The following is a 282,131-nucleotide window of genomic DNA, read 5'->3' as shown; positions in this document are numbered from 1 at the left end:
AGGTCAAGGAAACTCAATGTGTTTAAGAAAAAAATATAGTAGTACTAGTTGATCTCAAGTGTGTTATTGTGCTTTTTTCATGGCATTGGACCATTTTATAGTAGGTTCAAGAAAGTTGACTTGGGGAATCCTTATTAAAGAAAAAGGTGGGAAAAAATATATATATATATATGTGGGTAGAGTATTTTGGTGGATGATATTGAAGTGAGGGAGAGAGAAATGAAGTTGGGACAATCCCTCTACATGAAAGTATGTAACAACATTTGAACCATTGGGACATAAGTAATTGGGGTTATGATAGAACCTTGTTCTATCGGGATTGAGCACACATGTTTGTAACAAGAACAAAAGGAAGATAAACCCTAGTTGAGGTGCTAGGGGGCGATTTCCGCCAGAACCGGAATGAGAACAAGTTTAGACTTTATTTCTCAATGAATCAAAATACTAGAGAATTCTATAATTTATAGAATTCTAAAGCCTAAACCTATCTTGCTAATCAAGCAATATAATTAAAATAAAAGATTACAAATGATACGGAAAATAACTAACTAAAATAAAATATACTAAACCAAATAAAGTAAAAGATAGCGGAGATGATCTTCAGCGAGATTCACTAAATCGAGGACCCTATCAACTCTCCCACCGTCGAAAATCACCTTGCCCTCAAGGTGGAAGGTAAATTAAGAACCGGCGACTCGGATCCTGTCATCGGTGCCAATACCTCCTGGATCAAATATGCAAACCTCTTCTTCAGCGCTAAAGATGGGCAGAAAATTTCCGTGTTGAAGACTTTCTGAGTTCGTACCAGCTTGCCTATCATCCCCTCAAACGGTCCTGGATCAAATATGCAAAGCAACATTCTCACAGTTTCCATAAAAGACGCCTTGTATGGTAGTCCCTCAACATCATGAATCCCCTTAAAATGATCAAATCTAGGGAGTAAAATAATGAAGGGATCGAGACCATAGGTAATTGCCACTGAGATTGGTATCAGTTGAAGGTGTTGAGCTAGTTGGCAATATATAAATAAAGGACCATCATTATATTCAGCCATATATCCCAACCCAAAATTTCCGGTCTGCTCCAATTGAACGTAACAAAATAAATGTCGTGCTCAATAACAGCTGGATGAATGGATATTGACAAACTCGAAATGAACAAGGTAGGTAAAATCCGAGAATCGAGTATCAATATCACCTGGAATTTCGGACATCGCTGAAGTCTGCTCGAGTTCTCACTAGCGCGACTATCGAACAACTCAAAGGCTCCTGCTCCAGGGTCAAATATGTGGATTCCTTCGGCTGCACCAAATTGAAGAGTAGCATGACACACTCCGACATGGGGATTGCAAATTACCGTCAGATCTTGAGGACTTAGAACCTTTATGTCCCCAAAATGGGCTAAATGATTCCTCTGATCAACAGTTCCTATAGTCCATCGATCGATGCCGACATTATCCCATCTTGTAAATCCCCTAATCAAGCAATGACAGATTGTCACCAAGAAATAGGATGCCACCTGCTTGTAACTATCATCCAGCTCAAAAGCTCCCGGATCAAAGATATAAACTCCATTGTTTGCATCAAACTGAAGAAATGCACGGCTCCATTCGGCATTCCCAGAAAAGAACGCCTCCATCATCTCGGAATTCATCAAATCCAAGAGACTATTCCCTACCTCAAGATTGAGGTGAAGCGACGGTCGAATCGACGATGGGACAATTCGCTCACCTAATTCCTCAATATCCAACATACCTTTTTCCAATTCAAGCATAGTACTGGGATCTGACTTTCTCAAACTCGAGCTAAGGCTTTCGCCCGAACGTGTCACATCTTTGCGCGGAGGGATTGAGCGGGCATCAGAAGCAAGTATTTGTTCCTGTCTGAACACGTTTTGATTTCCAACACCAAGCAAAGTGTTTGGCTCTAGGAAAGACTTCCTCCCATCACTAAATAATGGTTTCAGACCTGCATCACTAGTGTCGTCAAAGCAAGCGAATTTCTCCCTCTCAAGCAGACGGGGATTACTACTGTCCGCTGCAGTTAATGGAGCTCGCTGCACAATGCAGACTGATGTTCGACACTTCACAATATCATCATACGCTCTGGATCCTGTTGAACCATCTCCACCGTCATTCATCGCCTTCGGTTTGTAGCCGGAGCAAGGCTTCCCTTTATTAAGAATCCCAGCGGTCTCCTCAGTTATCTGACCAGCGTTCTCCTCAGTAATCTTATCATCAAACAGCACCTTATAAACTCCATCCACCGGTTGGTTAGCTCGAACAGCGTCGGCGGTGGAAGACACTGCTGGAGACGGAGCCTCTGACCATGCGAGCAGATCTGAAGAGGAATTGTGAGGCTTGCGAACAGCCCGGCGTAGTCCTCATATGGCTCAGGGTCAAATCGCTGCTTGACTGCAAATAGAAAATCATCCCAACCTTTTCCGTCATTATTATCCGTCCAGTCTGTCAACCAATCTGACGCCGGGTGATCGAACAAGTATTTTGTAAGATAAAGACGATCATCTAGCGGTGTGTAGTTGTGATTATAGTACTTTTGGATCTTACGGATCCAATCTGGAGCATTCTCTCCGTCGAAACGTGGTGGCTCGAGGCGGTTTCGTGGTACGGCCCAGGGTTTGATACCCGGCGGTGCCTGGGTGATCGACGGCGGAAACGGCCAACACTGCGGAGGGGCTGCGAATGGCTGCTGGTCCGGCGGCCGAGTATGCCACGGCGGATGTAGAGGTGAGCGCTCGTCAAGGCTGTCCGGAGGCCCCTCGGTCAGTGTATGACGTCTGAAATTGGCTAGAAATTCGCCATGAGCAGCAACCAGTTGGCGCAAGTCCACGAGGATCTCACGGAGAGCATGTTGTTGTAAAGATTCCTGGAGAAAAGCCATGGAAACAAGCGGTGGCTGCGTGGCTGTGATGATTGGAGTATGAATTGAGATTGTGAGGATTTGGTCGTGAGTCGTGAGTTTTGAGAGATTTGGATGGAGGAAGAGTAAACAATGGAAGCACCAATTGATAGAACCTTGTTCTATCGGGATTGAGCACACATGTTTGTAACAAGAACTAAAGGAAGATAAACCCTAGTTGAGGTGCTAGGGGGCGATTTCCGCCAGAACCGGAATGAGAACAAGTTTAGACTTTATTTCTCAATGAATCAAAATACTAGAGAATTCTATAATTTATAGAATTCTAAAGCCTAAACCTATCTTGCTAATCAAGCAATATAATTAAAATAAAAGATTACAAATGATACGGAAAATAACTAACTAAAATAAAATATACTAAACCAAATAAAGTAAAAGATAGCGGAGATGATCTTCAGCGAGATTCACTAAATCGAGGACCCTATCAGGTTATGCTGTCTCTTCCACTCAATTTGTTTTATCAGTCTGTATCTGGTCTCTACCTTCAAAGCAGAGAGAGAGAGAGAGAGAGAGAGAGAGAGAGAGAGAGAGAGAGAGAGAGAGAGAGAGAGAGAGAGAGAGAGAGAGAGAGAGAGAGAGAGAGAGAGAAGAGAGATATCATAGAGAGAGAGACGTAGCATCGAAGTATACTATATAAAGACGAAGAGGCTCTCGAGAAGAAGAGAAGAGAGAGCTTTGTACATATCTCGCTGCGGATCCGATCTCAGCTAAGATAACGAGGAGAGAGCGCTAGCGCTAGCTCGAGCAGCTCGCGTCATAGAGAGAGAGCTCGAGCTCGCGCTTACTCGCAGCTGCGCAGAACTCTCGAGGGAGAGCATAGGAGAGAGAGAGATTAATCTATTAATTGACTAAAATTTACCATGGATCAATTTTTACTCTTATCTTATCTGTAAACAAGCATCTGATCTGCGGCTCTGAGCTTACCTTTTTATTTAGAAAACGATCTTGGGAAAATTCTAATGAATATGATAATGGTCATCATTATATTTACATGGACAGCTAGTCCTAAAGAGAGGTGATAGATGTAAGAATAAACTTTTTCTTTTCTTTTGTTTTTAATATCATCGAATTAAACTTTGGTGTTTTCTGTACAAACAAATTGGAGACCATTGTATCAAGAATATAATGATGTGCATGGAAGTTTAAAAATGAATAATTTTGTTTTGTTTTGTTTTGTTTTGTTGATCCTTTTAATTCATTTTTTCCCTAGAAGTAAAGTATATATGGATGCATGGTTTCAAATTTAAATTGATCATTTGAAGAAGGTGTAAGACGTGATTTTATTTAAGATATTATATTTCCATAGTTGCATTAAAATCCTATACAATCATATATTTTCAAATCTAGTCTACGACCTCAATTGTTTAACGTTAACTCTATACCTCCACAACACAAATTCAAAGTTTAGAAATGGGTGCTCTCATTTTCTAGTTTTGGTGTTGATTTTGTTGTTGTATCGATTATTGTTGGATTTGTGATGTGGATGTCGTCGAAAGTGGGAGTCATATGGAGTAGTAGGTTTGGAAAAGATAGCATATATATATTTTTTTTGTTGTTATTCATGAGTTGGAGTATGCATAATATAAAGGTCAGACTAGTAGTAGAGTACAAAATATATAAAATGGCATCTTTTTCTTTACTATTCAACGAACTAGTTGATGAATTTATGGGGAGGTCATTGTAAACACGTCTTGGTTGTCAAAGAGAAGACTCTCTGCAGAATCATGACTTTTTAAGTGAAAATGATCTCAAAGTAGGTACAAATTCACTCTAATTAATAATCACTCCGTCCATTCTCTTTAGGGTATTTGAATGTAAATTCCTACGCGTTTACTAAATTCGATTTTGCATATCAACTTTTGACGTTAACATGGCTTGATGATTACTTACATAGCACTACCGAATATGAACTAAAACGATGTCACATTGTGTGCAGCAAAACGACGTATTGTACTAAATTAAATAGTTTCATTAATTAAATTGGAGATTATATTAAGAAAGAATGAAATCGTTTACTTCATTCCATCATATTATTTGTCAATATGATCCTGAATTAAACAAATGGAGATGTTTAATTTGAAATGATACGATGTCATATTTTTTTTTAATATAAAAATGCTCCGAGTCACTTAACATTGGTGGGAAGCGATGCTCCAAGTCATCACAACAGAAGCCTTGCAGCATAACTAGGCTCTCAAGCTCACTAAAATATTAAAAAACGTAATCAATTTATAGAACTCAAAGCAAATACACCCCCACCAAATCAATAAAAAAACAAAGAACCGGATAGAACACCTAGGAGAGGCTCATTGCCTACAATGTGATGTGGTTTTGGTTGACGTTTAATATCGCCACGTAAGTAAGTCACTAAACTGTATTAGTATATTCTTGATTGGTTGCAAAATCGTAAAACCAGAACAAATCAATAATTCGATAATTTACATGCATATATTAAAGCTAATATATGAAATCAGAATTTGGTAAAAATTAAGAATTTCCAAACAAACTACCCTTTCTTCCTCTTTTTTGTAGGTAGGTTGTGAATAATTCAAGTGATGAATCCACGGTTGGCAAAGAAATGAAGTTCTTTTTAGTTTTTCTATCAATTCAAACATTCGAAATACCTCAATCTTGTCGACCACTTATCGGCATATATTTAGATGTAGGTAAGAACATTAGACCTGCCTTTTTTCACATGTAGCAATCTACATCATTATATATACTTCCAAAAACCATCTTCTTTTGTGTGAAATAAGATGCTGTAACCCTAAGTTGAGAAAATTATTCCAATGTCCATTTATTTCGCTTTATATATATATATATATATATATACATATATATATATATATATATCATTTTCATAATGATGATATAAATATCATTGACCATAGTATGTTAACTCGTATACAATTTAATTTCAATTTTCAAGCTACCTCCATACTATTATTCTCTATATCTATCATCAAACAGCAATATCGCTACACAAAAAACACTTCCTTTCAATTGCAAATTAAATTTACATCACACTTTATTTTCACAAGAAAGAAAAGAAAAAACCAAAAAAACTTTGCAGTCGAAAATCCCATCATAAGAGTGGAATTGAATGAAACCAAACAACTTGGCATTGCTTTTGGTCAGCTTCCATTATCTTTTGAAGACCTATACTATACATGTTCAAAGTAATACTACTATCTAACTAATATTGAGCTTAATATTTGCCACATAACTGAATAAAGGGTAGGAAATTTGGTTCCTGGTATTTCAAACTTTGTATTTGAGTTATTAATTCGAGGCTCCTGTGCAATGCAATAATTATCTGTGTGTTTTATAGGATGTCTAACTAATTCAATAAATTTTGTAGAGCCTACTGCTATAATAGGATTGAAAAAATTGGCCTCTAGATTTTGAGTTTGATATTAATTCAACCCACTTTGTGTTCGAGTAAGATTAATTTTATTTTCGAACTTATCAATATATTGCAGCAATCTGTTGACAGTCCATCTACAAAAAACAATCTAAAATTAACTTGATCTTTCACTAAGAACATTTTAATTCGCAATGTTTACCTTCTTTTTTATTGATTTCCCATAAATTTGCTTCATATACGGTACGCTTGAAGTAATGTAGAACGTTGAATAAATGAATTTGACTTTGAAAATTTTATTAAATTATGAAAAATCTTTTCCACCTTTAGTTTGAAGATTTTAGCAAAATAGGAAAATGACCCCTACCTTTAATTCATGTGACATGTATATTGATTCCCAACATTTTCATTTTGCAACAAAGATAGAATTTGTGCAATTCCGCAGTCGTTTTCAATCTACTCGGTATTTTATGTAAGATAATACTTGGTTTGGTCAGTATGAAAAGATGCTAGCTAACAAATTATATTTATGCTGAAATTATATTTGTATCTAAGGCCACTGCACGAGAGTTTATGAACTCCTCTTTTTATTACTGCTGAAATTATAATAGTATTCACTAGATCGCACAAGGAAATCATGCAACTCTCACCTTCATGCGAAGCCGTTTCTTTGTGGATAATTTGGAACAAAATAAATTTAACAATATCGTATACCCCTATTGCTATTGGTATAAAGAAATAACTGAAATCATGATCAAACTACTTTTCTTATTATCAATTGATTTTAATAGAATCACATTATATCTTCCATAGTATCATAGTGAGTCGTTGACTGTGTGTTAAAACTTTAACTGGTTCAACAATATAGTTAGATCAAAACAGAATACTGATTGACTCAACACTATATCTCTGAGCTTTAAATATGATTCAGTTCAAGTGAGAGCTTGTCCAACCTGATCGAAATACTAATGTTCAAATGTTATTGTAATGATTGTTATATCTAGTATCACTACGTTGAAAGAGTGAATTAAAAAATCTTTTAATTTCATTTATTATTACTCTCTATCTCACTGAAGATGATCCACTTTCCTTTTTAATTTGTCACAATCAAAATGACTCATTACTAAAAATAGAATTATCTTTATCTCTACTTTACTCCTTCTCTCATACTTTATTCTCTCCATAACACACATAAATAATGTTGCATAAAATCTCATGCCGTTCAAAGAAGGAGTCATCTTTCTTAGAACGGAGGGAGTATAAAAGTAAAGATTGTACTAGTTCATATACTGATTATCATGGTGTTTATTACTCTTCATTCTTTCCAAGTTAGATGTTATACTTGAGTGATTATACGGAATTCTAGAAAATATTATTTTGTGTTAAGTGAAAAGAGAAAATATATTTTTATAAATTAATGTGAAAGGGAAACTTTTTTTCAAAAATGGAAATTCAACTACTTTTCCAAAGAAGTAGGTCCAAGTAATACTAACTTGGGCTACATAAATTGGGCCGTTTTGTTTGTTTCTCACAATATCCTCTTCTACTTGGGATCGCACTTCGGGAGACAGAAGTCGGGAGATTTTCAAAATATAGTTCCATTTCCATTTTCACAACGGAAGAAAGTTTAGTCTCTTTTGTTTTATTTTATTTTGTGTGTTTCTATTTCCATCTTGAGGTTTTTAATTTTAATTGAATGAAAATAAGCCATCAATATTTAAATTATTTACTATAGGGGTGTTCGGTTTGCAAAATCGTATCCTGGATTAAATATATGGCGTGTTTGGTTCATGAGATTCAATCCTCCAATCCAATCCTAGATGAATAATCATGGGATAATTAGTCATAGCTAACTTCTATGACTAAAATAATCCCAAGGCTCAATCCTAGATTGTATATTGGTATTATTTTATCTAGCAAATCGAACACCATCTATGAATAGGCAAACTATCAAACTTCAAAAATTCAAGTCACGGATTTAACTTAAGCTTGTTGTGTGTGTTGATTTCAAATGTGACAATCAAGGTTCAAAAACTTGAAGATCCCTAAATATTTTGCTAAAATTTGACATAAAAGCAAACACGAGTTTTTCAGAAATCCATATTCAAGGCAAAATGACATTGCCATATGCAATCAATTCTACATAATAGAATCCTGCAAAGTTTACAGGTTACCAAACATCAATCAGAAAGGTACCAATCCAAATCAGGCATGCATACCACAACACGAAAATCGGGTCTCATTTCTTGCCACTTTTCTTCAAGCCAGAACCTCCAAATGATCCTTTCTGCTGAGCCTTTGCCCTTAGCTCCTTAAGAGCCTGTAACGAAGATGTCATCGTCATAAGTTGAAACACTAGAAAAAGGAATCACGGCTTTATAATCCATAGTAAGGTAGTAGTATTGAAAAAATTTGTTTTACCTTCTCTTCTTCCTTCTTCTTTTGAATGTTAGCCATGTCCGTCTGAAGAAAATTAATCAATATTATAATTTCAGAAGAAAAAAGGGCTAACCCGACATAAGAAACACACAGAATATTCAATACAACAAAGAAGGGTTCATTCCCCTGTTTTTTTAATTTCTTAAATTCCCGGGAAGGAGAAAAGGATAATGTGTTTCAATTGATGGGCTACGTTTCTCAATCTCCGTGTTGTTTCAATTTTCTTCACAGTTCCTCAGTTTCACATTGCTGGAATCCAAGATTTCAACAAGAAAAAAGGCAGAGGAATTGGCTTATCTTCAATCACCCTAACTTGGATTCCCTAAATCGTCTAACTCAATTGGAGCGTAACTTAAGGAAAATAGTGTACCGAGAACTCATTTTTCCACCGCGACTTAATTTTCAGCAAAGCCACAATACGATCTCAATACTGACAGCGGGGCTTAAACCCCAATCAAAGAGGCTTAGAGCATCCTTAACCCTAGCCCGAATTCAGGCCCCAAGTCCCCTCCACGTCATCTTTCTCCTAAATTTGAGACTCAGACCACAACTACTCTAACCCTGCAGGCCCCAACCGGGCCACAACTAATAAATTGCACTATTCACAACTTCAACCTATTTTACTCGTAAATCAATACGTTGAACAATTCAAACCGAAAAAATACATTGTTCACTAGAAATTAAAATTACAAATCCGAAACAAAGCAAATTAAAAATCCTAGAAAATAAAAATACAAGTCATACATTTTTTTTTAAAAAGGATAAAACTACTACTTCTTCATTTGTGCGCGAAGGTAGGCGATCATCTCATGGTGTAACTCGAGATCGAACTCCGACATTGTCGAAGTATCCCTCGATGTCAACTCCGTCAGCAGGCTCATCCGCCAGGTAATACTCATCTCCGACATAGAATCGGAGATCTTATCCAGAGACTGATTGGGCGGCGGCGGCGTCATAGCGGAGTAGCTCGCAGTTGCCTTCCCCTTCGCTTTTCTCTTTGCCGTCTTTGTTCCTATCGGGCGGCTTTGAGTGCTATGGGATGAGAAGAAGACGTCGTCGTCCGTCACGTTGAGGTCGATCGTCGGACCTCCTTCGCTCGAAGAGTAGTTTCCGGCAACAGAAACTTTGGTTCTCTTCGGCGCCCCACTTGCCGTCGGTTCGGCCCCACTGATGTACTTCGAGCTCTTCTCGACAATCTTCCAAACGTCGAAGTACTTGAAGTGCTTCTTCCCGTCAGCGAAGAACTCCGCCTTGGCCTTCTCCACGAGGTTCATCTCGTTGTGCCCGCTCGGCCACATCCGGATTACGTTGGTCCACTTGCCATTCCACTTGTTCATCTCCTTCTGGACCCGACTCCAATGCTTGCGCAGCTTCACGTAGCTACGCTCGACCGACCCTCTAGGACGACCAGCGTTGTACTTCTCCGCAATCCGCAGCCAGAACACCTTGCCGCTCTGCTGGTTGCCGATGATAGGATCCTTGGAGACGTCGACGAAGTTCTTGGCCAACCACAATGTCTCGTGCGGACTATATTTCTTCGGCCCCTCATTATCCGCAACCTTGCCCTTGTCCCTCCCTTCAGCGGGCTCCATATCACTGATCTCGTACATGACAGTGCTAACTGACGATGTTATGTCGATGTTGCTAGCCACCCCCGGACTAGACGTCGTATGCGATGGGTGTGATGGCGGCACGTACCAATTTTTGTCGTTGACGAACTCGTTCATCTGACGTTCATCGTTGTTAAATCACTCCATAAAAGCCGAAAATATGGGAATACAAGAGGATTGAAATAGGTAAAGTGCGGAAGAATGGTGGTCAAATGTTCAGTATTTATAGACAAAAATTCGAAAAAAAAAATTAATTTTTGGGGACTTGCGGCCCGGCCCGGCCCGGCCCGGAGAGCATCTAACGCTGGGCCGGGGCGCGTTCGTTGCGGCCCGGGCACACTTAACGCCGGCCAGGCCGGACCCGGAAGCGTCCCCAGGCCGGAACTTTCTCCCCTCCAACGTCACGCACGGGCCGGGACTCGCTCATTGCGGCCCGGCCCGGCCCCACGCGTTAAGGATGCTCTTATACCCTTAATCAAAACATCGAAAAATAAAAGGCAAAATCTAGTACCTCGTCGTATTCCTTCTTCTCAGCCTTAGGTTGCTTTAGCGGCTTAGCTTTACCTCCTGTTTGTTGTGCAAATCGAATGAACAAATGATGGTAGACGACGCGAGGAGATTACGTGGTTCAATCTCTTTCGAGATCTACATCCACGGACGAAAATGGAGTTGTTCTTATTCAATCACCAACTAAGAATCAGAGATACAATTACAACTGAACTCTCTAAACTAATCTCTCTCAATCGAAACTATCTTGCTCGAGTGAATTGCTTCTTGGATCAGCTATGTGTTGTGTGTATTGTGTGTATCTCTCGCCCTCTCTCTCTTTCTGTTATACAACATATATACACAGTTTCCAGAACTAGCATTTGGGTAAAACCGTCTATCTAACCCGAGCTTCTTCTTGAGTTGGGCTGAGCTGGGCCAGAGAGAGTAATCTGATGTGGGCCTGGGCTCAGTTTCTTCAAGCCTTACTGCAATGCAGCTACACCACTTCAAATCTCCACCTTAGCTGAATTGTTGGAACACCTCCATCCTCATCAACCACCTTCATCTCCGAGGAACAAGCCCAACCAAGTCCAAGCAATGTTCAAACTTAGAACTTGGTAGAGATTTGGTGAGCATGTCAGCTGCATTCTCTGTAGTATGCACCTTCTTTACACACACTACCCCTTTTCTTACTTCATCTCTTACAAAATGAAGTTTGACATCAATATGCTTACTCTTTTCATGGAAAACTTGATGTCTTGACAGACTTATAGCACTATTATTGTCGCAGAGGATAGTCACTGTATCTTGATGGACTCCAAAATCTTCAAGGATCCCCTTTAACCAAATTGCCTCTTTCACTGCCTCAGCCAAAGCAATGTACTCAGCTTCCGTTGTTGAGAGTGCAACCACCGATTGCAAACTCGACTTCCAACTAACTGCTGTCCCATAAATCTTGAATATATATGCTGATTGTGATTTTCTGCTATCCAAATGTGCTGCATAATCAGCATCACAATACCCAATCAACTCATCAGTCTCTACATCGTCTTGCTTAGAGTATAACAAGCCATGACTCTGAGTACCTAGTAAGTACCTTAAAGTCCATTTCAATGCCTGCCAGTGAGTCTCTCCATGATCACTCATATACCTACTAGTCAAGCTTATAGCATAGGCCAAATCAGGACGGGTGCAAACCATAGTATACATTATACTGCCTACTATGCTTGCATAAGGCACTTTAGACATCCTCTTTCTTTCTGCATCAGTTTTTGGGCTTTGTTCAGAGCTCAGTTTGTATTGCTGACTTGATGGAGTTGAGACTTGTTTAGAGTCAGTCATCTGAAACTTACTCAACATCTTTCTGACATAGCTGTGTTGTATCAGCCATAAGCTTCCTTTTGCTCTATCTCTTATGATGTCCATCCCAAGTATCCTCTTCGCATTTCCCAAGTCTTTCATTTCAAAAGCTGCCTCAAGCTCCACCTTGACTTGAGCAATCTCTGATTTGCTTGGTCCTGCCACAAGCATATCATCTACATATAGTAGCAGGTATGCGATTGGTTTACTTTCCTTGTATCTGATATATACACAACTGTCGAATGATGACTTCCTAAATCCCATCTTCATCATCTGCTCATCGAATTTAAGGTACCACTGTCGGCTGCTTTGCTTCAGCCCATAGATGCTCCTTTTAAGAAGACAAACTTTATCTTCATCTCCGGGTTTGACAAAGCCTTGTGGCTGTTCCATATATATAACTTCCTCTAATTCCCCATGCAAGAAGGCAGTTTTTACGTCTAGCTGTTGCAATTCCCAATTCCGATGGGCCACTATTGCCAACAATATTCGGATAGAGCTATGCTTTACAACCGGGGAAAATACCTCATTGTAGTCAATCCCCTCCTCTTGCGTGAAACCTCTTGCCACAAGCCTTGCTTTGAACCTAATAGAGTCATTCTGTGAGGCCTCCACCTTCCTCTTGTATATCCACTTGCAACTAATGGGCCTCTGTTGGATCATGGATCTCAAAACCAAAACCCAAGTTTTATTTTTTAGCAGTGACTCTATTTCCTCATTCATTGCAGTAATCCATTTCTGTCTATCCCTGCTTCCAATAGCCTCTTTGTAGTTGCTCGGTTCATTCAACTCCAGCTCTTCTGCAATGCAAAGAGCATAATATACAAAATCTGCATCTCTGAACCTTGCAGGTGGTCTGACCTCCCTTCTAGTTCTATCTCTTGCTAGCAAGTAACCATCATCATTACCTTGGTTACCAACTGAGGGTGGAGGATACTCAGGTTGTGGGCCTGATGAACTGCCATGATCACTTGAATCTGCTGAGTTGTGTTCATAATCAGCACCTATCACGGTATCCTGATCACTCTTATCACCAAGATCATCCTGATCACTTTTATCACCAAGATCATGGTTTATGTCAGACTTCACACTCTGACCTTGTGACTCCGTGACTGAAGCTGCATCTTTGTACGGCATCTCCAATTCATTGAAAACAACATCTCGGCTGATAATAATCTTTTGGTTCCCACTTTCTGTACTCCATAATCTGTAGGCCTTGACTCCAGTTTGATATCCCAGAAAAATGCACTTTAAGGCCCTCGGCTCCAGCTTCCCTTGCCTAATATGTGCATATGCCCTGCACCCAAAGGTTTTCAAGTTTCTGTAACTGCCATGACTGCCATACCATCTGTTGTCGGGAGTATCATGGCTGATAGCTGAACTAGGACATTTATTTATCATCTTTGCAGCCGTTGAAACTGCCTCTGCCCAGAACCTCTTTGGAACACCAGATGTGATCAACATACACCTAACCCTTTCCAACAAGGTTCTGTTCATTCGTTCCGCTGTCCCATTTTGCTGCGGATTCCCAGGTGCGGTCCTGTGCCTTTTAATCCCATATTTCTTGCAATAGTTCTCAAACTCTCTTGATAAAAATTCCAAGCCGTTGTCCGTTCTAAGGCACCTCAGACCATGCCCCTTTTCCACCTTCACAGCTTCATGCCAACTCCTAAACTTTTCAAATGCCTCTGATTTTTCCTTGAGAATATACACCCAAACTTTCCTACTGAAATCATCAATAATGCTCAAGAAATACCTCCCCCCTCCTATCGAGTTGGTTGAACATGGCCCCCACAGATCACTGTGGCAATAATCAAGAGGCTTACTCGAGGTGTGTTTACCTGTTTGGTATGGGAGCTTCTTTCCTTTTCCAAGCTGGCATGATTCGCACATCTTCGAGTATTCAGGATCGACTCCTTGGATTAGCCCCTTGCGAGCTAACTCCTTCATCCCTCTCTGTCCCACATGACCAAGCCGGTTATGCCAAGTTTCATAATCACTGCTCTCTGACACGAGTGCGCTTCCTTGGATGGTCTCAGCATCCAAATAATACAAGCTATTTTTTCTTATAGCTCTCATGATGATGTCCTTCCCGTTCAGTACTTTCATACAGCCATGTGATGACTCAAATGAATACCCCTTTAATTCCAACGTTCCCAAAGAGATTAAGTTTCTCTTTATATCAGGGATGTATCTAACTCCAGTCAAAAGCTTAACCGAACTATCATGAATCTTGAATCTAATATTACCAATTCCATGTACCTTGCATACCTGATTATTCCCCAAAAGGACTGTGCCAGTAGCTTCCTTAAGATTCTCAAACCATGCCCTATGTGAGCAAATGTGAAACGAGCAGCCGGAATCCATTATCCAAGATTCTGCTATTTCTTTGCCAACCACGTTCAAAGCTTGAGCTGGCTCCATTTCCTCCGCACAATCAGCAGTGCTAGAATTCCCATTCTCTTCAGCTTGCTTTCTTTTGAATGCGTAGCAATTCTTCTTGAGATGACCAGGCTTGCCACACCAATGACATTTCCTGGTTTCTTTGTCACTGTCAAGAGATTTTTGCCCCTGCATCTTGGGTTTGCCAGCTCCATCCTTGCCCTTGGATTGCTTCTTTCCCTTGTACTTCTTAATATTCAGAGCCTCAGCTGCACTGTCACGGCTCGTGCTTGCTGCTGAGCTTGATACCTTCTGCAACTCCCTAGCCTTCAAGGCACATTGCACTTCCTCGAGGGTAATTGTTTTCTCCCTCCCATACAACATGGCGTCTTTGAGGTGATCGAATGATCTTGGTAGCGCATTGAGAAGCAGGATGGCCTTATCTTCAGCATCAAGAATTACATCGATGTTTTCAAGGTCATCGATCGCTTTATTGAATTCATCGAGCTGCTCCTCTATAGCTTTCCCTTCTTGGAATTTATAGGAATACAATCTTTGTTTCATATAGAGGCGGTTGGCAAGAGACTTCACCATGTAGAGATGCTCGAGTTTATCCCAAATTCCAGCAGCTGTAGTCTCCTTTGACACTTCCCTGAGCACTTTATCGCCCAAGCACAGAACAATGGCACTATGTGCCTTCTCAAACATCTCCTTTTTCTTGAGAGTCTGCTTCGGATCCTCTCCATCGGCGACCTCTGGCGTCTTGGACTTGATCGCCTCAGCTAGCCCTTGCTGAATCAATAAGGCCTTCATCTTTATCCGCCAAAGCCCAAAATCATTCCGGCCTGTGAACTTCTCCGCTTCGATCCTCGGCGTCGTCATCGAATCCTTCCCACAGACGGCGCCAATTTGTTGTGCAAATCGAATGAACAAATGATGGTAGACGACGCGAGGAGATTACGTGGTTCAATCTCTTTCGAGATCTACATCCACGGACGAAAATGGAGTTGTTCTTATTCAATCACCAACTAAGAATCAGAGATACAATTACAACTGAACTCTCTAAACTAATCTCTCTCAATCGAAACTATCTTGCTCGAGTGAATTGCTTCTTGGATCAGCTATGTGTTGTGTGTATTGTGTGTATCTCTCGCCCTCTCTCTCTTTCTGTTATACAACATATATACACAGTTTCCAGAACTAGCATTTGGGTAAAACCGTCTATCTAACCCGAGCTTCTTCTTGAGTTGGGCTGAGCTGGGCCAGAGAGAGTAATCTGATGTGGGCCTGGGCTCAGTTTCTTCAAGCCTTACTGCAATGCAGCTACACCACTTCACTGTTCAACCCAATTAAACAGATTTGAGAACAAACTCAACAATGCTTAAGAAAAATCAAGAACATTAAGAGATGATTGATTACCTTGCTTGCTAGACATGGTCGAATTCTAGGGTTAGGGTTCGCTGTGACACGGAAAAATGATGCGATTGGAATTTGGTAAAGAAGAAGCATGTGATAATTGCTATAAGGCTTGGAAAGTTCGCGAATTGACCATTTTACCCTTCTAACTTGAAAAGTGTTCCAGAAAAAGTACTCGTAGTAGATAATTGAATTTAAATTACATTAGTATTCTGATTTGAAAAAATATACTGCTACTAAAATGCATATTAATTTTATTTATTTTGAGATTGAATTAATTTACATTAAGAATTATGTACATTCGTTTTAATCGAGAACGGATCAATAATTACAAGCATGGAATAATGAATAAGCTAATGATGGAAACTGTGGAATATGTATTTGTTTATCGAAAATGCTCGAGCTCAAAGTCAACCAATATTTGATGGAGTAGTGGGTCGAGTTTATCAAAACTTAAAAATGAATAATTAAAAACCATAATGAATGAATAGAAATATTGTAACCTGCGTCAACCTTAATATCAATTGTTTAATTAAAAAAAAATTAATAGTTGCTATCATTTGTTTAATATCAGAATGCCGCGTTTTAATATTATCATTAGGTCATTTACAACAATATCATAAAAACTATTCATAGTTCTCATATCTATTCCCTATTCCCTTGACTATTTGTGAATCATATTTTTTCTACTTTATTAAATTTTTATTTCAATGTAGTATATATGATATATTATGCTTAAATTTTAAATTTAATAAAATTATGAGATTCATTAAAATAAAATATTTATCTTAATTTTATCTAAATAATTGAGAATGTAATCATATAAAAGTATTAACTAGCACTAGAAAGGAATATCATAATATTCAAATAAGGTATGGTATATATTAATAATAATAATAATATAAGAAACTATTAAACTTAATCCCAAATAAATTAGAAGAAAGAAGAAAGTGGATGAATAAAGAAAGAAAATAAATTATATACTTTAATGAAAATGAAAGGGTAAATAGATTGAATTGTCCTTCATGGCCTTAAAGGTACTTTGGTCATAAAAATATTGGAAATAGCCAAAAAGCAGTAGAATTGATATTAGCTTATACTTGATGGACCTCAAAAGAGTATGAAATGTTACGGACTACTAGCTCATTGGGGATAGTTGATGTACTAAAAATAATTGTTCCCTCTTGCATTAATCATTCTAGCTGCGATGTTAGGAGATTAGACAATGCCCAACAGCTGAAACAGCTTCATGGTCTTTCAGCATAGAAAACAATGCAGTTAGATTTAAGATCCTAATAATCATTTTGACTGCACACCCACAAGTGACAAATGAACATCTAAATTTATTTCTCAGTTTCAGATGGGCTTTTCAAATCATCTCTTCCGCTTGAGCGACTTCAGTTGATTCAGAATGTACGCAATGACTTCCTTTAGGGTCGCCTTCCTGTTTTCTTTAAAGTTCCACAGCTCCGGAACCACATAGCACCCACTCGGGTTGTATTCTTGGATTTCCTTCAAGGCTGTAGCAACTGCATTGTAGATTTCTTCTCCCCATTCTTCTTTAAGGTCTACTAGCAATTCGTCGTCTTCTTTCAGCACATGCTGCATAGAGAACACGAGCATATAAATATTATGGAATGAATTTTGAAGAATTTGGGGAAGTTCAAAAGATGGTAAGGTCAATTGATATGAGGCATGCTAAACTGGAGACATTTCAAGTGTTTTTTTATCGTTGGCTCTACAGATCCTTAATTGCTGAATGTATATGGAAGAAAATGTCAACTATGTTAGGCAAACGGAGTAAAGTAATTTCAAGCTACCTGAGTATTCCCCTTGCTATCTTCAACAACTCGGAATGGGTGCCATTCAGGATTTTTTAGCTTTTCTTGCCACAAGGAGCAAAGTTCGAGAGCCTTGACATCTGCTTCTTCGGGTGGGTATCTTTGCCTGCATGCATTTTTGAAGCCTTTCTCGTCAAGTTCGCCCATTCTTTTTATCCCTATACTAACACGGTTGCTGCTCAGCATATCAGTTAAACCCTGAAAATCAATAAGAGAAAGATGTGATAGATATTACTAGAATAAAAAGGCAGTGCATGCCCTCAAACAGAAGGGTAAAGAGATTATTTTTGCCGAGCATCAGCAGATCTTCAAAAGAAAAAATAATAAGAACAAAAATGCAATGCATGAAACTGTATCTGCGACAATCTTCTTTTACTGCTATAGCATTCATGGAAGTTCTACTCTTCTGGACGATTATAAATTAACCAGCTTGGAGCAGCATATTAGTTACTAGATGTAGGAAACTGAAAATATCGAATCAGATATTACAAATTTCATACCGCAATTAATTCCTTGCGAGCCTCTTGCAGCTCGTCATTGCTTTGGCGCTCTTTCGCAAGTAATTGCTGGTTTAGATCTTCTAGACCATCCAAATTCTCTTTCTTCTCCTGCAGCTGCTCATTCATCTGATTTATCTTCTGCTGAACAGCTGCATCATCATCACCTCCCATGTGTTTCATTACCTCTAACTTCCCTTTAAGTTCTTCAATTTCCATTTCAAGCTTTTGTTTCTCATCCAAATTTCTTTCCAACTCAAGAACTTTTTTCAGCGCCTCTTCCTTCTCTCTCTGCACATTGCAATAGATGATATGATATGAGAAGCAATAAAAACATTTGACTGAATAATAGTATACAAGGAGAAAGAACAGTGGTATCAAAGGTCATACTTTTTGTTCTTCAACCAGCCTCAGCACATTCTCGTCAGCTTTCCTTTGCTCCTCAGAAGCCAATTGAAGCGCACTGTTTCTCATGTCATTCTGCCATAAAATACAAAAGCAGTACACCACCAATTTAGTTTCACCACCAAGAAGAAGAATGTTAAACCCTAAACCCTAAACCCTAACCCAAACACAAAGTCCAGATAAGTGGCAAATGTTAGAAGCTGAAAATTCAACTGTAACGTGAAGGCAATAATGCATAAATCATGACAACAAATTCATATACCAGCCTGCATAGCAAGTCATATAGAATATGCCAAAAATAATAAATTTGCATCAGCATGTGAAATGACACAAAAGACGTTCAAATTAGTATCAGAAGAGACACACCAATGAAGCTCATGCTTAGATCTAAGAAGTCAACAAAAAACTGCAGCTTCATATTTGGATATGCATATATATAGACATAGTATGGAAAAAGACTTGCCTTTTTCTTCTCTTCTTCAAGTTTTAGTCTCTCACGCTCAGTTAATGCCTCGCGGCTTTTCAGCTCTTTGCTCCAGGAATCAAGCCTCTTCTTTTTATTCTCCAATTCTATGTTCAGCATTTCTTGTTCATCCAAAACCCTCTTTATGTGTTCACGAGCAATGCGTTGAAGTTTTCTAGTTTCTGAAAACAAACAAGAATCAGCAAAATCAAGCGTATGTTACAAAAAAAGATTTTTATAAATGAACCAACAGAATATAATTATGTTTGATTACGAACTGCCACAATATATTGTAATCTAAGCTCAGAGATATCCAACTAAAGTTGTGAAGGCAAGGCAGATCACATTACAGAGTAGGATATCATAACAAGCGTATGAGTAAGTGGAAACCAAAGTTTTGGAACAGTGATAGGTTTTAACACAAGATTAAAACAAGTTCGCAAGATTCGCTGATAAGAGACATGCATATAGACACCAATTTAGCAATCAGAAACCAACACGAACATGTAGAAAAACGAAACAATCCAAGATAGTGTACCTTCATAGAAGGATCGGTGAAGCTCATCTTTTTCTTCAAGCAACCTACTCAATGACAATGTCTTCTCATTGTACTTGGTCTGCAACTGATCCAAATTTTCATTCTTTAAATCGATTTCATTGACCAGATTGCCAACAATTTGGTTCCTATCCTTAGTAGCTTCTTGCACTAGGTCAGCGATCGTTTTCAGCTCCCCTTTCTTTTGAAGATAGTCTCCCACAGGACCTCCTGAATTATAATCTTCTTCCCGCGCAAACCAGCCATACAGATTATTCCCTGGAGAAGTTCTTCGATCATCCCATCCTTTCTTGCTTTGCCCATTAGCTTCAAAGGACTTCTCAAATTCCATTGCGTTCTTGAATCCGAACCAATCATGATCAAATCTTAGAACGGCTTGTGCATTGCGTTGATGGTCATCCCAGAACATCTCAATTTGGAGAGGCTTGTATCTGGAGAATTTCTTTAACCAGTAAGCACTGCGATCAGCAGAACCACTACTCTTTGGCTCATCTTGTATGTTGGCAACAATCCCCACCCATGGCCAACAATACAACTCGTTCTTCTCAGGTTTAGGAGCGGGTATAGAAATGGAGGGTTGAGGCATGGGCTCAGCCTCACTAGCCATGTCTTTTTCGAGGAAAGTTGCCAGCGCTAGATGGTTAGCCTTCTGTTTTGCACTTCGGCTGGCAGCGCCTTTAGCTACTCCAATAGCATGTTGAAGAAGATGATTATACTGATAATCTTGTTTCTTCCTACCAGCACAGAAAGGACATCTAAGAAAACCTTTTGGGCCTTTTACTTTGTATGTACCCGCCTTAAGTAGCTCATAAGGTTTCTCTTTATACTCATTTATTTCCGAGTCACTGAAATCTGACTCTTCATCTGAGCTGCTGCTTCCCATCTGAGTGACAATCATTCAACATATAATAAATTTACTAAAAAGACAACAAAACAAAAACAAATTGAAAAAATGACGAAGAAGTAAACCAGACCATAAAAGAAGACCAAATATTAAGAAGTGGGCAATAACAACATTAAGCATCATTGTATTTGGGAAAAGAATGCAAGTTTGCAAGCTTGCATACTGCAGTTTTGTAATGTAGAAGTTAATGGAAATTTATTAATGAGCTGGTCATTTACTAAAAAGAAATGGAGCAAGAGACAATCCTAATATTGCTGAGTCGAGTGTACATAACCAAATGAAACATTAGACAGATCCTAAATTTCAATGTGTATTCAGGAATTGACCAAAAAAACAGAGAGAGCATAACTTGTCACTTATGACTTATGTAGAACAAAAACAAGATTCACAAAATCAGCACTCAAATAAACTGTTTCTGATTCATCATTACTGCGGTACACAATTTTCTAAACCAAAGCGTTTTACTAGTAGATCATGGCTTCTCAAGTGTAAAACCTTAGGACGATAGGAAATTGAATAAGGTATGAATTGATGGTACAAAACCAAGCATGATGTAAAGGCCTACGAAATTTGAGACCTGTAGCATGAGATTAGAACTAGGTAAACCATATACTAATGAGGTTCACGAGCAACATTACTCTATACATACACATTTAGAGTATATTTCGACGGAAAAATCATAAAGGTCATATTTCCATGGGATCTAGGAAGTTTCGTGAGATTATTTCTGGACTAAAACATGCAGTCTTCACCGGTCACTGCACCGGATCAGCTCAGACAAAATAACAAACTATGCACAAGCATCACACAGAAAGAATTCTAACCTTGTGAGAGTGCTCCGGTAGATCGGGTGACGCCTAAGGTGGAGAATTCCGACGCAAAAGGAGAATAGCCGGAAATCCCACCCTAGAGTGAGAAATCGAATTGGGCGGAATTGGGAAACTATGCCACTTTAGTTTTTAGGCTCAGGAAAATTGGAAATAGCGAGCAAGCCAGCAAGGTAATATGAAGTGGGACCCTCTGCTCCTTGTTTTTTTATGATTCTTTAGAGCATCAACAAGGGCTGCCGACGTCCGCGCGGGACATCCGCCATTAGGCAGCAGAAAAGCGGATGAGGACACCGGAGTTCTGCGGCATTCTGGGGACGTTCGTCGGGACGTCCGTCTTGACGTCCACCATTGCGGACGTCCCAATTTTTCTTTATTATTGGGGGATGTTCGTCATTGTGCAGTGGGATGTCCTTATGACGTGACAGATGGTGTTTTTGGAAAGTCCGCCGTGGTATCCGCCCCAACATCCGTCCCACCGTGAATGCTCTTACTTTTTTGATTCAGTTACAACGTCAAATTTCTGCCAAAGCCGTGAGGCCCGTGACCATTTCATTGGGATTGGTAGCTAGTAGTACTACATTATTAAAAAATCAGTGTTAGAGCATCCGCAATGGGACGGACGATAGGCCGTCCGATGCCTCGGGCGCGCCATCGGCCGCCCACTGTGGGTGCGCGGACGATGCCCGATGCATCGTCCGCTCCCTATAGATCGTCCGCGGACGATAGAGCATCGTCCGCCCATTATGGGGGACGCGGACGATGCAACGCGTTTTCTTTTTTTTCTTCGAATTTTTGTCTATTTAAACCTCGTTTGTCATTCTATTTTTCATACGAACATTTCTCTCATCTCTCACATTCCATACGAATAGTTTGATAATCTCTCACAAACAAAAATGAACCACGACGACGACTGGAGTACCTCGGAGGGCGTTAGTCAGACCTTGACGCGAGCCTTATTCGATGCCGTCAATGACGCAATGGCGGATTTTGTAGTTATTTTCGTAGTTATTTAAATGAAGGTTTTTTTCCAATTTTTATAGTTATTTAAATATTCAAATAAAGAAAATGCTTATGGCGGCCTTTAGGGCAGTTTATAGGGCGCCCCACTGCAGGTGGAATGGTGGGAGGATAAAATACTGACGTGACGGTGCATAAGGCGGGCTTTAGTGCGTCCCTTAGGGCGCCCCATTGCTAATGCTCTTATGGTCTTTACTATAAAACCCGTAATTTTATAAGCGAATAGTGTTTTATATCACTATAAAATCATGAGTACAAAATCAAATATGTGCTAATATACAATAGATATATTTTTAATACATAGTACTTTCACATTATAACACTATTGTCTTAATTTGAATATTTATAGAAATATAATAGACAAATTGTATAAACCAAAGCTTTTTTTGTAATTCATATTAAAATAGATTGTGTATACAGTACTAAAATGTAGTATCTATAATTGTTTTTCTTTAATGAAAGACCTATAAAATGCCTAATTTATCCAGCCAAGATAGTCCTAGGCGAAGCTTTATCACGTCCAACTTATATTGACTAGCCTTCTTTGTTGAGGTTGTTAGAAATGTATGCGAGGTATGCTTATAAATATTATGCTACTAGTATAATAATATTTGTAAAATACTCTATGTAACAAAGCAAATGAGAAAACATGAATATATATATAAGAAAAAACATCGAATCCTATGGTTACATGGCCTCTTTAATTCTACATGACATCCTATTTCACTTATAAATCTCATTCTATTTTCATACTACCAGTTTTTAATTTTTAATTTCTGCAATTTATGAAATTAATCCAACGCTCTTTTCAAATAGGTATAGTTGTGTAGTTTATTAACCATTTCATCATGTTTCGTAGTTTACACTGAACTCAGCATTTCATTTCAAAATTGCACATGTAAAATTTGAAATAATAAGATGCAAACACAAGTTTAATTTACAATGTAATCTATTTCCAGGTTCAGCTTTCAACGAAGACGAAATCTCCGCAACTGCTTCCCCAACCGTTAAATACAGGCCTTCCGATGATACGGATAGTCTAGCCAAGTGAGTGCCAGCAGGATAGCTCCACAAATCTAGCTGATTGGTTAGTTTATTCAAGCTAACTGATGGAGAAGATATGGGAGAAGAAATAGGCAATCTTGATAAGCTTGTTATTTGATTTGTTTAGCTGCATTAATCGTCTATAAATATTGAGATTCTTAGGAGATAGAAATTATCTTGGAAGTAAGATCAGTTTTGGACGGCATTAGTCGTAGGCCTCTGCAGAGGATTTATATTTTTATTTTCTTTTCTTTCCATTCTTGTTCTGTAATCCTTCTTCATAATTATTCGAGAGTTTCATTCCAAATTTGTCGGGTAATCCTTTGGTGCATTTTATTCAAGCAGATTGTGTGAGTGAGTTTATAAGATCGAGCTCGTGCTTGATTTAAACGAGTGACAGCCTTTACTCCTAACAATTGGTGCGGCTAATAAGGTGGATTTCAACCGTGGGGGAGTTGATACGATCATATCCCAATTATTTAGTTGCATATTTGATTTACTATATCTTTCCAATTTATATTTAGATATTTGTTTCTTAGTCAATAAGTTATGGTAGTAGTATTCTAGTATTATAAATAGGAGAAATTATATCATTGTATCAATCAATCAATCAATGAATCAATAAATATAATATTTTCCCTAAACCTAGCTTAAGCAACAAACGTAATTTTAGTTCTCTCTTGCTGTCATCGGAACACGTCTGAGAACCGGCAATTCGTGAGCTCTCCTTCGAGCACGTCGAAGTTTTGGTCACAGCAACTCGCGCGAAGATCACCATCCGGTTACGTTACGGAGGACGTCCGTAACACCTCAAAACAGCCTTGCCCTCAAGGCTGAGGTCTAAACTGAAACCAAGTACTTCGTCTGGTGGAGGTTCAAACTCTTACTTTTGGATAGTAGCCAGATCATTGAACCATAGAAGATGGCCAACTATATGAAGGAATAACAGCATGACCAGATGGGAGAATGGAGCGCCAACTGCTGCATATGGGGGGTCCGGAAAGGAAACCATCGACTGCATAGACTGGTGGATAGAAGCAAAAACTAAACCACGCAAAGGCAAGAAAGGAGGCTGAATCTGAATATCGGGGCTGGAGGACAACCATGGTGCTGAAACCATGGTGGTTGTAGGCGGACCAGAGGAAACCATGAGTTTGTCATGGTCAGCAGCAGTTGCAGGATCGAAATGTTGCAACAGAGGCAAGAAGGAAGGTTGAAACTGCAGAATATCAGGGCTGGAGGATAGCAGTGGTGTTGTCACCATTGCTGGTGTAGGCAGTCTGATATGAGATGGTAGAGTTATACAAAATGGAGGTGGAATGGGTTGTTGTACTGTCAAGGGTGTGCACATTTGCTGTATAGGTAGGGGCTGTTGGATGGCGTGTAGAGTATTCTCCTTGGCTGTTGTAGGCGGACTAGAGGACAACATCGGTGTTGTCACCTTTGCTAGTGTAGGTGGACAGGGAGGAGATGGTAGAGGCACCAAAACTGGAGGTGGAATGGGCTGTTGTACCGCCAAGGGCAGGGACACTCTATTGCTCGCTTTAGTGTTGATATCAGTGTGGATTGCTGACGTGGTAATAGTTAATATCTCCTAGCGAACAACAACACTCTTGGGTTTCCATGCTATTGAATCACCAAAACGTTTCATCATTTCATGCGTAAAACGGTCCCAAGATAGAGTGGGAATTCGTCGCATAAGGAGTTGGATCCATGGTAAGGCCCGGCCTGCCAAGGCTTCCATGGCAACACTGACGCGATTTTCCAGTGGAATTTTTGACACCAGGAAGTACTGTTCAGCCCGCGCGAGCCACGCGATCGCATTGGATCCGTCGAATGTGGGGATTGTGATTGGTGGTGTGCCACCTAAATTTTCGTGTTGGAGCCGTGCTCGTTAGACGAATCTTTAGGGAACAAACCAGTAGTGCTGTTTGGATTCCCGTAAAAGAAAGCAGCCCGCATTTCCACCCTGAACTTCTCGAGTCGAGACCCCAGCACCGATACACCTTCGTCCATTTTCAGGCATTGAATTTTCAATTCATTGACCATAGTGGCCAACGTCTCTGTCTTCTTCTCCAGATCGCCGACAACCTTCTCCAAACCATCCAAACGGGTGTTTGTGTTATGCGGAAATACCATCGTTCACCACACCAATTGTTAGGAGTAAAGGCTGTCACTTGTTTAAATCAAGTAAGAGAGGTGCTCGATCTTATAAACTCATTCACACAATCTACTTGAATAAAATGCACCAAAGGATTGTTTATCTTCATCACTGTACGAAAAAATTTATACACTAGCTGCGATATAAACATCGCCTCATATACTACTACGCGCACTTTCTCTCTCTTGATCTCAGTATTCAAGTGCGTGTTTAATTGTTTATCGACTCGCGCACACTTCCCAGATCTTACATTCCGATCTCCAGGACTTCCCAATTGTAAACATAATCTGTGAAAATGGTGATTCTCTCTGCTTCTATCTGAATTCAATTGTTATTCGCAACTGGCGCTTGTCTGCTAGATCTACCATCCTTTTCGAATTGATCTTAGTTAACTTGTGTTCCGATTGATCTTGCTTGTAATTCTCGGAATGAGACTCGACGTGTCGATTGCTTTGAATTTGAGCGGTAGATTGGCAATTTGTTGGGATTTAATTTCTGTTTTGTAAAGATCTGAGGTAATGTTGTTGTTTACTGACTCATATTTTGTTGTTTGTTTTCTTCTGGAATTTGATGCAGCCGCTCAGATTAGAAATCAAGGTACCAAAATCGTTCAATTAAGATTAAGCGTGTGATTTTCCTTTTCTGCATCGGATAAGAGTGTTTAGCTGACTTTCTATATATTTCCTTGTAATTCATCAGAGGAAACTTGCTCAACGATCAGAAAGAGTAAAGTCAGTGGATCTACATCCAACAGAGCCATGGTATGTTCCTGCGCAATCAACTAATGCGTTCTAGTTGTTGCGTTTGCATTTGAATTTGCAATGTGGAATAATTCCTGCTGAAAGATTCGGCTATTTTATTAAAGAGACGTTGTTATTATTGATTGGGAAACAGCAACTGAATCAGTTGTACACTTCACCAGATCTGTTCTAGTTATAAATTTAAGAAATCAACACGTAAACATCATATTCCTTGCGGTTACTTTGTTAGTAAGCTTCTAGGTATTGTTATAGTACTTGTCAGTGCTGCATCAAGGCAATAGTGTTTACGTTGTTTGTGTTTCGGATGAAGTACATTGATCTATTTCTTCAGTTCTCCACGTTGGCCGTCCTTAAATTTTATTCATGTTTCCTGTGCATTTACAGGATATTGGCAAGTTTGTATTCAGGGACTGTTTGTATTTGGAACTACCAGACTCAGGTAGGGGAATGCACAACTGATATAATGATATATGATTCAATCGTTGGTCTTCTTTGTAACTTCAGAATAAAAAGGTTTTAGAGTTTAAACAACCTACAGATTGTGTGATATCTCATCCATTAGAGTAATTAGTTTTACAGATATCTGCTAGAAATGAGGTTAACTCTATTTCTGTTGTTTAAATTTACAATTTAATCATCTTCATCCAGTGTATCCAGAAGAAAAAAAAAGCTACTCAGTGTTGTGTCATATCATATGAGACCTAACTCCCAGGCCTGTACTTTCCTGGGTCATGTGGGGTGGATTTTGTCTACAACTTCCCTTAGCAAAGCTATAGAACTCAACTTCAAGAGACTAGTTTCTCTAAGAACAGTTAATATTGTTGTAGAATAAGTTTGCCACATTGGTTGTGTGTCATAGTCTGTAACTAGCTTTCAAATATACTCTCTGATTCGCATTCTAAACTAATGTTCTGAAACTGAATTTCTGCTGCTACAGACAATGGTTAAATCTTTTGAGGTTACAGAATTACCAGGTACATGATTAAAATCAAAATTGAATTCCTTGGATACTAGAAAATCTTTAATGTGATGAAAAATATGTTTATATGAATTCCTACTACCACATCATCTTGCAGTTAGATCAGCAAAATTTATTGCACGAAAGCAGTGGGTTGTCGCTGGTGCTGACGATATGTTCATCCGTGTGTACAATTATAATACAATGGATAAGGTAAAAGTGTTTGAGGCCCATACAGATTATATCAGGTGTGTGGCTGTTCATCCCTCTCTTCCCTATGTGCTGTCATCCTCCGATGATATGCAAATAAAGCTATGGGACTGGGAGAAGGGGTGGTTGTGCACTCAAATATTTGAGGGTCATTCTCACTATGTTATGCAAGTGACTTTTAATCCGAAAGATACCAATACTTTTGCCAGTGCTTCACTTGACCGCACTATAAAGGTATGGATGGAATTGCCCACTGATAAACCGTTTTCCAGTTTTGTTTCTGCACACTTGACATTGCATTATAAGCTTGCAACATTGCTTTCATAGATCTGGAATCTTGGCTCTCCTGATCCAAACTTTACCTTGGATGCTCATCTGAAAGGAGTCAACTGTGTAGATTATTTTACTGGTGGTGATAAGCCATATCTAATTACTGGTTCTGATGATCACACTGCTAAGGTTTGTCTCTTGTTCTGCCTCTAGGCTTATGGAGTGTGAAGCTCTGATACAATAATCTAAAATATCTCGTAAAACTTGAAAATAGGTGTGGGATTACCAGACAAAGAGCTGCGTGCAGACATTAGAAGGCCACACACACAATGTATCTGCAGTTTGCTTCCATCCCGAACTTCCCATTATCATAACCGGTTCTGAGGATGGTACTGTCCGCATTTGGCATGCAACCACTTACAGGTGACCTGTATTCTACAGAGGGTTTTATACTTACACCCAGTTAGCACTGTATTTGTTTGTTTACTATTGATTTCATGGTTCGGAACTATCATGCCTTACTGTTTGCATAGCATTACTAATTTTTTCAAGATTGGTTTCTTTCTTATTGGAGTACAGCGATTTTAATTTTCAGAGAATAATATGTCACATTTTATATTTTTTTGGAGGGGGGTAGGGATCTTTCGGTCACTATTCAACTCATGCATTAAGTTCCAATCTCTTGGGTATCCTTCAGTCACTACATCAGGTTTAGATATGTGTGTTATATTGAGATTAGAGTGCCTGAAAAAAACTTGCAGTTAAAAATAGTGTTTTTATAAAATCACCATTGCTCCTGTAGAACATGTTACACATCTTCTTCTTTGTATATAACTAACTATTGTGGGTATTTTCCCAGATTTCTCTTTCCATGTTCTCTGCATGAGATGTCTCACCTTTGTATCATTTCACAGACTTGAAAACACACTGAATTATGGCCTTGAAAGAGTTTGGGCAGTTGGCTACAGTAAAGGTTCGAGAAGGTAAGTCCCATTGCCTATTGACTGAATTAGTGGTTTGGGTTTTTATAAGCTATTAATGAATATTTTTAATGAATATTTCTGTAAGTCCCAAATTTCTATATTGTTTCACAATCTTGAATTTAAATTTTATAGTCTTTTCTGCAAAAAGTAATGTGAGTAACTGTATACTTCATTTTTTAATCTCACTGCTGTATAAACTTATGACATTATGTTAATTCTTTTCACTCTAGAAATCTTACCAGTTGTTGAACTATAGAGAATTGTCTGTAGAACAAAATTGTTTATATGTGTGTGCCTTCTCTATTTCGATTGTACATCTGAATCACTCGATGTTCAGGGTAGTAATTGGTTATGATGAAGGTACGATCATGGTAAAGCTTGGTCGTGAGGTACCTGTTGCTAGTATGGACAACGGAGGGAAAATAATTTGGGCCAAGCATAATGAAATTCAGACTGTCAACATCAAGACTGTTGGGGCAGATTATGAGGTATGGTTTTTCTTGAAATTAACAACACAATTAAAAATGCAGTTCTGAGTAAGTCATCTCAGGTTGCTGATGGAGAGAGACTACCCTTGGCTGTTAAGGAACTGGGAAATTGCGATCTTTATCCACAGGTATTTTTAACTTATATGAACACTGAACATGTTTTAGTATTCTGAAGTGTTATTGTGTATCAGAACATGGACGGTTATCTTTTTAGCCTACTCTGTTTCTATCATTTTTGCCTTACTTTTAAAAAATTAATGCCTCGCGTGCAATTAGAATATTGAAAATAATTTTCAGTAATTCAAAAGATTTTGCATACTTCTTAAGGATAATTAGTGTACAAAAATGAGACATTTTTAATTCTTTGCTATTGGATTCTTGTTTTAAGCTAGCTCAGCTGTTTATTTTCTAGGTTGTCATATTGTTAACTTGTCCTTTTTCTTCTTGTTTCTTATCTGGCAGAGCTTAAAGCACAATCCCAATGGTAGGTTTGTTGTTGTATGTGGAGATGGTGAATACATAATATACACAGCTTTGGCATGGAGAAACAGATCATTTGGCTCGGCACTTGAATTTGTTTGGTCAACCGAAGGAGAATACGCTGTTAGAGAAAGCACATCAAAGATTAAGATTTTCTCCAAAAATTTCCAGGTTGCTTTCTTGTTTCATATAGACTTAAAAGTAGATAGCGTTCCTACTTTCTTGCTTTGCTTGAACTGCTCAGTGCTCTTTCTCATGTACTGCATTTAGTTTATTCCAGTTTTGGTTCCAGCGTTGCTAAAGTGCATTTTGACAGTCGTACAGTTGTACTGTATAGTTACTTATTTAATGTGCATGTGTGGTTCTTCTTAATAAAGAAATGATTAATGTTCATGTAGTGTCCGTAAACAAACCTTCTCAGTAGTCTATATTGAGTTTTTAGCTCATCCATTGACTATTAGTCTTGACGATTCAGTGTTTTGTTTCAGGAGAAGAAAAGTATCAGGCCCACCTTTTCTGCTGAGCATATATATGGTGGCAATTTGTTGGCAATGTGTTCAAATGATTTTATTTGCTTCTATGATTGGGCTGATTGTAGGCTGATACGCCGAATTGATGTCACTGTTAAAGTAAGAAAATTGCAGATTAAGATATTTGGTAGGAATCTTACTGTCTCGGCCATATCGGTTTTTTTTATGTGTTTCGTGGTGATATATTCCAGAATCTCTACTGGGCTGACAGCGGTGATTTGGTGACCATTTCCAGTGATACATCATTCTATATACTTAAATACAACGTAAGGCCTGTATTCATAATGTATCTCATGAATGTCCACCAGGGTCCATTTTGGGAAGTGTAACTGAATAGGCATGTGCATGTTACAGCGGGATGTTGTTTCTGCTCATCTGGATAGTGGGAGATCAGTAGATGAACAAGGTGTGGAAGATGCTTTTGAGCTTCTCTATGAAATTAACGAACGAGTACGGACTGGACTTTGGGTTGGGGATTGTTTTATTTACAATAACTCTTCCTGGAGACTCAATTACTGTGTGGGTGGTGAGGTAGGACTAATGTCACCATATGTACTTCTATCATAAATCTTTTTTTTTAAATGTTATTTCCAGATTGTTTGATAAAATTGTTGTGTTATGTGATGTTTTAGGTGACAACAATGTTTCATTTAGACCGACCCATGTACCTGCTTGGGTATCTTGCTAATCAAAGTCATGTTTATCTCCTTGACAAAGAATTCAAGTGAGTGATTCATGATCCTATTGGAAACATAGCCTCTGTTGTTTTATTTTGACTATCAGATTTGAATAGTTTGTACAATCGTTATCCAGTAAAGAAATTATTAGTGACCTCTTTCTTCTTGATGTGAGGGGAATAGACTGTTCTTGGATAATTTTAAAAATGACTTTATATGTATCTTGCAGTGTTGTCGGATATACATTGCTGCTCAGCTTGATTGAATACAAGACTCTTGTAATGCGTGGTGACTTTGAAAGGGCGAATGAGGTCTTACCATCAATTCCAAAGGAACATCGCAACAGGTTTGTAAACATCTAAACATCTTAGTTATTTACTTTAATTTCTCTAAATAATATATGGCTGAATCATGATAAACTAAGTCAACTTGTTGTTTTCATGTGCAGCATTCGAAAATTATTCAGTTTTCTTTCAAATTTGAGCAGTTGAATATCAACTTATTCACTAAACTAATTAGGCACATCAATCTGTTTTTCTTTGTTCTTGCTTGCTCTGTGGTCCTGCATTTATGATACAATTACTCATGTACTTTTATTCTTTATAGACATAAAAAGAACCTTGTATTTTTTAGGGGATGTAGGAAGTATATGTTAGATTTAACATTCTCATATTGTCTTTCCTTGGCTGCCAAATGACTGATTCTAGTTCATTAATTCTCCTTCCTTCCCATGAATAATGTCTCAATCTCCACTTTGGGCTGTTCCATTTATAATGTCTCAGTTGAAAAACTGATAGTATAAATTATGGCCCTAATTGTACTAGATGAATCATGTGGGCCCCTCTTAATTTTTGGTTAAAGCGTTTTTTTATTTTCTCTCTCCCACTTTTCATTGACTCAATTGAGTTTAAGCAAGTCGGCTACCACCATTTTATAGTCTAAGCACTCCCTTCTTAATCTCAATGCCCAGTTCTTTTGAGACGTTACAGAGTGAGTATTTACTAAATAGTGATTAGTGAAGATTCTAATGCAAGAAAGAGTAACTTTCTTAACACCCTGTTCTAACCCCCCTCTCCTCTCCCTCTCTTGTCGGCTCAATTGATAGCTCTTACTATCACTACACATTCAACGTGATTCTGGCTCATTTTCCTGCACCCAGTTATTAAATTTGATAAACATAGAAAATCATACTGCATGCAGTGTCGCTCGTTTCTTGGAATCACGAGGTATGATAGAAGATGCACTCGAAGTTGCTACAGATCCTGATTACAGATTTGAGTTAGCCATACAGCAAGGCAAACTAGCAATTGCTAAGGTAAATGGTGTTGACCTTTCTTATTTATTTGGAGTTCTACATATATTCAAAATTCTTTGGTCAAATTTATTTTGATGCTGCAGACTTTGGAAGAATATCTTTCATCTTATATGCTCAATTCATGTAATCGGGATTGAGTATGTAGTTCTTATTGTGCAACATTTGTGGTTTTTACTGCAGGAAATTGCAACAGTAGCACAGAGCGAGTCTAAGTGGAAGCAATTGGGTGAATTAGCCTTGTCTACTGGAATGGTATTCTCTTGACTGTTATATAAGCTAAAACATGGTGGTTATTGTTAAAAGACTTTAATGTTTAACTGCTAAATTCCGTTTGCCCTGAATTCCTTTTAGTTTATTCTAATCTGGGTGCTAAACGGCACATTTATCCTCATCCAAGCTTCAACTAACTGATTTGATTACATGCATGCTTAAATTGGTCCTGATGCGGCGTCCTTTCTAATAGTTTATGCTTCTTTATTGTGGTCCAGCTGGAGATGGCAGAAGAGTGCTTGAAGCAAGCAAATGACTTGAGTGGTTTGTTGCTACTCTACTCTTCTTTAGGCAATGCTGAGGGGATTTCTGAACTTGCTTCTCTTGCCAAAGAACATGGGAAAAATAATGTTGCATTCCTTTGTTTATTTATGTTGGGTAAATTGGAGGACTGCCTTCAGCTGTTGATTGACAGGTATTTTCCCTTACTTTGGATACTTAATATACTGTTTGGTTATAATAACTAATGTATCACGAGTCCTTTGCAGCAATCGGATACCTGAGGCTGCATTGATGGCACGGTCATACCTCCCAAGCAAAGTGTCAGAGATTGTTTCTCTTTGGAGAAAGGACCTCAGCAAGGTCTGCATCTTGCTACTATTCGTGTCCACTTTCTTAATAGTAGGAGTCCTGCTTTAGGATAGTTTGCAGATGCATTCCATAGAAACCACAAAAAAAACTATGGTTGGATGCCTTGTGAATGTCGTTTACGACTTTATGATATTCTTTTTGTTGTTAATTTTGGCTCCACTATTATTGGCAGATCAATCAGAAAGCTGCTGAGTCTCTTGCTGATCCAGAAGAATATCCTAATATGTTTGATGATTGGCAAATTGCCTTTTCTGTTGAAGCCAATGCTGCAGAGACAAGGTCTTCTATTTTGATAATTTCTACATCACTATTGTGTAACCAAGCATTTTTTTGTATGTAAATCACCTCTCAGTTGTAGGTTTATCTTTTGTCCAGCCCTGCTTTCCTTGATGAATGTTGCAGAGGAGTATTAATATACAGTTCAAATTGTTAGCTATGGAACTAAAGCATATAGTTTACTTCTGTTGCCTTGATTCACGGACATATTGAACAGTAAGATATTTGTTTCCATATCTTTGTAGGGGCAAATATCCTCCAGCATCTGAATATGTGCAGCATGCTGATAGATCAACAGCAAGTCTTGTAGAAACGTTTAGAAGCATGCAACTGGAAGAAGAACTACCAGAAAATGGTGACTTGGATTATGAGGTATCGGTGAATTATTTTCCTATTAAAGCCTATCTGCTTCAGCTAATATGAAGTTATTCTCCTTCACTATTTACTTCACTATTTGTCAAAGAGGGTGAGCTTATAAGATCTTTAAACAACTTACAAGATTTTAGAGTTTATTAGTACCTTCAATTTGTTTTACATTGATTTTGAAAAGAACATAAAGATCTTATTTGCTTAAAAAATAAAGATGTTTAGGGAACCAAAATTTCTTTGAGAAAGAGATGAAAACTTATATTTTGGCCACTTCAATGACCTTTGCCATTATCTATATGGTCATCATCCAAACACCGCAACAATGTATTAATTAAGATTTAACATCCAAAAAGGTTTATGAGATAGTTAGCTTAGCCAAACACTCTCATATGTGGAATTGAACTCGTAAAAATTATGACATGTATTTGTCACATTCTGCTAATAGCGCAGATACTAACATTCTGGAACATATGTTTGTATTATCTCGTTCATGCCAAGTTCATTCCCCTTTCTTACCTTTTATCACTTTTGTCCTGGATACTGAGCAGAACGGACATGATGCACAAGAAACACAACTTGACGAGCAAGCTGTGGGAGTGCATGAGGATGGCCAGGAAGAGCCTGTTGTGGTGGATGCTGACTCAACTGATAGCGCTGTACTTGTTAACGGCAGTGAGGCTGAGGAAGAGTGGGGTACGAATAATGAAGGAAAACCGTCAGCCTAAAAGCAATTGGTTGGGCCGGTGTGATATTCCTAGTTTTGTTGCTGGTGATTAATTGATTTTCTTCTAGCTGCTGCGTTGCCCGTCTCTCTATTATATTTTATTAGCTGTACATAATTCATTATGTGCCTTTGTGCATTTTCTCAGAGTCTATACATAGATTTCTATAGTTCAGCCGATGTTGATTCATATTTTGAAACAATTTTTTATCTAAGTTTTCTTGGATAAAACCTTTGCCATATTTTTAGAAATAAAGCTTTCTTGAAGATTCTCTCTTTTTTTAGAAAAATATGTAATTTCAAATCAATTCGCATATTAAAGTTTCATTTCAAAAAGCATCTTTAGATGCAACTTCCATCTGTACATGATGATCCTTAGCCTTGTCAAAACTTATATGAAGTCCTGTTTCTAGTGGGTTGTCCATCACATTTACTTGTCATGTTATCAAATTATGCACCAGTTCTTTTCATGGCCGATCCTTATTTTCTTCTTTTTTTGCTCATATTCCAGTGCTTACGCCACCTAACTGAGGCCAGAGAAGACAGACGGTTCCAGCTGCATATGGTTTCTCTCGTGGTAAGCCTCTTTAACTTCCTTAAATAATTCAGTTGTTTTTAAATTTTACAAGATCTGCACAGTTTGTCCGGATCTCTGTTGCTCGACTCTAAATTTAGTTCTCGTATGCCCAGCATCCATATTGGCTGCCCGGAAGAGTCGATCAGGGGCCGGTTGTCTTTCAGCAAGTGGTAGACAAGCACAATTATTTTAGTTATTGGGGCATACATATTATACTGCTGTAGACTTTGGAAGTTCCTATTTTTTCTAAATTTGTTTCTTTTTAATTTTGTTTTCCCATTTTCCCCTCAGACTGTCTTGCGGCGTTGTGAATTGTAGATACATAGTAGTGATAGAATTTACCCATCTTATATTGTATGCAGAATTTTGTACACACTTAGGATATGAATTGATATCCTGACCACAATATTGTACACTTCACCTTCATTTGACTTAATAGCTGAAATTCAACTTTTCAATCAATTCTGACATTTCAGACCACAATGTGGGTAAACGTTTTCTCTTTTTATTTTTTGAAATATTTTTTCCAAACACAATTAAAGATATACTACATCCGTTCGCGAATAAGAGTCCCGGTTCACTTTTGATAATAGGGTCTTACATTTCACTAACTCATTCCACTCATATTTCATTTAAAACTAATATATATAAGTGAGGGACTTATATTCCACTAACTTTTTTTCACCCACTTTTTTTAACATTTCTTAAAACTTGTGCCGCCAAGAAATGAGATACCTAATGGTAGACGGAGAGAGTAATTCTTTTGTCTATAAAAAATAATCTCATTATTTGATGACATATGTTTTAAGGAGTACTAAATTGATAAATTATGAGAAAGAAAGAGACAAAGTGGAAGTAAAAATGTGGATATATTAAAAGAGAGAATAATAAATTTGGAATAAATTTTCATTTTTAGTACGAGACTAATTTTGATGGACGAATGGAAATGGAAAGCTGAGGCTATTTTTTATGGACTGAGGACCTTTTGTCAACTTTGAGAATAATTTTGGTGGGCGGATAGAAAAATGGAAAAAAACTGAGTTAATTTCTTGTGGACAGAGAGAATACCTTTTTATCAACTTCATTGTATTTTCTGGTGTATATACTTTCATAACCTGTGTTATTTAGTGTGTTATGTAAAAAGAAAAAAGTAGTTGAATGTATTAATGGAAAGAAAAATATAGTAATTGAATAAATAAATACTAGAGAGAAAGTGTGATTGGATGTACTTAATTATGATTTACTTTTTTCAAAAGAGAAAATGTGATATTAAAAAAATAAATTTGATATCTACCTTATAATAGTGAAAATATAAAAAAATACATAAAAATATAATAAGCATTCACTATTTATTTAACTGCAAATATTACAACATTGCACATTTATGATATAATTAGATTAATGATATTACCGAAATTAACAGTTACGAGGAAATTTGATCAATTATAAAAATGATATAATTATATTTATGTTATTACCAATGGCATCTTTCTTTTCATTAAAGAAACAGATCAGCCCACAATTACAATACCCAATAGTTTATATCATCTCATAGCCTTAAAAGAGTGACGCTAAATGGTAACATTATGACATAGGATTTTTAAATTTAAAACAGAGCCATTTAATGCACTTAGAAAGTATCAAAATTTTTAAGACTATGCTACCCCTTGCCTGAATTCATCCAACAATATTCTCCTTAGCCTTTAGAAAATGTAGTGGTACGCTTTATACTTATTTCTTTTCTTATTTTTTCAGATTTTTATTTATAAAAAGAATTAAAAATATTAAGTAAATGTAGTATAACATAATATTATAGTAAAATATTTAAATTCCTTTTAATGTCCAGGTGTAAAGTGCAGTGTCACGTTGTGCACTAATAATTAAATAATAGGAGTAGTAATACTAATAGTGTATGATAAATTAATACTATAAATTTAATGATATATAGTAAAATATAAAGTTAATATTTGAACTTAATGATAAAATTTAAAAAATAATGTTATGACACTATAATAACGTCAACGACAATAGCAAAAACATAAATAAATAATAATAATAATAATTACTATATCACATTTAATTGTTTAAAATTATATTAATTTACAAATATCATATGATTAGTACCCTATCATATTTTGATGTTATCAATTACTTTTTAAAATATAAATTAATAATTTTACAGAATATACAATAATTATTAATATGTGTACTAAGTATATATATAAATATAGGAATGTGATCAAATGCAAACACTAAATATTGTACAAACTCCAAACTATGATCTGGACCGTTAAAAAATATCAACAGATGATTAAATAGTAGCAACAAAAAATGTCAACACAATGTCAACGGTTGATGCTGTGTTGAAATTGTGTTGACATTGACATTGTGTTGACATCAAAATCTTGAAATTTTACAATGTGTTGACGTTGTGTTGATACTGTGTTGAAAAGTTTGGAATTTGTACAATATATGAGTTTGCATTTTATCACTACCCTATAAATATAATAATGGGAAATGATATGATATATCCTTATGTGATCACCATTCTTGTTCGACCCATTTTTGTTATAAATGTAAAAAGTGGACATCTTAGGTGTGACAAACTGAAAAGGAAAGGTGAACATCTTGAATGAGACGGAGGTAATTGTCACGACCACATTTTGCTAAGGATAGCGAAAGTGAGTAAACCGTGACTAATAAGGAGGATTAAAGAAGCGGGGAAAGAAAAAAGGGGTAGAACTTGAGAATTTGCACAAAGGCCAAGTCGATTGGTATCATATAATCGAAACCAAGTATGCCATTACATGGTCTTAGAAATAGAATAAACATCTCATCAATAAATCAGAGTTCGATGGTGAGATTATACAATTCTCACTTCACAAAAAGAACAGCGGAATAAGTCCTTACTAAACGACTTCATGTATGGAGACATGAATCGTTGGAAGATCCACTTGATTATTTAATAATATCGACTCCGATCATTACTCCATCCTCTTGACGTTCAACCTGCACATTTATAAATACATGCAAGGCTGAGTACATGAGTACTCAGTGGACACATGCCGAAAAGCAAAACGTACATTTTATATAGTTGTCATTCATCAACAGTATCACACGGGAGTTTTTCTTAAAAGGCCCGAGCATACTAAATTATTTTGTGATCTTCAAAGTCCGACTGTAGCCTAAGTTCTTCAAAACCCCATACCATATCCGAGAAACGTGTACTGTGAAGGTGACCACCTTCAGGGGACACCATAGCCGGCCAACCTTGGATGGCTCACAGCCCTCGCGCACATTATTCCGAATAGGATTTGCGGTCCCATTGGGAACCGAATTCGTTACATATCTTTGGCGTCGCCAAAACCCAAGACATATAGCCCCAACAGATAGGCCTCAAAAATAAAAATTTTATGGCATGACAACAACTTTAAAAGAATCACAACTCCATTTTGAGAAAAGATGATATTTCATAATTTCACAAGTATTTGCTTTATATCCACACTAATGTGCTGGATATTAAAAGAAAGCCCGCATAATATGCTTATTCCTCAACTCAATTACTCGCTTTGGCCTCACTTGCCATTGAGCAATTTATCCTTTAAAAATAAATAGCGTAGCACGCTAATTAGTACTTAAACTATTTCTCTTGAGAAAAGAATGCATGCATCCTATTGGATAGCACCTATAGCTTAGTCTCGGCTTATAGGATTTTTCTTAATCCTACCCCGGGCTTCACAACTCTGCAGAATTTATTTATTCACTTCACTAACTTTGGAGAAATTCTATTTTCTCTAAAATAAATATTTGGGCACTTATTTAATAAAATATGGATTCATGGAAAATCCCTTTTTAAATCCTTTTTCTTCTGATTTTTCTTAAGGCAGCCCATGGCGTCGCGGGGCGACGCCGGTCGGCCCATTCGCTTCTCCAACATCAATACTTTCCCTCTTCGGGATTTGAATAATTTATCCGGGAATTAAATAACTCCACTTTCGAGCTCCAAGCTCAAATCCTTAAATTAATTCCAATCCAACATAAATAATTCTCGGCCCAACTGCCAATTAAAATTGGTCCATGCTCTATTCTCTTTTAACATTTCCAGCCCAGCAATTAAATAAAAGCAGTGGCCCACTTACACCCTTTCACTTTATAAGGCCCAAACAAGAATATTAAAAGGAATCAGCCCAACTCCATTAAAATTTGAAACTAGCCCAATTAGTCCACCCATCGGACTCTTCCTCTCAACTCATCTATACATATTATTTACTATTATTTTAAATTCCTCCCCAAAATTCCAATTAGAAATTCCCAAACTGAGGGAAAACAGGCGGTTCCTTCCTCTTCTCTTCCTCTCGGCGAATCTCGCCGCTCCTCTGCCTCGCCGGCTCCGCCTCCGCCTCCTTTCTCCATTTCCACACATCTTTTCCCAATTTTTTTTCCTAATTCACTTTCATTCCCAACTCAAACCCCTAATTTAGGAGCTGCGTCCCTTTCTCCGGCGAAAACGCCGTCGCCTCACTCCCTCCGGGGCCTCTCACCACCGGGTTCCCTTTCCTTCACGGCGGGGTTACCGATTTGGAGGAGGCATCGCCTCTCCCACTCTCCTGTTCCGACGGAAACGCCATCTCGACGGACGCCGAAGCTTCGTCGGCTCCCTCCGTCGCTGGTCGTTGTCGGGCAGCCCTTTGCACAAGCTAAGTCACCCTCCCCCATTTCCCTTAAACTTGTTATTGTTTGTGGATTCTTAGTTCACTTCCACCTCAGTGGTGTTGGGAAAGATCATGTTGTTTACAAGATAAAGCTACTGCTTATTTGTTGTGTACTCAAATTGATTGTGGTTTTTTTTGGGACAGCCTTTGGTGTATGTTGGAACTTAACTGCGGAATTGTGATTTATCGCATACTTTCCAAAATGAAACCTTGGGCAGTAGCTATGTGATTTGGGAATCTTGATGTTTGAGTTTCATAGTGAGAGCTACTGCAGTGTCTATCTCTTGTGGAAAGTTTGTGTTATTAGTCCAGGCAGCCCCTCATGCTATGACATACTTGATTGAGCATTATTTGTTCCTAAGTTTCATTCTGTGATCTGCCATGATTCTAAGTTCTTGCCCACATGAAATCATATCATGATGCAGAGGTGGGTTTTGTGGGGATTACCTTGCTTGGTGATTTTCCTCTTGCTTGGCAGAAGAATCTTGTACTGTAACTCTCTTGACCAAAGGAGAATTAGCTTTTATCTTAAGTTTAGCTACTAGAACTAGTTACCACTTTTATTCCACTTTGACAAAGGGTCTCCCATGTGCTTGAAAGGAATCTTACATGCAATGCAGCTCCATGTATCCAATTTGTGTTGTACTTTAATATACACATGTACATTCCCCATTTTTCTAAACGAGAGTTCTGTGATTACACGTCTTCTAAACGGAATTAATTAAGCTAATAATTCTGATTTATCTCGAAAGAAAAGAACGAATTTCCGGGGCGTCATAGTAATATTAATTAATGCATGTAGTATATATACTAATCAGTATATATTGTTATAGTGTTATATTATCGTTCATTAAATGATTGTATTTCATAGTTTAATTATAATAACATCATATACGGCATAGTATATGCAACATTTATAATTCATAATATTATTAATCCCTAATAATAACTTTATACAACATTAACACAAATACATATTATTAATATTAAGTAAGATATTACACCATATTATAATATATAGATTAATAAGAATTCATAATAATAACTTTATACCCCATAATATATTATGGTACTTGATATTTAATGTCTTTTTAGGCATATGTCAATTAAATTTGTGGTGACATATTAATGATATCGTATTGATATTTTTAATATGCAGAATTGATATGTTATCAGAGTTAACAAATTAAGCTAAATATGACCTAGTAAATTGGAATCTAGATCCTATATTTAATTAAACAATTTAATAGTTCAATTAAATTTAGACTTTTAGAATATGTTGAATTGAATAGCTTAATATTGTAGTGATCTTAATTGGGATTTCATATTTTCAATTAATCCCCAATTCAAAAGGTTTTTGGTGCAATTGAAAATATGCTTGATCTCGATTAGATTCAATTGAATAATTAAGAATCTTAATTGATATTTAATTCAATTGTATAGTTAAGATTTTAATTTATCTTCAATCCAATTAAATATAATTGATTTGATTGGAATTAGTACTTGATTCGATTTATTTGATTCAATTGAATAATCAGATTTAATTTTGATTTTAGATTTAATGATAATTTTTTATTAATCTTAGTTTTATTTAATTAATTGAGGATGTCACCATATAAAAATATTAACTAAAACTAGAAGGTAATATCATAATATTCAAATACTGTGTGGTATATATATAATTTGTTCTAACATATTGAAGATTGTGCATTGTTTAAAAATGTATTACTATTAATTTTCTTGGAAAAAAATAATTGTAATTAATATGGAGAGAGAATCGTGTATGTGTATATATAAATTAGAAGTCGAAAACATTAATTATCTTTAGTCTTTAGAAATGGTGGGGAAAGGATGTATAAATTAGAAGTCAAAAACATTAATTATCTTTAGTCTTTAGAAATGGTGGGAAAAGGGTTGTTACGTAAAATCATCTTTCCACTGACTATTACTATTAATTTATTGCATTAATTTTTATAATTATTTACGAAAATGTTGTGGCTGGCCACATTATGGCAGCAAAGCATTACCCAACCTTAAATGCAATTTGCCCAAATTAAATGTTAAATCTCTATATATATAGCTATGTATTCATCATCAAATAAATATCATCCTTTATCATCATATATATATTTGAAAGGATTTCTAGGAATATTATTCAACATGAAATTCTCACATTTGATTGTTTTTGTTATGCTAATTCTTTTGGTAAACAACAATGCAGTTATTGGTGATGATTTCCAAAAGTGCTACGATGAATGCATAGCGAAATATTGCCCTAGCGAGGGCTGTGAAAGAGGGTGTCGATCCTTATGCGCTCGAGGTGGCCCACCAGGTACTGCCATGTTCATAATACTCCGTTTGATGTCCACGATCTTGAATGGCATAAGGTATTAGAAGGAGTAGTTGAGTATATAATAAAGTAGAGTGATAAATGTGATTAAATATTTTAACGAGGAGAGAGAAGAAATGAATTTGTTTCTAAATAAGGAAATTGACATATTGAATGAGGCAAACTAAATATGAAAGGTAAACACTAGAGATGGAGTAAATCATTAATTTATGGAGTATATAATTTGTGATTGCACATTTGAGTCATTTGGTTGTGCTATGCTAAACATTTTGGTTAACAATGTGCAGTGGTTAATGCAGTAGATGATTATCACACGTGCTACAATGAATGCGCAGCCAATTGCAAAAAGGATTGTGAAAGAGTGTGTCGATCCAAGTGCGTTCGTTCATAGACCCAAATACAAATCAAGAAAATAATTCTTAATATATTTCATTATTTTATTAAGTTTCTATGCAATAACCAAGTTTGTATTCAGCACATATCGTTTGTGCAAATTTATAAATGAAGATTGGTTGGTTGTGTTTGCTAAAGTCACTATACCGATTAATTGTTCTTATATGAGAACTCCAATGAATATTTTAGTGTGAATAATTTCATGTTTTAGTTAGTTTGAACCATATCAAATATCTTATATCCATGATCTTAGTCGAATTCGTTTCAGTAATGCATAATCAATAATGTATGCATTTGCTTACTGCCACGTTGTAGCATATATCTTGACAATCGGATATTGTTATTGTTCATTGACGCCTTAAGATAAAACTTTTGTTGTACTAAAGATTTGCTCACAAAATTTAAAGTTGTGATTCAAACCACAAATTTAAATGTTGGTGTATTTTTTTCAACAAATTAAACATCCGTCAAAATTGAATCAAACACAACATAGACATGAGACCACTTCGTTAAAAGGACGTCATTTCACATATGTAATATACATAGTATAAAAGTGATTATTAACATCTAAATATAGTACTACATAAAATAAATATTGAATAAATTACATACGAGAAGGTAGTATGCACCACCACTTTATTATAACTGACCCATTGAATCTCCACCAAGCTAATAAATATGTGACAACAACCTAAATTTTGGCTCTATGATGCCACCAAAATCAAAAAGGAAAACTTTATTAACTCAAACTTCATTAGCTTTATTTGAAAACGACATTAACTTTAATGCATTCTTATCTACATTTTGTATTCTTGTATGAAGCACTCATTGATTCAAAGGAAAAGACAAACATCTTCCCAATGTCAACATTTGAATTGTAACTGCATTGCTTACACATAATCTAATGCGACATTATTGTTATGATTAAAATTATTATTAGTGTGAAGGATTTGAAAATATTTATGTTATCTATACATTCCCTCCGTCCACAAAAAATAATCTTATTTTGTCATTTTGGGATATAAAAAAAGACCCATTTCTAAAAATGGAAAGATTCTCTTTCATATTTTACCTACTTTTTCTCCATATCTCTTTTATTTTATCCACTTTTTCTCCATATCTCTTTTATTTTATCAACTTTTTCTCCTTATCTCTCTTACTTTACCTATTTTTTCTCATTCTCTCTTACTTTACCAATTTTCTCGTTAAAATCTGTATCGTCCATAAATGAGACTATTTTTTATGGACGAAGGGAGGAAGTAACTTCGAGTTATACAGTAGGAGAATTAATTATACATTATATATTAAAAGTTTTGGATTCTTCACAATCAGTACTGGTAATTAATATTTATATTTTCTTTAAATAATTTGACATGTTAGCCAAGTCCAACAAATAAAATTAAGTGCCATTATCTTAACTACAGTTTACCCAAATTAAAGGGCGAATATATAATAGGTAACAATCATCCTATTGAATTAGTAAATAATTATAATTAAGCATGGAATTCCCAAGAACTAGATATGTGTTTGTTGTGCTGTTTATGCTAAGTCTTTGGGTTAATTGTAGAGTTGCAGAGATGATTTTCCCATTTGCAACTACAAAGATTGCATGACTGGTTGCGATGCAAAGGTGTATTCATGTGATACGGTTTGTCGATTGCTGTGCTCATGCTCGCGAGGCAGAAAGTTTGTAAATCGAAATACTATTAATTAGATTATATATTCAGCAATTTATTCTGCAAAAAATACTATGCAATTGTAAGTTGTAACATGCAATAAATCAATAATATATGTGTACATAGGTGTATTTTACGTTTCTTTAAGTGTATCATCTTTTCATTTTTCATTACTTACTCCGTCCTAAAAAAAATAACGACATATGGGACGGCACGAGAATTAATGCATAATTGGTAAAGTAAGAGAGATGAAGAGAATAATAGTTAAAATAGTGTTAGTGGATAGTGAAACCCACATTATTATTAGTGCTTAATGGTGGGTTCCAGTGGTATAAGTTGTAAATGAATTGATGTATATAAGTTATGAGTTTGAGAGAACTTTTCATAAATAAAAATGAGATATTTTTATGGGACGGACGAAAAAGAAAAGTTACCTTATTTTTATGGGACGAGGGGAGTATTATAAACGAAAATAATTTCGAGAAACACTTGGTAACGTGATATCGCTTGAAATTAGATCTGAACCATTTCATTTATGTCCATATTTTACTAAATAAGTTAAATTTTATTTTTGATGAAGATAATTGCACTTAAATAAAACAGGAAAACTTTAATAAATTTGATAAAATCAATCCTATTGCCTTTATTTATTGTGCTGATACGTAGATAACGTGAATATAATTTTAAAAATCAAAATTCACAAGAGCTCTCAACATGCTATAAAAGAGACTCTATAGATGGTCACATACTCACAAAATTAAACATTAGATATAAAAATGAAGGTTTCAAAAATGGGATTCCTTGTGTTGATGGCGATGGTGGTGATAATGATATCTTCCGCGGCTTCTAGCAGCGAGACTCCGTTCGAAGAGTGCTATAGGGAATGCATGATATCATGTGGCAGCACCGAACCCGCGTGTTTCAACACTTGCAGCAAGCTTTGCAAGTCGTCATCTCCAACCACTCGCACCAAAACAACTCTAGACTAGTATTTATGTTACAAATTATGAATGTGCCAACCTATATATGGTTGTGAATCTTGTGATCATCAATAGTCAAATAATTCTGATCCATCTGCTTTTCATGTTTTTTTCTGGGGTTATTTTTAACAATTATACTACTGTTGCCTACAATTCCCCTAGGAAGATAGTTGAGCTTAAGAGAATTAACCTAATTTAATTTTATATAGATTTTATACGTATATTTTTTTTGTAGTTAAGGGCGTATCAAACTGAACGAATATCAAATAATTTTGATTTCTTTTTGCTTTACAAAATCATGCGACCTCTCACACGATGGGAAATAAAATAAAAATTGTACAAATTATACATAACATTGTTAGGAAATATCCACAAGATAAGAACTTTGGAAATAGGAACTTTAGAAACAGTGTGTGTTTTAATGCAAAATTTGAAAGTAAGAGAAATAAGAAGAAAAAATGGGTAAAATAAGATAAATGAGTAGAAAAAGTAATGGAATTTATGTAAATGGATTGTGGGGTCCATTTCCTACAATGGAGAGTTTCAATTTTTAGGAAACATGAATTTCTCTTTTTAGAAAGTTATTTTATCATTGAATTTGCCCTTTATAGACTGTTAATTATATCACGTGCAAACAAATTCATCTTCTATAGTGAGGGTGTTCGGTTTGCAAGATTGTAGACGAAATTCCCTTTGTGAGAGTGTGTTTGGTTCATGAGATTCAACCTCACAACTCAATCATAGATGAATAATCATAAGATAATTAGTCATAGCTAACTCCCTAAGACTAAAATAATCTCACAACTCAATCCTAGATTGTATAATGGTATTATTTTATCTTGGAAACTGAACACCACCACTAGAATGTATGGTTAATTAAAGATCAACGAAGATCATTGTGAAAGCTTGCATTATCCATTGCTACGTTTGTATAGCTAATTGATGATATTGGTGCTTGTTAGTATATTGAAATTCATGCTTTGGGTTAGCTTTGTTTTATGTGAAACTTTATTTCCTAATTTATGAGAAGAAGTTATGCATTTATTTATTGTGGTTCAATTGTAAGCATATAATCTTAATTGAATCAATAAATCATCTTTCTTCATTGTAAACTAAATGATAGAAACTTGATTACAGAAGATCTTTTAGTTTATTACATAAAAAAGAAAATTAAGATTTAATCTTTTCGTCCCTTAATAATTGTCCATTTTGGTTTCGACACAGATTTTAAGAAATATAAACGAAAGTGAGTTGAAAAAGTTGGTGGAATATAAACTCACTTTTATATATTAGTTCTATAATAAAATGTGATGGAATGAGTTAGTAGAATGCGAGGTCTACTTATCATTTATGATAAAAAGTGAAATTGAAAAATTAATAGAGTACATATGATAATGGCAAAAGTAGACAATTAATAAAGGATGGAGTGAGTATAAATTAGATAGACTTGGACAATGTATCATTGAAGACTGTAATATTAGTCCGAAGTTACCTCATATTTTATGAATTGATGATAGGGATGTGATATAAAACTAAGTTAGATTCTTAATACGATAAATATTTCATTGCTTTTTTAAATAAAGTATGAAGTCCTTGAAAATATTTATCTATTTTTATCCAGATAAGTAATTTTGAATTTTCCAGTGTTAGTTGTACATTACTAGGGGTAGGAATACGGGTATCCATGGGTACCCGATCCGAAAAAATTAGATACCAAAACCCGAAAATCATGTAAAACACCTACCGATACCTGATCTGATATATTTTTGGATACCCAAATACCCAACCCGGGTATCCAAACCCGACGAATCGGCTACACAAAGAATGCGCAGCCAATTGCAGAAAGGTTTGCGAAAAAGTGTGCCAATCCAAGTGCGCTCGGTTCATAGACCCAAATACAAATTAAGAAAATAATTCTTAATTGTTATATTAAGTTTCGATGCAATAAACAAGTTTGTATTCTGCACATATAGTTTGTGCAAATATATAAATGAAGATGTTGAGAAAAGGGGAAGTATCAATAAGCATTAAAGAAGAATATAGTTCCAAGAATGGAGTTCCAAGAAGCATTGAAGATGTGCATGTATTGTTCCAATAGTAGTGTAGTTCCATGAATATACATTTATTGTAGGATCTCAAAAGTCACCAACATCCCTATAAATATATGGGTGTTGAGTACCATTTCATCATTCAATCAAAATACAATAATCTTCTCCCATTGTTTTCTTCTCTAAATATGTTGTCTATACCATTTAACATGGTATCAGAGCGGGTTTGGACTCAGATAAGGTATCATCATCGTCTTTGATACCTTTCTCGGCCCTTTCCCGTTTTTTTGTTTTTCCTTTTTTCCGCTGTATCTATAACCATAAGCCAAAATGTCAAATGACAACTATATAGTAACCGAAACCTCAGATTCATCTATGGCAGATGAATTTGCCCGGCAATTTGCCAACTTTATGCGCAATAGTTTTGCGATGAACCAACCAAATCCACCTGAAACAGCTGCCATGCCATTCAGAATTGACACGCAGCCCCTCCACATTGGTGGGAATAAGTTGAATGGAGAAAATTACGCCCTTTGGTCCGTATTGATGAAGACAGCAATAAGCGGTCGGGGAATGGTATCTCACGTCACCGGAGTGCCTCATTCTCCACCGCGAACCGATCCAGCCTTCATACAATGGGAACAAGCCGATCACTGTGTGATCACTTGGTTAATACAAAACATTGAGCCTCGACTGGTCAGTCGAGTTTCACAACATCCGACGGCAAAGCATATATGGGATGCGTTGGCCGTCACATATGGGAGCGGAAGAGATAAAATCCAGGTGTATGATCTTCAGTTCAAAGCAACCACACTGAGGCAAGGAAGCAGTTCATTAGAAGAAATATGGAGCCGGTTGGGAGAGATCTGGATTTCAATCGACCAAAAACAGACGAACCCAATGAAATGTCCAGAGGATATGGAGATTCATAACAAATTCATACAAGATCAGAGAGTATGTCAGTTTCTCTATGCAATTGATAGCAAATATGAAACAACCAAGAGGGAGATACTGAAAATGGACCCACTTCCCTCCGTCGACTATGCGTACAACCTGATTCAGCAGGAGGAGACACGACTCCGAGTGTTACAACAGGCAAACACCGGCGGAGCAGCTGCCATGGATGGAATTGGAACTGGCCTCGCCATCCGAGGGTGGCAGAACCCTACCGGCGGCTCTCGGGGTGGCGGTCGCGGCAGCAACGGTGGTGGTCGCGGCAGCAACAGTGGTGGTCGCGGCAGTGGCAATGATAGAAATCGGCGAAGTGATGAAGAAGACAAGTCAAAATTGGTGTGTTCCTACTGCAAACGGAAAAGACACACAAAAGATTCATGCTTTGAACTAGTTGGATATCCAGATTGGTGGGAAGAGAAGCACGGCAAGCCGCCGCAACCGCAAACACCATGGAACCGTGGCGGGCACGCCGCCGCAGCAGTTGGAGGCGACGGAGGCAACGCCGTGCAGGGGGTTGCGCAAACCGCCGGTGCTGTCCAGCCAGGAGGAAGGACCAGAAATGAAGCTGCTCAGCCGGCGAATACAACCGGGGCAGCAAACTTCGTTGCCAGCGGAAGTGGGAGTGTAATTCACGATTGGAGTGAAGAATTGATGAGGGGAGAGGCGGCGCCCGATTCAGGTAGATTAGGGTTAGGGGGCTCTTTTATTGGAAGCCCCCAAATCTTTGGGAAATTGCAGGTTTTACCCCACCAAAATTCTCAGTCACAATTAGCCCCCAAATCTCCTGAAAATTCCATAATTTCCCAAACCACTTGCCAAAATCGATTTCAGCCTCTCGAGAAGCTTGGAGTTGTGTGTGCAGTATCTAATGGCCATGAGAAAAATGATAAATGGATTTTTGACTGTGGGGCAACCGATACCATAACATATGATGCCTCAGACCTTACCAACCTTCAGAAACCTCTAAAATCTCATATCCAAACTGCCAATGGGGAATTTACGGTGGTTGAGGGGGCTGGAACCGTTAACATTTCCCCAACTTTGCAGTTATCAAATTGTCTATATATTCCTTCGATGTCTCATAAGTTATTATCCATTAGTCATGTCACAAAGGAATTGAATTGTACGTTACTAATGCAGCCACAATTTTGTCTGTTGCAGGATATCCGAACCGGAGAGATAATTGGGCGTGGCACTGAACGTGATGGGCTTTACTATGTGGATGAGATAGCTCAAAAAGGGACTGCCATGTTAACTCACGGATCAGCTGACAGGAAAGCTTGGCTTTGGCATCGGCGCTTGGGTCATCCATCTATCGGTTACTTAAAATTATTATTTCCTAGTATTATTCCTAAGCATGACATGTACTGTGAAACTTGTCTTTTATCCAAAAGTCATCGGAACTCTTACCCATTAAGTAATACTCGTGTTGAAACCCCATTTGCCTTAGTACGCTCTGATACCATGTTAAATGGTATAGACAACATATTTAGAGAAGAAAGCAATGGGAGAAGATTATTGTATTTTGATTGAATGATGAAATGGTACTCAACACCCATATATTTATAGGGATGTTGGTGACTTTTGAGATCCTACAATAAATGTATATTCATGGAACTACACTACTATTGGAACAATGCATGCACATCTTCAATGCTTCTTGGAACTCCATTCTTGGAACTACACCCCCAGGTTTTGCAACATATTTAGTACACTCTGATGTTTGGGGGCCCGCACCAGTTATTGGGGGGCAAGGTTTTCGATATTTCTTAGTTTTTGTGGATGATTGCACTCGCATGACCTGGATATATTTCATGAAACAAAAATCTGAAGTTTTGTCACACTTTACCCATTTCTATAACCTTATCCAAACTCAGTTTCACAAAACCATTCAGGTCCTTCGGTCAGATAATGGGGGGGAGTTCGTTAATTCTACCATGAAACAACTCTTCCAAAACAAAGGCCTTATACACCAAACCACATGTGCTCATACTCCCGAACAAAACGGTGTGGCTGAAAGGAAAAATCGATCTCTCCTCGAAATGACTCGTTCTATGCTTATAGAGTCAAAAGCCCCGAAACACTTCTGGCCAGAAGCCATTGCCACCTCAGCCTATCTCTTAAACCGATTGCCCACAAGTATTCTCAAACACAAAACTCCTCTACAAGTCTTGTCCACCTTCACAAAAATTCCTCCGCCCTTGACTCTTGAACCTCGCGTCTTCGGATGCTCCGTTTTTGTCCACATTCCTAAACATGAAAGAACTAAACTATCCCCTTACGCTATCAAATGCGTTTTTGTAGGATATGGGGTAAATCAAAAGGGGTATAGGTGTTTCGATCCAAAGTCCAACCGGATGTTTGTTACAATGAACTGCAACTTTCTTGAAACTGAGTACTTCTTTACCCATCTTAGCGGTCAGGGGGAGAGTAATGTTAGGGATAACAATGATACGGACCCGCTAAGTTGGATCTCAATGCCACTGCCAACGCCAAGCAATCCTGATGCGGATCTATCTGAGAAAACAGTAAGCAATTCCGCTGAGCAAGTCTCTGATGTGGTAGAGTCCATCGTAGAAAGTGGCATCGCCTCAAATATTTCTCCGTTAAGGTTATCCACTGTAAGTAATCCTGTGGATACAGATAATTGTTTGGCTAACACTGTAAGTGCAGAAGAAAATTCAATTGAGGCCGAAGAAAGGGAAATTGAGGAAGTCGAGGTCGAAGGAGTTGACCCTGACACTGGGAGGTACATACTTCCACCAAGGTCAAACAGAGGAGTTCCACCCAAAAGGTATACGCCAGAGAGGATTGACAAGAAAAAGCGGTACTCTGTTGTGAACCTAGCCAAAGGCCATTTATCAGAGATGGCTCGGGCTTTCGAGAATGCACTATATGAGGAAGAAGAAATACCACAGACATGGGAAGAAGCTATGAAATACAAGCATTGGAGGGAAGCAATGAAGAAAGAGATTGATGCACTGATTCGAAACCACACATGGGAGAAATGTGCTCTACCAGAAGGGAAGCGACCAGTGGGTTGTCGATGGGTCTTCACTATCAAAAGAAGACCTGATGGCTCGATAGAAAGGTACAAGGCACGACTTGTCGCAAAAGGCTATACTCAGACATATGGAGTTGACTATTCTGAGACCTTCTCTCCAGTAGCTAAGATGAACACAATTCGGGTGTTGTTATCCATTGCTGCTAATAGGGACTGGCCATTACACCAGTTTGATGTGACGAATGCCTTCCTACATGGAGAGTTGAAGAAGGAAGAAGAAGTTTACATGGAGGCACCCCCAGGTTTTGCAACAGATTTTAAAGCAGGTGAAGGGTGCCGATTGAGGAAGACCTTGTATGGATTGAAGCAATCTCCAAGAGTATGGTTTGGGAAGTTTGCTGGGGCAATGATTAGCTATGGATATACACAGAGCAATTCAGACCATACGCTATTTTTTAAGAAGCAGGGTGATAAGATCACATGTTTAATCATATATGTTGATGACATGATTATTACAGGTGACGACCTAGAAGAGATTGAGGAATTAAAGAAAAATCTTTTTCAGGAATTTGAGATGAAGGACTTGGGGAATCTCAAGTACTTTCTTGGGATTGAAGTGCTAAGGTCAATCAAAGGAATTTTTCTGCGACAAAGGAAGTATATCTTGGACATCCTAGCAGAGACCGGCCTACTGGAATGTAAACCAGCAGACACTCCTCTGGCAGTTAATCACGGATTACAAATCAGAGAAGGAGCCAAGTTGGCTGACCGTAGTCGATATCAGCGACTAGTCGGAAAACTCATATATCTCTCGCACACTAGGCCAGATATTGTCTATGCAGTTGGGGTCGTAAGTCAGTTCATGCATAAGCCGCAGACAGATCACATGGAGGCAGCACTTAGGATTTGTCGGTATTTGAAGGGAACTCCAGGGCATGGAGTGTTGTTCGCTAAAAATGGGCATCTTGAGATTCATGGTTATACAGATGCTGACTGGGCAGGGAACCCAAACGATAGGAAGTCTACAGCAGGCTACTTTACCTTTGTTGGAGGTAATTTGGTAACATGGAGAAGTAAGAAGCAGAAGGTGGTGGCTCTTTCGAGTGCCGAAGCAGAATTTCGTGGGATTAAAAGTGGGTTGACCGAGATTTTATGGTTAAGGAGATTGATGAAAGAGATTAATCTCCCTCCAAGCAAGTGCCAGTTGTATTGTGATAACAAAGCCGCTATAAGCATCTCACAAAATCCAGTACAACATGATCGAACGAAGCATGTGGAGGTTGACAGACACTTTATCAAAGAAAACATTGAGAATGGGATTGTCGAACTCCCTTTTGTTCGCTCTGAGGATCAACTTGCCGACATCCTAACTAAAGCAGTCAACTCAAGGAGCTTTGAAGATGTGCTTTCCAAATTGAGTTTTGGAGATCCCACCACTCAATTTGAGGGGGAGTGTTGAGAAAAGGGGAAGTATCAATAAGCATTAAAGAAGAATATAGTTCCAAGAATGGAGTTCCAAGAAGCATTGAAGATGTGCATGCATTGTTCCAATAGTAGTGTAGTTCCATGAATATACATTTATTGTAGGATCTCAAAAGTCACCAACATCCCTATAAATATATGGGTGTTGAGTACCATTTCATCATTCAATCAAAATACAATAATCTTCTCCCATTGCTTTCTTCTCTAAATATGTTGTCTATACCATTTAACAGAAGATTGGTTGTGTTTGCTAAAATCGCTTATCTATTAATTGTTCTTGTTTGAGAACTTAATTTTTTAGTGTGAATAATTTTATGTTTTAGTTAGTATGAACCATATATAATATTTTATTTCCAAAATCTTAGTGGAATTCATTTAAGTGATGTGTAATTAATAATATATGCATTTGCTTAATGCCAGTATATATATTGATAATCCAATATTATTATGATTTTTTGATGTCTTAAGATAAAATTTTTTGTTGTACTATAGATTTTCTCCCAAATTTAAGTGTTAGTGTGTTCTTTAATCCAACAAATTAAACATTTGTCAATTTTGAATCCAACAAAACATAGGCATGAGACCACTTCGTTAAAAGGACATCCTTTAACGTATGCAATATACATATAAAAGTGATTATTAACATTTAAAAATACGAAATAAATATCGATTAAAAGTAAATAAAAGAAGGTAGTATGCACCACCACTTTATTATAATTGACCCATTTGAATCTTCACCAAACTAATAAAATGCTATGTGACAACCTAAATTTTATCTTTATGATGCCACCAAAATCAAAGAGGAAAACTTTATTAACTGTATCTGAAAAAAACATTAACTTTATGCATTCGTATCTAGATTTTGTATTCTTGTATGAAATACTCAACGGTTCAAGGAAAAATGTCAACATTTGAGTCGTAACTGCATAATAATAATAATCTCTCTCTTTTATACATGAATGTTAAGGTGAGTACTCACTCCGTTCCATAATAGATGGCACATGATTTTAGGTGATGTTGTTCTGTGTGTTAGGTGGAGAGAAAAAATAATATATTTATATTAATGTGAGAGGGAGTTTTTTCTAAAAAAAGAAATATGACATCTTTAATGGGACAAACTAAAAAGGAAAGTGTGGCATCTATTATAGGACGGAGAGAGTATTATTTAAAATCACTTGTTAGCAATTCTTTTTTTAAAAAAATACTATAAATGTTCGTTAGTTTGACTAAAAAAACACGACAGTCTATCTATTTCAATAGGTCTCAAGACCTAAAAGTTCTGAACACCGATATTAGGCCATCCACATCCCCGTCTCAATACCATCTTAATACCGTCTCATCCCTTAACTATTCATGCGCCTTACTGCACTTTTTACCTCATCTCTTAACTAAGAGACAACACCTGCAACCCTCTATCTCTTAACCATCTCATCCCTTAACTATTCATTCAATTTTATTTTTTATTTTTATTTCCAACAAATTCAATTAATAAAAACACACTTCATTAAATAAAAGAAAATAACAATTTAAAATCCTAAAAATATAAAAAAACACATAATTAAAATCTTAAAAAAAAATAAAAAAGACTTAATTTAAAATACTAGAAATAAAAAATTGCACACTTAAATTATAAAAACTACTCCGCCTGTGAATCATCCCTCGAAGGCGGTGGCGGTGCACCCATTGGAGGCGGAATACCAAGTTGTCTTGCCAGATACGCAATACCGCAAAATGGGCTTGATATTGGTCAGGCGTCATGCGGGAAGTGTCAGCCATCGTAGGGATGAAGTACATGGACATTAGGGAGGGCGGCGGCGTGCCTTGGGAGCCCGCCTGGCTTGATTCGCCTCGGCCCCTCCCTGCGCGACCTCTAGCCGCCTTCGCCGCCTTGTTCCCTTGCGGCCGACGTCGTGTACCGGAGAAGCCCCCTGCATCGGATGTCGGGAACTCAACCTCTTGTGAGGCGTTGCCTTCCCCGCCCTCACTAGATGAGTATTGGCCACCCGTGCTTCGTGCGTTTCGAGCTCGAGCCCGTGCTGGACTGGACACCGCCGGCCCACCTATCAAGCTCTTTGACCGACTGCCAAACATCGGCATATTTGAAATATTTTTAGTGTCGGCTTTAAAGACTCGCAAAGCCACTCTTAGAATGTCGGCTCCACTGGCTCCACTTTGGTAATTCTCCACTTCATGCTTGTAGATCCCATAAAATATTTTGATATCTTTGTCGGCTCGCTCAAAATGACTGCGAAGCATCTTCATGTTGCGGCTGAAGGCCGCCCTCGGCTTTTGCTCGTTGTATACGTCGGTGACCTTATCCCAAAAACACTTGCGGGATTGTTGATTCCCGACGATGGGATCGTACGACGTGCTGATCCAAGCATCGAACAGAGCCATCGTCTCCGCGGAGCTGTATGGATGACGGCCTACGTCCTCCACCGCCTCTTCCTCCTCGTTTCCGGATCCGCGACTGGCGGAGCTTCTTCCTCCTCGCCCTCCTCCTCTTCTGGCTCCACCTCCTCCGCCTCCTCCTCTTCTAGCTCCGATCGAAAGGTTTTCCAGAGTGTGTTCCTCCGGAATATTCTCCCTAATTTGGGATAATCTCTGCGTTTGCACATACCTCGGGTCGGCGGGACGATAGTATGCATCAATTGGAAAAGATGGTGCTTGGTACGCCGACGTCGACGATCCTTGGATGCCCGGCAACGAACCGGAATCAGAAGCACCCAAAACATTGTACATGCCCCCCAGTCGACAAATGCGTTCAAGTCGAAGCCGCCCTCGCCGCCGGAGTTTCCGTCACCGGACATTTTTGCATAAATTGGAGAGGAATGAGAGATGGTATGATAGTGATGAGAAGAAAAAAAGATGAGAGATAGTGTGTTTGTGTTTGAAATGAAAGAGGTAATGAGAATATTGATAGAATAAAAAAAATAAAAAAATAAAATAAATTCAAACGGTAATATTAATGTTTTAAAATTTTAATTTTTAATTTTTTTTTCTTCAGAAAATTGATTTTAAAAAAAATATTTATTGCGTCAGCATGACGACACTCACTCGCGGGCCGGCAAGTGGGCGTCACGCCTCGCGCCAGAGCTCGCCAGCTTCATCGAGACGGAGGGACACGTGACGCGATGGGAGGGCTGCATTGCTATCTCGATGCTGGCTCGTCTCGCCGAGATGAGTCCGAGCCCGCATCGAGATGGCGATGCAGATACTCTTAACAAATGGATATTTATCAATATAACTTAACTAAGTCCCCTAAGCAACACAAAATTGATATACTTAATTATTACTAGTAAGAGTGATACTACCTCCTCCGTCCCACAATAAGAGTCATATATTGTCATTTCGGTCAGTCCTACAATAAGGGTCACATTTCATTTTTATCATAAATAGTAAGTAGGTCTCACATTTTACTAATTCAATTCACTCACATTTTATTATAAAATCAATATAAAATGGTGAGGCACATGTTTCACTAATTTTTCTAACTCATTATTTTTTATATTTTTTAAAATTCATGCCCATACTAAATATGAGTCATAGACAGAGATAGTAATAGATAGCAATAGTTGAGTTGTAGTAGGGGAGGCACATGAGCAGACAATTAGAGGCATGGTTGTCTAGGCACATGTCTTTCACAACTCAATGTGATTGAGCATTTTATTAATGAGGTGAAACGCGTTGTCGGAGTATGCAATAGTGTATGACTCACTAAAATTATTTTCTATTATTTTACTTTGAAAGAAATACTCCACTATATCTTCGTTTTCCGTACCATTAACTTTCTCATTTCTAATCAGAATTATATCCGCATTTTCCGTACAATTATTTTAGGGAAAAAAAACATACTCCTACTTTCTTTAATTAAAACTCTTATTGAATGCACATTATGGATTACTATTATAATATTGTATTACATTGTAGATTAATGTTACAATTTTGTGTTACATTGTGGATTTAGGGACTGGCTGGTCGCCTGGGACCGTCCAGCTGAAAACATAATTATCCCTTATTATCTATTTTCGTCCCTCTGTTTGTACATATATACTTTTGTTCAATATACATAATTAATGAGTGAACTATAAATTTGGTATATATATAGAGAATCCATAATGCATATTGTAGTACATTGTGAAAATAAATTGCGCAACATGTATCTGGACTAAGGTTTTAAGCTGTTAAAGTATTTTTTCAACTTTTATAACTACTCTTTCTAATTTTACCCTAGGGCAAATTTGATCATTTCAAATGATTTTTTTTTATCTCTATTCTCTTATTCCTTCTTTTATCATCTCATTTTTCTATCTTAATTAATAACTTTATTTTAAATTACTTCCATCGTTTAAAAATTATGGTTTTCTACTTTAGGAAACTTTTTTTCTAATAAGGTGGGATCCAATTATTCTTTCAATCACTTGTTTTCTTTCTATCTCTTTCTCTTATTTTATCAATTGAGTATTAAAACATGTGTCATTTCAAAAATTGTTATAGGAGTATTTCTAAAGGTCAAAGTTAATACTAATATTCAACTTACAATTATGCATTAAAATAATATCCTATGTTTAATTGATATATAAAACAGTGCATAAAATATAAATTTATTTCTTGAAGCTAATAGAGAAATAAAAGTAAATATAAACAGTTAAATTTATTCTTAAGGCAAAAAGTTAAAATGGGAAAGAAATTATCCCTCCATTCAGTTACTTGCTCTATACTTAATTTAAGTTGTTTCAAGCTACTAACTCAATTTATTTTATTGGAAAAAATTTTATTTTCTATTTTCTTTCACTCTATCTTTTACTTTATTATATTGCCTACTTTATCCTCTCTTCATATAACCCTTAAACATCAATTTCTTAAATTAATTAAAACCTTAGTACGAATACCCCAAATGCAATTTCTTTTTATAAAATACCACAAATATACATTTTATATTATCATATACCAATTTTGCAATAGAGTAGTGAATATACTACTTACCCATTCCACTACATATACATATAGTTTCTGTCCCATTTAAGATAATCACATTCTGGAGTTTCATAAAATTTTAAGTGGAATTATTGAGTGGAGTAAAGTAGAGAAAAAAAAGTAGTTAAATATTTCAATAGAGAGAATTCCAAAATTAAGTAGAATGTAGACGTTTTACTTGGGAAAAAAGAAAAGAAAAATGGTGATGTTGAATAGAAGTATAGAAGCGAAGGAGAGTAAACTAGTAATACAATTCACTATTTTCCATTTATTTTGTAAACCCACCACAATAAAGCCCATCACATGCAATGTTTCCCATGACGGGCAATCAACGGCCAAGATCAAACCCTCCAAAACCATAACAAATCACGAGCCGTCCGATCTGTCGATATCCACTCTTTAATATTGCCGGGCCATTTCGGTATTTTAAGCAGCCAACAATTCCCCACCATTGTTTCTCATGTGACCGACCACTAAGCTTCCTATGACCTGCCACTGCCATCTCTTCTTGCACGTATAAAACCTAACATATTTTTCATCAAAAACCCAAAAAAAATTGCAAGAAAGTAACATAACAAAAAAAATCGCCAATTATCCTAATTCGCCGGAAAATGGAGAAAAATGGCTCCGGACTCGAGACCGAGCTGCGGCTGGGGCTTCCCGGCGGTACTGAAGTGGAGAAAAATGAGAAGAAGAGGGTTTTTGAGGAATTTGATGATAAGGCGGCGGTGCACAAGAATCAGGTGGTGGGGTGGCCGCCGGTGGCGGCGTTCCGGCGGAAGAACAGCTTTAACGGCGGGAAAATGTACGTGAAGGTTAGCATGGATGGAGCCCCCTTTCTTAGGAAGGTTGATTTGAGCATGCACAAAGGCTATTCCGAGCTTGTTACATCTCTTGAAGATTTGTTTGGCTGTTTCGGAATTGGTCAGTTTCACTTCATATATATACTACTATTTCTCTATATTTTTCTTTTCTTGTGTTGGAAAGTGTTTTATCACGATTCATGCAGCCAGAAATTGCTATAGTGGTTATGTTTTTAATCTTTGTGGTGTATGTAGAAAATTGCTATGAAGTTGATAGGTTTTTCTTTTCTTTTTTATAACTTAAAATTGTTATTTCATGTGCTATAGTTTTTGTAAATAAATTCTTAGGGGGTGAAGGAATTTGGTTGATCTAGGTACTGCTTCGAATTTGATTAAGTAGTAAACCGTATATTAAAATTGTAAACATTTCATCATAACCATAGGCTATGGATAGGTAATATGTGGGCCTCATAATATGATTGGTTATGATTGTGGTTGTACTAATTTAGATTTAGGATCATTATATTAAGCAGCCAATATCGAAATAGGAGATTTTATATATGCTGGAGTTGGAACAACGAATTATATGTAAATTAAAATTTGCCAATTAGAACTAATTCACGGAAATATATATTTTTGTTTGACCTTAAATTTTATTTTAGAACTACAATAGTATTCTTCGGCACAAAATAAAATATGTATTGTGATTATAATAAATAAAGTACTACTGTATAATAGTATTACAATGCGTTAATACACTAAACTAAATATAAGCATCTAAGATTTTCTGTATGAGATCTTTTTTTTTATCCTTTACTCTACAATGCTAATGTGGATCAATATATACATATGTGATCAATTTTTTGGTTTATGGAATCAAATTGAAATGCAGTGAATCCATTTCAAATTTAAAAAAGTTGAAATAAAGGGGAGGAAAACTTTGAAAGTAAAACGTAAAAGATAGTAAAGTCTTTAGAGGAAAAGTAGAAACACGAAGGGTGCAAACAAACATGAAAATCGAAAGAGGGAACACGAGAAATAAATAAATACATTCAATTGTGTCAAGCTATTGTCGGAGAAAGTACACGCACTAATTTATTACAACTACAGTCGTGTGATAGGTATTGCTATCACCCCCTTTATTCATGTTTTTTCTGTTTATGTTATCTGTTTTTGCACCAATATATTATAGTAAAGGAATCGTTACTTAATATGGATTAAGATTCATATAAAATTGTAGTATGTGTGACCTTTCTAACATATACTCCAACTAGTAGTACATGTTTGAGCCTTGAATTTGGACTCATGTGTTTAGAACATGATAAATAACGAATGACTGCTAATTATCTGCGAAAACAAATTTAGTTTTTCAGAAACAAAATTTTCTGAATTTGATTTGAAATGTGAACAGGGGAGGCATTGAAGGAGGATGAAAAAAATAATGAATTTGTTCCCATATATGAGGACAAAGATGGGGACTGGATGCTTCTTGGAGATGTTCCATGGGAGTATGTCCGTCTAACTTATTTATTTTTCTTTATTCAATAATTGATGTGTGTTTTTTATTTTATTTATACTACCTTTGTTTTATTGCCTGTAGTGAATAATATTTTTAGGCTATTTGGCCCACAAGATAAAACTAATTAAAGTTGGTTACATTCTCTAAGCGTGACCGGCAATTAATCTTAGGATAGTAATTTTTTCTTCTAAACTTTATTTATAAAAAACTAGTAATAAAATAAAAATATGATCAAGAAATTGTGTTTGTGGAATTGAGAGTGCAAAGGTGTGTAGTGACAATTCTAAGTCAAAAGCATCATTACTTATGATTATTGTGACCACCACTTCTCTAACAAGAGAATCTCACCAAAATTTCATTTTTTTGACCTTTTCTTGTAAAAAGTAATTATCGCTTGTCTTTGGTGCAGAGTCATTTGAGGACTAATCAATTATGTGCATTTTGTTTATTTGAAGACATTGTGATATACTCCAAGAGCATATAGTACTAAAATTATTAAAGCACAATGGAAAATATATGTGTGTTTTTTTAAAATGTTGAAGGATGAAGGGTTCTAAAACTAGTTTGTGTGCATTTATTTGTAGGATGTTTGCAAACTCATGCAAAAGGCTGAGGGTGATGAAAAGGGCAGAAGCAAATGGTGTTGGGCTTCATGCAAAGGACCTTCTCAAGGGACTTTCCAAAGAGGAGTAGCTTTGCATTGCCCATAATTAAGAAGGATAAAAATGTCTAATTCACCACCTTGATTAATCTCTATATGTCTTGAATTAGTAAGTTTAATATTAAATGTGTCTTCAATTCATTAGAGAGACCATGAGTTTTTTTGAGAATTGTTTGTATGTTTTTTTAAAGATTGTCGTTATTGTATTGTCATGTAATGTAAGAGTGCTTAGTATGCTGACTTTTAAGCAGTGAGTTTTACAGTATGGAACTGTTGTTGTTATTTAATTTCCAAGCACACTATTTTGTTTAATGGTTATATGTGATGAAAACCATGTACTTTTAGAGCACACTATTTTGTTTATCGATGGACTTTTAGAGCTCATGTACATCTATTTTTTATTACACAGACCACAGCAAGTGGTGAGGTTAGGTACTATGATCAAGCTAGAACAAAAATGTTCAACCAAATTACTCGATCAACGACTTAATTAACAAGGTACACGAATAGCCAACAATCAATAATAAAAGAGGAGTAAAAAACAAACCACATTTTAAAATAGTATTATTGCCCCAGTTTATCAATAAATAACTTATTTTGCTATTTTGGAATATCTATAATTTGAAGATCAATTGTTTTTATAAATAAACTTTGTAGTACTTTACTAAATCATTACTTTCGCATTCCACTGTTTATAAAATTAATCCATAAAAATTAGATTCATTCACTAATTTGTTTATGCTATAATTTTTTTCTTTGTAAAATTAGTAAACAACTTGTTAAACTATATGTAGAGATAAATGAATCTTTTAATCGAGGGTTATATCACCATGACAAGCATTAGTATCATAGTAATGTTTCCCTGATTTTGGAGCAGCCACGGCGATGCTACATGGAGACCCTTGGTGTTAGCAATTCATGTAAATGCTCATTGAAATTAGACAATTTCAAAATGTTTTATCAATTAATATTTATATTATGAAATCAACTTGGAAGATGAAATGGAAAAATTACCACAAAGTTTCAATCAAGTTGGAAGAGAACTGCACAAAGTTTCAACATGGTTAATTTTTAGACAACAAACTTATCATGATTTCCATAGACAGCACTAGCTCAGACACCATGATACATAACTGTTTCATATCAAAAGAACAATTTTCAACTGCTAGTGGAAGATACTAACAACAGAATCTTTAACAGCAGCACATGTCTAGGTGAAAAAGTTGGTACAAATAATAAGCAGCACCCCAAAATTACTCATGCAAACCTAGTATACAAACACAGATTTTCTAACACTAATTATATGTAGTATTAAACCAACACAATTACTTGATTAGCAAACCCCCAAAACAGAACTAAGACAACCACACTTCCCCAAAGCTCAGCCATAACATAGAACAAACAGCAACTCCATAACCTTTTTTTAACAAAACTAACAGCTTTATCAACCACTCAAAATTTCCTCAACTACTCAAAGCATTTCTGCAATCCCTTTCCCCCCTCTGATTTTCTCACAGCTTTTAGAAAATTGGAAAGATTCAATTTTTATGAACTAAGCAGAGGAAGAAAGTTCACAGAGAGATAATAAAGATAAGGTGTATTATGGTTTTGCTCAGTGAGGACTGAAGGAAGATAAACAAATACAGAAAGAAATAGGATTCTTGAATTTATGTTTAAACAAATTTACAAATTATGGCTATATTAACCAGAAGAATACTAAATACAATGAATGTCAGTAGCTAGCTAAGCAACTACACTATACTCCCCAACTAAGAGAGATAGAATCTCGATTTCTCCATGTATTGAGTAGGAGTCAATCCATCAGCCAACCAAGCATGATTCAAAGCAGATTGTGATGTGATTCTCTTGGTTGGATCACAAGTCAGCAGCCCCTTTAGGAGATCAAATCCATCATCAGAAAGCATGTACTTTGCAGATGAAATTGTAGTATCAACATTGTTGTTATCCGAATGACCAAGAATACAATATATCTCGTGCAACTGATCTTCCTTGGATTTCCCTCTAAAGAGCACTTTCCTCAACAACATCTCCGCCATTACACATCCCACCGCCCACATATCCACCGCACACGAATAGCTCTTCTCTCCAAGAAGTAGCTCCGGCGCCATGTACCACAATGTCCCCACAGTGGACTCAGATTCCTCCCCAAACCTCATCGACAACCCGAAGTCACATATCTTCAACTCACCCCCTTTGTTGACAAGGATGTTGGAGGGCTTGAGATCCCTATGCAGAACTCGGTTTTGGTGGAGAAAGTTGACGCCTTGGATCAACTGCTTCATCAACATCTTGACTTGAGGAATTGGGAGGACCTCTTCCGCCATGTATCCTCTCAAATCAAAGTCCATATGCTCCATCACCAAGTAAAGGCCTCTGTAAGCATCCACTGCGACTTCCTTGAATCCAATGATGGAGGGATGTTTGCCGCCAAGAGATTGAAGGATGCTGATCTCAGACAGAGCACTACCACTACCACTAAACTGCTTATTCATAGCCCATATTTGGGAGGTATGCCTGTGTTGAACTTTGTAGACTACACCAAACGAGCCAGAACTGATCTTCCCCAAACATTGGTAGCCATCAACAATTGGATAATCAGGAAGGGGAAGCCGTCCCTTTTTATTGCTGAATTCTTCCTCTGAACTACATTGCAGCTTCCGCTTCTTCCCATTGTGCAAGCACATGGTTTCGGGCCAAACAGTAATCGTTTTCTTGATGACAATGCCTTTTGGGGCCCTGGATTTGCAAGCGGTCTTTCTTCCGCGGAAAAGGGCGAACCCATCATCGGTGTTGGTGTTGTTTCGGACATGAGCAGCCATTGTTGATTTTGCAAAAAGCTCTGTTCGATAAACAAACGCGAGAAGGAGAAATCAGAAATCTTGATTTTCAAGTCTGATCTCGCGGTGGATGAGATCGAAGGATGAACAAATGCGCGCGCGCGAGAGAGATCAGATATCTTAAAAGTTGCTTGAGTTTTGGAAGAAATAGAGTAAGGAAAGTCGAGATTTTGTTTTTGAAAGCGTGTGTCATTCCAACGTAAACAAAGATTGTATTTTCTATTTTTGGAAATAGGTTCCAACTTCCAAACTAAACAATGATTTTGATTATTTTTTATTTACCTAAGTTTAATTGAATTAGATTTAGTATTATGCCCTCTATCTCGGACCATCCCCAAATTAATTATATTTGACCCGATTACTTTATTAATTAAATATTTGTATAACTAATTTGCCCCTCCTCCTACGATTTAGAAAATCATCGGTCTTGTTAAAAGATTCGCATTATGAACTAAGTTTTTATCATTTTCTTTATACTTTAAAAACCCTAAGTAAAGTACTCCTTTTGTTGGTAGAGATTTTAAAGTATAATTCGTGCATAAAGTTAAATTTACATCTGATTTAACAACTCATTCTGAGTAAATTCATATAAGATGGGACTCGGGACAAAATGGATAAACGAAGAAGTTTGATATATGAAAGCGATCATCGAAAAATTGTGCACATGTCATTAACAGAATCTCACACAAAAAGTAGATTACACTTAGTGCACAAGTCATTAACGGAATCACACACAAAATTGTGCACATATCATTAACTTTGATTATTATTATTATTATTATTATTATTATTATTATTATTATTATTATTATTATTTTCCATTAGAATTAGAATTAAAATCGAACATCTATCTCAAATTGGGTTGGACTAAATTCAGATTGTGAAATATCCATTTAATCATATTTGTTGGGCTTGCCTCCGTTTATAATCGGGATTACAAATCTGGCCCAATGAAACAGCCCAATTCACCAAACTATAATTCCTCCTAAATCTATTCTTTCTTCTTCGATCTGAGAAAATCTTCCGATCTTGAGCATGGACAGCACGATGGTGACCTCATCGAGCTCTTGGGGGCAGGCGCTGCTTCGGATCTCTCCGTACACCTTCTCCGCCATCGGAATCGCCATCTCCATCGGAGTCTCCGTCCTCGGCGCCGCCTGGTATCTCTTCAATTACCCTTTTTTTTGTCTTATATATCTCTGTGATGTATGACAACTGTTTATTTACTTCGTGCGATCTCCGGCTTAAATTGGTGATTTTTGGTTCATTTTAGGGGAATTTACATAACGGGGAGTAGTTTAATTGGTGCTGCCATCAAAGCTCCTCGCATTACCTCCAAAAACCTAATCAGGTATGATTTTATCGGTTGAGTTGGATTTTGATCTACCCATGTCTTACTTTTGATGGAATTTTTCCCCTAGCCAATCCGTTAATATTTCACACTTGTACAGTATCTGCATCTTATAGAGAACTTAGCTGAATTGAGCATAATTTATAAGTTAGGTGTTATCTTCCTCAACTTACAGTGTTTGTTGTAATTAAGTTGTAGGCTGTTGCTGCGACCTTGTAAGGGGTCACAAGTGCTTGCTTTATTATGCGATTGCTTGAGGATTCTGAAGGTTGTTCAGTTTTAAGTGTTTGTTAACCTATAAAAAGTGAACCGAAGTGATGAGGATTGGGTGTGTTAAATAGTTTCACACAATTAGAATGACGGTGTCACGCCCGCATTTTCTAAGGATAGAAAACACGGTTGATCGCGACTAGGGGGTTAAAGAAGCGGGGAAGAAAGGGGGAAACAACACAACTCGACCATAGCTCGAAATAAATGGGAATAGCTCGAATCAAATCAGAGTACCATTTCAACAATCAACAACTCCAAATGAAATATCTTAACAATACACGAATTCGAAAGAAACAATATTTAGCGGAAGCATTTCGAGAGTAGAATAATGCTATGTATGAAGACACAACATATTCTAGACATTTGACAGACATTCTTCACTTTTATGCTCAACACCCACCGCGCTCGTCACCGCTCAACCTGCACATAGGGAAAACACATGCAGGGCTGAGTACTTGATGCACTCAGTTGACTCATGCCGAAAATATTTTCAATAAAAATATTTATCATGTCATTAATGAGTGACCTCAGGGTTTTAACTTTGAAAGAGCCCGAGTCACAAAAACATTTCACCGACATCATCATCGCCATCAACCTCAACATCATCATACCATATCTGAACATACATGAAAAGGAATGTGGCCACATTCCAAGCCATTAGACCGGCCAACTCAAAGAGATAGCGCACGATCTACGGGGTGTACACTAGCCTGAGTAGGGACTCACTCCCTAGTCAGACCCGAATTCGATTAACCATACATGGCAAAAGCCACTTCAGATAGGTCCCATAGCAACACAAAAATATGGCATGCCAAACATATTTTGCAAAAATAAATATACTTAGGACATAGTCCTTATTTAAAAAGAAAGTCCACCTCAATCGTTTAACTCATCAACTTGTACTTCCATTCCGTTCTCAAATAGCATGCCAAAAATGATCCCCTTTTGAAATAACATAATATGCTACAAATTAGACTCTAGGAGAAATAAATTGAATTCAAACAAAGCATGCATTCTACGTGATGCTAAATCTTACCCTTCGATCTTTCTGGAGAAATTCGGAAATTCTCGCGTGTTACTCATAAATTTAGCCCACATCACATATCCAGCTTGCCCAATTAATTTAATACACGAACAGATTTGAAATCCTTTAGCCCAACTATTTCACTTGACCCAAAACATTTAAATATAACAAGGCCCAAAACTTGTTTAACTTTTGTCACCTTACGTGACGAGTGGAGTTTCCAAAAAATGGGATTTGAAGTCCCCTTCTTGAGCCAGCTCCCCCCCCCCTCCGTCTGGCTTCTCCCTCTTCTTCTTCAGCTCTATCTCCGATCCAAAATCAAAAAGAGAACTCAACGTTGCCCCAGCTCTCTCTCTTTCTCTGTCCGTAAGCAGGATTCGCAGCGCCGTCGCTGCTCGTCTTGGCCACTGATCCAGAACGTCGCGCCTCGCCATTTCTATCTCCTTCGCGCCTTCTTGTGTCGAATCCACCGTGCCTCCGTCTCCGTCATCTCCTCCCTCTCTTTCTTCCACAATTTCACACTCATCTTCTTCTCTAAACTCTCTCAACTCTCTAAATCTTCCTTCTCCAATCTTTCACAAAATCAGAGGCTCACTCATGTCTCCAATCTCTCGGCATAACTTGGCACCGCAGCCACTGTTCTTCGCTGATTTGCAGACGTGAGCTGCTGTCCGCCACTGCACTTCCGCTGCACGGCTGTTGTCCTTCGCGCAGCTACTGCCCCTCTGTTCCCAATCTCGCTCTCTCCGCCCTCCGATCTGTACTCCGTCGTCACCGTCGGCGAGCTCGAAGGCTCAGCTCTCCGCCTATCTCCTTCTCTCATCACCGCTGCAATATTTCCGAGTCACCGCCACCGTTGCTGGATCGTTGCCGCCCCGCTGCAGCCGCTGATCGGATGTCGTAATTGACTCAAAAACAAGTTGGAAACTTGTAACTGTCACTACCTTCAGATTGCTTGCCGCGGAGAAGATACTTTTCCGGCGGCCTTTCCCGCAGGAGATCCTCCTTTCTTGCCGCCGGAGCTGCTTAATTCCACCGATGATGAATTCCTTTTCTCGCATTGGCACCAATCGCATACTTGAATACTCTCTCCATACTCACCGTAGTAATTACTACAATATCTAATTAATCATCCAAATTGGGTAAGTTACGAATGTAGCAACGGTGGCGGCAGTGAGAGCATCGGAAAAGCTTGTCGGAGAAGCCCACGTCGCCGCACAAACAACAAAAGGTGAAATCCGTCGAAGGCTTGAAATTTGTGAAAATAAAAAGAAGTTGATTGGGAGTGATGAACGTGGGATCATGGGAAACCGATTTCATGGAATGGGGAGTAGAGACCGATTTGTTCTCTTCTTCCGGATTTTGTGGAACAGATTTGACAAACAAACACACGACAAAATCAGGAAATTAATTGGGCTGATTTGTAGAAAATAATGAAGTTGAATTAGGGCTCAAAAGAATAAATGGGCTTCCTCGAGAAAATCAGTTGGACTTGTAAAAGAATAAATTTAATAGGTCCAAATATGTATTTTTTTTTTCAATAAGGAAACAAAGGCGAGAATTTTTCAGGTATACAAACGACGTCCTTTCAAGAATAAATAAAACGGTAGAAAAAGTCGGGGTATTACAGACGGTGTGGCTCAATTTGTAATCGAAGTGAGCTTCTCTAGCTGTTGATAAATTCCTATTGAGGGTGAGTTGCTAGTGAAGATCCAATCTTCACTAGTTCCTTAGGGTTAATATATTTCATAATTCTTAAAGAAGATCCAATCTTTAGAAATCATCGATTATCTTGATTGTCAATTCCTGGAAACAACTAGAATTATGCTTATTTCTGCCACATTATTCTAAAGTTTTTGAATCTGGTATGTTAAGAATGTGAGGTGGGAGAGTTGTGAACATTGGATGTGTTGTCTCCTAGTCATTATGAGGATATTCTTTGCTCTTTTTCTCTCTGTTCACCCGCTACTCTTTGGTTTTCTTCAGTGATGAAAAAACACTATACGGAGTATAAGATTAAGACAAGTCTACAAGAATGAGATTTACCTGCTTTTCTTGCTGGTTCATAAACACTTCTTTCATACTGCATAATCAAGAGTTTATGTGCATAGCTGTTTAATTAACCTCATTGTTGTTGCTCCATATATTTATCGTCATCTGTGGAGGTTATCTACTCTTTGTGTGTGTTGACATTGCACTTGAGGAGATGAAAGTTTAATTATTCGTGCCTGTTTGTTAGTATTAACGATGATATAACTTGACCTCTTTCCGATGTTTTCCTCTCAGTGTCATTTTCTGTGAGGCTGTTGCTATATACGGAGTTATTGTTGCTATCATTCTACAAACAAAGCTCGATAGTGTGCCTAAGTCAAAGATCTATGACCCTGAATCCATGAGAGCTGGCTATGCCATATTTGCATCTGGAATTATCGTGGGCTTTGCTAACCTTGTCTGCGGGTAATTTCTAAACAGTCAAATCAGATGAACTTATATTTTAGAGCAATTTCATCTCACATTCTCCCCTTTGTGGCTCTTTTGCTTTCATGAAGGCTATGTGTTGGTATCATAGGAAGCAGCTGTGCACTATCCGATGCCCAAAACTCGACTCTTTTTGTTAAGATCCTTGTCATCGAGATTTTTGGCAGTGCACTTGGGTTGTTTGGAGTCATTGTAGGCATTATAATGTCAGCTCAAGCTACATGGCCAACTAAGTGACTTCTCATCAATACCATCCTTTATTTATCCCCTTGTTTGTAACCTTTTCCAGTTTCCTGCGGTGTGTAGTAAATTGAGATATATAATTTTTGAAATTCTTTTTTTCTAGCACGCAACCGTGGCGATAATTTGGAGCGCCACAATCGCCAACTTTTGGATTCTGTCTGTAATTACTTGCATTCAATAAAAACTGCCCATTTGATATTTCTATGGTATTGTTTTGAATTATATTTGTCGGAATTTATTTTTTGTGTATATAACATATTTTCTATAACTGTCATTACATTGGTCAAATGAATCATTTGCCGTTACATTTTGGGCCTGCCACTCAAGGCCTCAACTATATCATCAATCCAAAGCTAATGATGATCTTGAGTATTCCAGGGGTCTTGCACCATCTTTTCACGATTGTTTGTGAAGAACGAGGTTCACCTCATTTGACAACAACCACCACCTCTAAACAATGGTGGCCAATGAGGCGGAATTCGTTGATGGGTTCTAACAGCAGAGCTACAAGCCGGTGTTGCCGGAATCCAATCAATCACAAGACAGCTCCTTAGCTCGACTTGCTTTACACACAAGGATTTGATGGCATTGGACTAGATTTGGTTGGAGACTATCTCTAGATAACACACTAAAAGTATGATGATGTCTCGATTTTAAGCATCATGTAAATTGGTTATATCCTCTTTGCTTTTGAATTCTCTATTAACCGCGGATTAGCACGATATAAGAAGAATTTGAATTCTAGAAAACTGAAGGCTGTGTTATTTTCGCTTAAACTTTTATACTACATCAAAAATTTATTACTTACTTTCCCCATATTTTATTTGTATTATGAAGAGTGCCATATTTCTCAAACCCAAATTTTATCCCCAAACAGCCAAACTAGGCCTACACAGTTAATGGTGAGGTGGCATGACTCAATCAAATCTCGAGAGATATTCTTATCTTTTTTGAAGGAGAATCTCCGAGATAACTAACAAAGATATATACGAGCGCGCAAATGGAATTCTCCTCTTTATTCTCCCATTTCTAGCAAGTTTAGTGTTCACACTCAGTGAATGGCTATGCGGTGTTAGATCTTTTTATAAATCAGTTGTTAATGCTACTCTCTCCCCCTTTGTTGATTCCTTAGCTTTTAACCTAACTGCATTCACAATTTCAACAATCTAACTCACTCTTATTACATTCAATCTTCTGCAACTGAATCAGGTATCTACTACTGTATTTCTCAATTCACCATTTCAATTTCTTTGAATTATGAATCTACTACTCCCTAGTTTCTTGCAATTTGCTTAATTAACTTTATTAGTATTTAAGTACTACTATAATTTTCAACAATTCTTATAATGTGTTAAAATTCCTTTCGCTTTTAGTTAGATTCTATTCATAAGTACATCATTTAATGACTTCATCCTATAATGTGTTCGTATTTGTTTAATCAGTTGGAAACTAAAGAGTATTAGTATGATATTTGGTCATTATAACTTCGCCATTAATTCTCTGCCTTGCCCCAACCATTTTCATGATCTACTTGTTTCCTCAAACTAACTTCTAATTAATACTACTGTCATTTACCTAATTGGTTTCTTACTTTTGTATTTTCTCCACACTTTGTTGTATAATAATAGAATGGGGAAATTGAAATGCATCACCATGGATTGTCTACTGATTTTCACTCTTCTTGTGACGAAAATTCATCACGTCCACGGAGATACCAATGTCACTGTTACTTTTCTCGACACCGCTATATCGAAAGGAGCAGGTTTGGCTTAATTTCATTGAATAAATATCTAATGTTACATCTGATTAACTAATGTGATTATACATAATTTGTTGTTTTGGTATAGTTTGTTTAGATGGAAGCGCACCGGCTTACTCGTACGTTGAGGGATTCGGAACCGGATCACATAGTTGGATAGTTTATTTGGTGGTAAATCATTTGCTATTTTTCTGTTTTTCACTTATGTTTCCATTTTTTTGTATCCTATTGAAAATGGTTACTTTTATTTTTTTATTGAACTTTTAGGGTGGTGGATGGTGTAACCATATATCCGATTGTCGCGCCAGATCAAGTTCGAGGTTAGGAAGTAGTCACTTGATGGCTTCTCAAACCACCTTCTCGGGGATACTGGATTTCGATTGCACATCTAATCCGGGTAAATATTAATCCCTCCCAAGTTACGTATGCTCTTTTTACCCGAGAATTAATAAAAGTGATGTTTAATGAGGTAAGTAATGAGTGAATAAGAATGAAATATTTGATAGGGGATTTGATCTATCTCATTACTCTTATTCATTTTATGGTTTGGATGCTAATTTGATTTGTTTTTTTTTTATTTTAGATTTCTGCAACTGGCATAAAGTTTTCATTTATTACTGTGATGGTTCCTCATTTATGTCGGATATTGAACACAGCCATGCAGTAAGTCTCAATTAAAATGTTCATTTTCATTTTATGTTTAGACCAGTGAATAATAAAAGCACAGATTATGTATAATTTGATTAATTACTCTACTGTTTGTTTCTGAAGAAGAACCTCACGTTTAGGGGTGCGAGAATATTTAACGTTATGATGGACGAAATGCTCGCCAAAGGAATGAGAAATGCTCAGAATGTAAGATGTTTTCATGAATATTTTTTGTACTTTAATTCGATATTTTGTACTAGTTCTTTAAATTTGATAGCGCATTTTATTGTTTACAGGCTATACTGACGGGGACCTCAGCGGGTGGACTAGCAACAATCTTACATTGCGATAAGTTTCGGAAACTGTTTTCCGATGAGATTCGAGTCAAGTGCATTTCCGATTCTGGATTTTTCATTCATGGGTAAGATCAAATAAGTATTCTTAAACAAAGCTTTTCTCTTAGAAGTACTTTTTATTATGTAGTTATAGGAAATACTATTATTCAATTAATGCATTTTATGTTTTGTTGACAGAAAGGGTCACCATGGATACAAGAGCAGGGAACAGTTTTTTGGTGATGTGATTAAAACACACGTATTAATCTTCCAAACTTTTATGTTTTCCATTTTCAAGCCCTTTTGCCAATAATTTTGAACAATTGTAGAAAATTAAGAATTATGTGATTTTATATACTATAACTTATTTAAAACTGAGCTTAGCTTTTAATTAAATGTAAACTTTTTATATTTTCAAATGTGGCTTGCAGAAGTTGGCCAAGTCCTTGCCTCCAACGTGCACATCAAAGAGGAAGTCGAGTTTGGTGAGGAATTGTTAAATCTATTTTCATAAATTTCTCATTCTGTTAATTTTGCTAAGTCTATTTTGAGATGCTAATATTTAATCATAATTATATATTAGTGCTTCTTCCCTGAATATTTGGTTGAGGATATCCAAACGCCACTTTTTGTACTAGAATCAGCATTTGATCGATTTCAGGTATCATATATTTTAGTTTGATTTATAACAAGAATGAGAACAATAAATTAATTAGTTAGTTTATATTTTGGTTTAATTTATATATTATTGTTTTTTTTTCGCCCGCAGCTTACATCACTCGTACTAGGAGGAGTCACAAATTGCACTAATAACTTAAAGAGCTGCAGCTCTACTGAATTAGGAATTATGAGAGGTAAACTATTTTCCCATTGTGAACCAATTAACAAATAAATGAAAATATTTTCATTTTCAATGTGTGAGATTTCAGATTTTCGAAGGACATTTATAAGGACATTAGAGCGACGAATCCACAGCTCTCCGAAGAGAGGACTGTTTGTTCATTCTTGCTATCTTCATGACCATGTCCTCAAATCAGATGAATGGACATGTCTCACAGTTGCAAATAGAGTAAGATTCTCTTTCAATTCATTCTTTATGTGGTTTTCTAGGAAAACATATTAGTAAATTTTTCATAAAATAAGCTGAACGAACTTATTTGGTATATGCAATTTTCAGACGATGAGGCAAGCAGTTGCAGATTGGTATTTTGATCGAACTTCTTTTCGAGAAATAGATACTAAAAGTGACTCGCCAAAAAACTGTACCAATTCCTTTTGTCTGTAGTTGGTATATAATTCAATAAGAATTTTCATTTGCTAACTACTTTAGTGAACATTTTTTTTTGGAAAGTTTGTGAATTTAATGGATTTGTTTATACAAGTTGAGTTTATTTTAATAGTTCGAATCAAAATAATAAGCGCGCCAATAAACATTTAAAAGCTAAACGTGATTTGAATGTGGCAGCAATAAAGTTTTGACATATGATCTGTTGCGGGTCCGTCATTTATAACCTTTTTATTTTTCTATTATAATGCATTCTTACATTCTTGATATAATATACGGTTTTATTTGAATTTTTGTGTATGCATGTATGTAATTTGTAAATTTAATGATAGTTTTTCAACTGCATTCATTTTAAACATTATGATAAGGGGCCCATTCTTTTTCAACGTAATTATTTAGACTAATAATCTTTAAAAATTCAACTACTGACAGATTGAAATACGGAGTACATTTTTTCATAATATACAGGTAATCATCTGGGGACACGACTAAAGAAATGACACTAATTATAATTCATATAGAGCAAAATGTAAATGTTGTACCATAAAATTTGTCATAAATTATTCTGATTACATAGTATCTCAAAATTCAAATATTCCAAATTTTAGTTTGTACTTCATAGAAAAGATATAGTTTGCAATGGACTACATCTCTATATGTATTATATTTGATATGTTTATATACAAAATAGAATTAAAAATAAAATAACCTTCAAAACCTAATTTTCAGGAAAAAAATGTCAAAACTCCGACCACTTCTGATAATGAGGTTTCAAGAAATGAAGACATTGTTGTCCATGATTTCATAATTTTTTTTTGGATTTGATTATTGAAGTTTTATTGATTTGAATGTTGAAAAAGATTTGATTGCGGTAGAATTTTATTATTTTGGATATGTATAACGGTATTACATTATACTGTACCGTATTTCGGTATACCGTTAAAGTATGACATAGTGAAATATTGTAAGGTATATCGCAATAACGTTATAGAAAATTTATCATACTGAATTTTCCGTATACCAGATTTCGGTGTACGAAAAATGTGGTATAGCATCAATACGATATTTTGTAATATCGCAGTTCTCAATACGGCATGGGGTTCTCGGTATGGTGTACCGTACCGACCTATCCCTAAGTATTCTTATTAATACTCCTATCATCTCATAATTAGCATTTAGAAGTATAAAATTTTGTGCTTCGTTTTGAACGTGATGAAGGGAGGTAGTAAGTAGTATTAAGACCATCCACAATGGGGCGGACGATAGCGCGCCCGATGTAGGTAGTAAGTAGTATTAAGGCCATCCACAATGGAGCGGACGATAGCGAGTCCCATGCATCGGGCGCGCTATCGTCCGCCACTGTGGCACAGCGGACGACGGACGATGCGTCGTCCGCGCCCGACGCTTAGTCCGCGGACGAAGCGCGGACGATAGGGCATCGTCCGCGTCATTGTCCGCCCACTGTGGGCGACGCTGACGATGGCGCGGACGATGCAACGCATTTTATTTTTTTTTAAAATTCAAAATTTTTGTTATATATATACCCCAACTTCACTTTTCATTTGGGGCTTTTGTAGGATAGTTGGGGTTTTTGTAGGACAATTTTTTTAATTTCTAACTCGTGTAACTTTTTTTTAAATCAATGAATTTTTTGCCGTTCTTTTAGTTAATCGTTGTGTTTTTTTAATAAGTTTGCATTTATATATTTGAAAACATTTAAATTAAATAACAAAATAATAGTAAAATGCTTAGGGCGCGCCTTAGGGCGCCCCACTGCAGGTAGAAGGGCATGAAGATAAAATGCTGACGTGGCGGTGCATAGGGCGGGCTTTAGAGCGCCCCATTGTGGATGACCTAAAAGTAAAAGGTTCAATTTTAAATTCTACTATGGTGTAAGCTTTTTATGCATATCTTGTGAGATTTTCCCTGTTACCATAAAACTAAAAAGTGCTTACAACTCCGCCGTATGGGGACGGAACCAGAGAGCTTAAGTAGCCAGAGCTATTTTTTAAAAAAAATATAATAGTATTGCATATATAAAATAATATTTATTAAAATTATTCCCTCCGTCAACGAAATAATGTCCATATTTGCCATTTTGGTCCGCCCATAAAATAATGTCCACATTTACGTTTTCCATTTTGGTGATAGATTCCACTTTTCACAAACTTATTGCACCCATATTCTATTACTCCATAAAACTAATATATAAAGTGAGACCTATATTCCATTAATTTTTTCAACCTAACTTCCTTCACATTTCCTTAAAACCAACATCGAGTCAAAGTGTGATTTTAAATGATGGACGAAGGGAGTATATATATGTATATGACCATTTTTTTTCCTTTTTTTGTTATGGTAATTAAAATTCAAATCACACCAAAAAAATATTGGAATTAAATTTCAAAAAATTAATAATATTTTCAATAAAATTCAAAAACATGTTATCATAATATAAAAAAATTATTACAAATGATGCTACACATAAAAAATCAATACCCTCCTTTTAATACACGTATAGAAGTTCATTGAATAAGAATTTTTGTAAAACATTAAATATAACTATTTATTTTAACTCTTTTTAATATATAATGATATACTACTAGGAGTAGTATTTAAATCCAATTTAACATTTACTGCGGCAATCCCTCGCACATAATTCTAAATCCCAATTTAAAAGAATAATTAATGCTCAAGTCCCACCACTTAATTAAAAGTCTTCTTCTCCAAAACTTTACCTCTCTCTACTTCTCAATCTCATATGAGTGCGGGGTTACTGGGTCCGGCTCCGGCCAAGGCAAGCCCCTGCTGGAGCGGTGGCTTTGCCTGAGCTAGATTCGTCCCGGCCGCCGTAGATAAAAGAGGCAATAAAAAAAAAGATTTTGGAATGAATAATGGTACTGTGGGCCCCACACAGCGAGATTAGTTAGATTTATGGAGCCGACAGCATGTGTTCCGTCAACGTCAATGATGCATGTAATCACGTTTAATATCAAACGGTCATAATCCTCGGCCAAACAAATGGAAATTACATAATTTCTACTAGCTGGTAGGGAAGAGATGTTGTGTTACTTGTGTATGACTATGCAGTCACATGAAATAAAACACCGTGCAATCGTAGATTTTTTTAAAAATACATATTAAAATTTAAGTAGCTATAGTAATTTCTACAAGTATTAATTAAAAATAATTAATACATATCATGAAGATGTCTTTCACCATTGTCACCGTAATTATCTTGATTTATTGGCTATATTTGTTACTATGAAAGATAATTATTTGGATAAAATTAGGAGTATTTACAAATTAGATATATTCAGCAAAAAGACAAAAACAAGTTGTAAATTATCTGTTGTCTTGTTAATATTAATTGTGTATGATATCGATTAATATGCATATTAAGTTAGATAAGAAAAATGATAATGCAAAATGTGGATATAAAAAAAGAAGAAAAGACCAATTTGTCAAACTAAGAAGTTATTTAATTATTTTAGTTATAATGATCAATAATTTAATTCAATTACCTGGCTAGGAAATGGTATATTAAAAAGGATTGCAACTCCACATTAATGAGAAAAATGAATACGGATTACTACTATTATTTAAAACATTCATAATATTTCCATACACAGCGAAAAAAACAAAAAGAAATGTGCTCCCCACTCAATAAAAGCTCATTTTAATTACAAAAGGATAGGCAACATAAAAAAGGCTGACAGGTAGGTAAAAGGTAACTAATTTCTTTAACGGGGTAACTAATGTGTAATGACAAATTACTAAATTACTGTACTTCATTATTAAAGCTTTTCCTAAAATGCTGCTTTAGTTTGAACCCAGATTACAACTAATTCGCTGGAAGAAAAAGAATCATGACTGAAATTTCACTATTTTTTTCATCAAACTCCTAACTTATTTCTAAAACAAATTCATACAGGTCTAGCTGAGTTTGCATTTACCATTTTTCCAACTCTATTTTATTGATGAGTATCGTAGAATTCTGATTATATTTTGATTCTATTTATCGTGATGTGCATGTTGGGAAATTGCAAAAGTTGTTTATGTAGAATTAAACTATAGTGCTAAAATTATTTGATCACCAACTGTCAACTCATACACATATAGTATGTTCATTTAATTTTATACAAATGTTTGACAGATCACTCTTTTCTCTTGATTTGATGATAACACCTCGGACACTGTTCCCCCTTCATTTCTCACACATTCATAATCATTGGGGGAGAGAATAAAAAGACTCCGACAAGAAAAATTCATTCTTTCTCTATCCAATTCCTTTTTTATAATTTGTTCAATTTCTGGAATTAGACTCATTTTGATTAAACCCTAGCGCGACGGCGAGGTTTTTGTGTTGTGACGCCGGGGATGCGATTTCTGTGGAGTTCTGGTTTATCATCGATCCACATTCCGATTGTTTTCTACTTGATTGAGTGCGGCAAAGATGATGGCGAAGGGCGGTTTGTGGTGGGAGAAGGTGCGGAGAGGAGTGAGGACGGTTTATTTCATGGTGGCGATGGTTTCGTCGCTGCTGCTGGTGGCGTTGCCGGTGATGGTGGCGATTGCCGACGCTGTTTTTCCTTGTTTGTTGATATCTAGCTTTACGTGCGTGAATTGCCTTAGTTTTAGGGAACATTTGGAGAGATACGCCTTCAAGAGCTCGCTTGTGGATATTCCTCTTGTTTCCATTATCAGATCTCTCCTTATCATCTGTACGATTCCTTCTCTCTTTACTTATTGCTGCAATGAATGCAAAAGAAAGAGCTTGTTTTTAATTTTACCAACCTCTCTGCTTTGCCAAAGTGTGTCTGTGTCCTTTTATTTCTTCATTTACTCTCTTTCTTTTCCGTCTCTAGTATAATTAACTCATATGGCCAATGTAGTAAATTGCAATTCTAAAATTAGAATGTGTTGCTCCTAATGATTAATCTGCAATCTTGAATAAGATACAAAGTGCGATTGAGTTATGATTTTGTTTTAGTTTCCTCACAGAATGTATATAACACATGTTTTAGTTATCACTTATCAGGGATTATAATTTACTATAATTGAACTGACATTTTGTTTGTTTTAGGGTTCTGAAATATCTGAGTATCCAGCTTTGGCACAAACGAGTAATTTGTTAATAACTGGTCAAATTAAGAGTTGTGAAGCCCTTTTCTATAGTAGAAACTCAATCTGATCACTTTTGAATGTGAGCAGGTGTATATACAATGTGTGATGGCCCAGCATTATCACATGGTCCCTATCTAGGAACTGTAACAATCTGCTCATTCCTTTCAATACTTGTTCTTTCCATCAAGGCGTGTGTATTCACTGTTCATTCACAACTTGATGGTGAAGCATCAGCTTCTCTTTCGAGGAAAAAGATCCACCTGAAGAAATCTTGGGGGATGCCTGTGTTATTTCTGTCATCTGTTGTGTTTGCTCTTGGCCACATTGTTGTGGCGTATCGTACAAGTAGCAAAGCTAGAAGGAAATTCAGTTTTCACCGTGACCCTGAGGCAGTAAGTTCATGATCTTTCATACTATTGTGCTTTCTATTCATTATTTAGGCAAAGCTGAATCCTTGTGAATTGGTCCTCAATGTCATTAAAATGTCCTTAAGAACAAAACATGCTCATATCATGTTATTATATGAAGATGATGAAATACATTTTTCCTAATACTCTATATCTATTTTTCTCTAGTTAAGGTTTTAGCTAATATATTTTTATTTGGTTATCAGGTGCTTTCTTGTAAAATGATTTTCACTGGTTACCAGAAGGTTCCACGATCACCCACTCCTGTAGGGAAATCTTTCCGAAGTGAGAGTGTCACGAGGAGAAGAGCACCAGGATCGGTGCTGGATGACGGGGAACTTCCAGTCAGTTTACTTGCTGACAAGGACAGTTTATTCCTCTCTTGTCTTGGGATAACGGTTCATTACAAGATACACATGCCAGGATCACCTTCACGTTCTTTATCCTCCACTACACTTTTTGATGCACCATCATTAAGCCTTCCACTGAAGACCCAATATAGTCTTCGTAGGAGTATCAGTAACCAGTTCTATAGTAGTCGTTCCCCGCTTGAAACTCCCCTCCTGGCGAGCACTCCAATATCCAAGGACATGCCTGTTTTGAGCTTGCATGAGTCTTTTGAGGAGGTTGAACTCAGCAAGTTAGGGTCTCCAATGATAGAAAGAAATGGGGATGTGGTCGAAAATTGTGGGATTGTTCTAATCCACGGATTTGGAGGAGGTGTCTTCTCTTGGAGAAAGATAATCAGCACTCTTGCCGAACAAGCAGGTTGTCCTGTTGCTGCTTTTGATAGACCTGGATGGGGTTTGACGTCAAGGCCAGTGAAGAATGATTGGAAGGAAAATCAATCATCTAATCCTTACAAGCTTGATAGTCAGGTAATGGACAGTCTCATGTATCTGTGATGTGCTTATCTTCGCATAGATAAGAATAAAATGTATTATGCATATGATTCTGGCATTGCAACTATAGGTCGTCATAATGTCTGCAACGACTATTCTTATGTAAAATTTGACCCTAAACGTGAAATATCATTTAAGGGTCCCTACTACTTTCTTAGGAGGTTGATCCTGCATTTGAGCATTTCTATAACTATTAGCATTATTATTTTTATGTTTTGTAAAGCCCATGTGTCAGAAATGTGATAGGATTTAAAATTTATCAGGTGGATCTGCTACTTTCTTTTTGCACGGAGATGTTTTCCTCTGTAGTGCTAGTTGGCCACGATGATGGAGGATTACTTGCCCTGAAAGCTGTGCAGAAACTTCGGTCATCAGCAAATCATGTGAATGTAAGTTATTATGATAGTTTATTCTGATGTAAATGTGATTTTTCGTACAAAGTAATACAGAACTTGAGATTAAAAATTAGCTTCATATGCTATATTCTCAGCTGGAGATAAAGGGTGTCATATTGCTGAATGTAAGTTTATCGAGAGAACTGGTTCCTGCCTTTGCCAGAATACTTTTACGCACTTCTCTAGGGAAAAAGCACATGGTGCGTCCTCTTCTACGAACAGAGATTACTCAAGTAGTGAATCGACGAGCTTGGTATGATGCCTCCAAACTAACCACTGAAGTCTTGAGCCTATATAAGGTACTATTTTTCATGTGTCTTTAACAATTCTGCTTTTTACCAAATAGAATATTGACCAATGTCTAACGATTCTTACTTTTTACTGCTGTGGGTGATGCCAGGCCCCATTACATGTGGAAGGTTGGGAGGAGGCCCTTCATGAAATCGGTAGACTATCATATGAAACTGTCTTACAACCACAAACTGCAGCATTGATGCTCAACGCAGTTGAGGCATTGCCAGTTTTAGTTATTGCAGGGGCAGAAGATGCTCTTGTCCCTTTAAAGTCTGTTCAGACTTTGGCTTCAAAACTACTAAATTCCGTGAGTTCCTCACTTTTCACATCTTTAATCTCTTTCAATCTCCTCTCTCATCACCTGATTTCTTCTATCTGCAGAGAATGGTGGCCATATCTGGTTGTGGCCATCTTCCGCATGAGGAATGTCCGAAGGCGTTGCTCGCAGCCATATCTCCATTCATTAGTAAGCTTTTACTAACACCATAATTGCAAAAGCTATAGGCTGATTGGGCATACTTATGTGAGTAGTTGGTAGGTAGTTTTGTATTTTCATCCCCAAATCTGTTGTATATTTTCTCCAGGAGGAAGAAGCCCAAGTTGTGCTCTCCTTTTGAAATTTATTTATGTTTTCCCTCATTTTATTTCTTTCTTTTTTTGGATTTAATTTTTTTGTTGGAAGTTTGATTAATGAGTTTTGTAAAACACTTGAATGAATGGAGAAGAGTAATACAATGAAGAATGGACTCGGGATTATTTGAAACTAACTTAGAATAGCAGTGTATTGTTAAGCTTGAATATTTTACTTCATTGATTTTATCTAGTTTTGATTTTTGTTGGACATGAATTAAATTATTTAGTACATTCTTTGGTTATGTTCTATAGGTAATTAATTTTCTAGAATTTTAGGGTTAAGAGATAATTGACTTTGATGGCTATTTAATTATTGATTTAATGTTTAGACCTTATTTCGTTTTAATTATTCATGTGTTCAATAATTCTGGTTAATTGTGTGTTGATTGAATGATTTACGTGTTGATGCAAAACTCTAGAGATGCGTATCAGTACATGCTAGAGAATAAATAACACTTTAAGTCAATAAAATAACTTTTAAGTCAATAAAATAAAAAGGACATGAATTTATATAGTTATAACAATGGCAAACTTAAATTTTGAACAACTGAAAACATCACAAAAAATTAGACAATTCAAATTCAGTTTCCAACAAATTATTTATTTCATCTAATATCCAGATTTTTTCATCAGAAGAAAAATATAAAAACATAAAAATATAGATTGATCATTTAACATGAGAGCGTTTATCCTCCTCGTTAAAGCTAATGATCCAAGTGCTAACTCCTAACCTTGAGCTCTCCTATATTTGTTGTTAGTTCATCCAATATCTCAGCATCACACATTTCCATCTCAACTTGCTCACTCACTTGAAAATGCACCTCCACTTCCTAATCAAATAGTTCATCACAAGATCCAATTTTAGCATAACACACTTAAAACACACACACAAACCAAATTTAGGTGAAAAAACGCACTCTCAAGTACAAGCTGAGGGCTCGACTTCTTCATATTCGGCAGCATCCAGCTCCCGAAGATACTGAGGCTGGACAATCTTCGGGAGCAAGTGCTGCCGAATGGCGATGAGAAGGAAGAAGGGTAATGGGAATAGAACCCCGGCCACCGGAATCCAAGTCACTCCAAAACACACAATCAAGAAGAGGAACTCGAAAATAGTGAAGGCCGCAATGTGTCTAAATGGCACTGTCTCAACATAGGATGCATGAAATTGTTCAAGAACCCTATCCACATTATCCATATGATCAGAAAAATATGTTTTGTTAGCTACAATCAAATATTGATACAAAAGTAATACTAAATGTTAGGTTAAAAAAAATAGTTGGGGGTGCTGAAGCTCCCCCCCAATATACAAGAGAAAACATACATGTATCTACGACTGGGTGCAACGAAGAGAAAGACCATCCTCTCCCAAAATTGGTTACCGAGAAGGCTATCGATGGCCATGTAGGCAAAGTAGCCCCATAAAACCGATGTTGGGATTCGCTTGATCAAGGGCATGCTGCATACCAATGCTCCGACTAGGAGAGATTGGAGCAAGTTGCTCAGGCGTTGCTCGTTCACACGAACAGGCAAGTGCTTGTCAATAAGCTTTTCAACCATTGATATGCATTTTGATTCGTGTTCTTCTTCGATCCTCATCACTACAACCTTCAACTTCTCCAACTCCTTGAAGACGTTGTTGGTCTGCAACAACATTCACGGTAGTCAGAACAAAAATCACCAAAACTTTGTTTCATATTCGAGGAAGAAGCATACAACAGGAGAGTTGTCGATTTCAACGAACACAGCCTGCATCTCTCCATAGATCTCAGAGGCGTTCGCATTGCGCTTAATGCCTTGTTTAGCGCACTCAACCATCTTCCTCCTAATGATCTGTTTCTGAAGAACAGCTAAGCTTTTCGTATGCATAGGAGACTGCGGCAACACTCCATTCGAAGGAGGCAGTCCCATCAATCCACACAGTAAAGTCTGCACGCGCATTTGTCAAACCAAACGGCATTGAAACAATTTTAAAAGTATAGGCCTAATTAATTCCGTACCATCAAACCAAACAACAAGATATCGTAATGATAAGCAGATGGATTCTTGAGATTGAATTCTTTCTGCTGAGCAAGCTGTGAGGCGACACTGTGGTCAAAAAAATAGAGCCCGACTATCATTATAGCCGGAAGCGACGCACCAAATATGTACAACATCGGAACCTTAGGCATGTCCTGTTCACAAAGCTCCATTTCTGAACCATCACAGAAACCTTAAATTTTCTAACATGACAACAAAAATGTGGATACCTTCATCACTGTCCGGTGGTAAAGAGAGGGTGAGTCCATTAGAAGAGGGCTACATAATCTTCGAGGAACTCTAGATGAGACGGGATTAGGTATGGCGAATGATGCTGCAGTCCAGAGTAAGACCATCAACGGCACGCCATAGTCTGCAACAAAGCTTCTGAATCTGCCCGTCCCAAACCACCATGATCGTGCTCGTCTGCTCTTTAAAGAAGTGTATAGGAGGCCGAACGAGAAGATGACGCCAAGCAAGCCATTTGTGTAGAGCCATTCAAACTTATACTTTTCCAGATTAGGATCCTCATCTTTTGGAATCTTGAACTCACTCACCATTCCCTATTATTAGAATTTGGAAAATAAGATTATGGTAAAAGTTGATATATTAGAATAGTAATCAATACCTTGATAGCTTCTTGGATGAAGAGGACAGTTTTCAACATGCCGAATGTTTCCCCTGCGATTCGGGTGAATTTGTGTATGATTGAAGCAGCATTGAAGATTGCAAGAAGACACAAGAAGAGAGATGTCCAAACACAAACCCTGTCCAAGAACACACAGCATCAACAAGAATGTGTTCGAAAAAGATAGTACTAAAAGTGATGCTATTATGCTAGTAGGTACCATCCAGCCCAAGGCAAGAAGAGCTTCTGCCCCAAATCTTGTCTCCCTTTGGCAAATTTGTAGAGAAAAGAATACATAATCATAGTTGGCTCAGCAACTCCTAGTATCAGCAGTGGTTGTCCGCCTATGATCGAGTGTATGACGCCACAGATAGCCGTCGATGCAAGAGTTTCCACAGTGCTCAAGCTCCCATCTGAGGTGAAAAAAGAAAACAATAACTCTCAAACAAAAAAGTAAAGACAGTTAAGTTTACCAGTTTCCCTGCTGATCTGCTCTCCAAAGGCAATGACAGGAAGAGCTGATGCAAAGAAGATATAGGTAGTTGGAGCAAGTATCCTGAATCAACAAACAAAACAAGATCATCTTATTCTTAATCTTCTTGATGGATGAAGAGATAATAAGTACCCGAATCCAGTGCGAAAGCCGTCAATCCAATCCTGCTTGTAACAAAATATTCTAGCAGCAACATCCTTCCTAATCCCACTCAATGGACCCTTCATTTTTCTGGTGAAAATATCTAGTATTAGTGTAGCATTGCAAAAAATGGCTTTAGCCCATAAATAGACACGCAGGCAGTTAATTTGGGTACACAGAAACAGAGAAAAATGGGGAATAGTATAATTGAATGCTAAGAAAGTCAATGCCAAAAATTTTGTTTCCAACCTGAATTGAAAACCATTATTGGTGCATGAAATCAATGATGAAGACAATTGAGCATGGATTATTTATGTATCCTTAAACTTTAACACTGGAAAAAGTAACAAGTCTGTAGCACATTTTTCATGATCACCTGATCAAGACGTGTCCAGCTGCAAAGTCCATATATAAATTTATGCATGCAGAATATATGTTATAGTTATACATACATGAAATAAGATTTTGCATGAGTATTTGTAGTGTCTGGAGAAGAATTTTTTAGAATTTTATTTTGGAAAGTTGTGAATTTGTTCTGGAGTTACTGGATTGAGTTCAAATATATTTTTCTGTAGTACTCCTAATAATTATACAGAGAATTTTTAGTTCCATGAGAAGTCAGAATTTCAACTCTATAAATATAAAAATTAAATAATTTTGTACGATACGTAGATCGTATTCTAATTGGCTGTAAGTTATTGAACCTTAGTAAATATCTATTTTGAATACGACAGAACTAATTATAATGTGTAGCCCAGCCCTTATATCTCATATTTAATGCTTGATTGTAAATTTATATCCAAGCATTTTGCGATTGGAATATAACAGAATAAAAATATTTGTGGCATCCTCTAAAAACGGACTTTTTAGTCCTCTACTCTCAAGCATTTTGCGATTGGAGTATAATTTCTCTGCATACGAAACAATATCTCAGCAAGATCCATAGTCCGTACCAATCAAGAGCAACAAACAGTAAAGGAATGCACAAAAGCTGGATTATGACAAGAGTGGTGCAAATGCATCTAAACGTATGAACTATGAGTAATCAAATTGAACCGAGTCTGCCTGGTTGGTTATAAATTTGGTAAGTCGTCTAAGGACCCTCGTGGCCCAGACATACAGTAATGCAATTCTGTCATTCATTTACTTCCAGAGCTTCCTCAACGACATGTTCTTCTCGGTTTCCTTCTTCATGACCTTGGCAACTGCCATCTCAAAGTCCTCCTGAGTGACATGAACCCTTCTCTCTCTCAGAGCAAACATTCCAGCTTCAGTGCAAACAGCCTGCCAAAAGTACAAAGTTCCACAGTTTATTAGGGCAACAGCTTTATTAATTTTGGTTCAGAAAGATGCAAGGAAAAGAGGCGAGTTCTGCTTGGAATCTGTGCTTCTGATGAAAACATCATTTTCAACATATTTCATTAAGACTCAAATTTAGGCAGTAACTATAAATCAAGCTGTTGCATCATATTTCTGATTTTTCATCCAAAAACCTATAACGAAGAACTCCTATATAGTTCACTAATTTAAAGAGGTAAACTTTCATGTAAGCAAGCACCAGGCATACCTTGAGTTCTGCACCAGATGCACCATTCATCTTCTCAGCAATCTTCTTTAGATCAATCCCTCGCATTAAATTCATTTTCCTTGAATGAATCTTCAAGATATCCCACCGAGACTGGAGAAATTTCCACAGATTAGTATTTCACAGTCAAAATAAAAATATCAATTTAGACTTGCATATGAAAATTATCAAGAAACAATTAGAATTCAAAAGTTTTATAGCATCAAGTCCACTATATAGATAAATGGATGATTAGAACAAGCACCACTAACCTCTTCATTGGGATTTGGGAACTCAATCTTCCTATCAATTCTTCCAGGCCTAAGAAGAGCTTGGTCCAGAATGTCAATTCTGTTGGTAGCCATCAATACCTGTATAGAGCATAGAAAATGACACAAAACTGTCATTAAACTCATCTATCATGAACCTTTAACAGAATAAAAAGGATAGTACAAGATTAGGTATAAAATCAGCAGGGAGTAAGGCATACTTTTATCTTGTTAGAGGCTTCAAAGCCATCAAGTTGATTAAGAAGCTCCAGCATAGTTCGCTGAACCTCACTGTCCCCATTTCCACTTCCAGACTCCATACGAGCAGATCCAATGCTATCAATTTCATCCATGAAGATGATGGATGGAGCATGCTCTCTGTCAAAAAAACATGATCAGGAATGCATCATAGGAAACACATTTTCATTAAATATGTCGAGATGGTTGATAACTTGATGCTGAAAGAACTAACCTGGCCATGACAAAGAGTTCTCTAACCATCCTAGAGCCTTCTCCAATGTACTTTTGAACTAGCTCAGAGCCCGACACTCGGATGAAAGTGCAGTCAGTATGGTGAGCCACAGCCCTTGCGAGCAGTGTCTTACCAGTTCCAGGAGGACCATATAGCAACACTCCCTTCAGAAGTCCAAAAATGTATATGTTAGAAAACACAGTATGTCAAGTAACAATAGTACGATGTGTCAGTAGTTACCTTTGGTTGGGCTATTCCTAGACTCTCGAATAATTCTGGATGCTTGATTGGAAGCTCAATCACCTATAACACGAGACAGGAAGATATATAAATGATAGTTCTCTAACATTTACTATCTCAAACTGTAATAAAGTGAAACCATAGAATGAGTACCTCTTTTATCTCTTTAATTTGCTGGTCAAGACCACCAATCATGTCATAAGTGGAGTCTGGAACTTTTTCAACTTTCATGAGATTCACCAACGGATCAACTTTACTAGGCAGGACCAAGTGGAGCACATAGCTATCATTACGTAGAGCAACCCTTGTTGAAGGGGTAATCTTAGTGATGTCAATGCTCTTGTCAATGTCAACTACATACTTGCCCTCAGGATGAACCTAAACAAAGATAGCAAAATAAACACTAATTGAGAAAGAATGTTACAATGTGACAGCAAATATAATAATATATCAGGCTGAGACATAGCACATGTTCTTGATCTCCCTCTAACCTCTTAGTGTAAAATGGAGCTATAAACCATTCTCTTCCCCCTATCTTTTCATTCAAGAAGGTTGAATTTGAATATAAATTATTTCTTGGTGGATCCATTGTTGCGCTCTCAAACTCAGGCCTCTCAAACACCTAAAGTAAATAGTACTAAAAAAAATAACACCCTGGAAGTATTATTTTTCCAACCACTTATTCTAGGTTGCATACTTGCATATTCAAATATATGTCTAGGTTGCATACTTGCATATTGAAATATATATCTAGGTTGCATACTTGCACCTAATTCAGTGAGTTAATTTTTCTTCAGCAGTAACAAGGAATAACACAAGAAACACATTTTAACTGTCACCTCCATATTAGAGGTTGCCTAAACCCATTACTAATAGCAGCTACATTCATGGAATGGAAGAAGCATTCACAAGCACGAGGATGTTCTAGTTATAATAAAGAACGATATAACAACTAATTTTTTCTAGCACCAGTCGGAAGCATTAGGCAAAAGGCACACTAGACCAGAAGACCATAATCTCTTTCCTTTCTTCTTTTTCTTATTTACATACATAACACTGAGTGAAGGAGACAAAATGATATTGAAAGATTTGATATTGTCACCCACAAAAAAACTACGAAATGTTGTTGACAGTAGTTAAAAACTAACCTTAACGAGGACCTTTGATTTTCCCATAACTTTGACAACTTCGCCCACGTATGATCCAGGCTCCTGAAGAAGCTGCAACTCTTCCTTTAATGATCGCACTGTCATTAAGGAACCAAGTAGTTTTTTATAAGAATACCAAGCATGTCTTTTACTTGAATGATATTGTTCTTATCTAGGATTTATGACCTAATTTCTACTCATAGCACTTTGGAAACACAATAATGGTATCTAGATTAAGATAAAAGCTCCGTCACAATCAGCATTCATAGAAGACTTGAGTGTGGCAAAACATAAACACAGAACTTACATAATATGAGAATGCTTTTAGCAACACTAACCTTAAAATTATGTCTTAAAACTTACTTCTCATTGAGGAGCATAAGCAGGCATTTAACAGACTGTAAAATTCCGCTGTACTGCTTTTTAAAAAGATAAGTTCCAACAACTATATGATAGTATAAACCCATAGAACTGAAATAAGCCAATCAACGGATTGGAATTCTTTCAAATTATCATCTAAAGGCTGCCCATAACAAAACCCAATATAAATTGATAAGGAGAAAATAAACAGAACACTAAGCTGGAGAAAGCTAAAATAGAGATGCAATTAATTTCACATACTGAGAGCTCTGTAGAGAATAATGAAAGCGGAACTACTACACCAGACCCTAGGGTTTTCAGTAAAGCAACAATTAAAATTACTCGTATCATTTAAATCCATAAGCGAATTGAACAAACCTCGACCATTAAGGTCATTGCGCTGAGCTTCGAGACGCTGGAGATCGTGATGTTTCTGACGGGACAACAACTGCAAATCCTGTATAGTCTGCTGATAATACTGGCGGAGCCCTTCACCGCCGCCGGAAGCAGCGCCCTGTTGGTGTTGGCGCTTCGCTTCATCGGCCTGCCGAGCGATAATCGCCGCCGTCGCCATCGATATGTGTAAGCAGATCGGAGAATAATTGGGTTTTCGTCTTTGCCAAGCCAAAAAAAAAGGGTACCGCAATCCTTGAATTAGAAGTCTCTCACAGTACACCGCCTCAATCTTTTTGTTACTTATTTTTATTTATTAATATAGGACATTTAATTCAGGAATTCCCCAGGGTTCCATGATATACATTTTCGGCCCCAAACGTTCAGGTTAATTGCATTAATAGCTCGTTTAAAATTACTTCGATATTTAAATAAGAGTGAACTACAAAAATAGTCCATGAACTATGAGTTTATCTCGCCTATCCCTGGACTTTAAAAATATCGCCACACATCCATGGAGTAGTATTTATCTCAAATTTGGTCATTTTGCCATTTTTTTATACGAAAATACTCTTTTGAGCATTTGAGCAATTTGGTCTTTTTACACTTTTAACATTTTAAATCTGATGTTATTTCAGTGATAATGTACTAAATCTGATATTATTTCAAAATTATCATTCTTCTTCCCTTTTGTCATCCTTCACTTTGTTTCTTTATTTCAATATTAGATTTAATTTTATAAAATTAAAATTAAAATTTAGATTTTAAATATCAATAATTTTTTTTAATTATAACTGATAATTCATGGACACTATAAATAATGATTAAAACTATTAATATTTGTTATTTAATATAATATTCAGTTGAATTGAAAAAGTACAAAAAAATAATATTAATCGTGACGTAAAAATAAGAGCTATTCTATTTAGCCTTCGTTCGGTTGTTATAATTGCTTGTGATTAAATATTATGATGATGACTAAAATTTGATATTACTAAAATTTTTATATAGGAGTATTTTTGTTGAAATTTTCTAGTTAGTTTTGATTGTTTTCAAATAAACAAACGAAAATTATATTAGTCTTACATTAGATGCATATTTATTTCAGAATAAATCGTGTTATATGATCTATTTATGATTAAAACTATTAAATATTGATTAAAACTAAGTTGACGTCGACATACCTTATTGATTAAATATTAGACACTATCAAATATTGATTAATAATTAATAAAAATTTATTGATATTTAAAAATCAAAATTTAAAATTTAATTTTATAAAATTAAATCTAATATTGAAATAAAGAAACAAAGTGAAGGATGACAAAAGGGAAGAGAATGATAATTTTGAAATAATATCAGATTTAGTACATCACTGAAATAATATTAGATTTAAAATATTAAAAGTGTAAAAAGACCAAATTGCTCAAATGCTCAAAATGGTATTTTTCGTATAAAAAATGGCAAAAGGACCAAATTTGAGATAAACCCTTAGTTCATGGATGTCTTCGATATTTTTAAAGTCCAGAGACTATGGGCGAGATAAACCCGTAGTCCATAAACCATTTTTGTAGTTCACTCTTTAAATAAACTCGTATGAAAAAATATTAAAGACAAATTACTAGATAAAAAATTACTAAAATAATGATTATTGAGTTTAAAATATTATTTTGTCATTATTTAAGGTCATTGGTTTTAATAAATAATAATAATAATAATAATAATCAATTAATTATTAGTAATTGTTTTTGGTATCGAGCTTTGGAGTAAAAATTTTATGGTCAATCCACACGAAAGTGGCATAATGACTTGGTGTGCCTCACCAATAACTCCTTGACAAATGGAAATAAAATGTCCCATGTACCACCACAATTAAACACCTATTCACTAAACTAACAGCACAATATATGGCACGTAAATTGTGATCACCATATTTAATATTTTTGCTCACTTTCCATAAAACAATTAACGGAAGGCTTAATTGTGCTGTTGTTTTTTTTAAGAGGATCGACGATGGTTACGCGCTTCGTTGCCAAGGTGGGAACCAACGGGTCCACCTACCTTCCCCCTAGCACGGGTCCAGGGGAGTGAATCCATAAGCCCCAGGGGAAATTAATCCTCATCCATAAGCCCCAGAGGAAATTAATCCTCAAGGAAATTGATCACCGGCTAGAATCATTTTTAGTCCAGAGACTATGGGCGAGATAAACCCGTAGTCCATGAACCATTTTTGTAGTTCACTCTTTAAATAAACTCGTATGAAAAAATATTAAATGCGCCCCAAATTAATCCTCATCCATAAGCAATTAATCCTCAAGATGCGCCCCAGGGGTCGAATCCTCAAGAAAATTAATCCTCAAGATGCGCCCCAGGGATCGAATCCTCAAGGAAATTAATCCTAAAGATGCAAATCCTCAAGATGCGCCTCCCAGGGGTCGAACACGTGACCTCTAGGATGGCCTCCCAGTTAATCCTAAAGATGCAAATCCTCAAGATGCGCCTCCCAGGGGTCGAACACGTGACCTCTAGGATGGCCTCCCAGGGGTCGAACACGTGACCTCTAGGATGACGCGGTATCCTTGCCTCCCTCCTCAACCACTTGAGCTAGGAGACTTGGATTGTGCTGTTAGTTTAGTGAATAGGTGTTTAATTGAGAAGGCGTGTTTAATTGAGAAGGCATGTGGGACCATTTCATTTCCATTTGTCAAGAAATTATTGGTAAGGCACGTCAAGTTAGCCACCAAACTAAATTTCATTTTTGTTCTGTTATTTTCATTGGTTTACAGGATGATGTGGGATGCATTAACCAGGGATGTTTTGCATTTGTTTGAATTCGTGCTTGTTCCTTCTCAGAGGTACCACTTCTGTGAATTCCCACTTCATATTTTCTGTTAATTTTGGGGTGTGATCTTAATTTGGGTGGTGAAGCTTTTGCATAGCATGGTTTTAAACTGTTGATTTATGCAACTGATTTAAATCTATTAATGTTGTGTTGTGTGATATACAGTATCAGATTCTAACTTATGACCTAACCTAGGATTGAGACAGTTATGGTGTCTTTGCAAATAGTATGATGATTGAACGAACTTTTTCCAGCAAATTCTAAAACACTCACATGCTGCTAACTGGACAGGGATGGAAAAAGTTATTGGTACATTTGATTTGAATCGTCCCGAAGCACACCATCCTGGGAAATTGAAAATCTGTATCTTTACATGCAGTATATCTCATACATAACCAAACCCCATGATGCAAGAAAGCCATGCTATTTACTTGACTACATCAAGGACCACCTTATGAGGTCTAAGAACTGACCACCTCGTACGTCTGTAGTACCCGGCTTGCAGAAGAGCAAGTGACAATACGAAGATCCATTTGAAGCCCATCTGCATGTATTCCAGACGGAGCATTGCATTACTACGAGAAAACACCATAATACTAAAATCTATCGATAGCTAAGCGTGATGATTTATGAGTCAGTGAATGAACAGACACACAAGACAGATCATGAGTGGGAGAAATGAAGACTTGCCAGTTTCCGTTCTTCCATCTCTGGTTCAGCAGCCCAAGACAAAAAGGTCACCACATCTTTTCCCATCTGCACAAGATGAACATTTCATATCTATGATTCGTTATGCGTGAGTATATATATTAACTAAAAGAGAAATGAGAGACGAAAAATACCTGTGCTTCAGTTGCAGGGGTACCATCTTCATACTCAACAGCACCATCATCAAGCATTTTAGGCATGGCGATCGCTCCACCAGGGAAATAAGGGTTATACTGAAAAGGATACAATGCACATTTAACTTTCGTACTATAAATAAATCATTTTGATGATTTAAATCGGGAAGATATAAGATAGTTCTTCACAAAACTTATCTACTTATGGCTTTTCAAAGTAAAATGGTGAGAGGACAAATTACCGTGACACCAGCAGGAGGATCGCGATAGCCGGTTAGAAGAGCAAATACATAATTCTGGCCATTATGGCGGGCCTGTCCGGAAACAAAACTTAGAAACAGCAAGTGGATTTTCTTTTAGATGAAAACTCAAAGTTTTAGAACTCACCTTTGTGATAAGACCTAGATCAGGAGGATAGGCCCCTCCATTTGCAAATCTTGCAGCTTGCTCGTTTGCGTAAGGCTGAGGAAGACAATCACTCAACTTTCCAGGGCGAGTGAGCGTCTCACCCTCATCACTAGGGCCATCAACCACTTCAATCTCAGTGGCCATAGCTTTAGTTTCTTCCTCAGAGTAGGCCACACCGACAAGATCACGATACGAAATAAGTGACATTGAGTGGCATGATGAACAAACTTGCTGGTAAACCTGGTGACCCCGACGAACCCTGCCCATGAAATTCAGCTTTCAACAGTAAAAACATCTTTCACAACCGTTGCACAGGGTAACTAGGCAAAAATGTTTTACTTACGAAGCATGATCATATGAACTGAGGATGCCATTATGAGGCCATGGATAGCTAGGGCAAGCTAAACCGTGCTCTGCCTCATCGGAAGCATATGCTATTGTTGCACACCCCAGAAACCCGGATGCTACGGCACCAAAAAGTGCAATTGTCTTGGAAAACTGTGAGCCTGAAGAGCCAGATTCAGCTTGACCAAGCTTGGGAATAAGCACAGGAGCAGCCTGGAAAAAGTGCAATTTGTATAGGGCAAAAAATGCAATCAATCTAAGAATGGTAGTGGTACTAAAAAAATCCCACTTTTCTGGGTTTGGTTTACAAAGGAACTAACTTTAAACACACCTAATCTGCAAATTTCTCAAACAGTGAAAAACATTCTCTAAAACAGAAAAAAAAAACCATGTTCATTATTTAATTATTGCTATCTCTACGCAAAAGAATTTTTATTTATTTATAGTATTTTGTAAAAATGAATTCCAATACCTTGAGCACGGAGACTGCTACCGAAGGCTGGCTCAAAAAACCTGGACGACTGAAATGCTTGATCAATCTATTAATTTTTCCAGTTCCTGGTTCGTTAAAAAAAATTAAACATGAATAATGAAGCGAAAACAGCTAAATAAAACCCATAGCTTTTACGGTTGGAAATGGAAGGAGCATGCAGAAAATCAATAAAATCACAAAACTGAACAGATAAAAAGGGCTACAAAGCTTACTCATTTTCACTCTTTCTCGTAAATTAGCAGAGCGGAGGAGGAAGGAAATGGCCTGAAAAAGGAGAGGTTCAGATTAGATTGTCACCACTCACCACCATATACAGGTACGGCGGTACACGTCAGAGGAAATTAGTTTACCAATTTACCCTTTTCCATATTATTAGTAAATACAAGTGTAAATTAAAGCCAACTAGGCCAAAGTCCGTCTCTTTCTCTCTTCCATTTCAATTCTTCGTCGAGAGAGTGAAATCTGTCGATAGAAGGTGATGTGATATTTTAGAGTTCTTAATCAAAGCATAAAGATTATCAAGTTTAATTATTTTAACTCTAATAATACTACACTACTGCAAGAATACAGTATCGTAGTAGTATTTCAAGTGTCGATCCACAGGGAGGCGAGATTGCTTACGCTTAATAAGACTACACAAAGCATAAAAATATTTTATTTTGATTTTGAGATGGTTAACTAACTTAAACTACTGAAACGAGATTTTTAATACGAGAAAGACAAGTCACTCCAAGTTGCTCACTAAGCTTGCGTTGTTTTACACCATTTACAACGAAACATACGACGGGATTATAATTATCAACCTAATCGCGTGCACTGAACATGTCTACGACGTATAGTTCACAGTCAGCTGAACACTTATTCCATGAACCAACTTTCAACGACATTTAATTCCTGCGGATGCGCGAGAATAAATGTCGTCTACTATAATCACTTACCTAATCCACTATCAATTTATCCCCTGAACAGTTCTAAATCGAAAGCATACCAACAAACGATCAATCCTAAGCTATGTTAAAGAGACAATAGTTAAGATTTAACAACACTACATCATTAGCCAAAAACGTAGCATTTTAATTATCAAACACAATGTTGGTATCAAACATACGATTCAAGGTGTTAAAACAAATACACAAGCCTAGATTACAACTGGGAGCAACAAAGAGAGCCTAGCCTATACACATGGTAGAATGTAGAAATAAAACCATAGGTGTGATGCTCTCGTCGAGTGGAGTCGGGATTCGGGAATGGATGGTCGGAATAATGGCCGGAATGCCTTCCTTCTCTTCTTCCTCTCCTCCTTTCTCTCTATTTTTCTCCCTCTCTGTCGTTTTTCCCCAATCTAAATCCGTCTCCCCGCCTCTTTGATCCATCAACCGCTGGGTCAACTGCAAAATCGCAGTTACGCGACTAAAACGCCCGACCGGGCGAATTCAAAGGAGGTAATCGCCCGACCGGGCGAAAGGCTACTGCATGGCCTCGCGGGAAACGCCCGACCGGGCGTTTAGTTGAAATCAGAACGCCCGACCGGGCGAACTTTCTGGACTCCGCATGCACAATATGGAAACGCCCGACCGGGCGTTTAGCGACATCAAAACGCCCGACCGGGCGAACTCTCTGGAATCTCAGCTATGCATTTCCGATGAACTTCCAGCTTCTAACACCCGAAACTACACTCAAAGCACGACTTGGTGAGTTATAATTAACATGAAATCCGGGGTAAAGAATAGGAAATAAGCTTCGCATCAAATACCCCCAAACTTAAGCTCTTGCTCGCCCCGAGCAAGGTACATTTTTTTTTTAGCACAAAAACTCAACGCAAGTCTACCCCGCAGAGAAATTTTCATCACAAAGAATCATGTAGGGACGTGAGTGACAAAATCTAAACCCCCAACATTTCCAATCAAGATTTCCCACTCTCAAGAACAATCACTCATCCCCCTAGAACGTCAAGTTAAGGTGCACTTCAAAATAAGTCCAAGCATGCGATCAAACAACTCAAACCATCATCATTGACTCATTAAGCAATACTAACCACATAGACTCACAGATTTCAAATCGAACCTCTTTAACTCTACCAAGTTCTTTACACAACATCCACAAACATCAACGATAAGGTCCAAGGTCTTATTTCAAGGTTGTAATGGGGCTAGGGACGAGGTAGGATAAGTATGGATAGTGAGCTCAAAGGCTACACATTTGAGTGCCAAAATCTTCCCTCCTACAACTTCCTTCCAAAGATTAACCAATGAAAAATTACAACCAAACCCACACTCCCCCAAACTTGAGATCTATTCCAGACGAGATTACACAAACAAACATAGAAGCTCTATCTTTATTTCATCAACTTATTTCTTTTTTTTTTTTTTTTTTTTGTAAAGACCTCGACTTTTGTGAATTTGGAGGTCGTCTTTTTCTTTTTCTTGTTTTTTTTTTCTTAGAACTTCATTCTTTTCACCTTCTATCAAGTCTAGAAATGTCTACTCTTTACAATTCACCACCCACACTCAAACTCAAACCACAAAGCTCAACTTGTATTTAGCACCCAAATAGTAGCAAGGTCTATCGATGAGGCTAAAATTAGGCTTATTTCAGTGGCTAAGTGTTTGGCTAAGTGTTTACACAAAGAATAAGAAATTAAGCTCAAGGTGGCTTCTAGGGGATCATTTGATGGACTAGGCATGTGATCATTTGGCCATGGAGTTCATCCTAGTGCCTTGTCCTCCCATATCGTTAACACAAACGAACGCAAGCATTTCACTCGATAAAGCAAATCAATCCAAAATAATTTCCACAAGTCATGCGATTTTCATACTCTCCTCAACTTAAGAAATCGGATGTAATCACGACATGCTTTTTCAAATAGATTCATGCACCCATTCTATTCATCCTAGGCTTCAAAGTTCAAGTAAAATTAAGCAAGATTTCCCAACCAGAAAGCCGAAGATAAAGCATGCACCCGTCAACTACATAGATTCAAAACATCTTTATCACGCAAAACACCCAAAAAACATACATCACAAATCATTCATAACCCCCCAAACTTGAATGCATCATTGTCCTCAATGCATGCAAAGAAGACAAATAAAGTAAAGGGAAAGGAAACTCCCCCAAACTTGGCATGACGTCCATAGTGCATTCGGGTGGGAGGGTGGGTGTAAAAATCCTTTGCAGGTGTGCTTCCTCCTAAGCTCCAATCCTAACTCCCAGTTGCTCCTACAAAAAAAACAAAAACTACAGAAAGAACACTCAATTCAAAATAAATGTTGGAGGAAAGAATTGAGCAAACAAAACCTCCAACATATGAAACCAAAAATAAAAACAAAAAAACTTGGGTTGCCTCCCAATCAGCGCCTTTGTTTATAGTCGTTGGCTCGACCTTCTTCATCCTTGTCTACCTCTATCCAGGCTCCAATAGGCGCTTCCCCGCCTTCTCTTGCTTGATCACCACATTCTCTCCATCTACTCGAAACATGACCGTATTTGTCTTGGTCTCTATCACAACATCACCGGTTGCTAAAAATGGCCTACCAAATAGGATAGGCATATCCTTGTCCTCTTCCATCTCTAGGACAATGAAGTCAACCGGGAGTACAAATCTATCAACCTTCACCAAGACATCCTCGATGATACCTTTTGGTTTCACAATTGAATGATCCGCCAATTGTAGGTCAATGTCGATTGGTTCAATCCTCGCTTCTAGACCGATTGACCGTGCGGTTTTCAGAGCCATCAATGATATTCCCGAGCCTTGATCAAGTAGGCACTTTGGGAACTCCTTATCTCCCATCTCACATGGGATCACACAGCTTCCAGGGTCTCTTCTCTTTGCCGGCATCTTTCCCTTCACAAATTGTGAGCAAAATGCGCTCAATATCACCACACCATCGTCTTGTATCTTCTCCTTTTTCGCAATAAGATCCTTAAAAAACTTGGAGAATTTAGGAAAGTGTAGGAACAAATCCACCAGGGACACATCTACATTAACTTTCCTGATAATGTTCATCATCCAATCGAGTCCTTTCTCTTGAATTATTTTCCTACCCTTCTTCTTATTCTCGACTGGGAAAGGTGGTGGCGGGATAAAATCTGGAAAATTAAATGGACACTTCGGGTCCATTGCCGGACTTAGTGGATTCTTCTTGTGGATATCACTCATGGTTGACTCTTCTTTTTCTTGTTGACATTCCCTAGCTTCGGTAGTAGCCCACTCAATCCCCTCGTCCGCCCCTGCGTGCGAGGTTTGTGAGCCAAACAACTTGTCCGCCCCTGCGTGCAAGATGTTCGAGCCATTTTGTGCATCTAGCATGATTGGAGACTCAAGATCCTTCCCACTTCTTAACTTAACTGCCTTGCACTGTTCAAAACCTTTAGGATTGGGCACCGTATCACTCGGGATAGCATTAGGAATTCTTGTGTGAGATGCTGTAGCAATCTGCCCAATTTGAGTCTCGAGATTCCTCAATGTAGCCTCCATCTGACCAAACTTCTCTACCGTCCTTTCTTTGAAGCTCTCATTCTCCTTTTGACTCTTGGTCATGAAGGAGAGTATCTGTCCCAATTGATCTTCTACCGATGGCTTCTTCTCATAACCCGGGGGTTGAGTGTTTGTCCTCCATTGGTTCCCCGAGTTGTTGCTAGGACCACTTTGATTCCAGTTCGATTGCTGAGGCCTCCAATTCTGCTGATTGCTATATTGGTTGCCTTGGTTAAACCCTTGGCCATTGTTACCAATGTAGTTCACATCCTCCGTTGGTGGCCCTTGAAGACTTGGACATTGATCCGTATGGTGTCCACCTTGGCACAGTCCACACTTCATCACAGTCACTGCTTGAGGTTGAGGATTCAGTTGAAGAGATTTCACTGCTTTCGTCATTGAAGACATCTGGGTGCTTATATCTGCCAATTGAGCTTCAATTGCAGATACTCTCTCTGCATCCTTTGTAGCACCGAATGTGTCTCCTCCTTTCTCCGCTGCTCTCCTTGGGTTGTGCCAGTTCCGTTGATTGTTAGCCAACCTTTGGAATAAGGCTCTCACCTCCTCATGCGTTAAGTCATCCAGGTTTCCATTAGAGCCTGCAGTAACTAGTCCCGTGCCTTCATTGTTGAGTCCCTTGTAGAATTTCAAAAGGTCATGCCCCGGAGCTAGACCATGGCTCGGGCATTTCCTTATCAAGTCTGTGAATCTCTTCCAAGCTTCTGCAAAGGACTCATCATACTTTTGTTGGAAAGAAGTGATCTCTTCTCTCAATTTCTCGATCTTCATCGGGGAATTATATTCTAAGAGGAACAACGTCTTCAACTCTTGGAATGTTTCAATGTTGTAGCCCGGTATAGAGTCATACCAAGCTCTTGCTTTCTCCCTCAGAGAGAATGGGAATAAGACCCTCTTGATCAGATTGTGTTCCACATTCGGGGGTCTGTGAGAGTTCGTCAACTCGTAGAAGGCATTGAGGTGGCTCATCGGGTCTTCATCATCCCGTCCATGGAAAAGATTCCCCCCATTCACCAAACTAATGTAGTGAGGTGGAATGTTGATGTTGTTGTTCGCATAAGCAAACTCTCCGGGGTACTCAATTCCCGATCTAAGAGTGTCGCCAAACCTCACAACGGGTGGTGGGACAGCGTTGTTGTTATTATTGTCGGCCATCGACTCAGCTTCCAGATCACTGTCACTATTCTCAAACAATGGGTTATCTCTGATTGGACTCGGCGAATCCTGTTGAATTTCAAACCCGGCTGAACTTCCTGACCCTTTCCTTCTTTGATAACAGAGTAATCCGAAAGGCGGTGTACCCTGAGATCTCGTGTGCATTCACGACTTTTTTTTTTTTTTTTTTTTTTTTTTTTTATCTACACAACAGAAAATACACCAAGCACAAGCACAATATATTTCCTAATTACCGAAAGCGAGACCTCTCGACAACTTCGGGGTAAGTACTATAAAAAGTGTGTGCTTAAGTGAAAAACTAAACTACCTAAAAACTAAACTAAGAGTTAGGTAAAAATTACCTAAAATAATACACTCCTTCGTCTTCAAGTCCGGACGTGGTAGATGGCTATCACACCGTAGAACACGAACAAGGTACCTAAAAAACTCAAAAAAGAAAAATCAAACAAAACAAAATAAAAACTAAAACAATTAAGCATAAACAAGCTATTGCCTCCCCGGCAACGGCGCCAAAACTTGATGTGATATTTTAGAGTTCTTAATCAAAGCATAAAGATTATCAAGTTTAATTATTTTAACTCTAATAATACTACACTACTGCAAGAATACAGTATCGTAGTAGTATTTCAAGTGTCGATCCACAGGGAGGCGAGATTGCTTACGCTTAATAAGACTACACAAAGCATAAAAATATTTTATTTTGATTTTGAGATGGTTAACTAACTTAAACTACTGAAACGAGATTTTTAATACGAGAAAGACAAGTCACTCCAAGTTGCTCACTAAGCTTGCGTTGTTTTACACCATTTACAACGAAACATACGACGGGATTATAATTATCAACCTAATCGCGTGCACTGAACATGTCTACGACGTATAGTTCACAGTCAGCTGAACACTTATTCCATGAACCAACTTTCAACGACATTTAATTCCTGCGGATGCGCGGGAATAAATGTCGTCTACTATAATCACTTACCTAATCCACTATCAATTTATCCCCTGAACAGTTCTAAATCGAAAGCATACCAACAAACGATCAATCCTAAGCTATGTTAAAGAGACAATAGTTAAGATTTAACAACACTACATCATTAGCCAAAAACGTAGCATTTTAATTATCAAACACAATGTTGGTATCAAACATACGATTCAAGGTGTTAAAACAAATACACAAGCCTAGATTACAACTGGGAGCAACAAAGAGAGCCTAGCCTATACACATGGTAGAATGTAGAAATAAAACCATAGGTGTGATGCTCTCGTCGAGTGGAGTCGGGATTCGGGAATGGATGGTCGGAATAATGGCCGGAATGCCTTCCTTCTCTTCTTCCTCTCCTCCTTTCTCTCTATTTTTCTCTCTCTCTGTCGTTTTTCCCCAATCTAAATCCGTCTCCCCGCCTCTTTGATCCATCAACCGCTGGGTCAACTGCAAAATCGCAGTTACGCGACTAAAACGCCCGACCGGGCGAATTCAAAGGAGGTAATCGCCCGACCGGGCGAAAGGCTACTGCATGGCCTCGCGGGAAACGCCCGACCGGGCGTTTAGTTGAAATCAGAACGCCCGACCGGGCGAACTTTCTGGACTCCGCATGCACAATATGGAAACGCCCGACCGGGCGTTTAGCGACATCAAAACGCCCGACCGGGCGAACTCTCTGGAATCTCAGCTATGCATTTCCGATGAACTTCCAGCTTCTAACACCCGAAACTACACTCAAAGCACGACTTGGTGAGTTATAATTAACATGAAATCCGGGGTAAAGAATAGGAAATAAGCTTCGCATCAGAAGGCGCGCCGGATTTCAGATTTGAATTGGATCAGAATCATGTGGAGAAGGCTCGCGGTTCAGCTACGAACTCTCGGCCCGGCCCGGTGCCCATCCAGGCCCGTTCGATGCGCCACCACCACTTCAAGCCGACCAGCTGGTTTCTATCGCCACTTCTCTGCATCTGGTTGGTCCTCCTCCTAACCCTAATTTATTTTAATTAGCTTTTTTTATGATATGGATTGGTGCATATGACTACGACGATGATGAATGAAAATGAAAATCGAGATTTGTGTAATGATTTTTTTTTTAATTAGGAAATGCGTCTGCATTAAGAGTGGAAGATGTAGTGCCAATCGCTACTGGTCATGAGCGAGAGGAGTTGGAAGCTGAGCTTCAAGTTAGTATTTTATCGTAGATTATCTTTGGCTAGATTTTCCGCTTTTATCAATTGAATATTACTGTACGGAGTAGTATTTTGGTTTGTTTGGGATATTTATTGAATCGTTTTTTACTAGGGAAAGGACATTCTCGAAATCAACCACCCATCGGGTCCTTTTGGAACGAAGGTTAGCATTATGAATCTTCCTTCTTTTCATGTTTTATGATGGAATTATTTTGTCTTTTAGCTACTGAACTAGGACTACTTAGAAATGTTTAATGTATAGAACATTGTCTACATCAAGGCATGAACTGGAGAAATCAAGATGTGTGGGCCACAAATGTTTTATTAATCATATGTATCTTGTACTTCATATCCACTCGCTGTGTTTTCATCTTTCTGATTTTCTCCCCCTCCAGCTTTGTATACTCAACTGAGAGAAGCTCCTTGTTTTAGATTTGTTGAGTGTTTCTGTTGTGTTTCATTGCTTTCCTTGTAGTCTTTTAAAGCTGATGATATTGAAAGATAACATAATGCCTGTTTGTAAAGACTATATTAATCTGGTAATTGTGTTATTTTCTGTAAATTGTATGTGTATAACTACTTTTGTGGGTTTGGGGTAAGTTCGAGGCAGTGTTGAGATTCAACCTCTATTGCGTAGGATTGATTGGTGTTGCATGTTCACTCATTTATCTTCTTAAAGAATGTTCACTTATGTTTCCTGTCTCGCTTTGAAATGTTTGAAATGCACACAAAGGAGAATCTGTATCTCTACCTTTTATTGGTTTGCAGGAATCCCCAGCCGTGATAAAGTCTTATTACGACAAGAGAATTGTGGGATGCCCTGGTGGTGAAGGCGGTAAGTCTTTTTTATGTGTTCTTTAATTGTTTGGTTGACTCTGTTTTGGGTGTGATAATCAGTTTTCTGCCCAAAACTCAACAGAGGATGAGCATGATGTTGTTTGGTTTTGGCTAGAGAAGGGCATCCCACATGAATGCCCAGTATGCTCACAGTATTTTACGGTGAGTATGTATAGCTTCAGCAATAATGCATATAATCAAAGATAAAAAGATTTGTGTTTTAAATTTCGCTATAATTACTTTGGAGTCCTTTTAATGTCATAACAACTGATTCACGAAAGCTTCATAGATATGTTATAACTTATAACCACACATGGTGCATCCTTGATATTCTAAGAATCATTCACTTTTCTGTAACCATGTTGATGTGAGAACTTGTCTGGAAAAACTCATCAGATGAAAATGTTATGGAATCACAATAATTATGTCTTTGCTTCAAATTCCAATTGCTTAACACTGCAACAAGCTGCAAATGAGCGAGTGGACATTACTAATGAATTCAGGGATAGGCAGCTGATAGCAGCTCTTTTGTTGTAATTTACCTGTTTTCTAGTATTTAGATGATTCTATACAGATTGTGTTGACAACATCAATTACCTGAGCTTTATGCATCTTTGGACATAATTCAATTGAATTTTTGAAGTTGTAATACATGAAGATTTCTGAAATATATTTTTCATTATTTGTGGTGGAAATTCTTCATTCATTGCAATACAGTCAACACAATTTATCAAACCAAATCAATCATAATTATGATTTTTTTAAAATGTATGTTCTTAATTCATACTATTAAGAGTTTATGCGCATTTCTACTGAAGGCCACTTGTTTCATACTTAAATCAGTTTCTTTTGCATCACCTTCTTGCCCATGCTTCTTTATCTCTCCCAAGGTTTGTCATGGGGCTGCATTGGAGTTCAGCAGTATAATGTTAGAATGAGGAGATGATTAATGTATTGCTCTGTTGTATGTGCTTTACTTGTGGCTAGTAGTGCTTCACTAGTAACACCCTGAAAAATCGAAATAAGCTTCACTTCACAAGTCAAGTTTTGTGTAGTCTTATGTTAGTTTGTTATACAGAACACAAATACTATACAGAACATCCATGTTCTGAACGCTTTATTTCCAACGAAATTTCACAACTTTTGCTTGTCCACAGTTAGAAGTGGTAGGCCCTGGTGGACCTCCAGACGGACATGGAGATGGAGATGGAGATGATGGCGGTCATCAGCACTAGAAGATAGTCGGCAAATTTTCTGCCAGAATAAGATGTGGTGACAGGATGAGGAGTTTTTTAATATTCTTCAGGTTTCGAAACTCATTGTGCTTTCACTATGGCCTTGTTGCTTTGGCAACAATTGAACCTGTTTCTCCTCTCCTTTTTTTGGGATTTAAACATGGGAAGGTGATCCATAGAAATTATGGATTTCAAATTTTTAAAACCATTGAGGATACAATAATTGTTGACAACAATTAGTTGAGTCTAGTTATATTTTGTTGTTCTGCGGAACTTTCAGACTACACACTTTTAATCCAATATCTTTTTGTATTTTGTTCTTATTTTTCTATATTGTTTGTATTTTTCGAGTTCCGAAGGTGGTTGAAATAATATAATTGCTAGTTATGCTGTCTACTCACAATTGACTTTGTCTACGGGCATATCGTCATTATTGATTTTCTTCAATAAGACTATATCTTAAATTGTACTACTATTATTTTTATGACATACTGAAATATTACAGGCCAGAGATCCTACGAGTGGTAGGTAGCTACGGAATATTCTTGGTGCCTGTTTGCTAATAAAGTATATTATATTTTAATGACTATTAATAAAAAAATAATAGTAATAGTAATAGTAATAGTAATAGTGATAAATTACTAAATCTAATTATTGTTCAAATACTTTTACATACCATTTCCCACCAATTATAAATAGAGATAAATTAAATTATTGTTGTATCGTTTTATTTTAGTAATCTATCAATCATTTAAAATCTAAAACTAACCAAATTTTTAAAAATTTTCATTTATATTTCTTTTATAGAGGTGTGTGGCACAGTATTATATGGCTGCACTCCAAAATGCTTTTAGATCAAATATCACAACTGGTCCCAAGAAAAGTAGTGGTAAAAATGCTTCTAGATGATAATGAATCGTTCAACTATTACTATTCGGCTATTCCTCATCTTTCTGAAACTTTTGTAAAATATTTCACAATAATGATACATGGAATTTAAAATGAGATGATTTAATAAACAAATAAAGATTTGAGAAAAAGAAGAAATAATAAATTTCTGGATTATAACTTTGTTTGGACAGTGCAAACTTAGTAACAACATACAATTAAAAAGATGGTCAAGGACAAAAACCAAACAATTCCAACCACCCATATTTTTGGAACTTTCTTCTCTCTTATTTTCTTCATCAGAAAATTCAAAAAATCAATCAAAATACTGTATGTGCAATTCAGGTACTACAGTTGGACAACAAACAAAATCGACCATAAATATAAAAAAAATTACAGAGCTCGCAGAGTTAAAGAAAAGGATAGATCCGAAAGGCCAAAAAGAAAGCATCAAATACATGATTATTAGTACATTCTCAATCTCTTCGGTCACCCCTTTCACTACGCGTCTGTGTTGAGGAGCCATGAAAACTCCTTGTACCAAACCCTCTAACGGGAGCAACAAATTCCCTACTACGAGGAAACCTCGACCTCGACCTCCAATCACGACGCTGCTCACTTTCCCTACGATAACTTGATCTCCTTCTCGAACTTCCATGATCGATTTCTCTGTAATACCTTGATCTTGAAGTGTTTGGATTGTTTCCCCTTGAACTCGCAGGATCATTGACACTGCGATAACTAGATCTATTGCTTGAAGTTGTTCTTACATTTTCTCTGTGATGGCCAGATCTCGACCTTGAATTTAACGCATCAGTTTCCATTTGATAGTTTGGTCTTGACCTCGAAACATTTGCATCATTTTCACTATGATAAGTTGGCCCGGGCCCTGAATTTGTTGCGGCATTTCCCAAATGAAGATTCAATCTTGAACCAGATACGCTACCCCACTGTGGCCCATCTCCTCCGCTTCTCGAGCTGCCAGAATCTATCATGTCATCATCTCCATTTCTTGAATTGCCAGAATCCATTATGTCATCCCCCGGGAATGAAAAGTACGAGCCAAAAAGTGGCATAGAGATACCACTTAAAGTTGATAGATCATCCTCAAAATTGGATACACCACTCGGTAAGTCAAACAAGCTTCCTCCACTCCAAAAATCGTCTGCCATCCACTCCAGTAATTCGCTTCTTGAATTCCAGAAATCATCTGCAAGCAATTCATCCCAGTCAGCCCACATGTCAAAGTCATCGTACTCCATATCTGACTGGTATATTTGTGCATCCTCGATGTCCCTTTGTTGCTCCAGCGCTGTCCAGTTTGCCTGACGATTGGGAGTGGCCTCTGATGGGCGTCCAGATGGGTGCTCAAGCCTAGCATGTTTCCTCAGCTCTGCATAGTTCCCACCGAAGCTACAAGTTTCTAAAGAACAACTTCTTTTCTTAGAATTCAAGAATTTTCTTGCAGGATAAACAACATCCCACCCTGACACCGTCCCTCGACACAGGGGGCATACAAGCTTGGACTGGTGTTCTTCTGATAGAACATGTAAATTTTCTGCTACCGATGATGACTTCCGGTACTGATCAAAACAATTGGAGTGTCGATAACTTGTGTCACAGATAAAAGGACGGCAACCTTTCTCGTGGGAAGAACATAGTAATAAAACAGCATTGTGGGGCTGCTCCATACAAATAGGGCATCGAACTTCTTCCCACTCCTTCTCATCCCCGACCTGAGGCAAAGAGCTTTTGCCATTCTTGCAATCTGATACCTTCGAGCTGCAAGAATAAGGGGACACCATAGACCGGTCAAAAGATGACGAATTCACCCTCCTATCTTTTGGCATTCTGAGAAATTAAAGAACTACAAGATCTGTTCTTCTGCACGCCGAAACTGCTTCCTATCATCCAATTCAATCGTTTAACGTCAGGCAATAGAATCTTTTTATAACAGAAAGCATGAAATATCACCACACATATTTCTTCACCAAAAGTCCGAAACCATTATGAAACTTATTTGATTTTTTTAACATAAGCATATGAAACGAGCTACAACCTCCAGAAAACCCTAAACAAGGTAGAAAATTTACCAAATGCTGGTTGATTACTACCATCGATTTAACTCAAAAACTATGACGTAGTCTGGAAATTCACCATTAATTTATCGAAAACTCCACTTTATACAAAAGCAAATCACAGAAAAAAAATGAGAAAGACAATTAACTACCGAGATCCAACAAATCAAATCGGTTTTACCTTAATCAAAAGCAAACACCATACAAACCTCGGATTGAAAGCTTGTATGCCAGAGTAAACATAAAAAACTCAAAACATTCTCTCTCATCTCACCGTACGAACATTAAAAAAATCTCAAGTATGACGAAAAACAAGAGAGGAGGACCGAAGATAATTCACAAAATCTACTTCCAAAGAAAAAAAAACGTAAAAAAGAATCACCTTTAATGAAAGTAATCACGCAATTATCAGAAAATCATAAATAAAAACCAGCAAATCAAGCATGTTAAGCCATAAACCCTACGTGATTGGCCTCCAGCAACAATAACCCCATTAAAACTCTAGAAAAAAGATCCAAATCTCACAAAATTCACAGAATTAAACGAAACAAATTCCATCCGATGTAAAAGCGCGAAATATTCAAATATTGAACGTACCTAGGCCCGATCCGGTGCTAATTCAGGTAGGAATTCGGGCAGTGGAAGTTTCGAGAAGGGGTGAAGAATTCAGAAATACCACAGTTGTTGGGTGAAAGAAAAAATATGGTCAGGTAGAAGAAGGCTAACTTCTTGTAATTGTTTACCTAAAATTACTGGAATACCCTTCTGCTTTTCCTTCATAACCATAAAGCCACAAATTCAATTAAAATTTAATCAATCATTTACTAATAGCCCATTTATTTGATAGCCATTATTCCATACATTCAATCCCCAGCAAAAATAATTACTTACGTAGATTTTATATCAAATGGAATATAGAATACTCCCAACTTTTTCGCTTCAAATCATCCAGGATATCATTGTGACAACTTTATATTTGAAAAGGTCGATACCATTGAATTTAGTATACATCAGTATCTTCTTAATCCTATCCAAATTCATTGGATATAACACTAATTTTATATGATATTGTTTGGGCCTTATGGGCCAGTTAAGCCCAATAAAATAATATACGAAATGAGTAAAATATATATTTTTTTGGTGGTTTGGTTTGACGAGAGGTGTTCTGAATCCGCCTTCAGTGAAATTGGATTAATCCAGTTTGACTGAATTTGCGGATTAAGACCAAAGTCTCTGTGGTGACGTTTGAACCCTTCAACTACACCGCAACCTGTTGGTAGTAAAATATATTTTCTCATGCAATAATAGAATTATAAAACTTAAAATTAATAATTTCACTATGACCATATAGGTCTTATTAGGAGATATATAACACTTTAAAATAATCATAATGTTCGCCGAAATTTCTTTATGCATAATTTATGCTTTGAGGCTCCTTGAATTTAAAATACCCACCCCTAAAAATACGGAAGGGATTACCTCATACATTTGCATACTACATTTTATAATACACTATTAAATAGTTGACAAGTGGATCCTAATTAATGATTAAAAAAGTTATTTCTAAAAATTATTTCCTTCACTTTCTTGCTACCATATTTAATCAAAATAATTTTGTTAACTCTTGTTAAAATAATATTACATGTCAAATTTTACTTTTTTAAAAAGATTTATATCAAAGAGTGTACATTTACGTATTCTAAAAAATATAAAAATGTCAAAATTTCCCTTTTTATTTTATTTTATTTTATTATGATGATTTACTTTTTAAAAAAATTTATATAAAAAGAACGTTATAAAATAAACTAAAACTTGACCAAATTTTATGTTTTATATAGCTATTATCTTAATATAAATATATATTCTATAAAAATAATTGTAAAATTTTATTAAGTTAAAAAAGTTGACATAATTAGTTGACTATATTTTTTAAAATCCGGTCTCATTATACTAGAATCAACCAATTATGTGAAACTTTTTTTTAATTAATTAAAATTTTATAATTATTTTTATGGAGTACTATTTTGTATATTATTTTGTATTTCGACAATAGCTATATAAAATATGAAATTTGGTCAAATTCTAGTATATTACATTTTTATATAAAATCGACATCTTTTACAGATATTAAAAATTATATAATCTCAATAAAATTAGAAAATAAATAGTAATAAATAAATTTTTAAATTTTTTGGAATACATAAAAATTTAATCTTTTTATATAAATATTGTGAAGTAAATAAAGTTTGACTTATTAAATATTTTTAACAACAGTTACATAACTTCTTTGATTAAATATAATAAGCAAAAGTGCATGAAATAACAAAACTACTTTGATTAAAATATGATAGTAAGAAAGTGAAGGAAATAATTTTTAGTAATAACTTTTTTACCATAAAATGGGATACACTTGTCAAATATTTAGTAGTGTATTATAAAATGTAGTATGCAAATGTATGAAGTGATCCCTTCCGCTCTAAATCTCGGTATACTTTCATCAATTAATTTGGTATATGTCTAATCAGTTTTATATGTGCATGTGTAAATTGTAATTATATATAATATAAATTCTCTATATTAGTGGGCATGCTTGATAGGGCTAATCTACCTCATGATATCCTGAGAATATAATAGTGACATGAATAAAAGTATCAATTTTTTAAACAGACACATTGTCAATTTTAAAATATCAATATGTATATAGTATATGATTCAAGTTAATGATTTTCTCGAAATGCTACTATTCAAAGTCATATTGGCTCAAAATAGTTCTAGCATGTCAAAAGAATTACTCAATTATGATAATTTGGTCATTTAGTAATAATATGAGAAGTCAAAGAGAATTCGTATAATTTACTTTTTGAAGGGAGGGTGAGAAAGCCATGGATTTTAATCAGAAAGTATTGAGTGGTTGGTATATATCACATTAAATATGTCACAATTATGGAGTCGATTAAAACACATTTGTAGTTTATATTACCAACCAATTATAATAAAAGAAACATTTCATTATGCTGGATTTTATTAATTAATGATGGGTGTGCGGTAGGATAGATTATAACATATCAAAAAATAAGAGAAACAGTGGAGTCGATATTCTCATGAATATGGTAGTACTAGTCGACTAGACACTGTTGTTTAAACATTTTTCAAATCAAATTTTTTGTGTAAAACCTCATTTTGCATGGTTGGGACTCCATATCAAAAATTATCTTCAATACATTAATTTATACTTGATACTTCTAAAATGAAGTCTTGACCATGTTAAAAGAGACTTTGTAGAGCTTGTGATGCTAATGTTCAGAGGTGGATGTTTTAGCCACCTATTAAACCTCATGCGAACTATTCCAACGACGACTATATATAAGACAAAATAATTTATTATAAGTTAAAAAAGTGTGTTTTTTCATAATTCATTTATAGTGAGACAAAAAATATATATTTTTATTTATAATAAATATCAATCATTGACTAAGGAGTAGTAGTAGTAATACAATTTCGATGGTGAAATTAATCTCTCAATTTTCCAACATCATTCTCTCACAAGGACTTCAACAAACACCAAAGGAATTCTATTGATAAATTATTTCCCAATTTGTACGCGTCGCCGCTCCGATTGTTAAGTGATGCATAAATTTAGGCACATATTACTAATTGAAAAAACCAAAGATAGACGTATTTTTAACTATAAATTCACACCTGTAAATTGTGATAAAATCAAAGGTTTCATAAGATTCCTATTCAGTCTCAATTTCCTAAGGCATAAACAAACAAAAATGGCAGGCCAAGGTCCCCACAATACCTCATTCTCAGGCCAAGCTCAGGTATTTAATTTCTTTGCAATTTGATGTATGTGTGTGTCTGTATTAAATTGTTCTACTAGTATAAGCTTTATTAAGAAGACAAAAAAAAAAAACTCCTAAGTATATTAAATTGATAACGATTCAAGTCAGTAACATGAGCAATTGTATCATGGCTTCATTCTAGATGAGAAGCGATAACGTGCAAGATCAAGGCGAGAACCAAAATTTCCTTCAAGAGGTACGAATTCTTTTAATCTTTCCTTTCTTTTTTATTTTAAAATTTTTAAAAAGTCATTGATGTATAAAAACTTTTGCATTTTATGGATTAATTAAAATAAAAGACTGGAACACATGCCCTGAACATGGCGCAAGGCGCAGCTGATGTTGGCAAAGGAGCCGTGCTCGGGGCAGCCAGCCTTGCCTGTGGCGTGGCCACAGGCGCGGCCAATGTGGCCTCTGGGGCAGCCGATGTTGTCAGAAATACCTTCGCGGGCGCTCCCGACGCCCATAATGCTAGCTTGGACAACGCGAATAATCCAAGTGCAAATCAATCGACTTATTCCAACAGGCCTGGCTATGCACACCACCCTAACTAAACCATCTACACACCATCACATTTAGATTTGAAATTTCAGTTTATCTTAAAATAAGTCTTTGTTGGTGCATATATTGTTTGATTTTGATGGTGCATCTCATCCAAGGCATGTGGCTAGTGATGTGGAGTTTTTATTTGAAATAAAAATAATATAGTAGGATTTTATTTAATTGTAGGATGTGGATGATTTGATACATCCTTCATTTCCCCTTATATTCTATTGCAAAATAAGAGTCAATCACCAAATATGATTGTAATCAAATACAAACTCTAAATATTGTACAAACTCCAAACTATGATATGGACCATAAAAAATGTCAACAGATTTCAAAATAATAGCAACAGAAAATATCAACACAGTGTCAACGGTGACACGGTAGACACCGTGTTGATATTGTGTTGACATCCAAATCTTGAAATTTATACTATGTTGACGTTGTGTTGATACTATGTTGAAAAGTTTGGAGTTTTACAATATATGAGTTTACATTTTATCACTATCCTCACCGAATATATATACTCTTTTCGTAAAAATGCAAGTTATAGATCTTATCCTTATTTATATTTGTGTACTGCTACTATGAGATATCGGATATTCTCTTATCCTTAAAAAAGGTTTGTGATACTTTTATGTAAAGTAGATTGACGCTATAAAGACATGAACAACCTTTCTTTCACGAAAATAGCCTCTCTTTTTTTTTTCTATTTTCGATTAGTTTATGATGCTTTTTTGTGTTCATTTCATAAATTTGAATGAAATTTTAAAGACATGAACATTTCACGACCAAATTCGACTCTACATTAAATTTGTGTTTATTTAACAATAAATTATGAGTACTTAAATCTGCAAACAAAAGAAGTTAAAAACACTTGTACTAATTGTATTACGGAAATTTGAGTATAAATGAGATAGTATAAATGAGTCATAGATGTTGATATAAATGTAGCCTTTGGAGGTTCCCCATTCGCCATATATCCCAAAAAAAGATGAATATGCCATATTTAAACTTGTTTCTTCCCACGACAAAATGACAGTAGCTAGTAGACAAGCAGAAATAGCAGGTAGAGAGGGGTCATAAACATTTGCAAAGATTTAGCACCAAAAGGGGAAGGCTCAGCTCACCCTAGAATAAGTTCTCTCACGACTGGGACCCTCTTCGGCTCCGGCTACCACCCACATTTTTTACCTGGCTCAAATCCGTCGGATACAGGTCCCTGTGACCAGAGGTACTGCTCCGATGCCCCTGAGATGGAGAGCGAGGGGCAGAATTTGAGGGGCCTCCTCTTGAGACCTCTGATTCCAGTAGATTGGCTTCTTCCACGAGCAGATTTAACTGTTTCAAGAAAAGCCGCACATAAAGCAAGGTCGACAAAAGTTGCAGCAGAAAATGAAACTTCAGCTCAATTTGATCGAGTGTCAGCTGAAGGGGGAAGGGATTGATTTCGGAATGGGACGATGATGAATTTAGGCAAGACGAGACAACAACAGCTCAAAATCACACAAACAGTCATGACTTACCAACACAAGGGTGAAACATAAACTACAAAATTAACTCCACACCTTTAAGGGCATTTAGGGCAATGCATGACTTACCTGAATTTCATTTTCTCTCAAGCGATCTTGAAGAACAGTCATGGCAGGACTCAAGCTGGAAAGAGCAACGTACAAATTGTCAGAATGTTGAGCCAAAGTAGCAAAGTGGAAAAGGTTTGATGATTCTTACCAGTACTCAATCATTTTGCACATGGAAGACTTGTATGTGGCTGTGTGATGAATGAAAGAGAGGGGGTGAACTTTGCCGTCCCTGTAGATGCATCATATAGTGGTGGTTAATGATGACAAAATAAAATGTCAAAGAAGAAAATGGGAGTTATGCAAGTCACGCAATGTCACCTCGTGTTTTGTGCCATTGCTTGATTATATGCAGTCTTCTCTTCTTCATACAGTACCCGTTGGAGATATGTAAAAGATGACAAAGGAGAATCAATACTCAGAAGGGATGATGTAGGGAGAACATGAAGAGGAATTTCCTTTCTGATATATTCTGCACCACTGCCACGAAACAAAGTATGTTTTAAGATTCGGGACAAAATAGATGTGCAGAAACAAAGGCAGCGCATGGAGATGAAAGTAAAATGTGAGAAAAAATATTTTAGGCAGTAAGAGAATTAACATTGAGACCATAGAATAAAGATGACTAGACAAAATTGACAGGCATAGGAAAAGTTTAATGCTTAAGGAATATTCAGTGATATCGTTGAAGCCCCAACTCAAGCAATAAAAGGTAAAAGTTTCCAATTTTTTATTCTATCTATTCTTAAAATGCCAAAATATAATTTTACCATAGATAGAGTTCATTCTTCTTAATGCAATAGTCAAACAAGAACCGATATAAAATTATCAGTTGACAATGAGTTCAGTAAATGGAATATTAAAGTGATAAGAGTATATACTCACATTACCTCATCTCCAAAGTTGACAAATGCATCGCTTCTTGCATACCTTCAGTCATATCCATGGGATCCAAACCATTAATCGCATCATTCAAACTGTTAGCATGACTATTGTTTCCTGTATTAGCAGTAGCATTAGCCAAAAAACCTCCCAAACGTGGTGATTTCCCCGAGCCCTAGCAAGACAAATTCAGTTACTATATATGAGCAATCAAGTAATCATTCAAATACACGGGTGGAAAAGAATGCATTTCACTCTACACTATTTTCAGTAGCCCAGTATATTTGACTCTAAGAGTCTAAGGAAACTACGAAAAACTCATATCGAAAAGTTAACGATCAGCTACATGGAATTATTATTAACCAAGCCATCATAGACTTGAGAGACAGAAAATGCACAGAAATCAAGTCTTTGTTGATTCAGGCATACCTTCGAAACCCTACCAGCTGCCTCCGAATCTCCAGTGTCTTGTTCCATAGTTTCTCCTTTGGAAGAGCCAAACACAGCAATTGCATTGTCTGAAGAACTCATGGAAGACTCTAAATCTATAACAGAACTTTTTTGAACGGGAGTGAGAGAAAGAGGTTGCATCATGTGACCCTGCTTCCCATCCATAGACTGAAATGCAATGACTTGAATCCTTCCGACCTGTAATGATCTATATTAGCCAAAAAGAAAAACTGATTACATCGCAAATAATCGTATTAACACTAGCCTTTTGAGCATCTTCACTGAAACAGGAAAAAATCAAACCAATAAACCCAGGATCCAATAGCTGATACATTGCTTGAGTCCGCACATCTGCAGAAATCCCAGAAAAACGGTATCATTACCATAGAGGACGAGGAAAAGAGTAAGCGGAAAAGAAGAACTAAGGTTATTCCACTTTTGTAAAGGACTGTTATTCTACACCTTGATATTACAAAAGTTCCTCTCTTGAAAAGAGCCTCCAGCCAAAAGATTAATGCATCAGAAACACTGAAGATTATATTTGGAATATATACCAATTGTACAAATCATTTTAGATTTCATAACCTCTACACAGTATTGATAGGAAAACTATCCCAGAGTATGGACTTAGCTAGCTCTGAGTAAGGCATACAAGTCAATCTAGTACCAGATAAAGTTTTGAATTTGCTGGAGAACAGAGCTCCAGAATCCATGGGTTCTATAAATGGACATAATAATAGATAAAGATACAAATTCAGAAGAACTAAAACCAAGCCAGTCAAGAAATAAGAAATGGGTGTAAAAATGGGTCCTAGCAAGATTGCTAATGATTTCTGCTTTCCTTTTTTAACAAAGCAATGTAACATAAGGTAGTAAAGTAAAACTGTGAACACAGCCAAATCATCTCCCCAAAAACATATTGAGTCAGTTAAAAACTCACCAACATGAGATGGTAGGACTGTGATATGAGGATGCGAGTGATACCAGCCAATTACTCTAGTTGTAGTTCCCGTTGCCATTGTCATTCTGTGTTATAAGGTTAATTGTACAAAATCATCAAGAAACAACAGAATAAAACACAAAAGCCAAACAAATGGCATATAATAACTGAATTCTCCAACAAGTGCTCTGCATAAATGCAGCGACAAAGGGTACTAAGAAAATTAATGCAGCTGCATTAACCAATAAAACTAGTTTAGCAGTGTGTAAAGTATTTTCAAAGTTCAATCAGCAAGAAATTGGGGTAGTTCAGAATAAAAACTAAAAAGCACACAAAAATCCTACCAAATAACTCACTTTTAGATCTGTTCTCTTTGTAAAAAAACATAGATTGATATGAAGCTACTATTGTACATCTAAAGTTATTCTTATCAATTTCCTCCTTTTGCCCTTTTTATTTCACCTTGCAGTCAATTTTCAACAAGATCCACAGAAGTATAATTAAGATAAAGATGTTGTAAAAGGATATCTCAGCATGAACTGATGCAGCAGTCAGCTGCTCTGGGTTAGTCTCAACTCTATCCTTTTGTCGATCAGAACGTGGTTGTGGAAGTGCTCCCCAAATCAATGCAGTAACACCATTCTTTGTGCTCTAAAACAAAAAGAACAAAAACATTATCAGCAGAAGAAGTAAATTCTTCAAAAAGTGGCTAAAGATTTCACTAGAAGTGCATTGATTCAGTATACCGCCAACATTTAAAGTTAGGGTAATTGGCTATAAGTAATGGCTTGAGCTACATGCCTCTACGGTATCACTTATTAATTTTTTTTATTCCGATTGTTGCAGAAAGCTGCTCTCTTCAAATCACCTATTCCGTCATTACTACAACTAATAGATAATAGATGGCCGTTATATTTACAAAAGTAGAAGAACAAAAGAAAAGGGCATCATTGTAGACGACTTTCTATTTTAATAAAATCCAACTTGACTATAGTAAAATCTAACAATGTTCGCTTCGGAACTTTAATATCTCAATCCTTCAGTTCAGGTTTACAAATGTCTGTGCATTTAATGGTCCTTCCGTCCTTGGAATAACCTAATTGTGGAAGCTTTTTAAAATTTCAGGCGCAAGTTCCTTTGCAGATGGAGCTCAAAACAATTTGAAAACTCCATTGCTGAAAAGTCCCAAAATCATAGGACAAAAAATAATATATGGTCTTGCAAGTGAAATACTTCATAAGTTCCCGGTTTATCATTACCATAATCCAGAACCTCTCACAATAATCCAAGCACTGTCAAATACTCAAATTAGACAATTCCAGCAACTCCTCCTAACACCCTTTTTATTTCTGTCTGGTTGTCAATTCCTCCAAACCAGTAAGTGTATCATCCTAACTTGAATTGTGAAAATAACAAATACTCCTATAAACACTTAAACACAAAATTTAACCAAACGGGATTCACAAGATCCTAGTTCTAGCTAAACCAAACCCAAACTTCAGGTAAGATTTCGCATTTACCTAGCTCAATCCTAATTTGACCAGTTGAGCAACTAAACGCTAGCTCTTTTTCTTCTTAAGTTGTGGGGACAGGGATAGAAACACATGCTTTGCAATCAGTAAGTCAACAAGGCATAATTTACTAAACCATTGGGTAGAAACATCAAAATAATCAGTGAAACCACAATGTGCACTTGAAATAGGACCAAACCATAAAATTTAGTAATTTACAAAGCTAAATCATAAAATGGAGAACAATAACAAGAATGTCCTCAAAATTTCTCAAGGAAGCTCTGTAAGCAAATGTGCAAGTTTACAACCCGTTAGGTATAAACACCTAAAAAGCTACAAACGCATCATTCTTCACAAAACCAAATTGGAACAACAAAGTTCAAGAAAGCTGAACCCCATAAAAATTGCTATTATAAGGAAAGCAAGGAATTTAGTGAACCTGAATATCACCAAGAAGAAGGCCCATGATCTCCTCAGTCTCAGTGGACAATGCATGGGTCAGACACGTCAACCACACATCCTCCGACATCTTCACGCTCGTTAGAGACATCCCTTTCTCTCTGGCTCGCCGTCCTCTCTCTCTCTCTATTAAATGTATATCGATCAGAATTTTCTCAAATTCTGCGTTCCCCAACGTATATCTCTCCGAGGATAATTAAAATTTAGTTTATTTTCTTCTGAAATATTCAATTTGTAGCTCGTATTAATGCTAGATCGATGGGGTTCGGTCTGTTGGGGGGTTTGGGGAACTGAATTAATTTTGCGGGTTCTTGTAGAGTGCGCCGTGTGGTGGGTCGTACCTTTGATTCGCTGCACCCGCGATTCCTGGCTGTAGATTTTAAATTTAGTAAGGTCATCCACAATAGAAATAGCCCAGCAATAGCACAGTCATAGCCTAGCCACTGCCACATCATCAGCACTAAAAATCCTCCTGCCACATCATCAAAACAAGCAAATAGCCCAGCAATAGCCCAGCCATAGCCTAGCCACATACTATCCACATCACTATTAACAAATATATACAAAATGCAATAATTAACAATAACGCAATATACGAAATTTAATTTACGAGACATATACGGAAAATTCACTAATATTAATAAAATTTAAAAAGTACATAATTAAAAAAATTACATAATTAAAAAAAATTACATTAATTAAATTTACAAATGAAAATTTAAAATAACATTACAACTTAAAGTTAAAAAATAAAAAAAAGACATAATTAAAATCTTAAAAAAATAAAAATGACATAATTTAAAATACAATTTTATAGAAAATCCTTGAATGAGATTGTCCCACATCGAAAGTGGAACATAAAACATTCAAGGATATCTCTCTATAAAAGAGAAACATCCTTGAATGAGTTTGTCCCACATCGAAAGTGGAACATAAAACATTCAAGGATATCTCTCTATAAAAGAGAAACATCCTTGAATGAGATTGTCCCACATCGAAAGTGGAGCATAAAACATTCAAGGATATCTCTTTATAAAAGAGAAACATCCTTGAATGAGTTTGTCCCACATCGAAAGTGGAACATAAAACATTCAAGGATGTCTCTATAAAATAGAGGCAACCAAGAATGAGTTTGTCCCACATCGAAAGTGGAACATAAAACATTCAAGGATGTCTCTATAAAAGAGAGACAACCAAGAATGAGTTTCATAAATTCGCAAGCCCATTAAATATATATAGGCTATTACGAATTTCTAGTATAAATTTATTTATAAAAATTGATTTTTATATATAGAAAACAATTTTTATAAATAAATAATATTTTTTATATTTGATTTTTTTAAAAAAATTCGAATTAAAAAAAAAATCGCGCTGGGCGATCCGGCCGCTGCAATAGCGCCGTGCGGATCGCCCAGCGCCACGAAACCGCCCAGCGCTGCGCGGTTTCTCTCTCCAATCGTCCGCTGGGCGACTGCAATAGACCGCCCAGCGAACCGCCCAGCGCCGGCGGTCGGCTGGGCGGTATTGTGGATGGTCTAAAAGAGCTTTTTACAATTTTTAATATAAGAGTTAACTATATAAATGGTACATGATCTTTTGCTTTCGCATAAAAATAATATCTGATCTTTATTTTATATCGTTTTTTGTACCTCATGACAAAAATAACCTTAGATACCAAATATATGATTTTTTTGTTATGGAGGATATTTTGGAAAATTTCAATTAAATAGAACCAAATATGTGATTTTTTTTCTTCCTTTCCTATTTTTTTTTTCTTCTTTAGTTTATTCTTCTTTCTTTTTTCTTCATTTTCTTCTTTCTTTTTAGTATTTTATCTTCCTTTCTTCTTTCTTTTTTCTCAATAGTTTATGTTTCCTCTTTTTTCTTTTCTCTTCTTTTTCTTCTTTCTTTTTAGTGTTTTATACATACATCTAATTGCATTCATAATATAAATCAATAACAAATCACCTAATTAAATTAATTATTTAAAGTAATTAAATCAATTAAATATTTTTTAATTTAATTATTTATACTAATTTTGGGGTTGAAACACCTAACTAAAAATATTCAACTCTTTATCATTATAAATACAATTCACAATTTTAAATTTTGATTAAGAATATATTAATTAGTTATGAATTTAATATAAAATAATAGTTATTATTTATTAATTACTATTAGTTTTTACTATTATATCAATAATATTATTATAATAATTAAATATAATTATAACTATAATTATGATTAAGTATATTTAAATGATATTAAAAATAAATTAATTATTATTAATTTATAACATCAAAATAATAATATTAATATTGATTAATAATAATAGTGTAAAGAGTGAGGAGAATGAGAGAAGATATTATAATATCACTTTTGGTACTAGTTTTGTCAATACCCAAAATATCATTTATGACACAAATGGAAAAATGAATTTGTTTAGTGGGTATTTTGCCTGAAAATTGCATCAAGTACCAAAAATGTAATTTATAGGTACCAAAAACGATATAAAATAAAAATCAGGTACCATTTATGTGCGAAAGTGAAAGATCAGGTACAATTTATGTAGTTCACTCTTGATATAAATAACCAAGTTTTATACTATATCCGTCTCATAATAGATGCCACACTTTTCTTTTTAGTTTGTCCCACAAAAGATATCATATTTTATTTTTTGAAAAAAGTTTCATCTCACATTAATATAAATATATTATTTCTCTCTCCACTTAACACACAAAACAACCTCTCCTAAAAACCCGTGTCAATCCCCAAGTGTGTCTATTATGGGACGGAGGGAGTACATGTATATTGAGTATTCCTTCGGCAAACATGGCTTATTTTGTCATTTCACTGTCCGTTATTTAAAGACACAATTACCTGTTTTTCATTTTTAAGTAAATAAACTTAATTCTCCACCAACTTATTGGACTTATATTTTACTCCATTATTAAGTATAGCATAGTACTATAAATGAGATCAATATTTATTAATTTTTTCACTTATTTCTTTTAAAAGTTCAAACAATTTCTTAAAACATGTGTCTTTAAACAGATGAGGCTTATTTTATTTTTTCTTTACATTATTCTTGAACTTGATATAAATTTTTTAAAGCTTTTACTGCCCACTTTTTAAAATTGTTTATTATTACTTTATAAAAAATGCAATTACGTTGAAAGTTAATTTTAAATTTTAAATTTTAAATTTTAAATTTTAAATTTAGGCATACTTCTTATATGGTCGCGCGTTTATAATTTTCCTTATTTATATAAATACAGACACACCCCAGTACTCTATAGTCTATACAATATCCATAATTATCATACTTCACTTTATTAATCTAATCTTTCTCTAGCAAATTATTCAATTTCCATGGATTATTCAGTAATAATGATACTTCCTCCGGTGGGCAATGACGAATTGGACACAATATAGCTTGTAATACGTGTGCAGTGCCGATGCGTCAAATGAAGGCTCTAACATGCCAATGATCAGAAGCATACACAATACATGCACCGGGAAAGAAAAATAGCCGACGAAGGCATGAAATACATGCACCGTTGCAGAGCTCTGGGCACCGGAAGAGGGTGTTAGTACAAGTCACGGTGTTACCACCGCTCCCTGCAGATGGTTGTACTACGTACTAATCAATACTTGATCCAACGGCTCACCGATATGCGGAGGGAAACAACACATACGGCATTCCAGGCTGATTTGGTTGAAGTGATCTGGGCACGTAGGGGAGGGGGCACATCGTGATATGCGTTCGCGGTGTTATTTGTGTGATGTTGATAATTTTCGTTGTATACTTTTCCCATATCTATAATACAACGAAGATTTGATTTTATTTTTTTATTAAATTATGTGTTTTTGTATAGTCCGATAATTTTTATTCTAATTGATTAAAATATACCAATAATTAAAAAAATAATGTGAGTTGTGGATGTGGCTTGTCCACTATTGGGATGGACAACTTTTTTGCGGCCGTGGACAAAAAAATGTGGCTTGGCCTTGAAGTGTCCAAACTATTGTGGACACTCTAAGTGGGATAGTGCCTTTGGAAGAGCCCTTCTATTGCAGGGAGATAAACCTTTGGGTAAAATGCGAAAGGACCCTCTTGGAGTATCCTTCCATTGTAAATGCTCGCTCTAAAGCCTAATTGAACACAATCGATTCTAGTTAAAAATACAATCGATTTGCAAAAGAATTGGCAGATAAAAAAATGGAGATTTAACGACTAAAAATTGGGAAATTGAAAAGCAATACACAACATAAGAAGTTGTCAAGAAGTTTGGATATTTTATGGGAATAATTACATGCCATTTAAATGTTTTGAGATTAAGCGACTAATGAAGTTGTTTTGATCCGATTAACATCGGCTTGTTATAACTTTTGACAAGTAGAATTGAACCAGTAGATTTCATATTCTTGAGTTAAATGTGAAATTGAAATTGTGAAATTAGAATTAGAATTCAATTTAAATCCATATATTTATAGAGTAGGGTGGTGTTCGATTTCAAAGATAAAATAATATCAAGATATAATCTAGAATTGAGCTGTGGGATTATTTTAGTCGTTGTGAGATTATTTTAGTTATATGGGGTTAGCTATGACTAATTATCTCATGATTATCCATCTAGAATTGAATTGTGGGATTGAATCTTTTGAACCAAATATACTACAAATTTAATCTCGGGATACAATCTTGCAAACCGAATACCCATAGGAGTACCAAACAACAGAACTTAAATTTAAGGCTTCAATTGCAATTTGGAAGCACAAATTCCACTGTCTCAAACGTAGTCTAAGGCCATCCACAATGGGGCGCCCTAAGGCGCGCCCTATGGCGCGCCACGTCATCAGTTTTATCCTCCTACCCCCACCTGCAATGGGGCGACCTAAGGCACGCCCTATATGTTTTACTATTGTTTTGTTAATTAATTTAAATGTTTTCAAATATATAATGAAAACTAATTAAAAAAATAGAACGAGTAACTAAAAACCGGCGAAGATTGCATTAATTACACAAAAGTTACACGATTCAAGTTGGCTAATCTACGCAATTCCCAACTTTCGGCGCAGCTCATCGATCAACCCCCGGAGATATTCGGCTTCGGCGGGGTCCGTACACTTCTTGAGGGCCTTGTGCGTCTGCAACAACGTCTTCGCCATCGAGGCTGTTGCCAACGACTCATACGCGGCGGCCGTATGGCTCGGGGTCGGGATCGGGACCGGGATCGGCGATGGGGCGGCTGCGATCGAGGATGATGTCGCCGCTGCCTTCCCCTTGGCCTTTGCAGCCTTGACGCCTATGGGACGCAGGGAGGACATCGGTGTGCCGGAACTCTCAATGTCCTTGTACGTTCGGTTGAGGTCCACCGGACGAGTTCCGCTTTCGCTGCTAGTGTAACCACCAGCTTCGGTGGTCTTCGTACTCTTTGTCGCACCGGTGTGCAGAATCCCCACCTTGGAACTTCTGCTTGTCCCTCAAGACCGCCCAGATGGCCTCATGCTTGAAGTCGCCGTACAGGGACTGGTGCGACAACAACACTTTAGCCCGTACGTCGCTCAAGCTCTCGCCGCTCCCCTGCTCCCTCGAGCACTTCTCGTACTCCGCCGCGAACAGGTAGACTTGCTTCTTCACCTGATCCTAGCGCTTGCGGAGATGCTCCCGTTGGCCCTTGTACGCGCTCGGCGGCTTCGCCGCATTGTAGCACTCGGCGATGCGCTCCCAGTACGCCACCTGCCTCTAGTTGTTTACGAATATCGGGTCCTCCGATATATCCACCCAACACCTCGCCAATACGAGGGTTTCATCCGGCTGGTAGTTCGTACGGCCGGGGGCGTACTCTTCACAATTGCCTGGAGGTGGCACCTTTTCCGCGCGGTGCCGGATCCGCTTCTTTTTGGCGGCGGCGGCGGCGGATGGGGTGGCGTCGGCGACTGCGGCGGCCTCGGCGGCAGCGCGGCGAGATGGGGCGACGGGTCGGTTTGGAGACCGCTCCATGTCATCCAATCCCGTACGATTCCGTACTGAATTTAGGATCTTACTGCGTGTTGGCGTCGAACGGCCGATATTCGTCGGGTTCTGTACCCGACCAACGTGCCTCACCAAACATCGGACTATTGGGACTTGAATCCATTTCGTAGTAAATGTGAGTTTCGAGAGTGGAATCGTGAAATGATGTCACGCCCGCATTTCCTAAGGATAGGAAGTACGGTGGACCGCGACTAGGGGAGGAATAAAGAAGCGGGGAAGAAAGGGGAGAACAAGAATACTTGACCCGAAAACGTTTAATTAGAGGAAGTTCACTTCAAAACAATGTACTGTAGCGACATTTCTAAAGTTAAAGTAAACAGAGTTTAAATGAAAACATTGTATCGGATTACAAAGCAGCGGAAAAGACCAAGAGATAGATAATGCCGGGTATGACGACACGACACCATCCAAAAGGCAAAGTAAAAACACAATTTTGACTTTAATTGCTCAACATCCGTCATCCCCATCGTCGCTCAACCTGCACATTAAGAAAACAACATGCAGGGCTGAGTACTTATTGCACTCAGTGGACACACGCCAAAATCATAGTTTGTCATGCCATATCAGTGTAACCTTGGGGTTTTAAGTATAAGAAAATAACCCAAGTACACTAAAACATATTTCATAAATTCGACTGCGCAGTCATTTTCAGATATTGCCACCCTTATTCCCACCATCATACACTATCTGATCCAACGGGTGACAAGGGGCGTGGCCACACCCCAGGTCAACTAGACCGGCCAACTTGCTCTCAGATGGCTCCCGATCTCGTGTACACTAGCCTGAGGGTTCACAGCCCAACAGACCCGAATTCGATTAAACATATGTGGTAAACCACTTCAGATAGGTTTCAAAACAAAACAGTTGGCAAGACAAACAGTTCATCTCCATAAACATTTCCGGAACAGCGTCCGTATTAAAGATAACCCACAAAATAGTAGGGTAGAAAAGCCCACCTCAATTGCTTAGCTTTTAAATAGTTCCCTTCTTCAACCACAATTTCCTCGTAAAAGATCACCCTTTTGAAAGATAAATAAATATCATAATTAGAGTCAGGAAAGACGAGGTTTAAACGACAATGCATGATTCCTACGTGGATGACTTCAACATCTAGCACGTTACACGTACACACACTTAACAACATCTTATAAGCCAATCACACAAAATCACACGTCCGGAACACACCACGCACGCACCCGACACGCATACAACGTACTCAAGACGCGCACACGACACACACGCAACACTCATACTCCGGGCATACCCTCACTGTGCAAACGGCTCACTTGGCTCGGAAAAGGTTCGGAAAAAGGATCGGCGTCTCGGCCTGGCTCGGTGTTTCGGCCGACCGTCTCGGCTGCCTGGCTCGGCACCTCGGCTGACTGTCTCGGCCGCCTGGCTCGGCACCTCGGCCGACCGTCTCGGCCGCCTGGCTCGGCACCTCGGCCGACCGTCTCGGCCGCCTGGCTCGGCACTGGCTCGGCGTCTGTCTCGGCATCTGGCTCGGCACCTGGCGCGGCACCTGTCTCGGCACTGGCTCGGCACCTGGCCCGATCAAGTGTACACCCGTTTTCCCCCAACCCACGATTCTCAAACCTTATACGACATTCCCACCATACATTCTACATCCCAAAACACACCCAAACCCATGGGATCAACCCTTCAAAACTCTCCACAGCACTGCCCTAGGCCGAACCCCAAAACTCTCGGCCAACACACACAAAATCACACGTCCGGAACACACCACGTACGCACCCGACACGCATACAACGTACTCAAGACGCGCACACGACACACACGCAACACTCATACTCCCGGCATACCCTCACTGTGCAAACGGCTCACTTGGCTCGGAAAAGGTTCGGAAAAAGGATCGGCGTCTCGGCCTGGCTCGGTGTCTCGGCCGACCGTCTCGGCTGCCTGGCTCGGCACCTCGGCTGACTGTCTCGGCCGCCTGGCTCGGCACCTCGGCCGACCGTCTCGGCCGCCTGGCTCGGCACCTCGGCCGACCGTCTCGGCCGCCTGGCTCGGCACCTCGGCCGACCGTCTCGGCCGCCTGGCTCGGCACTGGCTCAGCGTCTGTCTCGGCATCTGGCTCGGCACCTGGCGCGGCACCTGTCTCGGCACTGGCTCGGCACCTGGCCCGATCAAGTGTACACCCGTTTTCCCCCAACCCACGATTCTCAAACCTTATACGACATTCCCACCATACATTCTACATCCCAAAACACACCCAAACCCATGGGATCAACCCTTCAAAACTCTCCACAGCACTGCCCTAGGCCGAACCCCAAAACTCTCGGCCAACACACACAAACCACCCGAACCAAACGCTGTTTTCCCCGAGCCATCCCCTGGCCAAACACATCCACATACCTCACACTATCGAAGCACCCAGAATCACCCCCATTGCACACAAATACATCCCCCAAAAACATACATCCATCAGAAAAGCGCAGTTTACTTACAAAAATCATTATAAAATCATCCGACATCCAATGAAGCTGAAATTTACACACCACACAGAAGACACACCAAAGTTTAAACAGTTAAAATTTCGTACTAAAAGGAGATCGTTTGCTCAGTCAAAAAGGGGTCGGAACCCACTGTCAGTCACCACCGAAGACATACCCCACACCAACACATAATCACAAAGCCTATTCAGCATCTAAAACATTCAAAACGTCCTAAATGCATGTGTTTTCGAAATTATCATGAGTTAGGGTCTTGGGTTACCTTTCCCGGATAGTTCAAACGTAGTTCAAACGCTTTACTTCCTCTTCCGACTCCGATTCACAACGAGAGAGAGTAACACCTTGAAGAATCCAAGATTCGATGAGAGGGAGTGAAAGGAAAAAGGTGAGAACCGAGGGGGAGAAAGAGAGAAGCCTTACCGGTGAGAGAACAACTTCGAGAGAGAGAGAAATGAGCGACGGTGAGAGGGAAAGGTTGAGAGAGAGTAGATAGTTTTTTTTCTATTTTGGATCGGTTGTGAGGAGTGGGGAGAGGTTGAGAAATTAGTGGGAGAGGGGGAGGGGTTTTCGAAAAAGAGAGAGGGAGAGGGAGAGAAAACAATTAGTTAATTAGGATGTTTAATTCATTGATTAATTAATTATCCCAACTAACAAATGCTTAGGTAAGAACATATCCACAAAAAAAAAAATAAACAAATAAGATTTACCAACCATATCTTAAACAAGATATTCACAAAAATTCAAACCTTACTTAAAAGAATAAAATTCTATATTTTTTTTTTTTCGGATATTACATTCCTCCCACCTTAAAAGAAATTTCGTCTCGAAATTTGCCTAGATTACTCAAACAGCTCCGGAAACTTCTCTCTCATCTTATCTTCTAATTCCCATGTTGCTTCTTCGACCCCATGATTCCTCCATCGTACTTTCACCGAAACAATTGACTTATTCCTCAATTCTTGCACCCTTCGATCCAAAATGGCCTCGGGCTTCTCCTCATAACTTAGATCGGGATTTAGGACCATCATCTCTTCTTGGTGAACTATGTGTGTGGGGTCAAACACGTACTTCCTCAATTGTGACACATGGAAGACGTTGTGCACATTTCCAAAGTTTGGTGGTAGGGCCAATCTGTATGCTACCGCGCCGACTCTATCCAAAATCTCGTACGGACCGATAAATCGGGGTCTCAGCTTTCCTTTCACACCAAAACGAGTTATTCCCTTAGAAGGGGAAACTTTCAGAAAGACCTTTTCTCCGACCTCGAATTGTAAATCGGTCCTTCGAACATCCGCATATGATTTCTGTCGATCCTGTGCATCCTTGATCCTCCCACGGATTTGTCGGACAATCTCTATCATCTTTTCTACAGAGTCTGGTCCGAGAATTCTTCTCTCACCCACTTCATCCCAATAAAGTGGCGATCTACACTTCTTTCCATACAATGCCTCATATGGAGCCATCTTGATCGTCGCCTGGTAACTATTATTGTAAGCGAACTCAACCAAAGGCAACACTTCTTCCCAACCCCAACCTCGATCTAGCACCACGGCTCGCAGCATATCCTCTAAGGCTTGAATCGTTCTCTCTGACTGCCCATCGGTTTGTGGGTGGAAGGCAGTACTAAAATTCAATTTAGTCCCCAACTCGCGCTGCAGGCTCGTCCAAAACCTAGAAGTAAATTTGGCATCGCGATCGGATGTAATTGTCGCTGGTACTCCATGCAAGCGTATAATCTCCCGCACATATATTTTAGCCAACTCGTTGGATCCATAAGTAGCACGAACCGGTACAAAATGAGCAGATTTGGTGAGACGATCTATAATCACCCAAATCACAGTGTTTCCTCGCTGGGATTTTGGCAGTCCTATCACAAAGTCCATTGCAATATGTTCCCACTTCCATTCTGGAATCTCAAGGGGTTGCAATCTCCCATAGGGCCGTTGGTGTAGCGCCTTTACTTGTTGACATGCCAGGCATCTCTCCACAAATGCTGCAACATGCTTTTTCATACCGTTCCACCAAAATTGCCTCTTCATGTCTTGATACATCTTGGTACTTCCTGGATGAGCAGCATATGGGGTTTCATGTGCTTCTCTCATGATTTCCATCCTCAGGCCTTCATCCTTAGGCACACACAACCTTCCCTTGTTTGTGAGACCATTATCCGCTGCCTCACGAAAGTTTCCGGGTTCACCCGTCCTCACTTCTGAGCGAATCTTCTCTAGTAACGTATCTCGCCGTTGGGCTTCCACAATTCTGGCTCTTAAGTAGGGTTCCATCACCAACGTGGCTACTATTCCTTCCACAGTCTCGGGCATTCTCACTACTTCCAACCGCATCTTACTGAACTCTTGGATTAGACTCTCCTCGATAGTAAGAAAGGTGGCCAGCTGTGATTGAGACTTCCTACTAAGAGCATCGGCCACTACGTTTGCTCTTCCCGGATGGTAATTTATACCACAATTGTAGTCCTTCACCAACTCGAGCCACCTACGTTGGCGCATGTTCAACTCCTTTTGCTCAAAGAAGTACTTTAGACTCTTATGGTCCGTATATATCTCACAACGGACTCCATAGAGATGATGTCTCCAGATCTTCAGTGCATGTACCACGGCTGCCAGTTCTAAGTCATGTGTCGGATAATTCAGCTCGTGGGGCTTCAATTGCCTCGATGCATATGCAATCACTTTCCCCTTCTGCATAAGTACACATCCAAGTCCCACCTTCGACGCATCCGTGTACACCGCATAGTCAGTCCCTGACTCCGGTACAGCTAGAATTGGTGCGGTGGTCAATTTCTCCTTCAACAACTGAAAGCTCGCCTCACATTCTGGTGTCCAAATCATCTTGACTCCCTTTTTCAGTTGCTGTGTCATTGGCCTGGCTATCTTCGAGAATCCCTCAATGAATCTTCGATAATAGCCCGCCAGTCCTAAGAAGCTTCGAATTTCATTTTGTGTAGAAGGCGACTTCCATTCCTGCACCGCTTCCACCTTGGCCGGATCTACACGAATTCCATCTGAAGTTACTACATGTCCAAGAAAATTCACTTCCTTGAGCCAAAACTCGCATTTACTGAACTTGGCATATAGTTTCTCGTCCCTTAGGGTTGCTAGGACGGTTCTCAAGTGCGCTTTGTGCTCCTCCACGTTCTTTGAGTAAACGAGCACATCATCGATGAAAACTAGGACAAACCGATCCAAATACGGTTGGAACACGCGGTTCATAAGGTCCATGAACACTGCCGGGGCGTTCGTCAGCCCAAAAGGCATCACAACGAACTCATAGTGACCATATCTTGTTCGAAAAGCCGTCTTGGGTACATCTTCTCGCCGAACCCTCAGCTGATGGTACCCAGACCTCAAGTCCATCTTAGAGAAGACTCCTGCCCCTCGAAGTTGGTCAACAAGTCGTCTATCCTTGGTAGTGGATACTTGTTCTTCAGCGTCAGTTTGTTTAGCTCTCGATAGTCGATGCACATCCTCATCGTTCCATCCTTCTTCTTCACAAACAACACTGGTGCTCCCCATGGCGACACACTAGGTCTAATGAATCCCAATTCCAGTAGCTCTTGTAGTTGCACCTTAAGCTCCTCCAACTCTTTTGGCGCCATCCTATAAGGTGCCTTGGATATTGGTGCCGATCCGGGCTCCAGATCGATCGTGAATTCTACTTGCCTGTCGGGTGGGGGTCCCGGCAATGCATCGGGGAAGACATCGGGATATTCACTCACTATCGCCACATCTTCTATCTTCCTGTCTTTCTTCTCCTCCCCATTCAAATAAACAAGGTACGCTGGACATCCCTTCCTCATCATTGTAGTGGCTTGCAGCGCGGAGACAATGGACTTGCGTCGGTTCATTGAGATTCCGTAAAACCTCGTCGGCTCTTTTCCTGGGGTTTCAAACGAAATTTCCCTTTCTCTACAATGAAGGGTAACGTGGTTCTCCGCTAACCAATCCATACCCAAGATTATGTCTACGCTACCCATCGTCATTACTTGTAAATTATGAGCCAACAAACTGAGTTCACCTATTCCAAAGTTCACACACGCACAAGATCGGGATATATCTATAGTCCCGCCTACCGGTGAGGTCACACTCGTAGTGGGTTCGGTCTTAACAGTAGGTAATCCTAATGTATCCACACAAGAAGTTGATATAAAGGAATGCGATGCACCCATATCAAACAAGACAACTATAGGCATGTTGAGAAGTGTGCCCATACCTGCCAAGTTTCCTTGCCCAAAGGTTTCTTTCCCGTTTGCCGGCTGTTTTCCCTTCAAGGCGTAGGCTCTTGCTTGCGACGGCAGTCCTTAGCGGCGTTGTTGCGGTTGAGGTGCAGGTAGTGCCTGGGATGGTGGACGGAAACCTAACTGGTTCTGTCTCGCCCCTGTCCCCATGTCCTTATTTGGGCAATTTCGGAAGTAATGGCCACTTCCACCACAGCTGAAGCATCTGGGGTCTCGACACTCTCCGGTGTGGTACTTGAAGCATCTTCCACATTGAGGGTTCCTCGGCGGAAAGCTTGCCCTCGGGTGATAGGTATTCTGTCTCCCGCCATTGTAGGGTGGGTTCTTCATGTGTTGTGGCCTCTTGCCACCATACTGAGTTTGATCACCATCCCACCTCCTCTTCTCTTGATGACCTGACTGAGCTTGTAGGGGTGTCGCGTTTGTTGTCGCCACCACTTTTGGTTTAGGGAGTGCATCTTCCACGTCCAGTGCACAAGTCAAGATCTCCGAGTAGGAGAGTTCTCCTCGACAAGCCAATGCGGCCTTTATCTCATCCTTGAGCCCGGCCCGGAACTTCACCGCCCATTTCTCGTCGGTGTCCATCAACTCGGGCGCATATCGTGCCATCTGAGCGAGGGCTCGGTCGTACTCAGTTACAGTCATTCGGCCTTGGCTCAGCGTGTGGAATTCTACCACCTTGGCCCGTCTGTACGTCTTTGGGACATACTTGTTATCAATCTCCATTTTAAACTCCTCCCATGTTAACGCTTCCAAGCGTGCAGGATTCATAGTTCTTTGCCGAGTCTCCCACCAGTAATCGGCATCACCTGATAGTTGAAAGGTGGCGCAAGCAATGCGCTCCCTATCTGTGCACTCCATGACCCTGAAAATACGCTCGAGGCCGCGTATCCACTCTTCGGCTTTTGAGGGATCTCCCTGTCCATCGAATTTAGGGGGATTCTGCCTGGAGAACGTAACTATGAATCTTTCTTGCTGAGGCGGGGGTGGAGGTGGTGGTGGAGGTGGTGCCTCCACGTTGGGTCCTTGTCGTGGTTGGCGTACACGTCTTGGCGGCATTCTGATTCAATATCCAAAAAGTGTTACTACAATTCTCATCCAAAATTACCACTTTCTCAAAATTTTCTCATAATCTTCATGTAGTAAGATGCAACACATAGGATATATATCAAAATCAAATTCTCATTAAAAGAAAGGAGGTCAAACGTTGTTTCCCAAGAGCAGATCGTACTAAAAACAAAACTAAAAAGACATCAACTATTCTATTTCTAGACTACGACTCGATCATCCTCATCCATAGGCCCTTCCTCCGGGTCTTCGTCATCGTCCTCCTCGGGGTTCCCTTGCGGAGCCTCCTCGGGTTCCTCCTCATAGTCGTCTTCAAACCCTTGCTCATCCTCGTACATACTCACGTACTTGTCCTGATACACGATCCTCTCTTGCACATCCTGTGGGGCCTGCTCCTCGCGAGAGTCTACCAATGCACAATACACGGCCTTCCGAAAGCCAGCCATGTCGCCCACCATGTCATCGGTAACGGGCTCATGCCACGTGTACCTCCTCGCCGTTCTTTCAGCCCACTCCTTCCAGCTGTCAGGGAGCAATTCTATTAGCTTCTCAATGCCGTCATGCTCTGTCACTCCGAACTCCTGAGCTGCCCTCCAGAGGGTATCGAAGTGCGCTACGAACTCAATCAACGGTATGTGATCCTTCTTCCGGTACACCCTATACTCCCTGAGCACCCTCTGTGCCCTAAGTCTATCACGATCACTCCGTCGCGGGGTTCGGAACATACGCGCCATCTATAGAAAAACAGAAACAATCGCCTCGCATATAAAAACAGGGTGCATAACCGAAGAAGAGAGAGATATGTGTATGCAGACGTATCGCTGTTCTAATTCCAAGCCCGCTGGTGTTCAAAGGCCAAAAGTCCTTATCTACTATAGGTCCAAGAAGCACTAGTGAAACCTCTCACGTCTAAGTTCAATCATTCAAAAGGCCAACACATTCACACGTAAAAGCTCACATCAACATTCACGTCATCATACCATCACACATCAGCCACATGCTTTCATATAAATTCAACACACAATAACAGTTCATAACTCTCATAATTTCCAACTTTTCACATCACTTTGTACCCTTCCACATGCATCAATATTTACTTAAACTTTCCAAAAATCATTTTCAAAACCCAAAATCACAATTTCCTCCACTTCCATATACTTTCCAAAAAATTCAAAATTTTCATTACCTCATTTCAGGTTGAGTGCGATGAGTCGGATGTTGAGCCAATGACACTTTTGAAAACTTACTCAAAACAGAAAAAGACTCTTGGATCCAGAGCAGAAAGAAAACCTAGGCTCTGATACCACTCTGTCACGCCCGCATTTCCTAAGGATAGGAAGTACGGTGGACCGCGACTAGGGGAGGAATAAAGAAGCGGGGAAGAAAGGGGAGAACAAGAATACTTGACCCGAAAACGTTTAATTAGAGGAAGTTCACTTCAAAACAATGTACTGTAGCGACATTTCTAAAGTTAAAGTAAACAGAGTTTAAATGAAAACATTGTATCGGATTACAAAGCAGCGGAAAAGACCAAGAGATAGATAATGCCGGGTATGACGACACGACACCATCCAAAAGGCAAAGTAAAAACACAATTTTGACTTTAATTGCTCAACATCCGTCATCTCCATCGTCGCTCAACCTGCACATTAAGAAAACAACATGCAGGGCTGAGTACTTATTGCACTCAGTGGACACACGCCAAAATCATAGTTTGTCATGCCATATCAGTGTAACCTTGGGGTTTTAAGTGTAAGAAAATAACCCAAGTACACTAAAACATATTTCATAAATTCGACTGCGCAGTCATTTTCAGATATTGCCACCCTTATTCCCACCATCATACACTATCTGATCCAACGGGTGACAAGGGGCGTGGCCACACCCCAGGTCAACTAGACCGGCCAACTTGCTCTCAGATGGCTCCCGATCTCGTGTACACTAGCATGAGGGTTCGCAGCCCAACAGACCCGAATTCGATTAAACATATGTGGTAAACCACTTCAGATAGGTTTCAAAACAAAACAATTGGCAAGACAAACAGTTCATCTCCATAAACATTTCCGGAACAGCGTCCGTATTAAAGATAACCCACAAAATAGTAGGGTAGAAAAGCCCACCTCAATTGCTTAGCTTTTAAATAGTTCCCTTCTTCAACCACAATTTCCTCGTAAAAGATCACCCTTTTGAAAGATAAATAAATATCATAATTAGAGTCAGGAAAGACGAGGTTTAAACGACAATGCATGATTCCTACGTGGATGACTTCAACATCTAGCACGTTACACGTACACACACTTAACAACATCTTATAAGCCAATCACACAAAATCACACGTCCGGAACACACCACGCACGCACCCGACACGCATACCACGTACCCAAGACGCGCACACGACACACACGCAACACTCATACTCCCGGCATACCCTCACTGTGCAAACGGCTCACTTGGCTCGGAAAAGGTTCGGAAAAAGGATCGGCGTCTCGGCCTGGCTCGGTGTCTCGGCCGACCGTCTCGGCTGCCTGGCTCGGCACCTCGGCTGACTGTCTCGGCCGCCTGGCTCGGCACCTCGGCCGACCGTCTCGGCCGCCTGGCTCGGCACCTCGGCCGACCGTCTCGGCCGCCTGGCTCGGCACCTCGGCCGACCGTCTCGGCCGCCTGGCTCGGCACTGGCTCAGCGTCTGTCTCGGCATCTGGCTCGGCACCTGGCGCGGCACCTGTCTCGGCACTGGCTCGGCACCTGGCCCGATCAAGTGTACACCCGTTTTCCCCCAACCCACGATTCTCAAACCTTATACGACATTCCCACCATACATTCTACATCCCAAAACACACCCAAACCCATGGGATCAACCCTTCAAAACTCTCCACAACACTGCCCTAGGCCGAACCCCAAAACTCTCGGCCAACACACACAAACCACCCGAACCAAACGCTGTTTTCCCCGAGCCATCCCCTGGCCAAACACATCCACATACCTCACACTATCGAAGCACACAGAATCACCCCCATTGCACACAAATACATCCCCCAAAAACGTACATCTCGCAGAAAAGCGCAGTTTACTTACAAAAATCATTATAAAATCATCCGACATCCAATGAAGCTGAAATTTACACACCACACAGAAGACACACCCAAGTTTAAACAGTTAAAATTTAGTACTAAAAGGAGATCGTTTGCTCAGTCAAAAAGGGGTCGGAACCCACTGTCAGTCACCACCGAAGACATACCCCACACCAACACATAATCACAAAGCCTATTCAGCATCTAAAACATTCAAAACGTCCTAAATGCATGTGTTTTCGAAATTATCATGAGTTAGGGTCTTGGGTTACCTTTCCCGGATAGTTCAAACGTAGTTCAAACGCTTTACTTCCTCTTCCGACTCCGATTCACAACGAGAGAGAGTAACACCTTGAAGAATCCAAGATTCGATGAGAGGGAGTGAAAGGAAAAAGGTGAGAACCGAGGGGGAGAAAGAGAGAAGCCTTACCGGTGAGAGAACAACTTCGAGAGAGAGAGAAATGAGCGACGGTGAGAGGGAAAGGTTGAGAGAGAGTGGATAGTTTTTTTTCTATTTTGGATCGGTTGTGAGGAGTGGGGAGAGGTTGAGAAATTAGTGGGAGAGGGGGAGGGGTTTTCGAAAAAGAGAGAGGGAGAGGGAGAGAAAACAATTAGTTAATTAGGATGTTTAATTCATTGATTAATTAATTATCCCAACTAACAAATGCTTAGGTAAGAACATATCCACAAAAAAAAAAAAATAAACAAATAAGATTTACCAACCATATCTTAAACAAGATATTCACAAAAATTCAAACCTTACTTAAAAGAATAAAATTCTATATTTTTTTTTTTCGGATATTACAAATGAAATGTTACAAATGAAGGTGGGGTAGGGGTATTTATACAAAAAATAAAAAAAGCGTGCTATCGTCCGCGCCATCGGGCGCCCCATTGTGGGCTAGGCGGACGATGTGCGCGGACGATGGCACGCGTTTTTTATTTTTTTCTGAATTTTATCTATTTAAACCTCGTTTCTCATTCACTTGTTCATACGAACATCTCGCCTCTCTCATTACGCTCATCTCTCACATTTCTACCTCTCTCGCATACCAAAATGAACCACGACGACGACACCACTAGTTCTAGTTCCTCAGAGTCAGGTAGTTTGACCTCGGAAGCCTTAGATGCAGCCGTTGAAGAGGCCATGGCAGAATGCTTATTCGAAATGCAGCGCGAGTAGGCAGCGGCGGCGGAGCAGATCCACAGGCCTATTCGACGTCGGACGTCTGTCCGACGTGACCACGCGACAGCTCACCAACGTCTGGTTGCAGACTATTTTGCCGATCAACCACGGTGGGGACCGACTGTTTTCCGCCGCTGGTTTAGAATCCGCGTTACCTTTTTCTCAGCATTGTCCGGATGTTGTCGTCACGTGATGAATACATGACGTATCGGGAAGACGGCATTGGCAGACCCGACCTTACACCGTCGCAAAAGTGCACGACTGCAATCTGTGAGTTGGCCTACGGCACCGTGGCGGACATCTTTGACGAGTACCTCCACGTCGGGGATACAATAGGCCGAGAGTGCCTGAGGAGATTTTGTAGGGGAGTTGTGGAGGCCTACGACGACACATATTTGCACAAGCCGACTGCCACTGATTGCCAGGGCCTGATGAAAATGCACGAGACGGCGCACGACTTTCCTGGGATGCTAGAGAGCATCGACTGTATGCACTGGCAGTGGAAGAATTGTCCGACGGCGTGGAGAGGCCAATTCACTAGTGGATACAAGGGCAGCCGCCCGACGATGATCCTCGAAGCCGTCGCTGACCATCGGCTCTGGATCTGGCATGCTTACTTCGGCGTAGCCGGGTCGAACAACGACATTAACGTCCTCAACTCATCCACCCTCTTCACCGAGCAATGCAATGGCAACGGCCCGACCATCGAGTTCACTGCCAACAGGCGCCAATACCAAATGAGGTACTACTTGGCCGATGGCATATACCCACGGTGGCCTATTTTTGTGAATACGATCAGCTGCCCAATTGGTGAGAAGAATGTTTTATTTGCGCAAAAGCAGGAGTCGGCGCGGAAGGATGTCGAGCGGGCATTTGGTGTGCTCCAAGCACGGTGGGCAATTGTGAAAGGGCCGGCTCGTCTCTGGTTCAAGGAAGTCATCGCCAATGTCATGTATGCGTGCATAATCAGCACAACATGATAGTCGAGCATGAAGGTGGGAACATCACTTAGTGGAACGATGATGACAGTGCATCTAGCTCGTCCAGCATGACGACCGAGCCCCACACTAGAGGATTACCGCCGGGCTTCAATGAGGTTCTATCTAGACAGACCTCAATGCGCAACCAACAAGACCATGCTCAGCTCATGAACGACATGATTGAAGAAGTGTGGGCCCGTAACCGCCGTCGCTGAGTTTGCATATTTTTTTAATTCGTATTGTAATGTATTAATTTTTATAAATGAAATGAAGTTTTTTTTCTAATTTTTGTAGTTATTTAAATATTCAATTAAAAAAATGCATATGGCGCGCCTTAGGGCGCCCAACTGTAGATGGGGGTAGTAGGATAAAACTGATGAGGTGGCTCATCAATTAATTACTGCTAAATGGAGTGTCTAATAAAACAAGAAAAAGAAAAGAAAAAACAATAAACGACGAAAGGATAATCTAAAATCAGTAGTAATCGTTTGTGGAAAGCTTACAAAATCTGAATTCTTCAGTCACTCAACTGCCGCACCGACAACACAATTCTGTTATCAACTGCTCATCACTTTCTCATGGCTGCGTGTTAGTCTTCTCTCTCTGTCTATATTTCGTGGTCTAACAATTCTCGTTTATGTAAATGCTCTAACGATTATTGATTGATCCCACCAAAACATATCCTGCATTGACTCTCTGTTCTGCCCGAATTCGTGGAATTTTCGTGCTTTAGTTCCCAGAAATTTATGCCTTGAACTTGAAGAAGAATTTTGTGGAACTTGCACTGAGATGAGAATATGTATCATCAATTTTGTGGGTTTTGATATGTATACATATATATTTCAGGCGGTTTTGGGACTTCAACCCTTAAAGTTGCAAACTTGGAGTGGGGCATTGTTACACCCAAATTCATCAATTTGCAGACTTTGTATGGTTTGAAGCCCCCAAAATATGTCCCGTTGGCATTGTCATACAAATCGAAGAAGGCTTTGATGATTGGGTGCCGGAGTTCGAAATCCGAGGCTGGGCCTGATTGTGAGTGCTAATTTTGTTAGCTAGGTTGTTTAAGTGACTGTACTCTGTTTAGCTTTGATAGTTGTGTTTATTGAGAGCTAGTTTTGTTTTCTATGCTCAGTTTTGTAGTTTTCTGATGGCTTCTGTGGCGTGTTCTAAAAGTAGTAAAAGGTGTAGAAAGTTAAGAATTTTTTTTGAGTGAGTTTATTGAGATTGATTTTAGTCCCAGAGTTGGTGGTTTTTATTACTATATGAGTTGGTTTCTCAAGGTGGACTATGCTTATCTGTCTCGGAAATTTTCATCTGTTTTATTTGTATAGGCACTTGATCATTTTGCATACTGTGAGTTCTTGATTGGAGATACATTTGAGCTCAATCTGTTTCAGAGGATTTATGTCAGGATGACGTTTTGCAGTATTTAGATACACATTTGGCAGTCAAATTATGTGCCAAAAAGGAACAAATGAAAATGGAAATGGAAATGAAAATGGAAATGGAAATGTCAGTGATAGGAAAGAGAGGGTCCTCTCGTTCTTATGTTACCTATAGTGTGTGATAGATGTTGGCAGATGGATCGATGTCACAGCCTTGATTACTTTGTTTTTCTCATATTCTTTAACCAACAGCTACTACAAATTTGGAGGACAACCCTGAAGAAAGTCTGTCATCTGATGTGCCAAGCACATACGTTCCCAATCCGTTTGAGGTGAGTTTTTGTTATTCGCATGAAGATATTTTTTTTAAAATCCTAGTTATGGATTTTTTGTTACTTCACTGCATTCATTGCTTATAAGATTGATTCTGATGAAAAGAAAGATACTGAACATTAGTTTTGGACTAATTGACCAAAGCACAAGGTGGGGAATTTACTGTTTGTACTTTGTATTAGATAAACAAGACCATTCTGATCCTAAATTATTACTAATGAAAAAATGGATAAACCTTTCTTTCTATAATGTGCATGGTGCCTTGTATCATTGGGTACTGATGTTTTCCGGAGTTGTCACTTTATAACCTTCAGTTTCCTATCAGTTCATTTCAAATGCTCAACTACCCATTAGGATTCAATTTCAGTTTTGCCTGAATCCTATGCTAAGATTCACATTTTGTTGTACTTGTTATTTTGTTGATTGTTATTCTATTCTGACGCTCATGAACACACACAGTTTATAAAAAACCTTCCTGAAATTCTCATTTTGCAGGTAGAATCTCTTCTGACAGTTATGTGTGACACAAAATCAGTAATGCAGTTTGAACTTAAAGTAAGAAAGTTCACTATTTCCTTTTATATTTTCATCCTCGGCAAGATTATACACACAATGAATGCTTCTATTAATCAAGTCTAATAGTCTGTCTGGTTTCTTATCTATATTTACATCATTAGCTTGGGGAGTTTCAATTACATGTGACAAGAGAATCGGCTGAGCAGAGCGCTCCTCCACAAGCTCCAGTTCCTGCACCAGTCTCCGCCCAATCAGTTACTGAAACCCCTGCCTCTGATAATTCTGAACCGTCACCGCCTTTAGCCCTCACCAAACCATCATCTTTCTCTGGAAGAGTTCAGACCTTGCTTGACAAGGCAGTGGATGAAGGTTTGGCGATACTTCAATCTCCAAGGGTAAGAATGCACGGGTGCTATTCATATGCATGATGGTCTCTTCAATATAGCCATTAACTTTTGTTATTGTGATGTAGGTTGGATACTTTAGGAGATCTAGGACGATTAAAGGGAAACGTGCTCCTCCATCTTGCAAAGAGGTATCTGTTTCTTCAAGTCGTGTTGCTTTGTTTATTTTAAATTATTGGGCTTTAGAAAATATTGGACCAAAGAAACAAAGGGACTTCCTAGGCACAAGTTGTTTTTAATTATTTGGTGTATGGATAACCTCAGATCAATCGATCAAATATAGATTGGTGCATTAGCACCCTCCAGTTTGATTCATCTTTCAAATTCATTTTAACTTGATTTTTCTTCTCAGAGGGGGTGGACTTTGTTTTCTTGCCACAATTGCTGAAGCATATTATGGCGATACACATGATCGAAAGTCTTATTTAATGGGTTCATGGGTTTCTTCTGGGGTATCAATTTTAGGTTGCCAAAAGCTGAAACCATTTGTCTTGCCCAAAATCTTGAAATGTATTTTTCATTCATAATACCAAAACTTCATCCAAATGTCATTCATCAACTTGCATAATCAGAGCTCTATATTCTACAACTTTTAAACATAAATTTTATAACACCTCAAGCCCACATGAGGGGTGGGGCTCTAGTGCTAAAGCAGCACAATGGGCTTGAAGAGTCCATTTCCCACTCGATATGGGACATTACAGATTTTGCCAATGTTAAAGTGGAAAAGGACACTTATCCAAGTTTAGTTAACTTCAATGGGATTCTCTATATCAATTATACATATTTTGATATGGAATGATTATTCTAAAGGTGAGCTTCCATATTTTGTCCGTTCGTTTGTTTATGGGCGAGTTTAACATTGTTACCATGGCTCATTATTAGCACCCTTTAAAAGCTTCTTTACTATAATATCATCTGCAATTTCCTCAACTGAACAGTTTATGATACTGCTTAACAGAAGGATACAGTGAAGGAGGGTCAGGTGCTCTGCTACATCGAACAGCTAGGTGGTGAACTACCTGTTGAGGTTTGGCCTGGTTTCAATCACCATTCTCTGTCACTGGGCTAAAATCTACATGTTACATTAACTTGCACCATCCATCCATCCTTCATCCTTGTATAACTCATGCACTTTTTATGTACACTATGCATGTTAAAATTATACATTCATTCATTCCCTTTTACTGTATTTGTTTTTTGGCAGTCTGACATTTCTGGCGAGGTCGTTAAGATACTTAAAGAAGATGGCGGTTAGCATCCTTCATTACTTAACCTCTGTAGTTCTTCAATCTCTTGTTTTGCATCCACTGATACGCTTCTTATTTACTTTTATGTTCTCAGATCCCGTTGGATATGGTGATGCTCTTATCGCTGTCCTTCCTTCCTTTCCTGGGATATTACTATGAAAACTCCAGTAGCTAGTATCGTGATTAGATTGAACAAATTGAATGAACAGACGGATTAGCTCTATGAATTTTCTTATGTATTTGTTGCCTATAAATAGAAATCTAGTTATTCTTGTAGATCCTACGTGATTTGTCCAATGTTGTGTGTATCCATCAGTTGTACTGACTCTATAACCACGCTACATTTTTATCGAAATGTATTCCATGATTCGACTTTTTTCATTATATTAGCTTCGTTCCAGTTCTTGGTGAATTTTCGTTCTCACTTAGCTTCCTTGCTAGAATTCTTGATTCTAAATCTCAAGAGCTCTAGACATAGTGCAACATGCCACTTGAATGGATGATATTGCTTACATAGCCCGTCGAACATAGATTTACAGCTTACACGTACGTACGATTTTTATAAATGTAACATACAGAAATTTGTATTGACATTCACATGAACTTGCTATGTAGCTTTCTCTATTTACTTCTTCTCTCTGCAGATTGAGCATGCTTGACAGTTGCGCGGGCCAAAGAGGCAACGGAGCGAACCCTTTTGAAGCGATAAAGCTCGTTGATTAGTGCTGGCTCTGTGCAGAGGACGAATATAAATACATCTACAGTTTAGCATTGCAGTTTTAACTATTACATCTACAGTTTAGCATTGCAGTTCAACTTAAGAGATCTCATAAAACCTTTGAGAAGATAGTTTTTCTTGAATGTGAAGGATACACAAAAAAAATACTACTATCAATTAAGCACAAAATAATATAAATACATATTGTGTTAGGTTTTAGTTGGTGGGTTGTTTTTCATTAATTTTTGTTGCAAGTATTGATTTTTTTTGACATTTTTGGGCACGAGATGATGATGCCTTTTGACGTAAATTAGAAATTAGTGGTGGGAACGAATGTGGTATTTAGTTTGAAATAATGTCCTAATAATGAATGTGGCCAACTCAATTATCGTTTCCATGTGTCAAGCACTTTTAGTCATTGTCACCAACAAAGTGCAAAATTACAAATTAAGTCGACAATTTTGAATGACATTTTATATTATATTTATAATTGTAACACGCTTATCTTAATGGTCCCATGGGGGTATATTGCAAGAACTCATTGGTATGGAAATGAATTAGAAATGACTTTATTGGCAAATGAAAATAAAGATGAATAAACCCAATTCACTCCTAACCTTCCCCTTTTCGTTTGTTGATCTATTTCTAATAAAGTTTATCATAGTAGTTAGGGACTATAAGAACTAAGTCCAAATTTCGAATTGAATATGAGACAAATAGAATTGCCCTTTGTCTATATGGCTCTGGTTAAGAGAATATTTAATCACCCAGATTGTTTAATTAACGGTCTTACCACAACACATATCAACATCACATGAACAAAACTCAGCATTAAATCACTATAAATAAGTAAGAATTTGAAGTCTTCTCGATTGACCACAAGAAAAGACACAACCATGACTTGTGATCCACATGTTTTCTCTCACGCACAACACAGGCACAATCTAGGCATGCAAAAATACAAATTCATGAATCTTCATCACTTATCAAACTCCTACATACCCACACAATCAAGACAAAAACTAAACAATGAAAAAACAACATTCAATCATAAATCTCAAGAGACACAAGCAAAGCAAGAATGTGGTTCCTTGGTTTCTCCACGTCGAATCGACGAAGCTATTTGGCCATGGACGCGATAGCAATGGTGATAATCCTCACCGCCATTGTACGAAAATGGGCCATCTACCTCGAGTCCAATGATCGCGACCGCAGACCTTCGAGCAAGATTGGTGATAAGAGCAATCCAGATCACTCGATACAAGTGATCAATCACAAGACAAGAGTTGCTTCGTCGATAATTAGGACGTACGCCCTCGAGGAGCTCAAGGTGGCCACGAGCGATTTTAGGATTAGGATTGGGGTCGGGGCCACGTCCTATGTGTACCTCGCTGAGCTTGGAGACGGAAGATTCGGAGCCGTGAAGCGCGTCTTGGCAGAGAGAGGCGGCAGCCAGAAGATGTTTCTTGATGAGGTCTCGGTTTTGCTAAGGATTTCTCATCCTAATCTCGTTGGCTTGCTTGGATTCTGTCTCGACAAAGGTAGGCCTTTTCTCAATTCTACTTTTCATTACTATGATTAAATCTCCCTATGCAATAATTCCATATAATCTTCTAACATGATATCAAATCGGGTTATCGAAAGGCCGAAACAAGAAGATGATCAACTCGACAGTATATATAGGCTTTAAATTTGAGTCAGTTCGATAAAGAATCGTACTACCATTCTGCACAACCTATTCATGAATTTTGATTTTTCACTCCATGCAAATATATAAGTTGGAATTAAAAGTCTTGATTGATTAATATTTTTGTATATGATGTAAATTAAATACAAATTGACACCTTATACTCCATCCGTCCCCAAAGAGTATGAACTATTTCCTTTTTCGTCCGTCCCTAAAGAATATGAACTTTTTAATTTTAAAAAATTCAAACAACTACTAACCATATACATCATTTTATTTACAACATATACAATTATAATAATGTGGGCCCCACTCTCCACTAACATTATTTCCACTACCACCTCTCTCCCTCTCTCTTACCTTTTCCCTTATTTATTAAAACTCGTGCTGAATTCAAAGTTCATACTATTTGGGGACAGAGGGAGTAGTAAAAATAGTCTAATGATCACTCTGCTCTCGAAACAGGGGAGCAACTGCTACTTCTCGAATACGTCCCAAACAAAAGCCTATTCGACCGTATGCACACGCGGCAGGGCCACTACTCGGGCACGCTGAAATGGCGCAATCGCATTAGTGTCGCGCTGGACATTGCGTACGCCCTCGATTATCTCCACTCAGTGGCCGACCCCCCTGTCATACACCGCGACATTAAGTCGTCCAATGTGCTCCTCATCAATGACGACCATGCCAAGCTTGCAGACTTCGGCCTCTGCAAGCTTGGCAGTCACGCCCAGAGGGCCCACACCCCGATAGCAGTCAAGGGCTCCCTGGGCTACATCGACACTATTTACCTAGACACGGGGATAGTGTCCCCAAAGAGCGACGTCTACAGCTTTGGAGTCTTGCTCCTGGAGCTCATCACGGGGATGAAGTCGCTCCAGGGCTCGTCCACGCTGGCTGAGTGGACGGAGGAGTACCGGAAGAGCGATGACGTGGAGGTCTTGGTCAAAATGTTGGACCCTAAGCTCAAACTTGGTGATGTTAATGTTGAGCAGCTCAAATTATTGGTGGATGTTGCAAATGTAGCTCTGCTTGAGGATTGTGAAGCAAGGCCAGATATGACACAAATTGCTTACAGAATTTCAACTTGCTTGGAAATTCAACCTCAATTGCAACCTGAGTTGCCAGTTTAGGTTTTGTGCACATGTATATAGAAAAATATTTAGGAATGAGTGTTTGTAGATGTATAGCTTTTTTCCTTTTGGAGAGAGGGATTTATGTGTATATTGTTCTTTCATGTATACACTTGTAGTATTAGTTCTGTCCAAAATTTAAACTAAATACTTCTTGTAATGATTAGTGGGAACCAATTCGGTTCTCGATCAAATCATGATTTTTTTTCAAACTAAACGTCGCGAGACTAAATTTTTTTAATTTTTTTTTAGACTAAATTGGGAAGTTTGGTTTGAGTCTTTTGAGATAATAGTACGAGTAACATGGAAATTATTTACAATATCAAGAGTGATCACTCATAGGAAATTGCTCAATAACACACTCTTTTGACTCTCAAATTCATACTTGCGTATTAATCTTAATATTTTAAGAATAATTATTAATCCCGGATCAAAGTCTTTATGCCATTAGAGGTATCTCGTGAGTATAGTTAATCTAAGGTTGTGCACCTGTTTTTTATTGGATATTGAGGTTGGAATGTATTGTTGGATCTTGGTAGATTGTCACATGTTATTGAATTTATTCTTCATTATGTGTATTATGGTGTGAGGTATAAGTGATCAAATTCTTACCATAATATACCTTGTTAACCAAATAGCTATGGGCGCTCGGTTCCGTAACCCCAGTAAGAATCGGCCGAATTTGTACCAAAATTTGTTGAAACCTTATTCTTGTCCCACCTTGATTTGATGATAATCGTACACTATCTCATATACATATTCTTTAGATAACACACCCCTTATAAGGTATTTTTATAGGGTGAGAAACTAATTTCTACATGTATCAAGACATGCCCAACTCGATGGGGATCTTTTTATCTTTCTTTTTGTTGCACGTATGGAAGTCCGATAATGCATTCCAACTCACACGTGCAGGGGCATGTTGAACCCTCATTCTTGTCTCACATCAATTTGATAATGATCCTATATTTTCTATATATTCTTCATAATCCTCTTCCTAGCATCATTTGGATTTCCTAGACATTTTCAATATCTTATTTTATTACTAGTTTTTTGTAATATAATTTCAATTTTTAAATGTAATTTTACCTAAATATAATCAATAATTATGTATAAATAAAATAATGCAAAATTATCCTATATAAACATCACCAAGAAATCTCCGCAGTCCAAAAGAGTTTCGGAGAAAAATCTCATAAAAATCCTACGGAATTCCCACCACCACAACTCCAGTTTTCATCAATCCAACACAAATATCTAGACCTGTAGACAAATCTTGAGGTCGGTAATGGAGAGCTTGCAGAGATCTGCTATATCGTTCCGGCGACAAGGCTCGTCGGGATACGTATGGGACGACAAATTCCTCGCCGACCAGTTTAATAAGGTCGCGAACGAGCGGAAGGAGGAGAGCAGCACCAGCACCACCACGGAGGAGAATAAAGAGGATCCAATTCCAATAGCCACCGCCGCAAAGAAATCGCCGCCGCCGCCCGCTGGATTGGCGATCGATAGGAGCCGATCCAACGGCGGAAGGGGATTCCGTATCGGAAAGGTGTCTCCGGCGGTCGAACCGCCTTCGCCTAGGGTTTCGGCGTTCGGATGCTGCGGTGCTTTCGGGAAACGAGAGAAGACGCGCCGCCGGCCGCCGAAGTCCGGTAAGCGCGTGATGTGAGGATTCCTTGTTGCAATTGTTCGTCTCGATGGAATTAAGGTGATGATGAGGATTTGAATCGAGAAAATTGAATTGATCTTGATGTTGTCTTTCTGCTATTTCCTCGTTGATTTGATCCGTTAAAGCTTAGATAACTTATAGATCTTTTTCTTTTGAGTAATTTATGTGTGTGGATCTTAGAAATCAGTGGGGAAATATTGCGGAGATTTGAGATTTGAACAACTTCGATGATTGCGGATCGAACCATAGCGAGATTTCGATGACTTTTATCGTTTATATTTCGAACGATCTTGAAGTCATATAGTACTTCACAGATTGACAAATCTTATTTTCATTTCTGGAAAGGTATGCATATTTACTGTTTATAAGGGGCGGTTTCGTTTACTTTTTCTTTTAGATATTATGATGAATTCAGTGCAAATTATATAATGGGTCTAGTAGCCACATAGTAGTACACCATAGTAGTACTCCATCCGGCTAAGGTTACACATTTTTAGTCGGCACGAGATTTTAGGAGAAGATGAAACATTTCTTAGTCATTTTAAGAGTTGTTGGTTAATTGAAGAGAAAATGAGTGTGTAAAAGTATTAAATGTAGAGAAAAGAGAATTGAATATTTAATTAAATTTAGAAAAAAAAGTAGTTGAGTGAATTAATTGAAGAGAGAGTTATAAAATAAAAATGTGAAATCTTAGTTAAGACAAATTAAAAAGAAAAATGTGTAATTTGATTGATACGATGGAATGATATTTATTCGAATGTTTTAAAAAAAGTAAAGTAACAGTCAGTTTTAAAATTTAAAAAGTGTGAATCGTATTAATTCAGATCCCTAATAATTTTGCCTGATAATTCTTTCTTGGCAGTAGGTAGTTAGGTCATCAGATTTGGCATCAACGAAACCGTTTTTTCGAAAGGATTAAAAGAAAATACACAAATAAGAATAATATTCTGTCACAAGAAAGTAGTAGTAATAGAATAATTGCTTGAGCCCCAGGGCGAATTGTCTATATTATTATAGATCTACTAGGGCTAATTGTCTATATTATTATAGATCCACTATTATTGATAGCGATATAAAATAGTACTCCATCCGTTTCAAAAGAATATACATTATAGGTTCGGTACGTGTTTTAATGCAAATTTAATAAAATAAGAGAGAGGTGGAGAATAAAAGTAATTAAAGTAGTGCGAATAGGGAATGAGCCCCATATTAAAGAAAAAAAGTTACTAAAATTAAAAAATGCATATTATTGTCTATATTATATACTTCGTATTATCAAAATGGAAACTCTATCGTGTACGTATACGTAGGCATGTAGACTAGGATAAATGTACGGTGTACCAATACTAACAACTTCCCAATCATATCAAACCCATTGTTTTCTTTCGGGGGAAGAACAGGAAAACGAAATGCAAAACAAAAGCCACCCTATGCTTTTAGGGAGGAGGAAAGATTCTGAAAAAAATTATCTTGGAAATACACATAGGAGAATGATAGTCATCCAGATATCACATATGAAAGGATATGACCAGCAGTGACGTGACGTAAACGGATGCCACCAAGTCATTGAATCTGTCTACTGATTTTAGAAACCTGATTCACAAAACATACAGTAAGGGATGAATCCATGCCAAAAACTTCAAAAACATAGAATTAAATTAGAAACTGTGGCCAGTATATAAAACCAAGGATGCATCAAACACAAAATACTCAGTGAATGGAGTGGAGATCTCACATAGCACTCGTATTCCAGGCAATGTCCTGAACAATGTCTAAAGCGGCATGTAATATGAATTGGTGCTGATGAGCAGCATCCTCTTTCTACATTATGTTAGTATGTCTTGAATCTGTTTCCTAATTGGAATAGGATTATGTTTCCGAATTAGGATAAGATCTCATGTGTGCCTATTTATATGTGAGTAGAGCACATAGTTCTGTGATCGCGATCTTAGATCTGAAATCTGTAACTGCAGTTATAATACAATTTGTTATCCGTTCTTGCCCGTGGATGTAACCAATTGGCGAACCACGTAAATTCTGTGTCTCTTTACGTTTTTTCGTTTGTCGATTACACAATTGCTCTATTATGTCACAACACAATAATTTATCACAGATTGTTGATTAGTATCCAAGTTACACTCAATTTCAGCAAAACGATCAAATCCAAAACAGAAATTTCGAAGAAGACATACTTTGAGGAGAGTACCAACTTCAGCTTCGTAAATCGGAATGTCGTGTTTGCTGACAATTAGGCCATCCGCAACGCATCCCTTAGCCGTCTCTTATCTCGTCCCGGAGAGACGAGACGGATAAGAGAATGCGTTGCAGCCTTCCGTCTCCATCCCGTCTCGGAGAGACGCCTGTCCCGGAGGGACAGCTCGCGAGACGTCTCGCCACGCGCGTTGACGATGTGGCGAGCTCCGGTTCGTCCGTGACGTCCACTCGCCGGCCCGCGAGTAGGCGTCGTTTTGTATGCGAAAAAATGTTTTTTTTTTATTTTTTTTAAAAAATTCAGGAAATTTTAAAAAATTTTAAAAAAAATCCAAAAAATATACTAGCCGTTTATATGCGTTTTTTGTAAATTTTTAAAATTTTTTATTTTTTTTAAGCCTCCAATCACTTCTATAAATATCAAATCATTCCCACAAATTAATCCACCATAAAAAAATATATTTTTTATTTAAATTATGTATTTTTTATTTTTTTAGTATTTTATTAATGATGTTTTTAATTTTTTTAGAATTTTAAGTTGTAATTTTATTTTATTTAATGAAGTGTGTTTTTATTAATTGAATTTGTGGAAATAAAAATAAAAAATGAAATTGAATGAATAGTTAAGGAATGAGAGGGTTAAGAGATGGAGGGTTGCAGGTGTTGTCTCTTAGTTAAGAGATGGAGTAAAAAGTACCGTGAGACCCATGAATAGTTAAGAGACGAGACGGTTAAGAGACGTTGCGGATGGCCACGCAGTACTCGCCATCGATCTCCACTCCTCCTCTTTTGTGTAATTCCGTGGTGATTAGCGATCAACACTTTAATTTGAGATCGTTGCTACACTTTGAAAATTTGTAGTAGCAAATGGATTGATTGATCGAACCCTAATTTGAATTGAGAAAAATGAAAATGGAATGTAAGTTCAGGTGTGCCATATTGCAAATTGGGAAGGATGTTTGTGTCATTACGCAGAAACTCAATTTCGTAAATTATTGTCTTCAAATGTTTTTGAGAAAAAGTACTCCTAATAAAGCTACATAAATGTTATCCGTTTACAAAAATTCGAAGTGAATAGCAGAGATGAAATCTGCTTCTTCTCCAATCACCATCAAATATTCTTTTCTTCACTTACTAAGCATCATCCTTTATTTTCTCTCAAACACTGCAAAATCAAATGGTTTCCACTCCATAATTCAGCTCCCTTCATCTGGGCTCTCAAGAAACAGCAGCAAGCAAAAAACTGTGGTTCTAAACATTGATAAATTTGGTGCTAGAGGGGATGGAATCACTGATGACAGCAAGGTCAAAATTCTCTACGTTACTTCTGTTTCAAACGAACATCACATTTTCAGTGCATTTAGCATTTCATTCGTTCTTTATTTGAGACGTGTGTGTTTGTCGGTGCTTTGACAACTGTGTGATTGCTGGTGCTTTTTGACATGCTAATAATAGTCACATTTTGGGAATCCTTGGAATTTTGCTGTTTTCCAGAAAAAAGAAGAAGTTAGTTTTCAAATTCTGGTAGTTTTATGTAAATAGCTTGTATTCTTTGTTTTTATAGTCTTGACAATCATGACTGAGAAGATTTGAGTCTAACATCTTTGTTTCTCTACTGATTTCATATGCCAAATACAATCCTATTGCTGTATACTTATCTAGTTATCTTACCATTGTTACAAGCTTCCATTTTTAAGTTGCATTTATAACTTCAGCCTATTGTCTTTTGGTGGCATCAGATTCTGCAAGATGTTTGGAAGGTTGCCTGTTCTATGTCTTCGTCTCCTGCGAAAATTGTTATTCCTTCTGGGAATTCTTATCTAGTCAATCCTACCAACTTAGGTGGGCCTTGCAACTCACATGTGACCTTGAGTGTAAGATCTTACATACATTCCCATCTCAACATGTGCAGTTCATAGGCTTTTACTAGTTAGATGTCAGATGAGCCCTCATAGCAGAACCTACTGAATGCTTTGCAATGGCTGTAGATTTCTGGTACTATCGTTGCACCACGAGAACCTGAGGTCTGGGATGCTTTTGATGCTCTTAAATGGCTTTACTTCCATGATGTAAACCACCTCACAGTAGAGGGGGGTGGAGCGATCAATGGTATGGGCCAAAAATGGTGGGATCAATCGTGCAAGAGAAACAAATCGCTTGTATGTATGCCTTTTTCATTCAATATATCCCGAGAAACTGCCTGATCACACTGCGTTCCTTTTCTTTACTTGACGAAGAAATGTTTATATTACTTATTTGTGAATTTTCTTTGGCAGCCTTGCACCAATGCACCAAGGGTTAGTACTTCCTGCATTTCACCAAGAATTTCACTTCATCAATCTAGAAGAAGATGCGTTTCCGACGTGTTTAGTGGCCTTTCTGATTGATGTCAATGAATGCTAATGCAGGCTATCACTTTCCACAAATGCAACAACTTGAAAATCAGGGACATTACTTTGGTTAACAGTCAAAAGAATCACTTGGTGTTTACCAACTGCAGGCACGTTGCAGCTTCCCGTCTCAGAGTTATAGCACCATCTGATAGCCCCAATACTGATGGGGTTCACATAAGTGAATCAACACATGTCCAACTCAAGGATTCCACTATTGCTACAGGTTAGTTGCTCGCGATCTCTGAATCTCGCTGCTGCTAAATTCTCCAATAATTTTCTCAAACTTCAAACATTTCTCAAAATTGTTTGCAGGAGATGATTGTGTATCCATAGTCAGCAATTCTACAAGAATTAGTATAAATAATGTCATCTGTGGACCTGGTCATGGTATAAGGTATTGGTCATAAGATTGAAAAAAGTTGTAACAATTGCTGCATTGCTAATATTGCTCATCATGCAGCATAGGAAGTTTGGGGAAATTGAAGTCATCAGCTACAGTGCACGATATTGTTGTCGATGGTGTGACTATGTTTGATACTGAGAACGGGGTCAGGATCAAAACATGGCAGGTAATACATTAACAGCTCATTAAAATCTTGATATACTTCAAAGATTTGTTATTTTGCTAACCGTGTGTCTTGTCTCCATATTACGAAATTCATAGGGAGGCAGTGGTTATGCACAGAAAATCATCTTTCGTAACATAAAAATGCGTAATGTCTCTAATCCCATTATCATAGATCAATATTACTGCGACTCATCATCGCCTTGTGCAAACCAGGTATCATTTAAATTATCCTAGTTTCACTCAATTTACAAAGAGTTATCAGCAAGCATACATATACACTGTTCAAGATTAATTAGTTCTCTTTCATTATCGTGTCTTCTTGCAAAATATAGACTTCAGCAGTGAGCATCGACAGCATCTCTTTCCGGAACATCAAAGGCACATCAGCAACAGAGGAGGCTATCACACTGTCATGCAGCGACAGTCATCCATGCAAGAAACTGTACTTGGAAGATATTGAACTCGTGTCGTTGTCTGGGACTGCAAAGTCGTTCTGCTGGAAGGCATACGGGACAAGCTCGGGTCTGATACGCCCTCCGTCTTGCTTATCATCTCCAGAGACTATCTTTCTACCCAACATCAAGTCCGAGCCAACAAGAGTGGAGAGTGATGATGATCGTGCTTCCATTTAGGCGTACAAGTGAGGGGCGGGTAGCGTTTGAGCTGCTGCCTTGATGCTCTCCATTGCATCACATTCGAGCTCCATGTTGTATTCATGTATGCCCTGAGCATATGCTCGATTTGATTTATCTATTTTTTAAGGTTTGAACTGTCGTATTACTTAACTAATTGTGGAAAAGAAAGAATTTAGTTGCCTAATATTCTACACTTTCCAGTAACATATCTGAAAGCTACTAAAGTTCTAGAAACTCCCTATCCAAAGTAGGTCCTAAACAAACAAGTTCAAGAATGTAACAGAAGCTGTAAAAAGAAAACAGAAACATAAAAATTCCTACTTTTTAAGGGAATTAGGGGTGTGCATTCGGGGTTTCGGTTCGGTTTTTTACCAAAACCGAACCAAAACCGAAAAACCGAATTTAGTTCAAAATCCAAACCGAACCAAACCCGAAAAACCGAAAAAACCGAAAACCGAACTTAAAAAACCGAAAAACCCGAACAAAACCGAAAAACCCGAAAAAAAACCCGAAAAACCTGAAAAAAATAATAATATAAATATATATTTATATATGTGTATTTTATTTTATTTTATATATACTAATAGAATATTTATATATAATATAAAATTAATAATACATATAATATATATTATATAGTACAATGTATTAAAAGAATATATATATTATATATAATATAATACATTAAATTAATAGAATATATATATAATTCGGTTTTTTGGTTTTTTTCTTCGCCCGAACCGAACCGAAAAACCGAATTTTTTTTTATTTTTAAAACCGAACCGAACCGAAAAACTGAAAAAAACCGAACCGAATTTCAAAATTTCGGTTTGGTTCGGTTCGGATATTCGGTTTCCGGTTTTTTTGCTCACCCCTAAAGGGAATAATAGTAGGAGTAATTGTTTACCAATGTAGGAATTGATTCATTTTGTAATGTGTAATGACTAGGAAGGAAATAATGATTATCTCTCTATTTAATCCGATAAGTTATAAGTTCCATGCATCCAGAATGATTGAGAATATTAGCCTAATTTGATATCCCCTTGGAAACTTTGAAAATATAATTTCCCTTCGATATGCCTAATTGCCTATATGCACCTTTATTTAGTTTATTGGCCACAAATTGAAAAAAAAGGGAGACATGAATATAAAATAATGAAGGGGTGTGTTATAATGCTAACTTTTTTTAAATTGATAACTTGCTAACTCATTAACGCAGTGTATTAAAAATGTCAACTCGATCACATTAAAATGTCAATACATATTTGTGTTGACATTTTAATAAACTATGTTTGACATTTAAATATTAATGTCAACACAATATATTAAAATATCAACTTAAGTTTATGTTGACATTTTAGTATAATCGTGTTGACATTTTTAATACACTACGTTGATGAGTTAACAAGTTAGCAATTTAAGAAAAGTTAGCAACGGATCACACCCCAAATAATGAAAGTATTAATTTCTAAGTTGCTGGGATTTACTAAAACGTTCTACTCTAGATTGATCATAAAATTATGATAACTTCCTTGAAACCTTTCTTCACACTTTGGTACATTATTTTGTCAATAACTTTCATCAGAAGATTAAAATAAAACCATTAGCTGATTTGATCCATTTTAGAGAATTTATAATTATACATATATATTGCAAGAAAAATTTGCTCTAGAGAGATCACATGAATGATGATAATGCAAGAAAAGAAGTGCTTTGAGTGAAACACAGAGAATCTCGTACACTTCTATCATCTCCCAAAAATCATGTGTAGCTCAAGCTTTTTGTGCAAATATTCTATTTCATCATATCTAGTAAAAGTATGTTAATCACGGTGGCATATCATATCAAATGCAAAAGAATCTGTAACAGTATGAAATAAATTATTATCTAACTACAAGCTACGGCGAACTCAAATTAATTAATAATGTATCTCATCTATAAATATGGAATTGCCTATTATCCTACTTGATCCAAACAAGCAAAAACAAAGTGACAAAATCATATCCCCAAGAAGGGAAAAATGGTTTACAGCAAAGAAGCGCAAAACTTGTACACAATAAACAAGGCTGCGGTTGAGGGCCGGCAGCGAGGAGCAGCAGAGATGAAGCCGGCCGGAGATATTAATGAAAGTGCAGAAGCATTTATAAAGAGATTTAGACGGCAGCTGCTTCAACAGTGGATGGAGTCAATGGAGAAGAACTACGACCAGATGATCAAAAGGGGTGTTTACTAATTATTATAGTACTTATATAAATTACTATATCCAAAGAATAATTTATTGCAATAAAAATTGTTTGTGTATGAGTGATTAAACCATATAGGTTATCAGATTTACCAATAAAGTAGTAGTAGTAGTAGTAAGAAACAATGTTGATCGATCTCAGTTTGTTTCTTATTTTTTGGATGTTAATATTGTTTTATCTTTGTGTTTTTCTCAGATATTGAAAGTAATATTTTATTTTTCCCCTTGTTTTCGTAAATTTAATGTTGACTGATCTTTTCTAAAAAAACTTAAATCACCAACCTCATGGGGATTTTTTGAGTTATTTATGGGCGATTTACATTAATACTAATATAATATTCATATGGAAAAGTACCACTACTATCAATATTAAAGGCCTAAGTTGTAATGGTTGAAAATTTTAATGCACAAGAGAGTTTTAATCATCACTGATCTACTGTTGTAATGCATTTATAGTAGCAAACTCTAATCTGTTCCTAAAGTCTTTAACTTTAGAATTGAATGGAAACATAAATGTGGATTTAGCAATCGAACTTGATTTTTCCATGCTTTTATAGAAGTTTAAGATTGATAAAAAAGAGCAACAAATTATGCGTTCAGCTAATCTTATGTTTCAAATTCGTTGAGCATATTCAACAGTTACCTAGTAAAATTTAGGAAGAACATATATATCTAGAATGTAGAGATCCTTGTATTAATACATTTTGTTTCACTAGGTCAATCTACAAATTTTTGGTTCATTAGGTCTTTGTATCAATGGATTTTATTTCATTAGATTCTCTTGCATTTTTTTTTGGTTCATTAAGTCATTATTCATTTTGATTTAAGAGATTTTATACTTTTATTTTTAATTTGGTTGGATTTTTTTATAATAGACTTCAAAAATTAATTAACTTGTATATTAGTTAAGTTTTATTTTTTTCTTATTTTAAAATGAATTCAATTGCAATATCGACTCAAAAATTATTGAGAAAATGCAAAATTTATTGGTATTGTCCATTATCAATTTATATATTTATTGTTTTTCTAATGATTATTGACTCGATATTGCAATTGAACTAATTTCAAAATATATAAGAAAGAAAAAGAAACATAAATAAATTTAATTAGCCAAAAAATATTAATTAAATTATGAAATTTGATAAATAAATATTTAATCAAAGAGCCTCTTAAATCAAACTGAATGTATAATAACTTAACAAAAAAAAATTATAATAAAGACTAAAGTCCAATTTTGGTCCCTTAGAGCATCTCCAGTGGGCGGACATCCCACTAGGACATCTACTAGGACATCCCAAAAACACCTCCTGCCACGTCACTAGGACTTCCCATCCCACTGCCACGTCACTAGGACATCCCCTCCTATGTCCGCCCTTCCCATCGCCCTTCCCACTAGGACATCCCGCAATAAAAAAAAAACAAACATTTACAAATAAAACAATTTACATTTACGGAAATAAAATTTGACGTCAACCCCTCCGAGTCCAAACCTCATACATTATTCGAAAAAATTACGGGAAAAATTAACAACTTCATCGGAAAAATTAACAACTTCATCGGAAAAAACATACATGATTCGAAAAAAAAAATTGCATACTAATAAAAAAAAACTTCATACATTATCACGTCAACCCCTCCGAGTCCAAACCTCTTCGATGATATCCTGCTGAAGTCGAACATGGGCATCTGTTTGCCGCATGTCGGCAAATGCACGCAGCCGCGCGACCTCTCCATGAGGTACCCCCATATTCACATTCGCGGTGGCCACGCCGTGACTTGGACCTGCACCCGTATCATCTTCGTTGGTCCACTGAGTCAGTTCCGCAGCTTCATTTTCGACAATCATGTTGTGCATTATGATACATGCGTACATGATATCGCCGATGTTGGGAATATACCACTGCCGTGCAGGACCCTTCACAACCGCCCACCGACTCTGGAGCACACCAAATGCCCGCTCCACATCCTTGCGCGCTGCTTCCTGACGGCTCGCAAAGTATGTCTTCTTTTGTCCGAGCGGATGCTTGATTGACTTCACAAAGACGGGCCAGTTTGGGTATATCTCATCCGCCAAATAGTACCCCATATTATGCTGGTTGCCGTTGGCGACGAAACTGATGGCGGGACCAACGCCATTGCACTGAGCGTTGAACAGGGGCGACGACTGGAGAACGTTGATGTCGTTGTTGGACCCGGCGACTCCAAAATAAGCATGCCATATCCACAAACGGTAGTCAGCTACAGCTTCAAGGATCATCGTGGGATGCTTGGCTTTGAAGCCGGTAGTGTACATCCCCTTCCAGGCGGCGGGGCAGTTCTTCTACTCCCAATGCATACAATCTATGCTGCCCAACATCCCAGGGAACCCATGCACCGACCCATGCATATCTATCAGCATCTGGCAGTCTTCGAGGCTCGGACTCCGAAGATACCGCTCCCCGAATATCGCTCTCACGCCCGCGCAAAAATTCTGCAGACACTCGACGGCTGTCGACTCGCCAATGTGGAGGTACTCGTCAAACATGTCGGCCGCGCCTCCATACGCCAGTTGTCTGATTGCGACAGTGCACTTCTGCAAGGGCGCGAGTCCGGGTTTGCCAGCTGCATCCTCTCTGATCCTAAAATACAGGTATCTTCTCTCTAAAGCACCCACGATGTGCAGAAACAGCGGACGATGCATCCTAAAGCGTCGCCGGAATAAGGCTTCCCCAAAACGCGGTTGCGGAGCGAAGTAGTCCGCATACAACCGAATATGTGCAGCAATGTGGTCACGGGGTACTTGAGTTCGACGATGGATCGGCCGAGGTACCGCCGCCTGCTGCCGCCGCTGCAACCTCTGTTGTAGCAGCCTCTCTATCGCACCTTCAACAGCGACCTCCAACTCATTATCGCTATCACTTTCACTAGACATTCTAGATATACTTGAAATTAGAGATGTAGAGAGAGTAACTTGTTAACACAAGTGGTGCGAATGAAATAAAATTCAACGAGCCGTATATACAGAGTTTTAAAAAAAAATTTAAAAAACGGGACGTCCGACTGGACGCCACAATGGCGGACGTCCGCCCGCCCGTCGCGCCGACGTCCGAGGATACCCGACGTCCTCACGGGACGTCCGTATCCGACCCTAAACGCCACAATGGCGGACGTCCCGGTCACCCGTCGCGACGTCCGACCGGATGTCCGACCGGACGTCCGCCATTGGAGATGCTCTTACATTTGCCCTAAAATTCTTTTTGGTCCCATACATTAAGTTTATGACCTTTTGGTCCATAACATATTGTTTTGGTACATTTTGTCTTAAACAAGGTCACAAACTTAATGTATGAGAACCGAAAAGAATTTTATGGAAAATGTACGAGACCGAAATTGGACTTTATTCCTAGATTACAATTAAGTTATTAAATTGATCAAACATTTTGACTGTTAATTTTAACATAAAATAGTTATTTTGGACCAAAACAATTTGTTTGAGACTAAAATGTAGTAAAATAATATGTTAGGGACTAAAAGGTCAAAAACTTAATGTATAAGACTAAAAAGAATTTTAGGGCAAATATAAGAGTCCAAAATTAGACTTTAATTTAAAATGATCTAACTAAAAAATTTCATTAGTACTTATATGTAATGAAACAAAAAATATGTAGAATGACTAAGTGAGTAAAATGTACTCTATTAATATCTGTAGAGGTGTTTTACCTAAAAATCGAACTTCAATAATAATTATCGTACTAGTAATATGTAATTTGGGGGGAAAATCGGGTTTGTGGGGGAGTTTACACTAAATATTACGTAAATGTACCCATTTTGTTATCTATTCCACAAATGGGAAAAACGCCAACCACATTGGCGTTTTTATTAGTAAATACGCCAACGTCATTGGCGTGTTTTAAGGTAAATACGCCAACGATGATGGCGTTTTATACTTGTGCCGTATTTTGGGTGTATGCTCTCGGATTGTAATTACGATTAAACACGCCAACTTGGTTGGCGTGTATAAATAAAAAAACGCATTTGTAAATGGCGTGTTTTCTTTGTTGAAACGCCGAACATATTGACGTTTTGTAAAAGACGCCAACCGGAGTGGCGTATTTACTTAATCATGAAAAACGCCATTCTGAGTGGCGTGTTTAATCAGACTGATATACCAGGCGTTCCTCCCCCAAATCGCGAAAACCTCACAACACACAGCCTTCGCGATTTCTCCAGCTGCGCGCCTTCTCTCCGTGATTTCGGCCTACATTCATCAATCGGTGCTATTCTCCCCCAAATTCATCTATTTTATTCGGTTAGTATGCTTACCTTTTACATAATTATAGTAATTGGTGGATAGCTAGGGTTTGTAATGGGTTGTGAATTGAGTAGAAATATTATGCATTTTGGATTGGTTGAATGATATTATTGTTGATTATTATGTTGGATTGTGTTGGGTTTAAGTTAATTTGTGTATAAATTTGATTATAAGCCTAAACCCTAGGGTTTTTATAGCTAAAAAATTGGGCAAATTGTTTTGATTTATGTGGGTTTTGGTTGATTAGTTTAGATTGTTAAATTTGTTTAGGTTAGGCAAAATTGAAATTGGTAGGTTGGGCGAATTGTTAATTGAAATTGTTAATTTTGTGTAGGTGAATTGGTTTATGATTTTGAATGTGCAATGTTGTGTAACTTGCTTATTTGATGTTGGTGTTCAATTTTGTGATATTGGATTAAATTGTATCTAATTATTGAAATGGTTTATGGTTGGTTATTGTTGAATTTGGTTTATGAAATTGGATTAAATGTTATGGTTGGTTATTGTTGAATTTGAATTATGTAGGTAAATTATGGCATCATCTTCAACCTCTCGTCGTCGGCTTGCATGTGGTCCTGCGGATCCATCTGTATTATATTTTCAGAGACAACACGTCTCTAACAACATATGGGCAGGAGTTCCATCCGAAGATGTACGCTGCCGACGATTTGAAGGAAAAATTTGGGATGTTCCCATCCAGCAACATGTCTTGACAATAGTGGACCAGATGGGGTTTGGGGGTATGTTAAGGTGTGGTAAACCAAAAGAAATTGACCATCATCTTATCACAGCTCTGATTGAACGTTGGAGGCCAGAGACTCACACGTTTCACTTTCCAGTCGGTGAAGCGACTGTGACACTGGAAGACGTGGAGGTCTTATGGGGCCTGAAAGTTGATGGAGAGGCTCTGACAACTTACATCCCCCCGACGGACGCGGGATATTGGACGGACAGGTGTATGGATTTTCTAGGATTCATACCGGAAGCATCCGAGTTGAAGGAAATGGCTTTTAAGCAGACGAGCTTATCGCGCCAATTGAGGATTGAGCTGTCTAATGACCACGAACACTACATATATGCTCAGCGGGCTCGTATCTATTGTCTGCTATTACTTGGTGGTCTGATGATCCCCAACGCCACCGGAAATAAAATTCCGTTCTTCTACCTACACTTTTTCATGGATATAGAACGGTGTTCTACATATAGCTGGGGTGGGGCGACGCTTGCTTGCTTGTACCACAATTTGTGTGAAGCGGCCGTTGGTCAGAGGACGGATGTAGGGGGAGCCTTAACTCTATTACAACTTTGGGCTTGGGAGAGAATCCCAAATATTAGACCGAGGATGCTAGATCCCGTGCATACAGACTATCTACCATGTGCAAGCGCGTAAGTTGTTCATTAATTGCGTTTTTAAACTTAATGTTCATCAATTTTCGTGTTCTTCGCTCATAATTTAAATTTTTTAGATGGAATGGCCCGGCGTCATATGTAAAAGCACCCGGACATTGTGTTGAAAATTTCCGAGATCAGTTCTCCATGATGCATCCTAATCAGGTACTTCATATATTTATAAAATGTTTTTGGTTTTTTGTTTTTTGTTTTTATGGAAATTATTTTGAAAAATTTGTATCACATGTAGTTTATTTGGAGGCCTTATCTCCACCGGGAGTTGCCGGAAAGTTGTGATGCCGGTCGTCCTATATGGATGTCGATCACAACGCTTATTTGTTGGAATCTGGCTGAGCCACACCTGCCACACCGAGTGTTGCGCCAATTCGGGATTGTCCAACCGTATATCCCGGATCTCCCCCGGTTCCACGGTTCTGATTTTTTGAAACAGGATCGCCGTGGAAAAGCTGGTCGGAATTGGGTTCAATGGCACGCCAATTATATACAGGAGTGGGACAACAGACACTTTACGATATGGACTGATCTGGAGGACAGTACTGAGCCTGTTGCAACGGAAGAATATATGAATTGGTTTCGCCAGATCACTGTGGTGTATTTAACCAAACCCGGCGTGCATGCTGAAGAGGGATTCCACGAAACCGCATCTTCTCATAACTTTACGGTACATTATTCATACTTAACTAAACCCTGATTACTTATTCAAATTCATATTATGATATGTACTTAACTTTGAAAAATTGTAGGTGGAGACGCTTCACAAAATACGTCACTATCTAAGTGGTCGAGCTGCGACAGGACATTTCTGTCCGGATATGGAAACCATTTCGAGGATGGTTGAAGAAGGACTGCAGATATCCGGGGAGCCTCAGCTGATGGACTACCCTCCTTCGCAGCGCTCTGCAATGGACGTGGACGTACCCATAAGGCAAAAGGCAAAACGACGAACCAAGCAGAAAACCGTCCGCGGAGAGTCGTCATCTCAGTTCGTACACGACTCCGATGACGATTTTGAGGACCCACCTCCACCGAGCTCTGCACTTCGAGGCCGTCATTCTATTAGCCATACCGGTGGTACCGGAGAAGATATTGGCCTCAGTGATGTCCCCGCTTCTCCACCGCGGTCGTCTGTGCAGGAGGATCTTGAGAACGCTGTTGTTCAAGATACTCCTCCCTCAAGGATCCCTAGATCTACATCTACTATTGGGAAGGGGATACGGCGTCTGTTTATGCGGAAACGTCGTGACGATTGAACTAATTTGAACTCTTGATATTACTGTAATTTGATATTGATGTTTTTTCATTTGATTTGAACTCATTGATTTTAAGTCTTTATGATTAAGTATTTGGATGTCTGAATTATTATTTCCTAGTAGAAATGAAAATGAAAACAGGCAAATAAAGAGATATTGGCGTTTTTGTGAATGTAAGTCTTTGTGAAAAACGCCAATGCTATTGGCGTTTTTAAGTTAGTTTATATTTTTGCCCGTTTTGTCTACGACGAATGCGGACATTCTGAACAAACACACCATTCCCGTTGGCGTTTTTAATAAGACGCCATTCCCGTTGGCGTGTTATTTAAAAACGCCATTCCCGTTGGCGTTTTTAAGTTAGTTTATATTTAAAAACGCGAAGGCTGGAGAAATCGCGAAGGCTGTGTGTTGTGAGGTTTTCGCGATTTGGGGGAGGAACGCCTGGTATATCAGTCTGATTAAACACGCCACTCAGAATGGCGTTTTTCATAAGTAAATACGCCACTCCGGTTGGCGTCTTTTACAAAACGTCAATATGTTCGGCGTTTCAACAAAGAAAACACGCCATTTACAAATGCGTTTTTTTATTTATACACGCCAACCAAGTTGGCGTGTTTAATCGTAATTACAATCCGAGAGCATACACCCAAAATACGGCACAAGTATAAAACGCCATCATCGTTGGCGTATTTACCTTAAAACACGCCAATGACGTTGGCGTATTTACTAATAAAAACGCCAATGTGGTTGGCGTTTTTCCCATTTGTGGAATAGATAACAAAATGGGTACATTTACGTAATATTTAGTGTAAACTCCCCACAAACCCGATTTTCCCTAATTTGGGGTAGTTCCTAAATCACAAAATAAAACCCTAGCCCTCTCTAAAACCCTAGCCAGCAAAAATCGTCGCAGAAATGGAAGAGATAACGGAAGGAGTGAACAATATTAATATTGCTGAAACCCAGAAGAAGAACCGAATTCAGGTTTCCAACACAAAGAAGCCGCTTTTCTTTTACGTTAATCTCGCAAAGGTATACTATAAATTTCTCGGTGCCCGTATTTGATTATTCAATTTCGATTACTGTCATGAATTGGGTTTTTTTATTACTTTGTGGTGTTTATTTTTTTTTTGTTTTATCTAGAGGTATATGCAACAACACAATGAGGTGGAGCTTTCAGGACTTGGCATGGGTAATTTCCAATCCTTGCTTATATATTAAGTGTGTTCTTCCTTGTTTTTTTTACCTTGTTTTTGATTCGATTCTCGTTTTATATATCGATGAATATGTTGATTTGTGCTGTGATGATATGGATGTGTTTTGAGCAGATCAATTACTAGTACTTTTGTTGTTTTCAGTTCTATGTTGATAAGGAAGGAAATTGGGAATTGGTGTTAAGGTGATGCGCTAAATTTTTTAGTTGTGTTGGTCTACACTTATGCAAGGAATAAGTAGGTGCTAGCTGACTGTGGAAAGTTCTCTGTATAATGTGTATCGTTGTAAGAGTAGCTCATTAGCCACTTCCATTTTCCGGTTGCTCCTGTGCTAGAACAGCTATGTGCCTGTTACTAATTCCAAGTTGAATGCTTGTCTAGTGGTGGGATTACTGTGTTCTTCTGATGAGCCTTAACTTACACCGCTCCAAGAGTTTCTAAGATTGTGGTGCGGTTCTCTCAACACCAGTTAGTTATGTGGAAGTGAAATGTCTAATTGGAATTTGTGCTGGCAACCTTCTCGTAATTTGTCTGCTAGTTGCTGTGGGTGTTTTCTGTGCTGTGAAATACAACTCATTTGAATAGGATGAGAACTCATTACTGAACCCATTATGTGGCGGAGAGAAGCAACAATTATTTTCTGCTTCCTGATTATTTTTCAGATTGTTGATTATGAATCTTTATATCGTTTTGGATTTGCTGAGTGTATCCCGTCATATCTGTTTTTTTTTATTTATGCTCTGTTTCCTGGTTTTGTACTAATTTTGTTTTTGTTCTTATGTTATTATAGCAATCTCAACAGTTGTTTCAGTTGCTGAAATTCTGAAGAACAATGGATTTGCTGTTGAGAAGAGTGAGTTATTCTTTAAAATCCCGTATTCTTTACTGTTGTTTTGTAACCAACACAGGCTGCTTCTGAAACAAAATGCCACACTGGTATGAAAAGGTTGATTGAGTAATTAAATATAGCAGCAATTTTGGTGGGTGGTGGGATAAAATGGTTTTACAAAATGAAGGACATCGCGTAATCCTATAAATAAAAAAATCTTCCATTTGATTGCTGGTATCTAATCATCTGTATTAACGTTACAGATACATCATCTATATATTACAAAGATTGAACTAAATGCATCTACTTTTAAACATGTAGAAATCACGACATCCACTGTGGAAATAAAGGATGATTCTCGTGGACGGCCTGTCCAAAAAGCCAAGGTAAGTCGATTCCTGTTCAGTTTGGTTCAATGTATGAGTAGTGTTGAACTGTTGATATTTGTATCCTGGACGTGTTTCTTCCTGTCTTTGATAAAAATACCATGAATTGATGCTAAGTTACATTTTCTTTAAAGTCTTACATCTGGTGCTTTCTCTCTCTGTCTCTCTCTCATACAGATTGAAGTAGTACTTGGGAAAACAGCAAATTTTGATGAGTTAATGGCTGTCGCCCAAGAGGCTAGGGAGAATGGAAATGGTGAGGAATAAACATGGATCCAAGTTGATGTTTGAAGCAGTCTTCGATTATTATGCCTACTGTTATGGATGTTGAATGAGTTTGAGTGGTGTAAAATGGCACAAGAGAAAATCTGAATAGTGGGTATGTGGCTTCATGTTTTGTAACGAATTTTTTCTTGTATGTGTGGTGGTTTAAGGCTTTCTATAGGTGTAGCTATTCTTTAAATGTTGTTCATTAACACTTTTAACAAGATCCTGATGGAATTATGTTTTGTTACTTGTTCTGCGAGATATTGATGGCACCCCTTTAACAAGGTCATAGCCTCCTTGCATATCTGATACCTATATCAATGTTTTATTTCATGAATACACACAACATTGACATATCAATTGTATAAATAATGAGATGCAATAACAATGACAAATAACAACGACAAAACCAACAACGACAAAACCGCAGATTGAATATCTGCGTGAAGTTGAAAGATCAATCTTGGCAATGGTGGTTACTGGTTATAATTAATACAAGTACAAGTCATTACAAGCAAACATCTCTAATCAGCATCAAGATGCCAACTATGCAAGGAAATCAACATAGCACTACATCTTATCATAGTAGTCTAGTTTCATCATTATGCAAACACAACTGGCATGAAACAAGTTTAAGTCGAACTCGTGGTACGGGAATAGGCAGCTGGCCTTTCTCTGTTCACAAAACAGGCAAAAAGAACTCATAGTCATGCCTAACAGCAGCTGAACTTCCTAACTAGAATAAAATTCTATAATCACTTACTTTAGACTGATTGAGCTCAAATACTAATGGAACAGTTACAAATAAATTTGAAGATAATAAGAGTTCACTTCCAACCAAATGCTAGTTGCACCATCCATTATGATCCCAAACCAGAACATGATCGGTGACCTTATCTTCGTGTGGTTACAAAAGACAAAAACCTCAAAGCAATTCTTTGCTTCTACAAGTTTTTATTATATGTATGGACTAAGATTCATTTTTACATCCCTTGTATAGAGTCTCATAGACTACACAAATAAAAAGTTGCATTCAGAAATTCCAGGTCATTCTATCAAATAGTATGTTTGTCTCACAATTACTCATGATCAAATAACATGCTAATACTATGTCTCACAATTACTCAAGATCAAATAACATACTAATACTATGTCCCAAATATTAACACCAAAATGAAGATGTGAGCTTCTTTAGCAAGCTAAATTAGAGGTTTATTGAACAAGAACTCAAACATGAATTCCATCATGTTACACAATTTTTTGCTTACTAAGTTTGTCAAGTGTGCATTAGAATTCAACAAGGAATATCAGCAGGAGGGAGTTGCAAGGAGCAAACGGAGGAACTAACACAACCTAACTCGTAAGACTAGTGCTGTCAGTGTATCTCGTAGAATTAAGGCATATAAATAGGATGTGAATACACAACAAATCAGCACCCTGTTTTGTAACTCCTCCATGCTCACTTTGGCAATCCACTTTAACTTGTTCCTGTATATTCTTCTGAACTATAGTATGCAGCAATCAGCGGAATTAAAAAAATTAGTGCAGCCCTTCAATTTACCAACTGTTAGAGCTTCATCATAATCAAACGGGATTCACTGGCTGCATCCGGCAATCACCTCAAACCTGAAGGAAATACAAATATCTAGATTATAACAACTAAGAGATGATTTACATTATTGGTTTTGCTCTACAGATTATAAAAAAGCCAATAAACTAGTGAAACCAACTTACAACTTAGTGAGCTGTCCTCTTAGAGTTTTCATCTCACTAAGAACTCATTTGGGCACAACCAGAATGGACTGAAGAAATTCCATGCAGTCATCAAAGGTAGTATTTCAAAGGCAAGGCTAAAATCAACCTTGCTCCATAACCAATCAATTAAATTATCTCCCAGTGAAACGGCTGACCCGTCCAACAAATTAGTTCATTTCCTTGATACTATGGATTTCATGAGTTCAATTTGAGCCGGATTAAAAGGAGGCTTCCTTTTCAAAGAAAGACTATAAATATGTTTTGCCTTATCAAGCTTATCGAGTTTTCCATCTCTGACCAGGCCTTCTATCAGATTGTTAATGGTACCCACACTAGGATACCAGTTGTTCTCCATACTTTGTTTACACATGTTGTATGCCATGTCGAATTCTCTTGCTTCACAGAAATAATGGATCAAGGTTTGGTAGATTTTTTGATTTGGCTTGTAGCCCTCACTCCTAAAAGCAGAATACACATACATAGCCATTTTTAGATTTCCCATTTTGCAGAAACCTTTGATCACCAAATTATATGTGATCTCATCAGGAAACTCAGGAGATTTCTTCAATCTCCGCATGAAATCCAACAGCTTATTAGCGTCCCATGTCCGCCCCTTATTTACCAAGAACTGAATCCTCACATTGAAGGTTGCAATATTGGGAAGACAACCTTTTAATACCATCCGGCTCCACAACCCATTTGCAATCTCTGGCCAGTTCGACTTGTAACAGGCCTCTATAAGTGAGGTGTACGTGAAAACATCAGGAGCTATTCCCCATGTTCCCATCCCAGCCATGACAAGAAACGCCTTATCCAGTATACCCATCTCACAGAAACCCTTGATAACAATATTAAAAGAATATGTATCTAGCACAATTCCAAATCTACCAGGAACATCATTTAGAAACCAATCAATCGCCTGTAAATCACGAGAGTCGGTCAATACCTTCAAAGCAGCATTGAATGACTTTACGGTCCGCACACAACCAAACAAATGCATATCACAAAACGTATTGACAGCATGCTTAGTCATTCTAGCCCTCCCATACAACATTATTATTCGTATAATGAACCCTTCCCGACGACCCTGTGGCAGAGTCTTCTGATGCTCAAGCAAGATCTCAATATAATCAAGCCGGCCTGCCCCAGCTAACCTAGAGACCGTGTCCTCAAAGATGAATCGGTTCTCAACAACAACCTTATTTGTGGCATTAGCCTTAAACAAATTGAATAACTTCTCAGGGTCCCTTTCCTTCTTTAGTTTAACCAATGCAGGCTCATCTACTGAACTAGGTTTTCCAGCTCTACTGCTAACAGGACTAATTTTTCCAACGAATGAAGAAAAAGCTGCGGCGGCGAGAATACGGTGTACGGCGCCAAACCTGCGAATTAGTCGCAGAGTGAGCATGTTCTAGGAAAGCCCTAATTTTCATGCATAACCACCATCCAAAATCGCAGCTTTTATCAGTATATCACCAAAAAATGCATTCTCCTATCACATCCAAATCAAAAGAATAATGTTGGAAAATTAATTCAGTCTCATCTTAAGAAATACACAAAATCAATCAAGTGCAATCCAAATTCCCAGAGAACGTACTCAAAATACAAATGGGGTTTCTCGAAATTGCAGATTGTAATATGCGAGTGATGGAATAGCTAAAGCAATGCGAATGAACTGATAAACTTCGTATAGAGAATGTCCAGATAAATCAGATAATCAAGGAAGGAGAAGAGACGGGCTATACATACACATATATATTTGTATGTATATATGAGTTTGGGTGGGTGGGGGAGCTGGTGGTGATGGAGGGTTTTGCGTCCATGAGAATTTTAGGTTTGAGGTTTTGGATTCAGTTTTTCCAGAATTGAGGTCTTACTGTTCTGATGCACGCGGTTTTTTTTTGTTCTGATGCACGCGGTTACACAATAAGTGTTTCGCTCTGCTGATGTGGCGAAAGACTATTTGTTCGTAGCACCACAGTGGGCTCGGACTAAAACGGCAATTAGAGCATCAGACGTGGCGCGGAATTCCCCGCGGAATTCTCAAAAACAACTTCTGCCATGTTATACGGACTTCCCACTGCACTGTCACGTCATAAGGACTTCTCACTGCACAATGATGGACATCTCCAAGGACTTCCCACAATTAAAAAAACCACAAATTCACAATTAAACAATTTCCAAAATTAAACAATTTCCAGAATTAAACAATTTACGAAATTAAAAATTCGACACAAATAGGGAAAAAACTCAATTAAATAAAAAAAATAAAAGTACATTTCACCAAATTAAAAAAATATTTCAATAATTAAAAACTACATCAACGACGACCCCTCCGCTGCCATACTTCTTCAATAATATCGTTCTAGAGCCGAACACGGGCTTGTCTTTGGTGCATGTCGGCAAATGCACGGACTCGATCGACATCGTCATGGGGTATCCCCATGCGTACATTGCTAGTGGCCACGCCGTGGCTTGGACCCGCAGCATCAGCATCATCATTGGTCCAATCAGTCAGTGCTGGACCTTCATCTTCGACAATCATGTTGTGCATGATAATACATGCGTACATGATGTCGGCGATGCTGTCAACATACCACAACCGTTTGGACCCTTCACTGCCGCCCATCGTGTCTAGAGCACACCAAATGCCTGCTCCACATCTTTGCGCGCTGCCTCCTGGCGACCCGCAAAATATATCTTCTTTTCATCTGCTGGGCATCTGATCGTCTTCACAAAGACGGGCCACATAGGGTATATCCCATCCGCCAAATAATAGCCCATATTGTGTTGGTTGCCGTTGGCGACGAAGTTGATGGCCGGACCAATGCCCATGCACTACTCGTTGAAAAGGGGCGACGACTGGAGGACGTTGATGTCGTTGTTAAACCTGGCTACTCCAAAATAGGCATGTCAAATCCATAGTCAATAGTCAGCTACTGCTTCAAGGATCATCGTGGGATTCTTGACCTTGAAACCAGTAGTGTACATCCCTTTTCAGGCAACGGGGCAGTTCTTCCATTCCCAGTGCATACAATCTATGTTGCCTAACATCCCCGGAAACCGGTGCTGATTCTCGTGCATATCCAGTAGAGCCTGACAATCTTCGAGGGTAGGCCTCCGAAGATACCTATCCCCGAATATCTCCCTAACGCCCTGACAAAAATACTTCAGGCAATCGTGGGAAATCGTCTCGCCGATGTGGAGGTACCGTGGAACATGTCGGCCGCGCCTCCGTATGCCAGCAGCCTGATTGCGACAGTGCACTTCTGAATCGGCGTGTGTTCGGGTTTACCAGCCGCATCCTCCCGCACCCTGAAATACCCGTATCGACGCTCCAAAGCGCCCATGATACGCAGAAAGAGCGGACGATGCATCCTAAACCGTCGCCGGAACAGGTTCTCCCCAAACCGTGGCTCCGGCGCAAAGTAATCCTCATACAACCGAGCGTGGCCAGCGAGGTGGTCCCGGGGTATTATAGTTCGACGATGGATGGGTCGAGGTACCACTGGCACCAAGGCCGCTTGTTCCTCCCTCTCCGCTGTTTCCCCCACACGTGCATGAATCAGACGCATCATGTGTTCATATTGCCCACCACTACCACTACCACTACCACTACCAGTCATTCCGGATATATAAAACAAATGTAGAGAGAGATACTCGTTAATACAAGTGGTGCGAATGAAATGAAGTTCAACAAGACGTATTTATAGAAATTTTTAAAAAAACATTTAATGCAATAAACGGGAATTCCGCGCGTACGTCCGTGGGAGTCAACGCAATGGCGGACGTCCGCGCGGCATCACGACGAAATTCCGCGTAAACGTCGCGGAACTGCGGTGTCCTCGGCGGAATTCCGTATCCGTGCATACCATGCATAATGGCGGACGTCCGGCACGTCGGGACGGGCGCCATTGCTGATGCACTTAGCCCAGTAATTTTGGTAGAGCGGATAAAGTGGGCAACGACTAGTTTAAGATTTTTTACATAGGTACTTATCCATTTTTACAAATACCTACATTTCCTTTAATTCGTCCAATAAACCATTTTCTTCCTATTATTCTGAAATCAATTAAGTGGTCCAAACAATCTCAACCTCAAACTTAGACCAAAATTTACAACAACAATTCCTTTTAAAATCCAGGCAAGAAGGTAAGTGTTTTGTTGGAGGAGACGAATGGTATTGGCGCACATGTACTAAAATGATCGTAGAAAAATATGACTCAGTGGTCATGGCCACTCGAGTAGGATTATGATCATCTTTGCAAGCATTGGGGCGGGTGCGGAAAGACGTCACAAATTTATCGATTGCATTACCAATTTGTGGAAGGTATGTTCGACCAGGTGCAAGTTAGGATGATATTCCAAAAGAGGCTTTAGAAACCTTCTAGAACGACGTATAAAGCAATCCAATATATGGGGTGTGTGAGTAATTTTTCAAAGCCACCTGAAGTTCTCATGTTCTAACCAATACTAAACCAACGAATACACCAATGTCATTTATTAAAATTTTGGTATGGAGGAGATTGTGCACATAGTGCGGTATCGAGTGGAAGCAGTCGCATGGATAAGAAAGGGACAAAATGGAATACAAAGGTGAAGTTGAAGGTTCTAGCGGCAACGAGCAGTGAGTCCGCACAAGATGAGAGGTATCGTGGATTGTTCGAAAAATTGGCTCGATAAGTGAAATACAAGTTCTAAAACGTAGTTAAAAATTATTTGAAAAGTCGCCGACGATGAATGAAACCAAACGACAACATGGAGTATTAGTCGAGCTACCTGCACAAAAATTAAGATTAGTGTAGTTTTTTAATCATATAATTTTCACTATTTAAATTATGCAAATTTTGACATTTTAATCATGTATTTTCAAGAGTTTTAATTAAGTAATAGTGTTGAATATTTGTGGACTATTTGTTGTTGGACTATGTATTTATTCGGTTGGGCTGGCCCTGATTGATTAAATGCAGAGGCCTAATGTATTGAGGTCCATTACTTACCTGATTAGCTGGATGGCCGCCACGTGTCTCCACCACTCGAATCACCATCTGTAACCGTTGATCTGAGGGTTTTGTTTGGTGAGTGTGTTAAGTCACTCAGCCTCTTCGGTTCTCATTCATTCTTGAATCATCTCTCTCTCTTTCTCTCTCTCTTGCTCTCTAGTTTTCTCCTCCGCCATCTCTCTTCACTTCAGGCGATTTTCGCTGGTCATCTCCTCAGATCTTTAGTGTTCTCTGGTTAATCCTTGTTTTAGAAGGATCTATCGGAATAGATCTTGAGTTATGTTACTCTCTCGGTTTCCTACAGAGTTTAAGGTTGAATCTGACCTGGGGTTTCAGATTTAACTTGGTTTGGCGTTTAGAGTGAGGGTTTCAGTAAGGAGATTGTGAGATCTCTGAGAAGTAGCAGTGTTTGTGAACCGTGGTGGATTGACTAGTTGTGGTGGTCGAAGCTAGGGTTTCTAGTCTCTGAGTTCAACGTTTTTTCATCTTGTGACTTGTGGTAGAAGCGTGTGGGGAGGTCCTTGGTCTAGTGTAGTCACTGTTGTGACCTGAGCCATATCCTGACTTGTTCTTCCTTGGTTTCTAATTGTTCTTGTTTAGATCCGAGAGGATCTTGTTTTTGTTTACTAATACTTCTACTTAGTGTGCAGATAATCGAAGGAGCTGGAACCTCAAGTTTGGTGGAAGACTTGAGAAGAGCTAGGGTTTCGATTAGGTGGTTCTGTAATAAGTAGACTTGTATTCTTGTATTCCCTTTGTATCTTGGCTTGTACTTCTGAGATTAGCCATCTCAGATCAATTTCAATAAAAGAGGTCCATGTAATTAGTGAATCCCAAGTGATCTGATCCCTACAGTGGTATCAAAACCACGGAGGAATCACTTGGGCACGCCTGGTCGCAAATTAGGGATGTGGGCTCGTCAGAGTAAAGCTCAGCCTCTGGTACAGGCTCTGAGGTAAGTCGGGTTCTCCTTAAGGATAGGGTTCCCGCTCTGGTATATTGGCTAATCCCTAAAACTTTTACACCTTTCTAGTTTTAGGGGTGGGCAGTTGTTTCTGGTAGTAGCCACTGGTCGTGGCTTAGGTTTTCTGTGCTCTTGTTTGTCTCTTGCATGTTTCTTGGTGCTTACAGCTTTCTTGCTTCCGTTGCTGCTTTCTGTGTGACTGTTTTAAGTTCAAAGTATGTATCCCCGAGCTTAGACTCTTTTGTGTTGAGTGAATTACCTATCCACCCTCTGCCTTAACCGCCTTGAGTGACCCCCTGCGCCCCCATTCATTGGGTGATTGTGAACTAGGAAATCCTCTTGTCGGGGTACACGTGACAGATGGAGGAATTCATTTTGGACTTGATTCTTGTGTGTGGGATCACTTTGAATTGTCCCCTCTGTGTGTGTGTGCCTTGCTGTTAGTTGCATCTGTGTTTCTTGCATGAGAAATCCCTGCAAATTTATTCTAAGTGGACTCCTTGACTGTTCTGTGTTTAAGTCCCTTCTCTGTGATAACAGGGTTGCTTGTTGTGCCTTCTGTGTTGTTGGTTCTTTTGTGTGTGTAAAAATATTTCTCAAAATGTCCCAACCTGTTGGTAGTGTTCCCTTCAATAAGAAAAATGATTTTGTTATTTGAAAACAAAAAATGAAGTGTGTGTTAATTCAACAGAAAGTTTTTAAATCAGCAGAGGGAACTATTCCTGATACTTAATCTGCTGAGAAAGTGGCTGAAATGAATAAGTTAGCTAGGTTTACAATCATTCTCAACCTTTCTGATTCTGTGATTAGAAAGGTCGAGACCATTGAGTCTACTTCTGAGATGTGGACTAAGCTGGATACTCCGTTTACTGAAACCTCTATGTCATCCAGGATGTATCTTCTTGAAAAACTTTTTAAATTCAAACTAGATCTTTCAAAGGACACAGATGATAATATTGTCAGATTTCAAAAACTTGTCCAGGACATTAAAAGGTCTGGGAACAAAACTATTGATGAGTATACCAGCATAGCCTTCATGAATGGTATCCTTGATACTTATAGTAATGTCAAGGCAGCTACAAAGTATGGCAGGGATAGTGCCCCTCTAGACCTCATAATCAACTCTTTAAAATCAAAGGGATTGGAAATTAAGGAAAACCTGGATGTTAAATCTTCTCAAACTAAGGCTCTAAATGTTAGATGAAGGTCTAAATCTAGGGGGGTGGGAAGAACTCTGATGGGAATGGTAAGAAACAAGGCAGAGGTAGGTCTAGATCTAAGAGCAAAGACTTTAAATCAAGAAGAAAATGTTTTAATTGTGGGAAAGTTGGCCATTATAAAGCTGAATGTACAAGACCAAAGAGAGGTAATGTCCACAATAATAACAACAAAATTGAGTCTATTGCCAATCGAGCTACTGAGAATGTTTTGATGGGGTTTGCTTCATGAGCCATGATCTGCTTTCTGTTAATACTGTCTCTGATTGCTTCTTCACCCAAAATGACTTGCTAATTGATTCTGGATGCACCTTTCATATCTCTCCTTTAAAAAATGCTTTCTCAAATTTCAAACCTGTTGAAAATACTTTTGTGTCTGGCAAATGACAAGAAGTGTCTAATTCTTGGTATTGGTACTGTGTGTTTGAAGTTTGAAAATGGTTATGTGCTTACTTTGAATAATGTGAGATATGTACCTGATCTGAGTTATAACTTACTTTCCTGTTCCTGCCTTGAATCTGGGGGTTTTGAGGGTAAGTGGGGGCAAGGGGTTATGAAGATCTGTAAAGGTGTTATGTGCCTATTTAGAGCTGTTAAGAAGTGTAATTTCTATGTGTGTTCTGCTCAGTCTGTGGTCAGTGCTGGTAATTCTGCTAATGTGGTCAAGGTTGATAAAACCTTGTTGTGGCATAATAGGCTTGGTCATATGAGTAAAAATGGTCTAAATATTTTGAAGAAAAATGAGCTTTTACCTGAAAATGAGTTTCAAAATAGTCTCCCTTTTTGTGATACTTGTGTTTTGGGCAAACAACATAAAGTCTCATTCCCTACACCTACTACTGAACATGTCAGTACTAGTGTGTTAGAGTATCTCCACATGGATGTGTGGGGTCCAGCCTCTGTTTGTACTCATTCAGGGTCTATGTATTTATTGTATGTTATTGATGATTTTTCCAGAAAAGTGTGGTGTTTCCTTTTGAAATAAAAGTCTGAAGCCTTTGAAAAGTTTTTAACTTGGAAAAATCTTGTTGAAAATCAAAATGGAAAAACCATTAAGGCTATTAGGACATACAATGGTCTTGGGTTTTGTAACTCCCAAATGGATGCTTTGTGCTCCAAGTATGAGATTAAGAGACACAAGACCACCCCTTATACCCCTTAGCAAAATGGAGTTGCTGAAAGGATGAACATAACCCTTTTAGAAAAAGTTAGGTGTCTTTTGTCTAAAAGTGGTTTGTTTAAAAATTTTTGGGGTGAAGCCCTTCTGACTTCAGCCTACCTTGTGAATAGGTCACCCTCAGTCCCTCTCAAGGGTAAATGTCCTGAGTCTATATTCACAGGTAAAAAAATTTCTTTATCCCATTTAAGAGTTTTTGGTTGTAGTGCCTTTATGCATTCCAAAACTAGCAAGCTGGATCCCAGATCCAAGAAATGGGTGTTTCTTGGATATTCTGAGGGCGTAAAGGGTTATAGGATTTGGAATAGGAGTGAACCAGGGTTTAGGGTCACAATAAGTAGGGATGTGATCTTCGATGAGGATGAGTTCCCCTGTCTTAAACTGCCACTGGTCCCTCTTCAATAAGTGTTGATAGTGAGCCTCTTAGTGAGGTGGAGTCCACTGATACTCTCACTGAGGTGGAGTCATCTAATGATGCTCCAAGTGAGGCGGAACACTTCTAGAATACAAATCCTATAGCCCCTGACCCTGAGCTAGAACCCGAACCTCAGCCTGAGCCCCAAAATGTGACTCATCATGATGACCAAGTAGTTGAGCCTCAACATGAACCTAACCCTGTTCCACATTTGAAGGATTACCTCTTGTCTAGAGATAAAGTCAGAAGGAATCCTAATCTTCCTGTTAGGTACTTAGGTCTTGTGAATTTAATTGCTTTTGCTTTTAATGTGCATGAATCTGATGGGGATGAACCTCAGTCTTATAAGCAGGCTCTCAAATATAAGTTTCGCAATATGTGGCACAAAGCCATGAAAGATAAAATGTTATCACTTAAAGTGAATCGTACCTGGTTACTTGTTCCCCTCGCTGATGGTGCCTCCATTGTTGATTGCAGGTGGCTTTATTAAATTAAAAATGAGGTGGATGGTTTAAGTTACAAGGCTAGACTTGTGGCCAAAGTGTTTACTCAACAAGAGGGGGTAGATTATACTGAAATATTTGCTCCTGTTGTGAAATTTACTACTGTTAGAATTATATTTACTCTATGTGCTCATTTTGATTGTGAGGTGAAACAAATGGTTGTCAAAACTGCTTTCTTGCATGGTGACCTAGATAAACCTATCTACATGAGACAGCCTGAAGGTTTTGTGGATCCTAAGTACCCCAATCATGTTTGCTTGCTTAAAAAGACTTTGTATGGTTTAAAGCAGTCCCATGGACAATGGAATATCCAATTTAATTCTTGTATGCAAAAACTTGGGTTTGTGAGAAATACCTTTGATGATTGCCTATATGTGAAAAATCTTGATAAGGTTCCTGTGTTCTTATTACTATACGTTGATGATATGCTGATTATGGGACCCTGCCTTAAATCTATCAAGCATGTGCAAGCTGCGCTGTTTGATAACTTTGATATGAAGGATCTTGGTGATGCTGAAAAGATATTGAGTATCAATATCTTTAGGAATAGAAGAGAGTCTGTCCTTGTGCTTCACCAAGAACCCTATGTGCTTAAGATCTTTAACATGTCTGCTGCTAAAACTGCTTATGTGCCTTTAGCTGCTCATTTTTTGTTGAGTAAAGATTTGTGTCCAAAGTCTGATGCTGATATTGCTACTATGAAAGAGGTTCCTTATGCCAATGCTATAAGTTCTGTAATGTACTTGATGGTCAGTACTAGACCTGACATTGCTTATGCTGTTTCTTGCTTAAGTAGACATATGTCTAACCCTGGACATGTGTACTGGGAGGCCCTGAAATGACTTCTTAGATATCTCAAACATACTGCAAAGTATGGTCTGTGCTTTTCTAAGTGTGATGATGGTGTTGATCTATATGGTTTTGTTGATTCCAATTATGCTAATGACAAGGACAAGAGAAAGTCCACTATTTCCTATGTGTTTACTGTGTGTAGGTCTTGTATAAGTTGAAAATCACAACTGCAACATATAGTTGCCCTCTCCACTACTGAGTCAGAATATATAGCCATCACAAAGACTACGAAGGAGGCTATATGGTTAAAGGGGGTTCTCTCTGAACTTAAATTCTTGAAAAATACTCCTGCTATGTATTCTGATAGTTAGTCTGCTATTCAATTATGAAAAATCCCTGTGTTTCATGATAGGACCAAACATATAGATGTTAGGTTCCATTTCATCAGAGATGTTGTTGAAAAAGGTGAGGTTTTGTTGCATAAGATGCATACTGATAAAAATCATGCTGACATGGTTACTAAGTGTTTGCATATTGATAAATTGCTTACTTGCATTAGAAGTTTGCATTTTGATTGTGGCTAGCATGTGCATGTCCCGGGGGAAGACCTTGCTGATTCCTTGAGCTTTGGCTTATTGAAATCACAAGGCAACTAAAGTCCTACAAGACTAATTGGCTTGCCATCTGGTGTCTTGTTAGGCAACCTGGCTTTTCTCTTGACTAATGAGCTTCAAACTCTATGGTGTCTTTAGATAGCCTTGTAGGCTGTGATGAAGCAACAATAGACTTAGGCTCTCCCTATGTGCTCCCAAAGTAGTCCAAGGTGGAGAATGTTGAATATTTGTGGACTATTTGTTGCTGGACTTATGTATTTATTCGGTTGGGCTGGCCCTGATTGATTAAATGCAGAGGCCCAATGCAGAGGCCCAATGTATTGAGGTCCATTACTTACCTGGTTAGCTGAATGGCCGCCATGTGTCTCCACCACTCGGATCACCATATGTAACCGTTGATCTGATGGTTTTGTTTGGTGAGTGTGTTAAGTCACTCAGCCTCTTCGGTTCTCATTCATTCTAGAATCATCTCTCCCTCTCTCTCTCTCTCTTGCTCTCTGGTTTTCTCCTCCGCCATCTCTCTTCACTTTAGGCGATTTTCGCCGGCCATCTCCTCAGATCTTTAGTGTTCTCCGGTTAATCCTTGTTTTAGAAGGATCTATCGGAATAGATCTTGAGTTAGGTTACTCTCTTGGTTTCCTACAGAGTTCTAGGTTGAATCTGACCTAGGGTTTCAAATTTAACTTGGTTTGGCTTTTAGAGTGTGAGTTTCAGTGAGGAGATTGTGAGATCTTTGAAAAGTAGCAGTGTTTGTGAACCGTGGTGGATTGACTAGTTGTGGTGGTCGAAGCTAGGGTTTCTGGTCTCCGAGTTCAACGGTTTCTCATCTTGTGATTTGTGGTAAAAGCGTGTGGGGAGGTCCTTGGTCTAGTGTACTCACTGTTGTGACCTGAGCCATATCCTTACTTGTTCTTCCTTGGTTTCTGATTGTTCTTGTTTAGACCCGAGAGGATCTTGTTTTGGTTTACTAATACTTCTACTTAGTGTGCAGATAATCGAAGGAGCTGGAACCTCAAGTCTGGTGGAAGACTTGAGAAGAGCTAGGGTTTCGATTAGGTGGTTCTGTAATAAGTAGACTTGTATTCTTGTATTCCCTTTGTATCTTGGCTTGTACTTCTGAGATTAGCCATCTCAGATCAATTTCAATAAAAGAGGTCCCGGTAATTAGTGAATCCCAAGTGATCTGATCCTTACAAATAGTATCACATCTTAAATAAATAGAGTTTTGCCTAAAACACCTGGAGCTGGGTTTGTAGATGTTCTAGGATGTCACAATTGATATGTTATTTTTATCAAGAGCTGGAAATTTTGTGCCAACTATGTTTGTACTTACTAATAAGTTGAAGATTTGAATTACCTTGCAATGTATAGTTGTTAAGTGTGCTGCCAGGCCCAATCAACTTGAGGGTGACTCGACCTAGTCTCATGATTGAATCATGCCAGACCGGGTTGGAATTTTGCCATAAATATTATAAGCCCAATTCAGAGCATAGCATAGCATGTAGTAGTTATTTTGTGAGTGTGTGTTTTTTTTTTCAATTTGGTTAATTTTTGTGGTGAGGAGTCCATACATACATAGTTGCTAATTTGAGTATGTACTAGTAAATAAATTTGACGTAAAACTAGGTTCTTTGTATATTAAATTATCAATGAAACTAAGCACATTCTTCATCGAAAATTAGAATTGAGCCCGACAGTGTATGAGCTATGTATGAGAAATGACATTACAAGATTTGTAAAACACAGAAATCAAGATTCGACACAATTGATAGGAGGATTGCAAAAACGAGAACTTCCATGAGCATTGGTGCAATGTGCTATATTAGCCGCTTGTTCACCAACACTCTCGATGTTGATATCGTCGAGCACTATACCCGTACACGGCACTGTCTCGCTGCACCTCAAGTTTATTGTTGCGTTCTTTGCCACCGACGTTCCATGGAGTCCAATGTACTTCACATCACTCACTTCCACAGCAGCAACCTAATCCATCAAGTATGTCAAAAATTGAAATCAATTGTCAATTTGATCAGTATTTTGATTAGGTTGAGTGTTTATTTGAAAATTTACCTTGGTATCACATGTTTTGTGAGGACAGTAGTATTGGTCTATAATTACAGGGTTGTCAGCTAATTCAAAGATTATGTTGGAAAATATGATGTTCTTGGCAAATCCTGCCCCTCCCTTCAAAATATCAAATGCACTTGATTAAATTTTATTGTCACATGAATTTTATTAACGATTTCATTTGATCTTACCTGCCATGATTTGATCCTCACTCCATTTTGAGTCTTAATAAATGTGCAGTTATTTACATGAATTCCTTCAACTTCATCATATTTCCCATTGTGACCTAAACTTCCAATGCTGAAAGGATCCAAAATAGGAATTAAAATGAATGATATATACGAGTTAGTTTTATGGGACGAAGGGTGAAAAAGCTAAGGGATCGAAGACAATGAATCATACCTTATACCATGACCCGGACCACAAGTGACCCTTGAAATAAGTACACTAGAAGTGCCTCCATTGATCGCGATGCAGTCGTCCCCTATTAATGCAACGGCGATTATATTGCACCGATAACTACTAATTACAATAATCCAATAACAAATAGTATTTGAATTCTGAAAAGGGACTAGGGAATGTACCTGTTTCCATGACACAATCTTGGATGAAAAGATTTGATGAAGAACTTATGTCGATGCCATCTGTGTTAGGGCTAGTTCCAGGTGCAGTAATATGAAGATTTGAAATATTTGCATGATTGCATCCATTTATTGAAATGTGATTTCTTTGGCTATTCAGATGTTTCAATCCGCTCACACGAAGGTTGTTGCAATGAGAAAATCTCAATGCCTGAAATTAATTTTCATCTCAAGATATATAGTTAGTATTTTGATGCAGATTATAATTGAAAATAGTACTGCAAGGTACTCCATCTTGAACTTACTGTTGGTGAATTATTTTCACGGCCCTGAAGAGAGAAGAATAAAAACGAGTTAGAACATTAAGATAATACACGAAATATTATGAGCTTATAGAATATTTTTAAAACCACTCTCTTTGTTTGTCATTACATGTCTCATTTGCCACTTTTATGTTTTTGTCATTAGTACTTTGTTTCATTTTTACTATATATAATTAAGTAGATCTCAGATTCTAATAACCCATACTAATCACTAATCATATTTCATTACAAAAGTTATACATAAAAGTTCGACATATTTAACTAAATTTTTTCATCCTTATTTCTTAAAACCCAGATTGTGAAAAAGTAAGATGTTTATTAGCGGACGAAGGAAGCTCGATCATATAAACTTACATTGGGCCACCAAGATGCACCTTGGCCATCAATCACACCTTGCCCATTTCCCACCACAGAGAGAGCTTGAACTTGATGAAACATTATCCACTCACCAACATCCCCATTTCCCCAAGATTCTTTTGGATGTGCAACAATGGTTCCCAATATCTACAACATGATATAAATCTTGTGAAAATGACCTTTTTTTTATAAAACATGAATATTTAAAATTCATCTTAACCTTGAAAATTAGTACATAAGTTACCTCAAACGTTATGGACCTTGATTTGCATGGGCCAACAAATTTGACTGAAGATACCAAAAATGTTTTTCCACTTGGTACAGTCACCTTACTTGTTGCCAAACCTTTGTTACAGGCTGCTTCCCATGCCGATTTAAATGCCTGTTCAAACCATAGACAATAGTAGACCCTCGATCTTTTAATTCTAGAATTAAACATTCTATATTGAACAATAGAACAAATGAAACCAACATGAAAATATTTACTTTGGCATCATCTGTTATCCCATCTCCTATAGCTCCAAATTCGGTCACATCAAATGTTGTGCGCGAATCCAAGCTTGTAATTCTTGCGCCTTTCACAACGCTTAATTCGAATATTGCAACACACAATAACAAAAGGTACGCCATAAAACCCTGTATCACATTTAGAAATATGACAATATAATGATCTCTCGTTAGTACAATAGGAGAATATATAACAACTAACGATCGACAATCAAGTCATAAGATAAATATATTTGTGCCATACCATGTCTCTAATTTGTCTCTTGAACAATGTCTATCAATGCCTTATTTTTTCACGAACTTGTAATCTTGTCCTAATCGACCACTACAAGTTAAATATTTATAGTGAGAAACCTTAATCCAATCAATTTAGATCACTTTCCCATATTATGGGCGTGTTAACTTAAAACTGGATATGATTCTTTTGTAACTTAATTAACATTGAAATTTCTTTGCCTAACTTAACTTTCTAAATCTCTACTGGATTTATATAGTAGATATGCATGTACATGTGAACACACCAAATTATTATTTTGCATGTCTCATTAAAGTTTCTTTCTCGTTTTTGAAATCATAATATTGCTTCGGGATTCATTCTATAGATACTTTAGTTATTGCCATATCCCTATTCTAAGATACTTGATTTATATAAACTTAACTACGTCAATAATTTTTCTAAAATATATACATATATTTACAAATAATATTAAATAAATATTTAAATTTAGATAACTCTGTTATTATTAAAATGTTAAGAATTTTAGTATCTAGGTTATTTAATTCTTCAAGAAATTATAAAATTAATCAAATAGTAATTTTTAAAAATTTAATCTTTTATTTTCACTATAGAAATATCACAAATTAATGTGTATGTATGTATAGAGTTGTGATCAATGTCGAACCAATTTTAAAGACCGAACTAGAGACCAAATCTGGGCCATTAGATCTAGTTTTTTTGATGAGATGTGCTGCTGTGTAAATTTTTCGGTCTTCATTACAAACCCATTTTACTTCATTGTATAGGTTTATTACTTCATTCCGTACTTAATACCTTGAAACTACAACATGATTTTACTTTCTTCCAGTAGGTTTTGAAATGATTCAACATATGTTTCATTTGAATTCATTGACCTGAGTTTTTACTTTATTTACATTAAAAAATACAATTTATTCAAGTGCATTTATTACTTCATTTAGAAACGTTATTACTTCATTGGATAAGGTTTTTACTTCATTCCAGTAGAACTTCAAATGCTTCTATACACATACTCCATTCCAATAATTTATTACATCATTCCATGTGTTTATTACACCATATCAGCGTTGTGGCAGTGGTGATAGATATTGTAGAGAGAAAGAACGGCACGCGACGGCGAAACTGCATTTACGTACTGGAATGAAGTAAAAACATACTGGAATGAAGTTAAATCTTCGTAACATGTTAGTATGACTTATTTACCTTCGGATGAATTAAAATAGGCTCGTGATGAAGGCGGAAATAATTGATAAATTTGTGTCTCTCATCCAAAAAAAAAACTAGATCTAAAAATCCTAATTTGGTATGGTTCGGTGGTTCGGTCTTTAAGAGTGGATTTGTGAATAATGGGACTCTGTATGTATGTATATATATATATATATATATATATATATAAATAATAAAAAATGATGAATTAAAAATACATTGTGGCTGGAAGTTTGTGGTTTGCTCAAATTTGAAATGTTGATGCAGTAGGTGAATAGTAGTATACACTACAACAAAAAAAACGTTACAGACTTTTTTTTAAATACAATTAAGGACGATAATTTTTGTTTCTAAATATACCACTAACTCTTCAAAAAATGTCCTTACTGTGGTGTCCCAACTAAAATTAGAGGCCACAAATGGAAGCGTCCTAAAATCAAAAGATTAAGTTAATTTATCCTTAATTTAGGACGCTTCTTTCTTTTGCATCCTAAATTGTTGTTATTTTTTAAAATTTTCCAATGCAAGTAATTGTATCTCAATTTTTGTATCCTTCAAAATTAATTTTTTTTATTTTTTTTAGTTTTACTTAATACTTGGGGTTGGATTGTGAATGTTCTAGGATGTCACAGTACTTGATATGTTATTTTATTTTATCAGGATGCTTGGAAATCTTATGCATATGCAAAATATTAGTTTTATTGACGACATAGTTTGGTTGGTAAGACACATTCATATTATCAACGAATACTAGTAAGTTGGAGATGCAATGCATGCCGCGCTGTCAAGTGTGTTGTCCCAGTCCGACCTGGGCCTAGGGACAAGTCGAAGCCGGATGAACTGACTAACTCGGCAGGTTTAGTTAATTTTTGTAGTACGTGTTATTAATTCGGTTAATTTTTGTGATGAGGAAGTCCATAGGCGCGGCGCTACTTGGGTATATATGTATCCTAATAATGGACGTCAAACTTGGTTCCTTGTCAATGTCGACATCATTATTTTATTATCTCATCATAGTTAGAGATTGTTGTTGACATTGTATTATAATAAGCAAAAAACATTCTATAATTAGAGTTTAGCCGACTAGGTATGGGCTATATATATATATATGTGATAAATGACAATACAACATCTAGTATTGACAATGAAATCATGTTTTGACACAATGGATAGGAGGAGTGCAAGAACGAGCAGTTCCATGAGCATTGGTGCAGTTTGCTATAGCATTAGCAGAATCTCGACCAACACTTTTGATGTTGATGTCGCTGAATTCTATATCCGTGCGTGCACGGCACTGTCTTGCTGCACTTCAAGTCTATTGCTGCATCCTTTGCCACTGTCGTTCCAATGTACTTCACACCACTCACTTTCACAGCACCAACCTACTATGTCGACGACAATTCAAATTAATTGCCAATTTGATGAGCATTTTGATTAGGTTGAGTGTTTCTTTGTAAATTTACCTTGGTATCGGACAGTAGTATTGGTCTATAATAATAGGATTGCCCGCTTATTCGCAGTTTATGTTGGAAAATGTGATGTTCTTTGCAAAACCTGCCCCTCCCTTCATAATATCAATTGCACTTATAAGTTATATTTTATTATAATCACATGTGTTGAATACTATATTGATTTGATTTGATTTGATCTCACTTGCCATGATTTGATCCTCACACCAATGCTGCAAGAATCAAGAACATGAATTTCTCTTAGTACATAATTCTATTCAAGTATGAGTTGGTTTTGTGAGACGAAACTAATTAAAGGATCAAAAACAAAGAATCATACCTTATACCATGACCAGGACCACATGTGATCCTTGAAATCTTGACACCAGAAGTGCCTCCATTGATCGCGATGCAGTCGTCCCCTATTAGGGCAACGACGATTATATTGTAGAAATCATGGTATTAAATATGCCCGGTCAATGGATTTTGACCAAATAATAAATGTGACGAGACATTTAATTTTGTGAAATTAAATGACATAGCGTCGATCTACATTTTACGTAGATAAATGTGAAGAAAGATAGGAAGAAAGATGTTTTTATTTACTTGATTATTTGAGAGTACATGGAGGATACATTATATAGGACTCTAGATATAAATGTTCTAGGAACTATACTTATTGGAACCCTCCATAATAAATGTTATACACTTCCAACATGTTGGGACTCCACATCCTCTTTGGAACACTTCAACTTAGCTTTCCAACACTCCCCCTCAAGTTAAGTGATGGGATTTCCAACACTCAATTTGTCAAGTGCTTCTCGGAACGACTTCGAATTCACTGCCTTAGTCAATATGTCAGCCAATTGATCTTCGGACTTAACAAACGGTAACTCGACAATTTTGGCTTCAATGTTGTCCTTTATAAAATGTCGATCCACCTCCACATGTTTAGTCCTATCATGTTGAACCGGGTTTTCTGAGATGCTAATCGCAGCTTTATTATCACAGAACAACTTACAAGGTTGTGATGAATGAAGACCAAGTTCAGCCATGAGTCTTTTTAACCATAATATCTCGGTGAGGCCACTCTTTATGCCTCGGAACTCTGCTTCTGCACTTGATAACGCAACCACCTTCTGTTTCTTGCTTCTCCAAGTGACAAGGTTTCCTCCTACAAAAGTGAAGTACCCGGCGGTTGACTTTCTATCATTCGGGTTTCCTGCCCAATCTGCATCAGTGAACCCATGTACTTCCAAGTGACCATGTTTTTCAAACAGCACCCCATGGTCTGCCGTTCCTTTCAAGTATCGAACGATCCTTATGGCAGCTTCCCAATGATCTTCCTGCGGTGAGTGCATAAACTGGCTGACGACACCTACTGCATATGCTATATCTGGTCGAGTATGTGAAAGGTAGATGAGTTTTCCTACCAATCTCTGATATCTCCCCCTGTCGGTGAGCTTTCCTCCTTCACGTATTTGTAATCCATGATTCTGTATTATTGGAGTGTCGGCAGGTCTGCAATCTATCATTCCCACTTCTGCAAGCAAGTCAAGCACATACTTCTTTTGGTTTATGAAGATTCCCCGGTTTGATCTCAAGACTTCAATGCCCAAGAAGTATTTGAGGAGGCCTAGGTCTTTCATCTCGAACTCTGTGAACAAGTTCTTTTTCAATTCACCTATTTCCTCTTCATCGTCTCCTGTGATAATCATGTCGTCGACATAGATGATGAGACACGTGATCTTTCCTCCCCTTTTTTTGAGAAATAATGTATGATCTGAGTTACTCTGCTGGTACCCATATTTCTTCATTACTTCGGTGAACCTGCCGAACCAGGCTCTCGGGGACTGTTTCAGCCCATATAGCGTTCTTTTCAGCTTGCACACTTCTCCAGTCATAAATTCGTTAGTGAACCCTGGGGGAGGAACCATAAACACGGGCTTTGGTAGTTCACCGTGTAGGAATGCGTTCGTGACATCGAACTGATGGAGAGGCCAGTCTCTGTTTGCTGCAATCGAGAATAATACTCGTACGGTGTTGATTTTTGCTACTGGGGAGAAAGTCTCGGAATAATCGACTCCATATGTTTGAGTATATCCCTTTGCTACTAGTCGGGCCTTATATCGTTCGATTGACCCGTCTGGCCTTCTTTTGATAGTGAACACCCATCTACATCCCACAGCCTTCACTCCTTCTGGCAGTTTTTCTTTCACCCAAGTATCATTCCTCATCAAGGCTTTCATCTCGGTAAGCATAGCTTCTCTCCAGTGTTTGTACTTCATTGCTTCTTCAGCAGTCTGCGGGATCTCCTGTTCTTCATATAATGCAGCCTCAAATGCTCGGGCCATTTTCGTCAGATTGCCTTGAACAAAGTTTGCCACTCCATATCTGCTTTTCTTTCCAATCCTCTCCGGAGAGTATCTCTTCGGAGGAATTCCTCGAGTACTTCGTGGAGGGAGAACATACCTCCCGGTATCACTGTCTACAGTATTATCCTCGGTTTCTGCATTGTTAGTATTAACTGTAGAACTTTCCTCAGAGACTAGTTCCGGACATACCTCGGATATTGGTGAAGGAGGGTCAGATGGGCGCGGTTGAGGAGACTCTGGAGGGGTCTGCTCGGCGACAGTGACAACCGTCTCGGGTGGATCCTCAATCGAGTGGCTTGGAAGTGGCACAAACCAACTTAGACAGTCCCCATAATTACTTTCGGATGTCTCCCCCTGACTGTTAAGGTGGTGTTTATAGAAGAACTCGGTTTCAAGGAAGTCACAGTTTATGGTGGTGATGATTTTCCTAGTGTTTGGATCGTAGCATCTATACCCTTTTTGGTTGACCCCATATCCCACGAAGACACATTTGGTTGCGCAAGGGGAAAATTTGGTTCTTTCATGTTTAGGGATATGAATATAGACAGTGCATCCAAAGACTTTTGGTGGCATGCTAAGGGATTCTGGTATTTGGGCTTGTTGGGAAAGGATGTCAAGGGGGGTTTTGGTTTTTAGAATTTTGGTGGGTAGTCTGTTTATGAGGTAGATAGAGGTTGCAACGGCTTCTGGCCAAAGGAATTTTGGGACGTTGGACTCAATCATAAGGGCACGGGTCATTTCCAGAATGGTTCGGTTTTTTCTCTCAGCTACCCCATTTTGTTCGGGCGTATAAGCACAGGATGTTTGGTGAAGGAGACCTTGTTTATGAAAGAAATTGGACATAGCGGTGTTAACAAATTCCCTCCCGTTATCTGAACGAAGAATTTTTATGGTTTTGTGGAACTGGGTGTGTATCATATGGAAAAAAAGAATGAATTTGTCAATTACTTCTGACTTATGTTTCAAGAAATAGATCCAAGTCATTCTCGTGCAATCATCAATGAATGTCACAAAATATCTAAATCCACTACCCCCAATAACAGGTGCCGGCCCCCACACATCAGCATGCACTAAATCAAACATGGATTTCATACGAGTATCTGAAGGTTTAAAACTCTGTCTGTGGCTTTTGGCCAAAACACAAGTTTCACAAGAAAAATCTTTAGGTAAAGAAAAATTTGGGAACAAAAGTTTAAAGTAACCATGAGACGGGTGTCCTAGTCTTCTGTGCCACAGCCAAGCCTCCTCTTTCGTGGACCCGTGAGCCAGCATCGCACTGCCATGTTGAGCTACCCCATCCACGTAGTAGAGTCCTCGATCCTTAGTGCCACGCCCAATGATCCTCCTCGTCCGAATATCCTGTAAGATGCAGAAAGTTGGATGCATTAGCAGTGTACAATTTAATTCCCTTGTTACGTGGCTTACTGACATTAGCCGCTGAGACAGGCTAGGGACAAACAGACAGTTTGATAATCGAAGAGTAGGGGAAATTCTTATGGTTCCTGCCCCTGCTACAGTAATGAATTCCCCATTGGCAGTTCTAATGTAAGTTTTAGTAACCTCTTTAAAATTACTAAAATCAGATCTTTCTGGTGTCATAGTGTCTATGGCACCACAATCAAAAATCCATCCCTTCCTATCAACATTTTTTGTATTTTTTACAGATAAAGCAGCGGAAAAATTCATCAACGGTGTAAACCGATTATGTGTGGAGATATGGCTAATTGGGGGGCGTAAGTCGGACTTTCTAGGGAATTTGGGGTTGGTTTCGCAAATATCCAGATCTGGGGGGTCACATTTGGGATTATCAATAAGTGGCGGACTAAATTGCATGACTTTCATATTCTGGGGATTAAAATGCAATAAAGGGATAGATCTAGGGTTTGATCCTTGACCAAACCCGATACCTCCTATTGCTGCGCCTCCATTCCATTTCTGTCTCTCGATCTGAGTTTCCGTTCTCTCGACGAAATTTCCAACCCGAACTCCGCCGCCACTGCTGCCACCGCCATTATCACCGGGGTATTTTGGGGTACCTGGATTCGGTCCTCCCTTTGGTCCTTCTCTGGGTTGATTTTGGGGATTCCCCTGCCTTGTTTCGCCGATTCCGACGGCAGCGAACTTCGTTTGTGCTCGTGTCCTCTGTTTTTCGTCCCACCATTCGGGGAATCCCACACGGAGGAAGCAGGTATCTCTCGTGTGTTTGTTTTTCCCGCAATGTGAACACCATAGCTTGGTTTTGTCAATTCTTCCTCCGTCTTGGTGATTGGCTCTGGTGGGTGGCGGTCGCGGTGGTCCTCGATTGATTGGCCTGTCTCTCTGTGCTCCGTACCCGTAGCCGATCTCCCCCGATGATGTATCGGCGCTTCCAACGCCAGGAACTTCGGTAGGTGTCGAGGATGCCGGTGGCATGATCTTCAATCGAGCCGCCTCCCTCTGGACCCTTCCGTAAGCTTCTTCGACTGAGGGGTAAGGTTCCTCTTTGAGGATATCCCTTCGAATTGTATCATACTCAGGGTTAAGTCCAGTGAGGAACTTGAATAGCCTCATGGTGTTTGAGAACTCTCGGAACTACTTGACCCCCTTGTCGCAACAATCCACCGGTTGTTTTCGACACCTATCTACATTGATCCACAGTCCGTGGATTCGTCTGTAGTAGGTTTCGAGATCCAGACTTCCTTGGCGGAGTGCGATGGCTTTATCCTCTAGATCGTATATAAGATACGGATCTTTCTTGCCTTCGAACGTTACAGCGAGATTGTCCCAGATTGCCTTTGCGGTTTGGTGGTGAGCAAAGTCGGCAATTATGTCATTTTCGACGTTGTCGATGATCCACGAAAATACCACGAGATCAGTCTCCTCCCATTCGGCATACCCGGGGTTCTCTGGTTCTGGCGGTGGATCTTTGATGTGGGAATACCCTCCTCGGCTTCCTATCGCGACTTTCATTAGTCGGGCCCATAAAGGATAGTTCTTCCCATTTAGTTTGAATGCAACAGTGACGTGCTTGCTTGTTTTCATCTTGGATGTTTTGATTGTGGGTTTATTTTCTCCTTCGGAATCTGATCCTGACATGTTTTATGTGTAGGGATTTTTGGGCAGCCTCTTGGCCGAGATTGGTATGGTTTCTTGGCTATGATGAATCTTTTCTGAGCCAGATTTTACTCTGCTCTGATACCATGAAGAAAGATAGGAAGAAAGATGTTTTATTTACTTGATTATTTGAGAGTACATGGAGGATACATTATATAGGACTCTAGATATAAATGTTCTAGGAACTATACTTATTGGAACCCTCCATAATAAATGTTATACACTTCCAACATGTTGGGACTCCACATCCTCTTTGGAACACTTCAACTTAGCTTTCCAACAAAATGTAGTATATTCACTTTCTCAAATCCGATTTCCGGTGAGTGAGAAATAGTGGATTAAAGTTAGGCATAATTAGCTTTTAATTAAAGCTTGGAGTTGGAGCTTAGGGAATAATTAACTAGTGTTAATTATCCCACATTGGAGGATTAACACATCTTTTAATGTGTATAAATTAAGTGACTTTATGTTACTTAATAATTATAGTGGACCAAGATGGGTGAAAGAGCCCACACGCGCGCACACGCGCGCACACGCGCGCGCCGCCGCCCGCCCGAGCCCGAGCCCAAGCCCGTGCTCGCGGGCCGCAGGCCCGATCCCGATCTTGATCAAGATCTCGATCTTGAGCTTGGACTTGGACTTGGACTTGGACTTGGACTTGGGGCTTGGCCCAAACTATTCTTTTTGGACTACCGCCGAGTCAGCAATCCAAGTGGCTTGACACGTCGTCAAGCGAGGCACAGTCACGGCTGCCACGTGAGAAATCCACACGCTCCACATGCGAAAGGCACACGCCTGCCACACGCCTGTAACCGACGTCGGTTACGTTTTTGCCATGATGAGCCTTCAATGGCTGGTTGACCCTGCATGGTGGTTGGCCTATAAATAGGCTAGCCATACCACTGCATTAAGACACACATACAAGCATTCTCTGCATAAGCTCTATCCCTCTCTCTGCATTGTCCTTCTGTCGAAGCTCTGCTCTCTCCTCCATCCCGTTCGCCGGAGCTCTACTGATTGCGGTGCTGCATCAATAGAGACGTAGCCGTTTTACCTTTGGGGACGACACGTCAAACCGAAGAGCACTACCGGGGCGTATCTCGTCTTGCGGGAAGAGGCCTCCTCGACTCGGCTAATCATACTGGTTTAGTAGTTTCGATTCTACGTTGGAATTTTTTAAAGTTCAGTTCCTCCTTTTCCTTCTTTTGGGTTGTATTACGCCCGGCTTTTATCTCTTGTAATCAGTAGAACTAACATATATTGTGTAGATAACTACTACTAACAAAAATTTGAATTTTGAAAAGGGACTGGTGAATATACTCGTTGCCATAACACAATCTTGGATGAAAAGATTTGTTGAAGAACTTATGTCGATGCCATCTGTGTTAGGACTTGTTCCAGGTGCAGTAATATAGAGATTTGAAATATTTGCATGATTGCATCCATTTATTGAAATGTGGTTTTCTTGGCTATTCATATGTTTCAATCCGCTCACACGAAGGTCGTCGCAGTGAGAAAATCTCACTGCCTGAAATTAATTTTATCACGAGATATATTGTTAGTATTTAGTTGCTGATTATAATTGATAGTATATTATTTGTTATTTTGTAAAAGGTGCTCAATCTTGAACTTACTGTTGGTGAATCATTTTTACGTTCCTGAAAAGAGAGAAATAAAACGAGTCAGAGCATTTAAGAGAATACCATGAGAAACAATCATATAGTTGAACTTTAAAAATTTAAAAATTATGTCCGCTATTAAATACTCCTTATTTGCTATTTTAGTATGTAGGTCACTATTTCATTTCCATTTACTAAGCATGATAAGTAGTTTCAAATTCTATTAATTCATTTCACTCATATTTTTTTTTTATAAAACTAATATACAACTAACTATTTCCATCCATATTTCTTAAAACTCAAGCCGTCAAAAAGTAGACGTTTATTGTCGGACGAAGGAAGCTTGGTCATATAAACTTACATGGGGCCACCAAGAAGCACCTTGGCCATCAAATACACCTTTCCCATTTCCCACTACAGAAAGCCCTTGAACTTGATGAAACAAGATCCACGCATCACCATCGTCATCCCTTTTTCCCCAAGCTTGTTTTGGAAGTGCAACAATGGATCCCAATATCTAGAAAATGACATCAATCTTGTGAAAGTGACGTATTTCTTTAAAAAAATGGATATTTTAAAATTCATCTTTAACCTTGAAAATTACATAACTTACCTCAAAAGTTATGGATCTTGATTTGCATGGGCCAGCAAATTTGATAGCAGGTACGTACCAGGAATGTCTTTCCACTTGGTACAATCACCGTACTTGTTTCCAAACCTTTGTTACAGGCTGCTTCCCAAGCCGATGTAAATGCCTATTATTATAAAACATTGTTAGTTCAAACAATTGAAAATCATAGAGCCTCAATCTTTTAATTTTAGAATTAAACATTCTATAGATATGTTGGCAATTGAAACATAAAAATAATATAATAATATCTCACATCGATGTACACAAAGAGCTTAATTCACTATATAAGTCTCATGAGCCTCTCCTCTTATCACCAATTGGTTTTAGGATGGAACCCATGGATTTCTATCATGGTATCAGAGCGGGTCGCCGACTGTGTCATATTTAACTGACCCAGCAGTATATCTGGGCTGAAACCGAAAAAAATGGCTGACCCAGCAGTATAACTGGGCTGAAAATTTGGGCCAGTGGTCCAACCGGTCGAAAAAAAAATTGGGCCGATTGTACAATCAATCATAAAAAAGTCCAACCCCTTCAAGGTGAGATTGAAGGGGGGCTGAAACCGAAAAAAATGACTGACCCAGCAGTATAACTGGGCTGAAAATTTGGGCCAGTGGTCCAACCGATCGAAAAAAAATTGGGCCGATTGTACAATCAATCATAAAAAAGTCCAACCCCTTCAAGGTGAGATTGAAGGGGGGCTGAAACCGAAAAAAATGACTGACCCAGCAGTATAACTGGGCTGAAAATTTGGGCCAGCGGTCCAACCGATCGAAAAAAAATTGGGCCGATTGTACAATCAATCATAAAAAAGTCCAACTACTTCAAGGAGAGATTGAAGGGTTTAAGGGAGGGTGTTGGCAATTGAAACATAAAAATGAATATAATAATATCCCGCATTGCTCTACACAAAGAGCTTAATCCACTATATAAGTCTCATGGGCCTCTCCTCTTATCACCAATTGGTTTTAAGATGGAACCATGCATTTCTATCAAGATCAAATTAAAACCAATGTGAAAATATTTACTTTAGCATCATCTGTTTTCCCATTTCCTATAGCTCCAAATTTGGTCACATCAAATGTTGTACCCGAATCAGAGCCTTTACTTTTTGCGCACTTCACAACACTCAATTCAAATATTGAACCCAACAATAACAAAAGGTACACCATGAAACCCTGCATTACATTTCAAAATATAACGTGAGTTATGTTCAGTGGAATATCCTCACGTTCGCACAACAAGATAAATATATTAGTGGTATACCATGTCTCTGATTTGTCTTTTTAACAATGTAAATTCTTTACTTTTTCACGAACTTGTAGTCTTATGCCAATCAATTACTACAAGTTCAATATTTATAGTGTGAAACCTTAATGCAGTCAATTTATGATCAGTTTTCCATATTATGGTGTATTGTCTTGAAATTTTTGCAGGTTTCAAAAGGTCGGGGAAGGTACTCAGGACTATGATGAAATTTTTTTGAGTCTCAATCCCGAATCAACCTGCTCTGATACCATCTTAAAGATGGTAATCGAGAGAGGTGAGATCCATGGAGCTGTGCATATTGACAGAGAATGTTTTTAGGAGTAGAAGATAATTTGTATTTCTGTGTTGTGTTTACAATATAATTCAACACCTCAATATATAGGTGTGAATATTTTCTATGTATGGAAAACACAATCAATATATTCTAGGAAAATATGTAATTGTATCAATCCTAGTTAATTGATTTATTTTGCAATCTTCTCTCCTCTTGATACTCTTTGACAGTTACTTTGCTGTATGTTGAATCTCTTTTGTACGTTGGATCTTTGCTCACCATTTTTGATTTTGAGCCTTACTAAATGCATAAAAAATGAAATTAATCCGATCAATGAAGTTTATGCATTTCTTTAGCAGAAGTACATGATATTGTGTACTTTAGAGGATGAAGACATTGCTGATCAATAGTCACACCAATGTTTTCAAAATGAGTAAATCGACAAAACTATCCCACGAACCAAAAATTCCCTAATCAAGATACAATTTAATACAATATGCTCAATTTCTTTAGGAGTGTTCGATTTGAAAGATAAAATAATATGTAATACCCGAAAATTTGTGGAATTTTATTCTTTTAATTAAGGATGAAATTCTTTTCTATGTTTTTGTGTTTAAAATTTGGTGTGGAAAATATTTTGTGTTTATTTGATTGTTGTGGATGTGGTATTTTCTACCTAGGCAAATTAAATGTAATTAAATAATTAATTAAGCCATGTTTTTAAAAATCCTAATTAAAATTAAATCTCTCTCTCTTTCTCTCTCTCTCTCGGTTTCTCACCCCCTCCCCACTAATTTCTCAACCTCCCCCACTCCCTCTTAACCGATACATCTTTCCCTTTCCAATCTCTCCCCACATCGTTTTCTCTCCTTTCTCTCTTGCAATTGCTCTCAACACCGGTAAGCTCCCTCTCTCCTTCTCCCTCTCGGTTCTCATCTTTTTCATTCACTCCCTCTCATCATCGTCTTGAATTCCTCAAGGTGATACCCTCCTTCGTCGTGAATCGGAGTCGGAAAAGGAAGTAAAGCTTTTGCGTTTCGTTTGAACCATCCGGGGAAGGTAACCCCTAACCCTTGTTTAATTCGAAAACTCATGCATATAGGACGTTTTTGGATGGGTTAGATGTTGAGTAGGATTTGTGGCTATGTGCTTGTGTTGAACATGTTTTTGATAGTAACTGGCAGTGGGTTCCGACCCCTTTTTAACTAAGCAAACGATCTCCGTTGGGTACGAATTTTGAACTGTGTAAAGGTTAATGTGTCTTTTGTGTGGTGTGTAAATTTCAGCCTCATTGGATGTCGTATGTATTTATTATGATTTTTGCAAGTAAACTGCGCAGTTCTGCGTGTGGTGTGTTCTGGGTGATGTTTTCATGTGCAATGGTTGGGTTTCTGAGTGTTATGTTTTTGTGTTGAATGTGGGTGTGTTTGGCCAAGAGATGGCTCGGAGAAATCTGTGTTTGGCTCAAGGGTTTTGTGTGGGTTGGCCGAGAGATCTAGGGTCCGGCCTAGGGCAGGTTGGTGGGAAGTTTTGAAGGGATGATCCCAGGTGTTTGGGTGTGTTTTGGGACGTAGAATGCGTGGTGGGAATGTCGTATAGGGTTTGAGAATCGGAAGTTGAAGGAAAGTGAGTGTACACGGAACCAGCGGCCGAGGTGCCGAACAGATGGCCGAGGTGCCGAACAGACGGCCGAGGTGCCGAGCATAAGATGCCGAGGTGCCGAGCATGCGGCCGAGACGGTCGGTCGAGGTGCCGAGCCGGACGGCCGAGATGGTCGGCCGAGGTGCCGAACAGGCGGCCGAGACGGTCGGCCGAGGTGCCGAGCCGGACGGCCGAGATGGTCGGCCGAGGTGCCGAGTTGTGCCGAGACAGGTGCCGAGCTGAGCCGAGACAGGTGCCGAGCTGTGCCGAGACAGGTGCTGAGCTGTGCCGAGATAGGTGCCGAGCTATGCCGAGACAAGTGCCGAGCTGTGCCGAGACAGGTGCCGAGCTGTGCCGAGACAGGCGGCCGAGGTGCCGAGCCAGGCGGCCGAGACGGTCGGCCGAGGTGCCGAGCCAGGCGGCCGAGACGGTCGGCCGAGGTGCCGAGCCAGGCGGCCGAGGTGCCGAGCCAGGCGGCCGAGATGGTCGGCCGAGGTGCCGAGCCAGTCGGCCGAGACGGTCGGCCGAGGTGCCGAGCCAGGCGGCCGAGACACCGAGCCAGGCCGAGACGCCGATCCTTTTTCCGAGCTTTTTCCAAACCTTTTCCGAGCCAAGTGAGCCGTTTGCACAGTAAGGGTATGCCAGGACTTGGAGTGCTGTGTTCGTGTGTCGTGTGCGCGTTTTGGGTACGTCGTTTGCATGCGGGGTGTGTTTCGAACGTGTGGCTTTGTGTGTTTGTTTTGTAATATGTTGTTAAGTGTATGTACGTGTAACGTGCTAGATGTTGAAGTCGTCCACGTAGGATTCATGCATTGTCGTTTAAAGTCCCGTCTTTTCTGACTCTAATCATGATATTATTTATCTTTCAAAAGGGTGATCGTTTACAAGGAAAGTGTGGTTGAAGAGAATTATTTTAAAAGCTAAGCAATCGAGGTGGGCTTTTCTACCCTACTTTTATGTGGGTTATCTTTAAATACGGACTTTGTTCCGGAAATGTTTATGGAGGTGAAGTGTTTGTCTTGCCAATTATTTCGTTTTGAAACCTATCTGAAGTGGTTTACCACATATGTTTAATCGAATTCGGGTCTGTTGGGCTGCGAACCCTCAGGCTAGTGTACACGAGACTGGGTGCCATCTGAGAGCAAGTTGGCCGGTCTAGATGACCTGGGGTGTGGCCACGCCCCTTGTCATGGTTTGGATCAGATAGTGTATGATTGAGGGAATAAGGGTGGCAATATCGGAAAAATGACTGCGCAGTCGAATTTATGAAATGTATTTTGTGTACTTGGGTTATTTTTCATTATACTCAAAACCCCAATGTTACACTGTTATGGCATGACAAACTATGTTTTTGGCGTGTGTCCACTGAGTGCAATAAGTACTCAGCCCTGCATGTTGTTTTCTTAATGTGCAGGTTGAGCGGCGATGGGGAGGACGGATGTTGAGCAGTTAAAGCCAAAGGGTGTTTTTATCTTTTGGATGGTGTCGTGTCGTCATACCCGGCATCATCTGTCTTTTGGTCTTTTCCGCTGCTTGTAAACCGTCACGATGTTTTCATTTAAAACTCTGAATACTTTAACTCAAGAATGTCGTCACAGTACTTTGTTTTGAATTGAATTTCCTTTTATTAAATGTTTTGGGTCAAATATTCTTGTTACCCCCTTTCTTCCCCGCTTCTTTATTCCTCCCCTAGTCGCGGTCCACCGTACTTCCTATCCTTAGGAAATGCGGGCGTGACAGAGTGGTATCAGAGCCTAGGTTTTCTCTTTCTGCTCTGGACCCAAAAAAAAAAAAAAAAAAAAAAAAAAAAAAAAATTCTTTTTCTGACTGGAGTAAGTTTTCAAAAGTGTCATTGGCTCAACATCCGACTCATCGCACTCAACCTGAAATGAGGTAATGAAAATTTCGAAATTTTGGAAAGTATATGGAAGTGGAGGAAATTGTGATTTTGGTGTTGAAAATGATTTTTATGTAAAGTTTAAGTAAATGTTGAGACTTGTGGAAGGGTACAACGTGATGTGGAAAGGTTGGAAATTATTTGAGTTATGAACTGTTATGGTGTTATGAACTGTTGATGTATGATGAACTTATATGAAAGCATGTGGCTGATGTGTGATGATTTGATGACGTGAATGTTGATGTGAGCTTTTATGTGAGTATGTGTTGGCCTTTTGAATGTTTGAACTTAGACGTGATAGAATTTCACTAGTGCTTCTTGGACCTATGATAGATAAGAGCTTTTGGCCTTTGAACACCAGCGGGTTTGGGTTAGAACAGCGATACGTGCATACACTCTCTCTCTCTTCTTCGGTTATGTACTCTGTTTTTATACGCGAGGCAGTTGTTTCTGTAGATGGCGCGTATGTTCCGAACCCCGCGACGGAGTGATCGCGATAGACTTAGGGCACAGAGGGTGCTCAGAGATTATAGAGTGTACCGGAAGAAGGATCATGTACCGTTGATCGAGTTCGTGGCACACTTCGACACCCTCTGGAGGGCAGCTCAGGAGTTCGGAGTGACAGAGCATGACGGTATTGAGAAGCTAATAGATTTGCTTCCCGATAGCTGGAAGGAGTGGGCCGAAAGAACGGCGAGGAGGTACACGTGGCATGAGCCCGCTACCGATGACATGGTGGGTGACATGGCTGGCTTTCGGAAAGCCGTGTATTGTGCACTGGTGGACTCTCGAGAGGAGCAGCCCCCACAGGAGGTGGAAGAGAGGGTCGTGTATCAGGACAAGTATGTGAGCATGTACGAGGGTGAACAAGGGTATGAAGATGTTTATGAGGAGGCTCTGCCAGGGAACTCCGAGGAGGACGACGACGAAGACCCGGAGGAAGGGCCTATGGATGAGGATGATAGAGTCGTAGTCTAGAATTAGAATAGTTCGTTGTCTTTTCAGTTTTTGCTTTCAGTACGATCTACTCTTGGGAACAATGTTGGCCTTCTTTCTTTTAATGAGAATTTCGATTTTGGTTTATATCCTATGTGTTGCATCTTATACTACATGAAGGTTTTATAAGAAAATTTTGAGAAAGTGGTAATTTTGGATGAGAATTGTAGTAACACTTTTTGGATATTGAATCAGAATGCCGCCAAGACGTGCACGCCAACCACGACAAGAACCCCACGTGGAGGCACCACCACCGCCACCACCACCTCCACCCCCGCCTCAACAAGAAAGATTCATAGTTACGTTCTCAAGGCAGAATCCCCCAAAATTTGACGGACAAGGAGACCCATCCAAAGCGGAAGAGTGGATACGCGGCCTCGAGCGTATCTTCAGGGTCATGGAGTGCACAGATAGGGAGCGCATTGCTGGTGCTACCTTTCAACTGTTAGGTGCTGCCGATTACTGGTGGGAGACTCGGCAGAGAACTATGAATCCTGCACGCCTGGAAGCGCTAACATGGGAGGAGTTTAAGGTGGAGATTGACAACAAGTACGTCCCAAAGACGTACAGACGGGCCAAGGTGGTAGAGTTCCACACACTAAGCCAAGGCCGAATGACGGTAACCGAGTATGACCGAGCCCTCGCGCAGATGGCACGATATGCGCCCGAGTTGATGGACACCGATGAGAAATGGGCGGTGAAGTTCCGGGCCGGGCTCAGAGATGAGATAAAGGCCGCATTGGCCTGTCGAGGAGAACTCTCCTACTCGGAGATCTTGACTTGTGCACTGGACGTGGAAGATGCACTCCCTAAGCCAAGAGTTGTGGCAACAACAAACGCGACACCTCTACAAGCTCAGCCGGGCCACCAAGAGAAGCGGAGGTGGGATGGTGACCAGGCTCAGTATGGTGGTAAGAGGCCACAACACATGAGGAACCCACCCTACAATGGCGGGAGACAGAATACTTTCCAACCGAGGGCAAACTTTCCGCCGAGGAACCCTCAATGTGGAAGGTGCTTCAAGTACCACGCCGGGGAGTGTCGAGACCCTAGGTGCTTCAACTGTGGTGGGAGTGGCCACTACATCCGAAATTGCCCAAACAAGCACATGGGAACGGGAACGAGACAGAACCAGCTAGGTTTCCGTCCACAATCCCAGGCACTACCTGCACCTCCACCGCAACAACGCCGCCAAGGATTACCATCGCAAGCAAGGGCCTACGCCTTGAAGGGGAAACAGCCGGCAAACGGGAAAGAAACCTTTGAGCAAGGAAACTTGGCAGGTATGGGCACACTTCTAAATATGCCTATAGTTGTCTTGTTTGATACGGGTGCGTCGCATTCCTTTATATCAACGTCTTGTGTGGATACTTTGGAATTACCTACTGTTAAGACCGAACCCACTATGAGTGTGACCTCACCGGTAGGCGGGGCTATAGATATATCCCGATCTTGTGCATGTGTGAACTTTGGAATAGGTGAACTCAGTTTAGTGGCTTATAATTTGCAAGTAATGACGATGGGTAGCGTAGACATAATCTTGGGTATGGATTGGTTAGCGGAGAACCACGTTACCCTTCATTGTAGAGAAAGGAAAATTTCGTTTGAAACCCCCGGAAAAGAGCCGATGAAGTTTCACGGAGTCCCAATGAGCCGACGCAAGTCCATTATCTCTGCGCTGCAAGCCACTACAATGATGAGGAAGGGATGTCCAGCGTACCTTGTTTATTTGAATGGGGAGGAGAAGAAAGACAGGAAGATAGAAGATGTGGCGATAGTGAGTGAATATCCCGACGTCTTCCCCGATGCGTTGCCAGGACCCCCACCCGACAGGCAAGTAGAATTCACGATCGATCTGGAGCCCGGATCGGCACCAATATCCAAAGCACCTTATAGAATGGCGCCAAAAGAGTTGGAGGAGCTTAAGGTGCAACTGCAAGAGCTATTGGAATTGGGATTTATTAGACCTAGCGTGTCACCATGGGGAGCACCAGTGTTGTTCGTAAAGAAGAAGGATGGAACGATGAGGATGTGCATCGACTACCGGGAGCTAAACAAACTAACGCTGAAGAACAAGTATCCACTACCAAGGATAGACGACTTGTTTGACCAACTTCGAGGGGCAGGAGTCTTCTCTAAGATGGATTTGAGGTCTGGGTACCATCAGCTGAGGGTTCGGCGAGAAGATGTACCCAAGACGGCGTTCCGAACAAGATATGGTCATTATGAGTTCGTTGTAATGCCTTTTGGACTGACGAACGCCCCGGCAGTGTTCATGGACCTTATGAACCGCGTGTTCCATCCATTTCTGGATCGGTTTGTCCTGGTTTTCATCGATGATGTGCTCATTTACTCGAAGAACGAAGAGGAGCACAAAGAGCACTTGAGAACCGTCCTAGCAACTCTAAGGGACGAGAAACTATATGCCAAGTTCAGTAAATGCGAGTTTTGGCTCAAGGAAGTAAATTTTCTTGGACATGTAGTAACTTCAGATGGAATTCGTGTAGATCCGGCCAAGGTAGAAGCGGTGCAGGAGTGGAAGTCACCCTCTACACAAAACGAAATCCGAAGCTTTTTAGGACTGGCGGGCTATTATCGAAGATTCATCGAGGGATTCTCGAAGATAGCAAGGCCAATGACGCAACAACTGAAAAAGGGAGTCAAGATGATTTGGACGCCAGAATGTGAGGCGAGCTTTCAGTTGTTGAAGGAGAAATTGACCACCGCACCAATCCTAGCTGTGCCGGAGCCAGAGACTGACTATGCGGTATATACGGATGCGTCGAAGGTGGGACTGGGATGTGTGCTTATGCAGAAGGGGAAAGTGATTGCATATGCATCGAGACAATTGAAGCCCCATGAACTGAATTATCCGACGCATGACTTGGAACTGGCAGCTGTGGTACATGCTTTGAAGATCTGGAGACATCATCTTTATGGAGTCCGTTGTGAGATATACACGGACCATAAGAGTCTAAAGTACTTCTTTGAGCAAAAGGAGTTGAACATGCGCCAACGTAGGTGGCTCGAGTTGGTAAAGGACTACGATTGTGGTATAAATTACCATCCGGGAAAAGCAAACGTAGTGGCCGATGCTCTTAGTAGGAAGTCTCAATCTCAGCTGGCCACCTTTCTTACTATCGAAGAGAGTATAATCCAAGAGTTCGGTAAGATGCGCTTGGAAGTGGTGAGAATGCCCGAGACTGTGGAAGGGATAGTAGCCACGTTGGTGATGGAACCCGACTTAAGAGCCAGAATTGTAGAAGCTCAACGGCGAGATACGTTACTAGAAAAGATTCGCTCAGAAGTGAGGACGGGTGAACTCGGAAATTTTCGTGAGGCAGCGGATAATGGTCTCACATACAAGGGAAGGTTGTGTGTGCCTAAGGATGAAGGCCTGAGGATGGAAATCATGAGAGAAGCACATGAAACCCCATACGCTGCTCATCCAGGGAGCACCAAAATGTACCAAGACCTGAAAAGACAGTTTTGGTGGAACGGTATGAAAAAGCATGTTGCGGCATTTGTGGAGAGATGCCTAGCATGTCAACAAGTAAAGGCGCTACACCAACGGCCCTATGGGAAATTGCAACCCCTCGAGATTCCGGAATGGAAGTGGGAACATATTGCAATGGACTTTGTGGTAGGACTGCCAAAATCCCAGCGAGGGGAACACGGTGATTTGGGTGATTATAGATCGTCTCACCAAATCTGCCCACTTTGTACCGGTTCGCGCTACTTATGGATCCGATCAGTTGGCTAAGGTATATGTACGGGAGATTATACGCTTGCATGGAGTTCCAGCGACAATCACATCTGATCGTGATGCTAAATTCACTTCTAGATTTTGGACAAGCCTGCAGCGCGAGTTGGGGACTAAGTTGAATTTCAGTACAGCGTTCCACCCGCAAACCGACGGGCAGTCGGAGAGAACGATACAAGCATTGGAGGACATGCTACGAGCCGTGGTGCTAGATCGAGGCGTAGGTTGGGAAGAAGTGTTACCCCTTGGTAGAGTTCGCTTACAATAATAGTTACCAGGCGACTATCAAGATGACTCCATATGAGGCCTTGTATGGAAAGAAGTGTAGATCGCCACTTATTGGGATGAAGTGGGTGAGAGAAGAATTCTCGGACCAGACTCTGTAGAAGAAATGGTAGAGATTGTCCGACAAATCCGTGGGAGGATCAAGGAGGCACAAGATCGACAGAAATCTTATGCGGATGTTCGAAGGACCGAGTTACAGTTCGAGGTCGGGGAAAAGGTCTTTCTGAAAGTTTCCCCTTCTAAGGGAATAACTCGTTTTGGAGTGAGGGGAAAGCTGAGACCCCGATTTATCGGTCCATACGAGATTTTGGATAGAGTCGGCGCGGTAGCATACAGATTGGCCCTACCACCAAGCTTCGGAAATGTGCACAACGTCTTCCATGTGTCACAATTGAGGAAGTATGTGTATGACCCCACACACACATCGTTCACCAAGAAGAAATGATGGTCCTAAATCCCGATCTAAGCTATGAGGAGAAGCCCGAGGCCATTGTGGATCGAAGAGTGCAAGAATTGAGGAATAAGTCAATCGCTTCGGTGAAAGTACGGTGGAGGAATCATGGAATCGAAGAAGCAACATGGGAATCAGAAGATAAGATGAGAGAGAAGTTTCCAGAGCTGTTTGAGTGATCTAACAAATTTCGGGACGAAATTTTTGTTAAGGTGGGAGGAATGTAATACCCGAAAATTTGTGGAATTTTATTCTTTTAATTAAGGATGAAATTCTTTTCTATGTTTTTGTGTTTAAAATTTGGTGTGGAAAATATTTTGTGTTTATTTGATTGTTGTGGATGTGGTATTTTCTACCTAGGCAAATTAAATGTAATTAAATAATTAATTAAGCCATGTTTTTAAAAATCCTAATTAAAATTAAATCTCTCTCTCTTTCTCTCTCTCTCTCGGTTTCTCACCCCCTCCCCACTAATTTCTCAACCTCCCCCACTCCCTCTTAACCGATACATCTTTCCCTTTCCAATCTCTCCCCACATCGTTTTCTCTCCTTTCTCTCTTGCAATTGCTCTCAACACCGGTAAGCTCCCTCTCTCCTTCTCCCTCTCGGTTCTCATCTTTTTCATTCACTCCCTCTCATCATCGTCTTGAATTCCTCAAGGTGATACCCTCCTTCGTCGTGAATCGGAGTCGGAAAAGGAAGTAAAGCTTTTGCGTTTCGTTTGAACCATCCGGGGAAGGTAACCCCTAACCCTTGTTTAATTCGAAAACTCATGCATATAGGACGTTTTTGGATGGGTTAGATGTTGAGTAGGATTTGTGGCTATGTGCTTGTGTTGAACATGTTTTTGATAGTAACTGGCAGTGGGTTCCGACCCCTTTTTAACTAAGCAAACGATCTCCGTTGGGTACGAATTTTGAACTGTGTAAAGGTTAATGTGTCTTTTGTGTGGTGTGTAAATTTCAGCTTCTTGGATGTCGTATGAATTTATTATGATTTTTGCAAGTAAACTGCGCAGTTCTGCGTTGTGGTGGTTTTGGGAGATGTTTTCATGTGCAATGGTTGGGTTTCTGAGTGATATGTTTTTGTGATGAATGTGGGTGTGTTTGGCCAAGAGATGGCTCGAGAAAATCTGTGTTTGGCTCAAGGGTTTTGTGTGGGTTGGCCGAGAGATCTAGGGTCCGGCCTAGGGCAGGTTGGTGGGAAGTTTTGAAGGGATGATCCCAGGGTGGTGTGTGTTTTGGGACGTAGAATGCGTGGTGGGAATGTCGTATAGGGTTTGAGAATCGGAAGTTGAAGGAAAGTGAGTGTACACGGAACCAGCGGCCGAGGTGCCGAACAGATGGCCGAGGTGCGAACAGACGGCCGAGGTGCCGAGCATAAGATGCCGAGGTGCGAGCAGGGGCCGAGACGGTCGGTCGAGGGTGCCGAGCCGGACGGCCGAGATGGTCGGCCGAGGTGCCGAACAGCGGCCGAGACGGTCGGCCGAGGTGCCGAGCCGGACGGCCGAGATGGTCGGCCGAGGTGCCGAGTGTGCCGAGACAGGTGCGAGTGGCCGAGACAGGTGCCGAGCTGTGCCGAGACAGGTGCCGAGCTGTGCCGAGACAGGTGCCGAGCTATGCCGAGACAAGTGCCGAGCTGTGCCGAGACAGGTGCCGAGCTGTGCCGAGAAGGCGGCCGCCGGTGCCGAGCAGGCGGCCGAGACGGTCGGCCGAGGTGCCGAGCCAGGCGGCCGAGGCGGCCGAGGCCGGCGGCCGAGCGGCCGAGGTGCCGAGCCAGGCGGCCGAGATGGCGGCCGAGGTGCCGAGCCAGGCGGCCGAGACGGTCGGCGAGGTGCCGAGCCAGGCGGCCGAGACACCGAGCCAGGCCGAGACGCCGATCCTTTTTCCGAGCTTTTTCCGAAACTTTTCCGAGCCAAGTGAGCCGTTTGCACAGTAAGGGTATGCCAGGACTTGGAGTGCTGTGTTCGTGTGTCGTGTGCGCGTTTTGGGTACGTCGTTTGCGTGCGGGGTGTGTTTCGAACGTGTGACTTTGTGTGTTTGTTTTGTAATATGTTGTTAAGTGTATGTACGTGAAACGTGCTAGATGTTGAAGTCGTCCACGTAGGAATCATGCATTGTCGTTTAAAGTCTCGTCTTTCTGACTCTAATCATGATATTATTTATCTTTCAAAAGGGTGATCTTTTTCGAGGAAAGTGTGGTTGAAGGGAACTGTTTTAAAAGCTAAGCAATCGAGGTGGGCTTTTCTACCCTACTTTTATGTGGGTTATCTTTAAATACGGACTTTGTTCCGGAAATGTTTATGGAGGTGAACTGTTTGTCTTGCCAATTATTTCGTTTTGAAACCTATCTGAAGTGGTTTACCACATATGTTTAATCGAATTCGGGTCTGTTGGGCTGCGAACCCTCAGGCTAGTGTACACGAGACTGGGTGCCATCTGAGAGCAAGTTGGCCGGTCTAGATGACCTGGGGTGTGGCCACGCCCCTTGTCATGGTTTGGATCAGATAGTGTATGATTGAGGGAATAAGGGTGGCAATATCGGAAAATGACTGCGCAGTCGAATTTATGAAATGTATTTTGTGTACTTGGGTTATTTTCATTATACTCAAAACCCCAATGTTACACTGTTATGGCATGACAAACTATGTTTTGGCGTGTGTCCACTGAGTGCAATAAGTACTCAGCCCTGCATGTTGTTTTCTTAATGTGCAGGTTGAGCGGCGATGGGGAGGACGGATGTTGAGCAGTTAAAGCCAAAGTGTGTTTTTTATCTTTTGGATGGTGTCGTGTCGTCATACCCGGCATCATCTGTCTTTGGTCTTTTCCGCTGCTTGTAAACCGTCACGATGTTTTATTTAAAACTCTGAATACTTTAACTCAAGAATGTCGTCACAGTACTTTGTTTTGAATTGAATTTCCTTTTATTAAATGTTTTGGGTCAAATATTCTTGTTACCCCCTTTCTTCCCCGCTTCTTTATTCCTCCCCTAGTCGCGGTCCACCGTACTTCCTATCCTTAGGAAATGCGGGCGTGACAGAGTGGTATCAGAGCCTAGGTTTTCTCTTTCTGCTCTGGACCCAAAAAAAAAAAAAAAATTCTTTTTCTGACTGGAGTAAGTTTTCAAAAGTGTCATTGGCTCAACATCCGACTCATCGCACTCAACCTGAAATGAGGTAATGAAAATTTCGAAATTTTGGAAAGTATATGGAAGTGGAGGAAATTGTGATTTTGGTGTTGAAAATGATTTTATGTAAAGTTTAAGTAAATGTTGAGACATGTGGAAGGGTACAACGTGATGTGGAAAAGTTGGAAATTATTTGAGTTATGAACTGTTATGGTGTTATGAACTGTTGATGTATGATGAACTTATATGAAAGCATGTGGCTGATGTGTGATGATTTGATGACGTGAATGTTGATGTGAGCTTTTATGTGAGTATGTGTTGGCCTTTTGAATGTTTGAACTTAGACGTGATAGAATTTCACTAGTGCTTCTTGGACCTGTGATAGATAAGAGCTTTTGGCCTTTGAACACCAGCGGGTTTGGGTTAGAACAGCGATACGTGCATACACTCTCTCTCTCTTCTTCGGTTATGTACTCTGTTTTTATACGCGAGGCGGTTGTTCTATAGATGGCGCGTATGTTCCGAACCCCGCGACGGAGTGATCGCGATAGACTTAGGGCACAGAGGGTGCTCAGAGATTATAGAGTGTACCGGAAGAAGGATCATGTACCGTTGATCGAGTTCGTGGCACACTTCGACACCCTCTGGAGGGCAGCTCAGGAGTTCGGAGTGACAGAGCATGACGGCATTGAGAAGCTAATAGATTTGCTTCCCGATAGCTGGAAGGAGTGGGCCGAAAGAACGGCGAGGAGGTACACGTGGCATGAGCCCGCTACCGATGACATGGTGGGTGACATGGCTGGCTTTCGGAAAGCCGTGTATTGTGCACTGGTGGACTCTCGAGAGGAGCAGCCCCCACAGGAGGTGGAAGAGAGGGTCGTGTATCAGGACAAGTATGTGAGCATGTACGAGGGTGAACAAGGGTATGAAGATGTTTATGAGGAGGCTCTGCCAGGGAACTCCGAGGAGGACGACGACGAAGACCCGGAGGAAGGGCCTATGGATGAGGATGATAGAGTCGTAGTCTAGAATTAGAATAGTTCGTTGTCTTTTCAGTTTTTGCTTTCAGTACGATCTACTCTTGGGAACAATGTTGGCCTTCTTTCTTTTAATGAGAATTTTGATTTTGATTTATATCCTATGTGTTGCATCTTATACTACATGAAGGTTTTATAAGAAAATTTTGAGAAAGTGGTAATTTTGGATGAGAATTGTAGTAACACTTTTTGGATATTGAATCAGAATGCCGCCAAGACGTGCACGCCAACCACGACAAGAACCCACGTGGAGGCACCACCACCACCGCCACCACCACCTCCACCCCCGCCTCAACAAGAAAGATTCATAGTTACGTTCTCAAGGCAGAATCCCCCAAAATTGACGGACAAGGAGACCCATCCAAAGCGGAAGAGTGGATACGCGGCCTCGAGCGTATCTTCAGGGTCATGGAGTGCACAGATAGGGAGCGCATTGCTGGTGCTACCTTTCAACTGTTAGGTGCTGCCGATTACTGGTGGGAGACTCGGCAGAGAACTATGGATCCTGCACGCCTGGAGGCGCTAACATGGGAGGAGTTTAAAGTGGAGATCGATAACAAGTATGTTCCAAAGACGTACAGACGGGCCAAGGTGGTAGAGTTCCACACACTAAGCCAAGGCCGAATGACTGTAACCGAGTATGACCGAGCCCTCGCGCAGATGGCACGATATGCGCCCGAGTTGATGGACACCGATGAGAAATGGGCGGTGAAGTTCCGGGCCGGGCTCAGAGATGAGATAAAGGCCGCATTGGCCTGTCGAGGAGAACTCTCCTACTCGGAGATCTTGACTTGTGCACTGGACGTGGAAGATGCACTCCCTAAGCCAAGAGTTGTGGCAACAACAAACGCGACACCTCTACAAGCTCAGCCGGGCCACCAAGAGAAGAGGAGGTGGGATGGTGACCAGGCTCAGTATGGTGGTAAGAGGCCACAACACATGAGGAACCCACCCTACAATGGCGGGAGACAGAATACTTTCCAACCGAGGGCAAACTTTCCGCCGAGGAACCCTCAATGTGGAAGGTGCTTCAAGTACCACGCCGGGGAGTGTCGAGACCCTAGGTGCTTCAACTGTGGTGGGAGTGGCCACTACATCCGAAATGCCCAAACAAGCACATGGGAACGGGAACGAGACAAGAACCAGCTAGGGTTTCCGTCCACAATCCCAGGCACTACCGCACCCTCCACCGCAACAACGCCGCCAAGGATTACCATCGCAAGCAAGGGCCTACGCTTGAAGGGGAAACAGCCGGCAAACGGGAAAGAAACCTTTGAGCAAGGAAACTTGGCAGGTATGGGCACCACTTCTAAATATGCCTATAGTTGTCTTGTTTGATACGGGTTGCGTCGCATCCTTTATATCAACGTCTTGTGTGGATACTTTGGAATTACCTACTGTTAAGACCGAACCCACTATGAGTGTGACCTCACCGGTAGGCGGGGCTATAGATATATCCCGATCTGTGCATGTGTGAACTTTGGAATGAGGTGAACTCAGTTTAGTGGCTTATAATTTGCAAGTAATGACGATGTGGTAGCGTAGACATATCTTGGGTATGGATTGGTTAGCGGAGAACCACGTTACCCTCATGTAGAGAAAGGAAAATTTCGTTTGAAACCCCCGGGAAAAGAGCCGATGAAGTTTCACGGAGTCCCAATGAGCCGACGCAAGTCCATTATCTCTGCGCTGCAAGCCACTACAATGATGAGGAAGGGATGTCCAGCGTACCTTGTTTATTTGAATGGGGAGGAGAAGAAAAGACAGGAAGATAGAAGATGTGGCGATAGTGAGTGAATATCCCGACGTCTTCCCCGATGCGTTGCCAGGACCCCCACCCGACAGGCAAAGTAGAATTCACTGATCGATCTGGAGCCCGGATCGGCACCAATATCCAAAGCACCTTATAGAATGGCGCCAAAAGAGTTGGGAGAGCTTAAGGTGCAACTGCAAGAGCTATTGGAATTGGGATTTATTAGACCTAGCGTGTCACATGGGGAGCACCAGTGTTGTTCGTTAAAGAAGAAGGATGGAACGATGAGGATGTGCATCGACTATCGGGAGCTAAACAAACTAACGCTGAAGAACAAGTATCCACTACCAAGGATAGACGACTTGTTTGACCAACTTCGAGGGGCAGGAGTCTTCTCTAAGATGGATTTGAGGTCTGGGGTACCATCAGCTGAGGGTTCGGCGAGAAGATGTACCCAAGACGGCGTTCCGAACAAGATATGGTCATTATGAGTTCGTGGTAATGCCTTTTGGACTGACGAACGCCCCGGCAGTGTTCATGGACCTTATGAACCGCGTGTTCCATCCATTTCTGGATCGGTTTGTCTGGTTTTCATCGATGATGTGCTCATTTACTCGAAGAACGAAGAGGAGCACAAAGAGCACTTGAGAACCGTCCTAGCAACTCTAAGGGACGAGAAACTATATGCCAGTTCAGTAAATGCGAGTTTTGGCTCAAGGAAGTAAATTTTCTTGGACATGTAGTAACTTCAGATGGAATTCGTGTAGATCCGGCCAAGGTAGAAGCGGTGCAGGAGTGGAAGTCACCCTCTACACAAAACGAAATCCGAAGCTTTTAGGACTGGCGGGCTATTATCGAAGATTCATCGAGGGATTCTCGAAGATAGCAAGGCCAATGACGCAACAACTGAAAAAAGGGAGTCAAGATGATTTGGACGCCAGAATGTGAGGCGAGCTTTCAGTTGTTGAAGGAGAAATTGACCACCGCACCAATCCTATGCTGTGCCGGAGCCAGAGACTGACTATGCGGTATATACGGATGCGTCGAAGGTGGGACTGGGATGTGTGCTTATGCAGAAGGGGAAAGTGATTGCATATGCATCGAGACAATTGAAGCCCCATGAACTGAATTATCCGACGCATGACTTGGAACTGGCAGCTGTGGTACATGCTTTGAAGATCTGGAGACATCATCTTTATGGAGTCCGTTGTGAGATATACACGGACCATAAGAGTCTAAAGTACTTCTTTGAGCAAAAGGAGTTGAACATGCGCCAACGTAGGTGGCTCGAGTTGGTAAAGGACTACGATTGTGGTATAAATTACCATCCGGGAAAAGCAAACGTAGTGGCCGATGCTCTTAGTAGGAAGTCTCAATCTCAGCTGGCCACCTTTCTTACTATCGAAGAGAGTATAATCCAAGAGTTCGGTAAGATGCGCTTGGAAGTGGTGAGAATGCCCGAGACTGTGGAAGGGATAGTAGCCACGTTGGTGATGGAACCCGACTTAAGAGCCAGAATTGTAGAAGCTCAACGGCGAGATACGTTACTAGAAAAGATTCGCTCAGAAGTGAGGGACGGGTGAACTCGGAAATTTTCGTGAGGCAGCGGATAATGGTCTCACATACAAGGGAAGGTTGTGTGTGCCTAAGGATGAAGGCCTGAGGATGGAAATCATGAGAGAAGCACATGAAACCCCATACGCTGCTCATCCAGGGAGCACCAAAATGTACCAAGACTGAAAAGACAGTTTTGGTGGAACGGTATGAAAAAGCATGTTGCGGCATTTGTGGAGAGATGCCTAGCATGTCAACAAGTAAAGGCGCTACACCAACGGCCCTATGGGAAAATTGCAACCCCTCGAGATTCCGGAATGAAGTGGGAACATATTGCAAATGGACTTTGTGGTAGGACTGCCCAAAATCCCAGCGAGGGGAACACGGTGATTTGGGTGATTATAGATCGTCTCACCAAATCTGCCCACTTTGTACCGGTTCGCGCTACTTATGGATCCGATCAGTTGGCTAAGGTATATGTACGGGAGATTATACGCTTGCATGGAGTTCCAGCGACCAATCACATCTGATCGGTGATGCTAAATTCACTTCTAGATTTTGGACAAGCCTGCAGCGCGAGTTGGGGACTAGTTGAATTTCAGTACAGCGTTCCACCCGCAAACCGACGGGCAGTCGGAGAGAACGATACAAGCATTGGAGGACATGCTACGAGCCGTGGTGTGCTAGATCGAGGCGTAGGTTGGGAAGAAGTGTTACCCTTGGTAGAGTTCGCTTACAATAATAGTTACCAGGCGACTATCAAGATGACTCCATATGAGGCCTTGTATGGAAAGAAGTGTAGATCGCCACTTATTTGGGATGAAGTGGGTGAGAGAAGAATTCTCGGACCAGACTCTGTAGAAGAAATGGTAGAGATTGTCCGACAAATCCGTGGGAGGATCAAGGAGGCACAAGATCGACAGAAATCTTATGCGGATGTTCGAAGGACCGAGTTACAGTTCGAGGTCGGGGAAAAGTCTTTCTGAAAGTTTCCCCTTCTAAGGGAATAACTCGTTTTGGAGTGAGGGGAAAGCTGAGACCCCGATTTATCGGTCCATACGAGATTTTGGATAGAGTCGGCGCGGTAGCATACAGATTGGCCCTACCACCAAGCTTCGGAAATGTGCACAACGTCTTCCATGTGTCACAATTGAGGAAGTACGTGTTTGACCCCACACACATCGTTCACCAAGAAGAAATGATGGTCCTAAATCCCGATCTAAGCTATGAGGAGAAGCCCGAGGCCATTGTGGATCGGAGAGTGCAAGAATTGAGGAATAAGTCAATCGCTTCGGTGAAAGTACGGTGGAGGAATCATGGAATCGAAGAAGACTAGAGAAGCAACATGGGAATCAGAAGATAAGATGAGAGAGAAGTTTCCAGAGCTGTTTGAGTGATCTAACAAATTTCGGGACGAAATTTTGTTAAGGTGGGAGGAATGTAATACCCGAAAATTGTGGAATTTTATTCTTTTAATTAAGGATGAAATTCTTTTCTATGTTTTGTGTTTAAAATTTGGTGTGGAAAATATTTTGTGTTTATTTGATTGTGTGGATGTGGTATTTTCTACCTAGGCAATTAAATGTAATTAAATAATTAATTAAGCCATGTTTTTAAAAATCCTAATTAAAATTAAATCTCTCTCTCTTTCTCTCTCTCTCTCGGTTTCTCACCCCCCTCCCCACTAATTTCTCAACCTCCCCCACTCCCTCTTAACCGATACATCTTTCCCTTTCCAATCGTCTCCCACATCGTTTTCTCTCCTTTCTCTCTTGCAATTGCTCTCAACACCGGGTAAAGCTCCCTCTCTCCTTCTCCCCTCTCGGTTCTCATCTTTTTCATTCACTCCCTCTCATCATCGTCTTGAATTCCTCAAGGTGATACCCTCCTTCGTCGTGAATCGGAGTCGGAAAAAGGAAGTAAAGCTTTTGCGTTTCGTTTGAACCATCCGGGGAAGGTAACCCCTAACCCTTGTTTAATTCGAAAACTCATGCATATAGGACGTTTTTGGATGGGTTAGATGTTGAGTAGGATTTGTGGCTATGTGCTTGTGTTGAACATGTTTTTGATAGTAACTGGCAGGTGGGTTCCGACCCCTTTTTAACTAAGCAAACGATCTCCGTTGGGTACGAATTTTGAACTGTGTAAAGGTTAATGTGTCTTTTGTGTGGTGTGTAAATTTCAGCTTCATTGGATGTCGTATGTATTTATTATGATTTTTGCAAGTAAACTGCGCAGTTCTGCGTTTGGTGTGTTCTGGGTGATGTTTCAGTGCAATGGTTGGGTTTCTGAGTGTTATGTTTTTGTGTTGAATGTGGGTGTGTTTGGCCAAGAGATGGCTCGGAGAAATCTTGTGTTTGGCTCAAGGGTTTTGTGTGGGTTGGCCGAGAGATCTAGGGTCCGGCCTAGGGCAGGTTGTGGGAAGTTTTGAAGGGATGATCCCAGGTGTTTGGGTGTGTTTTGGGACGTAGAATGCGTGGTGGGAATGTCGTATAGGGTTGAGAATCGGAAGTTGAAGGAAAGTGAGTGTACACGGAAACCAGCGTGCCGAGGGTGCCGAACAGATGGCCGATGTGCCGAACAGACGGCCGAGGTGCCGAGCATAAGATGCCGAGGTGCCGAGCATGCGGCCGAGACGGTCGGGTCGAGGTGCCGAGCCGGACGGCCGAGATGGTCGGCCGAGGTGCCGAACAGGCGGCCGAGACGGTCGGCCGAGGTGCCGAGCCGGACGGCCGAGATTGTCGGCCGAGGTGCCGAGTTGTGCCGAGACAGGTGCCGAGCTGAGCCGAGACAGGTGCCGAGCTGTGCCGAGACAGGTGCTGAGCTGTGCCGAGATAGGTGCCGAGCTATTGCCGAGACAAGTGCCGAGCTTGTGCCGAGACAGGTGCCGAGCTGTGCCGAGACAGGCGGCCGAGGTGCCGAGCCAGGCGGCCGAGAACGGTCGGCCGAGGTGGCCGAGCCAGGCGGCCGAGACGGTCGGCCGAGGTGCCGAGCCAGGCGGCCGAGGTGCCGAGCCAGGCGGCCGAGATGGTCGGCCGAGGTGCCGAGCCAGTCGGCCGAGACGGTCGGCCGAGGTGCCGAGCCAGGCGGCCGAGACACCGAGCCAGGCCGAGACGCCGATCCTTTTTCCGAGCTTTTTTCCAAACCTTTTCCGAGCCAAGTGAGCCGTTTGCACAGTAAGGGTATGCCAGGACTTGGAGTGCTGTTGTTCGTGTGTCGTGTGCGCGTTTTGGGTACGTCGTTTGCATGCGGGGTGTGTTTCGAACGTGTGGCTTTGTGTGTTTGTTTTGTAATATGTTGTTAAGTGTATGTACGTGTAACGTGCTAGATGTTGAAGTCGTCCACGTAGGATTCATGCATTGTCGTTTAAAGTCCCGTCTTTTCTGACTCTAATCATGATATTATTTATCTTTCAAAAGGGTGATCGTTACAAGGAAAGTGTGGTTGAAGAGAATTATTTTAAAAGCTAAGCAATCGAGGTGGGCTTTTCTACCCTACTTTTATGTGGGTTATCTTTAAATACGGACTTTGTTCCGGAAATGTTTATGGAGGTGAAGTGTTTGTCTTGCCAATTATTTCGTTTTGAAACCTATCTGAAGTGGTTTACCACATATGTTTAATCGAATTCGGGTCTGTTGGGCTGCGAACCCTCAGGCTAGTGTACACGAGACTGGGTGCCATCTGAGAGCAAGTTGGCCGGTCTAGATGACCTGGGGTGTGGCCACGCCCCTTGTCATGGTTTGGATCAGATAGTGTATGATTGAGGGAATAAGGGTGGCAATATCGGAAAAATGACTGCGCAGTCGAATTTATGAAATGTATTTTGTGTACTTGGGTTATTTTTCATTATACTCAAAACCCCAATGTTACACTGTTATGGCATGACAAACTATGTTTTTGGCGTGTGTCCACTGAGTGCAATAAGTACTCAGCCCTGCATGTTGTTTTCTTAATGTGCAGGTTGAGCGGCGATGGGGATGACGGATGTTGAGCAGTTAAAGCCAAATGGGTGTTTTACTTGATCTTTTGGATGGTGTCGTGTCGTCATACCCGGCATCATCTGTCTTTTGGTCTTTTCCGCTGCTTTGTAAACCGTCACGATGTTTTCATTTAAAACTCTGAATACTTTAACTCAAGAATGTCGTCACAGTACTTTGTTTTGAATTGAATTTCCTTTTATTAAATGTTTTGGGTCAAATATTCTTGTTACCCCCTTTCTTCCCCGCTTCTTTATTCCTCCCCTAGTCGCGGTCCACCGTACTTCCTATCCTTAGGAAATGCGGACGTGACATAATATGTGATATAATATAGGATAAGTTGAGATGGGCATTGTCTTAGACTAAATTAGTATTGAATTTTATATTGTTGTTTGATTGTCTAGATTATATCAGAGATAATTTTAAAGATAATTTTAGTAATGTGTAAAATATATATAAACTATAAAATTTAAATAATATTCTAAGAACATAAATATTTTATTTTTATTAATAAAAGTCAGCATATCGCAAAATTACTATATACTATGTCTATGGACAAACACTTAATTATATTTGGACCATGTTTAAAGTGAAAGGGCCGGTAAAATAGATATCACTTATATGCATTCGTCAATGTGGAGCAGGGCATACGGCCACAATTTGGGGCATTTAAGTCTGAAAAATTTAAGAAAAAAAGTGGAGAAAGACATAAAATGTGCAAACATTAAAGTCTATAGATTGAAAATAATAGTCCTTCCGTCTTATAGAAATAGGCTATTTAGGATTGACACGAGTTTTAATGCGTAATTGATAAAATAAGAGTTTAGAGAAAAATAGTTGAAATTGTGCATTGGATGGTAGAGTCCATAAAAGATAAAGTAAAAGATAAGGAGAAAAATATTGTCATAAATAAATATGGACTATTTCTATAGAACGGATGAAAAAAAATGAAATAATGCCTATTTCTATGAGACAGGGGGGGAGTATTTTTAAAGTTTACGGACTACAAACGCAAAGTCAAGGAACCATCTTTATAGTTCACCCTTCTTATAAACTTGTAGATTTGTTCTACAAATTTTTTCCCTATTTTAATACTTATACTCCCTCTATTTCTTAAAAATAAATTTTTTTGAAAAGACATCATTTTTAATGCGAAATTGGAATAAAAGAGATAGAAAGAAAAATATATTAATGGAAAATAGGTCCATTTCATTAGAGAGAAAAAAATTCTTAAACATAAAGTTTTATTTTCCATTTCATTAGAGAGAAAAAAAATCTTAAACATAAAGTTTCTATTTTTATGAGACGAATTAAAAAAGAAATAATTTTTATATTTAAGAGATCGAAAGAAATATTTTTTGCTACATTGATATAGTGCATTAATTCGACCAATTGGACCTTGATAGATTCGTCTGTTCACTCATATATGTAAATTAAAACCCATTAATGCAAGAGTTCATCAGCAATGACACGGAAGTAAGAGAATCTGCTGCGGTGTCGTGCCGACGGCACGACCCTGCTCTTAGCTAAGAGCACCATCTTACTAACGGCAAGAGCACGAGCAGCCGACGTGGCATGCTCTGACTGGCCGTTGGTTTATCATTTTTTTTGTTTTTTAATCCGAAAAAATATGAAAATTTCAGATTTAATAAAAAAAAATATTTCCGCTTTCCAATAAAATATATCATTTTTTCTACACTTTCAATTTATTTTTTCATTATTTTTATCCCAAAATTCACACTTTCATCTATAAATACCTTCATTTCAATACAAAAAATCACACTATACCAAACAACTCTCTCAACCTTAATTTTTAGGATTTTAATTATGTAATTTTTAATTTTTAGTATTTTAATTATGTAAATTTTAATTTTTTAGTAATTTGTAATAATATTTCAGGTATTTTTAATATATTTTAATATTGTTTAAATGTTTATATCTGAAAAGTCAGTCCACTTTCTTCCAATTATTTTTTGTCTAGCTCAACAACCATCATAAATTATTTGGTACTACTCCCTCTGTCTCCCAAAATTCGTCACCATTTGATCCGGTGCGGGTTTTAAGAAATATAATAGAAATTGAGTTGAAAAAGTTGGTGGCATGTGGGTCCTACTTTTATATATTAGTTTTATAATAAAATGTGAGTGTGAATGAGTTAGTGGAATGTAGGGTCCACTGCCAAAAATGGTAAAGTGAAAAGTGACAAATTTTAGGGACGGACGAAAAAGGAAATAGGTGACAAATTTTTAGGGACGGAGGGAGTACTAGCTTTTAGATTTGAAAAGTCGGTCCACTTTCTTCCAATTATTTTACGTTCGTTGTATAATTTTTCCTTTGCCAATACAACGAATATTCGGTCTCAATTACCTCGTTTTGTAAATATTTCAATTCAGCTGATTTAAAAACTTCAACGAAAAAAGTAAAATAAAAATTGGTTATAAAATTTTGAGGTTATTGGAAGTGTCCGCCTATAATGAGGCAGTGAAGGAAAAAATTGGGGCTATGGACAAAAAAGTGGGGCTGTAGACAAAAAAAGGGGCGGGGCTATTGAAACCATCCGTATATAGTGGATGCTCTAAGTCCACTCTCTTCCTATCTATCTACTCATTCTCCCTCCCTCTCCTTACTCTGACACTGACACACATCAGATATCTCTGTCTGCATCTCAGTCTTTCTTGACTCTAATGGCGTCGGGAGAGTCTATATTAGTATTCTTCCTGCAAATCTTGAACGAGGAGTTGCGAAATTACAGGGGTCTGAAAAATGGAGAGCAACTTGAGTTGGATCTGCTTGGGAATGAGCTTGGTAGGTTACAGGCGTTCCTGCAGGATTCAGTGGCTGTGCGCAACAAGAGTCAACTCTTTGGAGAAACGGTGAAGCAGATCAGAGAGGTTGCTTATGAAGTCGAAGACACCATCGAGATGTGCTCCACCAAGAAGAAGGCTGCAGCAAAAACCAAGAATCTCTTCACCCGCTTCCGTACAAGTTTTAGCATCAGCATCGCAAAGCAAATTAAGACCCTAAGAGAAGCAAAAGTCAAACCCATTTTAGATTTAATCGACAAGGATTTCAGTAATGTTGACGGATCCATCCCATCCACAAGCGAACCCTTTACGGAAATCGATTCGGTAAACATTCCTGAATTTTCCTTTTTCTTTTCTCTCCTTTCCTTTGTCTTTGTTTTATACTCCCTCTGTCCATAGAAATAGGCTATCGGGGATCATACAAGTTTTAATGCCTAATTTATAAAAGGAAGAAAAAAGAAGGAAAAATATTTGAAATAACGCAGGAGGTGATGAAACCCATAATTAATAAAACAAAAAAGAAAGGGAAAAATATGGACTAATTCTATGCGACGAACTAAGAAGAAAATTCAGTCCATTTTTACGAGCAATAGGGGTATTTTTTTTAACCAGATTACTGTACAAGTTTCCCTAGTGATACTGCACTTTTCTTTTCTATATAGAAGGAACATCTTTTTTGTCCACAAACTTTGTCAAACTCTCATACTAGGTCCGTGAACTTTGAAAATATCATTTGAGGCAGAGACGGATCCACCTTAATATAAGGTGGGGCAAATGCCCCTCCTCAAATATTTTTACTATATGCTATTTTGTCAATTTTGTAATTTTTTTTTTGAAATTTCTTTATATTTGCCCCTTCTCAAATTCTCAAATTTCCAATACATATAATTTTGCCCCCGTTCATTTATATTCCTGGATCCGTCCCTGATTTGAGGTCTGCCAAATATGAGTTAATATAAATTGAAGTACTTTATTACTATTTTCAAGTTTTTTCGGATGAAAATGCTCTCAATACCTTGAAAGGTATATATTTTTAATACTCATCACATATTCATATTTTTTATAAATATCTTTGCTATATATTTTTGATAAATTTTTTAAATATAATTTGACCTTCAATATTATCACTTAATTTTGGTGACATGCAAGAAAAGTATGTTTTTTAAGGTTTTATAATTAAAGAATTTTAAAATATTTTTAAGATATGTATATTCGTAAAAATGAATGTCACAGTCAATAGACGATACTTGAATATTAATATATTGATATTATTTAATTTTAAATAATATATCAATATTCAAGTATCATCTATGATTGCGACATTAATTTTTACGAGTACCACTACTACCTCAAAAATATTTTCAAATTATTTAATTATAAAAAGTTGAAGAAGAAATTTTTCTTGCATTTAACAGAATTAAATGATATTGAAGGTCAAATTATATTTAGAAATTACGAAAAATATATACTACATCCGTCCTTGAAAGTTTGTCACAGTTTACATTTCGGTCCGTCCCTGAAAGTTTGTCACACTTCACTTTTTACCATTTTTGGTATTGGACCTCATATTCCACTAACTCATTCCTACTCACATTTTATTATAAAACTAATACTTTAAAAGTAGGACCCACATCCCACCAACTTTTTCAACTCACTTTTCATTATATTTCTTAAAACCCGTGTCGGGTCAAAGTATGACAATATTTGGGGGACGGAGGTAGTAGTTAAAATATTTATAAAAATATGAGTATGTGATAAGTTTATTAAAAATATATAACCTTCAAGATATTGAGGGTATTTTTATCCGGAAAAACTTAGAAATAGTAATAAAGTACTTCAATTGATATTAACTCATAGTTGACGGACCTCAAATGATATTTTCAAAGTTCACGGACCTAAAATGAGAGTTTGACAAAGTTCGTGGACAAAAAAAATGTTCCCTCTTCTATATAAACCTGCATGGACGGATTTTAAATTGTGGACACTCTATATCTTTAATTTAGCTATTCTTTTCTTTCTATCTAAACCTGGTTAAAATAGATTTATATATGTATACAGAGACAAAATTTGAGATAGCTATTAGAAAGTAGATTTCTATACATAGAAGCAAGATTTTTGCAAAAGACTACTACTACTTTAATTGATTTAACCAAAAGTGTACGTGGTAGGAATTAGAGTTGTTAACTGTGTGGCTGACACAGCCCAACATGGTTCAGGCCTGGCCCATCAGTGAAACAGAGCGAGTATGGATTACTCTTTGATTTGGTCCATTTTCAAACCCAGGCCCAGTCGAGCTGAGACCTAGGATTAGCCCAACCTATACCCAAATAAAACCCACAATTATAAATCTTACTTGTATTGTTATTATGTCTCTTTCAATATTAACATAATTTAATTATATGTATTCTAAATTTTTTTTATTAGTTTAGATTTTTTAAAAATTATTCCTTACATTTTTATATTCTAAAAAAATTGCAATAAGATAAATTTGAATATAAATATTTTAAATATTAATGTACTATTACTACCTCCGTCCCCAAATATTTGTCCCACTTTGACCTGCCACGGGTTTTAAAAAATGTAATGGAAAGTGAGTTGAAAAAGTTAGTGGGTTGTGTGACCTACTTTTATATATTAGTTTTATAATAAAATGTGAGTATGAATGAGTTAGTGGAATATGTGGTCCACTACCAAAAATGGTAAAAGTGAAATGAGACAAATTTTGGGGGACGGACGAAAATGGAAAACTGAGACAAATTTTCAGGGACGGAGGTAGTATTATCTAATGAATATATCTCGTTTAATAAAAAGTGGTGGTGTGAGGAGAAATGACTAGAAGATATTGGAACATCAAGTTGGAAGTGGATTGGAATTTATTGAAATTCTGTTATGCATAACATTTGATTTCCAGTATTCATTATACATATTTCTTACAATTCTCTCATTATACAGGATCAATCAATTATGCCTATAACTGTTTTACAAGATCAGTCAGACATGCTAGATAAAGTAGTAGATTTTGAAGATGAAGCCACCATTATTAAATATCTAATGGAACCAAAGGATAAACTTGATGTTATCTCCATCCATGGAATGGCAGGCCTCGGCAAGACAACACTAGGGAGGAAGATATTTCAGGAGAAAACAGTCCGTCAAAAATTCCCACTACGCATTTGGATTGCCGTTACTCAGAAGTTTGACAGCAGGGTTGCTTTTCTCAAAATTGTGGAAGCACTTATCCCAGAGGGCATGCATAGCCCGACGGACCAAGAGTTGGCCACAGCAGTTCGTTTGGGCTTGGCAAATAGAAAATTCTTGCTAGTTATGGATGATGTTTGGACAATGAAAGATTGGGAAGTTATAAAAAAAATCTTGCCAGAGGAAAACAAAGGGAGCAGAGTCCTAGTAATCAGTCGTATATGGAATATTGCTACACAAGTTAATATCAGAAGGGAACCTCATGTAATGAGAAATCTAGGAGAAGGGACAAGTTTGGAGCTTCTGAAATTGAGGGTTTTCGGTGATCTTGAGAGCTACCCTCCGCAGTTGGAAGTTATAGGGGTCAATATAGCCAAAAAATGTGGTGGATTGCCGTTGACAATTGTGTTGATTGCAGGAATTCTTCAATATGAGTACACCAAAACACGAGCAATCATTGGTGTTAAAGAGAACTGGTCGACCGTCTATGAGAATATTAATAAGATATTAGAGAAGGACCAGGACAAGCTCATCTCAAATGTTTTAGAAATGAGTTACAATACCTTGTCCGGGGACATGAGATTGTGTTTTCTTTACACAGGGTTGTTTCCTGAAAATTATGAGATCCCGGCCTCCACATTGATCCAGCTGTGGATTGCAGAAGGATTCATACGACCAAGGCAAGGGAGCTTTGAAGAAGCTGCAGAGAAAATCTTGGAAGATCTTATCAACAAGAGCTTGTTGATAGTGACAAAGAAGAATCTCGATCAAGTTAAAACATGTCGTGTCCACGATATAATACGTGAATTCTGCAAAGCCAAAGCTATGGAGGAGAATCTGTTCAGAGTAATGAAAGCATCGAATGAAGGGAAACATGAGCCTCCACTTTCTGAGTTACATACATTCCGACGTATTTGTCTTCATTCTGATCCCTCAAAATTCCTATCTGAAAAACCAAATGGACCACTCATCCGTTCCTTCATCTGCTTCTTGGAGAAACCTAGTGACTTGGATCCAATGCACATTTCAACTATTCCTTTCGATGTGCTTAGGGTTATGAACTGCAAGTCCGTCAGATTCGAAGAATTTCCCAAGGTCACAGGACTAATTCTGTTGAAGCACATCACTTTGTCTATTGATAAGCTTGATGTTCTTCCAAAACAAATGTCCCAGTTGCTGAATCTGCGGACTCTCATAGTGATAACAAATTCACTTTCCATAACAGTGAAAGCAAATATATGGAAGATGGAGCAGTTGACACGTTTCAAAACTAAAGCAGCCATTATCTTGGATGAGAAGAAGTGGAATGGTAAAGCTTGTGAAAACCTCCACACGCTTAGCAGACTGTCACCCAAATCTTGCAAGCTAGCTCTCACTAAAAGGGCTCCTAACCTGAAGACTCTGGGGATTCAAGGTAAAGTAGCAAATCTATTCAACACATTTTCCCTGCAGGATTTCCACTTCCTTAAAAAGTTGAAGCTAGTAAATGAGTTAAAAGCTTCTCCATTGGCCCTCACTAGGCCAGATTGCTTTCCCCGAACCCTCATGAGTCTTACCTTATCGAACACCAAGCTGACATGGAAAGGTCATATGTCTGCATTGGCAACTATCAGCTCCCTTAAGGTCCTCAAGTTGAAAGAAAATGCATTCAGTGGATACTTTTGGAATGTGGATTATGACTTTCCAGAACTCCAGTTCTTGCTGATTGAAAAAGCGGATGTGGCTAACTGGGCAGCCTCAGCAACTCATTTCCCGAAGCTTAGGTGGCTTGTAATTAAATCATGTGAGCGCCTGCAACAAATACCAGAGGGTTTGGCAACAAACCTGGAGAAGTTGGAGATTGAGAACATCAGAAAAAGTGTAGTTGACTCAGCCAAGGCAATAGAGTCAATCAAAAGTCTGGCAGTACAGAACCAACCATCCATTTCTAGGGTTCCATTTAATCTCACCATTGGCACCATATAGTTCTAATCAGGTACCTTACTACCTTACATATCTAATAAGTCATTTAGCTACATATCAGTTTGAAACTGCTTTTGAATCTCACTGTTAAAGCACAGTGGGACAATCTATCAATGGAGACTGCATAATCAAATCAGGACAGACATATATCAAGAGCCATCTCTTGTAAGGCTTGTTCATCACCTTCTCACAACTTCAAGTCATGAAAAACTGCAAAAAGGTAAATGTTTCATGCTTCTTGTAATAAAGTAATGGACACTTTAATTGGTTGTGTTTTGTGTAATGGAAAATATGATGGATTCGATATTAACTTCTCCATTATTTTTGTGTTTGCTTTTGTGAATGTGGTTTTTTTGGCCAGAAGTTTTTCTAGCTTCTTATTGTTTGGGATTAATTTCATGAATAGTTACTAAACCGTAGTGTTTGTATAAAATTGGTTACTAAAATTTGATTTGGTTTAAAATATTAAAAAACTTTACATTTTATATTATTTATAGTTTAATTCAATTTTATTAATTATTTTAAAATGCCACATAATATTTTCTGTTTATGTTAATCATATAATTTATGTACAATTCCTTTATTCCACATATTTTTGTGATGAAGTTATTCAGATTGATAATTAAATTCAGCTTGATTCGACTTACTATTATCTATTCTCCCTGTCCAAAATCCGATTTTGGTTCTCCCATTTTAACCTGCCTCCGAGATAAAATCCCTGCTCCAAGATTTTGCAGAGGATGAACAATTTTCATCGATGGAGCGATGCTCGTCTTTGATGCCAAGCAAAACCTTATTATGTATAGACAACCTAGTTTGCCCTTTTATTCCTTCTCCTAATCCATCTTCATAACTATTCATGACATGGAAAAACTTGTTTTTCTTGGCTTCTTTTCAACAAAAATGCAACCAAGTTGAGTGAAGGCCAAAAGTTTTCAAACTCGACCTCGTTAAAGATGTTTTAGACTTGCTTTTCTTGTACACCATAACAAGTGAATATGAAGCAAGCTCCTCCAAGCACTCTAGAGCATAATCTTCCATGCTTTGTTCAATTATTTCCTCAAGAAGGATGAAACTTTTCGTTTTTACGTGGATTATCGCCCCCTAAATATGGCCACCACCCAGATCACTTCCCTATTCCCACCGCAGACGAGCAGTTTGATGAATTGTACGTGGCCAGGGTATTCTCCAAGCTGGATATGTGGTCCGACTGTCACCAGATTCGGATGCATGTTGATGATGTTCATAAAACAGCATACCGAGCGCACAACGAGCACTTTGAATTATTGATGTACTGTTTGGCTTGACAAATGCTCCATGCACCTTTCAAGCGGCGATGGATAACATATTTTAGCCTTTCCAAAGGAAATTTGTCATCGTTTTCTTCGATGATATTTTGGTCTACAACAACTCTCACAGTGATCATATCGACCATCTGTGTATGGTTTTGGGTATTTTGGCCGACAACACGTTTTTTGTCAAAGCTATCCCAATGCTCTTTTAGTGTTTCAATGACATATTACCTTGGTCACATTATCTCAGCGGGAGAATTACAAGCGGACCCTGCAAATATTGAGCAATGAAACTGTGGTCGTTACCTAAGTCGATCAAACAATTGTGAGACTTTCTGGGTCTCACTGGGTATTAGCATCGTTTTGTGAATGATTACTCGATCATAGCTGCACCACTCACTGATTTGTTGAAGGACTCTTTCAAGTGATGATGCGACCGCTGCCTTCGATCTGCTCAAAACACCATGTGCTCGGCTCTTGTCCTCCGCTTCCCCAACTTTGATGAACCTTTCGTTGTTGAAACTGACGCGCCAAATTTTGGAGTCGTTGTTGTATTGTTACAAAACGGACACCCTCTTGTTTTCTTTAGCAAGAAACTTGGCCCTAAGCGCCTGCTTGCCTCGACATATCATAAGAAGCTTTACGCCATTGTAGAATCAGTGCAAAAATGTCGATAATATCTTCTCGGTCGCGAGTTTATAATTCGAAGTGACCATTGCGGTTTGAAAGATTGGCTCTCTCAGATAGTGCAAACGTCAGATCAGCAGTTTTATACTCCCTCCGTCCCATAATAGGAGTCACAATTAGTGTTATGAAGTTGGGGCACAACTGCACAACTTATTGAATAAAATGACTGTAGTGCAGTATTCTAATTTTCTGTTTTCAGATTTCCCACCAAATATTTGAATGTTAAAAGGAGAGGGAAGTTAGTTTTGTACACTTTTCGAGCTGAGAGAAAAAAGATATTTTCATCTAAGAGAGCTCGAGTTCTTCCATACTTTCTTTCTGAATAAAACGATCTCCATTGATTCTTCTCTTATTTTTTATTGTTCTTTGTTTTACTCATTTTCAAATACATTGTGTGATTTAGTTCCTTGATTGTTCCGGTTGGTTTTGGTTGAATCCAAGAACCGATTGCATTGAGATTTTCAATTAGTATAAGCACGAGTTTCAAGAAATGTACAGGATAGTGAGTTAGAAAAGTTAGTGGAATATGAGACCTAATTATTTATATTGGTTTTATAATAAGAGGGGACATCTTTTTGGTACACAAACTTTCTCAAACTCTCATTTTAGGTCCGTGAACTTTGAAAATATCATTTGAGGTCCGTCAACTATGAGTTAATATCAATCGAAGTATATTTTCTTACTATTTCCAAATTTACCAGACGAAAATACCCTCAATACCTTGAAGTATATATAATTTAATAAACTTATCACATACTCATATTTTTTTATAAACATCTTTACTATATATTTTTCCTAATTTCTAAATATAATTTGACCTTCAATATCAAAAGTTCCTTCTTCAACTTTTAATACTTCAATAATTTGAAAATATTTTTGAGGTATGGATACTCGTAAAAATTAATGTCACAATCAATAAACGATACTTAAAAATTAAATAATATCAATATATCAATATTCAAGTATCATCTATTGACCGTTAGATTCATTTTTACGAGTATCCATATCTTAAAAATATTTTAAAATTCTTTAATTATAAAAAGTTGAAAAAGAAACTTTTCTTGCATGCCACAGAATTAAATGATACTGAAGGTCAAATTATATTTAGAATTTAGGAAAAATATATAGTAAAGATATTTATAAAAAATATGATTATGTGATAAGTTTATTAAAAATATATACCCTTCATGCAAGAAAAGTTTCTTTTTTAACTTTTTATAATTAAAGAATTTTAAAATATTTTTAAGATATGAATACTCGTAAAAATGAATGTCACAGTCAATAGACGATATTTGAATATTGATATATTGATATTATTTAATTTTTAAATAATATATCGATATTCAAGTATCATCTATTGATTGTGACATTAATTTTTACGAGTATCCATACCTCAAAAATATTTTTAAATTCTTTATCGATATTCAAGTATCTTTTATTGATTGGGAAAGGAAAAGAGCATGTCTAGGATTTTCTCACTATGTAACATGAAAGCAACTGCACTATATAACATCAAAATGCAGATGCATGAAAGCTATGGAATTGCTAAACAATATCGATTACCCAAGTCTAACTCACTAGACTACAATTTTTAAACACTTGCAACTATGAAATGAACAAGCTAATGCAGCAAAGCTAAACAAACAACCGAACTTAAACAAGATGAAAAGAAAACAAGAATCTTAAACTTAGAGACTCGACAAAAATCAATTTTAGACAAGGAAAACAAATCTAAATCTCAAGCTACGATCAATTACCTAAACAAATGCAAATTCGAAAGGAAAATGTTTCAACAAGTTAAAATTCAAACCAAATTTTAACTACTGCTGAAATTGATAAACGAACTGTAGCAAATAACCCAAAACACTAGAACAATCAGATTAAATAGAACTAAAATAATAACCATAGTCTTAGACTCACAAGTCTCGATGGAACAATAAAGTTTTCAAAATTAGAACATAAAGCAATTATAGATGTTAATATCCTTCACTCTATCCCATAGTTATGAAATGTGGCAGCAATTATCTCCCATAAAAGCTAACTCCCCTCCATGGTGGTAAATGATATGCAAGAATGGAATAAACCGTCTCCCCTTCATTTTCTACACCAAAAACATACAAAAAGTGTAGATTAAATTCAATTAGAGCTCAAATGATACTAAATAAAATGCAACAGATAAGCGCGATCAAACCTCCTCACACTAGAAGTATGCTTGTCCTTAAGCATGTAGTGAAGAAAAGAAAGATAAGAGTCACAAGACTACAACAAAAAACAGAACTAAAAAGAAAACACAAACAAAAATCAAGCAACCTAATAGTTATCTTCGACAGAGTCTCCCACGATCCTAAAATCTCATAATTCATGTTAAGCTCAATTCATTCAATCTGAACACATGATTCCAATTATCAAAAAGTCAAGGCAATTAAACTTGAGTTGGATAATCCGGTTCACTCAACTTTCAACTCTCATTTTGGAATATTCACTCAACAAAAGAATAAGCAATTAATCTCATAAGATGTGGTCAAACATTTGCAACTCAAAAGGGATTTTCATTTAAGATGCAACGGGGCTAAGGACATGAGATATGTAGGCATTAGGCAAGATACTCCTAATGGGTTCTAAGCTTTAGGAAATGAAATTTGCATGATGCATAGATGTTGCACTAACCCAAAACCATCAAGACTTACAATGTGTTTCAGACAAAATGCATAATGCACTGCATGCTTAAGTGCGGGTGTAAGCTTCATCTCTTTATTTTGTAAGACAATACACACGCCATACAACATAGTACTAGTACAAATTACTAAGCTTCATTCCCTAGTAGAAGTTCTAGGGTTTTCAGAACAAGAATGAGAATAAAAGTTTATTTCATATTTCTCAATGAAAATAATGCTAAACGTACCACTAATTTATAGAATCTAGAATGACTAAATAACTTAAAGATACGAGAGATAATGATATAGATATACACCAAATCCTTGACTTAGAATAAGAATTATCTTGTGCTGATATCTTCAGATTTGGTGAGATGTGGTTCTCAGGCTTTTGACGTCTCTTGCTGGGATGGGCTCTACTCGACGTTTGGGTTGCATGGGAATGATTGGGTCGGCAGTCGTGAAGCCACAGAGTTGTTGGGCCTTGGCTGGAGCAGCTGTGACGTGAGTGTGAATTGAGTCCCTCTCGCTGAGTTGCCCGACTTTTGGTGCTACCGGAGTGGGTGTTGAGGTACCTATCAACTAATTTGATAGGCTTTTGCCTATCAAATGAATTATTTGAGTACAAAAGAGAACAACCCTAGTTGAAGTTCTAGGGGGCGTTTCACGCCAGAGAGAGAATGAGATTAATTAATTTAATTCTTCATTCTGCTTGATAATAATAAAAAAAATCTACACATATTTATAATATGTGTGGTACAAAAAGATCTCCTATAAACTAGGAAAGTAAATCAAAAGCAAATCAAATCTTAACCACTATGGAAAATAAATAAAATCAGAACAACTAAATATTACTAAAACATAAATAAACTAAATAAATATACGGAGAGAATATCAGCTCCCTTCCGGAATAAAATAGAATATCAGGTCCCTATCAACTCCCCCACCGTTGAAAACCACCATGCCCTTAAGGTGGAAGTCAGAAAATAATCTTCCATCTTCGTGCCTTTGTCTGGATCTTCGTCTGCAAACAAATTTGTATCGTTTGGGACTGCAACAAGTGATGGAGAAACCGTCTTTGGACATGAGATCTCTTCCACGACTTCACTGACATAACCAATGATGACAACAGTGATTTTTGGGCTGTGGGATTTTGGAGGAAATTTGGTTTCCACCAAAACCATTGGCTCATCCAACTTTTGAGGCGATTTGTCATCATTTTTTACCGTCTCTTCGATGATGGGGTCTGACTTACATTTGTTGTTGACTCATCATCGTTTTCTGCAGCAGTCTCGACGATAGAATCAGATGTGGCCTCCCTTTTAGCCATGGCCTCTTTTTTTGCTAAATATTCAACTGCCTCCATAATTTTGTTGAAAAGTTTATTCGTCTCTACGAAGTAAATGTCATCCTTATCAAAGTTATAATAAACAACATCCAGAAATTCTTGCCATGAACAATTAGGATTCGAGCGTCGACATTTGTGGAGCCATATGGATGCTGGATGGTCAAAAAATAACCTTACAAAGAATAGACGATAGGAATCAGAGAACAAATGATAGTCAAAATATTCTTGAATATCAAAAATCCATCTCACGGTGTAACGACCCGCTAAACCGATATTATTAGAAACAGTATTATTAGCTTGATTATCTATATAAGTGATTTTTAGGCGATTAAATCCGAGTTGCGATAGATTGTTGTTGTTGTTTGACGATAGGAAAGTGAATAGAACACGTAAATATATTACACCTATATGAATATAATAAATAAATAAATAAGATCCCAAAATCAAAATTTTAATGTCTGATACATCCAACAAAAGTCCAACAAAATTTAATCTATACATCATGCGTTCTAAGAAAATCGGGTACTTCAGCACGGACGGCCACGAACTTGAACCGATTATACCTACACCAAATTAAATGAATAAGTAAACAAATCCTCAAATAATTAAATTAATAAACAAATGAAAAAAAAAATCAAATAAATGTAACTTGGTCACCAAGTCAATAAATCAACCTTTTTCTCCCTTTCTTTTGTTCTCCTACGCTCCTTGCGCTCTTCATCTTTACGCTTCTCTTTATCTTTAAGCTTCTCTTTTTCTTCTTCTTCAAGTAGTTTCATCTGTAAATAGAGAATTGAATGGAAAAAGTGAGAGTCAATCCAAACTCCAGAAGAAAAAAAAACTAGATAGATAGTTGCTGCAGACTAAATATTGCAGATGAAAGCACCTGCTTTTCTAAAGTGATGATTTCTTTACACGCCACTTGCCATCTTTTATGTATATGTACTTTTATGCAAATCTCTCCCATATCTATCAACAACCTCCCCTCTATAATACTCTTTCACAAATTAGTTTTCTCCTATTTCATTCTTCTGCAACAAGAACAAGATTTATTCTTCTCAACTTCTACTCAATCAAATTCAAGAAACCAAGAATCCAAATTCGAGAGAAGGAGCTACCGGTTGTTCTTTTGAAATCTGTTCAAGGTATTTTTTTTCCTACCCAATTTTTTTTTAAAACGTGAATTATTGCATTTTGCTCCCAACACATCATCCTACTTCACTCCCCACATAATTCAATCAACCAGCATCACCGATCAAATCGCACAATCAAAACAATAACTACGATCTGAAATCAATGAATCGAATAAATCGAAGCAACCAAATTAAAGATCGAACCTGTAAAGAACTGAAATCAAGTTAAGAACTTACCTTGGGGCGTCGGGCGACGGAGGGGAGAACCGACGGAGGAGCGCGACGGCAGCAGCAACGTTGAATCGACGGAGGCTGGCGAAGGCTGACCCGAAGACTGCACCGACAGCACCGAGGCGGCAGCGTCATGTCTTCTCGGCGAGCAGCGGCCGACGGCGTGGAGTGAATCGGGAAGGCGAAGGAAATTCTGGGAAAATCCCCAATTTTGTCGACGAGAGAGAGAAGTAGAGAGTTAGAGAGAGAGGAAGAGAGAGGCGTGGGGGATGTGGGAGTTAAATAAATTGGGCCTTTGTTTGTTTAAAGGAAGTGGGCCTATTAAATTAAATGGGATGTTTTGGTTAGTTGGGCTTCAATTAAATTTTGTTGGGCTTTTAAAATTTTAAATTGGAGATATAAGGTGGGAAAATAATTATGTCTTGGGCTTTTAAATAAATCTTTGGGCCGATAATTAATAGTGGCGAATTATTTAATTAATTCCGGAATATTTCGAAGGATGAATAATTTTATCCTAAGTCCGAAATAAATATAGTTCAAAGGGAAATAGTTGCGATAATTCAATTATGCGCTTAAATAAATTTTGGGATTTTTGTTCGATATTATGATGGAAAATACGAGGAGCCAACGGAGGAATTTTGGGCGTAAGTGGCCGACCGGCATCGCCCCGCGACGCCTCGGGCGGCCGCTAAGGAAATGGGAAGAAAGAGGGAGACGACGTTCTTAAGTCACAGAAATAATTAAGTTTGATAAAGAAGTGCTATTAATTAAATTTTCCAATTTAATTAATATGCAAGTTTCTAAAATTTTCTAACGGCGAGCAAATGATAAAAGAAATAAAGTAGGGGCATGCATTCCTATAAGTATGTGAATTTCTCGAGTCTTATTAGTACGTTGTTTGTTTTCAAAAGGCTATCTCCCTGAGTTAAGGGTGGAGTCAGGAAAATTCAAGTTAAGGGAACTAAACGATCAAGGTGAACTTTCCTATCCTACATACTAATGTGGATAAAAATGCAAATTATTTTGAGGTGATATTTTATGAAAACTCAAACCTATGTTCGTTGTTATTTCAAGTGATGTTGTCTTGCCATAAATGTTTTGTGTATGATGCCTATCTGTTTGGCTAAGGCCAAGTGAATTATGAATGATGATATAAGTCAAATTCGGGTCCCAGTGAGGGTGGTGTCCCCGCTCGGACTAGTGTACACAAGCTACCTCTGACATGTTGGGCAGAGCAGGTGACCGTGGAAGGTGGCCACCTTCCCGGCACAAGAATACCTCTGACATGATGGGCAGAGAAGGTGACCGTGCGAGAACACCATCTCGACGGCACAATGTGATCAGGTATGGCTAAGTACAGGAAAAAGGGACTGCAGTCCACTGTGAATATTTTTAGTAAGCTCGAGGCCTTTTCAATAACACCCCCGAGTGTTACTGTGATGATGGCTTGACAATATTTTCAAATGTATATGTGTAATTTTCGGCAATGTGTTCACTGAGTACTTTTGTACTCAGCCCTGCATATATTTCTAAATGTGCAGGTTGAGCAGCGAAGTGGTGGAGGAAGTGCTATTGAGACAAGACATTTAATTCAGTCACATTTTGACTCTCGGAGGTTCATGTCTTCATACATGGAACCGCGTTCATTTGCTTCCGTTGTGCATCTTAAAAGACTCAAGTCTATTTTGTTCAAAACTCTGATATTTTGAAATTTTTACAAACAATTACTCGAGTTTTCATGATCGAGTATCTTTTCTTCTATATATCAGTACTTGGTTAGTAATGTCTTGCAACCAATATCTAATTTTATTTTCCCCTTATCTCTTGCCCCGCTTCTTTAATCCTCCCCTAGTCGCGATCAACCGTGTTTTCTATCCTTAGAAAATGCAGTCGTGACACACGGGGTTAACACCAGAAAATCGATGAGCACTAGGAGGGGAGTCTGACAGCAAAACGGACATAGTGGTACAAAGGAAATCAATTGGAGGATGAGAACCTAATGAAAGTACCAATTTGATAGGCTTTTGCCTATCAAAGGAATTATTTGAGTGAAATTGTAGAGAAAAAAAAAGAACAACCCTAGTTGAAGTTCTAGGGGGCGTTTCAGAGAGAATGAGATTAATTAATTTAATTATTCATTTTGCTTGATAATAATAAAAGACTTCACACATATTTATAATATGTGTGGTACAAAAGGATCTCATATAAACTAGAAAAGTAAATTAAAAACAAATCAAATCATAACCACTATGAAAAATAAATAAAATCAGAACACTCCGGAATAAAATAGAATATGAGGTCCTATCAAACTACTACTACTTCTTAGCGACTGATGTACAAGTCCTCATTATCATACACTACTACTCCTGATTTTATTTACAAATCACTAGAATTTTAATATTCAAAGCGTTAGAAGATTTCTTTTGAATACATGGATTCTTGATGATATTTAACATAAAGACTTTCTTTTATGAGGTTTCATAATGACCATGAATTTATCTTGTCACAAGATTAACTTGTTGATGATTCTAAGAAAAATCTACCAGTTTATAAATAGGGTTAGGCATGCACAAGGGTCGTAAACCGCCGGTTCCGGGCCCGAACCGGCGGTTCAAGGGTCGAGATATTCAAGAACCTGAACCGGCCCGCCTAGCTTCGGACGGTTCCGGTTCAGGTTCAAAAAACCGGCGGTTCAAAACCGCCGGTTTTCGGCTTGAACCGTCGGTTCCGGGCCGGTTCGCCGGTTCCACGATTTTTTTTTTTTTTTGCATTTTTCAACTTTTCAATTTTAATCAAATTACATTACACTTTTCAAGTTTGTTTTTGTATGCAATGTGAGTAAATAAAATTGAAAAAAATACGGCTAAAGTTGCAATTTTATTGAAATTGCATGTTTACAAATTACACGTTACTACAAGTTACAACAATTACAAATTGAAACATATGGCGGTCTTGAAGTGTTAAACAAAATTTAAATACAAATGAGACTACTAGTGAAGAACTAATTACAAATGACAAGAAACGACGTTGAAGTTCTTAAACGTATAAGTGTATTATATATATACTCTTAACCGGCGAAGAAGATCTTTCTACATAACTAAATTAAGGACACCTTTAGCAATTCAACTTTAAATGTTGAGTTTCGTCTAACAATCAACAATTATAGTAGAATTGTCAAAAGTTTCCCTCATTTAGCCGTATAGAGAAATATACTTCATCGACTAGAGTATATACAAATACAATTATGTAATTGTATTTGCATATTTTTAAAGTAGGAATTAATGGGAAAAAAAAGAAATAAAAGAAAAATGACTTGAGCTCAACTTAAATTAAAAATTTAAGTTGAGGTGCCTACGTATCCCAATTGCTCATTTGGCCCAATCATCAAGTAACATCACGGCTTCCATATTTTTCGCCGAGAGCTTACTTCTTGATTCATCCAAAACGCGCGAGCCAACACTAAAAGCGGACTCGACGGCGACGGTGGAAGCCGGAACAGAAAAAATCTCCTTGGCCATTGAAGCAAGGATGGGAAAATCTTTCTCGTGGGTTCCCCACCAATCGAGGACGTCGATTTGGGCGGGAGGAGTAGGACCTTCATCACCAAAGGAAAAGAGTGATTCAAAATATAAATCTAATTCACTGACCATACCTGAGGACCTTCCGCCGGTGCTGTAGTTGTATAGGTCGGCTAGTTGGGATTGCGCGTCGGGGTCATCATAATCGGCTTGAAATGCAAAGCCATAGTTATGTTGTGGAGGAGGGGGTCTTCTGACTTGGTGAGTAGTGTTATACTTGGTTTCATATTCGGTGTAGAGAGAACGCAAGTTAAACTCGAGGTTTTGTTGCACAACTGACCGGTCCGGGAGGTTTATTTGAAAGGTTTATGAGAGGTCGACTCTAAATTCGTCACTGGTATCAGATTGGATTGCTTGAAGGGGACCAAGATCAATTGAACTCAAATTGTTATAATAAAAATCTAAAATTCTCGTGGTACGTGCTAATTTCCATTTTGGATCCAATACTTTTGCAATCAAAAACACGTTAGGAATCTCACTGAAATACTTGAGCCATTTTTCAATCATACAATACAAAACGCACATTAACTCGGGAGAAGATGAAGCATTTTTCATTGCAGTTTTAAAACCAAGGGATATGTACATGCAATGCTCCAAAACACGAACAGCAGTGCAATAATAAACACCCGACAATTCAACAGTAGCATTTTTGAAATATTTGAACAATTTAAATAAAGCCAAACAGTTATCCCAACAACTATGCGAAAGATATAAATCACGGTAGGGGTTAGTTCTATAAAAATCACATAAAGCATCTTTATGTGTCAAAGTAGAATTCAGACAATCATATGTCGAATTCCATCTATGAGACACATCCATAGTAAAATTCGTGTACCTGACATTCTTTTGATGGCAATATTTCTTCCATGCTTTGCCAATAGCTGGCTTTTGATGGATTAATCTAACTGCATTTCTAATAGGAGAAACATGCTTTTGCCATAATTCAAGCGCATCCTGTACACATAAATTTAAAATATGGCAAATGCATCTTTGATGAAAATACTTACCTCCAATTACCGGTGTACAAGCCGCAATCAAATCGGCAATACTTGCGGTGTTGGCAGTTGCATTATCAAAACCAATAGAAAATATCTTGTTGCATAACTGAAACTCATTCAACACTTGTATAATCAAAGAAGCAATTTCGGGTGCAGTGTGTGGACTTTCAAATTCTCTAAAACCAATTAAACGCTTGTTCAAAGTCCAACTGTTGTCCACAAAGTGAACCGTAATACCCATGTATGAATGACGGTTAAAACAATCCGTCCAAACATCTGAGCAAATGTTCACCCTGTGGCCCATGTTAACTAAATAACATGATAATTCTACCTTTTCTCCAAGCACTGCCGAACGGTAGATCGTTGCACGGTCATTCTACCTATTCTTTTGATTGCTACATTCAACCCACTTTGCATAGTAACCTCAAAACTTTTGTCATCAAAAACATTAAAGGGCATATGCTTCATAGCCGCCCATCTAGTCATTGAATCATCAAAATTCTTTTTTTCATATTTAAATAGAGGCGCACCTGACGAACCTGAGCCGGAAGTTTAGTTGGCTTTGGGTAGAGGCAGTGCCGCATTCTACCGGATGCTTTGCCACTAAATGGCGACGGAGGGTGCCATATCCACCACCGGCGGTCCATTTGTACACTTTATCGCAATAGTTGCAGTAAACATGAAAGTCCGAAGTCTCTTCTTGAGAGTTCGGATCGTGAGGACTTGGAATCACCACCGGGACCCTCTTGTAGTGTTTGAAAAAAATGTCCGATTTCAAAGCTTTTGTCGGGTTAGCGGGTGCAGGGGGAGCAGGCATCTCCTCATTTCCACCGGTGCTAGAAGGAATACGAGAATGCGATCTATCCTCGTTGTTGTCCGAGTCCGACGATATAGTAACGTCGAACTCCTCATCTTGTTGGGAACGACCTCCCCTACCCCCACCTTGTTGCATTTCAGCAAGTAGCATGGCGGTCCTTTGATCTTCTTCCATCTACAAATATTATGTACGTAGAAGTTAAAAGTATGAACGCAAAAAAAATTTAATGAAATTTTGTGCATGTGAATTGGAAAACAAATTTTTCATTACTTACTTGCATGCGTTCGGCTGCCAATCGGGAAACCTCTTCCATAACATCTCGACGACTAGGTCGTCGAGATTTTGAGGGACGCGTAGTGCTTTGATCTTGGGCTATTCCCTTGCCCCGATCACCACGTCCCGATCCACCACGAGAAGAAGACATATTGAATATATTGATAAATGAAAAGTAATATGGACTTGGAATGAAATATGTATTAAGACGTATAAAAGAAGTGGTAAATTATGAGCACAACAAATATAGTAGTGACTAGTGAGTAGAAAGTGTAGAATTAAACTTGCGCAATTAGAGAGAATGAGGAGAGAATAGAGAAATGGAGATTGAGAATGAAATTCCGAAAATTCAAGGAATGAGGCAAGGAATAATGAAGGAGAAGTGGGGGTATTTATAGGAGTAAAATTGGATGAAAAAAAAAATTTTGAAATTTTGAAATCTGCCGTAAACCGCCGGTTTACCGCCGAAACCGGTGGTTCAACCCTAAACCGGCGGGTTGGTCACGGGTTGCGTCAGAAAACCGCCGGTTTCTGACCGAAAACCGGCGGTTTACGACCGGTTTTGCAGGCCTAATCACTGACCCTACGACCTAGCCTCTGAAAAGTGGCCGGAACCGGCGGAAACCGGCTCCCGAACCGCCGGTTTACCCCGTCAAACCGCCGGTTTACCCCGCAAACCGCCGGTTCCAACGGCTATCCTCAACCCCTACGCGAACCCTACGAACCCCTAACCTACGAAACACTGTTCGACCCTTCGAACCGGCGGTTCGAACCGCCGGTTTTGAACCGCCGGTTCAAGGGTCGAGATATTCACGAACCTGAACCGGCCCTTTCGACCCTTCAACCCGCCTGCCGGTTCAAACCGCCGGTTCCGGGCCCAGTTCCGGTTCATGAACCGGCGGGCCCGAACCGGCAGTTAACCGGCGGGCCGGGTCGGTTTGTGCATGCCTAAATAGGGTGAACTATAAAAAATAGTAGTCTCTAAACTTTTTTGTTTGCACGTATACAGTCCTCGGATTTTTAAAATATCATTTGCGGTCTCTGAATTTTGATATTTGCATGTTTTTTGTCTTTCCAATTTTGATATTCGGACTTAAATGCCTAAGGCCATCCGCAATGGCGCCTAGCGCACCGCCTAGCCGAGCGCCTGCTCTAGGCGGTCCATTGCAACCGCCCAGCGGATTTCAGAATTAAAAACCGTCGAGCGCTCGGCGGTTTCGCGGCGCTAGGCGGTGCGCTGGGCGATCCACTCGGCGCTCGGATCGCCTAGCGCACCGCCGAGCGGAATTTTTTATTTTTTTTTATTATCGAAACACTATATATACGCGATTTGCACGTCATTTTCATTCGCACCACTTGTTTTAACGAGTACTCTCTCTATCTTAATTTCTGTACAAGATCAACACCGAGAAATGAGTAACGCCGGTGGTAGTAGTGGTGGGGATGCTGAGGAGTACGATCGTATAATGAACGAAGCGCTAGAGGCCTATACGAACCGTGAGATTGATCGATGGGTGCAGAGGGCCTTGCAGCCGGCGGTACCTCGACCTCGCCCAGTGGTCCACCGCCGAGAAGTGATTGATCGTTATCACGTAGCTGCACATCAGCGCCTATACGAAGACTACTTCGCACAGGAGCCGCGGTTCAACGCCAACCATTTCAGGCGTCGTTTTAGGATGAGCAGGGCCCTGTTTATGCGTATTGTTAACACTTTGGAGCATCGATATCTGTATTTCCGCTTCAGGCAAGATGCGGCTGGCAGACCCGGCCACACACCTATTCAAAAGTGCACTGCGGCAATCCGGCAGTTGGCCTACGGCGGCACGGCAGACATGTGGGACGAGTACCTCCACATCGGTGAGACGACTGCCCTTGAATGTATGAAGTATTTTTGTCTGGGCGTGATTGAAATATTCAGTGATCAGTACCTTCGAAGCCCTACCCCCGAAGATTGCCAGGATCTTTTGCGGATGCACGGGGAACAGCATGGGTTCCCGGGGATGTTAGACAGCATAGATTGTATGCATTGGGAGTGGAAAAACTGTCCCGCTTCCTGGAAGGGGTTCTACACGACCGGCTACAAGGGGAAGAATCCTACAATGATCCTCGAGGCCGTAGCTGATTACCGGCTGCGGATTTGGCATGCGTATTTTAGGATAGCCGATTCGAACAACGACCTCAACGTCCTCAACTCGTCGCCACTTTTCAACGAGCAGTGCCAGGGTGTCGGTTCGGCCATCAGTTTTGTCGCCAACGGCAACCGGCATGATATGGGCTATTACTTGGTGGATGGGATATACCCTAGGTGGCCCGTCTTTGTGAAGACGATCCGATGCGCATCAGATGAGAGGAAGGCCTACTTTGCGGCACGGCAGGAGTCGGCGCGCAAGGACATGGAGCGCGCTTTTGGTGTGCTCCAGTCTCGATGGGCGGCAGTTAGACCACAAAGGAAAACGTTTCATTTCTAATGGGACAAAGAGAGTATAATTTTGAGTGATGTGGCTAGACTATGGCTGAGCTATTTGCTTGTTTTGATGATGTGACAGGAGGATTTTTAGTGTTAATGATGTGGCAGGAGGAGTTTGTGGCTAGGCTATGGCTGAGCTATTGCTGGGCTATTCCTATTGTGGATGACCTAAGTCATAGAGGATACTTTTGTACTTTTCTTGACCCCACTCATTTTATCGGCACACTTTTTTTAGCTTTAGAAGTAAAAAAGGAAATTATTTGTTGGCAAAAATAGAAATGACTCAGTTAACTTGAAATTTTCTAAAATAAAAAAATGACTCTATTAACATAGAACGGGTTGAGTATAAAACCTTCACTTTTATTTTAGAAGATACATGGTTTACAGTCACAGTCCCAAAGCCCATCTGATGTGAGATTAATACTTTAGCCAAAAACATGCTACTAATGTGTTTCAAATATTCACACTTAACAAAACTACCATAGTTTTTTTTCTCTGAAATATGATGATTTTGTATTTGTCGTGTATGTTGATACTGCAGAGATAAATAAAACCCCAAATAAAAGAATGAAATAACAAAGGAAAGAAGAAATGATCCAATGAATTGACCACATTTGATTATAGATGAGGATCGTTTGTCCCTATAGTTTTAAAATTTACTACACTGTTCCATTTAGCTATAGAAGAACTAAAATGTACAATAAAAATTAAGATGTAATATCAAATTAAACCCATAGGAAGATAAATATCACTCCTAATCAAATTTAAAATGAGAAATTATAAAATACAAAATGACAAATTGTAAAATTAAACATATACTCCAAACAAGATGACAAATTGTCAAATTAAACATATAAAAAGATAACAAATCGTCAAAGTACTGCAAACAAATCAAATCAAATCCAATGTGTGGCGAGTTTTCATACGGTATCTAAAATCTTCATAAAAGGAATAATTTAAAAAAAATTTGGAGTATAATTTTGCAGCAATTATTATATTCTGAATTAATTAAACTCTCTATGTGTAGACACCTCTAGACTCTAGTTGCTTCAGTTGCTTAATGATTTTTTCTTTTTTTATTTCTTCTATATTTATTCATTTCTTTGGCACAAAGTTTTGCGATCGTGCAAGTAGCATATGTCCTATTTTTCGCATAAATAATTGAAGAGTTGTAGAAAATGTGATCACCTTTAATTATACGTATATCCACACACGTCATTTCCGAATCATACTCTTTTTTTGACCTACTCCATCCACATTTTGCATGTTTTACCGTTTTCGTGTATATTATATCAAAGTCGACAAATAATTTTACACATCTCGTGAACAAAAATCAAAAGGTCGTGGGAAAAAATATTTTACATTTTTTTTATACTTTTCCGATTTTTCCTATATTGTTTTGATTTTATCATATAACATTTCTTCGTTCTTCTAAAATGGACCTTTAGATTTTCTTCATTAAGAAGATATTCATCATCCCGAAATAAAATAAATTAAATGAGTGCATGAAGAAAATAGTAATAGTAGGTTACAGTAATTCATCGTTTATGGAAATTACTCCATAAAAAAACACAAAATATACTATATTTGACCCCCTGTGGTCACACAGGCATCACAAGCGCAAGTTAGGTGAGAGCAATGAATAAAAATTACTCCTTTAGAAAAATAAAATTAAAAATAAAAATCAATACTTCTTTTCCAAACACTTAAATTGGCTTATTTCATTAACATAATATTAATAAAAATTACAATCTCATTTTCTCCCTCTATCTCTCCGATACATATGTATGCACATTTAATAAATTGCGTTTAGGCAATTACAATTTTCCAAAAGATAAATTATAGTAATACTTGTTTAACGAACTCTTCCCCAAGACCATTCTGTATTATGTCAAAAACTCAAATTCACGTGACTCATAGTCATAGTTGAAAGATTACGAATTCTAATTCTGTTAATTAATGGAGTATATTTTAATCACAATGATTAGTAACTCAATTAACTTATAAGTATAACTTAATACTCTGTCCGTCACTAATTACATACTTTTCTTTTCCAGATATATAGACTTGTTTTAAGGAAAAAAGTTGTAATAATTTTAACTCACATTTTAATATATAGTATATCCCTATTTAACTCTTTCTTTAACTTTTTAGTATTGATAAATCATAAAAATAAGTACCGCACTTGATTGTACGTTTAATATGTTAACCAAATATTGTTCAAATCCTTGTGAAAATTCTAATCAGTTTATACAATTTAATAATATAGTAAACACATTAATTATGACCCTAAACTTGGATTCCACTCAACAAACAAACCCAACAAAATTTTACTTGCAAATAACGTAAACGCCCCTGAATATTCGTACATGAACCTCGAACCCCAAACCCTGTATGTACGTGTTCTGATTGTCCACCACTTGCTAGATAAGGTCAAAGGGCAAAATCGCCATTTCAAACACCACGCTCTATATATATATTACCCCATCGTGTAAGATATGATCTGGCCGACCACCTTAAGCTTCAAAACCACCGGCTCCCTCAAAACTGACTGCCCAAACCAAATACGTATAAAAAAAAATTGACTCACGCACGCCACAACACACACTAAAACCAGAGGCGGTGTTTTCCGTTGCCTCTTTTTATAGTATGTTTTCGTTTTCCCACTGAATTGCATTACAAACCTCTTCTCCAAGAAACCTTTGTTTCTTAATATACGCCAAAGTCTTTGCACTTTGATCTGTGACTTTCTGCTAAAGTTTGCTTCTTGCCAAATGGGCTTTTGAATTCTTCACCTCTTTTACGCTGTTTTAGTCTTTTAAAAATTTAATCTTGCTAAATGGTTTGCTTACTTGTCGAATCTTTCTTGAGGGATTGATTCCTTTGAGATATAGTCTTTCTTTTCTGTAGGAATCCATTCTGTTCTTTAATTCTACAGCTTTCCTCGTCGATTGTTTGCTTCGTTTCTTCTTCGTAACGATTTTTTAGGTGTCGTTTTCAGAGTTGTGCTATGGCCGTATTCCAGCTAGTTTTAATTTTTTAGTTTGCTGACTTGTTTTGAAGATTGGACCTTTTCAAATCGATTAGCAAATTCTAGTTTTCCTACCTTCTTCGAATTTTCTCTGAGTGTCGTCAAGCAAACAAACTTTTGTCGCGATGTGCAGCGAAAAAAATGATGGCAATTTGGTTTCCGGATCGAATCACGTTTCAGCTGAAAAGAGGGGCCAAAAATTGACGCTCTTTGAAGATCTTCTTCAGGATTCAGACGCTGTAAATTCAAATAGTGATGTATTCAACGGCGATTCTTGCCCCTCCGACTGCGAGAGCGGCGTTTCCGGCGGCGAAAACAAGATCGGATATTCCGTCGGAAATGGCGGTGGGGAGGAGATTTATGGGATAATTACGAAAAACTTTGTGTCTAGCTTGGGCAGGAGTGGATTCGATGCCAAAATTGAGGGGATTCATCGGATTGATTTCTCGAGCTTCGGTAGCAGAGCAAAGCTTCAATCTTTCTGTATATACTCGAAGGCGGTTGGGATGAAGTGCAACGGAGATCCCAATGTGAAATACGCTTGGTTTGGAGGTTCCAAGAGTGAGATTAATGCGATTCTCTCTCATGGTTTCTGCCTTCCTGCGACCAATGGGAGTCACGGATATGGTGTTCATCTCTCCCCAGTTAATCAACCTGTTGAAAGGTAACCCTAGTTTTTGTTGGTTTTGGCTTTGTGAGTTTGGATTAGTTAATGTCAATGTTAATGTGAGTGCGTTTTGTTTGAGTTCAGTTTGCCGTTGGCTATTGCTGATGAAGATGGCCTAATGCACATGTTGCTTTGCCGAGTGATAATGGGGAAAATGGAGGCTGTTTTGGGTGGCTCAGATCAATACAATCCGAGTAGTGAAGAGTTTGATTCCGGCGTTGATGATTTAGCCTCTCCTCGAAAATACATTGTGTGGAGTTCGCGTATGAACACTCACATCTTGCCCGAATACGTGCTCACTTTCAAAGCATCACCTAATCACAGAGGTGCGGATTTCTTTTGTAGTATGTTTTTGTTGTATTTGAGTTTCTTGATTGTATGTTTACTCATAAATATACTGTTTTGATTGCAGAAAAGCAGAGGCATTTGCAGACTCCCAGAGTTCCGAAATCGGATTGGATGCCGTTCCCCACCCTCATTGCAACACTGACCAAGTTCTTGCCTAGTGATGCCATTGAATCCATTTCTAAGTTTCACAGTGATTACCGGGTATACATGATTTCATAAAAATGAGTGATTTCTTGCATCGATGAAGGCTGTTTTTTTTTAACATCTCTTTGATTTTTGCAGAAGCAGAAGGTAACAAGGCACGAAATGATTCAACGTGTGAGGCATATAGCAGGGGACGAGCTTCTGATGGCCATCATAAAATCTTATAGGAGCAAGGTATACATTGGTGATCATTTGATTGGATTGTGTTTACTTCAAATGTTTTTGAATTCTTGAGTTCAGGCCATCAAACTGATGATGCTTACTTTGTAAACTTGTGCAGACAAAATCATGTTTGAATGGTGTTTCAAGAGGTTTGAGGAAATGAAGAGAAGAATAGTTAGTTGGTTGTGATGAGAAGTATGTGTGAAGCTGACAACCTAACATGATTGGACATACATACCATGGAAGATTTACTCAAATATTACTACATACAGTCAGTCATAACTCATAAGGGAAGGGGGTAAAAACCATAAGGAATTCTTTTTCCTTTCCCAGCTTTACTACTCTTTACCCAAACTCTTTTTACTTAAGGCGTTGTAATTCAGGATTTTTCGTGTTGAATTTCATCGGTTAAGCTTTTAGTTTACCATTTTATACCCTTATGACGATATGATTTTTGAGTTTTTTTAGAAACACATTTTGAGGCTATATAGATTCTATATGGTGTAAAACGTCAAAACCTAGATGGGAAAGAGTAGTTGAATAATATGTATCGGTGGATATTTTAGTTCGTTTTTTAATATATTTGAAATGGTAGAAAATGAGATATAATTGAATAGTATGGGCCTAAACAAGTTGGTTTGGAAGCACGAAGAGTCAAGATAGGGGTTGATTGCAAGTTGCAAGTTTTCCATTAACGACCCTTCAAATAAGACAGCCCTGATGTTACTTGGATAGCAAGACTACATGCCTGCATTTATTTACTTACTTTGACGAGGGAGACAAATATCAATATCTGTCTGGTTGTCTAAGTAATCACATAAATAAATGAAATAAATATATTGAAATGGGACTCGTTATAAAGACTCTTGAATCATGATGTTGAATCGTTGATATCCATGATTCCCTTTCAAATTAATTTTCTATTTACATTGATGTCTTGCAGTTGTTTTAGGTTTTAGAAATTTTATGCTCCGACCAACATGAAAAAAAAATAAGATTATTAATTATTAGTACTAATTGATGAAATTGTAGTGAGGATGGAGATATTTGTTTATAGATGTAAGAGATCATCGTATAGATTAAAAATTAAAGCATGACTCACTATTGGTTGAAGAGCGCGCAATGACTGCATGATATGTTTTTCATAGCATCGCGCAACGTAGACGTCATGCTCGATTCTTTTATTGAGCATGTCAACGCCAACATCATGCTCAGATCACGACAAAAAAGAATGGATGTTGTGGAAATGCGGTGGTCAAGGGCAACGCTAGTTAGTGGCGTGGTCGTCAACGCTTGGATGTGGGTAAGTTTATCTTTTTTATTATTTTTAAAACTTTAATGCATTTTTTGAAATATTTCTAAATAGAATAAAGATAAATGCACATAATACTCATAAATTCTAACTCAAACCATTCCAATTGTATATAAATTTATTAATAATAATAATAATAATAGTTTGTTATTAAATTGTGAATATTATAAATATATGCAGTAGTATACTTTAAAAATGTAATGCATGTTTTCACTTATTATCTATTTATATGCACATTATATTTTTATAGTGTAATTTGGAACTACAAATTAATATAGTATAATTTTAGATTTCACTATTATACTCCTGAAATAGTTCTCATAGGCCCAGACCACTAACTAATACCGCGGTTCAAGCCCATTAAGCCCGATTTATTCAAAAAAGCTTTAAACTGAAACAACTTAACATTCAAAAATCATTTTATACTATCTTCACCCAAAAAAATCATTTTACTATCTTCACCCAAAAAAATCATTTTGTATCACAAAAATGCTGCAAAACAGTTTAAATATATTTGACAGATTAACAAGATTGGTGATATTAGTTAGTGTATACTGTATATATAAATAGAGGTTTCTAATTTTAAATTAATTACTAGTACTATTTTATTTATAATATGGTAGTATTATAAAAGAAACAAAGAAACAAATGACGAATAAACTTAAAAGTCTACAATTACTGTGATAATACATTTTAGAGGCTAAACCATCATTTGTCAATCATTAAATTGATCAAAAACAGCAGACAAGGCTTCACCCAATACTCAAAAGACCATCGATTTAATTATACTCACTTTACTTCCTCAGCAAGCTCACTTGATTCATTGATCACATGTGACAGCATTAAATTCTGTTTACATAATTCGTTTTAAATTATGTAGCCATCACTATTAATTAAACGACTCTAGCGTGATTATTAATTTTTGCATGAGTTTAGGTACTCCAAACCATCTCAGTGCCAAAGAGTATGATTAAAACTGTTGATTCTAATTAGGCAGGCTTAGGCAAAGTGATATATACATATGTTAAGGGATCATTCAAATGATTATTATAAAAATTATTTTTAGACTGTGCTACTATTTAAGATGGGTATATACATCTTCCTTGGTGATAAATACAGACCAAAGTTCAAATTATGGAAAGGGGTGAAAATTTTATTTTCTCCATTACAATTAATTTACATTGCAAATACAGTTACTTACGCATTAAGTACCACTTTTTTATTTTATTTTTTTAATTATTAAGAGCGTTTTGTAATGTTTAATTAAAAACCTTTTCATATACTGATTTGTAATGCATTAATGTATATGTACTAGATGAATATGGAATAATGACAAGATATCACTATTTATAAACTTTGTATTAATAAAGAATTAAAGATCATTAAGAATTGCAAAATATAGACCAATCAACTTAGCGTATAAACCAAAGCCACCGTATGAATTAATGTAATTTTATCAGTAGAAAGACAAATAAATATTTCTGCCTGTTAGTTATCGAAGCATGCGTTACGTATAAACCAAGCAAATTAATCACATCTCCACAATACACAAACGTGATTTCTTAATATTTTGCCTCGTTTTATTTGCATAGAATTGTAGTTTTGGTAGAATTATGATTGGTTCACCAATCTCAAAACTTCACCGGTTTCTACGACTCAACTAAATTTAGGAATACAATGCATTGATCTTTATTTTCAATACCTTAATTACATCATTGCTTCATTCCAAGTCGGCGTATATTGTTTCTACTATTATTTGAACCAACTGGTGGTTGTATTAATTTGTTATAGCTTTTGCATATGCAAATGATTGTGAACAGTTAAAACAATTAGAAAAAAAGAACAAGAATTATTAAATTACTATTGAAATTTATATACTCCCTCTCTATCCACCGATTAATTGTCCACTTTTACTATTTTAGTCCATCCTCCATTAATTATTCATTTTCACTTTTTACCATAAATAGTAAGTATATCTCACGATTCACATTCTACTAATTCATTCTACTCACAATTTATTATATAACTATGTAATATATAAAAGTAAGACTGATATTTCACTAACTTTTTCAACTTAAATTCCTTAACATTTCTTAAAACTCGTGCCGAAACCAAAGTGGACAATTATTAAGAGCATCCACAATGCATTGGGCGGGCTATCGTCCGCCACTATAGCCATCCGCGTCCTATACATCGTCAGCGGACGATAGCGTCGGAACACGCATCGTCCGCGGTATCGTCCGCCCCACTACGGGTCACGCCGACGTTGCAACGCGTTTTCTTTTTTTTTTGAATTTTTTATCTATTTAAACCCCATTTCTCATTCCATTTTCAACACCAAATTTTCACTCCCATCTCTCACTTTCCCCACACACCAATATTTCTCTCTCAATCTTTCTCACTAAAAAAATGAGACCCGGCGACGACTGGAGTACCTCGGGGGGCATTACTCGGGCCTTATTTGATTGCGTTCATGAGGCTGCGGCGGAATGCTTGGCCGAAATGGAGCATGAGCGTAAAGCGGCGGAGCAGGTCCAGGCGGTGCAGATCCCGAGGCCGATTCGACGTCGGACGTTTGTTCGCCGCGAGCACGACGTAGCTCACCAACGTCTGTTCGCAGACTATTTTGACGAGCAACCACGGTGGGGCACGACGATTTTTCACCGCCGCATTCATCTTTTTCTCAGCATTGTCCAAACGTTGGAAGCACGTGATGAATACTTCCAGTATCGGGAATATTTCATCGGCAGACCCGGACTTACGCCGTTGAAGAAGTGCACGGTTGCGCTCCGGCAGTTGGCCTACGGCACCACGGCGGACATGTTCGACGAGTACCTTCACGTCGGGGAGACAACTGGCCGCGAGTGCCTGAAGAATTTTTGTAGGGGAGTTGTGGAGGCGAGGCTTATAGCAGCACATATTTGCGAAAGCCGACTGCTGTGGATTGCCAGGCCCTGATGAGGATGCACGAGACAGTGCACGACTTTCCTGGTATGCTAGGTAGCATAGATTGTATGCACTGGGAGTGGAAAAATTGTCCGGTGGCGTGGAGAGGCCAATTTACAAGTGGATACAAGGGCAGCCACCGACGATGATCCTCGAAGCCGTCGCTGACCATCGGCTTTGGATCTGGCATGCTTACTTCGGTGTACTGGGGTCAAACAACGACATCAACGTCCTCTACTCATCCAACCTCTTCACCGAGCATTGCAATGGCAATGGCCCGACCATCGAGTTCACTGCCAACGGACGCCAATATCATATGGGGTACTACTTGGCCGATGACATATACCAAAAGTGGCCTGTTTATGTGAAGACGATCAGCTGCCCAATGGGTGACAAGAGAGTTTTATTTGCGCAAAAGCAGGAGGCTGCGGGGAAGGATGTGGAGCGGGCATTTGGTGTGCTCCAAGCATGGTGGGCAATAGTGAAAGGTACGGCGCGTTTCTGGTACAAGAAAGTCATCGCCGATGTCATGTATGCGTGCATCATCTTGCATGACATGATAGTTGAACACGAAGGTGGAAGAGTCACCGATTGGGGCGATGATGAAGGTGGATCTAGCTCCAGCACGACGACCCCGCCTTACCTTCGAGGATTACCGATGGGCTATAAAGAAGTTCTATGTAGACATGCCTCAATGCGCAATCAAAAGACCATGCTCAGCTCATGAACGACATGATTGAAGAAGTTTGGAACCGTAACCGCCGTTGAGAATTTGTAGTTTTTTTATTTCGTACTGTAATGTATGAATTTTCAATGAAATAATTTTTTTTCCAATTTTTGTAGTGTTTTAAATATTTAAATAAATAAAATGCTTAGGGCGGACTATAGGGCATCCCACTACAAGTGAATGGGTAGGAGGATAAAATACTGATATGGCGGACCATAGGGCGCCCTATAGGGCGGACTATATGGCGTCCCATTGTGGATGCTCTAAGGGACGATAGAAGTATATATATACGAAAATTAAATGATTAAGCATGAAAAGATGTAAAACTTCATAAATGTCAACAAATTTCAGAATTATAGCACCCGCAACGTGTCGCGTGGGTGTCTCGTATCTCGTCCCTCTGAGACGAGACGGCAGCGAGACGCGTTGCAGCGTCTCGTCTCGTCCCGGTCTCGCCGAGACGCCCGTCCCACCGAGACGGCTGGCGCACCAGCTCGCCACGCGCCCGCGCGATGTGGCGCGCGCAGGCGCTAGGCGTGACGCCCACTCGCCGGCCCGCGAGTGGGCTTCGTCACGTTGACGCAATAAATCATTTTTTAAAAAAAAATTCGAATTTAATAAAAAAAATTAAAAATTCAAACGGTAATGTTACCTTTTTCGACCGTTTTTTTACTCTATAAATACTCCTATTTCATCCTCATTATACACACAAACACACATCTATTCTTCTCAAATCATCTCCATTTCCTCTCCAATTTTCATCTAACCTCTCCAATTTTCATCACAAAATGTCCGGCGACGGAAACTCTGGCGCATCCGGTGGGTTTGACATCAACGCGTTTGGCGACTTGGGGGCATGTACAATGTCTTGGGTGGTTCCGGTTCCGGTTCGTTGACGCCGGTGGGGTACCAACCACCTCATTTTGATGTGGATGCATACGCTCATCCATCCGCCAGGAGGTATTCGCAAGGATTATCCCAAATTAGGGAGAATTATCCAGATGAACCCAATCTGAAAAGAGGACGAGGTGGTGGAAGCTCCAGGGCATTCGACGCCATGGAGGAAGTGGAGGGGACGGTCGAGGAGGAGGAGGATGTAGGCCGTCATCCGTACAACCACAAGGACATGATGGCTCTGTACAAAACCTGGATCAGCGTCTCGTACGATCCCATCGTCGGGAATCAACAATTCCGGAAGTGCTTTTGGGAAAAGGTCACCGAGGCCTACAACGAGATTAAGCCGAAGGGGTCCCACTGCCGCACATTGAAGATGCTCCGAAGTCATTTTGACCGAGTCGACAGAGAGGTCAAAAAATTCTGCAGCATCTACAAGAATGAAGCGGCTCATTATCAAAGCTGAGCCACTGGAGCCGACATTCTGAGATCGGCTTTGCGAGTCTATTTTGACGACAACGACAAAGAATTCAAACATGTCGATGTTTGGGAGGCCGTCAAAGACGTCGAAAGGTGGGCCGGCGGTGTCCAGTCCAGCACGGGCTCGACCTCGAAACGTACGAAGCACACGGCGGGTGGCCAATACTCGTCTAGTGGGGGCGGTTCAGGCAGCGCCACACAAGAGGTTGCCTCGCAGGAGGTTGAGGGCACGGCAGACGATGCAGGGGGTCCTCCCGTGTGCGCCGTCGGCCGCAAGGGACCAAGGCGGCGAAGGCGGCTAGAGGGAGGAGGGGCCGAGACGAATGAAGCCAGGTGGGTTCCCAAGGGCCGCCCTCCTCCCTAATGTCCATGTATTTCACCGCCACAAGTGCAGACACTTCACGGATGACGCCCGCCCAATATCAAGCCCATCATGCCGGTATTGTATATCTGGCGGGACAACTTGGTATTCCGCCTCCATTCGGTGCACCGCCACCGCCTTCGGGGGATGATTCGCCGACAGAGTAATTTTTATAATTTCTATAAATTTGTATTTTAAATTATGTCTTTTTTTATTTATTTTGCCACGAATTTAATTATGTATTTTTTAGTATTTTAAGTTATAATTTTATTTTATTTAATGAAGTGTGTTTTTATTAATTGAATTTGTTGGAAATAAAAATAAAAAATGAAATTGAATGAATAGTTAAGGGATGAGATGATTACGAGACAGATAAGAGATGAAGGGTTGCAAGTGCTATCTCTTAGTTAAGAGATGGGGTGAAAAAGTACAATAGAGCCCATAAATAGTTAAGAGATAATACAATTAATAGACGACAATCAACATATAAAAATTATTCTAACCGTATAAAAAGGTGAATGTCACCCTCATGGAATGAATGCACCGAATTTTGTTCCGGAATCAACCATCATCCGACACGTGTATAGCCTACCAATTTGAGCCTGCACCGTATCACACTGTATCAAACCTTTTCCTTTTGTAGGAGTATTTTTCTTGTTTTTAATTTCGTCTCTTTCTCACAACAGCGATTACTCCAATTTCCAAATTCTTGCGCTCTATAAATCTACACCGCCAAACACAAACACACTCCCACCATTTTTGTGCTGTGTATTTTCTCCGAATTGATAAAATGCAGGTGACCCCATCACTACCGCTCTCCCCCAGCTTCAGTAGCTATTGCAAAGTCGCCGAAATCGCAGCTCGAACAGTCGATGAATTTTCCGACGAGAGGAAAAATTGCGAAGAAAATGAGGAAGAATTTGAGTTCGCGATGACGGAAAGGAATTCAAAATTACAGTCGCAGACTTCCGCCGGCGAAATTTTCCACAACGGTGAGATCCGTCCGGTTTACTCTGTCTTCAATCGAGATTTTTCACTCGGACGCGTCACAATTCAGAATGAAATCGGAATTAAAAATAGCGTCCGCGATTCGGTTTCTCCGAAGATCCGGCTTCCGCTGAGGAAGCTGTTTCTAGAGGAAAGGGAAACGACGATTGCGATGTCGTCGAGCTCGTCGGAGGAGGCGGACGAGCTCGACGGCGTAGCGGCGGTGACCTACTGCGTTTGGCCGCCGAAGGCGGAGGAAGAAGGGCGGTGCAATAAGAGCAGCTCGGCCGGGTGCAATTCGAAGAGATGGAAACTGAAAGATTTTCTGCATAGGAGCCACAGCCATGGAAGTGAGAAGGATTTCGTCGATTTGCAGGAATTTGAAAACAAATCTGCAGTCACTGGCGGGAAGTTGGAAGTGGTGGCGCCGCCGTATAATTTGAGCCGCGGAGAGGAGAGATCGTACTTGGGTCAGGGACATCAATTGGCGGGGCTCTTCGGTGATGTAAATGCGTTAAGAAGAAATTTGAAGTCATTTTAAGATTTCTGAATTTAAAATGTATTTTTGTTACAGTATTTATTTATTTTTGGATTTTGGCTTGTATTTGGTACTCCATTTTGTTTCACCGCAAGAACTTGTGTTTTTGCTTCTTTTTAATGTAATTAAAGTATATTATATGATGTGAATAATTTATTTTTCTTTTGTGTTATTTAGTATACATTCAACAATATTTTTGTTTTAAGCCCCCATAAATAAACTTAGAGCTAATTCAATTTCCGATGCACTTTTATTTAGGTGAAAGAATGGACTACAAGATAGTGGGTTGGTGGGAGTAGGAGGACTAGGAACCGAAATACTAACATTGTGTTCATTTTATTGTTTATAGCATTCATTTTTTCACTTTGAAATTAAAGAGGGGTAAAATTTGAAGGCTTTATAGACTCAACATTGATCACAAATTAAAAACTTCTTACAAATTGAAGTTTTGACGCTTGAACATATCATTTTTAGATCAATTCTATATATCTAGCTTCCTACAAAATGAAGTTTTGACACATGGATATATCAACTATCTATTGACTCACCTAATGATTATTTTTCATGTTAATTTGTACTCTTTCAATAAGAGAATAAATGGTTTAAAGATTTAAGATTAGTTGATGCATTTTTTGACACACAATTTAAGGAAATGAAGATGATATTAAGTGGAAAATATAATAAAGTAAAAAAGAGAATCAAGTAGATAAGTGAAAAGAAAATAATGTATGATAAATTAAATGTATTATTTTTCGTCAATAAAAATGAAATAAGTCAATTATAATAGAAAAATCAAATAGGGAATACGACTCGACGTGTGACAAAAAGAGTATTAAATTGAAGAAAATTATAAATATTTCAACCCTATGCAACATGGGAAATGGTTCTGGATTAATGACATGTAAAATTGTAAATTTTAGTTAAATTTTGATTTGTTTCATATTTTTTCAAATTCGTAGGACAAATCATGAAATTTAAAAAATTCTTAACTCTTCAATGACGATAGGGACCTAAACTTTTACTTTATTCCGGAATGAAGTAAAAATGTAGCGCACTTCATATTAATCCAAGCGTACAATTTTTGCTTGCAGATTTCCTACCTAGCGGAAATTGTGTATTAAGTTACTGACTGAAAATCTGAAAGCAAAAATTGTAGTACAATATTGAAATGGGATTTTACATTACAAAGTGTAAATAAAACGAATTAAAGAACTTAATAACTTTAGATGTTTTATGTTGTTTTCGTATTAATCAATGTCGGTCTCTTTCAAAGACAAGAATCATTGTCCCTTATCTTTTTGGGAAAATCGTCGACTTTGAAATAAATAAGTTGTAAATTGAATTTCTTGACGAGTGAAGAAAGCATAAGGCCACATATAATTTCATATTCCTCTCATTTAAAATTTCAAATTTTGAAGTTAAAAAAAAAGTAAATTTTGAAAGTATAAGGCCACTTCACTAAACAAAAGAAAATAAAGTAAAGTTCGGAAATAACTTTGAATTAGATTATTGTAGTCCCCTTAAATCGCTTAATTTTTTTTAAAAAAGAAAGTATAGCATCTAGCACATCTTGGTGCAAAGTAGCTCTGATAACATCACATTTCCTTTCTAATAGTTGATGTGCAAATTGTATCCAATAATAACATCACATTGAAATGATATATTACCTCCCTTTTCTAGATTAAACGTAGTCGCTCTACTTTGATATTAGAATCAAGAATTTTGATGAATGTGTATTATGTGTATATAGGTAGGCCGTAGCTGTGAATTGGTGATATAGCAACTTTAGACGAATGTATGAATTTATCTTATTATGAAATTTTTAAAATTTTATTACTAATATTTATCACAATATTATGTTATCTAGTAAATCAATGATTCCTTTACTTTTGTACTATCTTCTTTTTCATTTTGCAGGCTCTGTCAATTATATGCTTAGCTAGGGGTGGGTCGCCCATCCTAGACAAGTCCCCCCCTCCTCTTATTCATTGCTCTATATGTAGTGTCCTGTTTGTTGTGAGGCTACCTATAATGAGTCCCCTGCCTTTTAGATTTCTAAGGTTATTACTCTTTATTTAGCGTTTAGTTTTTATGATTTAAGTCACTTAATGGATTTCGGCTATGTATTACACTTTTGATATATTTTTTTTGTTTGGTTTTGCATAGTCTATTAATTTGGATATTGCAAACAAACACAACTACAGCTATTAAGAGAGCTTAAATATATGAGTTTGTTTTAGTATTTCTGTAAGCGTTACATAATTTTAGAATTTAATATATTAATTAGTTATCGAATTTGATGTGTAAATTTACTATTTAAACAATTTTAGAGTATCTAATTGTGTTTGTAAGAAAAAGAAATAATTATTTTTCATATTTGATTCTACTAAAAACATTAATAAAAAAACTAAATAGAGTAGAATAGGATGCCACGAATAAAATCACAGAATTACAAATAAAGGCATTATTTCCCTTAGATAATCGCATCAATCATCAAGGCCTTATGCTCAAAGCCCAGTAGAGAAATAGGCCCAGATATGATTTAATAAGTATGAAAAGCGGATGCGTATATAAAAATTAAATTTTAGGCCCAATCACTTTGAGTTTGCTCAGACAATTAGAGCATCCACAACCGTGCTCTTGCCAACTAGCACGGTTGTGGGCCCGGCCCCACTTTTTCTATCTGCTCTTAGGCAAGAGCACAACACCCACATCCGTGCTCTTCCGCAAGGACGAGCACACGGGTCCCACCATTCCATTATTCAATTTAAATAAAAATTTTTCTACAAAATTAAAATACATTAAAAATACCCGGAATAATATTACAAAATATATTAAAAATTAAAAATTACATAATTAAAATCCTAAAAAATAAAAATTACATAATTAAAATCCTAAAAATTAAAAATTACATAATTAAACTCCTACAAATTAAAAATTACATAATTAAACTCCTAAAAATTAAAAAGTACATAATTAAAGGCTAAAAATACCCCCGTGGAAGACTATTCATCCGGCGACACTACCCCCAATTGTTTTTGGAGGCCCAATATCATGGCCTCATGCGATCGAAGTTGCGCGGGGATCATAGTTGACCTATCGGCCATATTGAGTTGGGCGAAAATCCCCCACAACGAGTTGGTGGGGGTGGAGGTGGCGCATAGGGAACGGGAACGGGAGCGGGTTCGGGAGCATTGCCGGATGGAGTCGCGGCGCGACGGCGGTTGGCCGCCGCCTTCTTCCTTCCTTGCGGTCGGCGTTGGGAACTGCTCGGGCCGGCGTCGGTGCTACCCAAGTTAGCTCCGGCAAGTTGGCTAGCCACGTCTTCAGAGCCGGCGTCGGATAGGGATACCGACCTTGACCGTTTGGAGGAGCAGCTAGAGGAGGATGTTACGCCTTCCCTATACTTCGGATACGACCGCGTCTCCTGCCAAATGTTGAGGTACTTGAATGGCTCGTAGTTCATGGATTGGTAGGTCGACAAGGCGGAACTGATGATGTCGACCTCGCTCCGACCGCTCCCCGCCGACCGCTCTTCCTGGATGTAATACCCCTGGAACTTTTGGATTTCTTCGTTGGCTCTGTATATGGCGTTGCGCTCGATCGTTCCCGCCGGCCTGTTTTCATTGTACCGGCGACAGATGCTCCACCAATAATGATCGCCGGATTGGTTCGTGCCAACCTTCGGATCTTCGGAGATTGACAAGAACGCCTTGAACAATTGCTCCATCTCCGCCGGAGTGTACTGTGTGCAGACACCGCGAGTAGGAGGAGTCGGAGTTTGGGAGGGGCAGCTCGACCTCACTCTAGGCTCGGGTCCACCAGTATTGCCCTTCGGGGGCATCTTGGTCGTCGATCGGGTAAGGCCGGTAGCCATCCGGAACTCCCGAACTTTGGGTTTGAGGAGGGGCCGAATATTCCGTTTCCGGACTAGGAAACGGTTGTGAACCGAACCAATCGGGGTTCCAACCGTGGGAGCCCGGGGGTGATCGCCGTGGCCGAACATTGTTATGCTGTAGGAGTGGAAGAAAGATTGAGAATGGAAATGAGAGAATGTAGATGAGAATTGTGTAGTGTGGTGTGAATTTTGGGTGTGAAAGTAAGAGTATTTATAGATGAAAATGTGTATTTTTGGGGGAAAAAATTGAAAAATAAATTAAAAGTGGGTAGAAAACGGATATAATTTTTTGGGAAGTGGGAAAATATATATATTTTCATTTTTAATCATTTTAAAAAAAAAAATCAAATTGCCAACGGCTATGCCATTGGCCAATCATCGCCTGCCACGTCGCCTGCTCGCTGGCACGAACGTGCTTGATGCATCGAGCAGCGTCGTGCCAGCGGCGCGAGCGCAGCAGCAGACAGCGTCTCCGTGCCACTGGCACGGACAGACGAGCTGCAGCTCGCCGTGGATGCTCTTAGCACTCCATATTTTTCTATTTGAGTATGCGAAAAAGAAACTAATAAACCTTAATGACAACCAAATTGAATGGAGATAAACATAGGGTCCCGAAATAGATCTTGTACTAATAAACCTTAATGACAACCAAATTGAATGGAGATGTGAAGATAAACATAGGGTCCCGAAATAGATCTTGTACAGAGACAGGGGATGGCAAAATATCTGGAATTGATGGGGAATGAGAAGCAGTAAGTAAGAAAAACAAGTAACAAGCAGAGGCAGTTGTATTGTACCAACTAAATTTATCATCACATTATGATTGAATTATTGATGTGGGCTCCTATCCACTTCACCATTTATTGGTCTGTATATCTTTGATATTGTAATTTCAATTATCTCTACCCATTCTTAATTTCAAAATAATCATAATAAATAGATACTGAAGGTAAATATAAATAATATCATCCCATATTTTAACAATGTACAAATGACCAAATATACACCAAAAAACATGATTAAAATAAATTAATACAACTGTACAAGAGAACCACTCCTCTCCACAACTACTACAGCTTGATTCAATACAATAATCAAAATTCCAACCTGTAAAATGCCATTCAATGTGCACAACAACAATCAGGGCTCGTTTGGTTTCCTTGATAGCCATAGATAGTCATTTGTATCCACCCTCTATTCCATGTTTGGTTGGCATGATAGCAATCACTCTGACCCGCATCTTCAATCTAACGACCCGGCTCGGATTGAGTTATGGATCTCCAAAAAACCGATAACTCCATCGGTGCTTCGACGTGCGATTGTACGCAATCAACAAAGTGAAGATTTCAAATTTTGCATCAATTGACTCCAATACCCCTTCATTTACTCCATCTCCATCTACCTCTTCCACATTTGAGCAACAATTTCCAGAGGTCGCCGAAATCGGTGAGAGGCTGTAAGTGAAGAGTTCACGGTAAGCCTGTTTTTCATATGTTGGTTCCCGAATTGAGATGGTTGAACTACTATTCGAATTTCTCACCGCGCCTGTGTGTATTTGCAGGTTGCAAGTGAGGGTTCGGGCTACATCGGACGACGAAGAGCCATGGCCGACCAAGACGTTGTTCAGAAGGTAAGTTCTTAAAAAATCCGATCCCGAAAAATGTGTACCCAGCCGAGATTGAAATTACTCCAGCCAATTCGGTTAATGATGAGATTGAGTTGAATGTGTTCATTCCCATGGCCTTCTCAATGTGAGCATAAACTGCCGAACGTGTGCTGTTAAATAATTTTGGGTGTTATTGTATTAATTTTGTTGCATAAACTGAATGGAATTTGTTTTGTTCTTAAACGAGAATGGAGTTCTGCGTAGACAGATCGGCCTTCACAAATACAGCCTATTATGTTTTGCAGATTTGTTTGTGATAGGGGGTTATTGTATGTTTTTTGTTGCATAAACTTTCATGAATTTGAGGCCAAGTCAAATAGGTTTATGCAATTGATTTATGATTCAATGTTAATGTTTATGTGATGCTTCAGCAGTGATTATTATGTCCAATGTCATGGTGTTGTGGTGTGTATTTCAATCTGAGGAATCTTGTGCATATTGTTCGTGTAGATTGCAAGAACAGAACCAACAGAGCTATTGATCTTACTTGAGGAAATACTGAGAAATCATCGGATGAACATGCTTCTAATCACCATGTTTATCAATTTGGCCAGATCCAAATCACAAAAAAGGAAACGGAGGGTGGGGGGATTAATTACCGAGGCAATGATTGAAGCCATTCCCGCACATGTAAAGCAGGTGGATAGGCTTGTCCGGGTTTCTGATCGTTCCTGCGTGGACAATTTGCGTATGGATAGAAACACTTTCGGTAGATTGTGTCGCATTCTACGGGACCGGGTAGGATTATTCGACCAAAAATTTGTCACCGTTGAGGAACAAGTTGCTATGTTTTTGTCCATTTTGTCCCACCACAAAAAGACACGGGTTGTAGGACACGATTTCATGCGTTCTTCTGAAACAGTTTCTAAGTACACTCATGTTGTGCTACGTGGGGTGCTTACTTTGCATGACATTTTTTTGGTTAAACCGGAACCGGTTGGGGATGACTGCACGGACTCACGATGGAAGTGTTTTAAGGTATGTGTAATCTCGCTGTTGGGTGTATTATACGGTCTACTAATGCTATTCCAACTGTTGACATTGTAGGGTTGTCTAGGAGCTTTAGATGGAACATACATACACGTGCGCGTGCCCATAGCTGACGCACCACGTAATCGTAACAGGAAGGGGCAAATATCAACAAATACACTTGCAGTGTGTGATAGCTACCTTCGGTTCGTTTACGTGCTGCCAGGATGGGAAGGTTCAGCTGGTGATTCCCGAATATTACGCGATGCCATTAGCCGGCCCCTCGGGCTTAAAATACCTAAAGGTCAAACTCTTTTTCATTGTTGTATAGTTGGTTGGCTGCTTAATCACCTTTTGACATTTGTTCTCATCGGTAGATTGCTATTACCTCTGCGACAATGCATACGCCAACAGTGAGGGATTCATCACACCGTACAAAGGCGTCCGGTACCATTTGAAGGAGTGGGGTAATGGCGCTCAGGCACCTCAATCGCCCGAGGAATTGTTCAACTTGAAGCACTCTAAAGCTCGGAATGTTATTGAGCGCTCATTTGCAGTACTGAAGATGCGTTGGGGAATACTCCGCAGTCCAAGCTTCTATCCTATTGATGTCCAAACTGGATTGATCATTGCCTGTTTCTTGCTCCACAATTTCATCCGCACGCAGATGGAGGTGGATCCGTATGATGCATTGGTTGGAGAACATTATGAAGATGGGTATGGAAGTGATAGCGATGATCCTGTTGTTCCCACTATAAGTTCGGTCGCACCAACACCGGCGTGGATGAAGAAACGGGACGACTTTGCTTCTACAATGTGGAATGATAGGACAAACATGTGATCGTCGCCGCTGATCTCACCCGTTACCTAACATGTGGCTATGTATCCAGACATTGATTCGTAATGTATCATACTCTTTAACATTATTTAGTTGACTTTGCATTTGTGTTGCGCCATTATATCAAATTCTAGAGCTATCACGTTTTTATTGTTGCTATGTGACTTTGTCCAACTAGCTTGGGTTTTCATTACGGAATTACGGAAGTTTAATACAATACCTACTAGACCAGTCTCAATCTTGTACATCCCAAAATAGATAAAACATGCTAAACCTACATTCAAGTGTAGGCTACTAATTACACGTACACAACAACATATTACTACATCGGCAAAAGTGATCGAGACCGGTCGGGGGCAAGACTTAGGTACTTATGGGGTGGATTTGCGCCCTGGGGCTGCAGGACTCCAAGACGCGCACGAGGAACCTTTCGGCGATGAGTACAATGGCATCAGTGGAAACAACTTAGGAGGATCCATTCGTCTCCCAAAGCCTCCAGCGTTGCTTGATGATCCTTGTTCCGTATTGGTCAATTGCTCATCAAACAGCTTCCGGCGAACCATGGTTGATGGCTGAACAAAAGGCGAATTGACTTCATCGGGATCAAGGGGTGAAATCGCATGCTTCGCACGAGTTGGAGCATTTGGTACGGGGGAATCGGTAATCACGATTACCGACGTAGTGTCGGATATGGCTATCACTTCCGTCGACGGTTCATTCTTCCCATCACGCAGCCCAAACATGGTCGTTAAGCGGCTGTATTCCACCTCGTCGCGGTAATAGTACGCGCCGGCAAGGGGGTTTGTCTGCAAAAAATTAATATAAACGAGTTGGATTAGACCGTTTATCATATTATAAAGCCCTTAGCATTCAACGCATATATGCATATGAGTGAACGACATACCCGGAATATAAACTTCCAAGTTTCGTTGTCAGCAATGATGCGCTTCTCATCAAGGTCCCATCGGACTCCCGGTGTTCTAACAACTTCGTTGAAAGTCTGGAGTCGAACTCGTAGGAGCTCCAACCGACTCACAATGTCAGCACAAGTTATTGTAGTGGTAAAGCAATTATTGATTACCATACACGCATGGTTGAGAACCGCATCCGTCACAAAGTCATCTGCCGATGAGCGGCTAGGTCGAACCTTGATCACAGTAGAAAGCAACAACGTATCCATAGATGCGGTCCACTTGCCCCTGTAGAAGAAAGTCGCTTGATTTGGGATAAGTGGGTTCATGGCGCTTATTGGCTGATTTGTGCGTTAGAGAATTTGTGCGATCTATGGAATGGAATGGAGGTTCGTTTATGTAGAATTAAGTAAACATGCATGCATGTGCACCGCCTAGAGTTGGTTCATAGACTTATTTACTCAAGTTAGATAAATGTCATTTCAATTGTGGGAAGGTACTTCCCTTAATTAAACACCACGATAAATTGCATAGCATTATATTGTACATTAATTTTCCCACCAAACCACACAACTATCGACTCATAGCTGTATGAAGTGAATATAGTCACCCCCATTAAATTGGTTTGTTACTCCCACCTACCATAAAGTAATCGGCAGTCTTTGGTCAATCACCCATGCAGGGATGTTTAATTTTCGTCACTATTTACTACATTGTTTGATCAGAAACTTATCTTCTGTATTTGATGTATAGTAGTAGCTCAAACATAGCCTCAAACAGTTACTCTGCATGGTCAATCACCGACTGAAACTCCATAAATGAACTCCTCCTTCCTCACCCATTAAAGTTAATGCAAATGCCGTAGATTTCATAATATATCACACTACTAATTCGGTAAGCCAGTTATAGAAACTCTCGTCAAATTATATCAATAGTCTTTGTTTAAAAAATGGCACTTGATGGCTCTAACGCCGTCCCGGACGTCGACCCGGACTATCCACGACTCCCTGCTTTCATGACGGTTTTCCACGCGGGGCGATTCCATGACGACATGGTATGTGGGTTTATGTGTTGATGATTTATGCATGAGATTGGCCGAGTTTTGATTGCAAGTATGAAATTGTTGCATGCAGCGTCTACCAGACCAATTCGTTGGGATGTACGGCCATGAGCTACCATTCGACTGCAGGCTTGTTTGGCCGAATGGTATACGGTATAGAGTGCGAATGCTAAAGCTGGGCCATGGGTTCTTCTTCGCATCCGGATGGAGAGATTTTGTTCGAGAAACCGGCGTTCTACACGGAGATACACTCACATTCACTTTGGTAGGTAGTGGAATTTTCAACGTTAAACGGTTCAATAGCGAAACGCACTGTCCCCCGCAAGGAGACGTTCACGGTAAGACTGATTCACATCATGGGGGGATTTTACAATATTTGGTTTTAAAACCCACATGCATTTGTTTTGTAGTTGTTGAAGACGACGAGGGGGAAGGTAGCCATGCAATGGACATCGAAACTTCCGAGGAATACGTGCCATCGGGGACTGAATCGGAAACAACATTTGATGACGATTACGCGGACGATAGCAGGGCACTACAAATCGACGGGTTCCCTACATTCGCAGTTACACTCACCTCTTCGAACATCAATCGCCGATTTGAGATTCCATATGGCTTTTGGCAACGCCATATTCCGAACGGGGCACTACACGCGGGCGTGTATCTATCAACCGAACGGGGAACGTGGCTATGTACACTCCAACACAATTCTCGGAAGATATGGCTGAAGCATGGGTGGGCTCGCTTCAAACATCAACACAATATAGTAATAGGGGTTCGTTGCCACTTCAAACTCGTCGATGCATTTGCTCCACAATTTCAAGTTTGGTTTGACCGTCCTTAGTAGGCAGCTGCATGTATTAACTTTATCTATAAGCATGTTTCTAGCTTAGTTAGTGTTTGTAACATAACACTGCGGTTTTTTTCCCTATTGTGTCACCCCTTGTTATGTACTGTTTTGGTTTGGTTATTGGCACAACCGACACTACCTATGTTTTGTACATATCTGCATTAACCACAACTCCCACCCTACTTAACCAATACTGTTTGCATTTGGAAACACGCTTGGTTTCAATTCATTCATTAAATTCCACACCAACCAATTTGACTTCGGACAGCCTTTGGCATTGACAAATCATGTCATTGAATGTAAATAGGGTTCTCATTGATAGATAAGTTCGGCCCAATAAATAAGGTACCACAATGTAAACCAGCCGTCCAATGTTGTTTTACCAAGCTATGGCAGACGACGACTCGTATGGCGCCTACCAAAGGCTTCCTTCATTCATCAAAGTGTTCTCCGGAGCTCGCAACAAAGAGGAAATGGTAAATGACTTGCCACTTGGCGGTTTGAAACGAATTATTATAATTAAAGCAAATTTTGTATTGTATGCAGCGTCTACCTCCACAATGGGTTGCGGAACACGGGGAAGAGCTGCCGTTTGATTGTCGACTTGTAATGCCAAATGGCTCCCGATGGCCAGTCCGTGTGTTGAATATCGCGAGTGGATGCTACTTTTGCGTTGGATGGTCTGAATTCCGGCGTGGGAATAAAATTTCCCATGGTGAAACACTATGCTTCACCCTCGTCGATGTGGGGATTTTCCACGTCAAAAGATACAAGTCGGGGTCCGGATGCCCACCGCGAAGCGATCTTATTTGTGAGTTGCATTTGAAAAAATATCTAATTGACGTTATTAGTAAGCATGTAACAACCGTAATAAATTTTCATGTGCACATTAAGTTATAATTGGTTTTGTAGCGTTGTCCGAGGAGGAAGAGGACGAACAGATATACACTCCAGACATAGATTCGTCGGACGACTATGCCCCATCCGACGTTGAATCGGAGTCAGTGGAAGACAGTGACTACGACGACGGTAAGGGTGCGCTTGAGGCCGATGAGTATCCCACATGGACGTTGAAGCTTACTAAGTCAAATATCAAGCGAACCATTGAAATTCCGAAAGACTTTTGGCAACTCCACGTCAGTTCCGCTCCTCACCAGGATGTCGTGCATTTCCTTGTTGAAGGCCAAACTTGGCGGCTCTTCCTCAAACATAGTTCGGGCAAGATCTGGATCAAGCACGGTTGGCGTCGCTTTAAAGATGATAACGCTTTATTCCCGGGTGTTCGTTGCCATTTTAAGCTCGTCGATGCGCAAGATATACAGTTCTATGTGTGGTTTGATCGACCGTGACCAGGAGCTTGCGTGGTTGATCGTCTGATTCGTCTGTTTGTATTAGTTCATCATCGTTGGTATTTTAAATCTAATGTTGTTCCCGATCTGTCCGTTACGTTGTATAGACCGATATTATGTAATGTTGTTGCTATTATCAAATGACTTTTTATGAAAGCAACAAGTTTGTTGCTTCTATTAAGTAGTAAGTATTGTATTATTAATATTACATAAACTCAATCTACTGTGGTTTCCGGCGACTCAAGTAGCGTTGTGTAGCCACCTTCACACAATCTTTGTAAACATACTCCCACTGTACGTAATCAAACTACAATCACACAATTTGTTAATTTGTACTATAATCCCACCATTTGTATGTGTCTACATAGAACTACAATACAAAACTATTAATCAAAATATTCAGTGTTGTAAATGCACAACCATATCTTAAATACCCCAACTCGTGCTTACCAAAATGTTCACAAATAGTCAAATACCTTGGTTCAATGCATTCAACCAGTCGGCAGCTTTTGCAGACACTCACCATTGAATAATCTTTTCATAATATTCAATGTATTATGAGTTGGTTCATAGAGGAATTCCAATAAATGCGGTAGCCGATGCAAAGACACGCTCATCTTGAATTGAGATAGCTATGGCGGATGAGGACCCGGACAACCCAACGCTTCCGGCTTTCATGAAGGTATTCCATCAGGATCGATGCAAGGATGACATGGTAACACAGATTGGTATCTTACAATAATACGTATGAAATTGTCCTATTCTTGTACTGAATTCAACTAATAACTTGCAGCGACTACCTCCCGAATTCGTCGGGATTCATGGGCATGACCTACCGTTTGACTGTAGGCTCGTATGGCCTAATGGAACACGGTATTCAGTGCGAATTCTGAAGCTTGAGCATGGGTTCTACTTCACTTCCGAATGGAGTAATTTTGTTCGTGCTACTAGAGTCGTGCACGGCGATCATCTCATCTTCACTTTGGTGGGTGCTGGTATTTTCAATGTAAGGCGGTTTGATCGCTACACTAATTGTCCACCGCAGGGAGACATGGAAGGTAAACTCACTTGTAACCATATACGTTGTAGTATTTGGACAAAAACATAAGTCATATTCGTTGTAGTTATTGAAGACGACGGTGTGGATGAAAACGACTCTCCGGGCATCGATACTTCCGATGAGTACGTGCCTTCGGAGAATGAATCTGAATCAACGGGTGACGAAGACTACGTGGACGATAGCAGGGCACTGAATGTCGACGGCATCCCTACTTTCGTCATTTCGCTCACCCCGAGTAACATCAATCGAAGGCTTGAGATCCCGTATTGGTTTTGGCAGCGCCATATCCCGATGGGGGCAATTCAAGCGGGTGTGCATCTGGTAACGGAAGGGGGGACGTGGCTATGTACACTCAAACACAACTCGAGGAAGATATGGGTTAAGCATGGATGGGGTCGATTCAAACAAGAGAACAATCTGGTTGAAGGGGTTCGTTGCCATTTCAAGCTCGTTGATAACTTTGTGGTCCAATTTGAAGTGTGGTTTGATCGGCCTTAAGGTCGTTGGAATGAAGTACGTAGCTATATGCAGTTGTAGTAACTTCCGTGGCGTAATGTATGTGACAATGTCAGTTGATCGTTTTTAATGGTTGATGTAAGTGCTACGTGGGCTTTAGATGTGGTTAATGTTTCGTATCAATGTCATAATCACTCGTATTTGTATTGCTTTGATGACAACATTCCTACAACATTGTGCCATAATATCAACTCGGTAGAGGCCAAAAAAATGCAGTTACAATTGACAGACCTCATCGGGTGATTGCCTGATCCAATATGTAATGGAATATTAGAATAACTTTTCTCCAGATTTGACAACGGCCGTTCACTTCGATGCATCATTGATTTATTGAATTATAAGTATAATAAACGCGTGTTGTGTTGGAAGTGAAAAAACAAAGGCCAAAAAATGATTCGAAGCAGCTAACATGAACAAGTGCGCCTTATATACGAAATACCTTCTCAACTGCTGGAGAGATAACAGTCATAATCCATAATACAAAATATGGCTATGCATCCCAAAGTAACAAGCCAAAAAAATTAGTTGCCATATTGCAAACTGATGCATGCGCCGTAATAAACATACACAGGCATAAAGTTATAACCCCGATAGTTAACAAAATACATACAAAAGCCACATACTTCACCAATTTCAAATCATTCCATCCGTCTCCAGGAGATCAAGCACAAACGCCGGCCGTGCCCATTCATCCAATCCCCTGAACAGATCCATTAGCTCTGGCTCCTTTACTAACTTCTTTGCCGCATAAAACTGTTGTTTGATGGTGAGCCCGGCCATGCCTTTCAGCTGGTTGAAGACCTCGGTTCTCTTTGTGCTTAAATCAAACTCATAACCAATTCGGTTAGATATGTCCTTCAGCCGCTCATTGGTGTCTTCATGGATGCGATTCATCATAGCAAGGACACTGTCCATCTTGTCCACAATTTGGTTGGTACCCTCGCAGGTAGTCTCGCTGGGGCCGGGGCCGAGGTGCTCTCATCTACCATCTCAGGCACTACACCTCCAGTAAAAACTTCATCTGGGAATAGTTCATCTAAGGTCATCGGTGAAGATTTGACTGAACTTGAACCAGCATCAGCCTTAGAACCATATATCTTTTGAACAGCCTCCCCGGTGTCCATTACATTAAGCCCATCCGCACGGTCCTTGCCGAAAATCTCCTTCCAGTCATTGAACATTGGCCACGACTTATTCCTCATGTACTTGGCATTAATGTCTTTCTGAAGACACATTCAACAAAAGACACCAATAACCATGTGTACAGCCAACTGAAAATAAGACTTCAAATACTAATAAAGTTAAAGTTGCAACTTTAACAGGCAGCCACAATTACCAAACTCACTTACTCATGGTACTAATGCGTGAATCATTCAAACGGAAGCTAACAGTGGATAATCAAACACCATAATAACAGATATAGGGGGGAAAGTAAAACACACTTGCATAAGCACATACTACTATATCCAAACACAAAATTTGACTAGTTATACCGCCACAACTTGTGTCCATTGTTCATCATCGATGTCTATCTTGAAGTCACCATCCGCATTGAAACCAACTCCACTACGGTCAAGTATTTGCATTAGAGAGTAGTAATTCTTTTTCCAGGTGGTGATTTTTGACTTGATGTGAGGGTGAACACAAATATCAGTTTTTGGAAATTCACGTTTAAGTGCCTCCAGAGCACGAGTCAGATAACCTGAACGAAACCCATTATCGGACTTTCAACCGGTTGCAGCCAACTCTTTCATGGGTGACATAAGAATAGTCTCCTCACGTTCTGTCCAACAACGTCTTGCACCTGCACCTGCAGCTGCTATTACCCCTTTGTTGGGCACCATATCTGAGCTACCTGCACCGAAAAAAGCAGGGCACTATCACGTCCGTAACTCCTACGCAAAAGAACGGAGCTTAGATGAAGACATTACCATCTGGTAATGGACTCCCGTCATTGTCATTAGCGCTTCGGTGTGGAGATGCCATATGATGAAGCAATTGTGATACTTATTTCCTGGTTTTATATGCAACAAAGAAAGCAAATAACAAACACAATAAATGTATGGATGTAGGTTGACACAATACCGAAACCATGAATAAGCTTTCGCCGCCATCGGCTTTCATCAAATATTACGTAATACAGATTGGTAGCAACAGTCACATTGGCAAAACAGCCTAACTACTTCTGATAACCGAATAACAGACCTGTGGTGGAGCTTCAACCTTCGTTCGCCGTCGTCGATTCCACAAGGTGATTGAGAAGTCCTTCGGAATCAATTGCGTGGGCGGGAGCTAGGGTATACCGCGTATTAAATTGGCAGCCCCAATTTAGGGATGAAGAGGGCAAATTGGGATTTTAACAAATATTTGAGGACAACACCGTCATTCCGTATTGCCTATCTATACTTTATGCAACCCAAACCAAACAGAGGTGTTACAATCTCGGGATATGAATCTCTTCAACCAAACACGAGAGTGTGATTGTTAACTCCATCCTCCAACATGCTTTTGGAGTCTACTATCTTCAAACCCATGTTTGGCTATCAACGAAACCAAACGAGCCCTCAATGGCCACCAAACTCAATCATGTATACCTTTTTTCTTTTTCTTTTTTGTTTTCTTTAATGTTGTATGGAAAAAAGAAAAAAACTGTGTAAAGATCTCTGTACAGCTATCTTTCTCACACCTTAATGCCACCACCATTGCTGCTCGCAGCCTTCGTGTTTTGGCTCGTATCAAGGAGTGTTTCCAGTGACCGGTTTTTCCTGTTACGGACCCTGCCTGCCTCCTTTAGTAGCTCAGCCAGCCTCTTCTTCTCATCTTCGACGTCTGGATGTGCTGTCCCGAGCTTTTCCTCCCTCATTCCCACAATAAATTCAAGAATCTCTATTGCATCATCCAACCTGTGTGAAATCAGCAAGTCTTCAGACATATTCAAGATGAAAACCTAACATAACCGACTTCTTGCCCTATAAAACTGCATAATAATCGATTCGACCAACTTTTCCAAACCAATTAAAATTTGAGAAGTACTGTGATACAGAGTGACTAGTGTGAGTTGAAATGAAAGCAAAAACCAGAAGTAAAATCCACTACAGATTACAGCTAATGAATCAAGTCAGAGACAATCACTATAGATTGAGAAATGCTTCAATAATATTAAGATTCTTGAAAAAGTATGATTAGTAGTGAGCTGAGTATATTACCTTCCAACAGCATCATAGGTTCCAGCAAGGTTACTGTAAACTCCAAGCGTATCGGGATGGTATGGTCCATATTCTTGCTCTAGAATGCCCCTTGCTTCTTCAAACAATTCAACAGCCTCGTTTATTGCATATCGCTGCACACAAGCTAAGCCCATCTGGTTCAATGCAATGCCGAAGAAAGCTGATTTCTTCTCCCCACTAGCACGAAGCTTTGTTGTTGCGTTTTTAAATGATGAGTAAGAATCAGAATAGTTTCCCAACATATAGTACAAAACTCCCATCTGAGCTTCAATGCCAGCAATTGTGTTTTGCTGACCTGGAGAGTCGTTATACATCTTTAGAGCCTTTTGTAGCAACTTTAGTGCCTGCTCAAGCTCCTCCATCGACTCATAAATGGCTGAGATATCAGTGAGGCCACTAGCAATTTCCTCAGGAGCAATAACAGGGAAGGGTTTTTCATAGATCCGGAGGGCATTCTCACAGTAGGATCTCAAGTCCCTAAACTTCCCTGTCTTGTTATATAAGTCAGCTAGACGAACAAAAACAGAAGCAACGGCCGGATGGTTCTCCCCTTTAGAAGCCTTGAGAGACGTAAGTGCTTTCTGATAAGCAAATATCGCCTCATCATATCTGTTTAGAGAGAGATAGGTATCCCCAATGCTACAATCAACAGCAGCCACTTCAGATTCCTGTCCATTAGCCACCATAGCCATGCTTGCCAAAACAAGATGCTCGAGAGCAGCTTCATGGTCTCCCTTCGATTCACAGATCATCCCCATCAGTCTCCTGTCTGCAGCCTCCTCAAGAGAAGCAGGCGCTCCGTTCTCTCTATGTATGTCCAGTGCCATTTGACAAAGCCTTTGCGCTTCGTCAAATTGCATTGCTTGAGTGTGGGCTTCAGCTAAATACCGACAAGTCTCACCCACTCTTGGATCATTATCTCCAAGCACTTCCTTTTGAACTTCCAAACCACTCAAGTAACACGAAATTGAATTCTCGAGCTGGCCCAACATAGCATAAGTATCTCCCAACTGCATATAACCAGCAAATTTAGCAAGAGCATGATCTTGCCCTTCCTCAACCAAGGGAATCTCAATCGAATGCTCCAATACCGGAATAACATCCCCATACTGGCTCAAGCTACAGTGTATGGCTGCGGTTACATGTAAACACATAACCACATCCAAACTTGGCTTCCCATCAGCACACTTCTCAAATGACTTAGCAGCGCGCTGAGCTAAATCAAGAGCCCTCCGAGCATTATCCCCAGACGACATCAAATCCCTAGCTTGCTTCAGAAGAAACGGTCCAAGATCAGGATTTTCCAATCCAGCCTCAGATTGATCCTCAGTTCCTTTCTGCAGCTTCACACTCCCAGCAGCAGAGTTTCTGTGTTTCTTGAACAAACCACCCAGAGACGTTTTCTTAGAACTCTTCTCACTACTCCTATCAATAGGCGGCTTTGCTAGACTCTTGCTCTTCGGACTTGAACTTGATATTCCAGAAAATTCAGATTCTAACTGCAAGTTAGAAGCTTTGGTTGACTGTTCAGTAGGGGTGACTACATCCACAGATTGAGAATTCTCCACTGAACTACCTTTCTTCTTACCAGAATCGCCATTATCCGGCCTCTGCAGCTCTTCATCCTCTTCAATTATCTCCACCTCCCTCATCTCTCCTCCCACAAGATGCCGCAGCTCAGAATCAATCCGTGACTCATCACCATCAGATCCAAAACTATGCCTAGATTGTGATTGATCAGAACTCTGCATCTCACACACATTTTCATAGAGCTGGTCAATGGAGGCCTCAGCCCCCCCTTCCGCATTTTCGCCGCCATCCCCATTGTGTGGAGCTTCTGGGGTCTGTGTTACGATCATTCTTCGTAACTTATCTATCTTAGCTCACAACATTGATTTCACAAGAATTCAACGATGAACTACGATCATGAGACAATGACAATCAATGAGAATGAACTGAATTAACAATCATGATCGAAAGTCTTTACAACTCGGAGAAACGAATCAAAGAGGAGCTCACGATCCACGATCGGAGCTTATCAAAACGTACAACTCACAATATCAACGCTAAAACTAAAGAAAGAGTAGCAATCGACTATTTATACTCTGTTTCTTAGCTCAAGCTAGCTCACGCCGTCTTCCAGCTTAGTATCTTCCACGTAGGATCCTTCCTATTGGCTGCTAACACGTCATTGCCTTCTTCTCATTGGTCAAGACTCTTTACTAACGCCACGTCACAGCCACCTCACTATATGTCGCATGCATGTACGTTGCATGCATGTATGTTGATCAAGGTTAATAGTCATGCATGCAACAATACTCCCCTCTTAAGGTTCCTTTTCCACAAGGAACCATGGAAATCTGGCTTTAATCACATCCGCAAACTCCCAAGAAGCGTCGGCCGGCGATCTTCCTTCTACAATTTGTGATCGTAACAATCCCCCCCCTAAGATTCCTTGTCCACAAGGAATCATGGAGCCAATATTCTCGTGCTTTACCTTCCCATACCTTCAATTTTTCCTCCACACTGATCCCTCCTATGCCTAATAAGAAGCACTCAGAATTGCTCACTGTAGAACATGGCCAGCTACAAGAAAAGCCAAGAAGCATCACTAACTCCAAGTCACCAAGAAACACCACCAACTCCCAGTCACCTAATAGAAAAGCTTCTCGTGGCTTTATCTTCTCCAACTTCATTTTAACCCTTGGCTTAGAGAACCAATGAGCAACCACTCCATGTGAAAGGCGATGGCTTAGTACAACTAACAACCTCATCAAGCTTTCCAAATTGCAATTTGCATATAATTTGCATATATTTGCAGAGCTTTCGTTTAGTGTTGGTTGCAATAACGGACCAATCACCATTCCTGGGTTTATGGCAACCATTTCAATACCTTTCTCTTTGACGAACTTCCAAGCAGCATCCTCAGCCAATGTCTTTGAAAGAACATACCACAACTGCATCTGTTCACAATACTCTGGTGAAGACCACCACATCTCATCAACTACCGTTTCAGGTATGAGAGGCTTCCCTTTGTATGCAACTGCAGCTATAGACGATGTCAAAACAATCCTTTTCACAGACGGCACTTTGGCACATGACCCAAGAACATTCAGTGTTCCCTTCACTGCAGGATCAATCAGCTCCGCCTGTGGATCGGTGACGTTATTGAAGAAAGGAGATGCAGTATGGAAAACACCTTCACAGCCATCAACTACAGAGTCGAAGGACCCTTCTTCCAGTAGATCTACTTTCACCAAATGAAGTCTCTCTTTGGCTCCATCGAGTGCAAGCAAGTGCTGAGTCTTCTTTGCATTATTGGGATTACGAACGGATGCCTTGACGGTATAGCCTTTCCGGAGCAGGAATTTGACGAGCCATATGGCGACGTAGCCCGATGCTCCGGTTACTTGCATATGAGTAGCTCTAGTCATACCACCCCCTTTGAAGACTCTACAACTATCAATTGGAACCACCATGAACTCAACACAATCAACCCTATTACAATGGTGACTGAAATTGGAGTAGAACTCAACACAATCAACCCTACACTTCATCTTCACCTTGGGCTTAGGATCACAATCCAACAACCACTTCATTGAAAGGAAATAAATCCTATGCATCACCAAACTTCCAGCCGATTGTGCACTAGTGGAAAGAAAAAGGTTATCTACTTTATGCCCCATCTTTTGACCACACTCATGTATTTCCATCAATACAGAGATATCCATCAAATCACCTATTCCTACCCTCTCCATTTCCATCTTTGCCTTGGGCCTAGTAAACCAATTTGATGCTAACCAACCAAGTTCACTAGCCATTGTCACGTATGCAACAACCTGCTCCTCCATATCTCCATCATACAACCAACCTAATTCACGCAATACTATCACATAATTCCGGTCGGTCGATGCCCGTTGCTCATTACTCTCAATACCAATCTCTTTACCATGTTGAGCCATGAACTTTAGCTTCACCGTAGGCCTCGGAAACCAATTGAGCAGCCACGATAGTGACGAGCTATAATATGTCGAGATAGGTAAAACCATAGTCAACTCATTCATTGACGCATTTTGTCGAGCATATGATATGCATTCTGTTCCTTTGAGTGTATCCTGCTCTAATTCCCTCCCTTTCTTCACCTCGGTTGATTTCCCCATAGGAATGAAGCTCTCCATCTCCCGTGTATTAATTTCCATCGACACTCTTGCACCATCCTCCACTCCGATCTCCAATTTTGTATCCATTTCTTCAAATCTCCCACTGTTGTGTTGCTCTATTAGATCCTCATCAGCAATTACTCGATCAACATCGATTGATTTCTGAAAATCCAGATTGTCGGATGATTTAGGAAGCTCCAATTGTAATTTGCAGCTGCCGGAACTCACATCCGTTGTCTCCATCGTCGAGCACATGTCTTGAAGTGACCTCCGTATCTTATCTAAGTCAGCATCTAGTTCTCGCTTGAATTTGCAGAATGAGGCTTCCATCCTGTCCTTAATCCTCTCCCATACACTCTCCCATTCCAACTCTATCTCCTCCTCCTCCGTCAATCGCGTCGCCGACGTCATTTTCCGAGGAACGTTGGCTCTAGATACCATTTGTTACGATCATTCTTCGTAACTTATCTATCTTAGCTCACAACATTGATTTCACAAGAATTCAACGATGAACTACGATCATGAGACAATGACAATCAATGAGAATGAACTGAATTAACAATCATGATCGAAAGTCTTTACAACTCGGAGAAACGAATCAAAGAGGAGCTCACGATCCACGATCGGAGCTTATCAAAACGTACAACTCACAATATCAACGCTAAAACTAAAGAAAGAGTAGCAATCGACTATTTATACTCTGTTTCTTAGCTCAAGCTAGCTCACGCCGTCTTCCAACTTAGTATCTTCCACGTAGGATCCTTCCTATTGGCTGCTAACACGTCATTGTCTTCTTCTCATTGGTCAAGACTCTTTACTAACGCCACGTCACAGCCACCTCACTATATGTCGCATGCATGTACGTTGCATGCATGTATGTTGATCAAGGTTAATAGTCATGCATGCAACAGTCTGGCGGGCGGCAGGTGTGTTACTCACAGCTGAATTGTCTTTACAAGAATTAGAATCTCCATCCTCATTCACTATCCCACGATTCCCATCTTCATGAATCTCATCCATCACAATTCCGGGCATTACAAGAAAATAAAAAATAGAGAATAATCTCTTTAAACACAATCAGTCACCTCTTGCAAGATTCAGACAGTCCAAGAACTAGTTCAGATAAAGTAACTCAAGGGTTTAAATAGTCAGAAAATACAATCATCAAACTGAGAGAAACAAATAGATCGAAAAACATGAATTCACAAGACGTGTACAGTGAATTTCTTGCGAATAAGACAAGCAAACATGTTCAGAAGCACACTTCCAACAGATCTTAACCGATCAAGTCAAACACCAAAATCAAAATTGAGGAATTATTAACGAGAAAAGCAAAGAACTTGAACAAGCATAAGTACTCCACAGTCAAAGCAGAACTCCACGAGAAAAGCAGAACTTGAAAACAAAATAACAAGAAACAGAGCAAATATTACACCAAAAACATAAAAGATGATAAAGGTCAACCCATGTCGAGGAATAGAGAGACTGTAGAGATAAAATGAGATACAGAGAAGAAAGTGGAAAAAGTCTTGTCTTTTTGGTGGGTTTTTCAAGAATTGGTTTACTGTGTAAATAAAAAATTTCGGCGATGAGAGAGGAGGGACATAGGCGGCATTAGAAAAGAACAGTAAGGGCAGAAATGGAATTCAGTGGAGAGAAAGTGGCAGAGGTGGAATGTCAGACAAAAGTGGAATGCGACTTTTCCCCAACCCCATATGATCTATACAACTGACGCTTTGCTTTTTTTAATGTTTTGCCTTGCAATAACTTGCCACGTGGAGTTCTGCGGTTGGTCGGTGGCTCCTTTACTGATATACCCTTACCTGTATAATTATGTTAAATTCCAATTTGAAGTCTTATTTGGCAACCTCATCTTTTTATGGGTTAATCCTACTATAATTCCATCACAAGAGGATTAATCATTCATTAGACAACACAATTTTGTACGGTGTCAATTTATTATGAATTAAATGGTGATAGAAAAAATAAAAGTATTTTCAATTTAGTAACGAATCACTTGGTTGAGAAAAATTAAAACATAAACTTATACTAGGAGTACTACTTTCGTTGGGATAGAAGTACTTATAATCATTTTTCAAATAGTTAATTGCATAACTTTATTTTAGATATACTAGCAAAAAATAAAATTTACACTGCCTAACAAAATGCACGCAAATTGACTAATTACTATATGAAGTGCGCTACATTTTTAACTCTAATATTCTGCAGTGCCAAATCCCAAATGTACAAAAACTGCATCATATATTGTTTCGTCTTTCTTAGTAATTGGTAAAATAGTTGTGATTAGTATAATGATTCAACAATTCTTAAATTATAAAGTAATGAAATTAGCAAAAGTGAGCTAGCATTCCTCTTTATGGGGTCCCATTTAACTTGGTATTACAATTTACAGGTATCATATAGTTGTTATAACTTTTATGTCCACCTTTACCCTAAAATGTGAGTATTCTTTGTTTTTGTCGAATTAAAGGAAATTTAATGTAAATAGTTAACAGTATAGAAGAATAATATTGGTTTGCAAATTGACAGTCTTGAACCGTCTTTGTTGCATAAAATCAAAGTATGCTGTTAGGTGAGTGAAAATTTGTATAGGAAAATTCAATCATGATAAAGATATGCAGTCACATGATTCAATAAAAATTACTAGGAGTAATTAATAAGTTTACAGCTTAATGCTCAAATATTTTTACTATTTAACTTCTTTAATTTTTAAGTGAATAAATCTTTTACGGAGTACTACTAAATTACTAGCAAATGATCGTTAGTTAAATCAAAATTATAACAAGTCATATTTTGACTGTATATTATGTTATCACTCGTTAAATTATTAAATCATGGTGTTATTGGTACAGTAACATCAGAATTTATAGCTAAGTGTGCGCTTTCAATAATTTTAACAAATTATAGTAATCTACATGCCTATACGACTATACATGGGGCTGCATTTACTATCTTAATGTTTATGCATTTTTAATTGGGTACAAATAAATATGTTTGTATATGCATGTGAAACTTAGATACGGCTCAACCTTTTAAATATTTCTATATTCATTGAGATTGATCAGAGTTAGTCAGTTAACTAGTTCAACAATAAATTTAATTAGATGTACAAATCTTTTTCAATTGATAGAATCTGATTATATTTATCATCAACTCAATTCAATCCAACATATTAATGCAAAAACATTTTTTATCTCTATTTCATAGTCCAACTCAACCAAAATTTTCTCTATAAGTTTCGTATTACAACAAAGATTAATTGAATAAAATCACGTATATACTATAACAGAATTTTTTTTTATGAAAACAATCAAACATGGAAATCATGCAGATTAAGCCATCATATCCAGTTAATATATTTTAGAGATCACATACCAGTCATCAAAAGGATGAAATGATTAAGCTATAATTATTGACTTATTGTTAATCAGTTATATGTGTTATCTAGGCTGAACTAGTTGGGAAACCAGTGATAATTATGATGCTCTATGAGTATAATTTAATAAAAAGTTATGTCATATTTTGGCAATGTAGCGTCTGTAATACTATACAATATATAGCGAATGACGCATCACGTAACACACCTTCAAAAAGATGCATAGCAACTTCTCGAGAAAAAAAAAAGAATCCTACTAATAAATACTCCATATAGATAAATAAATGAGTCTAACAATTAGCAACAAACTTCGATCTCCACCCGTCACGAACAAAATAATATAACAGATAAATAAATAAAATATGATAAAACACATATTTTAGACTATTTTTTTATATCATAGAACTCCAAAATGATTAATTATCTATATAATCAAACTGCTCTTAATAATATACTAGTAGTAATGGATTACGTCATGGAATACTACGATTTTTTTTTCATTTATTAACATCAAATTGGCATTTATTTAGTGATGGCAAAAAGTCCATTATTCGAAATATCTACTCTTATCACAACGACACTAGCGTCCATTAAAATAAAATATCAGCTTTCAATCACAATCTTTATAAATTTTCTTCAAAATTTATAAATATGATATTGATACTGATATTCAAATTTGATAATATTGTGGAGTATTATGTTTTTTTTTTTCAAATGTAGGAGTGTGTTTGAAAGAAGATGAGTTTTTTTCTGAGGAGAAAAGCAAGATATGAGTGTGATTTGTGAATGAGTTCCTGTATGTGGGCCTAGTTCTCAGCCCAAGTATATATATTGGCCATAAAAGGGTCCAAAAAGATTTAATATTAACATTAAATCAGAAGTCAACATTTAACACCATCTCGCATTAGAGATATGTTTGGAAAGTTGTCCTTTACATTGATACGATCAAGTTTTAAAAACCGGACTGGTAAGCGAACCAACGAGGCTACTGGTTCACGGTTCAACTGGTCTGACCGGTCGAACTACTGGTTGAACCGGAATACTGTAGCAATAATATACTTTATTACATAAAAATATATAATGTATTTTTAAATAAAATAGAATTCAAAATTAAAATCCAAAATACTTATCCTAGCTTAATTCCTCGGCTCATACACATTTATGTAGTTGAAGTTAATATTATGTATTTATAATTGAATAAAAATGCATGCCTGCATTCTTCCATGTTGTTAAGTCTTTTTCAATCCTCTTTTAGTTTTTTATTCTCTCACTCAATCTTGTTATGGTCACTAATTTAGATATACAGATTTTCGATCCATTACCAAGTAAGTTTGAACATTAATGATATTTATTTTGAGGGGGCTATGGAGAAAGGGAAGAAAAGATGCAGTGGGAAAGGTATTATGCATCTGGGAGCAGGTTCGCGACGGCAGCAGAATGTGATTTTCAGAAAATATTTCAAAAACTGAGTCAACCGGTCGACGGTTTAAATTACCGAATCGGACCGGATAACCTACCGATTCGCGATCGAACCGGCCGGTCCAGTCCGATTTTTAAAACACTGGATACGATCAAATTTGTCTGCTGAAATCCTGAAAGAAAGAACAGAGTTTGAAAATGGCAGCTTATGCAGCTCTAGTCTCTCTAATGAATCTCACGGATCAGATCCAGAATCATCCTCTTCATTCCTTTTCTTTTGATGAGAAACTGATCCAATCTCTTCTCCAAAATGTCAGTTTCCTCCCGGATTTCATTGAGAGTTATACTTCTCATGGAGGTGCCAAACACGCAGAAGAATTGGATTTGGAGGGCCAAATTATAGGTGCAGCTCATGCGGCTGAAGATTTAATCGAATCTCAATTAGTGGATCAGATTCTTGCTGGATCCACTGTTAATCTAGACAGAAAAAGTTTCAGTTTCTTGCTCGATCTGCAGGCCAGCATTAAGAAGAATATGAAAGCAATCAATACAAAATCCTTTGATAAAAACCTGCTGGAAATTATTGAACAGATGGACTCCATAAAAAAAAGGTTGTTAAAGTTGAAGACGGAAGCAGATTTAAAGATGAGCAGCCCAAATATTCCATTCCATCAAGACCTCTCATCACAGAGCATTTTGACTTTCGTGCTTGGGCTACCATTTCTCAACAATATGATGTCGTACAAATTCTAAAACAAATTCTCTTTTTGTAAAGAAGAAAGCAGTAGTACAACAACTGTTGATCAATTAGGTCATGAATTGTACAAGAAGTTGTGTTGCAATAGATATTTGATTGTTTTAGATGATATATGCAATAGTCAAGTCTTGGATGAGAAGTCTTGGATGAGATTAGAGATTTCTTTCCTGATAATGGTAGTAGGAGTCGTGTTGTTATAACGACTAGGCTATCAAACTTGGCTTGCGGTTTCCCTTTTGTGATTGATTTATTTGATGAGGATAGAAGTTGGAAGCTGTTCTGTCAAAATGCATTTGGAGAAGATGTTGATTGTGCTTTTGAATTGGAGAAAGTTGGAAAGGAGATTGCTCAACAATGTAGAGGACTTCCTCTATCAATTGTGGTGATTGGAAGTCATCTTAGGAAATCATCAATGACGGTAGATTACTGGGAGTTCGTTGCTGATAATATAAACTCGCTCTTGATGAGTAGTGCAGAGGATGGTCGATGCTTTAGTATATTATATTTGAGTTATTCACACTTGCCTGCTTATCTGAAGCCATGTTTTCTGTATATGGGGAAGTTTCCGGAAGACGAAGTTATAGATGCTTCAACACTCGTTAAACTTTGGGTTGCGGAGGGATTCCTTAAACCAAATAAGGAACAAAGCTTGGAAGAAATTGCAGAGGCTCACTTAAAGGACTTGGTTGACAGGAATCTCATTTCTGTTCAAAGATGGAGCAGAAATGGAAAAATCAAATCTTGCAACATTCATGATCTGTTAAGAGAGCTCTGCTTAAGGTTGGCTGGAAAGGAGAAGTTCCTTTGTGTCTTGAAGCTTAGTGCGAGGCCTCTAGAAAGAGAGCGCGATTGAAGGAGAATTCACAGGTGATTATATTCACTATGAAGTGTTTTATGCTCTGAAATCAGCAAATCTCGTCCGTGCTGTGATGTGCAAACCTGGACTGCTTCCCTTTCACTTCAAATTGTTGAAAATACTAAAAATGGGTCGTGAAAAAGTTGTTAGGTTGGATGTAGATTGTCTGAAAAGCCAAGTTTGAGCAAGTTAACTTGCGGTACCTCTCGCGTGACTTGAATCTGATGAGGGATATAGATGACAACATGCATTGTGATCCTCTACCGTCTTTGTGTCTGGGTCCCTCAGTATTAAAGCTCTGGAATTTGCAAACACTGATTATAAAAGGTCACCTCGTAAAGATCATTGCACCCTCTGAAATTTGGGAGATGCCGCATATTGAGTTGGAGCTGGTTTGTCTTCCTGATCCTCCTGTGAGTCGCGGCCGAGATGATGCAGTTGTTTTTATCAAACCTGCAAACACTTTCCAAAGTGGAGAATTTTAAGACAAGTGAAGAGGCATGTAAGAGGATCCCTAGTATCAGTAAGTTGGTAATAAGTTATAATGGTGAGGCAACTAGCACAGAGTGTTTTCAGCACAATATTGGCTGCTTCAATAAATTGGATTCACTGAAATGCCATTTCAATTTGAGGCAAAATTGGCGCGATTTTGCGTTAAGTCTTGGCTTCCCGAGCTCGCTCAGGAAGTTGTGTTTGAGGAATTCCTGCCTACGTTGGGGAGATTTGACAACCATTGGTTCGTTGCCGAATCTTGAAGTCCTCAAACTTACTGATGGTTATGGGGCCGGAGAACCTGAGTGGACTTTGGAGGAAGGGATGTTTGTCCGACTGAAATACCTGCAGATCAAATACTGTGGATTGGTAGAGTGGAATGCACAGAGCTCTCATTTTCCAGTTCTGGAAAGTCTTGTTTTGGTAGGCTTATCCAAATTGTCTGAGATCCCTTCAGGCATTGGAGAAATACCAACACTTAGATATATATATCTGAAACATTGTAGCTTGTCGGCCGCCATTTCAGCAGTGAGAATAGTAGAGGAGCAAGAGGAGTATGGGAATGAAGAGCTTCGAGTTGAAGTTGATTTTTGGGAGCAGAAGGAGAGCAAGAAGTTCAGGGAAATGATGAAAGACGAGGGATTCACCACCAATAATCTTCATCTTAGAAACTAAATTACTCAATATTTTCTTTGTTTTTACTTTTTTCTCTAGGATAGATCATTTTCAGTTTTCAGTTTATGGAAACTTTGACATTCAAAACGGACCAAATAATGACATTAAAACCGTGCAAAATCCGAGCGTATCAGCTGCGGAAGTGGAAGCGGCGATGACGGTTGCCGACTGCGAAGTCCCACAGGAAGGAGATGAAGCAAGGAGGAGGACGACAAACCCTAGTTCATATCACTCTAAATACTTGTTTTTTGTTGTTGTCTACTTTTTTTATGGTGGGTACTGGCTTTTGGAAGGTGGGTACCTGTTTTTTTTATGGTGGATACTTGTTTGCCATAGGGTTTTTTGACATCAATCGGCACTGGCCATGCTTAGAATTGCAAATGTTCATGACGTATTTGATATTGATAATGAATATGTTGGACTAGTTTGACGGTATTTTATTCTATTTTTCCGCTTCATCTTCGACGAAATAGCATTCCATAATGTTTTGTAGATGTTTCAAATCCAGTTTCAGAACCTTAATATGCATTTCAACATTGTTGGAATTCAGGGACATAGATTCAGTGACTTACATTCATGATTCAAAATTTGGACCAAGTTGCAGTGAAAGAAAATTAGGTTCTTGGTGGTGTGGGGAAGAAGAAATGAAAGAGATGGAGAATTAAAAAAATTGATTATGATTCATGTATTTCATATTTTTATTTTCAAGGGTTTTCTATTTTACAAATATTTTAGAAATTTTAATAAAAAAATAAAATTAGCTAAAGTAATAAAAAATGGCTAATCCGGTCAACAAAACACTAATTAAAGGTTGACCGTTGGAAATTGACGGCGCCGTTAAAAAAGGACCGGATCGACATGAAATTTCATTTGTTATAGACCCGTTTTTCAAAAAGTGAATGTTTTGGACCAAATTTGTATTTCAGTCATATGTTTAGGACCAAAATTGACCTTTACTCTTTTTTTAGTCTTTTTAGTCTTTATTATGTATAAAATGTGCATAAATAAAATTCAAACAATAAGGTAAAAATTGCAATTTTATTGATAATAAAATTGAATAAGACGAAAAGTTACAACTTATAACGATTACAATTTATTTATAAAAGTTAATAAACAATACTTTAAGTTAGACCTTTTGATTTTTAAAATGCCAATACATAAAGTTGGATTCGAAGCTTTAATTTGGAAGAGAGTGTATTAGATTATTCTCTTTTATAGTTACACATTCTTAGATGTGTTACTCTTTCTTTCAATGTGGGAGAAGTCATTATTTATAACTATATGATAGATCTCACATCATTCTTTGTCTATATTAGTACTCTATCTTCTATTATGATAATTTAACAACAAATATTATTACATGAACTATTATTCATTAGTTCATTATCATTATCGATTTGCTTATGTTTAAATTTATATACATGTTAACTAATAAATACTATTATACACATTAAAAAAATAATTATAATACAAATTGTATAAGTCTAACAATAACTATTATACAAATAATTATTTTTCTATATGCAAATCATATTTCTCAATAATTATTTATTTTTATCAATCAAGAATATATTCAAATAATAATTTTGTTTATATATATTATAAAAAAATGAAGAAAAGTAGAAAAAACAAAAAGAAAGTTTTGTATCCCAGATTGGAAAAAGATAATGAATGATCTAAACATGTAGTTATAAAAGAAAACACTTCAACCTATTTTGTCCCACGTCGAAAGTAAAATACAAAATATTCAAGAATGTCTCTATAAAAGAGAAATAACCAAGAATGGTTTCATAGAATTCACAAGCCCGACAAATATATATGAGCTATTATGAATTTCTTGTATTCATTTATTTGTAAAAATTGTTTTTTAAATAAAAAATATAATTTTATTAATTTTAATTGAACCGCCGGTTTAACTGTTGAACCGGCGGTTTCGGTTTCACATTTTGTTGAACCTGAACCGGACCGTGTGAACCGCCGAACCGTCCGACGGTTCAAAATTGTCACGCCGGTTCCGGTTCCGGTTCCGGTTTATGAACCGGTGGTTAACCACCAGTCCGATTCGGTTTGTGCATGCCTAGCCGAGAGCCTACGAAATCGAAGCTTAGTATGAATTAGAAAAAGGACAAAGCGCTTAAAGAGTGGCTCAACCACGATTACATCAAAGCGTGCAAGACTGCAAGTATATCGCCATATTCGATGCCGATTTACAGCCTGAGCCCGATTTTCTCTCATTCCCCATCCACATTGCCCTCGTTCCGGCCCATTGGGTTTTCAGTAAGGTACACTATCTTGGTTCTATGTTTAATTGTTTTTGTGTAATTGGGGGATTTATTAATGAGACCTACTTAAGCTGACATTTTCATCTTTACTCTCTTTCTTTTAGGTTTCATTTTAGATTTCTTGAGAGCTGGAACTGAAGGAAAGTTGACTACTAACTTTCTAAATCTAATCGCCTACAGAGATGGTGCTGACTGCTTAAATTTGTATGGATCTTTTTACAGCATACCCGGGCTGAGAATTAGGCCCGACTCATTTAAGAAACATTCATATAATTTTTTTTATAAATTTACAAACCCATCGAAATAAATTATAATTAAAGAGTTTAGATAAAAAGCCAATAACCAAAATTTTAATCAAATAAATGGTAGAGGGGTGTATGCTTTTGTTCATCCGCCAATTATAACGTCAAATGCGATCGGAGATGTTTTTCCATCTACTCTAAAACAGGAGGCAACTGATTGAAGGAAACAAATTAAGAGTAGGGTGTCGCTAAATTGTAACCATAATTATTCTTACTACAAAGAAGAAGCCAAAAATGCAAAACAGAGAAAAAAACGAGATTATAAAATATTCTTACTACGCCGTTGCCGGGGAATGTCACCCGCGTGACAGGTGGGAATACTTACCATTATACTACAACGACTCTTTGTTGTTTGTCATTGGTGGTTTCAAATTTTCAAACGTAACAGAATTTTGTAATTTAGTCTCTTTTCAAATAATGCTATGGTTGGTAGGTACCCTAGGGTTACCTAATTAAGACCCAACTTTGAAAATCAATCACATTCATACATAGATAGCTTAGTAAATTGCAAATGAAACACCTAGATAAAAATTCTTCATTTACGGGAAGTCTTAGATTCAAATATTCGATTAATTACAAATTAAGTTTTGAAATGATAAGAATTAGAAAGATAGAGAAACGATTGAAGTATGTGAATGAAAAATGAAGCACCCCATTATTATTTAGTAAAAAAAAATAGTAGTACCACCAAAGTTTTTGTTTTGTGTATTTATGAATATTTAGTCTCCTTCAAACAGTGGGGTCATATCTTCATTTACTCCAATCTCTTTAAAAGAAGGTATTTAGGCAAAAATAGAAGTAAATTAGAGGGCGGCGGAATGGAGAAAATAGTGGTGGTGGTGGAGGAGGTTGAGGTGGCGATAACAGCCCTCAAATGGGCGCTCCACAACATCCTCCGCTGCGGCGATGTGCTCACGCTCCTCCACGTGTACCCGTCGAAGAGCAAGAAAAAGCTCCGGCGATTTCGCCTCAAAGGCTTCCAATTAGCTCTCTCATTTACAGAAATCTGCACCGCCTTCCCCAACGTACGTATCTTTGATTTACCAATTAATTACCTTCGCTCTCTCTCGACTGATTGAATTATGCGAATCAATTGCAGACGAAGACAGAGATCGTTGTGACGGAAGGAGACGAGGAAGGGCGGAGAATCGCCGCCGTCGTGAGGGAAATCGGCGCCTCCACGCTTGTGGTGGGGCTTCATGATCGGAGCTTTCTATACAGGTATGTTATTTTTTTTTTTACTTTGGCTTATTTGTTTTCTTTTTAACTTTATTACTGTGGGTTTTGTATTGTCAAAAAAGAAGGTGAAAAAGTTTGGTTTGAAATTGTATAATTGTGGGTAATGACTAATGACAGTGTATATTGTAAAGTTTATTAAAAGAGTGGGGCCCTTAATTTGCCGGCGTTTTCTCACCTTTCGTTTACTAATTACTATTGGTGGATATATTCCAGCTTTCAAATTAAATAGTTTGGGTCATTATAATTTAGTGGCAAATTGGAGTAATTTTAAACACTTTGATGCTCGTTTTTTTTATAATATTTCTTTGAGTTTTCTTTAATCGCCTTTGTATATGAGTTTAAACTGATAAACAATCACTTCTCTTGTGTATTCCTCTAAACTGAATAAGAAAATACTGAGTTTCGTGTTTCATGCATTTCAAGTACTTATCGTAATAGAAAAACTGTATTTTTTTTACTAAAAGCTAAATATGACAAAAACAACATTCGTCCCTTAATTTGAGTGGGAGAGTGGAAGATGACATAATCGGAATACTAGAAATCACTCTTATTGTTTCTAAAAGAAGAAAACACTTTTCTTTGTAAAAACTTACAACTACTCTCTTAAGCTATTAAAATAAAACTAATTGCAATATAACCAAAAATTTTAATTGAAATTTATACCAACATTCAATTAGTTGGAGGTTCACCCAACGAGAAAAAACAATTTCACATATCTTAAGACATTCATATGCATGATATTTTATCGCTACTATATTCTAATATGTGCAATATACTACGAAGATTATGGTATGACAGTATATACATATCGGTATTTACTTTTATTTAATTACAAAATAAGAAGAAGATGTAAGAATCGATTTTATTTTTACCTGAAACTGAAATGTGCAATGTACTATGAAGTCTATGGTATGCCAGTAAAAACTATGCAATTGGTGAATTTGAATTAAACATTTTACATAATCTAAAATATCAATATATGCTTTGATAAACTAACACTGTTTGTTTTTTTAAATTTTTTTTAATTTTTTTACGATCATGCTATATATTAATGTAGGTATATAACACTCCAAAACAATAGCATTAGACATTTGAATTGTAAGGTCCTTGCCATCAAGGACCCAACAACAAGTCCAACATCCTCAACTATCTCTATAGAAGGGCATTCGACTATGATGGACTTGTCACAGATTGAAATATCGGAACTTAGGTGAGACCATTTGTCGTTTTTTAGGAATTTTACGTTGAAGAGTTATTTTTACTTGTTAGGTCGGTAAGTTGGCATTAAGAAACAAATATGCAAAGAATATGATCATTTTCTTTGCGACTATGATAGAAAACATAGTTGTATAATGTAAGGAATATAGAAAATTTCAATTTAATCGATTATTGTATTGTGTTGCAGTGTGCCTCAAATTCCTCCTAAAAAAATCCCATACCAAATTTGTCCAGACCCAAATGCTATAATTTGGAGATCAAGGCCAACAAGGAAGTAAAGGAGGATTCGATCCACTTCAAGACTATGGGCATGTTACATGTAGATGTCATTTTCAATTTTAATTGGTAGTTAAAAATACATAGCATCTTGGACGAGGATAGGAGATATATTACATATTGAAGAAAAGAATCTTGTGTTGCGGCTGATCATGGAAAGAGTCAAGCATGTTTAGCAGCTGCTTATGATCCAAATAGAATTACATGCATTTTTCTTCCCTACATAATAAGTTTACCAACTTGTACCTCGACCTGTTTTTCTTTATTTTTTAAACTTCGGGCAGACTTATGGATTTAGGTTTTGTGTTCGTACATTACTAAAAAAAACTTAAATCAACATTAGATCAACTCTCTCACATGATCAAATCAAAATCGATGAATGTTATATTGTCATCATTGAACTTTGATGTATTTTTGCTAGTTTATAAATTGCAAAAGTGATTGGCATAAGGTAGTTGGAGGTAGAAAGACAAAATCTAGTATGTTGCTATTAATTACAATACATTTTGCACTTCAATTTTCATCAGAAAACATCAATAATCTGTTTCTGTTTTTCTTAATCTTTTGTTTGTGCAAGAGATCAAAAGTTAGAGATGGCAGCATATGTTTCGCTTATGAATACCACGGAGCAGATCATGGATCATCCTCGCCTTGCGACCTCATTCGACCCCAAACAGATGGAATCGCTTCGTGATATAGTTGATTCCCTGCTTGATTTCATGGAGAGTTGCACTTCTCACGGAGGTACCAACGAAGCACGAGATTTGGAGTCCCAAATTGCATCCGCAAGCTCAAGATGTAATTGAATCTCATGTTGTTGATCAGATCCACGTCGGATTCGATCAAACTAGTTCGAATTCGCCACCGAATCTGCAGAAAGTGATAGATGAGATGGATTTTGTGAAATTAAAGGTTGAAAAGGAAAGGGCGATTTTGAGGAATGTGCAGCCAACATACCCTAAATCAACTAAACCTCTTACCGCTCCAAAGATAGATATGGTGGGATATGAAGAGGAGTTGCTTCAGCTCTTGGATGTGCTAACCGTACATGACTCAAGCCGCCATATCATCTCCATTGTAGGGATGGGGGCATTGGTAAAACCACTCTGACTAGAAATGCTTTTGAAAACCGCTTATTATTCAGCATTTTGACATTCGTGATTGGGTTACAATCTCTCAGAGCTTTAGAGCATCCACAACCGTGCTCTTGCCAGCGGCACGGTTGTAGGCCCGGCCCCACTTTTTCTGCCTGCTCTCTGGCAAGAGCACAACACCCACAGTTGTGCTCTTCCGCAAGGACGAGCACAAA

At 38.8% G+C, this 282,131-nt stretch overlaps 32 protein-coding genes, 1 long non-coding RNA gene, 1 other non-coding gene and 1 pseudogene across 45 annotated transcripts in view; 20 read left to right on the top strand and 15 right to left on the bottom strand.

Annotated features, from left to right (window-relative positions):
- LOC121802098 (aquaporin NIP6-1-like) overlaps window positions 1-53 on the bottom strand; it is a 2,631-nt gene extending 2,578 nt beyond the window's left edge. The window contains exon 1 of the mRNA XM_042201670.1: window positions 1-53. This exon is cut by the window's left edge and continues 248 nt beyond it. The gene's annotated coding sequence lies outside the window, so the exon portion shown is untranslated.
- Window positions 54-8,539: 8,486 nt separating this feature from the next.
- LOC121804273 (glutathione S-transferase T3-like) lies at window positions 8,540-10,466 on the bottom strand. The gene is made up of 3 exons (XM_042203777.1): window positions 9,891-10,466; window positions 8,722-8,763; window positions 8,540-8,620 (listed from the first exon to the last, which is right to left on the bottom strand). The coding sequence occupies exons 1-3, from the start codon at window positions 10,464-10,466 to the stop codon at window positions 8,540-8,542; spliced, it is 699 nt and encodes a 232-aa protein (XP_042059711.1).
- A 6,691-nt stretch (window positions 10,467-17,157) lies between these two features.
- LOC121802149 (factor of DNA methylation 1-like) lies at window positions 17,158-21,643 on the bottom strand. Its single transcript, XM_042201733.1, has 7 exons — window positions 21,486-21,643; window positions 19,740-20,640; window positions 19,202-19,383; window positions 18,724-18,813; window positions 18,337-18,624; window positions 17,816-18,034; window positions 17,158-17,597 (listed from the first exon to the last, which is right to left on the bottom strand). Exons 2-7 carry the CDS (start codon window positions 20,638-20,640, stop codon window positions 17,370-17,372), a joined length of 1,908 nt encoding a protein of 635 aa, XP_042057667.1. The 5' UTR covers window positions 21,486-21,643; the 3' UTR covers window positions 17,158-17,369.
- Window positions 21,644-25,778: 4,135 nt separating this feature from the next.
- LOC121805924 (coatomer subunit beta'-1-like) lies at window positions 25,779-35,625 on the top strand. Of its 3 annotated transcripts, none has more exons than XM_042205968.1 (26): window positions 25,779-26,011; window positions 26,290-26,310; window positions 26,413-26,474; window positions 26,859-26,913; window positions 27,412-27,448; window positions 27,551-27,876; window positions 27,970-28,101; window positions 28,187-28,335; window positions 28,827-28,895; window positions 29,233-29,383; window positions 29,446-29,511; window positions 29,846-30,034; window positions 30,352-30,492; window positions 30,585-30,659; window positions 30,748-30,924; window positions 31,026-31,117; window positions 31,300-31,416; window positions 32,271-32,385; window positions 32,566-32,637; window positions 32,874-33,070; window positions 33,144-33,237; window positions 33,419-33,525; window positions 33,768-33,894; window positions 34,428-34,584; window positions 35,124-35,189; window positions 35,303-35,625. In XM_042205968.1, the coding sequence occupies exons 1-25, from the start codon at window positions 26,009-26,011 to the stop codon at window positions 35,141-35,143; spliced, it is 2,751 nt and encodes a 916-aa protein (XP_042061902.1). In that variant the 5' UTR covers window positions 25,779-26,008; the 3' UTR covers window positions 35,144-35,189; window positions 35,303-35,625. The 3 variants fall into 3 exon arrangements, 1 of the variants encoding a protein (XP_042061902.1); XR_006051552.1 differs by having other exon boundaries at window positions 25,780-26,011; window positions 34,428-34,660; XR_006051553.1 differs by having other exon boundaries at window positions 25,782-26,011; window positions 34,440-34,660.
- A 22,580-nt stretch (window positions 35,626-58,205) lies between these two features.
- LOC121805919 (auxin-induced protein AUX22-like) lies at window positions 58,206-61,013 on the top strand. The gene is made up of 3 exons (XM_042205960.1): window positions 58,206-58,689; window positions 59,980-60,076; window positions 60,672-61,013. Exons 1-3 carry the CDS (start codon window positions 58,377-58,379, stop codon window positions 60,778-60,780), a joined length of 519 nt encoding a protein of 172 aa, XP_042061894.1. The 5' UTR covers window positions 58,206-58,376; the 3' UTR covers window positions 60,781-61,013.
- Window positions 61,014-62,517: 1,504 nt separating this feature from the next.
- LOC121804271 (cyclin-dependent kinase G1-like) lies at window positions 62,518-63,588 on the bottom strand. The gene has a single exon (XM_042203776.1). It carries the CDS (start codon window positions 63,586-63,588, stop codon window positions 62,518-62,520), a length of 1,071 nt encoding a protein of 356 aa, XP_042059710.1.
- Window positions 63,589-64,605: 1,017 nt separating this feature from the next.
- Window positions 64,606-69,170, top strand: LOC121805918 (V-type proton ATPase subunit c''2-like). The gene is made up of 4 exons (XM_042205959.1): window positions 64,606-64,766; window positions 64,880-64,957; window positions 68,538-68,708; window positions 68,801-69,170. Exons 1-4 carry the CDS (start codon window positions 64,642-64,644, stop codon window positions 68,964-68,966), a joined length of 540 nt encoding a protein of 179 aa, XP_042061893.1. The 5' UTR covers window positions 64,606-64,641; the 3' UTR covers window positions 68,967-69,170.
- A 696-nt stretch (window positions 69,171-69,866) lies between these two features.
- LOC121805917 (pectin acetylesterase 7-like) lies at window positions 69,867-73,111 on the top strand. Of its 2 annotated transcripts, none has more exons than XM_042205958.1 (13): window positions 69,867-70,181; window positions 70,601-70,734; window positions 70,820-70,902; window positions 70,999-71,128; window positions 71,315-71,394; window positions 71,506-71,586; window positions 71,676-71,800; window positions 71,913-71,973; window positions 72,146-72,199; window positions 72,298-72,375; window positions 72,484-72,568; window positions 72,644-72,783; window positions 72,892-73,111. In XM_042205958.1, the coding sequence occupies exons 2-13, from the start codon at window positions 70,602-70,604 to the stop codon at window positions 72,997-72,999; spliced, it is 1,158 nt and encodes a 385-aa protein (XP_042061892.1). In that variant the 5' UTR covers window positions 69,867-70,181; window position 70,601; the 3' UTR covers window positions 73,000-73,111. The 2 variants fall into 2 exon arrangements, with proteins under 2 accessions (XP_042061892.1, XP_042061891.1); XM_042205957.1 differs by having other exon boundaries at window positions 69,872-70,181; window positions 71,503-71,586.
- Window positions 73,112-76,778: 3,667 nt separating this feature from the next.
- On the top strand, window positions 76,779-80,880 carry LOC121805915. The gene is made up of 7 exons (XM_042205952.1): window positions 76,779-77,723; window positions 78,214-78,518; window positions 78,740-79,411; window positions 79,699-79,824; window positions 79,926-80,129; window positions 80,231-80,431; window positions 80,506-80,880. The coding sequence occupies exons 1-7, from the start codon at window positions 77,456-77,458 to the stop codon at window positions 80,611-80,613; spliced, it is 1,884 nt and encodes a 627-aa protein (XP_042061886.1). The 5' UTR covers window positions 76,779-77,455; the 3' UTR covers window positions 80,614-80,880.
- A 389-nt stretch (window positions 80,881-81,269) lies between these two features.
- Window positions 81,270-84,351, bottom strand: LOC121805916 (boron transporter 4-like). 3 transcript variants are annotated; one of them, XM_042205953.1, is made up of 11 exons: window positions 84,288-84,318; window positions 84,030-84,141; window positions 83,878-83,960; window positions 83,625-83,817; window positions 83,405-83,543; window positions 83,007-83,339; window positions 82,758-82,931; window positions 82,474-82,686; window positions 82,082-82,401; window positions 81,675-81,938; window positions 81,270-81,587 (listed from the first exon to the last, which is right to left on the bottom strand). In XM_042205953.1, the coding sequence occupies exons 1-10, from the start codon at window positions 84,301-84,303 to the stop codon at window positions 81,677-81,679; spliced, it is 1,845 nt and encodes a 614-aa protein (XP_042061887.1). In that variant the 5' UTR covers window positions 84,304-84,318; the 3' UTR covers window positions 81,270-81,587; window positions 81,675-81,676. The 3 variants fall into 3 exon arrangements, with proteins under 3 accessions (XP_042061887.1, XP_042061889.1, XP_042061888.1); XM_042205955.1 differs by lacking the exon at window positions 82,758-82,931 and having other exon boundaries at window positions 84,288-84,351; XM_042205954.1 differs by lacking the exon at window positions 84,288-84,318 and having other exon boundaries at window positions 83,878-83,922; window positions 84,030-84,220.
- Window positions 84,352-84,933: 582 nt separating this feature from the next.
- On the bottom strand, window positions 84,934-88,752 carry LOC121804955 (26S proteasome regulatory subunit 8 homolog A-like). The gene is made up of 9 exons (XM_042204686.1): window positions 88,470-88,752; window positions 87,732-87,829; window positions 86,737-86,961; window positions 86,584-86,646; window positions 86,344-86,507; window positions 86,093-86,249; window positions 85,875-85,973; window positions 85,606-85,716; window positions 84,934-85,322 (listed from the first exon to the last, which is right to left on the bottom strand). The coding sequence occupies exons 1-9, from the start codon at window positions 88,663-88,665 to the stop codon at window positions 85,182-85,184; spliced, it is 1,254 nt and encodes a 417-aa protein (XP_042060620.1). The 5' UTR covers window positions 88,666-88,752; the 3' UTR covers window positions 84,934-85,181.
- Window positions 88,753-91,620: 2,868 nt separating this feature from the next.
- On the bottom strand, window positions 91,621-93,766 carry LOC121805913 (cytochrome c1-2, heme protein, mitochondrial-like). Its single transcript, XM_042205949.1, has 8 exons — window positions 93,627-93,766; window positions 93,394-93,479; window positions 92,920-93,134; window positions 92,556-92,835; window positions 92,411-92,482; window positions 92,169-92,267; window positions 92,017-92,082; window positions 91,621-91,870 (listed from the first exon to the last, which is right to left on the bottom strand). Exons 1-8 carry the CDS (start codon window positions 93,628-93,630, stop codon window positions 91,754-91,756), a joined length of 939 nt encoding a protein of 312 aa, XP_042061883.1. The 5' UTR covers window positions 93,631-93,766; the 3' UTR covers window positions 91,621-91,753.
- Window positions 93,664-103,644, top strand: LOC121805914 (putative cytochrome c oxidase subunit 5b-like). Of its 2 annotated transcripts, XM_042205951.1 has the most exons (8): window positions 93,664-93,730; window positions 93,813-93,889; window positions 100,879-101,041; window positions 101,172-101,254; window positions 101,373-101,423; window positions 102,029-102,095; window positions 102,180-102,259; window positions 103,255-103,644. In XM_042205951.1, exons 3-8 carry the CDS (start codon window positions 100,915-100,917, stop codon window positions 103,330-103,332), a joined length of 486 nt encoding a protein of 161 aa, XP_042061885.1. In that variant the 5' UTR covers window positions 93,664-93,730; window positions 93,813-93,889; window positions 100,879-100,914; the 3' UTR covers window positions 103,333-103,644. The 2 variants fall into 2 exon arrangements, with proteins under 2 accessions (XP_042061885.1, XP_042061884.1); XM_042205950.1 differs by lacking the exon at window positions 93,664-93,730 and having other exon boundaries at window positions 93,803-93,889.
- LOC121804270 lies at window positions 96,815-98,680 on the bottom strand. Its single transcript, XM_042203775.1, has one exon. The coding sequence runs from the start codon at window positions 98,678-98,680 to the stop codon at window positions 96,815-96,817; it is 1,866 nt and encodes a 621-aa protein (XP_042059709.1).
- Window positions 98,562-98,668, top strand: LOC121806094. The gene has a single exon (XR_006051627.1). It is a non-coding gene; the product is annotated as a small nucleolar RNA R71 (small nucleolar RNA).
- Window positions 103,645-104,527: 883 nt separating the features above from the next.
- On the bottom strand, window positions 104,528-107,016 carry LOC121804969. Its single transcript, XM_042204710.1, has 2 exons — window positions 106,896-107,016; window positions 104,528-106,124 (listed from the first exon to the last, which is right to left on the bottom strand). Exon 2 carries the CDS (start codon window positions 106,068-106,070, stop codon window positions 104,697-104,699), a length of 1,374 nt encoding a protein of 457 aa, XP_042060644.1. The 5' UTR covers window positions 106,071-106,124; window positions 106,896-107,016; the 3' UTR covers window positions 104,528-104,696.
- A 3,017-nt stretch (window positions 107,017-110,033) lies between these two features.
- Window positions 110,034-110,861, top strand: LOC121803549. Its single transcript, XM_042203180.1, has 3 exons — window positions 110,034-110,122; window positions 110,286-110,339; window positions 110,443-110,861. Exons 1-3 carry the CDS (start codon window positions 110,075-110,077, stop codon window positions 110,695-110,697), a joined length of 357 nt encoding a protein of 118 aa, XP_042059114.1. The 5' UTR covers window positions 110,034-110,074; the 3' UTR covers window positions 110,698-110,861.
- Window positions 110,862-111,589: 728 nt separating this feature from the next.
- Window positions 111,590-116,815, bottom strand: LOC121805866 (lys-63-specific deubiquitinase BRCC36-like). The gene is made up of 10 exons (XM_042205889.1): window positions 116,492-116,815; window positions 115,070-115,192; window positions 114,542-114,629; window positions 113,867-113,952; window positions 113,581-113,799; window positions 113,160-113,326; window positions 112,591-112,749; window positions 112,421-112,501; window positions 112,291-112,345; window positions 111,590-112,030 (listed from the first exon to the last, which is right to left on the bottom strand). The coding sequence occupies exons 1-10, from the start codon at window positions 116,600-116,602 to the stop codon at window positions 111,836-111,838; spliced, it is 1,284 nt and encodes a 427-aa protein (XP_042061823.1). The 5' UTR covers window positions 116,603-116,815; the 3' UTR covers window positions 111,590-111,835.
- Window positions 116,816-136,039: 19,224 nt separating this feature from the next.
- LOC121805908 (biotin carboxyl carrier protein of acetyl-CoA carboxylase 2, chloroplastic-like) lies at window positions 136,040-139,858 on the top strand. Of its 2 annotated transcripts, none has more exons than XR_006051551.1 (9): window positions 136,040-136,171; window positions 136,430-136,618; window positions 137,224-137,303; window positions 137,800-137,859; window positions 137,982-138,215; window positions 138,293-138,355; window positions 139,186-139,344; window positions 139,432-139,477; window positions 139,569-139,750. XR_006051551.1 is itself a non-coding variant. In XM_042205941.1 (9 exons), the coding sequence occupies exons 1-9, from the start codon at window positions 136,162-136,164 to the stop codon at window positions 139,631-139,633; spliced, it is 816 nt and encodes a 271-aa protein (XP_042061875.1). In that variant the 5' UTR covers window positions 136,040-136,161; the 3' UTR covers window positions 139,634-139,858. The 2 variants fall into 2 exon arrangements, 1 of the variants encoding a protein (XP_042061875.1); XM_042205941.1 differs by having other exon boundaries at window positions 139,186-139,254; window positions 139,569-139,858.
- A 1,415-nt stretch (window positions 139,859-141,273) lies between these two features.
- LOC121805907 (probable receptor-like protein kinase At1g49730) lies at window positions 141,274-143,087 on the top strand. Its single transcript, XM_042205940.1, has 2 exons — window positions 141,274-141,733; window positions 142,345-143,087. The coding sequence occupies exons 1-2, from the start codon at window positions 141,274-141,276 to the stop codon at window positions 143,010-143,012; spliced, it is 1,128 nt and encodes a 375-aa protein (XP_042061874.1). The 3' UTR covers window positions 143,013-143,087.
- Window positions 143,088-144,160: 1,073 nt separating this feature from the next.
- Window positions 144,161-145,052, top strand: LOC121805909 (MAPK kinase substrate protein At1g80180-like). The gene has a single exon (XM_042205942.1). The coding sequence runs from the start codon at window positions 144,301-144,303 to the stop codon at window positions 144,682-144,684; it is 384 nt and encodes a 127-aa protein (XP_042061876.1). The 5' UTR covers window positions 144,161-144,300; the 3' UTR covers window positions 144,685-145,052.
- A 2,875-nt stretch (window positions 145,053-147,927) lies between these two features.
- On the top strand, window positions 147,928-150,675 carry LOC121805906 (probable polygalacturonase At1g80170). The gene is made up of 9 exons (XM_042205938.1): window positions 147,928-148,200; window positions 148,635-148,769; window positions 148,884-149,054; window positions 149,172-149,192; window positions 149,304-149,511; window positions 149,601-149,682; window positions 149,749-149,857; window positions 149,953-150,069; window positions 150,189-150,675. Exons 1-9 carry the CDS (start codon window positions 147,979-147,981, stop codon window positions 150,486-150,488), a joined length of 1,365 nt encoding a protein of 454 aa, XP_042061872.1. The 5' UTR covers window positions 147,928-147,978; the 3' UTR covers window positions 150,489-150,675.
- A 9,838-nt stretch (window positions 150,676-160,513) lies between these two features.
- On the top strand, window positions 160,514-162,627 carry LOC121802442 (uncharacterized protein At2g34160-like). Its single transcript, XM_042202120.1, has 5 exons — window positions 160,514-160,716; window positions 160,828-160,876; window positions 161,689-161,751; window positions 162,049-162,113; window positions 162,291-162,627. Exons 1-5 carry the CDS (start codon window positions 160,600-160,602, stop codon window positions 162,378-162,380), a joined length of 384 nt encoding a protein of 127 aa, XP_042058054.1. The 5' UTR covers window positions 160,514-160,599; the 3' UTR covers window positions 162,381-162,627.
- A 222-nt stretch (window positions 162,628-162,849) lies between these two features.
- On the bottom strand, window positions 162,850-166,006 carry LOC121805535 (pentatricopeptide repeat-containing protein At1g80150, mitochondrial-like). 2 transcript variants are annotated; one of them, XM_042205432.1, is made up of 3 exons: window positions 165,733-166,006; window positions 164,115-165,627; window positions 162,850-164,006 (listed from the first exon to the last, which is right to left on the bottom strand). In XM_042205432.1, the coding sequence occupies exon 2, from the start codon at window positions 165,541-165,543 to the stop codon at window positions 164,308-164,310; it is 1,236 nt and encodes a 411-aa protein (XP_042061366.1). In that variant the 5' UTR covers window positions 165,544-165,627; window positions 165,733-166,006; the 3' UTR covers window positions 162,850-164,006; window positions 164,115-164,307. The 2 variants fall into 2 exon arrangements, with proteins under 2 accessions (XP_042061366.1, XP_042061367.1); XM_042205433.1 differs by having other exon boundaries at window positions 164,115-166,006.
- Window positions 166,007-176,569: 10,563 nt separating this feature from the next.
- LOC121804269 (probable polygalacturonase At3g15720) lies at window positions 176,570-179,276 on the bottom strand. Its single transcript, XM_042203774.1, has 10 exons — window positions 179,262-179,276; window positions 178,635-178,784; window positions 178,393-178,530; window positions 178,146-178,295; window positions 177,774-177,797; window positions 177,472-177,679; window positions 177,290-177,371; window positions 177,079-177,187; window positions 176,891-177,004; window positions 176,570-176,803 (listed from the first exon to the last, which is right to left on the bottom strand). Exons 1-10 carry the CDS (start codon window positions 179,274-179,276, stop codon window positions 176,570-176,572), a joined length of 1,224 nt encoding a protein of 407 aa, XP_042059708.1.
- Window positions 179,277-181,267: 1,991 nt separating this feature from the next.
- LOC121804268 lies at window positions 181,268-191,108 on the bottom strand (annotated as a pseudogene).
- Window positions 191,109-213,896: 22,788 nt separating this feature from the next.
- Window positions 213,897-219,613, top strand: LOC121801934 (putative late blight resistance protein homolog R1A-10). 2 transcript variants are annotated; one of them, XM_042201409.1, is made up of 3 exons: window positions 213,897-214,434; window positions 217,063-219,283; window positions 219,369-219,613. In XM_042201409.1, exons 1-2 carry the CDS (start codon window positions 213,991-213,993, stop codon window positions 219,271-219,273), a joined length of 2,655 nt encoding a protein of 884 aa, XP_042057343.1. In that variant the 5' UTR covers window positions 213,897-213,990; the 3' UTR covers window positions 219,274-219,283; window positions 219,369-219,613. The 2 variants fall into 2 exon arrangements, with proteins under 2 accessions (XP_042057343.1, XP_042057344.1); XM_042201410.1 differs by having other exon boundaries at window positions 219,364-219,613.
- A 6,047-nt stretch (window positions 219,614-225,660) lies between these two features.
- LOC121802253 lies at window positions 225,661-227,001 on the bottom strand. 3 transcript variants are annotated; one of them, XR_006050755.1, is made up of 4 exons: window positions 226,622-227,001; window positions 226,138-226,538; window positions 225,926-226,014; window positions 225,661-225,814 (listed from the first exon to the last, which is right to left on the bottom strand). It is a non-coding gene; the product is annotated as an uncharacterized LOC121802253 (long non-coding RNA). The 3 variants fall into 3 exon arrangements; XR_006050754.1 differs by having other exon boundaries at window positions 226,138-226,996; XR_006050753.1 differs by lacking the exon at window positions 226,138-226,538 and having other exon boundaries at window positions 226,622-226,977.
- Window positions 227,002-237,240: 10,239 nt separating this feature from the next.
- LOC121804846 (probable inactive poly [ADP-ribose] polymerase SRO5) lies at window positions 237,241-239,584 on the top strand. The gene is made up of 5 exons (XM_042204543.1): window positions 237,241-238,443; window positions 238,531-238,772; window positions 238,859-238,995; window positions 239,077-239,172; window positions 239,279-239,584. Exons 1-5 carry the CDS (start codon window positions 237,905-237,907, stop codon window positions 239,321-239,323), a joined length of 1,059 nt encoding a protein of 352 aa, XP_042060477.1. The 5' UTR covers window positions 237,241-237,904; the 3' UTR covers window positions 239,324-239,584.
- A 6,986-nt stretch (window positions 239,585-246,570) lies between these two features.
- On the top strand, window positions 246,571-247,549 carry LOC121803147. Its single transcript, XM_042202845.1, has one exon. It carries the CDS (start codon window positions 246,671-246,673, stop codon window positions 247,406-247,408), a length of 738 nt encoding a protein of 245 aa, XP_042058779.1. The 5' UTR covers window positions 246,571-246,670; the 3' UTR covers window positions 247,409-247,549.
- Window positions 247,550-254,203: 6,654 nt separating this feature from the next.
- On the top strand, window positions 254,204-254,779 carry LOC121804267. Its single transcript, XM_042203773.1, has 2 exons — window positions 254,204-254,268; window positions 254,353-254,779. The coding sequence occupies exons 1-2, from the start codon at window positions 254,204-254,206 to the stop codon at window positions 254,777-254,779; spliced, it is 492 nt and encodes a 163-aa protein (XP_042059707.1).
- Window positions 254,780-257,986: 3,207 nt separating this feature from the next.
- Window positions 257,987-258,996, top strand: LOC121804266 (B3 domain-containing protein REM1-like). The gene is made up of 3 exons (XM_042203772.1): window positions 257,987-258,073; window positions 258,144-258,408; window positions 258,510-258,996. The coding sequence occupies exons 1-3, from the start codon at window positions 257,987-257,989 to the stop codon at window positions 258,944-258,946; spliced, it is 789 nt and encodes a 262-aa protein (XP_042059706.1). The 3' UTR covers window positions 258,947-258,996.
- A 584-nt stretch (window positions 258,997-259,580) lies between these two features.
- LOC121804265 (B3 domain-containing protein REM5-like) lies at window positions 259,581-260,504 on the top strand. Its single transcript, XM_042203771.1, has 3 exons — window positions 259,581-259,628; window positions 259,740-260,004; window positions 260,071-260,504. The coding sequence occupies exons 1-3, from the start codon at window positions 259,581-259,583 to the stop codon at window positions 260,502-260,504; spliced, it is 747 nt and encodes a 248-aa protein (XP_042059705.1).
- A 2,698-nt stretch (window positions 260,505-263,202) lies between these two features.
- Window positions 263,203-269,403, bottom strand: LOC121802083 (protein KINESIN LIGHT CHAIN-RELATED 3-like). The gene is made up of 3 exons (XM_042201648.1): window positions 268,819-269,403; window positions 263,729-265,593; window positions 263,203-263,425 (listed from the first exon to the last, which is right to left on the bottom strand). The coding sequence occupies exons 1-3, from the start codon at window positions 268,942-268,944 to the stop codon at window positions 263,203-263,205; spliced, it is 2,214 nt and encodes a 737-aa protein (XP_042057582.1). The 5' UTR covers window positions 268,945-269,403.
- Window positions 269,404-278,780: 9,377 nt separating this feature from the next.
- On the top strand, window positions 278,781-281,119 carry LOC121802944. Its single transcript, XM_042202638.1, has 4 exons — window positions 278,781-279,114; window positions 279,189-279,310; window positions 280,386-280,538; window positions 280,734-281,119. Exons 1-4 carry the CDS (start codon window positions 278,908-278,910, stop codon window positions 280,822-280,824), a joined length of 573 nt encoding a protein of 190 aa, XP_042058572.1. The 5' UTR covers window positions 278,781-278,907; the 3' UTR covers window positions 280,825-281,119.
- The last annotated feature ends 1,012 nt before the right edge of the window (window positions 281,120-282,131 follow it).

This window comes from Salvia splendens, chromosome 5 (assembly GCF_004379255.2).
Source record: "Salvia splendens isolate huo1 chromosome 5, SspV2, whole genome shotgun sequence".
NCBI classification, from domain to species: Eukaryota; Viridiplantae; Streptophyta; class Magnoliopsida; order Lamiales; family Lamiaceae; genus Salvia; species Salvia splendens.
The sequence above is the reverse complement of the archived record's forward strand: the minus strand, read 5'-3'. Positions and strand labels throughout refer to the sequence as shown.

Excerpts from the sequence above, each read along its gene's own strand:
- LOC121804273 (XM_042203777.1), bottom strand. The coding sequence starts at position 10,466 with ATGAACGAGTTCGTCAACGACAAAAATTGGTACGTGCCGCCATCACAC. Across the intron at positions 8,764-9,890 it reads TCAGTGGGGCCGAACCGACG|ACGGACATGGCTAACATTCA; the intron begins GCAAGTGGGGCG and ends AATTTTCTTCAG. Across the intron at positions 8,621-8,721 it reads AGAAGAAGGAAGAAGAGAAG|GCTCTTAAGGAGCTAAGGGC; the intron begins GTAAAACAAATT and ends TCTTCGTTACAG.
- LOC121802149 (XM_042201733.1), bottom strand. The coding sequence starts at position 20,640 with ATGGGAAGCAGCAGCTCAGATGAAGAGTCAGATTTCAGTGACTCGGAA. Across the intron at positions 19,384-19,739 it reads TCACCGATCCTTCTATGAAG|AAACTAGAAAACTTCAACGC; the intron begins GTACACTATCTT and ends GTTTGTTTTCAG. Across the intron at positions 18,814-19,201 it reads TTGAAGAAGAGAAGAAAAAG|AATGACATGAGAAACAGTGC; the intron begins GCAAGTCTTTTT and ends ATTTTATGGCAG.
- LOC121805924 (XM_042205968.1), top strand. Across the intron at positions 28,336-28,826 it reads TGGCATGCAACCACTTACAG|ACTTGAAAACACACTGAATT; the intron begins GTGACCTGTATT and ends ATCATTTCACAG. Across the intron at positions 33,526-33,767 it reads GCCAATGCTGCAGAGACAAG|GGGCAAATATCCTCCAGCAT; the intron begins GTCTTCTATTTT and ends ATATCTTTGTAG.
- LOC121805919 (XM_042205960.1), top strand. The coding sequence starts at position 58,377 with ATGGAGAAAAATGGCTCCGGACTCGAGACCGAGCTGCGGCTGGGGCTT. Across the intron at positions 58,690-59,979 it reads GTTTGGCTGTTTCGGAATTG|GGGAGGCATTGAAGGAGGAT; the intron begins GTCAGTTTCACT and ends AAATGTGAACAG. Across the intron at positions 60,077-60,671 it reads CTTGGAGATGTTCCATGGGA|GATGTTTGCAAACTCATGCA; the intron begins GTATGTCCGTCT and ends ATTTATTTGTAG.
- LOC121804271 (XM_042203776.1), bottom strand. The coding sequence starts at position 63,588 with ATGGCTGCTCATGTCCGAAACAACACCAACACCGATGATGGGTTCGCC.
- LOC121805918 (XM_042205959.1), top strand. The coding sequence starts at position 64,642 with ATGGACAGCACGATGGTGACCTCATCGAGCTCTTGGGGGCAGGCGCTG. Across the intron at positions 64,958-68,537 it reads ACCTCCAAAAACCTAATCAG|TGTCATTTTCTGTGAGGCTG; the intron begins GTATGATTTTAT and ends TTTTCCTCTCAG. Across the intron at positions 68,709-68,800 it reads TTTGCTAACCTTGTCTGCGG|GCTATGTGTTGGTATCATAG; the intron begins GTAATTTCTAAA and ends GCTTTCATGAAG.
- LOC121805917 (XM_042205957.1), top strand. The coding sequence starts at position 70,602 with ATGGGGAAATTGAAATGCATCACCATGGATTGTCTACTGATTTTCACT. Across the intron at positions 71,395-71,502 it reads ATATTGAACACAGCCATGCA|AAGAACCTCACGTTTAGGGG; the intron begins GTAAGTCTCAAT and ends TTGTTTCTGAAG. Across the intron at positions 71,974-72,145 it reads GTGATGTGATTAAAACACAC|AAGTTGGCCAAGTCCTTGCC; the intron begins GTATTAATCTTC and ends TGTGGCTTGCAG.
- LOC121805915 (XM_042205952.1), top strand. The coding sequence starts at position 77,456 with ATGATGGCGAAGGGCGGTTTGTGGTGGGAGAAGGTGCGGAGAGGAGTG. Across the intron at positions 79,412-79,698 it reads CTTACAAGCTTGATAGTCAG|GTGGATCTGCTACTTTCTTT; the intron begins GTAATGGACAGT and ends AAAATTTATCAG. Across the intron at positions 80,432-80,505 it reads CTTCAAAACTACTAAATTCC|AGAATGGTGGCCATATCTGG; the intron begins GTGAGTTCCTCA and ends TTCTATCTGCAG.
- LOC121805916 (XM_042205953.1), bottom strand. Across the intron at positions 83,340-83,404 it reads TCATCCAAGAAGCTATCAAG|GGAATGGTGAGTGAGTTCAA; the intron begins GTATTGATTACT and ends TTCTAATAATAG. Across the intron at positions 82,687-82,757 it reads TCTTGTTGTTTGGTTTGATG|ACTTTACTGTGTGGATTGAT; the intron begins GTACGGAATTAA and ends ATGCGCGTGCAG.
- LOC121804955 (XM_042204686.1), bottom strand. The coding sequence starts at position 88,665 with ATGGCGACGGCGGCGATTATCGCTCGGCAGGCCGATGAAGCGAAGCGC. Across the intron at positions 86,250-86,343 it reads GAACTCTTTGTCATGGCCAG|AGAGCATGCTCCATCCATCA; the intron begins GTTAGTTCTTTC and ends TTTTTTTGACAG. Across the intron at positions 85,323-85,605 it reads CATCTGGTGCAGAACTCAAG|GCTGTTTGCACTGAAGCTGG; the intron begins GTATGCCTGGTG and ends TACTTTTGGCAG.
- LOC121805913 (XM_042205949.1), bottom strand. Across the intron at positions 92,836-92,919 it reads AGTTCATATGATCATGCTTC|GGTTCGTCGGGGTCACCAGG; the intron begins GTAAGTAAAACA and ends TTTCATGGGCAG. Across the intron at positions 92,483-92,555 it reads ATCTAGGTCTTATCACAAAG|GCCCGCCATAATGGCCAGAA; the intron begins GTGAGTTCTAAA and ends GTTTCCGGACAG.
- LOC121804270 (XM_042203775.1), bottom strand. The coding sequence starts at position 98,680 with ATGAAGATCGAGAAATTGAGAGAAGAGATCACTTCTTTCCAACAAAAG.
- LOC121805914 (XM_042205951.1), top strand. The coding sequence starts at position 100,915 with ATGTGGAGAAGGCTCGCGGTTCAGCTACGAACTCTCGGCCCGGCCCGG. Across the intron at positions 101,255-101,372 it reads AGTTGGAAGCTGAGCTTCAA|GGAAAGGACATTCTCGAAAT; the intron begins GTTAGTATTTTA and ends GTTTTTTACTAG. Across the intron at positions 102,096-102,179 it reads ATGCCCTGGTGGTGAAGGCG|AGGATGAGCATGATGTTGTT; the intron begins GTAAGTCTTTTT and ends AAAACTCAACAG.
- LOC121804969 (XM_042204710.1), bottom strand. The coding sequence starts at position 106,070 with ATGCCAAAAGATAGGAGGGTGAATTCGTCATCTTTTGACCGGTCTATG.
- LOC121803549 (XM_042203180.1), top strand. The coding sequence starts at position 110,075 with ATGGCAGGCCAAGGTCCCCACAATACCTCATTCTCAGGCCAAGCTCAG. Across the intron at positions 110,123-110,285 it reads CATTCTCAGGCCAAGCTCAG|ATGAGAAGCGATAACGTGCA; the intron begins GTATTTAATTTC and ends GCTTCATTCTAG. Across the intron at positions 110,340-110,442 it reads ACCAAAATTTCCTTCAAGAG|ACTGGAACACATGCCCTGAA; the intron begins GTACGAATTCTT and ends TTAAAATAAAAG.
- LOC121805866 (XM_042205889.1), bottom strand. The coding sequence starts at position 116,602 with ATGTCTCTAACGAGCGTGAAGATGTCGGAGGATGTGTGGTTGACGTGT. Across the intron at positions 115,193-116,491 it reads TTCTTCTTGGTGATATTCAG|AGCACAAAGAATGGTGTTAC; the intron begins GTTCACTAAATT and ends TTTTTGTTTTAG. Across the intron at positions 113,327-113,580 it reads CAGCTGGTAGGGTTTCGAAG|GGCTCGGGGAAATCACCACG; the intron begins GTATGCCTGAAT and ends TTGTCTTGCTAG.
- LOC121805908 (XM_042205941.1), top strand. Across the intron at positions 136,619-137,223 it reads ATCCGAGGCTGGGCCTGATT|CTACTACAAATTTGGAGGAC; the intron begins GTGAGTGCTAAT and ends TTTAACCAACAG. Across the intron at positions 138,356-139,185 it reads CTCCTCCATCTTGCAAAGAG|AAGGATACAGTGAAGGAGGG; the intron begins GTATCTGTTTCT and ends ACTGCTTAACAG.
- LOC121805907 (XM_042205940.1), top strand. The coding sequence starts at position 141,274 with ATGTGGTTCCTTGGTTTCTCCACGTCGAATCGACGAAGCTATTTGGCC. Across the intron at positions 141,734-142,344 it reads TGGATTCTGTCTCGACAAAG|GGGAGCAACTGCTACTTCTC; the intron begins GTAGGCCTTTTC and ends CTCTCGAAACAG.
- LOC121805909 (XM_042205942.1), top strand. The coding sequence starts at position 144,301 with ATGGAGAGCTTGCAGAGATCTGCTATATCGTTCCGGCGACAAGGCTCG.
- LOC121805906 (XM_042205938.1), top strand. The coding sequence starts at position 147,979 with ATGAAATCTGCTTCTTCTCCAATCACCATCAAATATTCTTTTCTTCAC. Across the intron at positions 149,193-149,303 it reads CTTGCACCAATGCACCAAGG|GCTATCACTTTCCACAAATG; the intron begins GTTAGTACTTCC and ends ATGCTAATGCAG. Across the intron at positions 149,512-149,600 it reads GGATTCCACTATTGCTACAG|GAGATGATTGTGTATCCATA; the intron begins GTTAGTTGCTCG and ends AATTGTTTGCAG.
- LOC121802442 (XM_042202120.1), top strand. The coding sequence starts at position 160,600 with ATGGAAGAGATAACGGAAGGAGTGAACAATATTAATATTGCTGAAACC. Across the intron at positions 160,717-160,827 it reads TTTACGTTAATCTCGCAAAG|AGGTATATGCAACAACACAA; the intron begins GTATACTATAAA and ends TGTTTTATCTAG. Across the intron at positions 162,114-162,290 it reads GGCCTGTCCAAAAAGCCAAG|ATTGAAGTAGTACTTGGGAA; the intron begins GTAAGTCGATTC and ends TCTCTCATACAG.
- LOC121805535 (XM_042205433.1), bottom strand. The coding sequence starts at position 165,543 with ATGCTCACTCTGCGACTAATTCGCAGGTTTGGCGCCGTACACCGTATT.
- LOC121804269 (XM_042203774.1), bottom strand. Across the intron at positions 177,372-177,471 it reads AGATTGTGTCATGGAAACAG|GGGACGACTGCATCGCGATC; the intron begins GTACATTCCCTA and ends TTGCATTAATAG. Across the intron at positions 177,005-177,078 it reads TGAGGATCAAATCATGGCAG|GGAGGGGCAGGATTTGCCAA; the intron begins GTAAGATCAAAT and ends GATATTTTGAAG.
- LOC121801934 (XM_042201409.1), top strand. The coding sequence starts at position 213,991 with ATGGCGTCGGGAGAGTCTATATTAGTATTCTTCCTGCAAATCTTGAAC. Across the intron at positions 214,435-217,062 it reads CCTTTACGGAAATCGATTCG|GATCAATCAATTATGCCTAT; the intron begins GTAAACATTCCT and ends CTCATTATACAG.
- LOC121804846 (XM_042204543.1), top strand. The coding sequence starts at position 237,905 with ATGTGCAGCGAAAAAAATGATGGCAATTTGGTTTCCGGATCGAATCAC. Across the intron at positions 238,444-238,530 it reads GTTAATCAACCTGTTGAAAG|TTTGCCGTTGGCTATTGCTG; the intron begins GTAACCCTAGTT and ends GTTTGAGTTCAG. Across the intron at positions 239,173-239,278 it reads TAAAATCTTATAGGAGCAAG|ACAAAATCATGTTTGAATGG; the intron begins GTATACATTGGT and ends AAACTTGTGCAG.
- LOC121803147 (XM_042202845.1), top strand. The coding sequence starts at position 246,671 with ATGCAGGTGACCCCATCACTACCGCTCTCCCCCAGCTTCAGTAGCTAT.
- LOC121804267 (XM_042203773.1), top strand. The coding sequence starts at position 254,204 with ATGCCATTAGCCGGCCCCTCGGGCTTAAAATACCTAAAGGTCAAACTC. Across the intron at positions 254,269-254,352 it reads CTCTTTTTCATTGTTGTATA|TGAGGGATTCATCACACCGT; the intron begins GTTGGTTGGCTG and ends ATACGCCAACAG.
- LOC121804266 (XM_042203772.1), top strand. The coding sequence starts at position 257,987 with ATGGCAGACGACGACTCGTATGGCGCCTACCAAAGGCTTCCTTCATTC. Across the intron at positions 258,074-258,143 it reads CTCGCAACAAAGAGGAAATG|CGTCTACCTCCACAATGGGT; the intron begins GTAAATGACTTG and ends TATTGTATGCAG. Across the intron at positions 258,409-258,509 it reads ACCGCGAAGCGATCTTATTT|CGTTGTCCGAGGAGGAAGAG; the intron begins GTGAGTTGCATT and ends TTGGTTTTGTAG.
- LOC121804265 (XM_042203771.1), top strand. The coding sequence starts at position 259,581 with ATGGCGGATGAGGACCCGGACAACCCAACGCTTCCGGCTTTCATGAAG. Across the intron at positions 259,629-259,739 it reads CGCTTCCGGCTTTCATGAAG|CGACTACCTCCCGAATTCGT; the intron begins GTATTCCATCAG and ends AATAACTTGCAG. Across the intron at positions 260,005-260,070 it reads ACCGCAGGGAGACATGGAAG|TTATTGAAGACGACGGTGTG; the intron begins GTAAACTCACTT and ends TATTCGTTGTAG.
- LOC121802083 (XM_042201648.1), bottom strand. The coding sequence starts at position 268,944 with ATGCCCGGAATTGTGATGGATGAGATTCATGAAGATGGGAATCGTGGG. Across the intron at positions 265,594-268,818 it reads CACCTGCCGCCCGCCAGACT|ACCCCAGAAGCTCCACACAA; the intron begins GTTGCATGCATG and ends ATCGTAACACAG. Across the intron at positions 263,426-263,728 it reads ACCTATGATGCTGTTGGAAG|GTTGGATGATGCAATAGAGA; the intron begins GTAATATACTCA and ends GATTTCACACAG.
- LOC121802944 (XM_042202638.1), top strand. The coding sequence starts at position 278,908 with ATGGAGAAAATAGTGGTGGTGGTGGAGGAGGTTGAGGTGGCGATAACA. Across the intron at positions 279,115-279,188 it reads TCTGCACCGCCTTCCCCAAC|ACGAAGACAGAGATCGTTGT; the intron begins GTACGTATCTTT and ends AATCAATTGCAG. Across the intron at positions 279,311-280,385 it reads GATCGGAGCTTTCTATACAG|GTATATAACACTCCAAAACA; the intron begins GTATGTTATTTT and ends ATATTAATGTAG.